A 288358-nucleotide genomic window follows, 5' to 3' on the forward strand; every position below is an offset into this window, starting at 1 on the left:
TTTTCTAATGTATTTATTTTTACAGTAGCACTGTAAAATGGACCACTCAGTGGATAAGGAATTGGCTGGATGGTTGCATTCAATGAGTCAGTGGCTCAATGGTGAAGTGGAGACCAGTGATGAGTGGTGTTCCTCAGGTTCCTCAGGTGCAACTGGTACTGTTCAACATCTTTGTTGGTGACATGGACAGTGGGGCTGAGTGCATCCTCAGCAAGCTTCCTGATGACACCAAGCTGTGTGGTGTGATCGGCACGCTGAAGGGAAGGGATGCTATCCAGAGGGACCTCAACAGGCTTGAGAGGTGGGCTACATGAACCTTGTGAAATTTAATAAGGCCAAGTGCATGGTCCTGGGTGTGGGTCAGGGCAATCCCAAGCACAAATACAGGCTGAGTGGTGAATGTATTGAGAGAGCCCTGAAGAGAAAGACTTAGGGGTGTTGGTTGACAAGAAGCTCAGCATGGCCTGACAGTGTACACTTGTAGCCCAGGAAGCCAATTGTATGCTGCATCAAAAGAGGTGTGACCACCAGGTCAAGAGGGGTTATTCTCTCCCTGTACTCTGCTCTTCTGAGATCCCGCTTGGAGTACTGCATTCAGCTTTGGGGCCCCCAGCATAAGAAGGGCATGCTCCCGTTGGAGCAAGTCCAGAGGGCCATGAAGATGATTAGAGGGCTGGAGCAGCTCTCCTATGGAGAAATCTGGGAGAGTTGGGGTTGTTCAGCCTGGAGAAGGCCCCAGGGAGACCTTATTGCAGCCTTCCAGCACCTCAAGAGGGCCTACAGGAAAGCTGGAGAGGGACTTTTGACAAGGGCATGTAGCGATAGGACAAGGGGTAATAGTTTTAAGCTGAAAGAGGGCAGATTTAGATTAGATATTAGAAAGAAATTCTTTACTGTGAGAGTGGTGGGACACTAGCACAGGTTTCCCAGAGCAGCTGTGGATGCCCCATCCCTGGCAGTGTTCAAGGCCAGGTTGGATGGGGCTTTGAGCAACCTGGTCTAATGGAAGGCATCCCTGCCTTTGGCAGAGGGGTTGGAACTAGATGATCTTTAAGGTCCCTTCCAACCCAAACCATTCTATGGTTCTATGAAAATAGAAGAGCATTATGTCCTTTTCAGAGATGCAGAACTACAGGACATACTTCTTAAATGTAGGCAGTTAGCAGAGATGTCTAAGTCAGGATTTCTAGATACGTCAGGACAGTTAGGAGCCCAGGCAGTTTCTAGAGTCAATGTATAACTTGCTCACATAAAATCTGAGTTAAATAAAATCTCTGATTATGTCTTTCTCTTGCATCTCAGGGCACTGAGTATTTCTGAAGAGAATATGAGCACATATGGAAAAAAAAACCAGTAAGAAATGGGTTGTTTATTTTTTTAAAGTGTTGATTAAATTATGTTTCTGTGTTGGGGTTTTCTTTTGTTGTTTTGGTTTGGTTTTTTCATGGTCTTCTGTGATACAGATGATCAAGGAAAAAACATTGACGTAAGATCAAAGTTATGCATCTGCTGCTGATGTTGCGAATGTTAAGCCTAGTAGGTGGATATGTGCAATGTAGCTATTAGCCTGAGCTGCACAGAGTTAAATAGTGGAGTCACTTATAGAAACTTGGAGGAATTCTATGAAAGAAAGGGGGTGGTCCCTGAGAGGGCTGTAGGAGGGGACTCTTTGACTATGACAAGGGTAGTCTATTGAAGGGACACTGGTTCCTTTAACAGGGAAGGTTGGTCATTTAGGGCCCACTTAGCCTGCAGTCAGGTGCACACTTCAATTACAAGACCTACTGGGAAAGAAACCGGTGATTATAAAAATCAGCAAGTGGCTCGGTTCTGACTGAGAGCTGTAGGATCCTGCAACAGGCCTGAAGCAGGGGGATTAAAAAGAAGACAGTGGGGAGTATATGTTTCTTCAATTTCCTTACCTGTGGTAGGCAGGGGAACAGTTTTGTTTTGATGTTTGCTCAAGTTTCATGCTGGAGAATAAATTGTATCCTGGAAAAGAACAGAGTCCCTCCTGCTCTGGGGAAGGCTAAGCAGGTCATCTTTAATGAAATCCTCCACTGACACTATGATTTAGCCGATAATATTATTTTAATGCCTCAAGTACTTCAAAGAATGATAAGATACTTTTTTTTTTTTTTTTTGGTGGCTGTTTTCCTCTTTTCTTTTTTTAACATACATTTGTTAAGTCCTTGTAATATCCTTCTGGGCTACATCCTGTCCTGAAAACTATCCTTTCATGCCACCTATAGCATAATGCACCTGTCAGAGGCTCCATATTACAAGTGCTGTGTGTTCTGGAGTATCATGAAGTTGCTTATCTGTACATTTATATCTCCATTGTCCCCCCAGGAGAGTGGTATTGCGACTTTCTCAGAGACAGCCCTGGGAAACTTGAGCATTTCTATGATATAAAAAGACGCTTACCTTTTTGCCCCTTCACCGCTCGATTTGAATTGTGCAAAAAGCATCTACTTCCTACAGGCTTTCAAATATATTGCTGCTCAATGATTTTAACATGCTTTTTCCAACAGGAAGAAACTATCAAGCGCATTTCCCAAACTATTTTATTTACAAGTTATTACTAATCTTTATTTTTTTAATAACTTTATAATTTAGTTTAATTCTAGAAAGCGTTAAAACCTGCTGCTCATGATGCAATTAGCACTTACTGGCATGCAGAACTGGGTAATATTTTGCTTAGTATACAGTGGTTTAGAATAAACAATAACAATGTGACTTTCAAATTCCTTAAGTATGTTGACAAAAACATATTTAGTCAGTGGGGCTGTCAGTGAACAGCACTTTTTGAAGAGCAGGCTATCCTGCTTATCACTGTTCATATTCAGAAACATGACAAATTAACAGACATTTTGATATACAGAACCAGATAGCAAATTAAAAAATATGCCCTAGGAGTTTCTGGCCCTAGTCTTCAGCTTTGGTCTTTAGAACACATCTTCTTCTCTAGGAGTCCACATCTTCTTCCTTCCAGAAAACTTAGTAAATGTAGAAGTCACTGCATGTAAACTAGGTGCATATGGTTTACCAAGTACTATCAGGGCATCAATCACTTTATGTATTAGTCACTACTAGGATAGTAGCTGAGGTACCACACTAATTTTGGATAGGCAGACACTTCTGTCATCTTAGTTAAGTCTTGAACAACTATATTTTCAGGTAAGTCAAAAAAAGTAAGGCACTAATTTCTGTATAGAGACAAACGATGGCAATGTACAGACGTACAAAACGATATTATGAAGACAGAAAGCTGTCAGTCTTGTTATTCAAAGGTTTTTTAAACATGAAAATTGTAACATCAAAACCTGCTGCTTAATCCTTTATTTTGTCAAAAGGAGGAATCACTATACCATCTTCTAGTGAAACCTTTATAAACTTGGGGTTCACACTTTCCTCATTCTGTCTAAATTTTCAGCTTGATTCCTACAAGCATCTATGCCTCTAAATACACTGTCCTTACTTTAAGAAGGACATGAGTAGACTGAAAGGCCTTGAGAGGCTAGGATGATCAAGATATTTAATCTCCTGTATAAGAATGGTCATGGAACTTCCCTAAATTAACTCCTGTCTGTATTTTCAGGAAAAAATAGTGCTTTATTTTAATATTGCAAATGATGGATGATCGTTGCTTTTGGGCCTATGGTTTGTTCTCTGTCATTTAGTGCAGAGTAACAATAATTAGCAATTATTGAGTAAATCTGGAGCTTCGAGGTAATTCCAAAAGCTGGCTCAATATCTGAAATATGACCTTTAGGGATTACTTATCAATCCTCATATTAAAACATAGAAAATAGTATGAAAGGAAAAGCTGGGATAAAACCTTTAAAAATAAAAATGGGAATTTTAATGCTTAAGAATATGCTTTAGTTTTGAATAGCAAAGTTCACTCTATGAAGTTTGCTGACTATTTATCAGTCAAATTTCCCCACTGTGAAGACGCACTGAGTTACATTTGGGAAACCTTTAGTCTGTTATCTGTGTAATGAAAAAGCAACATTGGTTTCACCTTCACACAACCTAAAAGTGAATGAACAGAATTTTCTCTACTTTTAAAAAATTCTCCTCCCTCTTAAATCAAGATCAGACCAAACAGGCAAAAATCCAAACCCACCAGTTTCTTATAAAAGACCTAATGAAATACTAACTACAGCAAAGGTGTGTTAAACAATTACTGTAATTATTTTCTGTGCATATGGGTACTTACCATTTGCCTTATCAGCTGAAATTTCCTTAGCCATCTGTCCACAGGAAAAGCATCTTAAAGGTTTTTCAAGGTCATGGGTAAGCATTAAATGCTGTTACAGTTTATATTTCATAGCTCTTTGTTTGTGACTACTGAACACATGATGCTGAAACCCAAGGTTTTTTATTTCTGCACAAATACTGATTTTGCTTCTATCTCCACTCTCAAATATATAAAGGCAGTGACAATCTCAAGTCAGTAGGCATCAGATTTAGCATCAAGCCACAGCCATATGAAAGCTAGCTAGCCCCATGCTGGGCCAAAACTAACCAACATGATATCTGGGATGGAAAAGTTGCAAGCAGGAGAGGTAAGCCCCATATTGCTGACAGAGTTGTCAGTAGAGTAAGGACATGGTCTACTGAGCCATGAAGAAAGAAGGCTTCTGGCAACTCTGTGTGTCAAAGTGCACTAAGGAGAACAGATGCACATATAGAGACCCGCCGGCAATACTGACACACAGCACCAGAGGCTTTCTCCCCTGTAAGAAGGAGCACAGAAAGAGGTCAAATAGTGTACTGTAACCGTAATAGCCTTGCAGTGGGTGGTTTGAATCTGCTCCATAAAATAATAAGAGGTTTTTGTGGAGCTGCAGTGCTTTTGAATGCAAAAGGCTAGGAGGAAACAATGGAACACTCTTCTCTGCATAACCCTGTGCAAAATCTCAACCTTAATTTGGAAGATCCTGAGCAACTTCAGTATCTGTAGTTTGCCCCAAGTAAATATTTCCAGTATGTTTGCAGTGTTGTAAAAATCCTGTTTGTTTAAAAATGTGAAACAGAAGATTTAGGAAGTGAAAATCAACAGGGAAATATAAGGAAGTGTTTTAGAAAATCTGAATAACTTTGAGTAATGCAGGTTTTAGTGCATTTTGTTCATTTAACTAAGAGTAACTCAATGTAATTGTAATTTTATAGCAAACAAGAAACGGGAAATTTAAAAATACTAAAGCTAAACACCTTAAGTTACATCAAACCAGTGAAAGATTAAACAACAAAACTAGAAAATCAAAATAATAATGTCTTGCAAGGCAGTTGGCTGCAACATTGCTAACTTATTATTCCAAGCGAACTATAGCTAATCATCATTTCATAATCCTAAACAAAAACTTGAAGGAAGTGGGTTTCAATGTAATTTCAAATTAAATACATATCTACATATTAGCAGTCTTCAGATTATATAAATTAATCCATTTTATCTTACATTTTCAATGGAGTAATTGCGTTCATTTACTGCATCTCAGCAGTACATCTGAGTAAAATGCTTGCAAAGGGTATTTCACTAAGTAATGGTACCTCAGTCATTTGCAGTCTTGTAAATATGCTCTTGGGCATCTCAGTAATAACTGGCTTTCATATGTTCTACAATGCTGACTATGCATTCATCTCAGAAATGAGTTTAAATAGAAATAGTTCCCTCCATAATACTTAAAGGAAAGAATGTAGCCTTCTTTAGTCACCATTGTGCTCAGATCCAGTTCACTATGAATGAAAACAGCATGAAATGGAGTGATGAGGATGAAGAATGGCTACTACAGTTTGTCATTTTGCACTAATGGATCTTTTGGGGTAAAATAAAAGAAGTTTATGGTTACACAGCATCTCCTCCTTTCCCTCAAGTGCGATCCAATCCTTAAAAGCCTTAAAAGCCAATTTTGTGATGACTTCTAGACCAAATAAAACCAGCTACTTCCCCTTCTAAGGGTTAATATTCTATTTTATTAACCTTTCTACAGATCTTTTGTGGTTTTAATATACAGGGAGAAAGAAATCAGAAAGATAAGGTACAGCAATGTATAAAAGATTATCAGTGGTCAGGAGAATGGATAGAAAGCAGAAGATACTCATATAGATGGGAGCTGTAGCCACTTAGCTGAAACTGATAGTGAAAGATTAATCCAGCTAAGGAAATTAGTTTTTGGTCAGTAAAAAGTAATTGAAATGCTATATATTAATGTCAGCAGTCTCAGTGGCAAAACTGAGGAATAAGAATTGTTAGGGCTGGACCTGAGAAATAATATTCTTCTTTCCAGCAGCCATGGCAGGAACACGGGTATGAAAAGATATGCATTGTTCAGGACAGACAGAAATAAAGACATAAGGTGATTGTATCTTAAGGATATGAAAAACTTCAGGAAATAAAAAGATATGAGATGCATAAAGTACAATCTTTTGGAGTCAAAAATCCTATGGGGAAGCATGATAAAAGATGAATTACAGGTAGGATACTGGGAGGTTTTGTGTCAGATATAGATAAGGATAGAGATCTCCATGGAGTTTCTAGAGGGAGAAATATTACCAAGAGTTACACATCTATGAGAACTTCAAAGCTACTGGAGGTAGACTGACAAATAAATGCAGCAAATATTCATAGGAACAGTTAATCCTGGAGATGGTAGTTGAGAGATTTTTTTATCAAGAACTTAGAATACAAAAGAGGAAATGCTATTTTAAGCTTAGGTTTGGTAAGTACTTAAGATACATCTGGTGTTAAGAACAACCAAAACCAGAAGATTAAATGGTAGATAAATAACTAAGGTACATAGTTTTGAAATGGCAGAAATAGAGGAAAAAAATGAAAAAAAAATTGGGCAAGATCAAGCAAACTGCTGAGGGACAGAAGTGTGACAGAAGCCATGAATTTATTTCAGTTGAAGGTACTATAAATACTCAGGATCCACATCTCAGAAAAAGACAGATAAATCCTTGGAGAAAAAAAGGCTACACTTACCAGCATGAACACCTTGAGATAGATATTCAAAATATATATAGCTACTGAAAGGAGTGGAAAAAAGGAGAGATGATCAGCAAAGAAAAGTATGTCAAACTAAAAGTCAAGAAATATAGGGAAGTATTAAAACAAAGAAAGTTTGCTCTTGGGGACAAAAGATGGAGGCGACTAAACAACGACAAAATGTGGGAAAAGAGTTAGCGCATGGTTCCCAATTTGAACTGATATTTAGCTTCAGTGTTCAAGTTACAAAGACACTATTGTTCATGAAAGCAAAACCAGAACAGGCATATGAATGAATATGGACATGGAGTTTACTCTTGCAAAGTATATGGTAGTTGAGAAGACTGGATAATCCTATCCCAGAAAAAATAGTACAAGGTACTGGGGGTGTCTTAGCAGATATATCCATATATATATCTGTGTGTGTGTGTGTGTGTGTGTGTGTGTGTGTGTGTGTGTAGATAGACAGATGGATATAGATATATAGATTTATAATTTTTTTACAGTTTATTGTCTGACTCATGACTAAACTACACTACTCATTTGAGGGTAGACATAGCCACAGAGAAGAAAAAATGTAGAGAAAATCCATATTAAGAAGGAGGGTAAAACATCCTTGGGATCTCCCATCGTGCATCCTTTCACAAGGATTATGCAAGGCTTTAAAAAAGGCTTGAAGAAGAATAAAATGAAACCTGGACACAAATGAAAAACTGAATAAAATGTAGCATACCTGTAAGAAATTAAGGTCATGCCCCACTAATTTAATAACTTCCTTTGATTTTTCTATAAGTAAATTCATTTGACTTATAGGAAATAATTGATGATGGTGAAAAGGGAACAGAGAAATTGGAAGATGGATGAAGAACTCACTATGCCTATCAAACACAACAAAGAGAGTTTATTTCCTGAAAGATTATTACTGGAGTTTCTATGAGATAAATTATAGACTCAATGTTTCTAAGTATTTTCATTGAGGATCTTAGCAGAGAAATGACAGAGTATGGATGAAGTCAGCTGATGTTTCAAAATCAGTAAATGTACTCAGCATTAAGAAGAAAAGATCTACTTCAAAAAAAGAAGTGCACCCTTGGTTAGAGTAAAGAAAATAAATAGGATATATTCACCTTTACAAAAGGCAAGTTCTGCACTTGGAGAAAAAACATACTTCATTTTACAGAGAAATTCACTTTCTGAAAGCAACTGAAGAGAAATATAAAGCCGTATTAATAGAGAGATGTCCATAGACTTAGACAAGAATTGCATAAGTATACAGATCTTGTAAAGGCTTAATGTCAAATATGCTCACTTCCAGTTGTTCAGTCTGTCAAAGATGCAACTAAGGGAGCAGAAAGCATACTAAAAAGAAGCCTAGAAAAGTTGGGGCTCAAGGCAAAAGTTGGAAGTAGACATAATTCTCTGTGAAATGCATAAAATTCATGAGCTGGTGAACACTTGTCTTACCAAGAATGCCAAAAATTCATAGAAGTTCTTGGGTTGTGTCTTGAGACTGAATCATAGTGCCTATCTCAATTCACGCAAGACACTTGAGTCCTTTCCATGTTATTAATGGCTACTATGCCAGCTTTTAGCTGACTTCATTGCAAACCAATTTCCTTCATGCTTAGTCTGAAGGAGATGGTCCAACTATGCATTTCGCATTGCAATCTGGAGATGAACAGCCCCTTCCATACCTTTGAGAAAATGGCTCTAGCTGTGTAGGTGAAGATTCATTCACAAGGTCTGTATTTGACCTTGTTGAAAACTGTTATTTTCTAAAAGCAGAACATTGCATTAAAACTTAGGCATAAACCATGTTTAAAATACAAAAAAATAATTTTTTTTCTTCTAAAGACAGTTAATCTCACTGATACACAGGAAATAAAGGAATGCATTCATTTTTGACGCTACGCATGTCAGTCCTCACATAACCCTGAGAAACCTTTTCTTCTGGGATCACAAAGTGTATGTGGCTGTTGCATTCTTGCTGCCAAAACCCCTGCTGCTTCCACTTAAGTAGAAAAGTTTTAGCAGTTGTCACTCTGTGCTATGAAATTTACATTGGTTTTGCCACATAACCTTTTTGTAGCTGGCAACTGTCTGATTGCTGCCTTTCAGGAGATAGTGGGTCAGTCTGACCTAATCAAATCATGTGCAGAACCAGAGTTCAAGATGGTTTGGGATTTATTCATCAGAAGAAAGCTTCAGCAATACTTAGTTCTGCTTCCATCAGTCAGATCTGCTTCTTTCACAAATAAAAATGAAGTTTCTGGAAGAGGCTTCAAATGTGGCAGGATGATGCTGTTAGAGAAGACACCCTTCATGGGAAGATTTCATTCATTAACTATAACAGCAAGGATTTTAATTGTTTAAATTTCCATCCAAAACATTTTATATTTGTCTTTGTGTTTTGTGTAAAAACAATAAATTAATCTGGAGATTTTTTTCTTCACTGAAATAGGTTAAAAGAATGGGGATAATTAGAAAAACACACATAAACTCTAAGTTGAGAAAGAAATTACTTTATTCCAAAGTAATCAAAAACTGCATAAGAAAGTGAGGTTGTAAAAGAGCCATTCTGGTTTTGCTCCCCGGTATCCTGAACTTGTGACTATAATTTTCATCAAATCAAAACAAAGTTTCCTCAACCTATCAAAAAACCATGGAATTAGACCTTCCTGCAAACCACCATGCCTTTTAATTCCCCTGAAACCCCAGACATTATTCCCAAAGGTCAGGCAGGTTAATGAAGTTGGAGTCCTCTAAAATGTGTTTGTGTATTGCTATCTAATTAAAAAATAATAGTAATAAGCAGAGGTGAACCAGGGATGTTGCATGTTCCCACTTGAGCCTGTCTCATGGGTTCACCCCAGCCAGCACTTAAGTACCACTCAGCCACTCTCTCACTCTCACTGCCCCGTGGGCTGAGACAAAAACAGTTTGATAATTGAAACAAAGTAATAATAATAATAATAACAACAACTACGATGACAATAATTCTAATGAAGAGGAGAGGAATAAAACGCAAGGAAAAAACCCCAAGTGATGCACAATACAATTACTCACCACCCACTGACCGATGCCCAGCCAGTCCCCCAGCAGCAATGCCAAGCCTCCTGCTACCTCCCCCCAGTTATACACTGATCACAATCTTCTGTGGCATGCAATATCCCTTTGGCCAGTTTGGGTCAGCTGTCCTGGCTGTGTCCCTCCCAACCTCTTGTGCCCCTCCAGCTTTCTCGCTGGCAGGGCACAAGAAGCTGAAAAGTCCTTGACTTAGTATAAACCCTAATTAGAAACAACCAAAAAAACATCAGTGTGTTACCAACATTATTTTCATCCTAAATCCAAAATACAGCACTCTACCAGCTGCTAGGAAGAAAATTAACTTAATTGCAGCTGAAACCAGGACAGCCTGTAAGATCCAATACAGTGATTCTCTATCCTGTTCTTTTACTTTCATTTCTAACCTGACCCCTACTTATGCCAGAGTTCAGAGAAAATATATTCATAGAAGAGTTAATAATGAGCATTTTGTTCTTCATCAACACCTTTCAATGGTAGTCTAAGAGCTGCAGAGAATGGATTTCAAAATAAATAAAAAATAAAATCCGAGACATTGTTCCCAAGTAGTTAAGCTGCTAGTGAAACAACTCTGTAGCTGAATACTCTCACTGTTTGAACGAGATAATTATAAAAAACAATTCAATCGTTTTAAATAGAGTAGTAAACAAAGCAAGCTGCAAAACCTGACTGTATCTTCCATTTCTCATTACATGTGATAGTCTAAAACTAATATTAATTACACCATTGTAATAATTATTTGACAGAAATTAAATAATTTCCTGTTTCTCCACATGTAGAGAGGTTAACATGAAAGCTGTCACAGAATGATTAGGCCAAGGTGGTAGTAGCCTGGGTTTCCACCTTATTACCCTGTCTGAAGGGCAGAAGTAGTTGAAATGAAGCCAGAAATTTTCTGGCTGTTTCAGGTAGCTTGTGTTTTTAATTTGAAATATTTTGTTTTATAAGTCAATCAAGGTCAGACAGCCCTGAGGACAGGGGCTGAAGCTCTGGCACTGGTCAGAGCATCATTCATCTTCCTCAGCTGGTTGTTCAGCCCACTGGCATACAATCTTACATGGAAAGCAATACCCATGCCTAACAGGAATGGACGGTAACTTATCTAAAGGATGTATCTATTGGGTCTGTATTATTATATTGCAGGTAAAGGGAGTTTCGCAATTGACAAAACAAAGTGAAGATTTGGTTCTATCTAAGTGAGATTACTTATGAGTGGGTTAAAGTAACTTCAGGTTTTAAAGCTACATCAGATATACTAAATACATCTTTTATTATTAGAGGTTGAAACTCATCCATGTATATCAAGCTAGCACAAAGTTTTTATACTACTGTCTATAGGTTACAGGTTCCACTGTGGGAAAATGTTACCTTATAATAATTTTAAAAGCTAGCTAGCTTGTTATAACCTTAATATCTTTGCTTCAAAGGAATAATCTCCCCTACTGAAAGAAGTCTTATTAACTCTAAAAAAAGAAGCTAGTGTAAAAAAAGAAGCTCTTGTACCTGTCAGAATGCGAAAGAAAATGTGATTTATTTTTCTGAACATGAACTCTTATACACACAACCGACATTCATGTATATCTAGTTCAGTCACTGTTCATTTAATTGTGTTCCTTTTCGTTACCCCTACTTAACCTATTGCATGTAGAAAGAAGGGTTAGGAAAGAGGAAAGACTTTCAGAAGCACAGACACTCCCACCAACATACACAGAAGGAACCCACCGGGTGCGGGTGACTCTTGCCCATGCTTCTGAAAATGCCCACCCTAGTTTTCAGGCTCTTTGGAATACAAACTTTTCTTTCCTAGTGTGTTCAGAAAACACTTGACATCATTATATATACCATTATGAAAACATCCATCATATACAGTTATTCCCTGAATGCTGCTTATTTTCTTCTGGCCAACCTGAAAAATACTTACAACTCCTTGCACTTGTACTTTGAGTATCCGTCACTTTAAATCTATTAATTTATATCTGACAAAGCTAAATGTGCTCTGCCTTTTTCATCTTTCCTTTAGCATATTCTTGTAGTCTTTCATGTTCCTCTCTGCGCTCTCTTAGATGTGTCAACGTTAGTGATCACAGAAAAAGGGAAGACTTCAAGATGATCTAATAGATAGCTCTTAAATCAGGAGCTGGTTTGACAAAGTAACACAAACTAACCTGCTCAGCCTGGTTCACTGTGCCCAGTAAGGCAAATGGTAGAAATCATCTAAAGAGACAGCTAGACATTTTTATGGTGAGAGAAAATTGAAGAAGACAGTGACATATCAGAGGGTAAGTGGAAAGATAAGCTTAAGAATCACAGACTCTTTGGGATAAGTTGGTTTTCCTTGTATAAACAATTCTTAAGCTTCTGTGACACCTCTTCAGCAGCTGATAATGCTCTATTTTACAGTCAGGTAAAAAGTTTACTAATAAAATAAAATTTGATTTTTTTAAAAAGCAGCACAGAATTGCTTCAGGAGTTCAGGGCAGGTTAAATGTGACACATCTGAGATTTAATATTTGAAAAACTAGCTTTTCTAGCCAGAGATATGGAAGATTTAATGTGTTTGATAAATCACTGTCATTGCTACAATGGGACTGACATAGCAGGTATAGTAATAGAAGCCCAAAGGAAACACAACATGTTGAAGATGAATGATATCAAACAATACCTTTAATGGAAAACAACTTGGACAGAAATGACGTGAGCTGCTATGGTTCTTTATCACAACATCTTTTAAAATGTTGCATTACTTCAACAGTAATTTTGAAATTGATGTGTTGGTGTATGAATATACTTCAAGAACTCAGAAATGTAAGTGGATCTGATATAACATATATGGCATACATTACTGACTATAACTTTATTTGCTCAAATCCATCCCAGAATAAAATATGTGAAAATAAAGTGGTGAAGGCTGGTTGAGTTCTAAACCCTGTACACACTGGGATATTTCTACTATATCCTTCAAGTTTTGAGCACAATACTGAAGAGTACAAACTAAAAACACTACAGACTATGAATGAATTTTTTGAAGCAGTTTCTCAGTTGAGCAATGTGACTGCATTTTACACAGACAAAGTTTAGCTACCAAAAAAAAAAACCCCAAACACCCCAAAACCAAAAAACAACCAGAATTTAGGGGAGGTATTTGCACCACTTTGAAAATTAGATTCTAAAAATGAAACCTTATAATCTTTGTCCAGACATTATCACTGATGTTTATGGTGTAATATGAGAAGTCACCCTGAATTTGGCAGTTATAAGTAGTAATTGTCTCTGTTCAGTTGGCATTGTGTAGCACCTTAGCATGGCATACACAGAAAAGCAATGACCTAGTCACTGATAAAAAGTATGCAACTGAAAGTTCATCTTGTGAAGTGTGATCTGCATTTCATTATCTTTTCTAATATACTCATTACATTTGTTTTGGAGAAAAAAAAATCACCACTTTATATTCAGCATGTTAGCCTCCGGGTGTAGCTGGACATGTTATATATGCATCACCATGATTATTTGGTTATCTTTAGGGGCTAGAAATGCTTTTAGGAGAGTGTCTTACTGCTGTTTCTGCTCCTGGGCTACATTGACATTCTGCCAAATATAAATATTAGTAATAATTGGATAGCAGTAGTGTACGATTCCAGTAGCATTCATCATATTGGACTACCTTTACTAAAATATTTTCAAGTTAAATACAGTGCAGCTTGGGGGGTTTGTGAAAAATAGGGCTTTTAGTGGGTGTGGTGGGTTGACTTGATCCAGCAGCTGAGCACCCACCCAACCACCCATTCACTTGCTGCTCAGCAGGATAGGGGAAAGAGCTGGAAGAGTAAAAGAGAGAAAAACTCATGAGTTGATATAGTTTAATACATGAAGAAAAGACACAAAAAAGTCCAGTGATACAAAGGCAACCACTCACTCGTCACAAGCAAAGCAGTGCCCTGCCACTCTCTGGACAATGGCCACCTTGAAAAGTCTGCCCCACAAGTTTTTATTAGGAGCATGAAGTTACATGACATAGCACATCCCTTTGGTCAATTCAGGTCAGCTGTCCTGGCTGTGCCTCCTCCCAACCTCTTGCTCACCCTCAGCCTACTTGCGGCAGGGGGAAGAGGGAAAAACAGAGAAAGCCTTGACTCTGTGAAAGTACTGTTCAGCAACAACTGAAACATCAGTGTGCTAAAACCACCATTTTAGTCACAAATCAGAAATACAGCACCATATGGGCTGCTGTAAAGAAAGTTAACTCCATCCCATCCACACCAAGCCCAGAGAGGAAAAGCATTATGGACTAAAAATTAATTTTAATCTTCATCGCTGCCTTCCAGGGAATTTTCTGTTATGGGGTATGATCCTGCTGTCATTTGAGTAAATGCAAGTAGACCTTAGACCAGAGTAAAAGTAGAGCTAGATATTCTTCTTTGTCCTGGAAGATTTAGCTACAATATTCAATTTGCACCTGATTAAATGTCTTTGAAGCCAAATAAAATATAAAAGTTAATTAAACTGGAAGGGTAGAATTTACAGAAAGCGTCTGGTGCAGTCTTCATACCTCTCTGAAATCCAAATTTAAGTCCAGGGATTTGGGACTTTTTGTCAGGACAATGTTTCGTTTTGACCATTCTATCCAAAGCTGGATATGATTTTTTTATCCTCCAGCACACCTAAACCTCTGCAATACAGATTCATATTGAAACAATATTATATGAGACTGGTATATAGCCATTCATTAGAATATTTCAATAAATGAGAATATAAATGATATATAAACCAAAACATCAGTGTTACCAACATTTTTCTCATCCTAAATCCAAAACACAGCACTGCACCAGCTATTAGGAAGAAAATTAACTCTGTCCCAGCTGAAACCAGGACAGTTAATAAAGTTAATGTATGTTCCATTCAAAATGTCAAACATCATAAACTCTGATGGCAGAAACAGTGTGTGTTTGGATCAAACAGTTAGTATTATGTAGCAGCTTAAAAAACTGATCGTATAATTATGGATTGCTAAGAAAAGGTTCTCTGAATATGTTAAATTTATGACTGCTGAAAAACATGAGCAATAAATCCCGCATCAGCTGCATAACTGCAGTAAGTAATGCCAAACTGGGAAACAACTTTACCTAATGGGAATGCAAACAAAAATTTCATTGGTCCAAGGGGATTCCTTATGTCATTAAATATGAAGTAGAGTTTGTATGCAACAAACTTCATCCCCAAACTGATAATAAGATTGGATCCACAGCAGAATTGCCTGCCCCAGCACTAGGTACATATGTAATCAATCTGTTTGTATTGTCACAAATGATGCATTAGATTACTCTCAATATTCATCACCAAAAATAAATCAGACAAACTCATGGTTGTATTAACGCTCATGTATTGACATAACTACGGTCTTTCAAAATTCACAAAGCTGATGTGTACAGGCAAATAGAAATAACTGTTTTTTGCACAGTCATCTATGATAAATTTCTATGATAAAAATTTATAACAGAATTTGAGCATCACGCTCTTTGCAAGCTGCTGTTATATTCCACTTATGTAGCTAGAATCATTGGCACTGTTAGTTGGCACTTGTTGGAAAGGCCACACTCTCAGTAACAGCATTCTTCTCTTTTGCAAAACTTTCTGATTGTTTTTTTCTTAGTTCAAGAGACATTTGTGTAATACAAGATTAAAAGGAGCATAAAGATCCTGAACCATCAGTATAGTATAGCTTATATAATTTGTTTTACTATCATGTTTTCCTGTTCTAGGATAACTGCCAATTAGCAGGAACAGTGATCCCTTGTGAAACTTACTGTCTCCATTACGTTCCTCTTCAAACAGGTAATGATCTTTTGTTAGGATTGGGACCTGTATTTACTCATACAGGCTGCAACTATAGGTAGATACTGCCACACAAGAGAAATGCCGGTGGCATTACTCATAGCGTGATAAGAAAGGAAGTCATAAATTAATTGAAATTCATCAAAGCATACTAGCTATTTTAGTTTCAACGGGAATTGCATATTGGTAGTCATTAGAAATACTTCTGTGACCTGGATAAACATAAAATGAATCATATCGTGCTACAAATGGCTGCATATTTGCTCCAGATTTTATCACAAAAAGTATTCTCACTAGTGCCTGTATGCTGTACTCAAGATCAAGATTAGTTCATCAAAAGAAAATGTAAATGAAGGCAGGATTAGAAATATGAGGCTTACTAGAAAATGAAGTGAGAAAGATTGGTGATACATAGCTTTATCAGAGCTGTTGCCAACATTTTTTACTAGACAGAACTTCAAACTGAAAAGCATTAAAAAATTTTAAATGGTTGGATTACAATTACTTTTAAATTCACAGTTTTTATTAAAGAAAAGCAATAAGCAAGCTGTGGTACTCTGCTTTCTTTAATGCCATCCTCTCTCATCACTACAAAGCACCTTATATTGGTGAGAAAAAAATATTTTTAAGTGACCCAAAGAAGTCATCCACCAGTAAGCATGAAAATATTAAATGCTGAATAATATTTCTTAAACCAACCCTTTTCTCTTTTATTGCATATACATTCTGTTTATATTCTTGTAATGATATGTAAGTATATATAAATGTATTTCTGAGAAAGTAAAAATATATATAAAAAAAATATTAACTCCTTCCCTTAATATATGAAAAGTGAACAGAATTTCAGCGTGTAAGAGAGAACAAAGATTGACAGTCCCCTGAAGGCATTTGATAAGATAAGAAATAACCTTAAGGCAATATTGTGACTTTTGCAACTACTGCTGCTTTGGAGATGTAGGGTAACGAAGTCCACTCCTTCAGTTTTTGCTGCCAGAGGCATTCTGCCCACAGAGGACAGAGCTTGTGTTTCACATTTCTTGCCTTTCATGGATAATGCTAGAACTAATACATATTTGCCATATTAAAGGAAATATCATATAAATCCCTGTAGCCTCACAATTATAAACTTTTTTAAATAGGAAAGAAATAATATCTTAATCACTTAAATGTTCAGACATAAGTCTGTCTCCAAAGTTTTTATAGGAAGGAGGATACCTTTGCCTGAAATTGCACTATACAGACTTGGGTAATCAGGTAAATGAGTTGTAAAACTGCCATTAAGAAAAGTAGAAAGTCTGACCAAGTAGATAATCTTTGAGAAAAATACAAAAAAAAATACTGTCTTACTAGAGAAATATTTCAAGGTTAGATCCCACAACACTTTCAAAGATAGCTCCTGCTGTAAGGCAGTTATGATCCTGGAACGTGACCAAATCTAACATTAAATACAATGAATATGGAAATTAAAATAGCTGAAATAAAATTTTGGGTTGTTCCTATTGCATTTGTCTCAAAGATGAGGAGTCAAATCATTTAAAATATAGAAGAAAATTGGGACTGAAATAAAAAAATCTGTAAGTTTGTAAAGTATAAAAGTTTGTTCTTATTCTGCTAGCAAAAGCATTCCAATACTTAGCATTTTCAGCTGAGCCCAAGATCATGGGGGAATTCACAGATAAGCATTATTCCCAGGGTTAAAAACATAGAATAACGCTGTGCCTGGAACACAGCATTAACCATTACAAGCTCCCTAGGCAAAATGCCCATGGATTTCTGAGACTATGACACGTGCTGCTGAAAGTGAGGAGACATTGCACTCTTTCTGTGCATCACTGTGAGCAAACTGCAGTGGGAAGCAGGCCCAGTGTTTTCAGAAAAAGTGTAATAAAAAAAGCATAACTCCATCTACAGTGCTTATTAGTCACTTGTCTCTGGTTTCCTGCTTGAAAATCACAACACTGTGTAGTTTAGGTGTAGTCTGCTAACTACATTTCTCTTTTAATCATTCTTCCAACACTTAAAATAATCCCAAATGAGATGAAGTGGGTCAATACATTCCCAAATATTCACTGAAGCAGGAAATGTAATCTCATGGAATACTGATTGTCTGCTCAAGAGACTCCTAAAAAAAGTGAATGTTGTGCATACTTGTTTAGGCTCAAAGACAATGAGACAAATTAAATTTGCTTTCATCTCACTCATCAGGATTTAATCTTTGGTTTTTATTGCTGGTGTGTACATGTGACAATAACAGGAATTATTTCTGCAGACACAGGTAAGCACTAGAACTAATATTCCAATAGTATTAGATTCATATAATATTACAGCCAAGGCATGAAGTTCTATTATTAGTTAGTTAAGTCACAGCCTAATGAATTTAACATACAGCAAACATCCTTTCAGGAAACCCAAGCAAATTTAAAGTTGTTAAAGTATACTGGTTACCTGGTTTGTCTAGATGAGAATACCAACTATGCAGCACTCTAAATTACTAGGAGTATTTGATTAGGCAATGATGATTTCAAATAATGAGTTTAAGTATTTGCCAGACAAGATCAGTAGTCCAAATTTGACTCAAACTGCTGGCTAAGTTGAACAGTAAAAAGCTGAGGAAACTTACTAAGCTTACTTTACACTGAAATAGAATTTCAGCCTAATGAGCAAGAAAGGATATTTTTCAGTTAGTGTCCAATTAGAAGCATAATCAAGAAATACAAGTTCTCTGTACTCTTTCCAAAGGCATCTACATTTACATCATAGTTGTGACCATATGTCTCTGTATCTATACATGACATGAGTGCTTGTGTGATGAGTTGTCAAACCAGAACAAATTGACTCATGTAATCCCAATACAGTTATTTCACAACCCAGGAACACCACTAGGGATTAAAGAAGAGAAGTCTGTTCATGTGAAACCCCTGAATACTTTCAGTGACAGTCTCTGTTCAGCTGGAGCAGCTTCTGTTTCTGCAAGGATTCTGTCGGTCTCCCTGTCTAATGGGTCCCCTGGATTTAAGCAGAGATTCCTGGTTGAGCATCCTTTAAACAAGTTACAAGAGCAAGCAAAACTGCTTCTGAATATATTCTGCTGTTGTTACTTCATCTATCTTCTACTTATGTGTTCCATCTGGACTCATATTTACAAGTATTTCAAGAATCACTTCCCCTTCCCTTTCCCTTCCTCCTTCCCCTTCCCTGCCTCCTCTCCCCTACCCTTCCCATTGGTTTTCTGAATTTTGCACAGCATTAAAAGGCATTTACATCTCCAAAGGACGCACACACACACACACACACACACACACACACACACACACACACAAGCTATGCATTTTGTTAAATCCAGGACACATCATAATCATGTCTTAGTTCCTGCAATCAAAAAGAAAATCAAACCCATAATTGGATAAAGATTCTGACAGTGTCAAATTTTTGACAGTTGGGACATTATTTTTCTCTGCTTCGTAATGTGAAGTGCTGCTTTCTCTGCACAGTGGTAAATTTAAAATTATCTCATTTGCTACAGTCTGTTTGAACTTTCATTTCTCACCTTTCCTGTCAATCAAAGAATGCAGAAAAGGAAATAACTTCTTGGTGATTGGACACATGGAGCTTTAATCACCTGTCAGCTGCTGTAAATCAGCAGAAAGAACAGCCAAAGACTTAGTTCAAAAACTATAACCAAAGTGTCTAAAACCAGTCAGGTTTCTCTGATTGCTGGATTGGAAAAAAAAAAAAAAAAAAAAAAAAAAGAAAAAAACCCAAGAAAAAAATATTGAAATTAAAGTACAGTGGGCATCCAAAGATGTTAAATACCTGAGGGAGAAGTTATAATGAACTGACAGTTAAAAGAATATGTATAACCTAATGGTTAATTAGACTTTGGAGAACATAAAGTGCTGAGGAATTTGGTTAAATGGAGAATATCATAAATTAACGTCTCTGCCCAGGGTTTTTGAACGTAGTAGATACAATCAGTCCCATAAGATGGATTCTCACACTGGATATCCTCTGAGGACACCCAAGGCTGGCCATCTCCTTCTTCCTACCACCAGAATTAAGAAAAACCCATTAACAGACACTGAACTAAAATAGGATTTGAGACAGGTGAGGCTTACTGTGTACTCATTGCTGTGAACTCTGTAAGTATCTTTCTCTTGAATTTAAAATGCTGTCAGAAGACTCGATGAAGGGGTGGTCACTGACTGTGTCTCACTGCTGATTTTCCTGGCTCTTTCTGGGTTTTGTCATCTTGGTCATTCCATCCTGGCTGCAATGTCATCCTGTGCTAACAAGAACAAGGTGAGTCAGGGAGCAGTTTTTTCTCTATGGCCAAGTGATGGACAGCAGTAGGTCATTTCATTTTGGCAGTTGCTTCCTCACTTCTCAGGGCCTTTCTTCTTCTCTCGCTTATCTAACATTTACTTTTCCTTCAGGTTCTATAAACGTTTGCTCAAACTATTGTTTACATCCATTTTTGTGCTAAGTGTTTACAAAGTCAGATTTGTTGCCTCTTTTCAGCTCGTAAAACATTGGTTTCATGGTTAAAGGAATTCAGATAGTTTTCCTAAAGGAGCTATAATTTTTTAAAGTTTTCCATTCACGACAGAAAATGAACTTCAAGTCAAAATGCAGTTTAATGAATACTGACAATGTGATTAAAACTTTTTCTATGATGGATAAATCCCAAGCAATTTGATGAGAAACCAACAAAGGTGGTTATGAATCCCAGCTCTTTTTTCTTTGCAGAATAAGAAGAATGCAAATTAATAGGCAGAGATAGTCATGAGCCAAACATCCCACTACATCGTCATCAGAGAAACTTATCTTCTTTCCTCAAGCATATTCGTATCTTTTTCCCCATTGCTTTACTGTTCCTCCATGGATCAGTGGAAATATTAGAACTGATTTCCCCTCCTAAGGCACTGAAAGAAGCAGTAATAAGAAGAAATTCCGATAATCTCAGTGATCAACAAACCTCCAAAAAATATGGGGGTATAGTTAAGATAAGGCTCAGCGCTCTCCTGTTTGGAAGATCCCAAGGCCCCTTACACATGATGCATGCGGGCGTTACTCTATCTGTCAAAGATGCGCAGAGACCTTCGGGATACAACAGTTGTTTAACAAGACAATACAGCAATGTTATGGGATGCAGACAAAGTAAGGCAGATGCAATGAGATCGGTGGGAATATTTACATGCTTAGAAAATAAACATCTCCAAAGTTGATGTTTAGTTTTAGAAGTTCAAAATGATTCATTGCATTACCCTTCTCCTTCTCAAAAAGTGATCTATGGTCTAGCCTATTTGTTGTTTTTAAATGCCTAGAAAATTGGGTGAGATGTGTGGCAGAACGTAGGAGAGGGTCATCGTATTTTTGCTATTTCAGAGCAATCAGGGTAGCAAATTCCAGGTCCCTGGAACTTTTTCTGCAAACATCTAGTCAGAAATACTTTCAAATATTTCAAAATGTGCTCACGCACCTCATGCACTGATTTCTGTGGTACCCTGAGGACAAGGGAGAAACATTACAGCTCTTTCCCCAGTAACTGCATGCACTTATACACTGCATGTCACCAATCCTGACTGGGTGAGACCACAATAGTAACAGGTAAAAATAAATGTGAAATAAAACACGAAGGACATTTTGTGGGGGGAAAAAACAATTCAGTAGTCAATGATGTTTCATTACGTTACTCGGGAAACGAGACTTACCAGGGCAAGGCAGAGAAGTTGTTGCTGTACAAACAGCAATCAGAGGGGGAAAAGATCAGAAAGCAAAGACTCCTGATAACAAATCTCTACCATATCAATCTCTACCGAACAATTATGCAGGTTATTGCTTTGGGAACATACTGATAAGATAATAAATGCAGACGCTATTCAAGATACTATCAACATAAACACAATTTTTTTAGAATCGGATTTTATGAATTTTTTAACTATTCAGGTTTTTCTATGAACTGATCAGCATTTTTGTTCAAAAGTAACATACAGAATGGAAGAAGGAAGATCATTCCCTACAGTAATATGGATTTTATAAATGTTTAGCTTAATTAACCAAAAAAGGTTATCAACAAGCATTTAAGGAAACATTTAAAAACACATAATCAAAATCCATTTACAATTTGCAGCTAATTTCCTTGAAATATTTACACAGTTTATAATCTGTTTTACTGTCAAATTTTGCAGCTATGAATTTTCTCCACAAAAGATTTATGTGTATTTGCAAATGGTGAAAAATTTTATCAATTGTACTACTCTTTTGCAGCTTATTAGACACAGCATCACTGAATTCAGTAGAAGATTTGGTACAATTCTAAAATATATTGATCAGACTCCCTGTTACTTATCTTTAATATGGAGGGGTTTCGGTTCCTTTGGTTTATTTTATTTCACTTAATTTCACTGTTCTTTTTTCTTTTCTTTCATTATATTATATTCTTTCTGTTTTATTTTATTGATTCAACTGATCAATAATTCCTGGTAGGCTCAGATTTTGGTATCTAAAAGCTTTCATTTTCCTTGATCGTATCACATCTTACCAATTAAATGGGCAAACCGCAATTGTGACTTGCATATTTCTCTAGAAGAGACAATGTGCCAATTTTCATTTGTTTTCTTAATGTACATAGAAAGAACTCAAATTTTTCTATTCCTTTAGACAACTTCAGGGCCTACTTTTCTCCAAACCTCTAGAATCAATGCTATTTGTAGGATGCCGTATGAGAAATGTGCCAAGTTTTCTAATGTTGTTTAATTAAAGTGAAATGCTTGGAGTTTAGTAAATAAGTACTCAAAGTAACGGCTCCATAGAGAATTTACTGTACTTTCTGATTCACAGGAGAGCAAGCTCCCCCGTTCTGGGTAGAGGCACTTGGGGCTGCCTCCAGAGGCAGGCAGTCCTGCAGGTAAGGAAGGGCTGAACTCGGGGAACACATGGTCACTCCTCCAGCAGCCCTCTAGCCAGAGGTGGTGTGGGCACTGTGTGCACAGCAGGTGTGCTCCATGAACCCCGAGTGGTCCTGTGCTCCCTCTTTCCCTTCACCCCTCTCTGTCTCAGCTGGGAAAGAGTGGTTGTTACTCTTTGATCACTGAGATGGGTCCAGATAATCACGTCTACAACTGGGGGAGGACAGAAAGCATGGGTGGGACAGGGGAGTGGGTACAAAATGGAGTGGAAACCCTGATTTGTGCTAGATCCCTGCAGGGACTCTGCAAAGGCTTTTGCAGGAGATAGGTCTCGTCTACCCGGGTGGCCCTGCAGAGAGCAACGTAACTGTAGGACATCACCTACTGGTTCAGCCCCCTTCAGCAATTGAACTCGCATTATTTTTATTTTATTTTTATTTTATTTTTATTTATTTATATTTTTATTCCCACAAAATTCCCAGTCCTTCTTTGCAACCAGAAAAAGGATGCAAGAGCTTAACATTCAAAGCTGTGAGGACAGTAGCATTCCTTAATGTTGTTAGTATTTTTTTCTTAATCCTTTCGTCTGTTACTGTAAAGGGAGAAGAAGGAAATGGATTCAGCCACAGTGATGTTCAATTGTGTAACTACATCTCTCACCCTGGCAGCTAGCACTAGTAGAACATACTTCATGAACAGTTACTTTGATGGACTGTACCCCTGTGACATTGGACAAGCGCAGTAATGGCACGCAGTAAGTCTATCAAATAGATTCACATTGAAAAAGCTGTGGACCTTGTCAGAGGGTGACCTATGTGTGATGGTATGACAATTAATTTTCTCTTCTGTGATTTTTTTTTTCCTTTTCATTAGCAAAGATTAGTCTTAATTAAACACAATTATTAGATCAAAGGGAATTAGATCAAAGAAGGAAAAAACCCAATACATTAATGATAAAGTATTTGGCATAATATTTTCCCAACAAGCCCATGAAAAGTGTTTTTAAACTGTACATTGGTAGCCAGAATCTGAAAAAAAAAGGAGCCTCCTGTTTATTTATAGCTAGAGTCCTGAAGACTACCTTTTTTTTTTGCCCCTGAGTGATATAAATGTTGCTTTTGGGACTGTCTCAGATAAAGGTTATTGACAATCTACCTGGATGTGGTGTCCAGCTTCAATAATAAATACAAAACAGTCTTGCCTTTGCTACAAATAAGCATCTCCAGTTTAGGAGGCAAGTGAATCTGAAGATGATTAAGTGGAAATCTGCTCAAAGTTTTAAGAAGGATTTGACAACAGAAGCAATTTTCCTTTGAGCTTGTATTCAGCTTTGAATCTCACTAGAACAGAGTTTTCATTTCACAGGCAGTCACTCACTGCACGCCCGAGCTTTAAAATTTAATGAATGCACCCTTTGCAGGAGACTCTGGCAATAGTTCAGATACATTAGTACATGCAGTGATTTCAATCAAAAAAAGAAAAAGGAAGTGCAAGTGACATTTTTCATTGTTATAATCATATGGATATTTTAAAAGCTTCTGTGTTTTGAATTCTAGAACTGTTCCCTCTTTGGAAAAAAACTGAACCACAAAAATAATAATATGAGCCAATAAGATATATCTATTCCTAATTATACTGATTATATTATATTAATTAATATGCATATTTTAGATTAACTATTTCCAGTTTAAAATAGCCAACGCCAAATTTCATTTAGCTACTCTAAAAGATAGCCACAACTCACATACATTAACAATTTCAGCTGGCGTTAGGATTTCAGTTAATATTTATACATTGCACCAACAGGATTTACAAATGTGCCATGGCAAGAGCAGGGTTAACCTCAGGAACAGAGCAGGGCTGAAGGAAACTAGCTCAGCTGCTGGGAATAAAGGAGCAGGAGGAGGCAGCTGAAGCTTTGTAGAGAGTGAGGAAGCCTCAGGGATGTGAAGGGTGTTGATTTCATAAGTACTAGTGGTGTGTGACTGGTGTTAGGAACCTGCCCTCTGTGTTAGAGGAGCTTTTTTGGAGGGCAGAGGCTCTTGCAGGTACAGCTGTGGGATTTCAGCCCAGGGCTGGGACTGTGCTGGTGTGTCACTTTGTGAAAATTACAGGTATATGAACATGCAGGTAAACTTCACCTGTAACTTCAACTTCCTTTATCAAAGCATTCATTGCATGTCCTGTGGACTTGAGGCTTTTTTGTGTTGTGCTAGGAACTGATAGGAAGAAATGCAAGTTTCCTTTATGAGAACTGTTGTGTGTGATGTGTGAAGCCATTTCAAGTGCTGTGTCTATCTAAGATTCCTGATTTTCTAGAGTTGATCAGAGATAGCTGAAATTGAGTTGTTTCCATCTTCTCTTTGAAGTTAGGATGCCAAAGGCCTTGCAGTTTTTAAAGACTGAGTTTTGTTAAGGTTATCTGAATAAGAATGCAGAGCTGCTATGTAAAATGGAACAAAATATGAGTTATTTAACCTGAGGTTATCTTGCCCACTGTATCCTTGTACAATGGGTGGGGTTTTGGGGGGGGGGGGGGGGGGGGGGAGTTGTTTGTTTGGGGTTTTTTTTTGCCTTAGGTCCTAGTAAACTACGTGTGCTTCTTGGACAGGATGGTTTCTATCATATTTGAGTTTTAGGTGTGGATCTCCTCTCCTCTACTTCTTAAGAGTGCCTTAAACCTCAGTCCATGCTGTAGATACTACACCTGCTTAGTCTATCCCCCGCCTGCTGTCCAGCCCTGTGCTCGAAGAAGCCTGTGCCAGCAAAGAGGTGCAGCACCCTCAGGGACTATGCCATGCCCTTTGCTCCTGGGGTTGTGTCTGACTGGGAGCAAAGCTGCCTTTGTATCTGTGCTCACCTTGAACAAAATCATAGGATTATTATTAAATTGAGCAAAAAACATGTACCTTCCATCACAATATCCACGACAGCTACATATAGATGGGGAGGGAAAACCAGTATATAGGCACACTGGTTATTTATTTATTTATTTATTTTGATAAACTGATTTTTATTTATCTGTTTTCTAGTTCCCTTTATCATTGTCTGGAGCTCACATCTGCTTGGAAATAATGGAAACTCATAACGTGCATCTATAACTGGAAATGTTTATGTTGTTCCATGTTGCCTGTTCTCTGTTGCTTTTATAGCCCTGGCTTACTGTGTTGAAAGTAATAACTGAAACAATAGTTACAGGAACCATAACTTGTAAACACAAAGTTGCTCTTTACTATGAGGTTTCCAAGCGTGATTTCTTTATCATAAATACTATGCAATCTTGTCCTTGCATGTCATTTTTGATTAGGACTTTGAAGATGATACTGATAATTAGCGTAAATATGTGCCCACTGGTAGCATAAGTGAAGAACTCAGCCCAGCAGTCTCCTAAACTGAAAAAAAAATGGTAACAAATCAATTATTCCTAAGTAGGAAGACAAATACTTTACATAAGAAAAGATTCATGTAAAAAGTGATTGTTGCTTTTATAAGCCAGGCTTTCATTATTATGTATCTCATAAAGCTGTAAACTTAATTACATAGAAGGCTACATGTCAGATCTGCAAGCCGAATTATCCCTGTATCCTACAGTAGTTTTGTGAAGCTCAGGTCACCTGCAGCATCCTCCCTGTACAGAGTATGGGCTGAATGAGCTCTTCCCAGCTGTTTCCTGTAATCGGTATTATGCAAACAAAATCTTTGTGTTCTGCCTTCTAAAAAATACTGCAGGTGGGTTCTTTGTGCAGGCTGTAACAGTAGGCACTGAATGTCAGCAGTTCCTTACAACAAACATGATTTTCTGCTTTTAGTTTTGTTATTTAGGAGTAGACTTTTCAGTTACCTGAATAACATATACTGCTGACTGCAACTAATACATAACTTTAAATTAAGGATTACTAGCATATAACATACCTGAATGCAAATAATGTTTATGGGGAGAATGAGGCCTGATTCTATTATTTCTTCACAATACAAATATTCATTTGGGAAGTATGGCAAGTGTGGACACCAGGAAAGTTTGCATTAATATATTTGTTGGTAAACTGCAGCTCGTATGTGATGTGTATCAAGAGTACATTTTGTAGCTGTAATTTATCTAGCAATCCACTGACATAATATTATAAATCTATATATTGAGCAGTACTCTTGCTTTTGGACTTCTGACACTCCTGGGAATACTGGTGCTTGCTTTACCCTATCTGCAAATCATGCTGAAAGCTAGTCAGTATCAAATTCATCTTCATTTATCTCTATTATCTTGCCCTTTTTTTGTCTTTATTAAGGCATGACACAACTAGAGCACCCTTTGATGCTGATTTATTAGTGTCACAAAAATTGTGACCTCCAAAAAGGAAATCCCCTCCCTCAAAAAGATGATAAATATCTACTTAAGCCTGTCATGACACTAGACGTTCATGTTTTCCTGAAAAGAATCAGGTAGAAGAGTTGTTTGAAGGAAGAGTAACCCAGAAAGCACAACCAATCGAAACCAAACCCTCTTAATGTACTTCTTTGGGTATCCCTCAGTGTGAATGGCACTTGAAACTACTAATCCACTTCAGAAAGAAAAGTGATGATACTTGTGTGATAATAACAATCGAGAGTCTCTTAAAGCAACAGTAAACTTGAAGGGTTTTTAAATATGCATAAGACTTGGCAAGAAAGGAAGCTGAAAAAAGACCATGAAATGTGGGTTTTAAGCAGAAGACATGTTTAATATGGGATACTGGACACCTTGACTTACTGTGCACTGGTTATGTGTTATGCCTTTCTTATACTATACACCATTGTTGAAGAGCTCTTAGTTATCAAAATATTTCTTCAGGTTTTATGCAACTTAATAATAAACAGAGACCCCAGAGGCACTAAAATGTGCCTGAATACACAGGGAAAGAGGTGCAGGTTATTTGGGGTTGCTTTGTGAAAGCAAATTCAGGTGAGTAAGTTTCTAGAAAAATAAATCTGAATCTTAATTAATACCTCAATAGTTCCTGGGTTGTATCAGCTGATTGGCCTGTTGATGATGATTAATATGTCCCTGAAGAGCATGAGTTGTAGCATCTGTAGTGTGGGGGGTTTGGTGGTTTTTTTGGTTTGGTGTTTTTTGGTTTTTTTTATTGTCTGGTTTGTTGGTTTTAGTGTGTGTTTGGTGTGGGTTTTTTTTAATGGATATGTACCTTTAGAATGTGAGTAACCATGACTTGTCTGTCAGAGGACACTGATGTCTTGAGCATCCCTGAGAAACCATGGAAATTGGAGATTTCAGATTTCTCCTAGCAGGGGTCTCTGTGGGGGCAGGTCTTGGGACCTTATGACCTTTGAAAAATTAAGTATGTAGCCACTTAAGACTAATTTCCTTGACCCCTTAAGAATTGCCTCCTCTGGTGACAGTTTAAAACGTGAAAAATCCTGTATCTAGAGCTGGCATGGCTAGATTTTTCAGTGTTGTCTGTCTCCCTTAATTATAAATGATAGTGACACCATTTGCTGTCACGATGCACTGGCATGAATGCTTTCACTGTTTTTATTCTGCGAACTAAAATGCAAGCTTAGGATTTGCTGTGATGTGTGTGCCTGTGGCTTAGACGCTTCTTTTTTTGTGGAACCTGTCTGGGGAGGGAGCTATATGCCCAGCAGGAAACCTTGTCTTCCTTTAAGGAAATTCCCCTGGGACAGCTCCTACCTGAGAACTGGCCACTGCTGAGCTAAGGCTTTTGATAGATGTGATTACCAAAAGGGGTGTAGGATGAAGTTGTACCATTACTGTCATCAATTTCTTAACTTGCACCATTTCAAATGCTCATTAAAATTCTCCGAACTTACCCTCATAGCTCACTTATTTAGGAATTTTTGTAAGTTTGACATCAGCCTACAATGGCTTCAGGATAGAGGCAGCATTATAAAGCCAATGAATGGTGACTGTATCCTGCTCTCACCGAACAAGGACTGCTGGAGAAATGCTTACTCTGCTCTTTATACATGTTCTCTGTATTCAAGTATTTGCAGCATGATATGTTAACTTAAGTCTTTAGGTGCCAGTTATTGCAGTGTTTGCAAACTGTTTATTCTTGCAAAGCTGTATCTGTTGTTCTGCTGTGCTTTCAGCCTGTCGTCCTGTGGGAATGCCTCTGCACCATACAGCAGAGGCTGATATTTAGCTTTGTTTCCTCTTATGGTTTTATAATATGCAAACTCTGAAAAAGAAAAGACCATTCTGCTTCAAAGGGCAGGTCCATGGGGCCAGCCAAGCCCTCCTCTGAGAGATGGTCACCTTAGGAGGAGAGCAGCAGGGAGGGTGGATAGGCTGTTTGGGTCAGGCAGCCCTGGGAAATGCAGTGTGTGAGGGCAGGGAGCTTTGGCCTGGGGCTGGACACCTCTGGCGTTAATGAAATTCTTTGAGAAAAGTCACAGCATAATCCAGTCCAGCTGTCTGGCTCTGGCTGAAAAGTGGTGAGTCAGAAATGCAAGAACAGAGCCTGGAGAAAACAGAGCATCTGAGCAGCAATTAGCTGATGAAGATTTTAATTGCCATGGTAGCAGGGCCATTAACCTGCCATGACCCTATCCATGAGGGAGGTGGGGCAAAGAATTGGTTAAAAATAGTTGAGAAGAGTGAATAATTATAGAAAAGGAAGGGCTAAAGGCTGTTCCACACCAGGTACAATTATTCCTAGCTCCAAATACATTGACTAGGGAGGGCTTTCTATTGACACAGATGGCCAGCCAAATCCAGCCTCAGTACTGAGGTGATTTATTACTTGCCATCAGTTGTGCTGGTGCTAGATAGCCCACTCGAGGGCAAAAACTGGCTAAAGCTTTCTCCAATACTATCAATAGCTTTCACTAGCTTTGACCAATGATAAGATTTTTTTCAGATGAGTAAGTGGTTCTGCTCACCTTCATTCTGCAAAATTATTCCATTGCTAGTGAAAATACATACTATTACAAAACAAACTAAAACTGAATAGGACTCTATCAGGTCTTTAAACACATTGTATGTAAAGCTTCCTGTTCTCTGTCCTTAAAGTCAGAGAAAGAAACTCCTACACCAAGTGCTACCGGAGGGGAAACAAACTGTGTGTGCTGCAGCCTAGAAAAACTATTTTCCACTGTTTTTGCCTGAAGTGCTCCTCAGTAATGACTTACCTTAAGGCTTCTTTTCTCTCTAGAGTAAGGCTCCTAAAGCAAAAATATAACCATTAGAAGATAAAACAAAGCTTTCCAACTTAGGAACTTTTGAGGTTTCTTCATTACTGTTTATACTTGGAAAGCATTTTTAAAATGCAAGGCAGAAAGGCTAAATACAAACTAGATAAATTTTCCCTATTTAATTGCAGTGGCTTTAGAGGGACCAACACACAGCCTGGTGTTAGGAAAATTACTAATCTCAAATAAAATCTACTGACCTGTGTTAATGCATGAGACAAACCTTCCTTGAAAATACGGAAAGATGCTTCTTGCAGTATCATACGCTTATTGTGATGCACAAAGAAATAAATTTGGGTTTGCTTATTCATTTTAATGATATCTGGCATAATAGTATAGCTAACTGGGGTGAATGGAGGACGTAGACTTTAAATTTCTAGCACTGGTAACATAAAAATAAAAAACATTCTGTAAAGGTTTGTTCCCCTGAAGATACTGTTTTTATATGACAGTGCCAGAGAAAGAAAAGAGTTGTGTTGTTTGACCTAACCTTTTTTTATGGATGGTGTTGTGTTCGGTTTGCCACATAGCAGGCAATGAACTCTGAACTTGTGTAGCTCTTCATGTACCATGCATCCATACCTCAGAGGAGAACATACAGTACTCCTGGTCATATATGAACTGTACATAGGTGGATGTCTGCTCTTGGATTCGAGGCATTCCAACAGGAAGTTGTCAGAGCTCCAAAAGTTTTTCATTAAGAACTCCTAATGAGGCACTCGTGTGTGTGTGTGTGTGTCTGGGATAGATAGATGTAGGAATGAAATTCCTATAGGACAGAAAATGTAGGGGAGGAAAAATACCCAAAGTCTCAACAAGTGTATAAAATCTTCAACTCCTATTAGAACATCCAAGAATATTATGTTTTTCTCACAGGCAAAAATGATAGGCTATTTTTCTCTTGAATACATTTATTCAGTGCTACCAAACATAAAGAACACAATCATACTCAGTTGTTCATGCATTACAAAGAATTGCAAGAATAACTGTTAAAGTTTCTAACTTGGTCTAAAGGAATCTTACACAAACTCATGATGCCATTCTTAAAAGGTTTATGACTCTGCCTGACCAGACACCTGCATCCATGTGGAGGTCTGTTCTAGATCCTTAACAGGATACTGAGCCTTGTTAATGTCACCTAAAACATTGTGAGGAGAGTTTTATTTAGGTGTTCTGAAGAGTGTCTGGAGCAGAGGTTGATTTGAAACAGAACGGTGATTTTTTTTTTTTTTTTTCTCTTTCTTTGCTCCTATAAATTTTTATGCTTTGATCCTCATGTATGGATTTCATATTTTACAAGTTTTTAGATGTCCACTGCTGCAAACATGAACTAGAGGGAAATGCCATCAAGGTTTTAGTACGACACTCCTGCTCCTTTAGAATCTGGGTACTTTAAAAGAGATATTGTTTGCTTCTCTCTACCTTATCTGCACTCTTCACAAATACCTTAAGGGCAGGTATCAAGAGGATGGGCCCAGGCTCTTCTCAGTAGTGCCCAGTGACAGGACAAGGGGCAACGGGCACAGAGTGAAACACAAGAAGTTACATCAGAATATGGGGAAGAACTTTACTTTGAGGGTGACAGAGAACTGGCACAGGCTGCCCAGAGAGGGTGTGGAGTCTCCTCTGGAGACATTCAAAACCCACCTGGACGTGACTCTGTGCAACCTGCTGTAGGTGAACCTGCATTAGCAGGGGGTTGGACTAGATGATCTCCGGAGGTCCCTGCCAAACCTGACCAGTCTGTGATTCAAATTTATAACTTATTTAATTTTCACCCAAATGGGCCCTTTAATGACAACACATGTTGTCCAATTACATCAGCATCTAGGTAAAGCAACTAACAGAGTACAACAAAACAAATGTAGGAGATTTTGTCAAGCACAGCTGGATCTGTGTAAAAGCCTTAAGGCCTGTGATACAGAAAAAGGACACAAGGAAGGAGCTGCTGGTACATGAGGATGGAAGCAAATGGAGGTAATGGTTTTGAAGATGCTTGCTAAAGCCTATAGAAAAATATCTAAAGCTGGGGGTGGGGAGGAAGCATATGTGCTAGGTAGCGTACAGCAGAGAAGTCGTAAGAAATGGAGGACTCCATATTGCCTGTTGCGTGCAGACTTGCAGTTCTCATCTGTGTTACAGCTGTGCTGTTTCTCCCTGCTTCAATTTGTTCTTTAAATTAAACTTCAATCTGTCCCTATACTACTGTGAATGCTATAGTTAAGGCAATAAATTTGTAGCACTGGAAGTGATCACCTATAAAATACGACAGGAACTGAGTTTTCAGCTCCTTACAAATGTAACAGGAAGGAAAGACATCTTAAAACAAATAGCAATGCCCTTAGCACTTCATAAAATGTGCATTAGCATCAAAAAAGGATCCCAAGGTTTCTGATGCATCACACGTGATGGAAATGTCTTTAAGTTGTTAATGACACATTTCTGTATATATTTTAAAATGTGGTTGTATGTGTTCTTATCGCACAGCATTTGAGACCTAAATACATCACTCTGTATTTGTGTTCTGCTAAATTTTGTACTTTTTTACATACAGGGTTTGCCTGACCACACATCTTGGGACTGGGGTCTTTTGAAATGCTTCTTATCCTCCTGACCTCTGCCAATACCTGTGTCTGCCCCTTCCTTGATTGCTGGTGCCTTCCAGGCCCGGTTTCTTGTGCTGTCAAGAGAACAAAAGTTGCAGTAGATCATACAGGTCATCTTAACATCACCTTCTTCCGTCTTCACAGCTCTTAATGAGCTTACAAAATGCCTTAGGAGGTCAGACCAAGTCTGTCTAGCTCGGTGTTCTGGCTGATTGGAGATACTAGAGAGAATGTGGTTCGTTTCCCTCATACTCTCTTCAGCATCCAGAATTACTGTATTAAGGATGGTAACCGGTGCATACTTGCTTCACTTTTAGACTTTTTTTGTGAAACTCTGGCCATGAATTTTCTGACTGTATTCTGAACCTGCTGATATTATCTAGCTCCACAACCTCCTGTGGCAGAGTTTGAAAAAGTAGTATGGATGTACTTCCTTTTAAATAAGCTGCATGTTGGTTCTAGTGTTGTAGAATTTGGTGAATGTTTTGTATTCGGCTTATCTAATACATTTATAAAATCATAAGCCACAATCATACTCCCTCTTCGGCTTTTTTTTTTTTTTTTTAAAGGTGAAGAGTTCCAGTCCTCTGTGTCCCTTCATAAGGAGCGATCAGGATCAGGGATCTCCCTGATCAATTCCCAGTGTCTTTTCCTTGAAATGCCCTGTGTCTTTGACATGTGTAGATCAGAACTACATGCAGCACTCACCCAGCAGAGTGCATAGAGATTTTTGTGTAGTTAGTGCTGTCCTCTGTCTTGCTATCCATAGCCCTACTGACACCAAACATCTCTTTGGCTGCCAGTGCACACTGACAATTCCATTAAAATGTGTTCAGTTATGACTCTCCGGTCTCTCTTTTGAGTTTTAGCTGAATAAGGCATGATTTATTTTTCTCTAGATGCACTGGTGCTCTCACCTGCCATCTTTTTACCCATTCATTGAGTTGTGTGAAGTTCTTGTGGACTTTTCTCCCCATGAGCACAGCACTATGAGCTTATCTATAGTGCAAGCTGCACTGCGTATGCCCTTCTATACAGGTCACTGATGATGTATTCAAGTGGTGCCAGCACCAGTCCTTGGGAAGGTCCCACTGCTGACTTTTCTGTCATGAGAAGTGACCACTAAGTCCTATCTTTTGCTTGATATCTTTTAATTGGTTTTCAAGTCATGAAAAGGACATCTCCCACAACTGCAGATTACATTCTTTAATAAAGCCTTGCCAAAGGATTTTTATCCGTATGCTTTTCTCACAGTATTTTAGCCCTTTACATGATTCATGAACTTAAATTCTCCTTTACGCAAGTTCTACACCTTTCTCAGCTGACTATATTTACCCTTGCTCTCAGTAAACTTACTCTTAATTGCAGACTCAACCATCCTATCAGGACTGGAAATTGTTCATTGGTCTGTATCTCAGCCTTCCCTCTAGACTCTCCTTTTTATAGGCGACAGCTGTGTTGGCAATCTGTCAGTCCTCTGACACAGAGGCAACCTGTAATGATAGGTGAAGGCACCTTGCTTAGCAGTGCTGCAACCTCGCATCTCCTTTCCTTCAGAGCTCTTCATAAATGCCATTTGGTCCTGAGATCTTACCAGTATCTAGCTTGTCTTTTTAAAGCAATTACACAGAAGATGCTAGACCACATTGATCTAGATCTGGCCTAGCTGCTACAGAGAATTTGGCTTCTTCTCAGTATTTATCAATGTGTGACCCTTCTTAAATCTTTGTCATCAGCTCGCAGTAATTCCCTGCCTGGTCTCCTGCTTTTGATGTATTTAAAGAATTCTGTGCTACCACTGTGAGCATCAGCTTCAGATTGCTTTTTCAGACCTGTTATGTTTACAGTTGACCTGTGAGGTGCTGTGAGTTTTCCTGTTTCCCTTGCCAGGGGGAACTCCCTCTGAGTAACTTTCTTATTGAGCCTTGTTGAGCCATGTAAGCATTTTTTAATTTCTTTTTGAGTTGTGGCACATATTTTACTTGGGCTTCTAATACAGTACTTAACAGCCTCCAGGTTGGTTGTAGGCATCTTGCTAGTTGGACTGTTCCTTTTTTTTTTTTTTTTTTTTTTTGTTTTGCCGTTATACCTCCACTGCTCCAACTTATTAGTTCAGATTTCAGTTTGACTGTCCTCTCTTGCAACAGTACTAACCCTACTGCACTGTGGTTGCTGTTGCAGAGTAGCTCTCACATGAATACCTCTTATTCTACTACCCACGCTACTCAAGGTGCTGCTTTTGATTTGGTTATTATTTGAGAACTACTAGTTGTTCCAGGAGGCAGTAATGTATCACCGGAATGCTTTATCTCATCACAAGTTGAAAAACTTATTAGAATGTGGCCTTGATCTCTTACTATTACTACCTGTCTGAAAGTTGCAGTTTCTCTAGTATTGCTTCCTGATCACTACTGTCATCTTGATCAGGGGTCAGGTCAGTAGCACAGTTTTAATTCTTTTTTTAGAATTAATTATTATTTTTTTATTAGATCAGTACAGACTTCCAACCACAGAGACCTACTGCTACATTTCTTTTTTTTTTCCTGTAAGATGTGCATGCTGTTGCACTCTATGTAATATTTTGCATATGGTGCCACTTTGTCACCTGCATATCCTGCTGTGCCATTCAAGTCAGGAGCCTGGAAACAGTGTCCTACTGAGGAGCTTTTTTTCCCCACCAGGGCTCTGAATGCCTGTTACACCAGGGCTGGTGTTCAATACCACACATTCTAATTCCTCCATCCATTGCTCGAGCTTCTAGCACTGACTTAAAGCTCTTGCAAATTTTGCTCTAGCTTTGCTATACTGGCATATATCAGTCAACTGGCTTTGTGGGCAGCCTGACTTGCCTTCTGTACAGATCTGCCTTCTGTGCTGCAACCCCCTTTACAGTCTGTATTGGTCTCTGAACCAGGTGTTTTGAGTTGATGTCAAGTTTTCTCCTAGCTTCTAGTCTAAATGCTGCTCCTACAGCCTTGCAGCACCTCCACACCAGCAGTCTTACTCTGTTTTTCTGTAAGGTATAACCTGTCCTTCCTGGGTTTTCTTGTCCTAAAACATTTCCCAATTCTTAATATACTGGTATTTTCTGGAGAAGGAACAGCTAGAACATTAGATGAAATTAATTTTGTAAAGCCTAGTCAAACTTATCCTCCTATTTAGAGGCATTTCTATATAATGAATGAAGAAATTCCAACTTTATTTCATTTCTGGAATGCTAGTGATGGTGAACCTGGTACTTGGAGAAGGACCAGTAGAGAGAAAAAGAAGCAGCAGGACTGAGGCAGGGTAGCATGTGACTCTTCTTGTATCCTGAGCCACAGAGAATATGCTATGTAGGCATACACAAAGGTTTATGAGCAAATTATATAATATGAGATGTGATCAGCTACAAAAATGGTATTTTTAAATTGTGTTACAAAATCCTACATAAGTTTTTCACAAAGCTGGGTGAACACAGAAAACTAGCAACTGCTAACTGTTCCAATAGACTCGTCTGTATTGCCTTATAAACATAGTTTAGGATAATAGTCCTTCTGCTGCTATTTTAGAGAAAAAAAAAGCATGTTGTGGATTACAAAATACTGTTGTCCCCCATCCTCCCATTTTGCCACCACGGAGTCAGCTTAAAAGGATCTGAGTTCTGACTGATCTAAGCCTTCTTGTCTCCAAGATTCCACAAACCGTTTTGAATTTCCTCCTTTGGCATGAGAGAGAGATGAACTGGCAGTGTATGTACTCTGAATACTGCTGAGCCAGGACAAGATGAAATCCAGGATGAAAATATATAGAATAAAATTTTATATTAATGGTTTAGCATGTCTGAGGTGATCAGCAACTATATATACGTATACTGTTTCGAGGCAAAGTGATGGCAAGGTGCATTAAATTACAGTTTCCACCCTGCAGATTTTCCTAAGAGTAGTTAAAGAACCAATGATACTTTGTTCAGTTCTAAAAGATATCTCAAAACCTTATAACAAGCTTTAGGTGAAAAATCTTAGCAATACCCTTTGGATTCATGTACAAAAGTTAACGAGGAAGCCTTAAACAGAAGCCCAAAAAGTTAATGAGGAAGCCTTAAACAGAAGCCCATTATAATGAAATTTATTTAAATTCTTGAGTACACTATATTCATAACTTTTTAGCGCTTCCCAACGAGATGCTTACTATATGTTTCTATAAATTACATATTCATTGCATAGAACTGCACTCATTTCTCTATCAGCATACTATATAAATTATCACAAAAACAGATGAACCAACAAAAGATTCTTGAATACATGTAACATTGGTGGGAAGATAGTATCAGTTATAGCTTATCTTCATGGTAAGCAGCTCTAAATGAATCCCTCTTGAATTCATTTAATTAAGAAGCTGAAAAGAAAAAAAAAAACATGATTAAATGCTGAAAAATGCATACAGAGTATAGCATCGCAATTATTTGAAAACAATAAACAAGGACTTCAAAACATTCATTTGAAAAGTCATTTGACATTTGTGTAATAATTTTTAAGTTTTTATATCCCATTTAGTAATTACTAAGCAAGCATGAAAGTTATCAAATAAAACCTGAGTGACTGAAACTTAAATTTGCCTATTTAAAAAATTAAAAAGCAAAATGCACTTCAATCATCTGTTCTCTTTAATCAAGTTCTGCATCTGCTCGTACTGCTTAAAGTGAGAACTATCTCTCTCAGGAGACATTTCAGATTTATTGAAAATGTATTTCTTTTACTGTTGAAGTGGTCCCAGAGGGGGGAGGGTAGAGGATGTGGCAAGGCTCTGTAGGGTTGCAGTCTTCCAAACTCTTAATATTTTAATAAATTAAGAAGTCTCAGTTGATACTGCTGTTCCTTTACCCCTGGAACGCAACGCTGTATTTTTTAAAAAGTAGATATATATTGTGTGCCACAGCTTTCTAAGTACCTTAACAAAGAAGTGTTATCTCATAAATCAGGAGATGGGAACACAGAGAGACTTATGCACAACTATAGACCAAGTTAACTGTCCAAATGCAAAAGCAACCAACTACTGAATGGAGGGGGGTTTTCTGCACTGCCTCTAGCTTCACATGGAAGGAAGAACTTTCATCTTCTTACAGGTATGCAGTGTACTCTAGCATGCACTTGTAGTAATTCCATCACTTTTCTATTAATGACATAATTAATTAATCATTACAAAATACAAGTACAAGTACCATAAGCTTAAAAGACTGTATCAGTATAAAGATGTTCCCTGCTGCAAAAAGCTGACAAGCTCATTAGGCAAGACATACAAACCATGGCAAAACAGATGGCAACTGGCTGGATGCTGGAGGGTGATTATTGAAAGGGAAAAGCTAGGATAGATGTATAACACCACGTATAGGGAAGGAACAGAGAGGAGAAGAGAGAGGAATACTGGTAGCAAAGTTTGGGGGAAGAGTGGTAATGGCTGGCGATTACAATAATCAGGCAGGTAGCATTGATAGGCTCAGGAGGGGTGAATGATTGAATGATAAAACTGTGAGGAAATACAAAGTGGGCAGTGTTATTTTGGATAAACATGCTACTACTGTAGCTATTGTTCCTCACTTTCTGCCTACAAGTGAACTGCATCTTTAGCAGCTGAGACATGATACAGAATATGGATAAGGTAAACACTGGAAGTTATAGACAAGTTATAAAACAAGCTTAAGAGGCTAGATAAACAAAGAAGAAAAAAGCCTCAAAAAGCCCAAACACCATAAAAATCATAAACTAGAGAGCAGCCAAAAAAGAAAGGGGGTGAGGAGCTGGGCAGCGGTTCTGAAAAATCTAGAATACCAAGTTGGACATCTGTTGGGGTAGGTTTGCAGAAATTAAAAAGAAACCATGTCACCTTATGCAAAGCAGGGGAAAGCAGAACAGGAAAGGATGGCCAAACTGACATTACCTAGCTGGAAATGGGTAGCATAGGTAGGAGTAAATGGTAAACTGTAAGCCTTACAAGAAAGCTATAAACATAAAAAGAGGCATTCTTAATGGCAGAAGTCACAGAATGAAGGTCCTACTCCTAGGAAAGCATGCAAACTGCCACAGGAAGACACGCACCCTTAAGAGATCTGTTATGGGGCCAGACACCTGAAATTCAGATCTCCCATTCTTTAGAGCACTAGAAACCAGCACAGAACAGGGACGCTTCACAAAGAGGAATGTAGAAGTCTGTGGATACCTATGAATTCAGTGTGCTGTTGGATGGCTCAGATGAACAGAGGAGACAGAGCTGTTTTGATTTCCATTTCAATGGGCAGCTTCTCTGCTGAAGAACACTGTCTCTAGTCGTGTTAAGAGATGTACTATAGAAAATGCTAAATGGAAGATGCTTTATTTTGAAAACTCTATATTATTGTTTTCCTGTCTTTTAAAATAATCCAGATTTCTGCTGTTTTAAAGAAAGTAGCCTGTTGAGCACTATAGACCTGAATGTGAATTTTATCAGAAGTAGATTTACCAGTTCATAAACTTAAGGTGAATCAATTTAATTATGCATGAATTCAACACAGAACATCTGAATAGTTGTTAGTAGTGCTCACATTTATCAATAAATTTGATTTTATATGTCTGCAAATACTATTTGTTCTACTTACCAATATTTTATATTTCCAATAAAGAACTATTTCATTTTATTTACTTGCATTTAAATCGCTCAATATTATATAGGATTTCTTTACTGAAACGAATTTAATTATAATGAGGGTAGATATTTCTTATATGGTGTATATAGTTAATGCCAGGAATTTTGAGGCTCTGGGGCATCTTGCAATTTGTCTGTTCTTCTTGCATTCATTGACAAAGTTTTTCTCTAATCAATGAATGAATACTTCATGTCTGACTTAACAGCTATGGGTTTTTTTCAAGAAAATAAGGCATCTTTTATTTATCATACTTTCTTGAAGATTAGTTCATTTTCCCTGCTAGTCAATACAGGATATGTATCTTCCATTCCACCAATGCATAGTTCAGAAGGCTGGTTATAACTACAGTATATAGTAGGTATAACTACAAACTCTTCACGTTACTTTTTTCCATAATACCTAAATGCAATAGCTATAAAGAAGAATCTGACAACAAAGCACTCAACTGCAGGTACCAAAAAAATCCTTTTAAAAGCTACTTAATGCAAGCTAGTTAATGAAAACTTATATAAAAACTTCGAATTTTTAGCTGCTCAAATAATTTAAATTCATATTAAAACAACTGCAAATGATAAAACATAGATTTGAAAGCACAATTGGATGTGTCAATGATAACAAAACTGTGCTAAAAGTTTTACCCAGAAAATAAAGCAGAAAAAACCAACAGAGATCAGTTAATGCTTCAGCCAAAGCTGCTAAAAAAAAATATATATATAGCTGAGAAACTTTTTTTAGTATCAGTAAACAGTGGGCAAGACTTTTCTCTGTCTGTCCTCTTGAAGAAACCAGTGTTACAAATATTTACATTCCTAACATTCCCAGTAATACAATGCTGTGCTAGTGTACTGATGTCTTCTGTTTTGTTCTTACCATCCTCCCTCATTCTTTTTAATAATCTGTGTACTTTTTGGACTGAAACTTTCTAAAGTGAGGTTTCCAGAGAGATCTCCAACCTCTTTCCTGAACAGCAAAGCTAACTTAAGAGTTCATGCTTTGGCTTATAGCTGAGAATAGTATCCATGTCATTCCCATCTGTATTAGTTGACAGAGTTCTGTGTTGATATAATGAAATTTTATTGCTCAATCACTTGAGTGCTACTTAACATATACCTTATTCAGTTTAAATATTGGGCTGAGGAAGCTTCCAAAAAAGATTTTCTTGGACATATCAACACTCTTGCCTTGTACAGAAAGCATAATGAAAGGCAAAATGTTTAATAGTGTGTGTGTATATATATATATAAAATTTATTGCATTATCTTTCAACAGTTAATGACAGCAATTAAAATGAAAGTTTTAGCAAAATGAAACAATTCATCTAGTTCCCTTAAAAAAAAGTGGATTAGTAGAGGCATGAAAATGCCCTGCCGTGGTAAAAATGTCTATAGCAGAGAGATTTGTTACATGCTAGCTCATCCATCATGACAGTGCTGCCTCAGTAGGTAACCTTTGTGATGACCTCCATTTTGCATCACCTTTCCCATTCCAACGCTTTATTGTATCTTACAATAAAATAAAAGGGTATTTTACCAGCTTATTAAACTTTTTTTTTTTCCCCTAACCCCAGACTTCAAGAAGAAAATTCTGTGGAAGAAGAATTAAAAACTTAATTGCAAAATGTCTGAAGTGGATGAAAAAACGTAAACAAAAGGTTAGTGTCCCTTCCTACATACATGCTCTCTAAAGAGCATACTTACAGACCTGTGCTCTTACCTAGCACTCCTCTGGAAACCCTTCTGTGTCACAGAAATTAACAATGACAATGGCAGGGTCAAAAAAATAACAGCATTCCCAGTACTTTTATCTATGCACATTAGAAAAGGAAATTACAGTCTTTCTCCAGTTTTTGACTCCTGCTTTATGTTTATTCACCTCTGTTTTGATTTATCTTTGCTACATAGAGGTCACTGGAGGGAAAGAGGGTGTATGGCAGGTTCTGTTACTGTTTCACTTATTAGGGATGCATGCTGCTACACAGAGGGCTTATTTGGTTGTTCAATGCCAGAGAACAGAAACAATTTAGTATATTTGACTTTTAAAAAAATAATTATGACAGTGAAATTGATGCTTGAGATTGTGCATATAGCATTAAAACAATTTCAGTTTTCTTTAATTGTTGCTTTAGGCACACCAACATAAACATTCTTTTTTTTTTTTTCTGACAGATCATTAGTATGGTTTTTTTTTTAGTATTGTTAAAGGCAAAGATTTACTAGCCTGAGGACAATTTATCACATAGACTTTGACTGGTTGTAGGCTTCACCTTGAAACTATCAGTCTATGACAGTTTCAAAGACAAAGATAGTACAAAAGACAGACTTATTTCATATCTTAAGCTATGAACGTGGAATTCCTTGGAGGATCCTAAGGAAATCAGATAAAAAGATTAATGTATATCAAAATATATGACTAAAATTAAAATTCAGGATATTAAATTAAAGGGGGAAAGAGAAAATTACAGAACTTACACACTTGGTTCTCCTTAGTGTTTTCCATGTTCACTTTGTTAAATTTTTTAAGAAATATGCACATAAACCAAAGAGGCTTCTCTTAAGAAACACTATAGCATTGTCATGAAGATGACACGGTTGAGATCACTGAAGTGTCAAAGAATCAATAGTATGTTTGTTTAAAAGAATGCAACAAAAAATGGGGTCAGAGCTACCCAGGAGACCAACAGAAACGTGAAAGTTTGAACACTGGAAAGGAACAGGAAAGTAAATTACACGTCTGGGAAACTAGGAAGTAAAATTTAATAATAGCAAAGCAAATGGAACAGTTCTGGTGGTGATTTCCTGTAATTCTACATTGAATGAGGATTGAATGATTAATTTATTCCCATGAAAACGTGAAGAATCTACAACAGTCCAAGTATACCTGCAAGATCTTGCTTATTTCTGCAGCAGCAGTAACATTATAAAAAAATCAAAGAAACCTATATAACACTTAGCCAGCTATTAAATGATTCTCATGTATTTCTGCATCCACAGGGTTCATTCTTTTATTAATTTACTTGATGAGTCTTACTGATTAGTAAGTTGTGATATTGAATCTACTTAGCTCCTTAAGACAGAATTTAGTTTATGTATCTAATAATTCCTTCATAGTATCAACATGATGCAGCACTATCTCATTTTAACAGGACTGTGAAGAATCATTCTTTTCAGCACTAACCTGGATTTCTTTTATTTCTTTCTTCACCAGCTTTAACATACTAATAGGTGCACTTCTTTTCCACATGCATTGCATATCAAACTAAATTTCTTGCAATTAAACTTCAATAGAATTCAGAAGTTCCTTTTCCCCCCTGCCCTAAATTCTTGGTCCTTTATTCTTAGCTTGGACACTGAGGACCACAAAATCTACAAATTTTGTATATAATAATAATCCAACTTCTGATAGACTCTCCAAAGAAAAAATATCTGATATATTACTAAATACAGGTTCAATTGTGTGTGTGGGAATAAAAAAAAATAATAAATCCATCCCACCTAGAATTTACAGCAAACAGGTTAGCAAGAAGAGAGGGAAACACCCTACATAAATTAAGATTCTTAAAGCTCATTATATATATATATCTATAATTCTATATAAATCATTAAAGTATGTGATACTACAATATAGGTAGTAGACCTGAGCAATTAGGTCTGCAGTAACATCAATGGTATTGTGTAACAGAGTAGGTATCACACAGCAGTCAAAAAACCTTAGTGCAAACATTCACAAAAGCCAGGCAAGATCTGGAAATTGGCAGTCATATAAGCCTGTTGTTAACAGGTGATGAGAACATTGCTAAGATGAAAGAACTGAAAACGGAAGCAGTACAACTGTCAGGCTTTCTTTAGTAGCTGTTAAATTGCATGGCATGGAACAACTACTTTTTCCTTTTGGAAAACTTGTTATGAGAAGATGCAAGTGAGCTCAGGCCATGCGTTGACATTCTTTGGCAGTGCTTCTCGAGTGAGCTTGCAATCTGCAGCTCAAGCTTGTAATTCCTTCTTCTGTTAAGTTTAACACTTAAGCACTTAATGGGAAGTAAGAATACTCACACTTAGGAAAACCAGATCCTGTCTTTCACCCTAAGTTACTTGAGCTAGAAGGTAGTCTCCAGAGAGGATGCTGAGAGGCCATACAGACAGGCCAGATGGCAAACTACTAACTCCATACTGATGAAATCTTGCAATATGATATTATTTGGCCCTTTGAAAACCTGTTTCCTTAGCAGAAATGAGTAAAAAGCAGCAGCACACCTACTGTGCATATTGCAAGGTGAAGAGTTTCCTTGTCTTGAGTATATTATTAAAGGCTAAATCTAACCTGAGCTGATCTAAACTAAATGTCAATTAATCAGCATAAAGAGACCAAGCTCAGTAAGCAAGAAAATAGTTCTAAAGTCTCACAGCAAAAAGTAATAGCAAAAAATGTATGTATTAACTCAAATGTTAGATCGAAGTTGGTGTTGCAAGGCTGAACCCTTACTAGTGGAACATAGCACAGAATATAAAGCTGTCTGCTGCACTATTCACAACACCTAGTCATGGAAAAGAACAGTAAGAAGGATCTGAGAAAAACTATACAAGAATTCCTCATATGATTCTTTAACAGTGGCTGTAAAAACAATAGAACTGTTAACATTAATAGATACAGTTCTTTTGTTCTCACTCCAAAATAGAGCTTTATGAATCTATTGTACTGATGTTTCCCTTACATATATATTAGTTGACATTTCATGGTGCCAGATACTGTATCTACCTTGCAACACAGGTGTCATTCACTTACACTTCACTATATGGTAATCGGAAGATAGACTAATATTCTGTGAAGGATTAGTCTACTGGTTTACAGAAACCAGCCTCACTGGAGATAAGGAAAATTTCACCTTTTCAAATGTACTGTGGCCAACCAGAGGGGAGAAAACAGCATTCATGCATATTATCTCTGTTGTAAAGGCTAGCATAGCCTGTTAAGACTATGTCAACTGTATACATGTATATACATATTTATATACCTGTATACATATACAGATCTCTACGGGAAAATAGTTAACAAGAAGCAAAGACTGAAGCAATGGGAAGAACAAGGGACAGGACAAGAGGAAACAGCCTTAAGTTACACCAGGGGAGGTTTAGATTGGATATTAGGGAAAAAAAAAATCATGGAAAGGGTGGTGAAGCATCAGAACAGGCTGCCCAGGGAGGTGATGGAATCACCATCCCTGTAGGTATTTTAAAAACGCATAGATGCAGTGCTCAGGGCACACTTTAGTGATGGACTTGGCAGTCCTGGGTTAACAGTTGGACTTGATGATCTCAAGGTCTTTTCCAGCTTAATGATTCTATGATTCAAATAGGATCAAAAGTCAATGGAACAAAATTGCTAATCCTGGAAAACAGAACAACAGAAAAAGTAGTCTTCCTCATTAAAAATATTTAGCCATTCTACAAACCAAAGCTTTGGGAGAGAAAAATCAACAGGTCTCTTTTTTGTTCCACAAACCTGACAACTGGGGAAATGTCACTGTATTCCTTTTACCTCAGTAGCCTTGTCCATCATCACTATAGCACTGAAGATTTGCTTAATTGCACCTTTTCTTTTCCTCTAGCTAGGCTTTTTCATGTACATCTAAAAATGGTACCAGGATCACAAGAAAATGCTATGGGCCATCTGTTCCTGACAGGCTACTAAAAAGTGTGTAACAGATCAGCAAGAAGATGTGAATCAGAAGGCTAGACTGCCCCTTGAAGGTGACCTCCCAGCTGAAAGCATCCACCTACAAAAGACAAGAACTGTATTTTTTTTACTATCTTTCTACTTTTTGCATTTGTCAGACAAATTATAACTGTTTAATTGACATCTGTACCTATAACTAAGAAAGACTATAACCCTTTCTTTTCTTTCTGGTATAGCTGACAAAAGAAGAGGTATATATACTTTTAGTGATAAATCACAGCTTACTGTACTGGTTTGTGGTTTTGTGCCTTTTCTTATGTACACCTTAGTTACAAAGACACACAAATCAATATCTGATAAAGGTTTATAAACTCAAGCACATGTTTTCTTTTGACTTTTTCATGAGGCACTTCATATGAAACATGTCAGCTGGTTTCAGCTAGGATAGAGTTAATTTTCTTCTTAGTAGCTGCTACAGTGCTGCGTTTTGGATTTAGTATGAGAATAACGTTGATAACACACTGATGGTTTAGTTGTTGCTGAGTAGAGCTTGCTCTAAATGAAGGACTTTTCAACTTTCACATCCTCTGCCAGCGAGGAGATGAATGAGAAGCTGGGCTGGAGCAGAGCCAGGACAGCTGACCTGAACTAGCCAGAGGGATATTCCATACTGTAGAACGCCACGCTCAGTATATAAACTGGGGGAGCTGGCTGGGGGCCACTGATCCACTGATCGCTGCTGGGGGACTGGCTGGGCATTGGTCAGTGGGTGGTGAGCAGTTGTGTTGTCCATCACTTGTTTGTTCTTTTTCCCTTGGGTTTTATTTCTCTGTCTCCCTCTCCTCTTCAGTAAAATTATTTTTGTTGTTATCATTTAAAAAAAAATCAATTATTAAACTGTTCTTATTTCAACCCATGGGTCATACCTTTTTTCTGATTCTCCTGCCCATCCCACCAGGGGATGGGGGGAGTGAGTGAGCAGCTGCATGGTACTTAGTTGCTGGCTGGGGTTAAACCATGACAATATGCTCAGACCCATTTAACTGTTCTGCATTAACAGCTAAGTTAACAACATTAGCTTTCCCGCCCTTTTTGGTTTGCTTAAATTAGTCACCTTTCTTCCTGCTTCTTCCATTTCCCATAGACTTCGTGATAAAAATTAAAGATTGTTTACCTGGAAGCTGTTCTTAAACTTATACAAATCTATTAAAATGTATAAGATGAAATTTTAATGAGAGATTACCTGTATGGGTAGCCATGGTATTTGGAGCGAAATATCGACAACAGGAAGCTGAAGAAGAAGACCACCAGCCCCAGGCCTACCAGACATATTACTGGAAAGAACATAACTTTACTAGCACACAAAAGACTTAAACCTGGAATCTCTACAAGGCATATTATTCATGTCAATCATTTCTGGAATATTTTGACACAGTTAAATACAAAAATGTTACTGTCTTGACTACTGATGCCCACTATCTTCTGACAAGATTTCAAACACATATGGAAATAATATTTATGGTTATTAAGAAAAAATAATTTGTCAGAGTGACAGATACATTTTCCAGAAAAAAAAAAAAAAAAGGTAGAAATTATCAAATTAAATGTATGTGGATGCAAACACCTTGCTGCTGATAATGGGTTTAATAACCCTGTAAATTATACATATCAAGCCATTTTATTTCAGGTATTTGGGTGTTCTTTTTGGAAAACAAATTACATTTAGAAAAATATCCCTTCACTAATGGAATCATGTTCTCTCTAGTCAACCATCTAAGGCTGAAGTGACAGCAAAGACAGTTAATAATTCATTTTTCCAGTTCTTACTGGTTAAAACATTTCACTGTTGTAATTTCCAAGGCTGGTAGTCAAATCCCTTTTTACTCTTAACTTGATAGCAATGTAAATCTTTAGGTTTTGAAGATAAATAACAATGATGAGACTTTTTGATATGATCTAGATGGAAGCACTTTGAGCCTTTTCAGACAGACAATGAATCAGCAAGTAAATGCTTAAATTAACAAATAAAATTGGGAACACCAGTTGTCTATGTGATAATAGCATAAAACCTTTTTGATCATGATAGCTTGCTCGATTGCATGTGGAAAAAAAAAGGCAACATGTTACAAGCTGATGTGTATAATTGAGATGCGGCTCATCCACATTAGATAACGTTTTGGTTCTAGTGAGCTACTGTGATTTTAAAAGCTTCTCTTATTATACTATTCCTACTTTAGCCAAACCTTTGTTATTTAATTGTATATTCATGCTTCAAAAGTGTACTGGCTTTGAGTGAAGTATGAGCAACCATGAAGCTGGGGAAATTGACAATGATGCATTTTTTCATTAAAACTGACCATGTGGAAATTGACATATGTCAATTGAAATAAAAAAAAATCTGCAGTCATTTTGAGAAAACTAGCCATGTACAAATCTTACAAAGACACATAATTATGAAGAAATCACCATTCACAAATATGATTTCAAATGGATGAATACATTGTGAAGTATGAACAGGGCAGGTCAGGTACGTGAAAAGCATTGACATAATGGCCACAAGCAGAAGAGAGTCTGACAGAGCAGCCCACTCTTATTTTGCTGTGTCCACATTCACAGATCCAGATCTCAATTGTGATCTATGATCAGATTCCAATTAAACTCACACCACTGTCTCTTTTGACATCAGTATTAAGGCTAGATACTGTAAAAGATATTCAGAATTAAATTATATGTCTACAGCTCATTGAAGATGATCCTCAAATCACTACAGATGAGAGATCTCTACTCAACATTCAACTAGTTATTACAAAGAATTCTAAAATGCTTTTATAGAAAATAGTTGGCCAGCCTTATCTGCAATACTGTGTGTTACATAGAATAAGCTAAAGAACTGATACAGAAAGAAAGGGGAAGCAGCATAGGAAGTCTGGTATCTTCGAACGCTTTTCAACACCTTATACCAGAAAAAGAATAAGTGGCAAGAGAAATGAAAAAAACATGAGTAGAAAGGCTGATGGGCATATTTGTTTCAACCTATACCACAGTCAGCAGAACTCTGATGTAACAGTTAAGAAGTTTAAATCTGGATAAAATACCTTCATGTTGTGTGTTTATGCAATTAATTGCCAAAATATCTTGCAAATATTTGAAATGACAACAACATTCAGAAAAAGATAAAACTGGCACTTCAGGCTAAAAATCTTTTAGACATTACAGATTAGGTTATGTTCTGTACTACATCTACTGTTGGGCTTTCACCTTCCCCTGAAGATGTGACACTAGTAAAAGTACCAAGTAAAAGAATTTTCATACTCTTTTGGATGTTGTCATCTTTAGCATCTTAAATGCCTAAATTAATTTGAAACTGGTTTTTATGTTGCTAATTTTCAGTATAATTCAAGAGCTCCGTAGCGACTACTTTATATACTACTCTACATAGTAGAGATAGTGTCAAGCTGTACCTTGACCACATATGCTTAAAACATTTTTTTTACTGTTACAACTTCATGTGAATGTAGATTTTTCAACTGAATTGTTATACTCTTCTCCACCCCACAAAAGGTAAACATTGGTTTAAGGTACAGACTGTCTGAAAACTTAATCAGATGTTAATTTTTAATTTCTCAATGTCTTCTAATTGTCTAAATATTGTCTTAGTTGTACTAAAGAACTTACTTCTTCTTTTTCCCACATCCCCTTTGGAGGTAGCAGCTTCATTTAGGAGTACCATTCCCATGGTGATAGCAGCATCTGTATCGCCATTGTCAAGGAAAACAGATGTGTGGATACCTCAGAAAGCCACAAAGGTACATCTACAAGTTAAAGCTTTCAGGTTCATCAAATGAAAGAAAGTATTTATATATAAAACTGCATATTGCAATCTGTACTGTACCAATATACTCACCTGTGGCAAAAAAATTATGCAGTGAGATTTCCCTTTGTGCAGTCTAGATAAAAAAGGAAAGAAGCTTTAAAGGACAAGTCATCAAGTAGGACAAACAGATTTTGACAGTTGTGAAACAGCTATTCCCCAGTATCTTGCAATTTTTTGTATATGGTAGTAAAGGACTTTTAAAAATGAAAATTGTAAGAACTAGAAATCATTCAGTGTTATTGCACACAATTCATTGGTTATTTGATGCAAACTGAAGCAGTTAAGACTGCTTTATCTTCCTCTGCTTCTGCATAAGACATTAGCTCCCTCTTTAGTGTCATATTGCTTAATAATTTAGCAGGGAAACATCTCAGAGGCAAAGTCCTCAGTCACTTTCAGTGCTTTACTGTCTCATTATAACTGTTACAAATGTGAGCAAGTGCAAATAGTAAAACAATTTAACTAATTTAGCAGGATCTTAAACCATTCACTTAATTGTTTATTATAAACTGTATAAACAGAAAGGAGTGGTTACTACTGTGCCTAACATCTGTTCTGAAGAGGCAGCATGCCTGAATGCCACACTGAAGGAGTGCATCATGGGAGCTATGTCACACAATTTCAGGGAATATGAACTTCACCAGAGTTAACTGATTCTTGAATAAGACTGGATTTTTAAGCATTACTTACCCCAGGGCTAGGTAGCAGGATGACTACCAACTTTAAGAACAATAAAAGGTTTCTATTTACGCACATATATAACTCGTGGGAGACACCTCAAACATGCTACTTCCATAAACAACATCTGCATCTCGTAGCATTATACTTCCACTAATCCTACAAATGTTTGTATTAACATTTTTCACGTAAGAAATGCTCAAAATCAAACCATGTTCAAAGACTTCTGAAATTTCAGTTATGCAATTTCAATTAAGCTGAGTCTGAGCAAAAGGATTTACGAGTGTCAATGATAACATCATCACACTTCATCACAGACTGGCAGCCTGATTCAGGTTCGAGACTTCCAAATTTCATATCTATGGAATGAGAAAAGTCAAATGAAGAATAACAGGATTAAAAATAGCAAACACCAACAGTGAAAGGATGTAGATGCCAATAGGCAACGTCAGGGAAATAGAAGTTTTGACACCACCTCTTCAGTAAAGACATCTACCTACAATCCTAAATTAGACACTAATTAGCAACACACTAGTAGCCCAAATTACTTTCTGAAATGCAAACAGTATAATGCATAGGGTAACTCTTACAAACAAGTGATTACGTTACTAGGCTAACTCTTATGAATAAATGGTTATATTCAAATTTTCCAGAAGCTTATTACTAGACATGACAAAATATTTAAAAAATAAAAAAAATGTTTGCATATTATTGTGAAAGAAAAAAACAGCCCTAGAATCCATGAGACTATGCAAATTGGAAGGGAAGGCAAAAATTACTTTCTAAAAATTTTGCCTGTTAAGATTCAGATCCATGAGCATAAGACTGGAAATCTGTGCTAATGTTTCCAGTAGGAAAAAGGAATTCAAAAGAATGTAATGAGAATCATTCAATTCTCTGCTTTCAAAAGTTACGAAAGCATAAAAATTAATTAATTGAGGAAGGTGCAACAAAAAGGGCTGAGAAAAAACAAAATCCACATGTATTTCTACCCTGTTAAGAAAGCCCCTAATGTAACATTATCTAATAACTTTACCAGTCCCTCACTTATAGTAGTGTTTTTGTTCTTGGTTCTACCGTGTCATGGAAAAAACCAGCCTCAAGATATGGGGGTAACTCACCAGATCCTCTCAGGGAAGTGCTACTTTCTGCAAAGGTTTTGGACTGCTTTGTAAATGGAATTGATTTGCTTGATTATCTCGTGCAGTATTGCACATAATGTGGTCGTTTGCTATCTCCCTTACCTAGTTGTTTCTCAGAAACCAACCAACCAACCAACCACACACTAAAAAGCTGTTTGGCAGACAACCATTCTGTTCCTCAGTTCCTATTTTCTTACCGGACCATGAGTTTAATTCACTTTTCTTCCCATCAAGAATAACAGTATCACAAAATTAACTATTTGCTCTGCAACTGAGAATTTCAGATCTGTAACCAGCTGAACTGTTCTGTTCTTTTTCCCCTCTCTTTTCCAGTCTCACATCATTACCCCTAAAGCTTCCCTCACATTGTCACTATTATTGCTTCAGTTGTTGCTTTCTAACTTTAGTCATCACTGTTGAGCTTTCACCCTTGCTAGGTGCCTTTTAGCTTCAACGATATCAGCTTCATAACTTCACACTCTAACACTCAGCGTGTCACTTGCCTCAGCTCTGTCTTGTTCAAGTAAAAAATCAGTCTTGCCGAGTTGTGATTTAAATGCAATAATTAGCTTTTTACCACAGAATACATAGCTTAATAAGCTGCTATTATTTGCTCCCGTTTCTAACATATGTTATGTTTTTACATTATTTTAATATTCTACAAAAAAAAGCAATGGTCTGAAAATAATCTTTTACAGTATCAGATTTCTCTAGCAGTGCAGAATGTAAAATTTTAGCAAGTGGTTACTTGGACAATTTTCCATCTGCCAAAAGTGTGGTGATATCAAATAATGTACTTATTTTCTAATTCCTCTTTTATCTCCCTCACTATGCATTACAAAACTATTCTGAAAAGATATGGGAGTGTGGCACTCAGATAAACCATGGCTAACAAATGTTTTAAATTTCAGATGGTCATGTTTTCTGATAAATGTATCCCTCTGTAGCATTATTTTTGTCTGTGCATATCCAGTTATAGTTATATGTCTGCTCAAATTTGGAATAATTTTACTTTTACATATTAAACTTCTGCTGCTCCTTTTCCCAGCTGGTACATGCTTTTCATAGAAATTGACAACATATATTATTCAGTTAGTGTTTTTGAAAAGGTTCTGAATGTTTTGATACAAGAACAACAACAGTTTTAAAGTAGGATGAAAGAGAGATTGATCATCAAAATTCATAAGATTATTCAGAAAATGATCAGCAGTTACAGAGCATAATATTTAGTCCTGCAAAAATCAAGATGTCTGATCGGAAGTATTAAAAAAACACAAGAAGAGACGCAAACCCAAAACAAAACAAAACAGATTGGGTCAATAAATTCCAGAATGACAGATACCCTACAAAATGAAAATTACTAGTAGGTTACTGTACTTTAATAGAAAATTTAATCATTGTTAATTCCAGCTAGAATGCCCCAAAGGAAGTAAACCTGATAGTTCATAAGTTTATTAATGTGATATATAATTAATATCTTAACTTCACAAATTTAATTCTAATTTTCTAATTTCTAAAAAAAAAATATAATTGGTAGTGGGTGGGGAATTAAAAAAGGAAAGAAAACAAGTTGAGTAACACTTGGTTACTTTTGTGAAAAAGGTTGGTGGTCTCATTCATATTCTGGTGGATTTCTTCCAAGAGTACAAAACCCAGCATTAGCATTATATCCATAAAGAAACAACTATCTTTCAGTTGCTGATCACAGCTTTTTAATAACACATGAACAAGAAAAACTAGAGAAGAAAATATGCATCCACTTGAGTCTGTGCTCAGTTTACTATTAACTAAAATGGGGACAGATTATCACACAAACTTTTAAAACTTCTTGTTCACTTTCCCATACATGGAACAAAGAAAAGCACATACCTTTTTTGTGAAGGAGTAATATGATCAACAGGAAAATCTATGGTGTTTTTCTTCTCTCCTTTTACTTGTTTTTATGCTTGGGGGAGGTGGGGGGGCTAGGGGGTGATGATTAGAACATGAGAAGTTCTTTGCTGGCCCCTTGGGGCATACTTTGCTAACTGAGAGAGACATTAATCTTAACTTTTTCCTACTAATTCTTAAACCTGTAAAATACCTGCTATAATTTCAGAAATGTTGACCACATTACAGGTTCTTTATCTGAACCATTTCATGAGGATTTAACTTTCAACTTAAATTAGAAAAAATCCAAGCATAACATGCATTCTAGTCATTCTATTTAGGAAATATTCTTCAACGACTTGAAGTTCATGAAAACAAGGTATTAACCACTTTTCCCAGCTCGAGAATCTAATTTTTTATCATAGGCTGAAAAAAACTAATGAAGACAAAAAGTATGGTTCTGCAATGAAACAGGTCTCATGGTTTCTTTCAAGACACTGTTGCTTTAGTTCAATGAGCAATGAGGTAACAATGAGCAATAATTTGAATATTCCACTTACACTATTCAATGTGTAATAACTCTCAATTAGACCATAACTATCCCAGTGGATTATTCAACAGGCCTTAAGGGCTGAGGAAGGAGGCACATTTAAGATACAAATCTCATGTCTCATCTCAGTGAAGAAGGATGACTCATAACTCAGAAGTTGAAAAACTGGAGGATAATCTGAAAATTATTTATTTGAATATAATTTTAATTCAATTATGATTGTACAAAATCAAGGTGTAGTTCAGTATTTTGTAATGGCCTGAAATCTAGTTGTACTGATAGTCACAATAATGCTGAAAATTGTTTCACCTTAAAACCTTCAGGCTTCAGGTACACCAAATGGCTTCTCAAGAATTTAGGAATTATTACACGAGTCTTGGCACTGGAGTTCCCCTCAACTCCCTGAAATATGCAATTCACAACAATAAAGTAGCTGCAAGTTTGCATTTCAACCTTTTAAATGTCAACCAAACTACACTTTGCTTTTTGATGCTTTTTCATCAATTTAACGGAGCGGATAATCAATTTGATACTAATATAGAATCTCCTATAGTGAAATATTTTATTATTAATTTGATTAGTTTCATCTCCAATTTAATGAGACTGTCTTTCTAATCCACAAATAATCTGATGGAACCATCCCTCTTGTGATGCTCTTAAGATACCTGAGAATGGAAAGGCCATATACTTCAGGAGAAGAGAAAGATTCTGGAATCCATTTTAATTCAACTGCAATGAAGTAGCATCCAGATACCTGACTACATTTGTGCTAAATCACTAATCAAACATTCAGGGGTTTCAGCCTGATTTACATCCTAATTGTTCACATGGGTATCATCTTTTAACGACTAACTCTGGGGAGATGACTCTATACATTTATTATTTATGACCTTTTTGGTTTTGTAAATGACATCTGATGGAGTTTCAGGGTTAGTCCTGTCCATCTCGCAAATTCTTACAGTGTGGTTTACCACTATACAAAATAAATAGTTTTTTCTAACCTTATTTACATTATTATTTGTCTCTACAAGTTTTATGGCCTAGAGACATATAAATCACAGAAGTATACACATCTCCATAATGGGTAGATGTGTAACAGTACTTTAGTTTCCTTAACGTTAAACGTATCAGATTAAAACAACTGAATGCATCTTTAATAGCTTCATTTCTTAACATTTAAACACAGATACATTGCCTAAAACAAGCTCTACTTGAGCTATTTATAAGTATTTATGACACTATATAATTTTCTCCCACTATTCTAATACTGTATTCCAAACATCTACCTTATTTTCAAGCACTTTATTTAAGATACTGGACTTCGTGTGTTGTCTCATCTGTTTCTTAGTACACACTTGATTGTTCACCATGTGTGTACAGCATCTCTCTTGCTTTCTCTAAGCACCCATACATTTTTTAAAGAATATCATGCATTCTTTTTCTATATCATAAATCATGATCAATATGACTCTAGGCTGGCATTACACTTTCTTTTATTTTAAAGAGCTGGGCAGTATCTTAATAGACAGTTTATTCTTAGCTGAATGTACTTGAGGACTGTTCAGTTTAGTAAAAGCTCTCTGTGGATCCAGAAAGTAAAACATTCAACTCTGGACTATGTTTCTGCATCTTTCAGCCACTCAAAAAATATATTTCTTAACAATTAAAAAAAACATTAAAATTATTAATTGATGCCTAAAGAAACCCTAAAAAAATGCTGTTGTCTTCAGCCTGTGGTCAGTGAATGCCTCTAGGTCTGGGGATTTGCAAAAATCAAATACAATGGGGCAGTTGCCAGAGCAGCTGACAGCTAAATTTGCTTTGTGGCAGTCTGTACTTCCATTGGAAAATTTGGGAGCCAGAAACTGAAAATGGTTGAAAATCACTTAACTACAGTGTTGGTGATTTCATACAGAAGACACACGCCATATCTGAAGCTAGTTCACCAAATCCAGTACCATGCAATTAGCTGATGAAAGAGGATTATGTTGTAGGCTACGTTGACAAATGCCCGGCTGTAAATTTAAGGTCTCTGCATATCTCTCTGACATCTAAGAAACTTTAGTATCTTTCTTAAAAGGTCATATTATGAATTATTTTAAGGTCAGGCAGTAGAAGAATGAGGTAATGGAAGTAAATTTCTTGAGATGTCTAGCTATCATTTCCTTATGCTTTCTTACACTTAGGAAAGTCAGGCAGCCACTAGAAGAGCCAGAAGAGCCTACAAGGTTAACAGACAGTAATAGCGGATAGTACAAGTAAAGAATAGAAACCATGCACTGTATTTTGCTGCTTTAGATGTTGATTTCATAGTTAATTAAGAAGCAGACTTAAATATGCTATAATTTTGTGCTTTTAGTTCTATCTTTTTCCACTGTGGTGTTCTTCCATTTTTTCTTATCCTTAAGATCAAGCATACTAAAACCTTATCTCACTGCTTTAGTCATCACCATCATTCACTTTTACATAAGCTTAGGGGAACACAATTTGATTCCATTATGCAGGACTGATAGAGTCTTAGTCCTGAGAACTAAGTGAGTATTGTTCTACTGACTTTGACTCAAAATTTCAGGTTCTTATGCTCAGTGATTTTGCACGAGCCCTACTGACACACAGAAAGACGTCTCTCATTTAAATTCATTCTGTGGTTAAATTTCCTTACACCAAAGAAGCACTTAATACACTCATTTAAATTCACTCTGTAGGACAGGAAATGTCTTTCATAATAGGTGTAATTTTAATGTTACAGAAAGGATTTGTCTTTTTCTTTGTAACCAATCAAATTTCTTTTTCCTTCTCAATCAACATCTCCTATCCACCTACACAGCTGTCACATTAAACTCCACCTTGGGAATTCAAATTAAAAAACTGAAAAGACATTTCTATTTTTACTTGGCTGCATGTGTTTTATCAGCACCAAAGTTAACTAAGTTTAATAGTAATAATGAAAAAAATTATCAGGTTAATAGTAACAGCTAATTCCTATAATAATGGTTTAGATTTACCTCCTGTATAACAAATAGTTTATTTAATAACTGAAACTCTTTTCATAGTGAAAATATTTACTGTAACTTTTAAGCTTACTTTGTATAATAAAGATTCACTGTTACTGCAAAAGAAAAAAAAAAAGACACATTACATTCAAATCAGTTTTGTTTCTCCAGGGAATGACATGAAAACTTGATGAAGATGGACATTCGTTAGAAGTAATGATGAGTGTTTACCAAAGGAAGAAATGAAATAATTGAAGAAATCTTTCAACTTCAGCACAGCCTATATAACCTTACTATCCTTTATCTTTCTCACTGTATTTTGAAACCCAGAGCCATATTTACAGCTGAACACCGCATGCCTCCAATGGCTGCTTGGTTTACAACAGTCAATGTAGTCTATCTGAATTCAGCTATAGTTAATTATAACACTAATACTCACAGGGCAGTTTACTTCACATTGTTCCTCTTAGAAAATGACAGCTCTTAATTTCACAGTTATCTCTCTTCTACCTCTATGTCTTCTTAATAACTCTATCCTCCCTAGCTCTAGCAGCAGTAGTACAATACCCTTGACTTTAGTTCCTGTTCCTTATTTCTCCAACAGTGTTGAACTACCCTACATTTTTTTCCTTCATTTCTTTTCTTTTTTTTTTTTTTAATACCTGATCATTTCTGCTGACTTCTATCATCTATGACCCCATTTCTGTCAGGAAAGGGTTGCACTAATAGACACCAGCAGCTTGGAACATCTTTTGCATGAGGAAAGGGTAGAATTTTTCGACTTGGAAAGAGAAATCTACATTGCAAAATCTACATAGCCCCAAATAGAAGGAAAAAGGGAAAGAAAAAAAAGAAACAAAAAAAAACCCCAAAACAAAACCAAAAGAAAGGATTATTTCCCTATTATGCTGTTTCCCATGACTTTATGTTTATGCAATAAATCACACAACAGTTATTGTGCAAATCATAGGTTAAAAAACATCCTAAAAGAGTCATTGCTGTATACTACATGAAGTTAACACTGAAAAGTCATTGTTAAAGAATGTTGTGCCATAATTAAAAAAGAAATAAGAATGTATTCATCAGTGGCTAGGAGCTATAATATTCTGTGTGTTAGATCTGGCTCAAAAATCCCCAAATCACTGATTAGGGTTGGATGTTTTGTTTTGCACAATCCTTCTCAATCTTCTTAACAGTCATTGCTGCATTTATACTTATGGAAGTAAACTGTGATGATAACTTGAGAAGATGCTAAAATTCATTGTTAAATCATAAGGTGTTTAGATACATGCTCTTCTTATGTGGAATTAGGTATCTAGCCAACAAATAGATTGTCTTATCAGGATTACTTATATGAACAAAGCTATTCATCTGTGTAAATTATGCAGTCCTAGGGTCCTCAGAGAAACCAAAACTCTTCAGAAGCAAAACCCCTGGCATTACAGGCTGCACAATGTCTAGCATATTGATAGCCCCACATAAGTTACTGTTTTCACATCCATTTAACAAAAAAAGATTTTTGTTCTGTTTAAATAAAATCTATGCCATGATCTTCTTTTAAATAATTTTTGTTTGTGCTGTCTGCCCTATTTATTCTACAGCAGTTACATGTCCATTTCCATAACAACCATTTCTACTTCACAGGAAAGTCTCAATATTGCTATAATTCTACCCAACCTTCCAAATTATGTGTGTAAATTACGCAGTTGCTTGAAGCAGTGATCACCAGGCTGATGTGAGGATAAATACCATTATATATTACATAAAAATTCCTTCTCAATTGCAAATGATAACAAGGTCCTGTTGCTCCTGGGAAGGAAATCAAAGTTGGTCAATTTCAAAGAAAACTGAAAGAAGATATTTAAAAGACCAGCATATTTTAATGGATGATTAAATGCAGCCTCAAATTAAATTTGTACTTAACTATTACTCAGTTTTACCTCTTCTCTGGAAATAAATATTAAATTATTCTCTCTGTGAAAAAAAAAAAAAAAAAAATTACCTGCCAATCTATGGCTAGAAATGAGTTGTAAAGTAGTATGAATAAAAGCAAACCTTGCTTTCTGTTTTCTTCCTAGGCAATAAAAAAGCAAAACATAACGGATCTCATTATTCTACCTCATAGAATGTTGTGTTCTTTTTTTGAATGAAAACATTACTGAAGACTCCGCTAATTCTACAAGGCTGGCAAAAAACCCAAAGGGAAGCCAAAACCTTGTGACAGACAAGACTGTTATACACAACAGCACAAGCCATGAATTGCAGCTTGGGAGCTTCAGACCAGATGTTTAGGAACAACTTCTGTAACTGCCCAGAGAGGTTATGCAATCCCAATCCTTGGAGCTTTTAAAAACACAGGCTAGACATGGAAGAACAGATGCAGTCTGATGATAATCCTGCTTTAAGAGGAAGATTAGAGTATGTGATCTTCAGAGGTTCTTTCAAGAAACATTGATATGGTTTCCATGATTACTTCTTGAAGTTAACTCTCCAAGACAAGAGAAAGGGGACCAAAATAGCAACAAAACTGAGTAACAGTCATGTTGTCAGCGTATCATAAACCCCTCAAAGTTTCAGAGTAGTAATAGCCTGAAAGTCACTAAAGTGTAGAATATAACAAGCACCATCATATCCCACAATGTTCTTTAACTGTTCTTTGCTACATGCACACCCACAAGGACTTTTACTAGTTCAGGCCCAGTTTTAGATGCCAGCTCCATGTATTTGCTCTGTATATGACATAACAGCCTGCTCCTGAGTGCCTTCTGAGTGACTGAGCTGGCATCGGGGTGTGTGCAGCAAAGTTTAGCAACTCTGGATCACCTTGAGCATGGGCAACTAGTACTTTGTACTGCATTCCTACTAATGGGAAAATTGCATTGGAATGCCAAGCCAACTCTGTGGATTTCGATATATTACAGCTTAAATAGATGAAATCTCTGCCTTGGCAGGATGGAGCTAAACTGTTCTGGACTAAAATGTTCCTGGAACAAGTATAAAGGCAGTGATGTCATGCTGTGCTGGGGTTTGACTGGCCTCGACTCTGCACTCGGCAAGCCCGGTGTCTCCATCCTCTGGACCACACAACCATTCCACCTCAAACAATGAAAGAAATCAAGAGGAAAGTTAAACCAGGGAAGAAGGGAGGGGTGGGGGGAAGGCGTTTTAAGATTTAGTTTTTATTTCTTATTATCCTACTCAGATTTTGATGGGTAATAAATTAAACTAATTTCCCCAAGTCGAATCTGGTTTGCCTGTGGTGGTAATTGGTGAATGATCTCTCCCTGACCTTATCTCAACCCACGAGCTTTTTGTTGTATTTTCTCTCCCCTGTCCTGCTGAGGAGGGGACTGATAGAGCAGCTTTGGTTGGCACCTTGCGTGCAGCCAAGGTCAACCCACCTGTTTTTAAAAGCCTACTCAAATTTTTATCACTATTCTGTAGCCTGGAAAGCAGCAAGATCTATGTTGAAATATGGTGATTTTTTTTTTTCCTTCAATTTCTTAAAGGAACCTTCACCTATGGTCTAAGATACTGTGGACATGGTAATATGGCCCCCATCTGTCACCTCTAAGGAGCCTCAGAATGAATCAGAACCTGCTTTGGGAATTTGGAAATGAAAGAATGCCTCCTTGTTCTGAGGAGCTTGCTTACTGTAAGGTTTTAATGTCTTTTAGAAACTGTTAAGTGTGACCCATTTCAGCTAGTCTGATTTGTTGTTAAATGCAGTATCAGTATTTCAGCTGTTAGAAAACATATCAGAAATAAAGTATAAAAATAACAATACTTTTTAAAGAATTGTTTTACTGATGTAACATTTTATGTGCTGTATTATTACAGTGATTTCCATAGTGTTACTACTAAGACATAGTAACCATCCGTTAGGACTAAAACTACTTGTTTAAAATATTATAAACTTTTTGGACATACACCTAGTATGTAATCAGGAACATCATATAGATTTTACTGAATTTAATTTTGCTTTATAATATAATGGAAACTGAATATCTGACACCTTCACAAGTCTTTACCCATGTCCTAATTATGTAGCTACAACTCTAGAAAAACATCAGATCTTTATATGGAAATCATCTAGCAGACTGGTTAGAAACACTATCTAAAAGGAAGCATAGAAATGCAATGGAAATTTATATTTTCTCATCACAAGTATTAAAAATTCACTTTCTAGAGAAACATAATATTGCATTTCAACATTTAGCAAGAAGTGACAAACTTGTCCTTACTACTACAAAATAAAAAGAAGCAACCAAATGAAGCATGTACATTCCCAGCATAGTAATGTCTTGGTTTAAAATTCAATGCAACTTTTAAACCTTAAAGGATAAATTGAATATACTACTGTTTAACTATCTGGCATGCTTTTTTCCTAATGCCCACATTTTCTATCAACGTTCCCTGAATAAACAAATGATGAAAAAACAACAAAGCAGCTGATAATTACTGCCAACACTGAAAGGATAAAGAAATATTAATTCTTTCATGCATAACTGTTAAAATCTGTCAAGATTTCATGTCACTTATGAAATTTGTGTGTAACCAAAAACTCAGCTCAGCAGTACTGAGCCATGAAATGAAACCTCAGAGAATTCTTTTTGCAAGTGGCAATGAGCAACCTCACTGAAAGGATTCTTTCAGCCAGCTGCTTTAATATAGTTAGCCAACTTCCCAGTTTAAAGACAGTCTCTGCCAATGAAAAGAAACCACTTTCATGCCTGAGTCAGACAACCAAAATATGTAATGAACAAAGGATTTATTTATTTTTAATCTTTTTTTGGGGGGTTACCTTTCCCATTCTTAAACAGCCCACAGGATTTGTTTGTTTTAGATAACAGATTTGTTTAAATTGTGGCAGTTCAGAAAAAAAGCAAAAAAATTGAAAAATAAATTGCAGCTATAGAAAAGAAAGCATAAAGATGATACTAATAAGATGCATACTATTATACAAGAAACTTTTAATCTGAAAGGTAATAGTTGTCTCTGTGTACTTTTATAAAAAAAACTAGCAAATAAATTAATAATCTCTGAGTTCTGACTTGGCAGTTTTCAGGTAAAGCTATTTATCATTAATTCTCTCCTCCCAAGAAAAGGAAATTTAGAAATAACAAAAAAAGAAAAATGCTTTCAAAACGTTAACACATACAATATGCTTTTGATACAACATTAATTAGGGTATAATATAAAATCTGGAGAATGGACAGAATCACAGAATGCTTGAGATTGGAAGGGACTTCTTGAGACCATGTAATCCAACCCTTTGATTGAGCAACCTGCTAGAACAGGTTGCCCAGAACCATATCCAGTTGGGTTTTGAATATCTCCACAGGTGGAGACTCTACAGCCATTCTGGGCAACCTGTTCCAGAGTTTGACCACCCTCACAATAAGAAGTGTCCTTTTGTCTTCAGATTGAATGTCCTGTTTTTCAATTTGGGCCCATTTATACTGTTAGAGAGCACTACTAAGAAAGTTTGTCTCCTGCTTCTTCATTTCCTCTCATCAGGTATCTATACACATTGATAAGGCCCCCCTGAAAGCTTCTCCAGGTTAAACAGCTCCAGCCCTCTCAGACTTTCCTCACAGGAGAGATGCTCCAGTCCCTCAGTCATCTATGTGGTCCTTTGCCGGACTTGCTCAAGTAAGTCTGCATCTCTCCTGTACTGGGAGATGCAGAACTGGACACAGTATTCCAGTTCAATTGTGAATATTGCATTTACTTTGCAAAATATGATCATAACTTTGAAATCAAATCAGTAATGCCTACTTGTGGAGCAAATAAGGTTTCGCAGGTAGCAATATTGATGCCAGGCAAATCAATGAAATGAAGCAAAAAGATTTAATGACCGTGTTCTCTTTGGACAGTAAATGCCAAAGATGCAGTTAGACAGGGAAGCCAGAAGGGCAGGATTTAAGCCAACATAATTTCAGGGGGAGAACAAAGAGCAGCTACGATCATCAAACTCTGAGATCTAGCAATTACTTCAAATTGGGAAATGTTATTTTCTTCCTCTCATTCTCCTTAGAAGAAGGTATTTATGATGGAATGACTGTATTTTAATAGAGGTTAATGGTGACTAGAGTTTTCACTCAATGAACAAAGTTGATGAGAAGCAGGGTTTAAAGAAACCAAGATAGCATATGAATTTTTTCTTACAAATTATTACGATAGATTTAAAAAATAATTGAACTCACTCTGACTCAGTAAGAATGAAAGAGTAAAAGTCAGTCCTATAGTCTTACTGTGAAGAGACAATGTCAGGACAAATGGGATTGAGTCATTTGTCCCAAGAAGTAGTAGTAAACTGTTTAGATTAGGTGGGAAAAATAAAACCAAACCAAAGACCACTGGAGGACAAATCATCTTCATGCATGATTAGGCAACAGCAATACGCTTTCCTTGTCAGTTAAAACAAATAAAATAATTTTTAACATTATTTTTTTAACTTCTATAACAAAGACTGAAAAGAGAAGCAAATTTGTTTCTGCGACTAAAAAGATAACACTGAAAGGAAAAAACATTAAGATTAGTAACCAGACATGAGTAACAAAGGAGATAAGGTACATATTAGTGAAAAGCAATACCAGCTTTACTTGGCAGTGAACAGCAAAAATATTTAATATTTATTTAAATATATGGTAAGTAAGCCAAAATACAATACCTGCTCAAAAGTTCAATTGTATTCACTGTCAGAGCAATTTTATTCAACAGCACACTGTGCCTCAGCTTGCTTTTTTTTCTGTACAACACCAGTTTGAAGGATACTCAGCAGAAGAATAATATGTGATTCTGCAACAAACTGAGCCTGACTGCTTCCATGTATGTAACTCTGTAAAACAAAAATGAAAACCAAACTCCTTTAAAACAAAGAAATCAATTGAAAATGGTACAATTGAATATGTAAAAATGAAAATAAACCCCGCTTTGCAGAAAAACAGACAGCAACAGCAACAAGTTAACAGCATAGTTTATGCATGTATGTTTAGTAAAAAGGAGTGCTAAAACTACCATATTTAGGCAAAGCACATACACACAATGAATGTAAAGTTTCATACATAAGTGCATTACGCTGGGCTCTTTTTCACACTGCTGCTAGCGTGGAATAAAGAACACACATCTATTTGCTGGAGAGATACAATTTTTGAGAAGGGAGGCGATGAAATCAAGGACATGCCTCAGCAAGATTTTTCACAAAAGTGAAAAACAAACCTTCCTTTTAAAAAATCATTTCACTTTAGTCTTACACAGATTGAGTGAAGTTTTTCATACAAAATAGATTCCATCTTTCTCCAAGAAGGTACAATTGTGTCCATAAAAAAATCCTAATTCATAACATTTCTTGTTCATATAGAATTGTAGTAAATTCAATAACAGATGTTATATACTAAACGCAAACCTAACAGTCTGCTCTGTTTTTCCCCAAAATAATTGTTAATGGGCTCATTCTGTACATTTACTATTAAGAACATATATTATTCAGAAGTTGTTAGTGTGTATTATTAAGTAGCTACAACAGCAAAAAAGGAGATAAATTTTGGACTGCAAACATACACAAAATAAGGGAGAGTATCTTCTACTACATCAATTACAAACATCAAGTATAGCTTGTCATACTATTCAATATGAAATTAAATATATCCATGTTCTCAAACTATTATTTGTATGTATTCTTCTTAGGAATAGACAATTTTTTTACCCCAATTAAATAGAAAGAAAAGTGCTCACTCCTATTAAGATAATGAAAAAGGAGACTTTTTGCCCTCCTTATGGATTCAGAGGATTGTTAGTTTGTTTTTTAAATCATATTATTTGCTTTAATTCACTTTACTCTGATTAATTCTGTCTGAATACCATCCTTGTAAAGATTCAGAACAATTCAGATTTTAAATATTCCAATGCTTCAGCATACAAAAGAATGCCTTCAACCACATTGGTTAAATTCTGGCTGATGCACTGTCAAAACATGCAGTTAATAAGACATCATAACATTTTTTACTCAGTAGATGGTTATCTATTGTTTTCAAAGTTCAGTTATATTATGTTCATTCAAATAACCAATTCAAAGCCAAGCCAGGCAAAAACTTCATGTATCCAGAGATTCTATTCCTCAAAGATGACATCTTTTTTTCTTTAACAAGATAAAAACCACTGATCTCATAAGACTATCTCATTGCAGTATGGTATGACAATAAGTCGATGTGTATTTTTTGAATTTTTGCAGGGCTTTTTATAAATCTCACTAAGGGTATATATATATATATATACACACACACAGAGAGAGACAATTATATATAAAACAAAGGAAATAGGAATATTTTACATTAACAAAAATTAATGACAAAGTTAAAATGCTTAATAGCTTGTGTACTCTGACTCAGTTGTGACCACAGTCCTGCAAATAGTGACCCTCTGTCATTATTTCTCAAGCAGCTGAAGATAAATACGCACAAACATATGTAGGCATACATACACTCTTGCAGGATCTGGATTCAAGTATGCCTAACAAATAATAAACAACTATTGCTTCTTACAATCATAGCACCAAGTTTATAGTCTAAAGCTTGAAATTATTTCAATATATACTGTATATATTAATACAATGTGAACTGAAATAAAAGCTGAGACTTTAAGCAGAAAAGTCTAACGCGATCTAGTAGAATGATTTAGTTATTAAATACCTATATGCATTTATACATAATCACTGCTACTCTTCCTCTACACAGATGCTAAATAGTATAAAAATGCACACTGGGTACTAAAGAAATACACTCCATGTTGAAAAGACAACATTACTATCACATTATTAATAAAACTGGTTGTCATATGATTCCTAAAACTATAAATGCCTTCTGTATTTGAAAAACATTTAGATGAGAGATATCATTTTTATTGATATGCTTTATATTTTGTTAAAGTAAATTATTTTTCTCTTTCTCTTTCTCTCTCTATTATACACTTTAATTCACTGTAACACCACTGAAGGAACAGAACCCAAGGTATGTACATAAACACATACACATGCAGAGACTATACAGATCAATCATTCCTTTCCTCAAATTAGTTTACTGACTTTAAATAGGCTATCTTTCATCCTAATAGGGAGGAACAGTCTCACCTTCAAAAAGAGTAACTTTTATGCTACTGCTTCTGATGACATAAATCTGTTCCACACTGGGGAAGGACCACATTTTAGGTACCAGTCTTCACCACCCAGCATAGCAACTTTATTTAAAAATACTACTTAAGTTTGTGTGTCTTCTGGTTTCACTTGTGAATGTCAAATAAATACAAAGAATCTTCTTAATGGAACAAGACAGTTTCATAACTATCTAGCTGTCAAGCCCATACATTAATGATGCTTTTAAAATGCCAGCAAATATGCTCTCAACAGCGAAAACTTCAAGCATGATATTTCATCAGTTATTCACACTTGAAAAACTGATTGAAAAATTTGCTTTCAATCTGAGGATCATCAAAGTTTGCAGCAGGTAAACCCAGTTTGCAATGTTGTACGTGTAGACTACTTACAATGCAAAGGTGAAACACCACAAAGACTAAAGGCTGTAAAGACTAATTAGATCATTAATTTTTTAAAAATCATATTTTGCTTAAAAAAGCTTAAGTCTCGTCAACCTGAGAAGGCACATTTTTATGTTACAGCAGTAATATGGTGATTTGATCTAAAGTAATAGCAGGGTTGGTATCACAATGATGTAACAAGGATACAGCCATTAGAAAGATTCTCAATCAGAAATCTTTGAATGCCTGTTCACTGAATTCCCAAAATCATTAGGTTTATTGCATGATGTAAAATATGCATGTTTGTCTCAGGATTTTTTCATTTGAGCCTTTTCCAGGAGCTGTTTGAGAAGCTTTCACAGTATGAAACGCACCACCAGACCAGTCTCTCAAAAGGTCAAGTCCTTATGAAAACAAAACCATGAAAACAGAGATATTCTAATTATCACTATTAACTAGTGGACAGATAAGGGTCCTAGATACCACCTGACACTCATTATAAAGAAAAAAACATGGACTAGATACAGTTCATTTGCAAACACTGAAACTTGAACAAACAAAAACCAAACTGAAACCTGAAACAAACAAAACCTGCCCAGAAGACCTGAATCAGAGAATGTAATTTGAAAACTAGTTGATGAATATGAATTACTGGCTAAACATCTCATAGGGATTAATGTTGTAACTATATTTCTTTAAACTTGAGTCGCTAAAGGCATAGCCTTGCTTGCAAGGAAGTGGATCTTCTTTCATTTAGCTCTGGAAACATTATGTGTGTATCAAGAAGCTAGTAAGAGACAAATGTTACCTGCTGCTCTGTCCCCAGAGAGGGAACAGGAATGGGTAAAAGTAAAGTGAGTAGCCACCTTAAACACAAAACTCAAGCTTCATCGTTATTTGAGAGGGCAAGAGATCTTGAGCTAACTTAGAGAGAGAATGTGCTAGTTGAAAGCCAGTTAGTTAAAATGTTAAATAAGGCAGAAGTTTACTGTCCAGTATTGACTAAAAAACAAAACAAAAACAAACAAAAAAACCCAAAAAAACCCGACCAACAGAAAAACCAACAACAAACAAAAACCCCAAGCGACTCAACTCATTTTAACTGTTAACTTTGTTCTATTATAAATGTCCTCTGTTAGATTATTCCCTAAAGTTACCCAGTGATAAAGCTAACTGCATGTGATCAACAGGTTCCTTAAATGGCTTCCCCAAGACACTGTTCTCCAAATGCTCAAAACAATGGTACATCTCCTCTACAGCTGTGGGTCAGTCAGAGTGATGGTACTTTAGAAGTAAAGACACTGAAAGACTGTTCCAGTGCCAAAGGATAACCAAAATAATTTGCATTTGACAATATAATGTGAATCACCTGTACTTATGACAGTAGCTCACCCCATTTCTAATGATGAATGCATCTTAACCACTTCACAAAGGAATTACAGGATGTGATTTTTCCACAATGAACTGTCAGACCTATGCTCTAAAAAACAGACAAAAATTAGAGTAGAAGTTTTCAGAAGACAGAAGACCAGTACTTAATGTAAAAATGATGGAAAATAGCTTTTCTTGAGGGGACAACGGTGAGAACTGTGTGGCATTTGTCCTTGTGTCTTTCCCTACAGGCACATGACAACAGTGTGAAGCCACTTGAAGCACAGATTATATTTGTATGGATACATATTTATGCAAATGTACCTACACACCCCAGTTCTGTACACTGCAATGGCCACTGATTCATTAAATTTTGAAATTCATGGCCATCTTTGACTCAGACTTACCTTAAATGGAATACATTTAAAGACAGGGGGGTTTAAAGTATTTAGACAAATTAGCTATTCAACAGTTTTCAACCAGTTTCCTCCACACATTTTTGTGGTTCCACAGCAATTTTTAATTGGATTAAGTTCTTGAAATTATATCCATATTACCAAAAGAATGGATCTGGTCACGTGAGGTTTCTCAATTTTCATACTTCTTTCCTTATATAAGAAGATTGCTGAACGACCTACATGCCAGGCACATATTCTCACAAAATTTTATTTGAAGTGACAAACTATTAAGACATGAGAAGTAAGATTTCTGGTTTTGCTATCTCTTCTGGTTTTTTTACACTGAATCTATTTAATATTTGGAAGCTCTGTGAAGTCTATCTGGCTGCAAGCGCTCTAGGCAAATACTTCAAATAAATTAATGAATAAACTCAGTATTTCTCTTTCATTTTACAGACATCAGGAGGGAGGACCATGTAAGATGCAAAGCTAAAGTCTGTCAGAAGCGATGCAGCCACAGTTTGAGCAGAACAGCTGTACAGCCACACAAATATCACAGCCACGTAACAGATGCAACAGCAAGTGCCACACTGGTAGGACTAATGGGGGAACCAAAGCGCGAGTGACTGACTTTGAACAGTGGGTTCTTTTCCAGCTTTTAACATTCTCCTATCTCAGGTCTGATTCCACAGAAGGAATTTGAATTGCTAACAGAAATAAACATTTCCCCAAATCAGGCCATTTTCTTTGGCAGTGACAAATGATTGTTCAATGCACGTACACTTCTACAAAGCTGTGTTAAATATTTATCTACTATTCCTAAACTCATTACATATGTACTGTTATTGAGCTGCAGATGGTACATATATATAATCCCTCACTAAGACAGTCAATGATAACAACAATGCAATATACTTTTAAATTTCCCTAAATACAGCATATGCTTGTGATTTCCCTTCAAGAGTGATAGTTGGAACATTTTGGTAAAATAATTGAGTGAAATCTGTGCTCGCTCCTTCCTTTCTGTTAATGCAATGTAAATAAACCAGAAACAAAGTAAGTGGGAATAAGGCCTCTGTGAGTTGTACGTTAATCCTGAAGGCAATGCAATTAACTTGTGGAGTACCTAACATCAAAACTGAAACATGGTTTCAGGTGCTCCAGTAATCTTTCCTAAAATAAACATAACATTTTTCTATGAGTATGTACATAAAAGATTCTAGAGTGGAGTGAACTGATCAAACTAATACCATAACATACAAAGCTACTTCATGAAGTACTATAATTTTGGGTATCTGAGAAAGTAACTTGCCCTGAGTTTACAAGACATGATGCACATCTAATACAAAAGTTTCTTGGAAACCAATCAAAACCAGACAATTTTGATAATAATTATCCTTCTTAATAATAAGTTGAATTTGGATTGCGTGTAGAAAATAACCTCTAGATGGAGACTGTCTCCTGGAGGAGACAACAGGCCAAATTAATGCTAATATATGTGGAAAGAGATGAAGCAACAAACCAGTTAGTGGTGTCCAAAGAGAGAGAGTTATGAGTTACAAATTCCACACCAACAGGACAGCTGCTATTAATTTGTTTTCCTTTCTACATTAACATTCAGGGTGAAATACATCAGAGAGAGGAACATTACAGAAGGCCATGGATTACTTAATTATGATTAAGCCTTCAACATGGCCTATTTCAATTAAAGTCCATCGATTTTGCCAAAAACATACATTAGCTATAAGAAGTTGTTCTTTTCTCATAATTTAGAGGGGGGAATAAAGAACCCCACAACATTCTTTATCTCATCAGAGGTTTATGTTTTCCAAGTCCAGGAGTAGCATGGCTTTCAGCAGTATTTAAATGATTGAAAGGCAAAAGTTCTAAAACATTCTCTCACAATTTATATACCTTAACATTATAAGTGGGAATGCAGAAATGTGTTAAATGTTATGGAAAACAAATCGTTCATTCAGCAAAGCAAGCACTTCGAGACCAAACATCAAGATACATTAAATTCATGTTTTATTGTGTGTTTTCATGATCATAACCAGATTTCTCCAGATAGGTGTTCTTCCACATTGACTATGTAACATTTCAAAAGTGGCACCCTGCCCAGCAAGATTAAGAATAAAATCTTACGCAGCTGAAAAACCCTAGCTTTCTGACTCTTTTACTGCAGCTACCCATTTAAATATTGTTTTCTAAAACTGGCAAAGTTTCACATAGCTTCACTTGAAGCATGCCGTCCGAATATGCTTGTTTTATTACTACATAGCAGTATCTGCTCAGTTCATATGGGCAGAACAGCATTTTAACTTGCTTAAGAACCCAATAGGGGATTTCATATGAAGTTATTAGCCTAGGCAGGTCTGTGAAAATCTGAAAATAGAAACATAATGTAATTCCCTGTTTTTTTCCATCACAGAAGACAGCACTATTTGCTGACACTAGTACATGAACATGACCTATTTCCTCTGTAGCAGCCAGCCCTCTGAAAGCCCTTATCACGACTACTGATGTAAAAAACCATGAGACGATGCTCTTTTGGGCCTAAGTTGTTCACTCACATGTGTGAGAATAGCTACCAACACAGAACATGTATTAGCGTTTGATCACCATTTGCCAAAATAATTTTCAGCCTTTTTTTTGGACAGAGGGATGTAATGTGGGTATGAGTTCATTTTAAGGAACATAACGCTGAAACGAAGTACATAAATATATGAAGTAATGTCTCAAAAACTAAAGAAATACAGAAAAGTCTTGCCTCCAGTTCATTTACTAAACAGCTCAGAAACCTCTGACTGTTCTAATCACATATTAATGTCCAAGAGTTCAGATAATATCCAAGTGTTTAATAGGGCAATCACTTTTATTGCAGATACCCAGTTATAAAATGGCATATCTGCAAATGATGCTTAACTGCTTCAAAGTATAATGTAGTATTAAACCAAAAATAAATCTAAACTCACTTACTTCTAACAGAAATCCTGAATTAATGAATTTGTTTCTAGCAAAACGAAGACCACATATGACTATAGCAGGAAATGCGCAGCCAGAATTTGAAGCAGTAGTTTTTTCATGGATTTTCATTTTTTTAAACAACGAAACAGGAACATTTTAGTTTAACACTAACCCACTTGAACCACTTTCTTTTAGAGAGTTAGTAGCTCTATGAGCATCTCCAACTCAAATATAAGCCAACAGAATGCCACTCTTGAAAATTTCATTTATTATATTCCTAGCTAATAGTCTGTCTAAGCAATGTCTCCACATGAAATTCAATCCAGCTCAGTTACAGGCCACAAGACAAGGACTAAGAAAACAGCCAAGCTGCACACACCAACACCACCAAATGGCGAGGAATAAACAGAATTACTAAAGGTGGTAACTACACACTTCTAGTGGTTTTGTTCAGCTTACACTCAAGTGCTTCACCTAAAAGTAGTAGGATAATCTAGAAAACCAACATGGGACCTCACAAATAAACCTCCATGTATTTATACCCGTTTCAGCATCCCTGGTATAGCAATGCAGGTGTTCAGACTTCCGCTTGATGACCATAAAACATATCAGCCACATTTGATGGGAGAGTTTAATAGCTACAGATAAATTTTTACCCTGTTAAATATATTTTTGATGTTTTATTTTAAAAAAAACCATATATAATACAGTTACACACAACGATTTCATACAGCCTCCTTAATTCACTCATATATTAATTCAATGAATATGAGTTACATTTTCCATGCCTGAGTTCATTGCTGTGTTCACCATTGCCCCAAACCAAAACAGATTCCAAAGACAGCAACGAGTTTTCACAGGACTGGCTGGTTGAAACAGGCTGTGCTGGCTGCCTTCCACAAAGTCCATCTGGCACCAAGCACAGAATATGATCTGGGTTCCCAGCCCTACAGCAAAGTGGAGAAACGCTGCCTACTTTTGCAGGCTAGCTGGCTGGAAAGGGTAGTTGGTATAATTTAAGATAGTATACAAATCCTAGTTTATGCTGCTGTTTGGGCTGTCTAGGCAGCTTTTATAGCTATGCTGCATTATTTAGGGTGTCTAGAAGTGCTATCAAAGGAATTAGTAGAAATGATCTTACAAATTCAGAAACTGTGAATGCTCTGCTCAGCTATATAGAGGCTTTGACACAACTCGCTGAACAAGAATTTATTCTGACGGACTTCTCCCCCATTTAGCAATTAATAAATAATAAGACAAAAGATACAGCAATCCTTTGATGAGTCATTTCTTTGTGAGTTTCAGAAAAAAACCCAGAACTTAACCTCTCATTAGGAATAAAACATTGCTACTCTTACAGCACTGAATTCCCAACTTACCTTAATAGATTGGCATGCAACAAATTACTTCCCTCTGAGTGGGCATTACAACACACAGTACCCACGTGAGAGACTTTAACAGAGATGATGGCAAGATTTCCAGGATCTCTGAAAGAGCATTCTGGTAGTTTTGGGAAGTTTACGTGACATAGCTTAGCTAGCTGCCTAAGGAAAGGAAATTTTTGCAACTGTGATGCTATGTTTTAACAATGTGATTACTTTTTCATCAGCTTAAGAAAGATGGCCAAAAAAAATCTCAAGAGATAACTGACATTCCTACACATTTCATTACAACTGGACAACTAAGCCAGTGATTCTAATGAAAGAAGAGCTGCAATTAAAGTTCAACTGTTAATAGTTGTTTTGGAGTACAGACTGCTTGCTTAAAACCTGGAAGCCAAACTATAATACTTCTTCTAATTAGGAAACAAAAGAGATTTTGAGATGTTTATCATGAACAGCATTCCCCTAAAATTACAAGCATGCTGTTAATAAGAACTATTCTCTGAACTCAAAAATATTCATGTAATTTTTGCCCTCATTCCCATGGGAAATATGGCACAGTATGCAATATATCTCCTTGGTCATTTAGCTTCTGCATTCTTTTTTTTCCTTAAAAAAAATAGTCAAAGGTAAAATATGCATCTAGATGTTACCATATACCTATAATTACTTTTGATATAGGGATTAGGTGGCACTGATGACACAATTCCAGACAATCATATAAGACTGGTAAGACCATGGTTAAATAACTACACTTTTCCCATTGGCAAGTTCTAGAGTGGGAACTCTTCTTCCCCACCCCACCTCCTGAACCCTTTTATCCAACACAGTGCAGAAGCATGATGATTTTCACACCGTTAGTGTGCTGAGAAAGATGGGTCATGGTGTACACAGGACAGCTAGTGTATAGTAGCCCATAAGTTTTCCTTATAAATTATAGAGGTGGAAGAGCTGAAATAGCCATTCAGCTGAGCTCATTTGGTTGCTGCTAGTTAAATTATGGTTTAGAATCTAAGACTAGTGAAGTTGCACATGATTCTAGTTATCCAGAAAATATCTATAGCTTTAAGTTTCTCTTTTCCTGGGTCTGTAGTAATATTGTCTTTGGACAAAGAAATTAAAGCCATTTTTTCCATATAGCTTTTACCTTTGGGTAATATTTATGAACTCAAAGATGCTTTTAATTTCTTAGCTATGACCTGTGATATTTTCTCTGTCAAAATTTCACAGTGTTCTTTGAATTGGCTTCCAAGTGAGGCAAAAAAAGGTAGTTTGACCTGAATGTTGAAGTGCTGGAAGCAGAAGTGAAGAAAGAGAGGCTTCACTATGAAACTGACTCCAAAATAAACTTTGCTGAATTCAAACAGCTGAAAAATGCCAGAAAAGTCTGCTTTATAGCAGAAGCAAGGGGAGGTGTAAATCCCAATTACCTCAAAGCCACAATCCAGTTAACAACAATAGAGGAATGCGAGAATAATCACATGATGTCTGATGTAGATACCTACCCCAAGCAAATTGGATACTGCCCTTAATTCTGCTACACAGAGTTCAGAGATATGTATTATTTGAGCTACAGGTTTCACAATGACCACAGACTGCAAGTTCCATAGTAAAGTCAAGTCGGTTTTTTGGATTTGCAGTAGCAGACAAACTGGTCAAGTATAGAGGAAATATTTGTGTATTTGGAATGCTGCTTTTAAAATGCTATTTAACTAGGAAGGTGAGATACTAGGCAGGCATGATCAGGCATGCAAAATTGAGTATGAAAAATTAGTCAATATGATATGCCAGAGAGGAAAACCATGCTAGTCTTTCTTGACAAAGTAATTTTTAGCACCATCTAAAGCATAGCATGTACATTATTTTATCAAGCTTAACACATATTTTTAAATAAAGGTATCTGAGTGAACACTGTATAAACCAACAGATTAATGAATTTAAAAGTTATTTTCTTGAGTACAGCTGTGGATCTCTGATGTCTTTACAAATTACAGCTTTTGTAAACTCTGGATTATTCTTGGAAAGTATATTGGCAGCTAATTGTCAAAACTGGACCACAAGAGAATGAAGCTAGAGCTACCATTAAGGGACAAGAGTCATTTGTAGTAACATATTTTATTTCAGCTATTTATATTTCAGGATATTTTTTATAAAAACTAAAAGAAAATTATACTTGTTTGAAATACATAACTGTTTCAACTCTTTCAAAAAAATCTTGTCAACAAAATTTTATAACCAATTTTTTTCCTACATAGCATATTGCACATACAGTCACATATACACATGTCCTGACATTTTATATCCTTTATATCCTTTGGGATTTTGTCACGATGTGACAGTGAGCCAGAATAACACCTTAAAAACTGAATAGTCTTTATTAAAAGCAGTATTATGTACCAAACTATGCAAGTATATAAAGTATATAAAGTATCAACCTCTCAGTCAGAGAGAAGTATATTTTCATTGCAGCAAGAGTTTTATTATTCTGTTCAGACTCAGGTGTAATGCCATCTGATGCTGTTCTAATAAGATATCATTTCAATGATCTAAAGCTTTAAATACTGATATTTTAAGTTCATTATTTACTATCATTCCACAGCAGTACATATTAACATTACTTTTGGGATAAAGAGAACATCTCATCAATTTTTTAGGAAAACAGAATTCAGGCTGGCACACATTACTTAAGGGAAACTTATGTACACTCCTACTTTAATTCTTCTTTTTCCAAAACCTTTTCTTTGTATTTAATATCTCTTCTCCTCATTCCTCTGCAAACTAATATAGTAACTTTCTTTATGAATGAAAAATCAAATCTACTCCAGAATTTTCTCAATGGAAAAGAGGTATATGCTTGTTATCTTCTTCCCAGTACAATCACTCTCATTTGGTCTTTGTTTCTGCTAATTAACAATTAAGATTACAAAGAAGCAATCTTTTGGAGAAAGGGACTAAGGAAAAGGACAGTCCTAACATGATTGAACAAAAAATTCAAAACAGAACTGAATGCATAGAAAAAAAGCATCAAAACTAAATTCTTAGTAAGTTTTCCTGTACTGTTTTTAATCTTCATATCAATATTCTAGAATAAGCCTATATGACACAGGAACTAAGCAAAATGAAGCCTTTAGCAGGACAAACTGAGAACAAAGGAATCATACCATGTTTAGAATATATAATTTGAAAGCAGGCACACTTGACAAATAGGAATTTATTTCACAATAAGAAATGCTTTGAATCCATGATTTATGAAGGCAGCTATGGGAGTCACTTATTTAAATTCATTGTTTAATGCACTGGCAGATGCTTCCTAATTATTAGAATATAAGAGTGAGAACACTTTTTCAAAGGATGTGCTATGCCATTAAACATCTTGTACTTCAGCAACTATCAAATTTGTGATGATGTATTTTCTAAAGTTCTGTTTAGGATGGCAGGCATTAACTTAATATACCATAAAAGACAGTGGCTAAAAATTTTATGTTATGACACAAAACCTCAGACCTATTTGCTGTGCTATCATTAGCAAGTGTTCCAACCTGCAGTGAATGCAGATCAAATGCTGCTGTTTGCAAGACCAGTTGCATTTCAAGTTCCTTCCGTCAGCTGCCTCCAAAAAACCCCACCCAAATAGCGAAGAAGCAAAAAGTTCCAGGATTGCAAGAAACAACACAAGTCTTATAAACATTCAGAATAATCATTATATTCAGGCTTATATAGAAATATTTAAAATGCTAGCTTTAATAAAGAAGTCATAAAAATAAATACCTAGAAGATAAAGCAATAGAACATAGGATGCCCATGTATTTGGGACAGGGAAACCTGGGCATTATCTGAGGCCAAATGAAAAATTCTCTTAAAATGTAGTAAATGCTTGTTCATGTGAGACTTTGACACTGTATGCAAGGAAGTTAAAAGGATATTACAAGTACAGAATTGTGAAACTGCAGTATGTTTTCAGGTCAGAAAGGAGTACATAAGCTTAGAAATATTCTATAAATACCAGAAGTTAAAGCTGTTCTAAGCCCAATTAATGTGCCCAAATTCATAAAATAACAAAGTTGTACTTCCAAGACACATTCAGTGTTTTGAAATACAAACAAACAATAAACAGGCCACTGTGTACAAATAAGCTTTTAGGTCAAAGGCAAAGGCCATATAATGAATTTCATTAACAAAGTGTACTGAAACACAATGTAGATATTTGAAAAAGCAGATAAAATACCTCATGATAAATTATTCTCCTTTCTCTGTGGTAAGTAACAGAGAAGAAAAAAACCTTTCATTTAGTAGGTCACAGCTTTGCAGAAATGAGGGCAGTTTGCAAATAAGTACTATTAAATTGGGCAAAGTTGTTGAAAGCAAAAACTGTAGATGGTTCACTTTTTAGAATAGTGTTTTATTTTAACTAGAAAAAGATACAATACTGATGTCAACAACAAATTTTATATAATAGTATTCATATGTTCCATGTGAGAGCACTATGATGCCTGAAAGAGGTAGATGAGAACATACTAAGAAGAAAATGGAAAGAGAAATGTCAACATCCCATCAAAGAAAGTCACTGCGAATAGGCAGAAAAGACAGGACAAGGCTGAACAAACACAAGAAAAATGCAGAAGTTAAATTGCTCATAAGAATTTCTGAAAAGCTGATATACCATGAAGAAGACAGCAACAAAGTAAGTAAATCAGTGAGATGTTTAAGATTTTGAGGGCTCTTACAGGTTAAACTGCAAATTACCACTTGCGAGGGGTGGAGCAGACACAGACAGACATGGGTTAGAATGGAAATCACACTGTAGGAAACCACTCAAAGAAGAATCACACACAGTATTGATTAAGCAGGTGAAAGACTACCATAGTGAAACAGAAACATAAATGAAATATAAATTAGAGCACATACAAAACTGTTCTCCCAATTAAAGGAAGAACAAAAAAGTTCCAGGTTCGAAAAAATATTTCTATGGATGTCCTCAGGCTGAATAGCCGTGAAAAGATACTTTCAGTTTGTGCAGCATAGATATCGAGAAAACTGACATGACTCCCAAGACCAGCAGGCAGTGAAATTAATTTACAAAGCATGGAATATTACTTTGGTGCTTTGCATTTAGTGCTTTATGTTGAACGTGGTTCTGAAAAAGAATTTATGAAACAATAAAACCAGAAATTTTAATTGAACAGTAAGACTAAGAAAATCGGAGGGGGCCAAAGATGTAGCAAGCCTCAGGGGCATAACAAAAACAACCCAAAAACATTGTACAAGAATCAAAAAACTCTTTGTGCTTCACTAAGGCCATTTAATTTAGTGAACACTTAGCAATGGTCAACAAGAGATTTCTACATTTCAATATATTATATTGAACCATGCCATAACATTAAATAGTCTGCTGCAAAGTTGCCAACAAAAGTTACAGATATAAAAACAGCTGACTGATCCACTGTCTAGGAAGGCGCAAAACAAAGTTAGTATCATTATCTTACCTGCAAAATGCTGTAACATAGGTGGAAAAGGAAAGCCTGGGAGGCTTTAAGAGACAACAATTTTATCAACAGTTGTAAGTATGCATAAAGTGTATGGGTTACTTCATCACATGAGGAACTGCAAGAATAGGTCAATAGCTTTTGTGCACAAGGAAGAAAAAAATTATATCTTCAGACAAAAATAACCACACACACACACAAAAAAAAAAAAAAAAAAAAAGGTAAGAATTGAAGATTCTAAATGAAGGAGAAAAACTGAACAAGTTAAGGACTGTATGTCACCTAGTAAATTAACATAAAACAATTTAATTAGATTAAAATTATTTTAAAAAATAAAATAAATTATTAAATTAAAATTAATGCACAAGAACAGCCTGACAAACTGATCAAAGATCTGGAAGCACTGTCAGACAGATCCGTGTTCAAGCAGATTTTTAAATATGTTCTAGTGCCATTGTGTCATTTTTTAGGTGGCTTAAATACTTCCAAGCTTAGCATTCAGATACCTAAATGCATCACAGTACCAGATAACTGAATGCTTTGAGAGCAAAAAATTGTTTGCTTACTCACTGAGTTCCTTAATTTTATTCCTACTATACATAAATTTGGACATTGCACGTAAATACATAGCATTTCAGAAATATTTTTCATTGATAGTTTTATCACAACAGAATTTTGAGACAGCATGCCAAATCTGATTAAGATTTAAGGTTTTGTAACACATAGTATTTTCATAATTCAGAGTACTTGCAGCCCACTGAAACCAAGCAAAAACTTCCAGTTTTGCCTTTTAGATGTGTGCTGGAGTGAAACTTATTCACTAGCTGAGGCTGAATCAGGGTCTGACAGGCAGAACACTGCCTTAACCTGCTGTATTTCTCTGAATTTAATTAATTCACTAATTTACTGCAGACTGAGACAAGCAAGTTCTACTATGGTCTTTCTTGTCTTCTTGAAATAAATTACAACACAACTCCAAACAGCAATTCCAAGAAACCTCAGCGTTTTTTTCAGTTTTCAGAACTCATCCATACAGGCAAGTTAATCTCTAACTTAAAAACATAAACATGCAATCTGAAGACTTGTTTGTCCACACATCCCACCACTTTAGTACAAAGCGTTGTTCCTAGTGTTGGAGGAGCAGCTGTCGGCTTCATAATGAACTTTGCCCCTTTTCACATCTCTGGAATGTCAAGATTCCCTTCAGTTCTTATAGACTAATTAGGCAATCATGTTAATACAACAGATGATTTCTCAAAGTATCTTTTCTTTTTAAAAAATAGAAAAAAGAAAATAGTTGTCACCACACACCTATTTGTCTAGTTTACACACAGTATGAAGCTCTAGTTAAAAAATCTCACAATGACTTTGACCTAAGCATACATCCAGTCCCACGGTATTCATAGAAGAGCACAGTGGTTTCTCCTCTGCACCTGAAATAATTTGGGTGAAATGCTGATTCAAAAGAAGTCAATAAAAATTTTGCTATTGATTTCAACAGAGCCAATATTTCATTCTTTTGGTTTTCTGGTGATAGTATTTCAGAACATCAATATTTATGAAGATATATAGTCTACAGCAAGAACATAATTGCTTAGAACAAACTATAAAGTAAAACCATTTACTCTATATCAAAGAATTTCAATCTAATGCATTTACTTCTACATAACATTTAGCTGCAAAAGAGTCAACTGGCTGCCATAAGAAAGAAAGCAAGCTTTCAATACAAAAGGAAGGCTTCTACAAATAACCTCAGGTATGAGATTCAGCAGGTAAACTGTCATGCATGTTTTTGGAGGTTAAAAATGCCTCTCCCCCAAGTTTCTTGTAAACTGACCTGGAGAGTGAATTATTTAGTGAACCAAAATACGGCTAACACTAAAGGCTTGAACAAGAAAAATCTAGGGAACATTTCATGACATCCTCAGAGCAATGCTCCATATTCAGACCAGTATCCCATATTTAGTATTTGAAGTTTCTCTGAGGTGAGCTCTTTTCTCTGCCACTTACCAGAAAGATTTTGTATTTTCTTTTTTCATCACAAGGCAACTACTCTTTGCTTACTCCAAATGGCAACTGTGGTCAAAATTTATTAAATTGATTACTGCTGATGAAAAAGTCTTTGTCTTTAATTAGGAATTGTTTAACTTGGACAGAGAGCTCAGGGAGCTCACAGACAACTTTAATGAGTAGGTGGTGTTGGTCCTGAGCCCCCTGAACAAGCAAGATATGAGCAGGAACATCCAGACAATAAATATGGTGTGCAGCTGTGTCATGACAGTAACTCTACCACGCTCAGGCGTCTTTCCAATGTCCCTGGCATGTGTGAACCTTACGAGTCATGAGATAGTGCATACCTGCACCTAGCCTGAACTTAAAAGTTTACATACGCTATGTAAACTACTTTTGTTTTTAGCCGAGTATAAAAGCAGGCAAGCTCTGGGACTGGGCCAAAAGCCTCACCTATGGGTGGATGCACCACACAGGAATTTTCCCAATTACAGAGAAACCCCTGGTGCTGTCTGCAATGGTGTTTTCCAGCCACAGTGTGGGTTTGGCTGATGTTAAGGTGGTAATTGGTGATGTATCTTTTTCTTAGCCTCTGCAACACTTTGTAGTAATGATCTGATGCTTTTCTATTGCTCTTTTATCATATTGCACATAACTGCTACTGCTTCCTTTTATCATATTGCATTCTATTTTCCTTTATTGTATTGTAATATAATAAACTGCATTTATTATTGTATTTGATTTGCAATTAATTTTTGCTTGGTATCCAGTCAATCAGCAAAACAACAACTAACAGATGAAGCACTGACTTTTACTGCACTCTATCTCAACAAGGAACTGTGATGGCTAGAAGCTACTGTATGTATTGTATGTATGTGCTCAATCTTCTCAAAGATTATGAAGTGGATTTGATCACATATCAAGACAAGAACAGACACAGTCCTTTAAGTACTACCTCTACTATCTCTCAACTTCTGTTACTAGGAGGTAAATTTCTCCAAATTCAATCTAAGCATCCTTAACATGTCCTAAAACTCCTTCAAGTAATAGGGAATGCAGCATCTGCCTTGAGAAAATAACTTACTCCAAAATTTAAGTTATTTTCAACACTAGGAAGCACATTTTTATCTCTGCCTAAGCAGTTTAAGAGCCCTCTAGTGAACATCTTTCCTTTTTTACAAGTATCTGTCTCCAGTGATCCATATTCCCTCAAAATCTAATCTGAACAGCTGGCATGCATTGCAACTGTGTGTGTTAGCAGGACTACGTACTGCTCCCTGCCAGTCCACATCTCATTTTCCCTTTCTTTTTAAATCTGCATAACTCCAAAGGATGTGAATTGGTATATACACCATGTGAATGATGAAGGTATTCCAGTGTGAGACAAAGGCAGCTCTAGTATGACCGCACAAAAGACTCTTCAATCTTACAATAAAACACTAAGAAACCACTAGTTATTTTTTAACAACCAACTACTGAAAATCTTCATTCTTGTGACAATACTTGTACCATTTTCACATCTCTTGAAGTACAAACACTTGAACCATTTGCTGTCAGATTTTATTCCATTATTTTATTAAATGCTGTAGACAAAGGAATAACTTGGCACTTAATAGTCTTCACATACTCCAAGATAGATACTGTTAATGACATTACAGTTTAGACTGAGGTTATGATCTAGAATGGTCCCTTTAAGTCTCTACCCTAGATACTGCCTCCCAAGAGATACTACCAGGTTTTAGGCAGACTACCTTGAAACTATCATCTTGAAGGGGTTTTAATAGCTACAAATTTGTACAGTAGCTTTTTGAAAGCTGTAAACTTTTAATACATGCAATAACCTGCAGCAAAGAGTTCCACACTGTCTAACATGTAGAAACATCTGAAAATGCCACCTTCAAATCTGAGTAAACTGAAAATTATTCCCTCCACACTTTACTCAATGTCAGTCATTATTTAATGCACCTCACTCAAATCAGCCTATCATCCCTTCTAAAGAGGCACTTCCATACATTAGCTCACCCTGTCTCATCACCAGAGCTTTTCCCAGACTGTATTTAAGCTGTGCATAAAACACAGAATGTACAGCATTGAAAGTGTTTTTCTCTTCTAATGAAAGAGCAAACTTTAGAATTGTCCACAGAGTATTTAGAAGTTGTTTTGATTATGCTACACCCTAACCAAAAGATCTTAGTCCCCAACAGAAATAGCCTGCTAAGAGCCAATCATTTTACAGACACTTTATAGGGAAAATGTATGATCTCCTTTTTCATTCACAAAACTTCACAGCTATTTTCAACAGAGCAATACAATGGCAGATAACACTCTTGCACAGTTCTTCTGCACAGAACTCCACCTATACTTCTTTGCAGCCGGCCCTTCTTTTTATTCTTCCAAATAACTTAAGGCCAACAGCAAACTTTCAAGCTCTTGGAAAGGGATGGACAGTAAATAGCAAAGGTTGTAACATAAATCCTTATGAGACAGCACTGATTGCCTTTCACCTTGAAAAGTACTAATTGACACCTATCAGTTCCTTATTCATTCATGAGAACTCAGACCTCATTCTGTAAGTTCTTCAAACCTATTTGATGACAAAACTTCCATCAGTTCAATTCAACTGTTAGCAGTAGCCCTCTCATTCCTGTTGATGCTTTCAAGGAACTTGAGTAGATACATGAGGCATGCTGCTCTCTCTAATGTGTCACAATTATTCATGTATCTATTCTGCTCAGTTCACACAGTTATATCCAGATCAGGGATTCCAGAAGCATGTTTTTGCCTGCTTATTACACACCTCCCACACTGTGCTCTCACTTTGTGTACATCTATGAAGCTCCCTACAACCCAGTAAATGCACACACAAGTAAAAACATCCCACACACCCATGTTTGAATCCCTACTTATTGCATATGCATTGCATATACTATTAGTCTACTAGCTAGACACGGGCTATGTCCAGTATCTGAGCAAGAGGCTGCTTTGTCAAGCCCAAGCAGTGTCATATTGCCACTTCAAGCAGTGGGAAAGCTAGTTGTTACTGCTGCTCTGTTCTCCCTCCAAGGTCCTTCCCCCATTGGTACAAATTCTCATTCTTTCTTCACACATATTTTCAAGGTGATTTTTTTTTTTAATTTCAAAAGTCTCTTTGTAATTCCCTAGTTACTGTTTAATCCATCTGATGGTTACTACCCTCTTTAACAAAGCATTAGGTTAAATACCTTCTCCCTTAGTTCTGGTATTCCATTCACACACACATATTCCTATCTTAACAGCTGTTATCTAGATTATCCTGTTTAGTGTGAGCCTTGCAAGCACCCCCACACCTTCTTTAAAAACTGACATCACATTAACCACATTCCCAGTCCTCCAGTACCAACACTACTTCTCATTGTATTTGAAATTCTTTAATGACACAGAACATTAATGTCTAGATTGCTAGGAAACTCTGGTCACCCAAAAGTCTTCCTTATTGATCTCTTCCTGTTAAAAACCTTTTAAGTAGTGAGCAAGTTTTTAATTCATTCAACGTGTGCCTTGTCCATTCCGTACAATGTAACTTCAAGAAGTATGATGCAATACTTAAACTCTTGCAACAAGCTTTAGGTTGACTCGCTATTCTCTTGGCAACATGCAGTTGTAGCACCTTAAATCCCTTGATCCTTTGTCTCCCCCTTTTAAAAGCTCCCACTGTTCGCTGCCTTTCAGCGTAAATTAAACAATATTCCACTCTTAGTCAATTCAATATAAATGAAGTACTCACTACATATCTCTGATGTATCGCTTATGTTCTTCAAACTGCTTCCAAAGACAACAGGGTATCTTTAAGAATTAAAGATTTTATTTATATTTTATTGAGTGTATCATAAGGAAACATATAACCTATGAAATGTAATTGCTAGCACAAAAGTTTTTAGGTAACACAGGACAGAGTCAAGAATGTTTTTCCCCTCTTACACAACTTCCCTTTAGCTTGTACCATTTTTCAAGAAGGCCCAGATCCATCAAAAAGAAGTGGTTGTATACAGCCCACATCCTAAGAAAACAAGCTGACTAGAATCTGGTTTTGTTGTAGATCTTTGTTAAAGAAAGATATGAAAGAGGCACATCATTGTTTTACTGAAGAGTAACTACATACTGTGCTAACTATAGCTACAAGAACATTCCTGGTGTTGTTTCCAAATAAACAAAAAACTCATTCCCACTAAAAAAATCCAGACCTGGAACTAAGCTGACAGAACCCTGAGCTTTCAAGACTCTTACCAGCTTTCCAGAACATGAGAAAAAAAAATGTAGTAAACAAAAAAGCTTTAGACCTCATAGCTCTCAGGTGTAATGTAATAATTCATTCCTTATTAAGAAAATATGTATTTCAGTATTTTTTTTTCAATTTTTTCAATAATATCTTCATATAACTGGTAAACAGTTGCATATATATGAACGTTGACTCTTTCTATATTTTCAAAATATGTAGCAGTAGTTCAGATACAGCCTTAAGCAATAAGTCATTGTAGTGTGTAAAGAGATGAAAAGAACCAAAGAAAAACTAATATACTGATACAAAGTTACTCTGGATAAGAATTATAGTAATGAAGAAGTAGTGTGTCAGCAGCAACACCATAAAGATTAATGATGAAAAGATTGAAATAAAGGCACTCTGCACTCCCCCCAAAATATCACAATTTAAGATGCAAAAGTAACGGATAGATGTTAGTGCCAATAATGGCCATTAAGCCAGAAGAATATTGTAAAACATATCCTTATATAAGGATACATAAATATAAATGCACACACACACCTTTGCACATACATGTGAAAGTTTTTATAGCTATTCTATTCTTCTTAGCTAATTCATTAACCACCTTAAGAAATGCTTCACTTTAGTCATCAGGTGGATTTTTTTCACCCTCATATCCACTCCTACCACCCAGTTATATATTTCTGGAACTAAAGATAAAGAATGAACAACCAAAATATGTATTACAAGCTAAAGAAAAGTATCTTTAAAATGACAAATTACTCTGGAAATTAAAAAAATATTAATATCTAGATAGTAGTCATAAGACAAATACTTTATAGCAAGTTTTCAAGTAAATTTAGGTTTAATTCTATTGTCATAGTCACAGATTAATGATCAAATATAAATTCTTATTCTTTTTGCCTGCTGTGTGACAGCTTCAAATAATCCTTGGATAGAGGTGACTAGTTTTGTGCAACATCACTGACTTAATATTGGTGTTTGACTTAATAACAGTATTGATACAAGCTTTTTATGTTAAATGTAAAAATGTCACACATTAGGAGAGCCAAAGCCATCGTATTTAACAAGACCATCTACAATCAAGAACCAAGAAGGCTATTCATTTCCCCATGTTGAATGACGTGACTTTTTTGCAATGTTTGCTATAATATACTTGCTAGTGCCATTCTTTAATCTACGGCATTGAACTCCATGTCCCACTTTCAGAAAAGTCTGACTAGAACCACTGAAAAATGATGCTATGCTTCTGGAGGGAGGTCATTCCAGATATTTCAGTATATTTCTGTCTCATCCTCATAGTAATTGAAGATTCACAAGACAGGTTCCTTGATTTTTATTTACAATGTCCTTCAAAACAGGTAAACTAAGCTAGTTAACAAAAAGTTAAGAACAACTTCAAATATGGATGTCAATTGTTTAGCTATCTTGAAGACACAGTGTTTTGATTTTAAAAAGTTAATCCATGATATCATAAGTAAAAATGTTACCAGTAAACCTTTGCTTTTCTTGGGGCGTTTTGAATAAAGTTCCTTTACTACCTTACATACCTGGAACTTTGAAGATCGTCTAGTATACATGTAGAAAAAAAAAATAATTACTTTGCACAGCAGAAAAGCTGAATGGAACCACTAATATCTGAATTACTCTCTGGTAGTCAACAGTCTTTGGACACTTTCTCAAAGAAGTTTGTATATGATCATGACACAGCTAGGAAGAAAAGCTGGATAATAAGTAGAATATTTTTCATTAGTCTTGCTTCTCTATTTTCATTTAATTGATTCTTAATTTCCTTTTTACATTCTGGATCCTTTCAGAACTACAAAAACTACTAGGATTCAACCTGCTAGGGTATGCACAGAAATGTGAAAGTATGTATTTGAAAACAATACTGGTTTAGGTATTGATTTTAACTTCTATTTTTAACTTTTTAGTTCAATGAGTAACCCCATCAGCAACAAGAAAATTGAGAAAGAACTCACTTAGCCACTGCCTCAACTACTTTTGCTTTCCTGAAAACATGTACATTTGGCAGAAGAGATAATGCAACTAAGAACAACAAAACAGAAACAAGACAAAATTTAGCCTTAATTTTGTAAGATGTATACTATAGCCTGACCTTTCATGCATTATAAAATATATATTATCAACTATTTAACTTCCTAAAATCACTAATACTCTTGACACAGAAGTTTTCCACTGACAGAGCTCTTCATACAACATCCAAAGTTTTGATCTAAAGGCCACCATATGAATTCATTTGGAGTCTTATTGTCAAATGAAATGTACTTGCTATCAGCCTCTTGAGTGATGCTAAGAGGGAAACACAGCTAACTTTATAAGGTATGATATTAACCAACAATTAGTTCCAACAATCAAAAAATATGGACTATTTTTTGTGATACTAAAAAAAAAGTCTAGCTTTCAGAAGAGCTACAATTCTGCCTACATAGTATTCTCCAGGCACTTAGCATATTTGATGACTTCTGGATTTTAATTGTCATGATGATGGTATTGGATACTAAGGGCTATTGTTCATATATTTGAAATATTTGAGATTGCTGATGAAACCCTATGCCCTGACACACTTTTCAATCTTTATTTGCTAATCTGTATATTATAAGAATAGGGATGAGAATTCCACTCAAGTAAAACATAAAAATTACTTCAGAATATCTAAATGCAGTCATGATTCATAAGACTATCTACACCTAGTCATGACGATAACAACATTCTTGCAGAAATTATCTTGAATAATTAATTGACACATTGCTAACAATGGCCTACAAGTCCATGGAAATGAAAAGCAATCCTTTATAGCTCTGTACAGTCCACTAGCAGCGGTTAAGCCATTGATTCATTTCAGTGTAAATACTAACAGATTTGAAGGGGGCCAGGCCATATGTAAAATTTTAGCTCAATAGCTTTATAATGCAAAATTTGCACAATACTTTTGAATGCTTTGAGATTTTGTGAATTAGCTAGCCCAATTACAAAATAAAAGAAATAAAAGTAACAAGCCCATGAACAGCAGTTCAAACCAATTCACAGACTAAGCAGTTGAAACACAGGGCGTCAATGCCTTATCAAAAAAAAGCATAAAAAATCATACTACAGTGATGACAAATAGCTTGTAATGGTATTTGTATATTAGACAGTGAGCTACCTTTTATTCTGTATGTTTGCATTCCAGTGCTAAACTTTAAAGTCCCAACTGGCTGACAATTCAACATACATCCCAGAAACACATATTTAATGTCAATTTCCTAAAAAGAAGGTTAGAAATGCATTTGAAAATTACTTTTTTTTTTTCCAGAAAATGATCATAAATCTCTGAAATAGACCAGAGCAGAATTCCATACTGCATCAGGACTGAGAGAAACACCCAGAATTTAGTTTAACAGTCTGACATATTTATCATTATACTAAAATCTAAACTGTATTAAAAACTGCATTTCAGTACATGCAATGAGAAATTGGCTACACTATAAAAACACTGATAATAGTGTTATCTCTTCTGTTCCAGCGAATATAACCTCAAAGAGGAAGCTTCCTCTATTGACAATTCAAAGCCTTCTTGACTATTCACATTATGACTCTGACACTTGCATGACTGATAAGAGACAAAGTCAGAAAAAGTTTGAAGGTTACTCTTTTGTCTCCCTTGAAACTGGTATTTTTAATACCATCTAGCAACCCTTTTCTGACAAACTTTCTGTTGAGAAATGGGTAGATATTAAAATGCAATGTCTGTATGGTTGAAAGTGTTCTCCTCCCTATTTTTAGCTTACCAAATTAAAATAAAATCATCAGGAATAATGGAACTGACCTTTAAAATGAAAAGAGGAAGTACTGCCATTAGGAAAAGTATCTATACACACCAAGGTATATGTTAGTTCTGTTAAAAGATTGAGCTTTTCTAATTGTTTATATCTAGAATCTAAATATCAACTTGAATATGTATTTTTACTAAAATTTAAATCAAGAGTTATAGAGAATTATAAAAATATTAAAGGACTGAATATTTTGTTTGAAAGCCATAAATATGGGGAAACAAAAATATTTCTCTAGTATGACCTGTTAAATGCAGGAAAATTATATTCATAGCATACTAAGAAAATTATCCTCATAGCATATGAAAAATAAATATATGACAGAAGGGCCAGAATTCACCCACTGTAATACTTCTTAAAAATATGATAGAAATTCCATATTGAAATGTACAAAGAACACTATGTTTTAAAATTCTTATTATCACACATTAATAGAATTTAGTTACTAAGTTACTTTCAAAATTTCTCAGTTGAGAAAATGTTGATTTGATAATTAACCAAAAATTGTATCAGCCTTATCTGCACAAGACCTAAGGTTAAGTAAAGATGTAAAATGGAAGAATTCATTATAATTTCTCTGAATTTGTTGGCTGTTACAGACCCACCCCCATGACACATTATTTAGAATCTCTTCTCAACACCAAAATTGTTTTAGACATTTGGAATGAAAAAAAACAAAACAAAACAAAACCCACAAACATTTTACCCTTTGGTAGTCATATTTTCTAAACATTCATTCAATAAGGCATTTCCAATGTCAGTAGAAAATTACAAGATTGAAGAGGAAAGATCTTCAACTTAAGTAGACTTTTCAGAATACATATTTTCTCATCTGACATACAGTCTACCAAAGCCTTAAAAGTATGAAAGGAAAGCAGGCAGCAAAGCTTTTAAGTCAAGATTCGGAAGAGCCTACTGAAGTTGAGTCTTTTCAGGAAACAGAGAAAAGACCAGTACAGAGCTACTAAGGTAGCAACAGACATGACCCAAAGCTCTTTCTGCACATTCATTTGATGATCCATTACCAGAATGCGTCTGGTAAAATGTAAGACACGCCTCCTAGGAACAGGGATATCAGATGCAAATCTGTGATTGAAACGTCTTCATGGAAGCAGAGCCTCCAGCTCAACATTATCCTTCGCATCAGAACAAATTTCAAAATGTGACTGGAAGAATACCACCATTACTGATGTAAAGATGCTTATGTTGAACTGCTGAGGGCTCAAATGCTATGTTTATATTAGCAAGTAGCGCCTATTAATTCTCCAAACTTTATATCCAGATTATATACTTCTCAAGTGGTTCTACTTCACACTAGTTCCTCTTTGATCCCATGGACTGAATGAACCAGTAGCAGGCTGGAAGTGTAGCGGCTGAACTGGAGTCCACCTTCTGACTTCACTTCATGCAAAAGGCTCATAGCCCATGTGCTTTGTGTAATGTGAACCAAAGTACAGAAGGTGGGAAATAAAGGTGGCACGGGCTTCAAATGAGCACCTCTTACCTGAACCAAGCACAGATGCAGGTGAATCCACAGAAAAATGGAAATGAATACAAACTGAGCTTCAGCAGAACTTTTCAGGCTTTGGAGGAAGAGAACAAAGTTAAGAGAAAACCTGGGCCCCACTAATGGAGAAGAATACTAAAGAGCTGAAGAACTGAAAAACATTCCAAAAAAGAACTCTTCATGGTATACTGGAGAGTAATTTTCTAGATAGAATTGAATCAGATACCACTAAAAGCAGACCTGAATGATTGGTATGTGACATCTGGAAGATTCTATCCTCAGTTGCCCACTGTTTCAACAAGAAGCAATAATGTTTTTAGGGCATTTTTTCATAGAAGAAAGGGCACTGTAAAGACACAGGAAGTATAAAATAATTTCAGATAATACGACCTGAGTTGCTTCAGTAAATTAAACTGAAAGATGAATGGTAACACATTTAAAACTTTCAATTTAAGATTTTTACATTTCAAAAGATTTCAACTGAAATGAAAATTAATGAGGGAAGCCATCTACACTAGAAAAATTCAGTGAATTGCATGTTTCAGAGACTAGCAGTTTAAATAATTTTGAATCTGTATCCCACACATGTTAAAAATAAATTGATGACCTTCCAGGGAAGGATTCCAGACCTAATTAATAATCACAAATGGAATACAATGAACACCCAGAACTTAGAAAGAATAGTAAGAGACTGACTAGCAAATACATTTCCCTTTTAAAAGATCAAGAAGCTTAGCAATAAAATGAAAGTTGTCAGGAGGTAATCTGAGGTGGCCTCATAAATGAAATGAAAACAGATAGCTCATATTTCAGCCATTAAAACAGAGAACAAGTGAATAAGTTAATATGCAGTAAAGGGTGATAATGACTCGATTTCTGAATTCTGTTTTCAGCAATGTTTATAATGAATAAAAGGAATACAAGGGTCCACAGCTGACAGAATGCATCTATACCACAAAAAGCTGAAGTAAAACTCAAAAAGCGGGATTCCAAAACTAGTACATAAATCTTAAAGCCTAGTAGCAATTTTATTTTTTTATGTCTATATTGTAGCCAAGTCTATCTGAGCATGTTAGAGTAAATCTATAGAACAACATTCATGGAAACTAAACACATTCTGGAATACAGGAAGTTAGATTTCAATAACATGAAATGCTTCTGAATAAATTTTGAAATAAAGAACAATTAAAACACATGAAGGACAATTAAACATATGAAAAATAAGATGAAATAAAGCACATTTATTACAAAGAGATAGATACCAGATTCATCAGGCACAATCTCTTTCTTAAGGTAATTAATCCTCTTGACAAAGAAAACATGCTACTGTTTCTCTGGACTTTGGCAATTCATTCTGTTACACGTAAAGCTGGAGAAAAATGACTCTGGAAAAACACTATAAGCAGGCTGAATAACTGGCTCAATGGGAGACAGAATAAGCTGTTTAAAAACACATAAAGAAACTCTAGATCTGGGGACTAATTTATTAAGTTTCAAGCTGATGACTAGGAGTGCAAAAATAGGTACTAATGAATTCAGCTGCTGCCAGAAGGGAACAGAGGAAAAAACTACCACTACATTACATGGGAAGAAATGAAGGTTATAAGCCTCAGAAGTCAGAAGGATTTCCACAAATAATGTTCTCATTATCTGAAAAGAACTCAGCTAGGAAAAAGCTATCCACTATATAAGTATGGGCTGAATATGATTAATTAATGTGATCTGCCTATTAAAAAATAAAGTCAAAATCAAGTTACAAAGTATTGCATCTGCAATCCACCCAACAATTAAGAGAAGTTTCATTTGAATACACAAGGTGGTACAACAGCACTGTAAAACAAATCAGGGAGCAAATCTCAATTAAAGTCAAAGATTTTTTATAAGATGCACTTGCCCATGACTGGGAAATGTACAAGGGCCCTCCCACTATGTCTTACTCACGCACTGTGAATTAAGCGTTAAAGTTATTTGCTGGATCAGAGCTATAGGAAATTGTGTAGATGGTCAAATGCAGAAAAAAAACCCAAAAACCCCAAAACTGGAAAAAAATAAGGGGGAAAGGAAAAAGAAAAAAATCTCAAATCAGTATTATGCATTTTGACAGGACTTGTTAACTTGGGAGTATATTTACGTTAATAACCCAAACTTACAGTGCTCTGACTCTCAAAGGGAGTAAGTTCCACCAAAAAGAGGCTCATTCTAAAGATATTAAATAGATCAGCAGATGTGTATTTGTCACTTATACCAGTAAAATCCAGGATTCTGCTGAAAGTTGTTTCTGGTTTGTTTGATTTTTTGTTTTGCTTTGGTTTTTTTTCCTGTTGCCCTCTTCCTTTTCAAATTGCTGTTGTGTGATTACTATTTCAGTTGTGCTGTCTATTTTCAGGATTCATTCTACCTTGTGCTATACCTGCTATCTTTTTTGGAAGGTATGTTCTTCAATTTATACAGAAAATAATCCTCTGAGTAACAGTGGTTTGAATGTCTCTCTAATCTTTTTCTTCCAGAATTTTTCCCTCAGCTTTTAAGAGGCTGGTTTGGAGGTGTTTCAATTGCTTGTTCTTCACTAAATGAAGCATTCCAATATTTTAGTAGAATTAGGGAAATAGAAGAAACAAGCCAGAAGAAATACAAATTAAAGTCTGTGTACTGTGTTTGTTTTTCCAGGTACTCAAGGTCTGCAAATCATTTGTACGCCTGAATTTAAGGGATGAGAGGGATATAGTGGAAAGATGACAGCAGCTAACACATTATGGCCCTTCTGTGAGCACTGTCTAAAGCGGCGTATACATTCACATCATGTCCTTGTGGTTCTGTATTTTCCAGAGATAAGTAATAATAATGCAAGTGATCAATTATTGGGATATTAAATGACTAACAGCATGAATTTAATTCAATTTGGTTCTTAAATAGATTCTTAAAATCCATTCTTAAACTGTGCAGCTGATCCAATACTTGCATTTCCACACTGTATCATGCTTCTCGTGAAATGCACATTCAGTATGTAAAGTAGCTAACACTGACAAAACTCTCTCTGATTCTTCAGTGCTACACAGAAAGGCTGCAAGTACTACTATGCCCAAATATTTCTACAGACTCCAGAGCTCAATTTTAAGGTTTTATTTTTACGCATAAAGAATTTTAGTGGCAGTACGCCTACTTGTATTCTAAAGACAATCTATGTCTTTTTTTCCCCCCATTTCCAGCATTAATGTCTTAAATGACAGCACTGGACAAGATCAGATGGCGTTTATTCACTCATTATACCAATAACTGAAGTGTTTCCTGTCTACAGACAAATAAAACAACAATTGAAAAAACAATTTTCAGTTTAGTTCTACAACTCTGGTATTTAGCCACAGAAAAGACTATGGAACGATTATCTGACAAGGATTACTCAGTCTGATTAATATGAACTACAGAATTATGAATGTTCAAAAGGCACATGAATATAATTTTTGCTTGGAAATATTTTTTTAAATATTGATTACATTTTAAAAATTCATAGACCAAATTCTTCTTTCATTCCATTGACCTATATCAGAAGTGTGAAAGGCTGGTAAATTCAGGCAACTTCCTTCTTAAATGATAACACTATTTTGTCTTCATGTGGAGCATTCTGCTATGTTAAGTGACCTGAGAACCTGTGAACATGAAGGTTATTTCCCTGTTTTGTTTATCGCTCAAAACCTAGATTTGCAAGAACTTCAGTAAAGAATTCTCTTTAATTTGCACTGTTCTTAAAGTGCTTCAGCCTCTAACAGCTTTCATATAAATATTATCAATAGACTTTTAAGGGGACCAGTGAGAAATGCCTCCTTTTTTCAGTACAAACATGTACACAAGAACTACCATCTATTTCTAATAAATGAGAAAGTTTAATTCTTTAAGTACTGAATACTAAGAAAATGTGAGGTACATTAAATCTGCTCCTCAACCCACTTCTTTGAATCACATTAGCTTGATGCAAGATGCCTTTAAAACATGTAAAGGTCAGATCAATCTCAATTGTGTTATGCAGAAGCAAACTCTCCTAAGAAGGGCTCTAGACCAACTTTTCTAACCAATACACATGGCAGTTCTGCAATGGCTTTTTAAGTGGCAGACAGGAGTGTGCTTGTCTAAAGGGTAGCGCAAAATGAAAATAATTCCTTTTTCTAAAGTTTGTGTGAAGTCTACTCCTGTTGTGAACTTGTTTCTCAACAATGTGGACATAGAGTTTGAATCCTGACCAGCAATCTGGATAGAAGTTAAATCCTCTGCTCCTCAAGCTCCAAGGAAGATGGAGCAGTTGGAAAATAGCAATTCACTTTCAAACATTTTTGGTGACTTTTTTCATACATATAGCTTACCACATACACAGCCACCACAAGGCAATTAACTTAGCAATGGCTGCTTTGACATATATGCATAGATAATGTAACAGCCATGTAAGCTATCCTTGTAAGCAAAATCTAATTGAACTAATATAAAAATAATTAAATAAATTGAACTTTTCACCAAGATCCTAAATTCTAAGACTAGAGTTTGCACAGTAGAGTATATTCTAGAAAATCCCAATAGTTTAGTTTGAGTTTGTCCTTTGGTAATAACAGAACAGCAGAAAGCTTTAACTTTACACACATGTTGTATAGCATTTGTGATGCCATAAGCATTACAGCTTCCGTAAGTGTAATCCTTGAAATAGCTTTTTTATTTTCAAGATACATTGCAATGAGTAGAACTAAGAAGATGAAAGTATATACATACATTCAAATTCTTTTATATTTACAACCATTGTAATAAACAGAAGTAAAATACCATCCATTGCAAATTACATAAATAAACTGTATAAATTAATCTCAGAGATGCAAAAATTCAGGAAACCAGATCCTTAATTTATTTGAAGATTTTAATTGTTTGTTCTAAAGCTAGACCAAATTTCATTTCTGCTACTGCAACATTAATGTACTAAAAGACAAATGAATATATACATGTTCCTGGGATATAATTTTCAAAGGTGCCTTCAATAGCTCTACTGTTATAAAAATCAGTAGTAATTTTACCACTGACTTGAACAAAACAAAAAACCCTGTAGAAACCCCCCTGCCCCCCACAAAACCAAACCTGTTTAACCCAATAGTCAACCCTTGCGTTTACCAGAGCATCTATTGTCACATCCTGCTCAAAGTACAATCTTCCCAACTACCACTGTATTCTATTTTCATTTTTGTATAGAAATAGGTTTTGCCTATCCGAGCACACTATCAGAAGCAAAACCTCTTTTTTTTGAGGTAAAAGTTCCTCTTTTACCTGAGTTCAGACAGGCAGTAGAGAAAAAAAGGCTCAAGAATAGGACGCTAAGTCTCAAAATGAATGGTATGAAGAACGATACTGGCATAATCATTAAACTTGTGAATGTCCATAATTCTTCAAAACAATTTCTAAAGAAAATAATTAAAACAGGTATGTGTGCTTGTCCTCACTATATTATCTACAAGATCTGGGTCTCAACATATGTTTTAAAAAAAATGTTATTAATGATTCAAAGAACAGAAAACCAAAATACAGATATCCTGCCATTTTTTGTCCAGGAGCAATGAGAAATATCTGATATTTAAAAGGTGGAATGTATAGGACTACTCTGCTGCTTTTTAGAGGCTTAGAAGAACAATCTGCATTTACAATAATACTTTTTAGTTTACCTTTTAATTTAGTCCTTAGGTCTTATTCTATTGCTTCTTCCTTCAGGAACAGTCAGTAAACAGGAAAGGTTAGCCAATGAAAGGGATTAGTGTTGGTAACAGAGCTAGATGAAAAAAAGTGTCAGAATAATTGTTGTTTCCATGAAAGCATGCAAAAATCATTTTATATTTATCAAAATTTCAACTAGCAAATTAACTGTTGCCTTGCAGATTTTTTTTTAAAAAAAAGTATTAAAAGTTCTTTATGTTCAATAAATAATAACCACCATAAAAAGAATAACTACCATAAAAAGAATCATCACCATAAAAAGGTATCTCTCTGAACCAGAGATTATGGGTGCATTAGTCCATGAAGGACTGTCTGAAGTGCGCTGCTTCATTTACATTAACACACTCAAATGCACGTTCCTTCTCTTGACATTGTTCACAGACATAAAAGAAATCTAATCTGTTACGTTGAAATGACAGCATTAGCACTTACTAGCAAAACTGTATGGTGAGGGTGAGGCAAGAGCTCTCCAATGGAAAAATGGACCAGGTCTCTAACTCTACATGGCTCTGCAGGATAAAAAATATTTTGATACTTGCTTAGTAATTCACAAGACAATTCCCAACTGCCGAAGTTTTACTTCAGCAAGAGGAACATCTGCACCCTTGTACTACAGATCATCTTTCTGCAGGGAACAGGAAGATTCACAAAATAATCCAGCTAAAGCAATGAAAGACTGTGTTGTGCAATAGGAAAAACATGGCAGAGTTTTTTCCTCTCTCCTTGCTTCTCCACCCTCTCAAAATTGTTGAAAATTTACAAGATTTTAGAAGAAAACAGCTGTTTAATACCTACAGGAAGAATGTCTGCACAGCTGTATTCAGAGAACAGAATCTATACAGCAAAAAATCTCTACGACTACTGCAGGCTTTCTTGTTTCCAGTGTGGATACTGTAGTGATAACATAATAGTACTAGTACCACTAGCAGAGGTATGCTGTCAGGATCTCTGGAGAGGTATACTGCTGGGCTAAGTCAGTGTTCGATTCTAGTTAAGAAGTTAGCTAAATCTGGTTTTACTGAAGAGAAGGATAAAATTTACCTTGACTGTTCCTGAGGAATTAAAAAAAAAGAAAAAAAAAAGAAAAGGTAAAATTAAAGGAATGATATGGATAGTCAAACACTGGAACAGGTTGGGAAATCTGTAATCATGGAGATATTAAAAACTTGCTTAGACAAAGTCCTGAGCAACCTGACCAGTTTTGAACAAGCAACTGGACTAGACAATGCTCAGAGGTACCTTGCAATCAAAATTATTGTATTAGAGAAGGCTCTTACTTTTGAACATCTACACAACAAGTAAAGTCCAGGAAGACAGAAAAACTAGATTCCTACTTGACACTCAAGCTGGGTTTAAGGAAATGTCTGTTTTTTTCTAGTAGTAACAGAACAACATGAACAGGTTTTTTCCCTTGTGTCATTCTGTTTTTCTGTCTTAAAAAAAAATAAAAAATCTGTATTTTATTATCATTCTATCTTCAAATACTTTATAACTTCACATATTTGAGTTCTTCCTGACTTCTGACATAAAAAGAGCTGTTCTTTACAAAACAATTATTTCAAATGAAACTAAATCGCTTCTAGGAGCCCATCTACACTTAGCAAAAGGTGGGTGGGGGGAGTGGAGGCGTGTTTGTTAGTTGGAAGTGGTATCAGTCAATTAAAACTGGATTTCTGTTGTTACAAGCAGCAATTAAAATTAACTTTTTTATTATTATTTTATTGGATTTTATCATGATAAACTAATTGCTGCCTGATTACTTGTCTAGAATCCAGTTTTACTTGATGGGAACATGCTCCATCTTTACTCACCCAAAACGGCAGTACTTGCAATACAATGGTACTATATGAATTTTTACACATGCTTCAAGAATTGACCATTTTAAGAGTTTAGAGATTCTAATGCCTTATTCTGAGCAACCCTTCTGTCACAATCATTTTCTGACCTCCTATTTTTTCCACTATAAAAAAGGGTACCAGATACTGTGTAAGGTTTCCCCCTTTTCTAATAGCAAGGTAGGAATGTGTTATACAGGAAGGCATTGAAATGCCAGCTACAATCATCCTTGCCAACTCAAAAATTAGGACAGTTGTCTTACAGTTTTCCAAAGACCAGTTTAGACATGATTTGCCCATTTGTTAATGTGCTGACCTGTTAACAGAATTAAGATTGTTTTATAGTAGCTCAACATCTTACGCTGCCAATTGTTGCTTTTAGACTAAATCAATACAGAAGCTTAAATTAAAGGCTTAAGAAACCCTTTACTAGGTTTAGCTTCTGAGTGGACTCACTGTTTTGATAACCACAGGAAAGCCATTTCATTAAATACACTCATAAATAACCTTAAATAACCTACTTCTCATTTCTATCAAGCATATTGACCCAAATAATTGGCTATTCCAATAAAACATTAAGCATTTTCAATAGCACTATGGTTGTGATTATTGTCAACTGATGCACCAAAATATTGCTGTGGTCTAAGTGACACCAATCTGGATATCATGTTAGATATTGACATAATAACCTATATGAACTTTTTTTTTATCCAAAACAAGACAAATATATCATAACATATGACACAGTAAAGTGACTTTTCTATATATTGAAACTGCTACCAAGCAATATGGCCCCTTTCAGAAAAGTCATGCATTATAAATACAATCTTGGTGACTGTACTTTAAAAACACGCTTCCAGAGAGATTGAAGGCAAAAGGACAATGTATTTACTGTCACCTAATGATCTTGAAAGGGAGAGTCATTCGTTAAAGCTGTTCCAGGAATCATTTCCATTTATTTTAATTAGACTTATATGAAAAAATCATGTCAGAAAACACAGAAGCATATCATTTAATAAATGACATTTTGCCCTGCTTAGCAGTAGAAGACAAATGTGAATTAAGAATCTCAATATTCTAAGCATAATTTTTTTACAGAGTACCTTAATGATATTAACAGTCAAATATATTTCTCATTTAGCTTCAGAAACATACAGATTAGTACGTACATATCAATAAGACCATTAAAAAAATTGTATTTTAGAGACTGCTCCTGAAAGATCAGTGGTTGTAAAACTGAAAGGTACGTAGAAAAAAGGAAAACTGAATAAACTCCACAACTGATCAAATATTTATATTTGATCTGATATTACAAGGTGTTCTATCTAAAAGATCTGCTAATCAGATATAAATTACTTCCTAAGGACATAATTTATGTTACCTTTAAGCAATTTTAACAATTTAAAATATAAGATGTAAAAAAAAAATCTGATTACTATAGTGGCAATTAATACCATTATCCACCTCACAAAGCATCTGCTTACCTACTACCTGACAATAAAAATATTGTATTTTCCTCTTCACACAAAAACTTTCCCAACTCCCAATAATTTCTTCTTGGAGAAGGAAAAAAAAATACAAGGTTTCAAAACCATCTTAATTAAATATTTTAGATCAAGCTTGTCCTTTGTCCTGTTCTCATTTACAGCAAACTTTCAACCATTTTAAAGATGCAATCTTGAGCATAATGCACAATAAAAATGTTAGAATTTGTACAAAAAAAAAAAAAAAAAAAAAGCTGCTAATCCCTGGATAGATAAATGCTTTCTTAGCCATTGCTGCTATTTGTTTAAAAGCTGATGAAAAGCTAATGAGAATTCTTTGCTATTAGGTCAATTATACAGCAAGAGAACTACCTCTGCAGAAGGCTCAAAAATACATAATTGCTTTCTCCAGGTCTCTATTTGTCTCACTACCAGCTCTATACAAATCAAGCTCTTAATAAAAACTAGAAGTCTCCCAAGAATGCTTATATAAAGACACCAATGGGATGTTTAATTTTCACTCGCAATCCTGGTAAAATAGGTACAGATTTTAGTGTCACGCAGCCAGTAAAGGCCTAAAATCATTAGGCAGAAGATGGACAACTTCAGAAATACAAAAGATAAACAATGTGTCAAGACAGAAGACTGGCACCAGCTTCATCAACCTAAACTGGAACTGAAATAAAGAACAGCAGTAATGTGTGACTCTGCTTCCTACATAAAAACTTGGTACTGCTTTCATGTGGACACAAAACCTGAAATTAGCTGATGGCAATGGGGAATAAAGGAAATAACTGCAACAACCTCGGTAGGAGAGCACATCAACTTCACAGAACAGACCCACCAGAACTACAAAGATATGGTTTAAAAGCTCCATTCAAAGAATACAATCATGGACTTGAAGCAGTTTACGTAATCAAGGAAATAATCATAAATGCAGTGCACTAGCCAAACATTTTAAGAACCAGTAATGTTATTTGCACAAGATAATGGCAACCAGTATATTGTGTTGTTTTAAGGGAAGCAAACAAGTGTCTTTTCATCTTGTGAAAAAAAATATAGGAATTTAAGGAAAAGAAATGAAGTGTCATCTAAAATTATGACAAGAACAGAGCAAATAATAGAAGATACCTGAGGCAAGGAACAGTTTATAAAGACAGAATGTTATCACTTTCAAAGTCTGGTGGCGTATCAGGCTCTATAGCTAGTAGAGAACTGAACCACTAATTCCTATGAAATAAGAAAAGCTAAGAATTAGTACATATGAATGTACTAATGTTACAACGTAACAATAAAACAATTAAGCTTTGTGAGCTATTTTATGCCTCCTCTTAAAAACAGAATTTTGCATGGCAAAACTAGTAACAAAGTTTCAGAGTATTACATGCAAGTAATCCTTGTACAAGATTGGCATGTAAATTCAGAATTGGTACTATATCTTAGACATTGGAAAGAAAGTGAGGAGTTAAATTTCATCCAGATGTAAAGACAGCAGTTGCTGACAATGCAAAATGGTGTTACAGTGAAATATCATGGTTGAATAACTCTCACAGAAGTGTTAGATAAGCACTTTTATGACTTCAAATTCAAGGGAACATAGATAAGTGATAGAAAAACACAACAGGGAAATGCTCAGTAGTGTTATTTGGAAAAAAACCCACAACCAAAGCCACAATGTAAAAAAGGTAAAGGTTTATAGAATACTTATTAAGCTTCTAGCACTGGTAAAAATCAGAGCTTTGAGTTACAGCTATACTGGTCAGTGATACCTTAAATAAATCAGGAACTTGGTGATCCTGCACCTATACTTTTTTTTAATTCTTAGAATCTGACTGGTTTTACTTACTGACATAGACATAGCTCCAAGGAGGTGAAAGTACTGATGCATATGAACAAGGAAGGAAAGTGGGTCAGAGGCACAAAATAACTTACCTGAAGTCATATAATGGAGCAAAACCAGAAAAGAACATATGTTGACTAATACAGTAGGTTAGTATCTAGAACTTAAAACCATCTTTATCATTATTTTCATTATTTAGTTGTGTATGATAACACTCCCAAACTAGTAGCTTTTCAGAGACTCAGATAGGATTCGAGTTCACACTCTGAAAACTGAGACAAGATGGCACAAATTCAGGAAGTATTAAAAGGATATTTTAAAATTATTTCATGTAGGGTATGCTTCAGAAACCAGTCTTTAAGAAGGGCAAGATATATAAAACAGGATATGGTAAAAACTAATATGTCACAAACTGTGATTTTCCTATGCAGTATTTCTCCTTTCTGTTGTTCCGTAGGAAAGCATCATAAATTTAATACTGCAAGGCAGCAATGAAAAACTCTAAATTTTTATAAACACAATGTTTTACGGAGATTATTTATTACACTATCAATTCTACTTCCACATAACAAAGTTGACAGATGGAATCATGTCATTTTATGACAGCAATATGCTGCAACATTCCTGATAAAAAGCAGATCAGTAATGAAATTCGAACCGTCATTTTTGGCTACTCCAATTAAGACACAACACAAAGGGAGCTCCAAATTATTTTTTGAAGACATACATCAGTCTCCTTTAACTAGTAACGGCCAAAGATGAATACCGCCTGACAGGCCACTAGTTACAAAAAAGCCCCCTGACCACTAAAGTTCACTGCAAGTTTCATAGATTCCATCCCAACAACTTGCTTAAAAAGTGGTAAATAACAAAGAGTGGTAGACACTAGCCAAGGTCCTCTTTACCTTGTGAATTCAGGGGAGACAGATAATGACAAAATAGCCAAGAGCTAATTTGAACAATGTGCCCTTCCAACTCAAGCCAAGTTTGAAAGAAACCAATTTCAGCAGTAAGTATGCAAATATGACTATGAGTCAATTTTCTTACTCCGCACATAGCAGACACCCAGGGCCTGTTGAGCAATCCTGCATGGCAGTGGGATGCAAGACAGGATGTCCCCTTGAGTAGGGACGCCTCTCGAGGTTACTCCTCAAGGCTGAGAGATTCCTTGCCACAAAAGATTCTCAATAAGTGATTAATTAGCATGCTAAACTGAAATCTTAGCTAAGTGGTATAAAGGACTGATTGTGCACATACAACCCTTAAGATATAAACTGTTGACCAAGCCTGAGACTAAGGCTGGATCTAGCGGCACCTAAACTCCCCTATGAGAAGGAGTTTAGAATGCAAGGACACCCTTCCTGAACCTCGTGACTCAATGGGAGGGTCTCCCTGGCAGTTTGGTCTTAACCCTGACCTCTGTGCAGTAAACAATTAAGTGTACCTTTCCATCGAATCTTGTTAAACCACTGTCACATTTACTATCAAACTCTGTTAAATCGCTGTTTTATACCAATAAACATATTGTTGCTTCCCTTTTATGAGTGAAGTGCACCACTCTATGTGCAACAGCTTCTCAGGACACAAAGAGAGTTTCTCCTTCTGAACTCTGATGAACATTTGCTAACTGGCGAGCAGGAAAGAACAAGTAAGAGAATTCCTTCAAAGTCAACAGTAGCAGGATGTAACAATAATTTTGGTTTTAGTCAACTAGTGGTAACTTCTTAGTAAAGCTGATAAAGAATTTAAATTGAAGTAAAGAGATATAGAAAAAAAAAGCATTCCATGAAGTTCTGTGGAAGAGTTACAGGCGTGACGAAAAATGGTACAAAGCACATCAAAATATTTGCCAACTCCTTTTCCAACTAAAATGCTCAAGAAAGAGGAAGATAAGAGGTTACAAATCTCAAAGGTTTGTGTAAATGGAGCTTGAAAAGAAGGAAAAATAAACATGCTTTTCACTTTGTAGAAACATGCTCCCTCACAAAAAGACACAATATCCATTTACCTTTGGGGAGTGGAAACTGTGTGGTGTGGAGCATTTTATAACACATTCACTACAGCCGGATAGAGAAAATGTTGAAAAACGGCCACCCATGTCATTGCTCAAATCAAAGATTATGGCACTTTCCTAACATTTGAAGTTCCAAAACAGATTCTGCTTGCAAAGGGAGATTTAAGATTCTGACAGACCGACACAATGCTATGGAACTTCAATTATTTTAAATTGTAGATTCACTGCAGGAAGTGACTAGCTAGATAATAATTCCCCTCCAAATAAAATTAAAAGCAGCAACTCACCACTTGTCCATTCTGAGGATTTTTATGTGCATATGGGGGTCCACGGATGTGATTCCACATCTGACCAGATGTCATAGCAAATACAACACACTAGAAAAAAACAGAAAAAAAATATACTCATTTATTTACCCAGACAAATTGAATAGAAAAGCATTCAGCTGGTGATGCTCATTTTAGATAAGCAGTTGTTTACCTAATCAAATAGAGTATCTACCTCTATTTGATTTTTAGGATAGGGTTTTCACATGTGTTGCTTTCAAAATTCTTAATGACTTCTGCTAGAAAATGAGTTAGCTCAAGACAGAGATTTTCAAAATTTCATTTGAAATAATCCTGTCTTTATGTGCATTTGGAATTGCCACATTTACACATCTATATAGCAAAAAGTGCTCACAGATGTAGGTGTTAACTGAAATGTTCTGCAAACTAGTGTTCAAGATTTATACAACCTTTCATGAAATGATTTCTGCCTCTATTCCAATACAAATGTTTAGCTTAACTGTTTGCTCTCAGGTGGATGAAATTATATATAAAAACATAAGAAAAAATTCAGTCATAAAAAAAGAGTCTGTTCCATTTAATGAAATTCTCATTGTATGTCCTGTATGACTGTGATTGATTCTAGCTATGACAAGTAACAATGGTTGAGTTGGGGAAAAGAGAAATTCCCTATGGAAAGAAGCGTGAAGTTAGGTTAGGGATGTATGACAACTGTAAAAATTGACATTAATTCTTGTAGAAAGTCATACTGTAGAATCTACATGACATCATAGTCCTAGCAAGAGTCATTATGACTACCTTAAAGAGGAAAATATAGTATCTTTTTATTACCAAATTAGAAAAGCCAAAATGGGAAACACTGATTATCTAAGTGTCTTCTGACTTATCAGTACAGATAATGCTTACAAAAGCTCCAAGATAATTTAATTATAGTTTTTACACGTATGCTGATTTTTACTTTACATCAATATTCCCACCAGCACAGTATAGCCATAGTGACTTAAGCAGATGGACCACAAATATAAAAAATCATACCATGATGGTTAACTAAACCAGGGTTTACTTAAAAACCTGTAGTTTTCTTTAAAGAATGCTTAGTAACATTCATGAAACAAATGTAAGCTAGTGTAGCTCTGTATTCCCCATAAACGCAGCATCGTCACCTCTAGCAATATGATTTGAACAAACTTTGCAAGGCCTTAGGATTGAGTCTTGTCAGGCTTTATCTACACCTGTCTTGGCTTTCCCAGATGTTTGTTGTTTTTTCTTAATTTGTTTAGCTGAAACAGCAGGTTTTTTTTCTAAAGACCAGGTCACTATGGCTAGTTTACATTACTTTTGCTTATTTTTGTATGGCATATTAGTATTTTTTTTCTATTCTACTAAGGATGAAACAATTATGACCAACATACTCATGTGGCGTAGGCATGGGATGACAGCAGAGACAATAAAAGTGGAAACACAGGATGCCGTGTACCAGTATGGAATGATAAGAAAGGGGGCACAGGATTACACTAGAGACCCCAAGCCTATAAATATTACTCCAATGCTGAATTAGGCAACAGATACAGGAACTGGTCAAAACCAGTTTTAGAGTAACAAAGAGAACAAAGGACAAGCATCCAATGTAAGACAATCCCCATTTTCCCAGTAAAATCTGATGTAAAATGTAGTTGCAGATCAGTGAAGGAAGCACAAAGTGTAAAAGTAGCTCCAAATGGACCATAGAGCAAGGAGGAAGAAAGCAGCAGCAGCATACTCCTCCCAGCAAAGAATCTGGAACAACTCACCATAGCATCCCCTCCCCACACCGAAGCCAACGAATAATAGCAAGATCCAGAGAGAAACAGTGGAAGAGTAACTGTGACATCAGAGAAAGGCAAAGGTACTAGAAAGTGTGTGCATAAGAATATTAATCATGGTGTTACTATTAAGACTTTTTGGCCTTATAATAGAAAGGAAAAGACAATTATGAAAAAAAATTACATTTTCCTATCGGGTTTAATAATAATTCTTCATTGCAGTGTTAAGATTTCATTACACGTACCTTTAAATATAAGATGTATTTCATTTTACCCTTAACAAGATTTGCAATGCAACAATAATGCAATTAATATGTCAGATGAAAGCATACTGGCAGTGATTACTAGGAAATGGATTATGTTTTAATTAATAATATGCAAAGAAATGAAGAGCGTATATGCTTACATTACTAGAAAAGGGTAACAGTTATTTCTACACCTTGCAGATTGTTTTAGCAGATAAATTTATACTGCAATTTTGGTGATGAATCACACAGGAGATCGCTTATGTGAAAGTAAAAAAGTGTAGAAACTGAAAACATGGGTAACAAAAGAGAGATGAAAGAGAATTCTGAAAGCCAAATGTTAGCTGAAAAGTAACACATTAAAAGAACAGATACATAGAGTACACAAACTGTGGCTCTCAAAGTGAGTTTTCCATGAGAGGTCATTTTACTCATTCTTAAATTACTGTATATAATTTACATTCTCTAGGGTCAAATTTGCATCCATACAGAAAGATGAAAAATCCTACCCCAGTTTATATACAGTCATATACTTTAAAACAGATAAATCTCTCAAATTACTTAAGATCTTTAATGCTTGCCAATACAAATACACTGTCTCACAACATAGTAGCGTCTAACAAAAAATATCTAGAAGACACAACAGTAGGGAGAAACAAAAATTCCAAGTATTAGTATTATTGAAAAGGAAAGACTTAACAATATGTTTGCTTATCCTGAAGTCATCTTTCATTTCATACTTTTTCAGTTCAGACTGTTAAGTGTCTGAGAAAACTAATATAATTCACCAAATCCTGGATCTGCCATGAATTCCTTTCACCATGCACCTCTTTACCGTGTATTTCAAAATGACCTTTTCAGGAGCCAAAAAACATTCTCCAGCTTCTCCCTTGTCCTCTTCCACTCTTCAACTACTTAAAGTATCCTAAGAAGAGAGCATTTCCTTCATATCCCTTAATGAAGCATTTGTTATGCTACAGATAGCACTTGACATTCAAGCTCATTTTGCTGTGTTCTGTTCTATTGCAATCATCTGGGTAAAAAAAGCATTGGAAACAACAGACTTCTACTGTTTGTAAAATACTCCTGAAATACACACCCTTATTTGTAGAACAGATGCATGTATCTATGAGACATGACACATCACACTGATACACAAGGGTTGCCATTCCAAACCCCATAGTTTCCATAGGATCCCACGCTTTGGGATCCAAAATTTCTGAAACACCTTGTTCACTCTGTTACTGTAAGCTGCTGTTTCCCAGGATAAAACTTCACCAAATTCATTCTTACAAATAAGCAACTTGTGACACGTGATTAATGACTTCATTTTTACCTTATGGGTTTATATTGCATTTATTTCAATGGAACAATTCATATGCAGAGAAAGGGCCCCATTCTGCAGGGGTTTTGGATCATCTCAAAGTACAAAGGGTGAAAACTGTAGAACAGGAAAAGATTCAAGCTGAGGTGTTTTTCTCTGAGCACTTAGAAAGACTTTGAACTCCACTTATCCAGAGTTGAGTCTGTACTTCAGTAGCTGTACAGAGAAGAGTACCACGGATACCCCTTTCATCCCCCTGCTCCTTGTCATGCTCCAAGAACAACGCTTTAGCTGCTGCATGCTACCTGAATTATCAGGGGAGTTCAGGGTTTAGCTATTTTAGGAGCTTCCAGATTTAGTTATCTTACTCTGCATCCAAATGATAAAAGTATACAAAGTAAACCTCCATTATTGGCTGGTGTAGTATGGAGAGGGAAGGAACAACGATTTGCTACAACATCTTACAGTTCCAGGACCAAATGTCCACAGGATGTCTGTAGTAGCAATGAAGTTAACCCCTACTACCAGTCTAGGTGAGTACACTGTATGCATAGACAGTACTACACAATGTCCTTGTTAACTAATTGCAAGTGGTACTTTCTTCATGGTTTCACAGTGCATGATTTCAGCTTTAGTTTCACCAAGAGGGAAACGGCTTTGAGCTCACCTGTGTGTACCACAAGGCTCCTAAGAACAGATGCAGGGTAAGTAAGTATCAAGAGTCCCACCAGAACACTGAATTGCTAGCAAGACACAACTTTACAGGTACATGGGCAGAATGTCTCAACTGTTCTTGGTTTTGCAAGCTTTGTCAAATGATTTGGATTTAATACATAACTTTCTCAAAATTATAAGTTTTGTTTAATACTATCTGCCAGTTTAATAAACAAAATTACTACAGGCTTAAAAAGCCATTTGATATGCATTTTTAAGTGAAGCTTCTTACTGGCAGATACTATACGAAGCAGATCATTAGACTTTTCTCTGCAAGTTTAGAACTCAGAACACAGCAAATACTTTGTAACAAGAAAAAAATTTAAATTCTACATTCATATATTCATATAAATTCAAGCATGGTTTCAAAAAAAGGAGAGAATCAGAGAGCCAGTTTTGTACTTAATTTCTATACTGTTTTGTAAATATGTTTCAGCCATTTCACAATTATTGTTTTAAAGAAATTTAATCCTATTTATCAAGTTTAACTTTGCTTTTGTACTCAATGAAGGCTACAGAGCTGCAAGATCTGTACTCAATTTCTGAATGACAGTCTGTCACTTACTGGAGTTCTAAGGGATATACAATTCAAGGACAGTATGACACAGAAGCAAAGAGAATGGGCTCCTGTATCTTTAAAAGGCACTATGCATCTCTAAAACCTCTAACTATGGAAAGAAAAGGAAATTAATAACCTGCATTTACTGCTGTTCTCTTGAGATGCCTATCTACTCACGTAGAGTCTGACATTTTCTAGGTGTATCGTTGAGTAAAACACATTACTTTTTATATCCTCATTCCCACCAGGGGTTAAAGAAGCCACTAGTAGCCATGATACCCTTCAAGCTCTTTTGGAGCAGTAACTGATGATGAATGTACTGTATAGCATAGGTACTGTGGAGTGTATCAGCACAGAACACATTTCTCATAACCATTAACTGTTATGACAACAGTAAACACATGCTTTATCTCCTCATTCAAGTGACTTGACATATTTTGCCCAATAGAGTCAACTCCTAGGCAGCAGCCTTCTAATCTGAGCAGACTTTGCCTCCCCAGATTGTGCAGTTATACAGGCAAATCTGAAATATACACATAAAATAAAACTGAAAATTACATGCAGAAACCCACAGTCGCAGCCTGGTAAAGAAAATGCTTTAAAAAGCCCCCTAGTAGTCCACACTCTAGCCAACCAACCAAACTCTCAGCAACACTACTCTTGTCTAAAACGTAGCAGTTCCTTATCTAAAATGTTAGAAATTTGCCCAGTTTATACCATCTGACCTTTTATTCTCCCTGCTTAAGAAATGAACAGTCTTGACAAGAATCTGAATTGCTTCACGTTATCAGTATAAAAGGACAGGACTCTGCAAATATCTAAGGACTGGAGTCCTTCCTCATCTTTGTGTCAGCATGTCAGAGGGAAAAATATCCAGATGAACAGTAGGATTTGAATTAAAGTCTAAAATAATCTAGGGGATAGATTTTGGATGTGATCTCAAAAGACATCTTTTGGGATATTATGTACCGTGACTCAGTTGTCCTAGTTTACCATTCTAAAACTCTTCTGGGTAATGCTGTAAGCAAAAATGCCTAAGGCATACAAGATACTACCAAAGTCTGCATGCAGTGCTTCAACAAGGGGATAAAACTAATAGCATTGCTGTTGAACAATTAACGTTGAGGACAAAACAAATTCAATAGTCTTGTGTGAAATGGCATTAGAATCAATGTGTGAGATGAAAGCTCTGGTGTTGCTACTGAAAGTCTATCCAAACCATTAGATGGATCACTAAAAATTGCATTCCTAAATATTCTCCTAAAACAGTGCTGGTAACATTATCTATGAGACACAGCTTTTTGGTATCAATATATATTTATATAATATATATTTTTATATATATTTTTTTTCAACATTTCTGGGATCCTCTGTTCTTCTGCTGCTAAAAACAGCAGAGGCACTTCATGCTGAAAATCTTTTTCTAATTTTTAGGAAGAGATCATTCAACCAGGCAGAGCGGCACTTTCCATTTTTCATTTAAATAAAAAGAATACAACATTTGGGAGCATAGAATCATAGAATCACTTAGGTTGGAAGAGATCTTTGAGATCATCGTAAAGGCTCTTCAAAGCAAACTAAGAAGCTCTAAAAAGCAAGGAAAACAAAATAAGAGATTTGTCTTTGTAATGAAACAGTTTTCAGTTACTGAATTCCAGGATATCTATGAAAGAATTTCAGTTGAAATTAAAAATTCTATTTTTCATATGGTTAATAAATGCTGGCTTTCTAGCAGTACATCTCCTCAAAAAGCACTAAAACCTAAAGCTACAGCTTTTAGAACAAAGCTCCTGTGCTTTCTCAGTTCTGCAACATCTATAAAAAGAACTGCCAATAAGGAACAAAATAATTGCAATACCCCTGTCAAAAACATGGGCTTCCTGTAGTTTTTATGCATCTTGCCAGGCTCTCCCTGTTTAATTTTTTTTCTAAAGTTCAAAAAGAAAAAAATATTCATGAAGAATATAATCCTTTAAAATTAAGTATTTATTAGTTATTTATATCCTTCATAAAAGCATTTTGTTAGGCATGACTCTCTCCCCTTAACCAGACACCATCTTCTCCATTTTTGCTTCTAATGAGCTTTTATGAAAAGTGTAGCTTTAAGTTTCACTGGTAGAAAAAAGCACCATGTAAGAGAATCATAACTACACAACACCTTAGAATGAATATATGAACAACTGTCCATTTTCTTCTATGGATCCTGACACATTCTAGTCATGTTTCAGAACCGAGGTGATCTGTACAAAAGTCTGCAATCTGGAGTCCCTGCTGATTTCACCAAAAAGAACTTACATTAACTTGTATGTCTGTGTGGGTCGGAATAAAACCAAAAGGACTTCTAGTAACTGCATGAGCTCTGCTAAAACATCATTTTGCAGTATGGGGCTTTGACAACATTGTGAAGGCAAAAGAACAGTAATGACTAAAAAAGGGAAGCCTTGGGTCAACGGCATGATTAATTGCTATATACTTTCAGACATAAGACCTTTCACAAAAACATCCTCTAAATGCTATTCAAGTTTAAACTAAACAGAATTTTACAGGAAATAGTATTAGCTACAACAATAAATGGCATTAATGCCATTTTAATTTCTTTCAACTGTTATTGCTTGTCAATAAAATCAGCAGGGTGACAACTACTGAATGGTATTAATACGATCTCTTTAAATATTTGATCACATTTGGACTTTGACCCTGTCCACAGGGGTTCAGTTGAATGTGATTACAAGTTTTCTACTTTCAATTTACAGTTACGTTCAGATGTAAAATATTCAGCTGCTGCTAAGGAGAACAGCAAGTATTTTAAGAAAGAATTGATGTGCTAATTTTCTTAATTAAATTAGGAAGTTAATTACATGTCTTTCAACTATTTACTGAATGAAGATTGTAATAGAATGATTCTTGATTTGAAGAACTGATTTTTAACCTCTGCAAGACAAACAACACAATTCCCCAAAACATTCAAACATTAAACTTTTGATAAGAAACCCTGAGGTATGAAATTGGAATAAAATTGCTGTCTCCAGAGAAACAGTGCATGGTTAAGCAATGGAAGTACCACTGATTACATATCTTTATTTGATTTTTGACACAAACATCTATTTTGGTGTGCTAACTATTGTTTTACTCAGATGATCTCTGAAGATTAGGTGTCCAAAAAAAAAAGTTAGACTGATACATACTAAATTTGAGCTTTCTGGTGGTAGTATATCTTTGAAAAGTATTATCATTGGGAAATACTGGTAATCTAGAAAAATATATGGATCTAAATATGACAGACTTACTTTGGAAGAGAACTGTCAAAACTGTGCTAGAGCTCAGGATATTCCAAATGACATACTACAACAAAGAAGGCATTCTGTCCTGACTCTCTAGATCAAAAGGAAACATCATTCTACTCAAAATCTAGTCCACTTCATTCCTTCTTCAATATATGGGATAGATTAACAAACTGCTTAAACAAAGAATGTATGCCATGTTACACTAGCAGGAAATGCTGTGATGGCATATGAGAGAAAACAGCACTATCAGTAGCCATTATTCCAAGATTAATGCCAAATATTAAAGACATCTGAACAAAGAGCTTGCTTTAAGATCTTGTTAATCGTTTAGATATAAATATTAATTGAAACCAAACAGGTACTAGGTAACTCCATCTTTGAATTGATGTAATGAAGACTGCCAATGGGCCCATCAGCTGAGAGTATCACAAAAGAAGGTATCTTCTCATATTGTTGAATCGGAGCAGAACAGCAAACCATCAATATGACATAGCTTTGAAAATGCAAAAACAGTTATAGGATATACCCGTAACCTACTTTTAACAGAGCTAAAATACACAGACTCATAGAATAGCCCAGGTTGGAAGGGACCTCAAAAGACCGTCTGGTCCAAGCTTTCATGGGAAAGGGAGTCTAGATCAGAAATAATATATGAATGCTGCTGCACAAGTAAACTCATATTCCTTCTACAATCCTAGCCATGTGCTTTCAAGAAAGGTTAATTCACACTGAGGCAAGTTGAGAACAAATTTTTAAAATGATGAAGTGAATAAATAACCATTTACATGGAAAAAAAGAAAAGCTTGGCTTATGTTGTACAAAATACATGAACAAATTTTTTAAAAGTACTGTACTCAATATATTGCTAATATAGAAGGAATGAGCTCCATTAAGCTGTAAAATGCTGGATTGAACCTGATAATCCTAGACACTATTCTAGTGTTGATAACCATGTTCCTGGCTTCGGGTCCCTGAAAATTAAGCCTTAGATGCTGCTCTGCAGATTTTTCCTCTTCTGTCAGTCACAATGAAGGCAGAGTAATGAGTACTTATTGATACACCTTAACTGTCATCTACCATCCTTGCATGCTACTTCCAATCTAAAACAGGCAGCTGACTATGCTGCACAGTCCACCTTTTTCATCAGTCTGCTCACAGTTATTTGAAAACTATGTTACAAATAAACACACTGCAATACACTATTAAGCATGTTAAACCTTAAATTGCTATTTATGGCCTTGAGGGTTTAGTTGACTAATATTTCAAACAGACTGTTGGCTAGTTCTAGCTTTTCCTCAGTTAACGCTATAAGATTGTCCTATTCTCATTTAGGTTAACAGTGGCATGTTAAGGTCAGTACTACTGAAACCAGTTTTGGAAAGAATTCCACCTTTTTCTTTTTTTCTTAGTTCTTTTATTGTTTTCTTACAAACATATAAAAGCCTTTGTTACTTTTCTTAAACTTTCATTACTCTAAAGTGATACAGTCTTGCTATTAATATCCACACTAAACCAACCATAACATTACTGTTTTACAAAAAAAAAGAGCAAGTTGGATGATAGCAGTGCAGCTGTCACAGAATTTGCTGATTTTCAGTAAATCACTCATAGTAACTGATATTCACTGTCTATAAGAATTAGCCCCAAAATCTAGATTACAAATCTTTGTCTGATAGTACCATTCTGAACAACGTATTAATGCAATGGCTTTAAATTTACTGTGCAAGTAATGAAGACACACATGCTATGATAAGAAACTAATAAAATGCATTAGTAATGGAAATCTGCATACCAGAGCTGCCATGGCCCAGCCAGTTTTGTTGTAGATGAATTCTAAGTTATTTCTCCGCAGGTATAACAAGCCACCAACAAGAGATACCAGCAGAGCCAATGCAATTGTACCAGAATAGTTAGGAGGCCTGAACACTCTAATCTGGAAAAGATAAATACAAATACAGATCACAATAAATGCATACATACAGATCATATTCCAAACAAACAAACAGAGAGCATCTGAAATCTGGTTTCAGGGTCAGAAAAACTAATCCCTAAAGGGATACTTAAACAAGAAAAAAAATTACTTGTTTTAATAATCACATAATACGAAAAAAGTTTTAGGCATTGTTTTGAACTGTTCAACATTATTTCTTCAACAGATTTGCTGTTTGTGTCTGAATTACTTATTAATAACTAATCATCACAATGTCACTGCTTGCTTTCATCCAGAGTAAGACTATACAGAATTTAACAAAGTAAGAATGGAATATATTCTGCACACTGCAGAAGTTACCACAAGTACCATGGCTGTATTTTTTTTTCCTCGCATTCTAGAACCTGCACTTGAGGAAAACTGGTATTGAAGACTGAATCTGTCATCAACCTGTCTCAGACTACAAAGATACATTTGGCTTCAATTTTAAAACTGTCGAAAGACTTACATGAACATCTGTTCTGTCAGCTATCCATTTAGCTAGCTGCTCAGCTGCAAATCCGATTCTCTGCAGGTCAAATGTGTCAGCTCTCTTGGGTTTACCTTTTGGAGGAAAATGCATGAAAGTCGGAGCAGAGTTCATATTCAGCTACAAAACGAGGAAAAATAGCAGAAAAAAAAATTAGTAACTCTATCCTCAAAAATGTTTCCCTTTAATGTATAAGACAACACAAGTCTAATTAGCGTGAAAAATATAATTTGTCTCCATACATTATTCTCATATGCATCCTTCATGCATAGTTCTACAAAAAGAGTGTTCAGAATACTCCCTCCAGTAGATTCCTTGGGATATTTAATTATTCAGAGTATTGCACCCATAAGCTTCTCTGAGTAAGAGCATCTTATGCTTTAAAGTTCTCACACAATATAAGAACTTTCCTGTAATTAGTGAAACAGACTCCCCACCCATCCAATCTCTTGAAGCATATTAGGTTCTAATTCTAGGGTAGGAAAATAGCTTGACATTATTTCTTTAGCCTAGCTCTCACCAATCCAAAGTTAACTAAACTATTCATCTAGTCTTTTACTGCCTTCAAAACAGACTACCCACTAGTGACTAGCCTTTTCTGAATCCAGAAAGGCTGAGATAACTTGCCCTAGAAATTATATGACTGTAAATCCATGTGTTGATGTCACTGAAACTATTCACTATATATAAAAAAAACTCAAAAGGTGAAAAGCAAATAGATTTACATTTACCACTTTAAAATATATTTGCATTTCAACTTTGCAAGGCGGTATCTAACCTATGAAACATAATTTTTCTATATAAAATTCTTCCATATTCAGTCCATCTCAGAAACAGTGCAATAAAACACTTGAAAAAATGAAAATTAACATAAAAAAAATCGGGGAAATATTTAAAGATGGTGCCATGTGGAGATCTTCAAATAACAAAGGCAGAGTAAACTTGTCTGTTTCATTCTTGCAAAAGGGGTTTTCATCACATTACCAAAACATAATATATAATCAAGTACAGAACTGAATTTATCAATTGAAATTACCAGCTATCGTAGTATTTTCCATCTAAGCCAAAAATAGCCCTCTTCTTTAATTAATTGAATTGGAAATAAGAAATATTCTGAGACAGGCTATATTCACAACAAATGTTTTGAAATAGTTTAATGAAACATTTCACAAGGTAGAGAAACATTCTGAGACAGAGAAACATTCTGACATTGTATACAGTTTGGGGGCAGTTGGTCTACAACTGCTTTATTATTTGTCTATAAACAGAGTAAAAACTGAAAAATTGAAATCACATTACTTATGGGAGGTTTTTTTGCTATGACATCAGTTACTACATGATTTGTTCACACACATAAACATCAGGTAAGAGCTGCATTTCCCCCAAATGCATCTTAAAATAGTCATTAGTGTCACGTAGTCTTAACACTGTATTTCTCAAAGACAGCCAAAACCTTACATATTTTATCTAATTTGGTCTAAACTTTACAAGACTTAAATGCACGCCACCTGAAGTAAACTCCATTTGTGCCCTTTTACACCAGGAATAATATGTATTGGTTGGCTTAAGTCAAGATCTAACAACATATTTTGTATTATTGTAACCATGTAGGGTAACATAATATGATTTTGAAGTTTATTTGAACTAAAATTTTTAGAGCAAAGTCTTAAGACGTTAATAACTATTCTTTACAATGTATTCTTAATAATAGATTTTAAGATGTCAATTGGAAGCAAAAATATTTACTAAACAGAACAATTGAACTTTTAAAATTAAGTATTTAAAAAGAAATATTAGGACTATAATTAAATTATTAATATTAATTAATTTCAAATATTAAAAAAATTAACCTTTTCCCCTCAGAAATTCAAATCACACCAAAGGTGGTTAAAAATACAGAGAACTTCAAAACTTGTCACTCCACTTAATCTACATTTTCACATTCAATCAACAGATACATAACAGAGAAAGGTATGTCAGTATTTAGTATCACTTTTCAAGGGACTTGTCTTGCCTTGACTACAACTTGACTGCAATTTAACAGGGGGCCTTAGATTGTTCTCCAGCCGTTGGTATTTTTACTCTTCATAGCCAATATATAAAATCTAAATCAATCTCTTCTCTCTTCCCTGAAGAACTTCCAGACTAATACAAATATTACTGGATTTGAAGAATATTGTATTACATAAAAGCAACTAAAAGCCTCTTCTAGTTAAGAGCTTTTTTCCCCTAAAGGTAAAATAAAGGAAATCTGTAAAGCCAAATGTTAGTTGCATTGCACTTAATTCTAAAAAATCACATTAACAATGGGTTGAAAAAATCTTGCATACATATAATGTAATCTATAAACAAATATTATAATTTACACTTGGAAAATACCAGAAGTGGCTACTGGTATGATCTGTCTTCTCTAATGCCATAGAAAGTGTTTTTAACCACAAAGAATCTGTAAAGAAAACAAAGTAGTACACACCTACACACAGAATATAATTTGTCTTGTATCAAATGGCAAATCAACATGTAGTTCTAAAAAATAAGAATGTTTAGGGTATCCAGCATTTACCTGTTGAAAAACATCTGCCCCTTCATCATAATCCACTATTGTGAAAAACAGTTTGTTTGAAAAAGCAGATGAATAGCGCCATGAATTAGCCAGTACTTGATATTCTTCATTAGCTTGCCTGTAAAAGAAAGAAACAAACATACATCCATGTGGCATTTGCTGGCAAAAAAAGATTCTATAACCAGCTGCAAGGGTTATATGAATTACATTTGCAGTTATCATTCTCAATACCTATACTATCAATTAAAAAAAGAGTTTCAGCTAGTTATGCAACTCTTTGCTTTAAACTTGCCTTCTCCAGAATTAGAAATTCATTAAGTCAAAATATACATCCCAAGATGATGATAACAAAAAGCATTGTTTTAAAAGTCTCAGAAAACAGAAATACCCTGAGTGGCAAGCATCATGCAAACCTGCTAACATATCCTTGCAAGGAGATGCTTACGTGACCAATGAGTTTGATATTAGGATTTATTTGTTGGAAACAGCTGCACATAAGGAATTCTGAAACTAGTGGACAAATAACTCAGAAACATGGAAGTAGTAATCTTCATAAAATAGGAAAGCCATAGAAACTGCTAAACACTGGGGAAATGATAGTGCCTAAATGAACAGAACAGTTCTAAGTAGCATAATACAGTCAAGATTATTTCTTATTTTAAAAATAATTTGTTTTAAAAGTGATAAAGGATAATTCTGCACAACATATAAGGTTAAATAATCTTTTCTATCATCACTAGAAAATCATATTGCTACTATTCAAATTTGTCAGAAAGTTTCCTCTCATGGCTGTATATTCAGGTGAGGGGTTTTTGGTTGGGTGGGTTTTGTTTGTTCATCCATTCATTTTAAAAGAAAAAAAGAAAACAACAACAAAAAATACAACAAACTAAAAATCTTTGCCCTGTTTGCACTCAGAGGAAAGGAAAAGAAGTAATTACAGCAGAATTCTGGGACCCTTACAGGCAGAGACAGTCTCTAAACACAGTCACAGAACCACAAAACCACAGGTTCTTCCACAGGACAAATATATATGTCAATGAATAAATCAGGGGGGAACAAACAACAACAAAACCCCAAAGCAAACCAAAAAGAAAAACAACAAACCAAATCTGAAAGGATCCTTGCAGTACTTTCGGCTTTACACAGGCTGCTTTGCTCATTATTTCCATATTACTAATTAATCACATCTGCTGTAGAGTCCAAACCAAGGTTCTACCACCTGGCAACTTATCTTTGCATGTGGTAAGATGCAGAAGTAGCATAAATAAATGTATTCTGCAGGTTTTCTTAAAACAGTGTTTCTGTGAAACCAGGTCCATGTGTTTGATGGTGCAGAATGTTGTTTATTTAAAGGCTGTAGATGCAAAAATCTGTTTGTTGCAAGAGAAACTCTGCACTAACCACATATAATACATAATGTATTTTGAGAAAGCAGAGGGGGAAGACGATGATAGGACCGCAAACGTCATAAGACCTCCATTTCCTCATAACTGCGATCAGCCTTAGGCACGAAATATATTACCTACAACCCCAGAGTTGTATTGTATCAAGGAACATACTGTACGTGAAAAAAAATCAGTACAAAAAAAGGTTAAAATTAAATTTTACTATTTTACCCCCCCAAAGAATAAACATTATGAAGCACAACAAAACTCAGCTTTCACCCTTATTATCTGAACTAGTCAAATTTGCTACTTAAGACATAAAGGGCAAAGCTTGCAATTAAGAAAAAAGTTATTTAGGCATTAGTTTGGTTATTTCTAGAAACGGATACCATCAAGCAGACTAACATATTCACTGTCATCCTGAAGAGGGCAGTCAGACAACATCAAAGGCATTCTAAAATTTTAAGTAATATCTGTAGGGCACTGTTCTGTTAAACCTGCTATATTAAAGCTGAACCATTTTTATTATAAGAACAAGATAAAAATCACTTCATCTTGATGCAATCATTCTTCTTAGCCTACCTTTCATTTGTGATGAAACACTATTTCTGGGAAATTTAGATACTCCAGTTATGCCCCCACTATTTGAGGGAAGACTCTTGCTCCCATTGATCTCCATGTATTTTGCATCCTCGAACTATTTTGAGTGAATATAATAGTAGAAAATATAGTTCAGAAAGTATCATTTTGCAAAAAATTTTCTCAGATTTTCTATAACAGATTCAAAGCATAATCTCATCCTCACACTGAAGATATCAAAGCACTGTGTAAGATACCCTCATAGCAGCTCTTGAGGGGTGTTGAGACACAAGAGTGAATCAAGGAGGGGCAGGAATACAAAGTTACAGGATTACCACATACAGCACTGAAGAACATCCTACAGTCCACTATGGAATTTCCAACGGATACAACCCTAATACAATCACGTAACTTTTTGTAGCTCTAGTTACTTCTTTTCAGGTACAATAATAGTAAAAAGCATAAGCACCCGGTTGAAGAAATTTCAGCCTCCAATTAACATCAGGCAATAGAAACTCTGACACTTCTTACCTACCTATCATTAGTTAATATCGATTCTATCAGTTTGTTTCTATGAAGTAATGATAATTATATGAAATCATTGTAATAATTATATGAAGCACTATAAAGGCATATGGCAGAACTACACTTGGTATGAAAACCAGAATAACAATGTTAGCACTGCTTCTGTTAGTTTGAAAGGATTTTTTGATAAATGGAGAAGATTTAAATGTTGTTTAAATCTTAAATGACTGCTGCTACAGTCACCTCTTAAGAATTTCATCATAACAGCAACACAGGAACTAGTAACAAGAGTAATATTAACCAACTACTAGAAAATAGTGGTCAGATCAGAAGGCAATGCTACTTACCTAGAAAATTCAACATGCTGAAAAGTAAACTGCTAAGAAAGTGTTCTACAAAAACGTCTTCCATTACACAAGATGTGCTCATGAATATTAAAGGTTTTATTTAAAAAGATTAATTATGTGGGTGTCTATGGCAGATAATCAGATTTGTATAGCTTGAGCTATATTAAATTAGATTAATTTTATTCTACTAGTCCAATTATAGTAAGGAAAACACAAATAGAGTATTAGGAAAAGAATAAAAGAGACTGTGGAATTATTTGCCAAAAAAAGCTGTAAAGCATTATTTTCTGGCACGTTATGGACTGCACAAAACACTTACAATTGTACAATTGGCAAAGAATTCACTACCAGGTCACCTACCCATTCTTATCCATCTGTTTAAAGTAAACCGTGATCATTGCTGCAGTTTACTTCCAAAACAACTATTTGGAACAGTTTTCCCAAAATGAAGAGAAGAAAGGGCTAAGTGCATATTTTGATTTCTCAGTATTGAGAAGCTACTAAATTCGGAATACTTGTTTGCTTTTATTTTTGTTTAGCATGACTTAATGTCATGATGAAAAGAATCTAGAAATGTGTCCAGAAAATTCACCACACATGACAAAATGAAGACAGTACGGACACTAGTTGAAAACTACACTGTTTATGCAATCTAGATATCTACAATAGGAGAAAGCAATTATGCAATCTAGATAACTACAATAGGAGAAAGCAATCTAAAATCCATGCTATTCTATTTACAGCATCCCAGGAAACTTCCAATATTTTGCAGATGAAAAGAAGCTACGAGATCATATTTTGTAGAAGTTGCAAAGTAAAAAATAAAAAAAAAAATATTGGGACCACAGGGTTTGGTTTAACCTCAGCCAGTAACTAAATACCACACAGCCGCTCACTCACTCCTCCATCACCCAGAATCAGAAAAGAATGTAAAACTCAAAGGTTGAGATAAGAACAATTCAATAATTTAATCGAAATAAAATAAAATAAAAACAATAATAATAACAACACACTTATCATGAAAATGAGGGAGAAGGAAAGAGGAATGAGATCCAAAGAGAAAGGAGAAAAGAAAACCAGTGATGCACAACACAGCTGCGCTCACCACCCGTGGACTGATGCCCAGCCAGTCCCGGAGCAGCAACCCTTGGCCTTGGCCAACCCCCCATTTTATATACAGAGTATGACATCCCATGGTATGGAATACCTCTTTGGCTAGCTCAGGTCAGCTGTCCTGGCTGTGTCCCTTCCCAATTTCTTGTGCCCCTCCAGCCTCCTCACAAGGCTGAGAAACTGAAAAGTCCTTGACTTAGTACATCACCTAGCACACTGATGGTTTTAGTTGCTGCTATCAGCATTGTTCTCACACGAAATCCAAAGCACAGCATCCACCAGCTACTAAGAAGAAAATTAAGTCTAGCCCAGCCAAAACCAGGAGAGGAGTCTCTTATGATCCAAGTGTAAAATTACTGCCTTGTAAAACAGACCTCATCAATACCTCTATCAAGATCCTGAAGTGCACTGAAAAAGCAATTGCAGAACTTTCAACAGTTCTTTCCACATTTCCTCATTTCCTGTTCCTTCTTTGAACAAAAGTTCAAAAGATAATTCCCTCTCAGTACAGTTAAGAGACCCGTCAATGATTTTCTCACTACCTGCTCTTGATCAATCAGCAAAAAGCCGAAAGGCAGAGGATCCTGTTTCTTCCTTCTGATGACACCTCCTTGACTGTCAGAATTCTTTTTGCTGTTGACCTACTCTTTGATCAGCTGCTTGAAAAGAGTTTTCTCAGATATTTTGTTGAACAAGGAAAATGACAGAATTCCTCTCTCGATTAAAAAATCCTCCTCTTGGAGGTCTCATTGATAGGGTAGATGTTAATAAAATTATGTGGAATCTCTTCTCTCATATATTTTGTCATTTCCTTCCACACATTGTGAGTCAACAGCAGAAGGCAGCTACACTCATAGCCCTTTATGAAATACATACTACATTAAGCTCAAAAATACACAAATTATATGTTGAATTATTACTTACCTTTTATATAATCCTGTAAAGAAATATAGGAGGGACAGCTTAAGCAGTTGACTTTGAGCTCATTCTGCAGCAGGCTTTCTGCAGTAACTACAAGCTTGTTCCATTAAAACCATTAACTTCTGACAGAATTCATCCTTGTCACTCAAAGAAACAAAAGTCTTTAGAAAACATGTGCCACACATGCAAAAATGACCTCTCTCCCTCACGTCCTACATATATATTTTATGTATATACTTTATATGTATATTAACACACACATATGTATTTACAGACAGACACACAACTTCAGCTAATGTGAGTAATCAGTGCTACTTTCAATATAATGAAACTTCTGACACTTTTAAAAATGCAATAGTCTGGTCCAACATGAGGGTGAAGAAAATTACAGGCTATACAAACTCCTCTGCATTACCAGCCATCTCTAACTTCTTCTTCATAAATACTGTCTTTGCAAAACTGTGTTTTCCAAGAATCTGGAAGCAGGTTTGTTACTTCCACAATAAAGTACTATTAAAAATCATTCAGGACTGAAACAACATAGTTTTCAGTTTGTGCAGTTTACAAGTTTGTCTCCACAAATGGTCACCTGCCATTTCCATAGTCGACCTGATCATTTATGATGCTAATTCTAGGTTTTAATCTTGATTTGCAATGATTCAAACAGGCTCAGCTACATCTTTAAAAGAAACATTTGGGAATTCAGAGGTATAAACAAGCATATTAGAAACTATGCAAAACAAAATCCATTTGTTTCTGGTAGCTTGAAGTTCAGAGAGATGTACTTGTCTAATTTACATGTTTTTATCATTATCTCATAAGAAACTAGTGGCACAGGTCAAAATAAACCCTATTCACTGAAACTCAGTATCTAGCCTCTGACACTGCTTTGGTCTTTTCAAGGAACACTAAGGAAAAAAACAATCAAACAAAATATACATTTTTTTGTTGACAGGCTTCAACTCTAGGGGGAAAAAAAGAGACTCAAGTGACCAGTTTAATTTCTCTGACCCAGATATCCCTTCCTAAATGAAAACACCCCAGCAATGAATTTGAAAAATGAACCAGACAATAATGTGAACTGTTTGACAATAAAGAAGATATTTCTGATAAGCATCTGTATGCAAAGCAGAAATGGTTGCTTCCACCAGTGAGAAGAGAGAGAAGCAGTGCTTAGAAAGTAAAATAACAGATCTCATATAATTTGCTTACACACTGATTAGATGGTACAGCAACAAACAAAAAAAAATGAGTTAATGATAACAAAGAAGGATGCGGAGAACAGTCAGTACGGTGAAGGTTTCAGCAGGCTAGAGCTAAAGCCCATGTGCAGCTGAAAATCAAAGCACTAATACTCAATCAAGTAGAATGGGGAGGGTCGTTGAAGTCTGGTTGGTAAAATGGTGCCGATGCCTTTGGGAAAAATGTAGTGATAATAAAATGGGAGAACAGACTGCCAGAGGTAAGAAGATGAGAAGCAGAGAAGTTGGAAGAGAATTTCACCCAAAAATGGATTCAAGTCAGGCTAGTAGTTAATGTTTTCCTACATGCAATAGAATGTACCGGCTGAGAAACAGCCTCTTCATCTGTGTGAAGATGCTGTTGTCAGTGACTGTTTTTTTGTTCTCCTTCTTACATACAGAAATAATTTTTTCCAATAGTGTGACTGATGTGGATAACAGAGAGAAACTATCTAGTTGAGTGAATACCTAAGCACAAAGGGAAAAGGGAAGCTGGTCTTATTCTGAGGAGCCACTGTTTAGAGTTAGATTATTTCTCACTGTTCATCTACCCCCCTAAAAATCCAAACTGATTCATCATCTCAGTGCATCAAAGGCCCCTTCGGTATCCGTTTCCAGTGTGCTGTTGCAGAGTGTATACATGTTAGCACTATTCTTGGTCTAAAGCCAATCAAGGCTAACTATGTCTCCAAATGCACGTGGAAAAAACCCCACAACTTCAACTGTTAGAAACACATTCCACCTCACCAATGACTTCACATTCAAGAGCACGTAAGATATCTGATCTGTTATGGTTAATTCACCTCCCAATACCAATTATGTCTATTTAACCTAAACAAGTGTCAACAGGAAAACTGACATTTATGCTACCACTTACACAGCTATTAAGACATCATATGGCTTCCAATAGCTTTTTGGACCAGAAAAGTGAAACTTCCTTGTCCAGAAAGCTAGACGGAAATGTTGTATTCCAAATTCTGCTTTAGGATAAAGACAGAATTTCTTTGAAAAAACTCTAGAGGCATGACTAGAGGCACGACTAGAGGCACTACTAACATGTAACAGAAGCCTTCATGTGTTAGGACTGGATTGATTCAGATAGCCTACAGATGTATTTTCCAGTCTACAGTTTGTGAAAAAATTTCATTAAGATGAATATAGAAACAATCTCTGTCTCAAAGATAACAAACTGGTAGTTGTCTTTTAGAAACACTTACTTATAAATCAACCTAATTGGTTTTGGGCATAGAATAAATTCCAGTCAGTAATGTAGACATAAGATTCTAACTTTTAAAAGTATATATTAAAAAGGGACGTCAAAAATTAGAAGCAAATCAAGCAAAATTAAGTAAAGGGAAAGCATTAAATACAACAATATGATGTATAACAGGAACAAACAAGCCTAGCACTGGATGAACACGGAAGTTTCAAAATATTGGCAAACAAAGCATTCAAAAAGTTTTTCTAATTTATGTTTCTCAAGATGATAGGTAAGATCATGTATCCACCTCCTGCAATGACAAAGAAACTCTTCTCATTCCACTGGAAAAAAGATCGTATGTTGAATAACTTTTGCTAGAAGTACCTATAAAAACACACAATATGCTTTGGTTTTACTGAAAAAAGATCAGCTCCTTTGGATGAAAAGATATATTTTACATACAAAAGTTTCATATGGAGTCCCAGGGACTTCTTTGTATGTAGCACTTTAAGAATAAGTTGGTATTATTTCCATATACTTTCACAAATCATAGCTGTTAAGTGATTTATGTGATTGATGTTACAATATCCTCCTTGGTGTGCATAGAAAAGCCTTGGATTCTCTGAGACAGATTTGGTCAGCTTTCCACACGTATGTCCTTGCTATATGGATAGGAAAGACTTTTAAGACTTGGCTAAGATAACCTCAGCCAAGTTTCATCCAAAATTTGGAACTTCTCCAGCATTAAAAGGACGGGGGTGGGGGCAAAATATCTTTCATTCATACCTTCTAAAAAATACCCAAACTACAGCACTTTTGAGCCATGGACAGGCACAATAGTCCTTAATCTGGTAGAGAATTTGGATCTCTAGACTCTGCATTCACTTTCAAGAGTGCTAAAAGTGACATTAACTTTCTGAATGTAAGAAGCTACCTCTCTTCGTTGGTACAATCATTCAAAACACTGCCAGAAAAGTCATACTGATTTTATTATAAGCAGGGGCTCATTTTTACAATAAACATTCTAAATATAATGAAATCCAAAATCAGATACAAAATTAATGTAATTTATTTTAACAAGAGAGGGCACACATGATCTGTTCTGGCCTCAGATGTGTAAATCTGCAATGGCCTGCTCTAATGACAATCAGCTTTCACTGCTCTTCTCCAGAAGTGGACCACTTTTCCAACCATTGTTCCTCATCCTGTTATTTATCTTCTTTTGTATAATGATGTGTTTTTCATGCTTAGTATTTGATGTAGCTCTATGCAACAGCAGCACACAAACTTATTTTGTTTTCCCTTTTGAAAATACTGCATCCTGTTCTTTATAAACTGGACATTTAGAAGAGATAAGATACTGAAATGTCAAATCTAGTCAACAAAGGGAAAAGACAACACCATTTTTTTTAGATAATCCTGTGGTGTATAAACTAAGCAGGCTCAGTTTTTAGGGGAAAAAATAAGTAGTGATTTTTGTGACAGTTATTCAAAGTCAAAGATTTCAGTCTAAGTGCTTTTTGCTATTTGAAATACGATTTTTTTTTCCATGCAATTTTCTGAAAATATTTTGATGAGTAACAGTTTTCTTAAATCTTGGACAAAAGCATCCTCAGAGAACATTACAGATTAAGTTAAAAATCCACTTTTCCTTTAGGCAAATTGGCTAGTGAAAAGCTAACTATAAAGTAATGCATGCATTTCAGTTCTGTATATCCTTTCAGTGCTCCTGTCCATTAATTGGCCATTGATTTGAAAATGTCGATTTTCCTGATAATGGTTTTATGGGCAATATGATCAACATCATTAAACTCATTTTGTTTCACATGAAATAATGGATCACAACTTCACATTTATTTAAACAAACCCAACTGATAGTAGTATGTTGATTTTTTCCCTTCATTTTATGCTTAAAGATTTTGAGTTGTTTCTGTACATGAATGGCTAGCCTGGCATATTACAGGACAAAGACTATAAGCTGTTTTTCAATACAGGAAACAATAAATAGTTGTAAGCAAAATTAACTTCCTTAAAAAATATACATTTGTACGAAAATATTAACTCCCTTAATAATGGCAATATATATGTTGTTTTCAGATGTTCCACAAAAGAGCTGTATATAACACAGGCAAAGAATTTGTGATGGCCATTATAACAATGAATACACTGGCCCTTATATAGCTGAACTTAGTGCATCTGCTGTACTTTTATCTACTGGGTAGGAAAATAAGGAATGATTCAAAACAATATGGTAAACTTTCAACTCCTATTTCATCTCCAAAAGTTAACCTCTAGCAACACAAAGAAGAAATAACAGCAACAAAGTGCTGCAAGTTTTAAAGAAAAAAATCCTTTGACTTAAGGATGTTTGAAACTATCTGTACCTAGTCTTTCACAGTTCAGATGTAGAGGGGTGAACTCTTGGGAATGCAATTTATATACTTGCTTTCAAAACTGACCAGCTGACTTCAATGACTTAAAATTAATCTACTTAAAAAATGTAATAAAGCCTGTATATGAATACAGGTACACAAGTTAGTTTCTATTGTAAATGTCACATTCCAACACCTAAGAAATGTAACAAGCCGCTATATATCCCAACTTCAAAGTGCACCTATTTTAAACCAGGAAATGACATTTCTTCATATAAAGCTTATGTATTACATAGCTCTATGAAGTGTTTTGCTGCCTATTTAAATACTGTTTAGAACTCCCTGCAGAATAATCAAATCTATTACTAAACACAATTTCTAATGCAAATGCATATTTTGACTGAAGAAGGTTTTATTAATGCACTTTCTGATTTACTAAGGTAATTCAGTTCATGACTACCTTTCAGTCCCTTGGCCCAATTTCCATGTCTATAACAGTCAATTTTGGATTAACTTATTGAGCTAGGAACTTACAGAGAAAGACCTTGAACTTAGAATACCAGAGCCACTTTAATACATATTCTAAAAGGAGCCACCAAAACATAACAAAGTGCAGTGCCAGACAGTATTCCACAATAAGCATGTCCTCACAGAAAAAATATGCTTGCATGTAGGAACTATCTAAAGCTGTGAAATTACAGGGTAATTCACTTCTTTATCAGAACCTTGGACATCTCTTAAATGAAGAAATCAGTGAAATGTCATATTATTAAATGGTAACGAATCACTTCTGACACAAAACGTCTTTGGAAAGATCAGGGTCAACTGATAACAAAATACAGCAGATTTCTTAAAGAGAAAGTCTACCTCAGTTGTGTATATTTTATTCAACTGTAATTTAATAAAAACCCAAACTAGGAAGACTAAAATTTGACATATAGATTAAAAGGCAGTTGAAGAGACACTGTGACCAAACACATGAGCCTGTTAAATAGTAAGCATCTATCCCACGCAAAGACCAATCCTACTCAGTGTACTGCACATTGATTAAAATGTACACTTGAAAACTGTGGTGAGGAAGGTGAAAAAGATCACTAAGGTATAGATTACCTGCAGACAGAGCACTGCCGCTGCGGCTGGAGAGCAGTGAACATCACTATCACAGAATAGTTACGAGGTGGAGCCTTCACAAATCTTCGGAATTTGTCTCCATTCATGCGGATGACCGAGCGCCTTGAGCTCCACTCCATCAGCTGTTCCACCTTCTCAGCCAAAAGATTCTGTAATTGAGGACAAGGATGAACACTGTTTAAGCTTAAACTTCAAGGACTTCGTACACATATTCTGCCTTTGCATGCACACAGCACCTATGGACTTAAGCAGATTGGGGGCACCTCCATATAGCTTATAGCACAATTTAGTCTTCTATGTAGACAAGTAGATTTTAAGTACTTAAAAAAAAAAAATAACCCAAAGCGGTCTTAGAAAGGATACATATAATGAAATAAACAGGTTGCTACCAAAGGCAAATGAGTGGGGTAAGGCTGATTATCTAAATACAAGATAAAAGTACAGCAATCATTTAACTTTCAGTAAAATTTGAAAATTTTAGAAAATGCAGCGTTATATTTATTCTGTTAGTAAAAATCATAGCAGTATACTAACAGTCACTCAGATATTAAGACCAAAGAAAAACATAGCTACAAAGAAAAATAGTTATTACCTTCACAATTTCCTTACAAATATGTATCATATTGAATTTAAATTAATGTAAGTTTTGTATTTTGCTACAGACCAGAGTGCACTGTCTTATGAACCCATCTAGGCACTTTCCATTATGAGATCAACACTTTTAGTTGCTTTCAAGGTTGAGATGCCCAAAATATTTTGACTGAAGTATATAAGAAAGACCAAAAATTCCTTGTGTGTGGCTTTTCTTTTGCATGAAAGCATTCCAACATATGAAGCATTTAGAATCAGGCTATGAGACATATTAGCAGATGGCCCTCAAGTTAAATACATTAACTAACATTCCTATGAAAATCTATTTAGTTTGGGTTGTTTGTTTTTTTTTTATCAAGTAAGCCTGACGTCACACATGCTCAGCAGAGACTTTTTAGTCTCCTGAGTTATGTAGGTTCAGTGAAGTTGCTGAGTGCTGAGAGAAGGTGGGAAGGACAGAAAGGGGGACAGACAGAAACGGAGACAGAAAGTGAAGAGGAAGCACCAAACAAAAGAGAAACTAAGTTCAGAAAACAGGAAGGTGTGAGAACTCTTACAAAATACACGAGTTAGTGAAAGGGTATACAAACTGATGAGGGTCTGCTGTGGAAGAGAAGAATAAACCATCTTAACAAAATATAATGAAATGGGAAAGCTCTGAGAAAAAGGGATCAAGACACATAAGGTGAGGATAAAATTCAGATACTGTGCAGGAACCACTGAGCAAGGAGACAAGGTAGCTTTTCTAGGAGTTTGGGTTTTTTAAAGAAAAAAAAATGTAACATTTTGACAAATCAGTAAGGCTATAAATAAGAGTAAAGATAGGTATGTGAAGGGAAAGGAGGAATGAAATAGAAGGATAAAGGAAAATTCCATTTTGCCTGTCAGATCTTCCATCTTAAAAATTAGCAGATGACGTCCCTTGGATCTCCTAATAAGGCACAGCTCATCGTCATAAGTTCTGAGTCAAGAAGAAGCTTTGATCAGTGTAAATCATGAACAGTTCTGAAACAGCCACATTTCACATCTATTTGACCGTATAAAGCCTTTAAATAATAACAAAAAAACCCTTTTAGGTTTTCATTACTATTCTAAGAATTTAGCTGAGATTTGCAATCACGAAAGTAAAGAAGAGACTACAATTCTGTCTGTCAAGAGAATACCAATGAATCAATCAATACAGCTTTTCTTCTGCAAAAAGCCCTATTTTTTGGTAGTTTTACTTTAAAAAAGATATTTTGTAAGTTCTGTTCTTTAAAACAAACCATAAAGCAGATCACATAAAAATGAAACCTATGCATTTGTAAAATTTCCTTGGATTAGCAGTACCTGGATTAAATCTTTCTGTTCATTTCAAAAGATTCACTAGTTTTGCAAGAGGCACTCCACCTGGTAATGCATAATAAAACATAAGGGGCCAAAAAGTGATGCGTATTCATATTTCCAAAAGCTTTAATAGCTGAAGCAAAAAGATAAAACAAAGAAAACTGATAAAGATACATTAATTTTAAATTAGCACAGGAAGGATGCACAACATCCTACTTGGTACAAAAGACCAAAGACTTTTCAGAATAGGTCTTATGCAGAGAAAAGAAACAGAAACCTATGAAGTATTGTTAAGGGTGCTAAAGCAAAAGCATGATCCTGACAGAAAAAAAAACGGGGGGGGGGGGGGGGGGGGGGAACCCAGCTCTATTACTGCTATATAATTTGTTTCTACAAAATCATCAGTGATACCAGAAGAGTCTTACTCAGAGAAGTCCTACACAAAGTTTTACTTGGAAGATGTGGCCAATAAATAATTGTCTTGATTCCTTCAGATTCAACCATGTATAACATCACCTTCACATAGCTCTTGTGCAATATGGTGAGATTCACCATAATGTTCTCAACCACTTGTATGTTTTGTTTTGCTTTTTCTAAATGCACTAGGTAACAAGCAAGTAACTAACCTAACATGTTTACTAAGGTAACTAAGTAACATGTTTACTTAGGTAACTAAGTAGTACTTCAGGAGTATAAAGTCACTAGGTACAATTTTATTACCTGCTTTGCTGGATTCTTAAGAATGTACTTTTTTCAAATAGAAAGTTATCATTGAGTAGCTTGATGAATGAAACATTCTGCTATAGGCCAGATTTCTCTTCGGTAACTGGCTGCACTTAGATATCCTACTACTTTTTAGTCCACTTTATTCCAGAAAGTCTCCTTTTGCAAAGTAATTGATAGAAGAGATCTTGGGACTGACAGCTCTAGAATTTGCAATGAAGTCTGTGGAACAGCCTATATTTTATGGCTTTCTGATTCATAACACTTTACAGATAGATGAAGATCTGATATTGTTTTGTTGTAAACATTCATACAATGTATGCTGCCGAGTAATTTATCAACCTTTTCCTCATCTCACTTAATAATGAAGTTCAAGAAATAAATCTAATGTTAAATGACTTTCCATTTTAGATATGCATTTTGCTTTAAAGCTGAATATCTATGTTCAGGAAATATGGAAAATTTCAACATTCCAACTGCCTACTTCAGCTTTGGGTCAAAAAGGCAATCATTTTTCATACAAAAAAGAAAAACAGATTGCTGAATACAAGGTGTGACTATGAGCTCTACCTCCAGTCAAAAACTTTCTCCCACGTAAAAGAACAGTGTTGAAAAGTGAAAAAAACAAATTGACAGAAAACATTTAGAAACAAAAGGCAGAATTTTCCCTATTATCCTGATGGAATAATAATGAAAATAATAATCTATTAACACCTAGGAAAAGACAATGATATATCCCAAATTATTCTTGCCGTGAAGGTACTGAAACTGAATGTGTCCTCCAGTACTTTTCTTTTACCATTTACCATCAAACTGTATAAATCATACATAAAACTGCCAAAGTGAATCTCCATTAGGATTCTAGACATTTACAAAATTTTATTAACTGGCCTCTTTCCACCCCCTGGGGAAACTTCTGCCAGAGAAAAGCTGGAAATAGGAGAGGATGACTAAATCAGACCCACTGGACAAAACACATCTTGTGATGACTGAGACACATGAACAACTGGTACTCACATCCAGAAAATGAGAAACTATCTCATTTTTGCCCTACACTGCTAAACTTCTGCTCCTTTCCACAGTCTAAACAGTTTAAAGACCCTACATTTATTTAAACTCATTTATTTACAGAACTCCTCTGAACATTCACTAGCTTTATGCTGGTAACTCAATGGGACTGTTTTAATTTAAACAGTGAAAAAAACTCAAACCCACAAGCATAAATCTGAGAAGGGAAATTCTACCTTTCAGAGTAAAGTTCAAGTTTTCTTGGTGCAAATAACTATAAAAGGGTCAACAGACAACAGTCTACTGATAAAAGCATAAGGAACATTTAAATCAATGGGTGAAGAGGCAGCCATGTGCCATTTATTTATTCCCATTTCCTGATGCTTACAAGCAAGATAAAAGAACATTTATGATATACATGTGGAAACAACACGAAAGCTAATTTCTGTAAACCAATCAGAACTACATTAGTACTTGCTGTTCCTGCATTATTTTGTTACAAGTGAAAATACATGGCGCGAGCATTTTTTCAAAAATAAATAACGCCTAAAAATGTAACTGAGAAAATCCAGAATGCAGAAATTTTCTGATGCAACAAGGAAAACAGTTATTTAGGACAGGGATTTCTCCATAAAGAGATCACCTATGAAAATTATTTTTGTTACTGGAGTAGGGGCAGAATCCTTGGCATTTTGACCTCAATCCCGCTAAGCCCCACTGAAATAAGCTGCTTGGGACAGCAATTCTAAATAATCTTGCTTTTTTTCATATGGCTAGCAAAAGATTTTTCCATTTGCAGTCGTCCATATCATGAAACGAGAACAAAGCTAAAGAATACAGTTAAAAGCCTATCTATTACACATCTCAGTTTCTAGTGATGTGTTAAAACAACTGTGCCACCTGTCAAAAATGCAGACAAATTGTGACAAGTTATGAAACAGAAGATGCTGGCAGGCCCACCTTCTGGCATCTCTACCTGAAGCAATTCCCTATCAGGGATTGCTTCCCAGTGATCCCCCATATCTCCTCTCTGCTGCTTAACCCAATAGAGCTTGGCATCTACAAGCGTTCCCTTTCATGCTCTGTGACTAGCAGATTAGCTACTCAAAGCACAGCTTTATTTATTCAGCCTCCCAAGACACTGTGCCTACAAGACAAAGCATAAACAACAATAACAACCACCCTGTATACACACGTTTTGCCTCACTTGACTTAATTTTCCTTGGCCAGATTTTCAAAATTTCTTTTGACCCAAATAAAACCATATCTCTCTGGAGAAAAGAAAATCAAAACCCAAGAACCAGAACACCACCCAGATTTTCCTAAATGGTCCTTGCTCTGCTATTCAACGGATGACACTGAAAATTTCAAGAAAATCTCTTATTTTTAAAACAAACAAAAAAACCCTAAGATTGAAATACTTGTTGATTCACATTTGTTGATCTGAAAAATATACATAACAGCAAAATAGCTGGAGTATGGCAAAGGGAAGTTTCTCCTTGATTCTCACAGAAGTTTTATCAGTTGTCTTTATCATATATACATATTTCTGATGGGTTTACATTATTGAAAATTTAGTTTGAATTAAGTTTCTTTAGACCTCCTTTCATTTACTTTACCTTCAGTCAGAAAAACATCACACGGGTAACTTAAGCCCTAGGTTTCAGAAGAAGTTTCAGCTCTTTCTGATGTAAGATGGTACCTCCTGAATGCTGCTAGACGTGAACATGGAAGATCTCAGCTCTAGAAGGTAGAGTCAAGATCCATAAGAAGAGATACCAGTACTAGGAAACGTCCTCAAAAAAATTAGGCAGGGACTCAATCTACTGGTGACTCCTAGTAAGGCTGAGGCATTGGTTGTTACCAAGCCATTCCCCTTTCCTGATGAAAAATTCAAATTCAGTCCAGTAGTTCAAGTTTCTCAGTTTCTGTAGTAAAGAAATAAAGCAAGGAAATAAATTTCTAATTAATGACTTGATCCTACATTTGCTACTGGAGATAAATTAACTACAGATTTTGTTGAATATTTCTTAAATTATGATGTTGCAAAGGAAAAAAAATGAGGCGGCCTGACTTCCATGTTTGCTGTATGTGTATCTTACCAAAACCATCTAATGTAGACTGAATGATCACTCTTGAGATAAAGACTCTGCTTTGTTCACTTAGGTGCATCAAGTCCTCAAGAAATGTTAGCTTTGTAGGTAATTATTTCAGGACAAAACTCAATGTAAAAAAATCCACAAGGTTGCACCGATAAGGCATGTAAAGTATCTCATAAATATCTCAATCTGATGTATGTAGCTTAAATTCCAATTGAACAGTCACTTTTTTAGTCTTTAAACTAATAATACTAGTAAAGAGAAACTACTTTTCAGCAGTATGCTGTAGAAATAGTAGTTACCTCCTCTAAAAATATGTTTGATGAGCATTCACTGTAATTATTAACTCAATTACATTAATGGCAGAAAGACAGTGGAATTAACATTCAAAGTGTTGTTACAGCCTATTTAAATTTAGTCATTCATTCCTCTGTTGTCCCTTGTTCATCTGATGCCTGCATATAAATGTAATTCACACTATCAATATATCAGTATTCTTGAACATATCCAAAAATAGTTTTATCATTCATAAATCTTGACAAACAATACTTGCATGTACTCAGGTACGTTTACATAATATCCCTACACACTAAAAAGGGAGAAGATAGATGACTACTTTTCTGCACAAGCCTTCTACACAAGACCTCACATGGTTCATGGACTTGAAGGTGCTAAAGAAGAGTAATTTCTTTGATCTGCCTAGATCTTCACTCTTCCCTCCAACACCTCCTAGGTTATTGTGGAACCTGGCAAAAAATTAAAACATATTTTACTTAGAAGAGGAGTACACTTTATATAAAAGACATGCAGCGTCAGTAGCTTTATCCAAAATATTTATTCCCTATTTTGAACTTCTCTATAAATCAAGAACAAAAACCATGGGTCATGTCAAACTAATGAACTTTGTTAAATGTCATTTCTTGATTCACAAGAAACTCTATGTCTAATGGAGAACTGCAGGATTAAGTATCTGGATATTCCAGTCAGAAACATACTTTTCTACAGCAGAAATTAATATTTACATCAGATTCCGTAGGCATCAGAAGTACAATACAATCTGTTCTGTAAAGTCGTAAGGCCACAAACTAATTCTACGGAGAACAGCTGCATCAGTACTGCAAAAGTTTCCTTTCCTGTCCTCATCTCCTCTTCAACTTTCCATAATCTTTCAAAGGCTGTTTTTTAATAAAATTAAAAAAAGAAAACAAAACCAAAACCCACAAAAAATCCCTAGCGTAAGTTAACGTAAATATCACTAACCACTTATATATATATATATGTGTGTGTATATATATATATGTGTGTGTATAGATATATATGTGTGTGTGTGTGTATATATATATATTTATATAAATCTCTTAGGATACTTTATTCCCTTTCAGATTATTTACATATTTACAGGAATTGAGAAGTTACATAATCGAGGAGCCATGTAAGCTGGCACACTGTGACTGACTTGATATTACGCTCCATTGACTTGAGGTTACTTAGCTGTGACTGAGGATTTGCTTCTTGGAATCAGACACTGATTTTCATCTTTATGCAAAATAGCCTACATTTTTTGGTATTAAGCCTAAAAATGTCCTTTTAAGGCCGAGTAAACAAATGAACAGAGAACTAAAAGTAATGAGGTGTTTTGTATTTTTTTTTTTATTTTATCCCATAAGTGGCTCTATTAGCAATTTAAGAAAAATCTGGGTGATTTCCTATTATACCGAGCTGTCATTTTGTGATCACACAAGAAAGTTATAACAGTAATATTTTTGTCACTGTAGAAAACATAAGATAGAAAGTAACCCTCATAATGGTTTACATGGATGTATTTTGTCCTCAATTTCAATGGAGTACAATCCAAAATCGGCAATTTCTTTCAAAATATAAAAAAATCATCTTTTTTGTAATTAATACTTTTCAAAATTTTCAAAGTTTGTCACAGATTTTATTTTTTAATGAAGGTACATATCCATAAAGTTCACCTAATTTAAATAAAATCTGTCAAGTCAACAATATGAATTACAGAGTAGCATTCTAGTATTGTGAACAAGCACACAGTTCACTTCAGGAAAGAGAATCCCTACTGTACTGCATCAAATAAATGCAAGTTAAACTACCTGAGTTTATATAAATAAGCCTAGGTAAGACACCTTATACAGCTATAGGCTTTTCCTATACTGTCGGTTTTGGGGGATTTTTTAATGTATGTAAGTATGGAAGTAATTAAAAACATAATGAGAAATATCAAAAGGATGAATTATGAAGTAGAGGAAATATGCTACAACAAAAGCATCAGCTAAACCTCAAAGTACATTTTGCTTAGGTCACCTTTACACTGAAAGGATATTGGTCTCAGGAGAGCATAATATAGGACAACCAGGATGATTCCAAGAGTACTTGTCATACAGCAAGGCTTAAAAAGTTCCATTTATCCTCAGTGGAAAACATTTCAGGGTTGTGATAAGGGTGACCTAGCAAAAATATTGCAGAAGTTCTTGATTAAAAGATGGGGGGAAAATCCTTAGCAATATATTAAAATGATCCCCCAAAAAGTTAAAAAGCATACATAATTCTGCACAGGTATTTAAATTCAATAAAATTATCAACCTTCCAATTTTTAATGTCTGTCTATTTTTTTCCAGGATTCAGAACCTTCATGTTCCTGGGAACTGGATATGACCATACCTTTTAGAGTGCTAAGTTTATGATTTTTAAACAGATACTTCAAGTTAATTCTACGCACAATTAGTATTGCACAAATAAAAACTCTATAAATCCAGGAACACATCTCACAGCTACAGATTATCAAGGCATGTGTGTCATTAATATACTAATTCAGCATGCCATTTTCAAATATTTCTGAGTTTTAGATAAGACTAAACTTAGCTTAGCCTTTTAAACTAATTGCTATTATATTGCCATTCTAAATTTCAGGAATTCTTCCACACATTCCCCAAGATTTTTTTATTAGCTTGCTGCAATACTCATCTCACAGCATTCAGCAGCCTGTCTGAATTTACAGTGGAGAATTAACTACTGAAAGCCATTCAAGAACTATTATACACTTCGTGTACCCTTCCCTTGTTACAAAGAATATTGACTTCTTGGACACTTTATTAACATTATGCTTATTTTTAAAAATAAAGTAACTTTTGATCCTATTCTTTTCACTTAACCTCTTTAGTGTTTGCTGAAATCAGCAGGCAGCCTTATTTAAACTACCTAGATCCTTTGAAGAAATGACATTTCTCTACTAAAAAGCAAAGGCTCAATAGTACAAAAAGACACAAGCCATTTCTCTTTTTCCATGCCAAATGTCATTTTTCTGTTACTTCCTAAGGCTAGAGTCCAAAGTGTCTTTGAAAACATAAAAGCGAGGTCTCTCTTTCTTGAGTTATATTCTTATTTGACTACTCTCAAGCACTATTTGTGAAGATAAGTTGAACATTTCTCCAAACAGTGATGTATAACCAACTGTTCCCTGTCAATTTTATTGCAAATTATTTTGTTTAGATAAGTCTCTTTAAAATAAAGAGATCTATTTAAAAAAAATAGTTCTACAGGGCAAGCTATAAGAACCCAGTAATCCAGGATCAGGCTGCTTAAATTGTTTTGTACATATCATAGTATGTAGCTCAAGTATTTTATATAGAACGAGATGCTGCCCAGGGACAAATGCAAATAACTTACATAATATGATCCTTTAAAAAAACACAAACAAACAAACAAACAAAACCCTTCTTCAGAAGACTTTGTCCTGTAATAATTTCTGTATCCATAAGAGAAAGACTGGAAGAAAATAAAACAAAGTCAACATTAACTTGAATTTGTTGTTTCTTTATGATACAATACAGGCAAACAGAATACTAACGTCAAGTCTGAACATGAAGAAAAGAGTCTGCCTTTCTTATCTAGTATGGTTGTAGGTTCCATTTACAACTCTAGAGAAATTTCAGAGATTCACAGAATGGCTAAGGTTGAAAGGGAGCTCTGGAAGTCAACTAGTCCAAGCTCCCTGCTCAAGCTGGACCACCTAGAGCTGGTAGTCCAGGACAGTTTTTTAGAACTTCCAAGGAGAGAGACTCCACAACCTGTCCGGGCAAGCCTTGACAGTGCTCAGCCATCTTCATAGTGAAAAAGTGTTTCCTGACATTCAGATGAAACCTCCTGTGTTTCAGTTTGTGCCCACTGACTCTGGTCCTGTCAGTGTGCACCAATGAAAAGAGTCTGGCTCTGTCTTTACACTTTACCCATCAGGTATTTATATAAATTACTAAGATCCCTCCTGACCCTTCTCTAGGTCAAACAGTCCCTGCTCCCTCAGCCTTTCCTGAGAACATTTCCAATTTCAGAGCATTAGATGAAATGCATGATATTTAAAGGATGTGCAGGACAAGACATCACTTTACTGAACAGTTGTTCACCCTGTTTTTTGTTCTTCATTGAGTACAAAGCAAGTTCTACTCTATAGAGCAAGTAGAATCTATAGGAAAGGTGACTCAAATAAGCATAGACACCAACAAAATTGCCTTTTTGTTGAAAGTGTATTTGCTCCCTATTTCATGATAAAATAATTCAGAAATCTACATTACTGGAAAGCCCCTTCCTTTCTTACACAGTGCTTTTAAATTAGCATACTGCCACTCCTCTTTCCTCTCCCACCCCTTGCTTACACATTCCTCTGCATGTTTATGAAACAAGATTTTGTGTTCAAAGTTGATATAGCAACGATGATGGTAACACCACACAGAGGTAAATCACTTTGGAAATTAATTTTAAAGAATAAAAAAATTAGAAATTTTAGGGGGAAAAAAAAGGTTCCTTTGCCTTTGTTGGAATGCTGGAAGCAAATCACAGTTTTAAACAGGGCAAAAAGGCAAAGGAGCAACAACAGTTCAGGGTATTACCAGATTTTCTCTCAAAAAATTTGAAAAACTTAAATGGCATCCAGATTTCACTCTCTGCAAACAGGGATCCTAGAGAGACATTCTACAAAGCCATTGATAGCTGAGCTCTCTTCACTGTGAAATCACCACACAGACACTAATCTGTCAAAGCCCTGAAGTACTGTGCTACCACTGAAGAATTACCCAGCGATCAAGCCAGACAACGAAACCATGGGTAATGTTAAAAAATAACTTTCTTTCTCTTCAGTTTTCAAAGTTATTTCAAACACCAGGTTAAAATGCAGATGCTGTATTTATCAGTCACTGAAAGTACGGAAGGATGACTAAACTGCTACAAAGAAAACAAGTTTTATTTTAAAAAGAAGCTTATGAACTGCTAGCTATGGAAAAAGTATCAAGAGTTAACAGTGAATTAGATTATAAAGGAAGACTGGGAAGGGGCAGGAGCATGTCCTGTTAGAAGAAAAAGTACTAAGAACAAATTAATTCAATAAACATTTAAAATTTAATATAAATAGTAAATACAATACAAATCAGAGATGCTTTGGATATCTAAATGAGTGAAAACATGCCAGTATGAAAAGGAATAAAAGGGCAGAAATGGCATTGTTAAAAGGGCATGTAAACACTGTTTGGTCATCAGAAATACAACTGCTTGAACAGGAAAACAATGAGACCTCAGTCAAATATACTGAAATAATTTTGACAGATCCCCCTAAGAATATGAAATGAAAAAAATATTTTTTTAAATTGTTCCATCAAGAAATATAACAGTACTTTACCTTACTTTGCTACTATATAACAGACAGTTAAAATGAGGGTATATAACATAAAATAATTTTAGAGGAATCAAAGTGACTTTTACCTAAATCAACAAATCAGCAGAGTTCTTATTCATGCAGTGCTCCAGACAAGCACAGAATGACCAGTTAGTTTTATCTAGAGGCCACATAAAGCATCTAGTTGAAAAACATTCTGGGTATGGGTATGACTACTCTGGCTACCTCATCTCCCAAAATTCAGAACAACAACAACAAAAAAACTCACATAGGCAGATGTAATAGGTTTGCCTCTTTGGTAATACCAAGAGGATTCTCAAGTACCTATTCCATACCGGCACCTTTACGATTAATAAGAAAGGTTACCTTGTTGATCAGTGCACTGAGAAACTAAAAAACAGAATTAAATTTCTCATCTGCTTCTTCACAGCAACTGAATAATAAACAAATTCAAAGACTAATGTCAGAGGAAAGATGTGGTGGTGATAAGCAATAAACAATTTCTACCCTGTGACAAGCCAATCAGGTACTTTCTGACATAAGAAATGCACCAACTAGTCTACGTTCAAATCAAGAATTTCAAAGATTACAGTTGAAAAGCTGCAGGCAAAACAGTTATCAATCTTTAGAGTGGAAAAACTTACTATTATTACCAAAGACAGTGAAACATCTTCTAACTACCTACCACAGATACAAGTTGTATTTCTTCCTTAAAATTCCAGGTGTTCATGTTTTACCCATAAACCCAAGCACCCATAGGATTAAACCTCCAATGTACAAACATGGTAGAAAAGAAATAAATATTATGTAAAATAGCATTACTATTCTCACTACATAAAAATGATAGCTCTTATATCTGCTAAGTCTGGAGTTATCAGGGTTAAAAATAACTGCAGATTTTCCAGAAAAAAATACTAGATTATTCTTCCACTAAAGAGGTAAATGCCAATTTCAAGAGTTAAACAAGTCAAGATTAAATTCTGTAACAGATCCTTTACAGACCACTGATTATTCTGCCTCTAAAGTTACGGAAAACAGAAAGAACACTCGTACTTTTGAAGCATAGGGAGTTTAGAGAGAATAAAGGGAGAGAAAAAAAATTACTTGGCAGTTTGTTTTTTTCTGGTTGACTTTAAGGAGTTTGTTGATGTAGAATAATGAAAAATATAAAAGGAGAAAGAAAGCATGACTATAAAATTTGACATTCCACAGATCTATCCTAGAGATTTGCTTTGAAAGTAATTAGAAGGATAATTCTGCAAAGCACTTTCCCTAATTGTTTTTGTGGGGTTTTTTTCAGCTGAAGAGACATCACTGTTCCTGATTACCTAAATGCACTCAGATATATTCTGAAGTCCTCTGTAGATCCCAAGTCCATCGTTGTAAGGACATAACAGAAACTGCACCAGCTCAGGCCAAAACTCAGCCTAGTCCACATCCAACCTGCGACTCCTACAAAACACTGCAGGAACTGAGTGAACACATTATATATCCTAGTGTATAGTCTCCAAGCCCTCACCATTTGCATCTCAGGGACACTTTGAGGTAGAAAAGACTATCTTTGTATTTAAAAGAACTCCAAAAAGGATAAACACTGAAAAATTATTTAAGTCAAAGGCTGCACTATCTTTAAAGAACACATCCATTCATAGGTGAATAAAATTTATGCAGCTTCTTGTCCTGTCTTGGTTCGCAGCTAGCTGAAAAGATATACTATAGCTAATTTAACCTATTATCTCACACTTAAATATTCCAGCTTTGAAATCTGCATTCTTAAAGGTCAAGATTAGCACACTAGTTAACCATGCCACCTTCCAGCACTGCACTTTGAATTCCTATTCAACCTAGTCTTTAAAAATCAGCACGTGGGGGGTGGGGAATGCACCTTAGAAACCTTATTTTATAGCCTGTGGAATCTGCAGAAAGAGTTTCCCTACAAAAAGTTTGCCTTTATGAGTGAGAAGGCCTTCAGTACTGCACTTTCTCCCATGTGACCCTAAGCCATTTCCCTAGTTCCCTATAAATGCTACAACATTTACTCTAATAATGAGCTAGCAAAGTTAGCTAGCCAATACATCCAGACAGAAAATGAAAACAAATGATTTTACTTAAAAGATAGGATACTTTGCCATTATTAATTTTTACACTATCATTTTTTGGACAATGGTCTAAGCTAGAACAGTCATACTTTCCTATTGGAAGGGAAACCCATGAAAACTGAAGCAGTAACTGACCAAAAAGCACAGAACAGTTCTGATTTATTCATTTGTCAATTTAAATTTACAAACTCATATACAAATATGACCTAAGAGGTGAGTTAACTAACCAGTCAAAACTTTGATAAGGTTATGCTACTTTAGGGAGCAGGAGGGAAGTAAGAGGGTGATACTTTTGGTAGATTACCAAGAAGTGTTCTTGAGAGGAAGATATTAGAGAGGCCTAAAAAAAAATAAATATAAAAAAATAAAGGATCTGATATATAAATGCAAAGCTCGTCAATGTGTTTAGCAAGCCAATTGGTGAATATTCATTGAACATGCAAGAACAAACAATAAATCACTTTATTACTTGGGAATATGCCAACCAGGAACATGCACATTGGTCACATCACTTTAAATATAGGAGATATGCATCACTGAAACTTCTTACATTCTTAAAAAGATGTCCGAGAAAAAGTAGATACCATTTATCAGCTCACTCCAACTTTAGTCTGCCACAATTTGCACTCCATGTTGTTCAAAGGAGTCAGGGTTTCATATTTCATGAACTGGACACTAAAAAACTTTACATTTCCTACAGAATCACTCTATTCATTGTGCCAGAATTTCCTTCCCCTTTTGGAAGGGTGGGGGGGGGAGGTAGGAGCGGGTGGGGAGAAAGATCAATATTAGCACTATGTATGTGCATATGCCTAAATAAATTTCTTGACTTACATTTACACAATTTTTTCCCGATCTATATTTAGAAGAAAACAATTATGGAAAAAACCCTCTCATTCTGACAAGCCTAGAGATGAAATGTAAAGTAACAGGAATTACATTCAGATTTAAGAAATCCATTGCAGACTCTTCAACTCCTCCCCACACATTTTCAGCAAAATAATACATCAGTGACCACAGGGAGGGGAAAGCATCACCAGAAATTAGATGCAATTACTGTCCTAATCCCTACAGACACAAAGACGGAGAATACACTTTATCTCCATTTGACAGAAACCTATCCTTTTACAAGAACACCACATGATTTGCTATAAGCTTTTAGGTCTGAATCACATTTAAAAATAAGTACATGAGGCATTACTGTCCAATTTACTTTCCCAGTACATAAGTACTTATCTCCTTCTCCAAGAATGTAGTTCAACTCAATTGAATTTACTTTGCCAAACAATACAATTATAATAATGAATGCATTTATAAAATGTATAAAATTATGAAATTAATATAGGACACAAAAAATATTAAAAAATTAACATAATGTACTTAAATATTCTGGCACTATATATACACATGGATTTACATATGCAGGATTGAAACTGCATGTATATTAATCAACCATACAAATAGGTTGCTTTATACACATAATCCAAATAGAATTCTGACTTGACTGAAATAATCTGATTGCCTGGTATATTGTTAGTTTGGCTCATAGGGTTTGGCCAAATATCCATTAATTTAATGTTTTGTGGTAAAAGGTGAGAAAAGACACTTACTATTTTGCTGAAAAAATATAGCTTTTCCAAAAACTATGCAAACATATGGCTCAAAAGATAAATAAGAGCACAGAAATACGAGTATTTAAAGATCTCATAATATAGAACAGACAGGGCTTGTGGGCCAGATGGCTTTTTACCAGCATTTTGTAAAAGGGGGTGGGTAGTATGACTAAGTCATTTTGCATATACACAGTTCTGTCTCCAGGATAAGTTACCAGAAACTGTAACACTAAAATAAAACTTCCTATTTATACAAAAACAAAAACCCTGTTTGAGGCACATAACAGTTTCAACTTGAAAAAATACAGTTAACACAAGAGGAAAATTTACTCTGCTGCTATTTCTAAATGGCATTTAAACAGACTGGCAGGGAGAAGTAACAAATGCAAATAAACCAGCGTTCAGACAATTAAAATGCAAAACTCAGTGAAGGCAAGAAATATCAGGAAAGGGTATATTTTAAAAAGATTAACACCAGGACCTATGTACTAGAGGCATGGCAATGCCTTCACAGAGGCTGCGGGTTTTGAAGGAGAGCTGTGTTGCAGAGAATTCAGCTCCTGAATCAACTGTAGAAACCACTTAGAGCAAGCTTCATTAACTGTTGATCTTTCCTCATAGTCCATACTACCTTCAGCAGCTCCTTTTTTCTCTTTTCCCCTTTACCATCAATCATTGACCTGAGAGTACCCAGTTTTCCCATGGAAACGAATGAGAAGAGAGGAAAGGGCTACCAACTTACTATCAGCAGATCAGGCCACTGGAATTTTAAGTGGAGCACAGAGATGAAAAAGAAAGATCTGAAAGCCATGGAATTTCTTCTTCTAAGAAGAGGAGATCCAGAAGATATTTGAAAAGTAACACACAATCAACAACAATAGAGGGAGGAAAGCAGACCCGGAAAATGGTTGAGAGAGTATAAGCATAAAGGATGCAAGCTTCTGCCATACCCACAGCATAGGGTTGTATAGTAAATTTTAATATGTGATATAAAGCTTAAAGAAGCAAGAAGTTATGTTCAAGGCCTTAAATAAAAGCCTGTAAAAGAATCTGCGGCAGCTGTGTTGAACTCACAATTGAACACACCTTTTAAGCTGTAGAACAATATATTTCTTCTCCAATATTACCTTGATAAAAAATTTATAGACCAAATAATATCGTTCAGGGTACAAGTATAATATTGTTTGTTTCATTTATGCTCTTAATTAATTTTGTGCTTGGAATTATTATTTCAGTATTGCTCTTATTTATATAACCAGACCACTGAGAAATCCTAGTCAAGGAGCAGAATTTAATTGTGTGAGGTACTGGAGAAGCACACAACAAAGGACAGTTCTTGCCCCCAGGAGTTTGGAAGCTACTCAAGGAAGATAAAACAGATCTCATTTGCTCATTTATGTATGTCTGCACAGAGAATACAAGAGAGCAAGATCATGGGTTAACATGGTCCACAGTTCCTTTTCCTCATTTCTTGTCTACCCAATGTCAAGGTTTTAGAACCTTGAAGCAAAACAGACTTCAAGAGGTATTTAAATGAACAGGACTTTTTGCAGTGCTTTGTGAGGTGCTTGTTCAATAGAAAACATTAGCAAATTTCATTCAGATATACTTGTTTTTAAGATATAAATGAATGGACAACAAAGACAGACACTGCACAATAATGAAGAGTAGGAAGCTGGCAAAAAAGAGTTGTTAACACACAAAAAAGAAAGTAAAATATCTTCTGTAACCTTTGCTTAGTATCCATAGTTGCATAAGTAAATGGTATGCCATTTATCACAAATATTGAAGGACCAGGGCTAGAATACAAACAGGAGACAGATGTGGTAAGTAAAATGCTGTCATTTTTGTAAGTTTTCAAAGCAGCCATTGCTTTAATATTCATTAATTGTAGAGACCCTTTCTTTTATCCCTAAAGCCCTAATTATTGTGAACCCATACTGTCATCTATGTTTTTTTGCAAGACTGCATCCTCTCTGTTTTTAGAAAACTTAATTAAATCTTTAATAAGCCAGTATAAATGTAAAGGATGTGGAACACAAAATATCACCTTATGCATATTTATTAAATTTCTGCAAACCCTAAAGCATTTCTCCCCAAATTAATGGTATGGAAAAAATTTATTTCAGTTTACCTGGCAATTTCTTTTCTTGTAATAATTCCATCTGTTTGTTCTCATGACAGGAACCTTACTACTAAATACGATTAGGATATAGTCTCCAGAACTTGGTATTATCCCTACAACCTAAACCACATCTGATCACTTCCTCGGGTAATTGATTAAAATAGTACTGTTCTAATCATTGTATGAAATTAAGTGTGAAACCTAACCACCCTCAAACACTAGCATATAAAGTAGCCTAAGACCATTGACAAAGTTAGCAATGACATTCAAGTGGTGTTACTACCACAGAAATACGAGATCTTGGGTTAAAACATGATAAAGTGCAATTTCTACGACTACTTAATCCAATACATTTACTTCAGGTAATTCATTAGACCTCTTTTAACAAGAAAAGATCTTAAGATAGATATGATAGATCACTGAACTGAACACTGATGGTTCCATATATACAAGTAAACTTGTCCTAACAACAAATTTTATTTTCATATAATACTAACAAATCCAAGTCATCCAGGGGTCAGAGGATGAGGGAGGAGCAGAGAGGACAAACCAATGCTGAAATGTTCTAAAGAAGTGAAAAACTGCACTGGTTTTGTAGAAATTACATTAACTGGGGGAAAAAAAAAAAGAAATCTTAATTGCAACTCTGAGGCTTGTGATGAAAACCCTATAAATGAGTAAGTAGACATCAGGACACTGTTTATTTCCTCAGGTTGTGGAAAATTCAACAGCTATGAAGCCACGACTTGCATTAGTCATCTGATATAACTTTGAGATCTACAAATGCCATTTGGAATGTCAGCACTTAATTTCAGTGGCAAGTACTCTGATAAATACATTCAGCTAGTATTCTAACAAACTGTATCCAACCAACTTTCAAATACCCAAACCCCAATGATTAACAAGATAGCAGTATATCTTGTTTGTCACTCTGCAATGCAGTTATGCTTTGTTGATACAAGTATATGGCATACAGAATGAGAACACAACATACAAAATGAACTGCAACACAAAAATCATTTACAGAAACTGGGTTGATTATAGGCAGTTTTCATAGCTTAAAGCCAAAAAGCAGCATTACAATCGCTAAATCTAAATGACAAAAAATACCAAATAAATTAAAACCCCAAGAAAATTAACCAGAAATTAATGAAGTATCTTACAACAAAATTGCACCTAATCTCTTACCTCACTTTGCCTAAGCTTTAGCTTTCAGCTGTCAAACAAAACATATAATTTTCTGATAGATGAGAGATGGCTTTCTTAACAAACTTTCTTCATATAAATAGTTTTAGATTGTGGTCAAGGCCATCCTTAATGTTTAGTTTTAGCCAACAACTGAATTCAAGTCTTCCCCTTCCAGGCAGATTACAAATAGTTTTTGTAATTTCCCTAAATGTTTCATTATTTGTCAAACATTTTCTTCAGCACTGCTATCAGAACTGGCTATAATACTCTATCAACGGTCTAATCCATGGCAGTACTATGTGCACATGCAATAATGTAATCAGCTAATTATTTCCTCAATTGTTTATTCAGAGATCACACTCACCTTCTGCACAACAGCTTAAAATCAGTATTCTCTTTCAAATGGCTGCCATTATTACCGCCCCCCCCCCCCCCTTCAGTCACCACAGTATTCCAGGACCGTCTTGTAAAAGTGACCTTCACACTTGTCCCCAGACACACAGACCAATCAGGCAGGTGAATTCAACATACAGAACTACTGCCCCATTAGGTTTTAATCACATGAAATAACCCATGTCATATATAAACCTACTTGTCGCTCTCCAAATGACTGATGGAAGACGACCAATATATCAGACTGAAAAAAAGACATCTAAAATCACCTCATTCGAAACAGTCATGTGAAATTAGCATTTCTTTGACTCAGTGAGCCTACCACTTACCACAGTACCATCCTAACAAGATGTAATGTAGATTCAATTACAATTCTTTTAAAAACTCCTAAGTTCTTGATACTTATTGCTTACACAACTTTAACCATGACTGCCATGAACTTTGAGGTGGACCTTCTTGTTTGTACTGTTCTTGGTGTTTCTTTCGATCTGTTGTCATGGTAGCAATTTTATACATGGAATGATAGTTTCTGTTATAGGCCTCAGTCAGCATCTTTCTTTTGGAGGTGTAAGACCTGTTCCATATGTTTTTTTTCTATTCCAAGCTTTCATCTTAAATAAAAACACAATAGAGGGCTATTTCTTCAAAATAATTCAAAAAAAGTTCATTTTTGTTACTAAGTCAAATTGTTACATTATGACTTGGGAACCAAGACAAGGTTCTCCCATTCAAAACATAAAACCATATTTTGTGTAGTTGTTAATGCAAACTGCTGTTATGTGATGATAGATTTAGTTCAATTTTTCGAGAAAAATTGTTGATATACTTCAAAAGCAGTCAAAAAAAAAAAAGGTTTTATACCAGGTTGCCCTCCACCACAAGTTCATTCCACATTCAAACGGACTATCATTGAAAGTAACTACCTTGTGCCCTCACACAGGCCATACTAAACACTAAAGTGAACTGTCACTAGTTCTTTAAAACCCAAAAAATTTGGTATGCAATAAATACAGGCAAAAAAAAGATCATCTTGCTGCTTGATCAAGAAAATGTCTTCATTGTTTTTGTGTTTTGATTTGTTTTGTTTATAAAGCTTCAGAACAGATGGCAGGTGATTACCTTGTGACAACTGTCATCTCTTTACCAATTAACCATATTAAGCTTAAATTTCCCTCCTGCATATATTTAAATCTCTCTTATTATGCACTTTCTGTTACAGTTCATTCATGCTTACCTATTAAATTATGCAGTTGTGCACTTAACAGCTTTTGGGGAGAAGAAAAAATAAGGTCGTATTTCTCAAAAAAAGATGTTCTTTTCCTGGAAATTTGGTCCAGGTAGATGGAGGAATTTTCACATTTGTTTACATTTTTGACCTTTCAGAACTACTACAGACAACCAGGAATCCCAGGTACATTCACTGAGCATACACAGATCCAATGTAATGTTCATATATCCATCGATTATATGTTCAGTACAGAATTTCTAATGAGTAACTAACTGCACTATGATACTGCATCTAGAAAGTGCATTTTTATACAATTACAAAAATGTCAAATGAAGACTGTCTCTTCTCAGTTTACAAGTAAATGAAAAGTCCATGCAAAATTAAGAAGTGTATTGCAGATAATTTGTTCAGGGAATGCAGTGATCAGGATTTTCATCATTAGAGCACATCTGCTAATTAGTTTTAAATCAGCTGTTGGAGTACTAATGTTTTGATGGATACAAACTGAAGTGCTCTACACAGAGATACACTTCACAGGACTACATATTATCAAGTATTATATATCCTGTCTCCTTACATTCTTATCTAATTATTTTTACCCCATGGCCACATCAATCCAGGACTCCAGGACCATCTTATAAAAGTCTTCAAAAAGATGCCCAAGAGCCATGTAAGCAGAAATGGTCAACTGCAGAAACAGGAAAAATAAGCATAAGTTTACTGTTATGGTCTTTGGTCTTTGTAGTGTTGTGTTTCATACAAAGTCCAAGAATCTGTGTTATCCAACTAGTCAAAAATATATTTTTTTTGGATCTCATACTTGCTACAGAAAATCTTGAACCTAGAGAACTAAAACCACAGATGATACAAACTTAAAGGAGTAGTTTATACACCAGATGATTGTGCTGCCCCCTGGAAGAACTTGAAGAGGCTGGAAAAATGGGCTGACAGAAATCTCATGTTCAGCAAAGGGAAATGCACACTTCTAAATCTGGGAGGAAAAGCCCCATGCACTAGCACACCCTAGGGGACCACCGGTTGGAAAGAAAAGGATCCGGGGGGTCCTGGTGGACAACAAATTGAACTGAGCCAGCAATGAATCCTTGCAGCAAAGCAGCACCCTGTGCTGCGCTGCAGTAGGGACAGTATCATGAGCAGGCTGATGGAGGGCTTTACTCCTTAGGAAAAAAAAAAAAAAAAAGTCAATATATCAGAATATATCATGCTTTTCAAATGCATAACGTTTTTATTCAGTTATTCTCATCAAACTTTTTGTGGTAATGACTTTTATCATTTTTTACTTTTTATCATTAATGACAATTTTTTTATCATTAATATGATAAAATTACTTTTATCATTATTTATTTTAATCACAATAAAGTTGTGAGGATTAATTTTAGTCCTATAGTTGCAATGATGAAAAATAAGACCCATGCTATCTGTAATACTTCTAAGCCAAAATCTTCCTCTTTGCACAAAGTACCCATTATTGAAAATAAGTATAAGTAGCTCAGTCTTTCCTTAAGAATCAAGACTATACTATTTATTATATTATCATGGTAAGAAATGTGGTAGGAAGGGATCTCCAGAGATCATCCTGTTTAACCTCCTCCTTAAATAATGGGTAACTTCAGGAGTTACAATGGGTTGGCTGAGGGGCCTTGTCCATTAGCATTTTGGAAGTCTTCAGGAATGGAGATTCTGCAACCTCTCTGGGCATCCTTTTCCTTTTTTTTTTTTTTTTTTTTTTTGCCTTCTATGTCCAGTGAAAATTTCCTTCTTGTGGCCCTCTTTTCACTATGCAAACTACTAGATTACAGGTATGTCCATACCTCATGTTTCTTGGGAATATGTTAAGAAAAAAAAAAACAACAAAACAAAACCAAAAAAAAGAACAGCTCTGATCTTTCACCAATTGAGAAACTGCATGACTTGCAAGACAGTTATCCATAGGAGGGAAGGATCCTTGCTCAGAGCATGTACAGTATAAAACTGGCAGTCTAACATGCCATATCAGCTCTATGTCAGTCTATTGCATAGAAAAGAACCAAACATACCTTTATCACAACAGTAAAATGCAATACAGTTTTGCAATTTTCAATCTCGTTCAAGACAAAAGGGTAGTGCCAAATTCAAAGACCACAAATTTACACTCAGCTCAATCTTACTTATTTACTCCCAGTCCCAGAAAGCTGAAAGACTTTGCTCACAGTCTAAGAACATCATCAATAAAAGGTCCAAATATCAACCCAATTATCCTGAAAGAAATATACCCTTCAGCAAGAGAATGGGCTCTTTTGCATCTTAAGTAGAGAGGACAGTATTTTGGTAGAGTGTTGGTGCACTGTAGAGTGGAAAAAGGAGAACGTCACTCTTAAGAATGCTGACCCTCTGTGAAGCATATATTTTCTGTGAAGAATATATTTCCATACAACACTGATCAAGACATGAAAGCAAGTATTCTAAAGAATTGAACAAACCCCCTTGACAGAAGTGGTAAAGTAATTGTTGTAATCAAACTGGTGCATGGTAAAACACAAGTCTGAGTCCACACTGGTATGGCAGTTTCATTTCATTCAGTACACAGGGTTAAGCAAGGGGGGCGGGGGGGGGGGGGGGGGGGGGCGCCGCGGAGAGGAATGGAAAAAAAAAAAATCTATTTCAGGCCAGAACAGGTTCTTGCAAAAGAACAACTCGGCTATGGAGCAAGGTAGCTATAAGGTATTGAAGGTATTTTGAACACTACTAACTCTATTCAGTAAATTCTGAGGGATGTTTACTGGACAATCCTACCCTAGATGGTAGGAGAAAAGAAAAACACTGACTTTCTTGTCAAAGACAAAGAGTAGCAAAATGGCGTGAACCATAAGACTTGCCTGAGCTCCTCAGCCAAGTTTGTAAGATTTGAAATTCAGTTTCTTCATCTTAGCATCTGAGGAGATGCTGAATGAACATGAAAACTAAACAAACAATTTCATGCATGGTTTCACCAATCTCTGGATTAAGAAGAATACATTCTTGCAACAGAAGGCATACAACAGCAGAATTTATATCTGATAAGACACTTTCAGTTTGGGGCCAAGTCTATTGTCTCCAGATACAGTTGTAACTACAGAACCAGATTCCTTAACAGCCTCATTCTGTAAATCATAGAAAGAGAGGTGCAAGATCTAGGATTGCTGAATTAATTTATCATGATCGAGCACTCCTCATAGAGATCCATTAGTGGGAAAACATGAGACTCAAGAGAACCAGAGCTGAAAACAGCTAAAGGGTGGAAGATTATGGGTTAGTGAGGGGGTAATGCTTCCCCTCCCTAGGCATCCACTTGCAGATGCTGTTTGAGTAAAACATATTGGGAATAGGTGAACTCAGCCTGAAGAAGTTAAGACTTCTTACCCATCTTTTACTGGATCTTAGCTGATTTAATGTTATAAAACATTCAAAGCACAAGGTAGTTTTTCACCACTGCTCAGGAAGGAAGGAAAAGAAAAAAAATTCTTCTGATTATTATAATATGGTGCACCATTTGCTGTTCTGGAAAGAGATATCACCTGAACCATTTTTACTTAACAGAAAAGCAACAGGACAAAAATCACTTCCATGAGGGCTCCCATCAATAGATGGATAACGCAAGAGGTAACGATTAGAGCTTAATGAATGAGAATCATCCCTTTTACAGATTAGTGCAGAGTGTCATCGTGATGAGATCAGAATCCATTACTAGCCTTGTGTGTATCAGGGAATTGCAGTAAGGACTGGAGAGGGGAAAATAAAAGCATCTAACAGAACACATTCATTTTGATAGTATTTCACACCATGTCATCCCAGTTATTTTTCTTCTCAAAACGTAGCAAAGAAAAAAATTTTACAGACCTAATTCATGCAGCCTATTTTGAATTCTCAGGGAAGAAATACAAACCCAAGACCTATGAGTCACAATGAAGACCTTCAAGCCAAAACCAGGGAACCTAATAAATCTCAAAGGCAAAAGGAGGTCACAGAGAAACAGGATTGTGTTGAATCTCTGAGAACTTCTTCACTTTATGTCATGATTAGAAAAGCCAGGTCCAACAGAACTAATAAAACATTTTATCTTTCAGATTAACATTGCATTGTGTATCTGTAAAACTAAAACCCATTAGCATCTTACAGTTAGAAATAGCAAGTGGTACTTGAAGGGTTTATTCTTGTTCTTACTTTTCAGTGTTTAGAAACACTAGGTGAGCACATCACACTAAGTATATGCTAGAAGTCAGATTAGTATTACCAGCAATTTTCACAGAGATAACCTGAATCACACCAGATAATAACTGGAAAGCAGATTTAGGTATTTCTTTCTGCAGTGTAAACTACAAGCTAGCTTTCTAAGACAGTAATTTGATCAACCTAGAAGCAAATGGATGTTTTCATTTTAGGGAAGGTTGACTCCTTAAAAGCCAATAAATAAATAAATAAATGATCATTACATTTCTGCTTTACATGCAAAGGGTATGGACTTAGAAGGAAAGTTGATGTGAGGCAGAAACAAATAACTGAATTAAGAACCAACACAACATTCAATGTCAGCTCAGCAATGGGGAGGAACTCAAATAGTGGCAGACATCTGCTGATGGAAACCAGGAGGAAGAATGACAATACTATGAGCTAGTCTCTCTTAAACGCTGTAAAGTGAGCCCATTTGGGTCCTGACTCACAGGATATATTTGCATACACACCTGCACTAATATGCACATGGTCTCTGATTTTAGAATAGATCATACAAATCATAGGGTGGGAGAAAAGATGAGTACTGAATAATGAAATCAAACCCTTGATTCCTTTCCACATTTGTCTCCAGATACCATAATGATTACAACGTGCCCTCCTTCCCCACCCCAAACAAATCCAGAGGGATGATACTGGGATTTTGGTCTAAAGAAAAAAAGAAAAAAAAAATTCAAATAGAGATCTCCTCAGATAGGATGAGTCAAATTTTTATGTTATTTCATTCAGTTCTCTCCTTAAAGGAGAACAAAATGTGACAGTCTATCTAAGAACGGATATAAAACAGATTGTGGGAATGACTTTTAAAATCCATCTGTACATACCAAGAAAAGCAATGTATCAAAAAGAAGGAAAAAAGAAAACAAGACCAAAATTTTTGAGAAAATGTTGAAAATACTCCAGAAAAACACAGAAAAGATGAAACTAAAGGCTATAAGAAAAAACATCTAGATAATCATAAAAATGTGACACTAAGCAAGAAGTACTATGATGAAAAACAATATGAAGGAAAAACATAACATGAAGAAAAAAGTAGAATTGTTGGGAGTCACAACATGAAGAAACAGAATGGAAGAAAAATAATGAACTCTAACACTAAAGGGAATAGAAATACAACATAACACAGGAATTGAATGGAAGCAGTCTGAAATTTGACTTTGAACAGACCTAGAGAAAAATTTTTGGCAGAAAACACACGAGTAACTTTCCCCAGGGCAGCCACAAATATTCCAGGATGGAGTTTGCTCCCTGAGTTGAGCAGACATCAAGGGTCCATGAAAATATTCCATTTCTAGAGTAAACAAAAAAGCTAAGATAGTCACAAAAACTGAGAAGAACTAAATGGCAAGAAGCAATCCAGACAAAAAAACAACCACCAGCTGGGATACAGGAAGGAAATAAGCAGACTTTTTGGCTAAGTAGAATATGAATGTAGTCACAGGAAGACAAAAGTAACTCTTTCTGTGATGACTTGAGACTGCAGATGGTGACTCCGCATTTTATAAAAACTCAGAAGGTTTGGAAAACAAGTTATACTTTGAAAAAAGAAAACCAGAGAAAAAAGACAATGGAAAATTGTACTAGAAGAGCTGAAAGTTATTTCTAGAAATGTCAAAAATCTGCAAAACCACTATCAGATGAAAAAATAAGGTTGTAAGAAACTGACCTGCTGTTACGCTTTTCCTTTATTTACAGGTTTTATATACAAATATCGAAGGACAACATGGATATTAAACTTCTCCCCAAGGGAATTACACAGAAAGGGATAACAAGAATAAAAGGAAGATAGCCAACAAAAACCGTCCAAACAATGAAAAGATAAAATACTTTTCTGATCTGAAGTAATTTAAAGCCAACGCAACAAGCTACAGCTATTACAGAATAACTGCATTCCCTACCATAAATTTAGGAAAGAATTCATTCTGAGTACATAGGGGAATCTCAAGAAGTCATAGGTCAGAATGACTACTATATATATATGAAGAAGAGTATCTGCTGAGATGGCAAATTTATTTAAAAGATCTAAATATTACCCAGAGGATGAACTAACCTGAACTTGGAAATGCCATTCTGTATCATAGAAACATATCTAAGATGCACTCATTACATACCTCCAGTTCCACTTAAGTTACTTTAGTTACCACAGGAGTAACCTACTGATCAGACTGTTCCTCAGTTTGTTTATTAAGAATGTGCATGCAATAATTGAGACAATGCAAGGATGTGTAGCGGGTAAGAGAAAATCAGAGCAAAAATACTCCAACACACACACTCATTTTATCCAGGCCTCCTTGGGAACCCTCACTAAAAAACGTTGCTTTTCACTGTGTGTCTGTATCATACCACTGCAAATAAGGCACACCTCTCCCTATCAAACACCAGTGTTATGTGGGTAACCACTAGGCCATTTCTCTCTGGATGACACAGACATACTACTGAGCGCTGTTCTCCGTGGTCTGAATTTCCCCTTTCTACATAGTAACTAAAAAATATACAAGAACTCTTTTTCAAAAATTAAACCAAGAGAAAAGGGTTAAGAAACTAAAACATTCACACATTTTTAACAGGAGAAAAGGATGACTAGAGAGACTAAAGCAAGGAAAAGACAAGGATATACCTGGAGTGCAAAAGAAGCCAACCTGAAATATGAGGGAGGTGGTAAATGATTAATTTCCATTTCATATATACCTTGTAAAAGACTTATTTTGTGGAAAATACTAAGTATAATTTAGCTGACTGAGCCAAATATGGCGGACACTCTAGGAGACACCAAGCTGGGGAGGCCATAAAGAATTTTTCTTTTAATTTAGATAGTTGTTCTCAGAAGTCTAAAACTGAAGCACAGGATTAATTTTCCTTGAAAACAGGATTATTTACATAAACCAGTAAGAGCATACTAGTTTTTTCAGCTGTTATTGAAAGAACATTATACTAGATTGTTCCAGGTAGGTATATGTCTACTGCACATAACTAAGATATATACTATTGTCATACACCCAAAAAATAATACCACTTTGTGCTACAGCATTTGGTAAGTTTAGGCTAAATTGTTTCAAGTATTTTTAACGTGGTACAGCATACCTTTCATGTGACAACACATGCATTCCAGCAGTACAAAAACATCTTGACCACAGTCACAGGAACTGCAGAAAGGCTAACAGAGATAGCTCCAGTGGAACCATATGGATTATTTCTAACAGGTCAGATTCAGCCTGCAAAACAGTATGTTTAACTCTGTCCATACCATCAAAAGACCATTTCAGCAGCTAGTAACCTTAATGTAAAAGTGATGCTGCTTTTCCCTGAGAAAATGCTAAGAATAAAAGGTAGCCTGCATAGCTGTATGATGCTTTAGGTCTGTTCGCACAGCACAATTTTTGACAACTTTAATGGTTTCTACTTATTTACTGTCACCAAATTGAACAGAGTATTAGAGATGATGATCTGGACCAACCCATTTATTTTTTGATGCATGAATTTAGAGAATTAATAAGTAGCTCTTTGGAAAACATAATACATAGCGTCCTGTTAATAACAAACAGCTAAAGCTATATGTATTGTCATTAGTTTTACAATACACAATTTCCAGTAGAAATTGCTTATAACTTCATGAAAAATTTGACTTCAAAAGTTTCCTACAAGAGGTCAGAAGTGATCTGCTAATGCAATTTGTGGCTCCACAATTTTTAAAGAATTAGAAGCCTTTACCTAAATTATCAAATTGTATAATTTTTACAAATTGTTGATTTTAAGTTTTGCATTGTAATTTTATAGTCCTTATACTGCTGCAGCAAAAATTTACACATCTTCCCATCAGTCTGTAAGCATGCAAGACTGAACACTTTAAATACATTTTTCAGGGTTAAATATACATAGCCCATGCACCCAAACAGCTGAACCTGAAAGAATTAACTCTCTAACCTTGGTGCACACGCTACATGTAAAGGGTCTTTTAAAACAATGGTCATATTTTTATGGAGAAAGAAATTCAGAGGAGGAATTATTTCCACTGTAGTTGGGTGTAATCTGGCTACCTGCCCCTCAGCAAGGGCACCTCCAAGACACAGACACAGTTGCTCAGCATGTGGAGTTTTACCAGGGAAAGAGGCAAACCCACAACCAGGACTGCACAGTAGTAAGTTAAATAATATGCATCTGGCATGTATCAAAAACTCCAAATGGAAACGCAGAGGAAAAAGAAGCAACAGCAGCCCTTGACCTGAGAAATAAACACTGAGATATTTGGAAAATTTTTCCACCTTATTTTGGAATCAGTTTGCTGAAATTCTCAGCCAACTCAATAGAGCTATGAATACTAAAACATTTACAAAAGGAAATTTGAAACAGTCTAGCATATAACTTCTAATAACATAAACTCAAAGGTGCACTTTTGTTTAAGAGGGTATACATTGAGCATACATCTGAGAATCTTTTTGTGCAATATTAACTCATAGCTATCCACCCTCCAACAGTAGTTTTTGAGACAGAACTGTAATAGATGCATTCCCAAAAATATGCATCTGTGAAGCACAGAAACCTTCTCTGTCTGTGACACAGATTACAGGTCAGAATGACTTTTTGCTATTGCTTATGACTGTTTATGTGACTACCTTATAACTTCTGGAGGCATGCTATATACAGCAGTTATTTTTACTGACACAAGACTTGACATCTATCCCAAACTTGAAAATAATGGAAAGAAAGAAAAATATAGGCAATATGGACTGGAAGAGAGCCCACATATCTTTCTGTTCATCTGATTTATGCTCATAAGGATCTGTGCAAATGTAACATCCTCTTGTGAACATAAAGACACAAAAACCCACTGCTATTCATTTAAATAAAAATTCAGTACTGGCATGTAGCAGTATTTCTAACTGATGAAGAATTTCATAAAAATCTACACCTGCAGGCGAGTTAGATAAAAGTTATTCCTGGCATTACATCAAACTTTTCAAACATGCTGAGACACACTAATTATAATATTTGTATTTTATACCATGAATTATAGTAACAGTAGTATTAACCTTTACTTGAGAAATTAATTACTTTACAGGAAAATAAACTCATGTAATTAGAAAATATGATGCCACTGACCAAGTGGAAGTAAGTTTGGCTGTTACTATATCTTCACTTTCTAAAACCTCTAGAAATGAGGTACACCCTGCAGCAACAGCTGATATAAATGCCTGCCTTATACAAGGGCAAACATGGTATACTTTCCATCAATACTGCTATGTAACAAAGGGGAAAATGTACCTTATGTTGACAATGGACATTTATGCATATGGGACAGCTGCCACTTTGGATATCACTCAAATCCACAATTAAAAGCTCAACCCTTACCACTTTTTGATAATCAGATGGTTCTAATCTTGAAATCTGATCTATCTACATCTATAAATTGTGTTAAAAGCATCAACCAATGAACTGTTCCCAAAATCATGTGACAAAAATAAAAAAATCATGCTCTTTTATCTTGCAGTGATTGAATACTACAACATCAAATCATAGTTCTAACTCCATAACCGAGAAATCTTGAATGTCTTGTCAGTATGGATACCCTGGATCAAAAAACCTCCTGTGTTAGAGGCTACTGAGCAACACAAGTTGTAACTAGCCACTTCTACATAGCCCAGTCTCCAGAGGAAGTTAAACATTTCTATGAAGTTACATTTTCCCCTTTATTTTTATCTTTGCTATCAACAAGAGAATATTGATATTCAGGAAGCCTAGATTCTATTCCTAGCTCTGAGGAATAATAATGTTTAGAAAGGAGGTAGTAAATTAGTTTGGTCACTTTGAAAGGCAGAATGAGATAATGGGCAAGATTTGGACAGCCAATCAGTTTTCAGTCCCACAACAGCATTTATTCATTTTTTTAATGCAGAAAATATAGTGCTTCCTACTTTTCAAGCATCATTTTAATTTTCTTGTTCACATCTCTGGCAGTGGCCCTCTAGACAAGACAGATAGTTGGTAGAAATAGAATTATTTTCCTCCTTTTTCATCCATACACTTATAAGGAAGATAACCATATTTGACCCATGGCAGATGTGTAGTCAAAATCCAACAGGCTTATCTTGGTACATGAACTCTCCATTATGGCAAAAAAAAACCCTGTAGTCTACTTCACATAATTGAACTGGCTAATCAAAGATGATATACTATGTAGCTGTCCTGGTTTTGGCTGTGAAACGAGTTCATCTTCTCAGTAGCTAGTTCAGTACTGTTTTTTGGATTTGGTGTGAGAACAATGTTGGTAACTGATAACATCAGTTGCTAGATATATCTAGTTGTTGCTAGATAACGCTTATTAAAAGACAAGGACTTTTCAATTTCTCACACCCTGCCAGCAAGAAGGCTGGAGGGGCATGAGAAATTGGGACACAGCCAGGGCAGCTGACCTGACCTAGCCGAAGGGATATTCCATACTAAAGAACATCAGAACTGGGGGAGTTGGCTGGAGTCTGCCAATTGCTGCTGGGGGACTGGCTCAGCCTTGGTCAGCAGGTGGTGAGCAACTGTATTGTGAATCTCTTGGGGGTTTTGCCTCCTTCCCTCTGGATGTTATTCCTCTCCCCTTCTCCCTCCTTTTCATTACAATTTTTATTGCCATTATCATTAGTTTTATTTTACTTTATTTCAATTATTAAATTGTTCTTATATCAATGCTCAAGTTTCACCTTTCTCCCAGTTCTGCTCCACGCCCTTCGAGGCTGGGGGGAGTGAGTGAGTGGCTGTGTGGTACTTCATTGGTGGCTGGGGTTAAACCACGACGGTAGTCCAGATTCCAGTATGCTACATGTAAACTATGTTATAAAAGACAATGAGCACTATGGCTAGAGTTGGGTAGAAACAGCAAATAAGCATCCTTACATCAATCTTCTCAAGACTGTATGAAAGATTCTGATACTGTTAAAGTTTACATTCAACACATTATTTTTTCCACTTCAAACAGATGAGCAGGAAAAAAAAAAACAACACCCCAAACACGTGTCAAAACTGAACTCCAACAAAGTCATAAATGATATGCAAGCAAGATCTGACTCAAAAATTTTGTTTAATCATCCTGTACCTTCAGTTTTAAATGCATTAAATTTACATTAAATCCATACAAAAGATGATCTTAAAAGGCACGTGGGAGAAAGTGTGTAATTATAACGTGTTGTTGGCTTGCTGAACATGCACAGTGAAGAGTTTGAAGTGGGGTGCTGGAAAAAAGCTCAGGACCAGATGGTCTCCTCTAGTATTTGTTCACAGTGATTCCATATCCATCCAAGAGCAGCAAGGGTAAATGAGAGAAATTCACTTTAATAGAACTGTTGCCAAAAAGAGGCCTTTCCAAAAAGGGCTGCAACTCTTTTACTGAGCTCTTATTTTCTCTTACCTTTTTTCATGAAGGTTATCTACATCAATTGAACCCAGGTCTTTGTTTTAGTAATGTGAAGACTACAATTTTCATTAAAAAGGAAAGAAAGAGGACATAATACTTCTCATTCATCCTCCTCTATTAAAAGAGCTGCAGAATATTACTAAAGGAATCTACACTACCAGCAGGTCCTTGCCGTCCTGGAAACTGGTTTTAAAGTTCTTATCTTCCTTCAATTTATTAGTTCACTTTTCTTCACAACCCAAGTGGTATACAGAAGTGATGAAAGAAATCACTTATTCTTTGGACTGCTGTTTTAAGTATTTTGAAGCAACTGTTATTACATTATGTATGTAATATTACACATTCATTCATAAACCAGCCCTCCGTCTGGATGGATTCTTGTTCCTACATTTCCTTAAAAGGTAATTTTTAACACTGCACAACAAAAGTCATTGATAAAAGTGCCAGAAATTATAAGGAGAAAAAAAAACCAAAATAAACTAGACCTTCAGGCTTTTCTTTTTAAATATGTTACTATTAAAAAAAAAAAAAAAAAAAATATCACAGATAGTGCTTCAAAAGACCTAAGGGGAATTTGGTTTTGTTTGACCATGTGCACCCCAGTATATTTAGTGGATTATTATTGTACATTCAATGTCCATTGCTTTCATGAAATTTCATAACATACATAAAATGTCATATTACAGATTGACAAAACCTGTCATGCACACTTCCAGCACTTTTTTTTTTTCAAAATTAACTAAATTTGACACTTATTGCATGACACTAAGAAAGGCATTAAAATATCAAAATCATTCACATTAGACAGCTGACATGGCCAAAAGGTGGGCTTTTCAAGTAGATTTTTTTTTCTTTTCTAAACTGATGGCTTCTAAAGCTTCTGAGCTTACAGAAGAATTACATAGCCACAGAGCAAATATTAAAAAACTGTTACTTTTTCCAAAAAGAATTTGTGCTGAAAACAAAAAAACATCAGTTTATCTGTTTAACACATCCTTTTTTTGACTATTAAAAGGAAAAAGCAGGAACAAAGGGAAGTACCAAACTTTCAATTTTATAAAACGGACAAGTAACAAAAGAAGTCTGGGCAGAGTTATGGAGAAAGCCAATTACAACATCTAACAACTGAATTCAAATAACTCTCCAGATGATGCTTTAACATTAGGGGCAGTCTTAACAATGACTCTTGAGTAGAGAAGGTAAGATACCAAATTTCCTTCTTTTACAAGGGTATTAGAAAGTAGTACCTTGTTTCATTACTTCACTTGAAATTAGCAAAAGCTCACTCTGGTTTCAAGGTCAAACTGTTCCCACAATGAAGAAATTAATTGTGAACCTTCATTTTTTCCCTCCAAATATCTGTCAACCTGCCTTTTGAACAGATTTGCATTTTAAGGGCATTAACATTATCTATCAAAAATAGTCACAAATATCTACAGCACTTTACATGAGTAACAATAGCAACATGATCTAGTCAACTTAATGGACAGCCTACTATAAAACAAGAAAAAAAGGTTCCAGAGCAGAGGATTTCTCTGCATGACTTGCCACCAAAAAAAAACCAAAAACAAAAAAACACTCTTTTCTTCTGTTATAAATGAGAAATTGTAATACAGAAGGATTCAGATAACACAACTACCTAGTCATAAAAGATTGGATGCAAGTTCAGACAGTTGATTATGCCTCCTTTTATCATATGTAAAGCAATCCTCTTTCTTATTTTTTCTTTTGGTAAAACATTTCACTAAAAAGATTCCACAAGCAAATAAAACAAAGTTAGAAATACTAAGCAATAAAGAAAGTTTTGAAAGCATCAAAATTAATTAAGCTTAAACTCCACATTTAAAAATTAGGCAATTTGTATATTGTACCCACTATCCCTGTATTAATGTATGTTTCGGAGTAGTATGCCTCCTAATATTTTTTTTAACTTCTTTTGATCATGACTCATTCATCGTAAGAAATATCATCTATACTCACATTATTTCACTGTCATTTTATTACTAATAGTTACTCATACATTCTTCACCATCTCTGACATTTTATCTCCATTGTTTTATTGTATTATTCCACACTTTTATTGGTCACTTTATGGTCAGAGTTTCCTAGAAATTTCTGTTTCTTGGGAGGAAAAAGCCAGACAAAATTACAACAGAACCAGTAAATTTAGCATTCTTCTTCTCTGCAACTAGTACTTCAACGTTTTCAAAAAGTTAAACCTTTTACAAATCTTTCCTTTTTCCTCTGTCAGCCACCCAGATTAAGTTGTTGCATACTTGGAATTATCCCTACTTTAAGGGACAGAATTATTACACAGTTCTTTGAACAGGAGATTCTCTCATTGGAATACTACCTCCCCTGGTAAGTATGAGACAAAGGACAAGCATGGTGCTAAATTCATGAATGGATTCTGTGGTTCAATGGGAGGTAGACAATCTCTAGTGACAGATGAAGCCCTTAATCCTTTTAACATAAAATAATTACTTTGTAGTTTCAGATCTACTTCTGAGTACTTTAAGGAAAGACTGTTCATAGATACCAGCATATAATTTTGATCTAAGTAGAAAAAAAAAGTGCAATTAATATGATTAAAGCAGAAGTTCATTGTTGAATGTTAAATCAACACCGTACCGAGTGGTCAGGAAGCTTTAATGCAAAACCTAAGGGTTTAAATGTGGTAAGAAACTGCTGCTTAAACACCCATACTCAGCATTAATTACTGTGATGAATATTAAAAATTCAAGTCCCTTATAGTGGATAACTCAATAACTCACACTGAGGAAACTGGAAGTGGAATTAATGTCTACATTAGAAAAATAAACTTTTGTTGTGATTACCAAAATAACATTGCATTCTTTTAAAAACATGGACATATCATGAAGTCTTATTTTTACCTTCTGAAATTAACTTCCATTTGATAAATCTGAAATCAAATTTCTAACATTTTATGCATCTTTTATTCTTAGAAAAAGTGACTGTAGATCTAATAACAAAAAACAGCTGAAAGCTGGAAGTATCTCTTAGCTAATTTTTAAAGCACACTCCCTTAACTCTTTGTAGACTCAACATTCACTGTAAAGGCCTGAGTGAAAACCTGTTTGTTTCCTGCAGAACATTTTTACCATCAAAACAGTTCATTAAATTCAGGAAAAGTTCCATCTTCACTTCTTAGGAGGAGTACAGGCTTCAAATTATTTCAGAAGACAAAGCTGCTGCATCAGCTAATGAACCTGTAATTTTCTCCCTCACAGCCAAGCAAGCACGAGTTCTGCATGACAGCACAATGCATTCATTGCTCGAAAAACTGATGTTGCTATAACTGACCAGCTTCACCTAGATTTTTGAATCACTTAAGATACATGCCAATAGACTAATACACTAACACAGCTGTAATTTTACCTCTTGAACGCAGTGGGACAAGAAAAAAAATAAGTTCTACTTTCTATGAAACTACATGTTATCTGAATATGCAATATATACTTGGACTTAGGATCTCTCCAACATAGCTCACTTGAGGGTCTTGTAAAATGAGCATGCATAAGGCATGAGCATATTTATCCTCAATTTATGAAGAGGCTGAGGATGGAAATATCATTCAGTTCTCACACAGATGGAACCATTTCCATTAGTATCACTACTGATGGCACTATAAGGTTGCTGAACCACTAATAACTATCTCAACTAAAAGTCTAGAGCGGAATGATTTCAGATCTCATTGTTTCCTGGTGTAGCCCACTTACTAATATATTTTGTTAAGTATAAACCAGTTTGCACTAAAAGAAACTTATCAGCTTTAGTGCCTTTCCCCCATCTAGCACTCCATTAAACCCAAATCAAATATGGGGACATATGACCACCTATAAACTAAATCAAACACCACTACAACCTTGCGCTATGCTCTTTTTCGCCTGTTATCTGTAGATGTCACATGGTACTTAGCTTAACTAAGCCACACAGAAGCAGTTAAATAAGGAATTTGGATCTAGAGCAAACAGGAACTGAGACTACAGTCAGCAATTCCAGATTTGCTTCTTAATTCCAGAACAAGCTTCTTCCACCTGCCACCAGCTACTTACAACCCAGATTTTGTGTAATCTCCCCCTCCTCCACATTTTTGTAACATACAAACAGCCTAGAACAGCAAAAGCAAAATGTCGACTTGAGTACATTTATGTTCCCAGCAGTCTCCATTACTTTTAAATATTCAAGGGCTGGCACTTCAGAGCACTGGGCATAATGCACTCTACGCTTACTTCCTTCAGCCACTTGCACTGACAAAGGCAGTTACAAATGAGAAGGTGATAGCAGCTTAAATGGAGAAAAGCGAGTGTAGAGAGGTTATCCTGAAAACCCATCTCTACTTAAAAGTAACCTTGATTTCTTTCATTGCCCTCTGTGTGTTCCCCAACTTAGAGGTTTGGCAGGCTGCACTCAGTCCAGATGGCAGACAAGTAAACCTACTTGAACAGATTGTATTACAATATTTTACACTAAACAGTTATTGGATTAAACATATAAATAGCTGTGGGAACCCAGGACTTCCCTCTTTAAAATGATCATTCAGCTAGAAAATTATCTTCCCTCGCCTCTTGTCGCTCCTCTGTGGCCCAGTGAATCCCCCAACCTTCTCTGAAGCTCTGTGCCTGTGCAAGAGGACAGCTTGGCTAGGTCGATACCAGCGAGCAGTGCAATACAAACAAATGGGCCTGCCGAACAAAACAGCTACTGCTGAAACCTTGATACCCACGACCTACAGGACTTTGCTTCAAACTAATTCTAAACTAGTTCCAAGGACTTAATGTAGATTAGCAATTGGAGTGCATTACCTGCATTTCTGGAGTGCATGCTTCAGTTTAATTTCAGTAATAGAATCCAGCTCACACAAGAGACCATTTCAGAGGGCGAGCAAAGCATTGCAGGGGGAAAACAACCAATACACTTCAGAGCAGGAGCTCGCTTTTTGAATTAAAGTAATAATGCAGACCACCTTAACAGGATCCAAGCACCCAGAGGAGCAGACAGACACGTGCCTAGGGTACTTTAAGTGAAACAGGATATCATTTCCCATAAATCATGTGAATATCAACTGCTCCCACTATGTCAGTTTTCCAGACATGCTCTAATCACAACGCTACTGTATAAAAGGTTGAGACGTCAAATTTCATTGACAAATTAAATCCTATTGTGAATGTCACAAGTTCACAGCACACAATGGCTTAAGAATGCCTAGTTTCATTCACAGGATGAGCTAGAACACAAGATGCTAAATTAGATGAGGATTATCCTTCCATATGTACAAAAGCAGAACTTCAAGTGCCTATTACTTTTAAAGAAACTGAATAAAAGTTAGCAGCCTCCAGAACCAATACGCAATTACATGAGACCGTTTCAGATGAAAACTGCTCTGAAAGCTACATTCTCCATGAGGTCTAGTTAGAGCACTTTGATCTTTTACAGAACCTAGGTTTAGAGTTACAGGAAGAGAAAAACTCGCACCTGTCAACGCAAAGGTAAATGTTATTTCATATAGACCAAGGTAAACCTGTGTGTGTCTGTACGCCTGTGTGTGCACGTGTGCTATTTCATATAGACCAGGGCAAACCTCTGTGTGTGTGTGTGTAAAACTATCTGTACTGACTGATTTATCCAGCTTAGAGGAAACAAATAGAAAAATGAGAAAGCCTGTCATGCATTTTAAGTGGAAAATTATTAGCAATGCCCCAAAACATAAAGCATAAGAGAACTGGAAAATAATTACAATATCTGGAGCCTGTCCAGCGGATATTAATAATGCTTCATCTTAGTTTCTAAACAAACAGCCCACTGAAGAAGGTAGTGCAGTGCTATCAATAAACAGAGATTTGAAGAAAAGTTATAAAGATAGTCAAGAGCTTCTATCCACACCTAGCTCAGAAGAGAAAGTGTCTCACAACAGAAGGAAAATATTTACATAGTAACTTCAATATTAATGCACCATTCCTGTTAATTTCTGCCTTACCCACTCAAAGCACTGTCACATTGTCAATAACTGAATCCATCTATTGTGGACAAGAAAAAGTCATAACAGTCTTACATCTTGAATTTGGATTAAGCTTCCTAAGACTGATGTCGTCCTTGAAATTCCAATGAAATTCCGGCCATTCACTTTCTACTTCAGTTAGAAGCTTGGTAGAAATCAGGCATAGAATTGGATGATGAAAAAGCTTCCAGTTAAATGCACTGAAGCTGAGCAATCATATGGTTACCAAGAGTACAAACCACAACCTAAATATTTCTAACTGTGATGCAAAAATAATATATAATTCAGACAACTTAGCACTACCAGTTTCTATCCTCTAACAGATTTCTAAAGATTTAAGGACTCTTACTTTGAACAGATTTGCTCATTGAACTTGGCTTCTCTTAAATCTTAATAGCTAAACCTCATAAACTTTTTTACTGTTTTTTAAAGCAAGGTCATTTCACATTTCCTTACAGAAAGAATACTGTTAGAATGATTTCCTGAATGAAATAAACAAATATTGCCATCTGCATGTGATAACAATTACTGTTGAACTATAATAAAAGGACTTATCTAAATAGCATGACCAAATATTCCTGCTGGACCAAAACAATATTTGTTTGGATGATCAAAAGTTGTCTTTTTAGAAACATGTGTATCTTATTGTGTGCTTTTAATATCTTTACATGCAATTTGTGTGGCATCATATTTCACAGGCATTTTGCTTCAAATTCAAATCAACTGCTTATAGAAAAAAATAAGTTGATCAGATTCAACACTCCTACCTGATCAGCCACCCATTGAGTAAGTCACATTTCAGCATGAGATAAATTAGAAGAATTTAGGACTTGCTGAGAGAACATACAGGAGAAGTCTGGCTACTAATGAAATTATATGTGTCATTAACAGCAATTCCATTTAAGGCATATGGCTGGTAGATGATAAGAAGAAATCTTATCAGCTTCATTCATCTCCTACTAAAGACTTATCCACTTCAAACTGATTTTTGCAATACTCAACTGCCAGATTCATAGATAGGCTGCAAGCCTTCTTACAGTATAATGGCAACATAAATGGTTTGATGAAAATCCATTTTTTGGAAATGAGGTCAGAAAGGTACAAGCATAAGAGCAAATAAACAGTTTCACTTCTTCATACTTCTACAGTAAAGCACTGCATTTAGTGTCATATCAACCTATTTATATATCCCATTAATTGTTATTGTAGTATAAAAAAATCTTCTAGGACTATCTCAAAAATGTAAGGCAAGGTAGCATCTCAAAAAGACTATGTAGAAAAAGCTAGAATAAACAAAAAAAAAAATGGCAATTCATACCCCTCCTCTTATTTTCAAGACAGCTTTTAATAGTTGTTTTCCCTTACATACTTTTTCTCTCATCCAGCCCAAGAATAATAATTAAAAAAAATCCAGCAGCAAGTTGCATTTGTTTGCCAAAACACACTGGTCAGGGAAACACCTGACGGGATTTCCATTTAAGTCACCAGGATGTGTAACATTACACTGGACATGAGGTTTGCATGTTTAACTAACTTGTTTTTCGCTGGCTAGATCCATAGATGGAAGGCAATCAAGTTAATTAACCACAGGCATCTGCAACATGTATAATTCTACTTCATATCCAACTACCAAGTTGCATAGCCCACACGTATAAAAAATACTCACACAGCAGCAAAGGAGGAAGAAGAATTCTCAGTGTTGTCTAGGCCTCTGAACATGCCCTACACTTATACACACCAGACTTTGCAGTGAGATCAAGTTATGGTCCCACTAAAGAGATTGATAAAGTAGGTAGCAAGTGTATTAATCCCGCTGGGCATCTGATTTTAAGCACAATCTGAAAATACCTAATTCATACCCAAAACCATCTCAGTAAAAGGCATCACAGAGGATTTACTTTAAAAGCATGCTTGAAAACAAAACCCACTTATGTCTGTGTAAATTTGTGCACTGTTCTAAATTTTAGTGTTTGACCAAGTAAGGAGAAGTGGATTCAATATGATCTTCACCAACATGGAAGTATTTAAGTCCTACATCTCAGGAGAAACCCCTGAAATCATATCCTGTAAACCACAATCAATAGGCATGCTTGCACCATCTTACATGATCTGAACAGAAACCAGAGTACATACCACCTTCACTATAAATACATCACCATGTGGACAGAAAAAAAAAAAAAAAGAAAGCAATACTCTGAGTGATCACATTCTTATTTTGCTTTTTTGTTTTATTATTTTTAAGGACCACATACATAATCCTTGTTGAAGAATTAGTATGCAGTCATCACCAGCATCCCCTGCTCCTGTAGCTGAAGTCTGCACAATACTTTACCAGGACATCATCTATGTTAGCAAATCATACCAAATCCTGGACAGCGGACTTACAGATCTGACTTCAGCACCCAAACTCTAGGGAAGGGCAAGCTTTCAGAAACATTCTTTTGTATTTCTTATTCCCTAGTTCAAGATCACTGACTGTGCAGAGCACTGGTACTGCCACTTATGATGAGGTGCCCTCAGGCTTCTATAGTAAGTTGCTCTACGATTGCATCACCTACTTGTAAGTTGAATTCCTGCCTTTGGACAAACACCTAAACATATGCTGGTACAGCTAATCTATTCCTTCACTGTAGCCCCAGCCCTGCAACTTCCAGGGTATCTAGAAAAGTATTACCTCTATCAATCAAAACAAATTTATACTTGTACTCAAATACCTTCTTTATACTGTTAGATAACCTTAAAATACAAGAGTAGAGAAAGGAGCTGTATTTCAAAGCATCCTGTCTGCTCAGTTTTACCATCCCCCACATTAATCTCCCTTGAAGAATCTGAGTCTCTAGTTAAGTCTTTTATAGAAAGATGCAGATTCACATTAAAATACTTTAATAGGATTTTTTAAAAAGTATTGTTTCATATTTTTCGTATATCAGTACCCCAGTAAATTTAGTAATTATGGATTAAATGCAATTTAGATATTCTAGTTTACGATCAAAAGTAGAGGAGGGTCATAAGGAGTTGATGATAACTAAGAGAAAGAAAAGAACATGTTTTAAGTAGTAATTTGAACAACTGAAGTGAAAGCAGCTACAACTACTAAGAAAAGTTTAAGCAGCACCAACCAAAAATTTACCTCTCATACTTTATTGCGAAAAACCCCGTATTGTTCAGCATAGTGCAGAAAAAACACTGCAATATAAATATAACAATTTTTCTAAACAATCACACTCTTGGAGGACAGTGCAGTTTTGAGGTAAAGGCTTAACTTTAGATTTAGAATGCACCTCTGCCACTGACAAGGTCTAAGAAACAAAATACATGAAAAAGTTTGAACGTGTAACCAGCAGGACCTGATAACATGCAGTATCAAGGGAATTAGGTAACTAAGTAGCTGAACAACTGTTAATTATTTTCACGAGTCATGAAAAACAGGCTAAGTATCAATGGATCATAAAATAATAAAGTTTACAAAAACATTTAGTAGAAGTTGTAAAATAAAAACCTTACATATTAGCATTTTTTTTACTATGTTACCTACACTTCTGCTCCACAAAAATCTCTATTGAAAAGACATTTACATGGCTCAGACAAACATACGTACCAAAATCTAGAGAATTTAAACAGAAATGTAAAATCACAGGATTCGGAACTAGATCCTGTCAATAGTTGGCCTGTGTAAGGCAAGTAGATAAGGAAAATAATTGAACACGTTAATTTTGTAGAAGTATAGCAGACAGCAATAGTAATATGAGATTATTTACAAACCAGACTAAAAGCAGAGCAGAAAATAGTTCTTATCTTTCAAGCAGCAGATGCTATAGCCTATAACCTTGAGCAACTCTGAGTTCAAAATGCCATTCCACAAAGGGACTGCACAACTGTAATCACCACTTATGTTATGAACTTGATACACAAATGTTTCATGAAAAACAGCCCAACTCTGCTAAACTTAACAAACAGTATGTCTGAAATGCAAAAATAAGTGCTTTAGGTTCTGAAGAAAAGAACAAGAAAAAGTAATGGAATGGCATAATTAGGCTAAGGACTGCAATGGCTTAAGAAGATGAAGAACTTGGGGTATTCCAAAATGGTATTATCAGATACAATCATCAGAAGAAAATAAAATCCTACCATCAAATCCCATTAAGTGGGAGAAAAAGCACCCCAAAGAAACAACAGAAGTCCTGCCACGACATTAGCAATCATGAAGAAGAATGATGTCATGAATAAGCCTGCACTGGCAAGGGTGCCAATATTTTCTACCTCCAGTTTGGGGATTATTTTCTGTCATTAAAATATTGCCAGTTTATTTTAATTGTCATAAACTAAGTACTCCATTCAATGCCAGTATCAACTTGCTTATCTATCTTAGAATGTGAAGGACTTGTGATAATAGCATATAAAACCATGAGGGTTTTTTATATGAAATGCAACTTTAAGGATCACTGTAACATATCTTTCATTTTTTTTCCATGGCAATCCCTCATTATTGAAAGTTCTAATAAAAGAATCATTACTACATTTGATATATGCTCAAAAGATTAAAGAAGATACTCTTTTTATATATATTATAGTATCTCATAGCACTAGATGAAAAGCAACTATACTTTTCAGTATAACAATACTTTCAGATTTATTAGAGCAAGAGGAAGAGGCCTAAAACAAATTCCAGGTGAAGTTCCTTTTCCAGTTCTGATCACTACCTTAGCCAATACAATGTGAGACCTTCAAAACAAAAATGGAGAGAATAAATCTGAAGATCCAGAACAACGAAAACCTTCAATGCTTTCCCACTTTGTGCTGACTAATTTTTCCAGAGCACTTAGAACTCAAGCAGATACAATCTGCATTTTCCATGCGGTTGCACAGGATGTGCTGTATAAACAGTTATAGAACAGAACTGGAGAAAAGATCAATTACGCCACTGATCTCTCTTATGACAGCAAGGATGCCAAATGGAGACACCTGGGACAGAAAAGTTTAAGTAATCCAATTACAAAAGCTGCTGTAAGTACCCTTTATTTCACTTACTGTACGCAATCACTGAAGACATCAAGGTTTTCTATACAGATTTTTTTAAAATAAGAATTGCTAGTTAATCTTGTCAAGTTTCTCCAAAACTTTAGTTTATTAGGAATAAAAAAGGAAGGGATGTAGAGGTTTCTGCTGCTTGTAAAAATCGGCAGAACATAAAGAATTCTTCAACTGCTTTTTTCCCATTCTTTTTAGGACAGAGTAGAGAAAAACATTTAGAAATGCATTTAAAGAATTTCACATTTTCAGGCATGACTTATCACTGTTATTTCACTTCAAACCCAGGACAGCTATTTAAAAGCTTTGAGCATTGATTGAAAAAAGTTCTCGCTCTACTGCAACAGTAGATAAAATGGCAAATTACACAAATGGATATAAACCCTGCACTTACAAAATATCTTTAAAATTACTTGAAGCCAAGTCTATACTCAGGACTGAGTTTCCCTTCACATATTCAACCTCTGACAAATCTCAATTTTTAATAAATTTTTTGAAGAGAAGTTTATACTTGGTATAACGGCCATTTTCCTGCATGCTGTTTCAAAAGCAAAAACACGCAGCGCTCCACAGTCTGGAGACCAAACCCAAAATTCTAATGATCACAATATCAAAAAGGCTTTATATTCAAGTTTAACATTAAAGAGAATTTCAACAGATGAAGAAAAGAAACTTAAGTTTTGATTATCACTTTTGTTGAAATAGTATCAGTGAACTGAGAGATCAAGAATCTCTCTTATACTACATTTGCCATTGAATCTACGCTGAACAGTCTTTATTCATCATACATCTTGTTTCTTCTTTGCTTTTTCTCCACTTGCTCTACCATGTTTCTCATCATTTCTTTCTTTCATTTAAATATGCAGGCAGAACATTCATCAGAAGGAAAGAATACTATAGATCATCGAAAACAGCATCAGAAGACAGAAGAAGAAACTAAGTAATGCCTTCTCCATTTTTAATGCCTTTTCCATTTTGGAGCAAGAGACACCAAGGGCAGCAGGCTTTGCTGCACATTTTGTGGACCCTAGCTCCGAAAGGGTAAGAATTGTTACATTTCTGGTGAAACACTACCATGGATTAGACTAGGAAAGGAATTCTAAAGCAAAAGGTACCATTCTGGATGCAAGGGAAGGAAAACATAATAATCATCAGTAACCTTAAAAAAACAAGATGGGCTTAATATGTAAATGCAAAGGGAAACAAGAACACATGGTGCAGAAACATGAAGATACTGCCAATCTATCCCAGTTAATTTCACATAACACTGAAGAAAACATGTTCAGGACTGAAGATTCTCAGGAAAATTACCACATTTAATACTCAAAGCCTTAGAGAAATACAGAGTCACTTCTATTTATAAGAAAAAAATTAACCCTGGAAAAACTCAAATGCTACACCTTAATGGAGAAGACCATGCATCAAAGAATCATCTGTTCTTTACAGTCATGATGAGGACAAGAAATAATAGGCTCAAAAATGTGGGGACTGAACACACAGAAATTTACGTTAGATATTTGGGAAAAAAATCTTTTTAACAATAAAACACAATAATAGGTTACCTAAGGAAGTTGTAAAGTCACCACCACTGAAGGCTTCTAAGGTCACATCAAACAGACATTTGTCAGGAACAATAAAAGCATGGCTGAGCTTTGGGATAAAGGATCAATTAGACCATCCTTTCAACTACCTTCTACTATTTCTCATGGCTGCAGTAATTTCTACAGCCGGTTTGCGAAAGGGTGAGACACACAGGGAGGAACAGTAAAAGAGATACAAGCCTTGAAACACTTCAAAAATACTCAGGGCAAACTATGACACTACAGAAGAGTAAGATAACTAAAACATTGTTATGTGTCATCAGCATCTTTTTGAGTAAATTTAAGCTCAACAAAATACTTCCGCTTGAATGAAGCTGGTATGTTCCTCTACATGGATAGCTTCCCTGTGTCAGATTTAGCAGTAATGGCAAGTCTACAGAAAAATAGCTACAGTTGCATATCAGTGGTTTAAACTAAGCTTCTGAATCATCACTTGAAAGCTCAAAAATAAATTCTACCCTCTATGAGAAATGCTTTTCATATTGCAAAACCAATATTCTCCTTCTAAATGTTTCAGTCAAAAAAAAATTATCTTATTTATCTATATAAATATAAATTGCCCATGTGAAGCAATTTATAATAAAAAGCTGTTGGCATATTTCAAAGTGTAATATTCTCATTCTGATTCCTTTCAATTTTTAATAGTTTTACTTACTTAGAATTTGTATAAGGTACATAAAAAACATCAAAAGGATTGGGAACATGCCTTACAAAAAAAATTCATGTATGTTAATACAACTATATTCTCTCAGACACTGTGGAAACAGTCTATTATTTTCTCCCATCATGAATATAGTTTCCAAGAGAAGAGTCCTGCTTCAGTCACTTGCTGCTATTTCTATAACCAAGAACTATTTTTTTCCCCAGCTTCAATTTATAGAAAGGTACTGCTCAGCAGCAGAATTAAAATCATAAAAACAGTCTTTCCCAGTCTACTTAGCCCTTAAGTCTGAGCCATGGGAGAAAGTTGACATTACTTTTCATCTAATTTCCAAATTGTTACATTTTATCTGTGGTCATTTTAAGACAGTCCAATGTTTTCTATTTATCTCCTCAGCGTGAAGGCTGTCATGAGTGTTCACAGTACAGAAAAGTGAAGAGCAGGACTAAAGAGAAGCAATAGGAATGTTTGCATGTTTATATATTTATGTGGCCATTCTAGAAATAGTTTCCATGACACCAGATGACTAATTATCAACTAATGCAAATCCATTCCAAATAAATATTTATTTTATTTTTTATAAATCTAATCAAATTTAAGATGGGCCTCAGCAATTTTCAGTAATATGCCAGAGGGGAAAGTTTATTTAGTTATCATTAAGAATATTTCACTGTATAGGACAACGTATTTTAGAAATTTAAGAACATACATACCTTCCACTCTAAATACAGTTCTAACATAGTATTGCATAATCAACACAGAAAGTTCACCAAATGTTCTCTAGTTTCCCCATCCATCTTCCTCCCCTAACAGTAAGTCCTTCAAAAATATCTAATACATTTCTATCTTCCAGGCTCATACAACTGATCCAGACAGCTCTAATCACTCAGACTTTACGCATACTTTTCTGTATAGTCAATGCTTTGAAAGAAAAAAAAAAAAAATTGTCTTCAACAAGGATACTTTCCTTGCTTAAGCTCCAATTCCAATACCTCAAGTTCCTCTTATTTTCAACTACTTTTCAAGCACTTAAGTTTTTTCCAAAAAAGCTGATTGGGAAAAAAGTTTACTTTCTCTAATTCTTTACCTCTCTTTCCAGACAATCACCCCAACAAAGGCAAACACAAAGCAAGCAGGAAAGAGGAAACTGAGATGTGACTTCTTTTTATGTCACGAGATATATCTTAATCCTACTACATTAACTTCCCTCCTGCAGCACTCACTTTGAAACAATTCATTGTATGTTCACTTTACACATTTATCTTCCATCATTTTTGCCTTTTACCACTGTACTTCTGGACAGTATTGTGAACAGGAACCTCCCATAGCACAAGATCCTGCGCTCTTTCAATTCATATAATTTTCCTCAGAACAGTTTTAAAATGTTATTTTCAAACTGTTTAGTGTAAGAAAGTTCAAGTTTTGTATTTCGTATACGGATGTCTTTATCCCATATTCATTGGGCAAACTACCACAGCTTTCAACATGAGGTTAGTAGGACAAGAAAAGGAGCCAGATTTACCTGTAACATATATAACATATTCAGAGCAAAACATGTACAAAGTACAAAACCCTGAAAACCACTAAGTTACACTTCCTTTATACTCCATTTCAAGTGAAGCAAGCACTTACAATGTTGCACTAGTTTGTGTAAACATTCAGTTATAGATACAAAGTATTTATATAAAGCCAGGGTATTGCCTGTAGGAGCAGTATTTAGTCCATGGCATTAACAGAGAAAGACTAAACAGGAAAGAAAAATGGCAGTAAAAAGATGCAGAAGACTGAGAACTGTTAGTTAATTTAATCAGTTAATAACTTAAAGGGGGGGGAACCCAACCTGAAAAACAAGTTTACAGAGGAGAAATAGTGGCTTGAACTGGCTGGTATTTGAATATCAAATAACTGGGCAAAAATACTCATTTCAATCCTGTTGTGTACCACCTCTGCTGTAGGATTGGGAAACTTTATAGAAATTAATTGTAGAGTTGCATTTTAATTTGCCATTATTTACATGTTAGGAAAGGACTCCATCTAAAAAGAGATTATTTCAGCTATCTTGGTGGCACAGCTGGGCACTCCACATGAAAGTGTCAAAAGAAGTCACAATGCCAGCACACATCACAACAAGTCAGTCAAGACTGTCAAACATTAGTAAGTTAAAGATTTGAAAACAAGTCAATAATAGCAGCAGAAGAGCAACACATTACCACCTACTTTTTCCAGAAAGAGGGAAAAAGACAATGCCTAGAGTGAAGGTGTTTGGTTTTTACGTTGATGCCCAAGGGATTTATCTCAACAATCAGCTTATTACTTAACTTGTTAAGACCACAAAGTCAGACCACTATTTAGATAATTAAAGATTTTACATACTAACATTGGTCTTTTGGAATCACAGAATATCCCGAGCTGGAAGTAATTCATGAGGATCATCAAGTCCAACTCCTGAGCCCACACAGGGCAACCTAAAAGTGAAACCATATACCCGGGAGTTGTCCAACATTTCTTTGAACACCGACAGGTTTGGGGCTGTGACCACTTCCCTGAGGAGCTTGTTGCAGTGCTTGGCGCCCTCTCTGCGAAGAACCTTTTCCCGATACCCAATCCCGACTTCCCTGAGACAGCTTTAAGCCAAATATTCCCTTGCGTCCTTCCACGGGACACCAAAGGAAAGACATCGGGACCTCCCTCTCTGTACCCCCTTTACTTCTTTGGCCTATAAGCCTTCGTAACCTACATAGTTCTTTAAAGAAAAACACATTTTTCAACCATCCTTCTCTTTGAGCAGATAGTTCAAGGAGAGGATCTGTTGGCAAAATTGCTCTTTCCCTCTCCTCCACCAGCACAAAGCACAAGTCCTCTAGCAAGGTTAACTCTAGATACATGTAAAAATATAAGGAAAAAGAAATTACAGTTTGGTCAAAAGTTATCCCCTTCCCTAAACGAAGTTACAGAGGAACCGTACGAAGGCTGTGCTGGCAGGTATGGGGCCTGCCCTGGAACCGAGGGCGAGCAGAGGGGGCCGGCCCAGTAAGCTCCAGTAGCACAGGAAGGTGAAATAGACGAATATTTACATTGCACATTTCCCTGTTTAAGCAAAACAGTCAATGAAGACGGGAGCGTTGCTACGACACCTGAATGAAACCTGCTCCTTCCCCCACGCCTCCCTTAGGCAGGGGCCCCACCTGCCGCCACCGCCTCGGCGCCGTGCGGTAACTGGGCGGGTTCAGCGGCGCTCTCCCGCTGGCCGGCCGCAGGTCAGCGCCCCTCGCCCGCGGCCGGCTGCCGAGGCGCCCGCGGCCCAGCGCCTTCACTCGCTCACCGCCAGGGAGCTGACGGTCCACGGAGCGGCGGGCGCCCATCGCGCCGGGGACCGCGAACACGGCGCTACCGCCGAGGGCGGCGCTGGGTCCCGGCTGCCCCGCAGCCCCCGCCGGCAGCCGGCCATCTTCCGCGGGGCAGGGTGCGCGGCTGCCCGGCGCCCTGCGGGCGCCCCCCTGAGGGCTGGGGAGGTAGAGGAGCCGGCGGGGCAGGAGGCGGGCGGCCGCGGCCGGGGCAGTGCGGGGAGGCGGGGCGGAGGGCGGCGGGTGCAGCGCGGCGGGGCAGCCCCAGCCGCTCGGCCGGGCGCGACGGCGAAAGAAGAGAACATCTCTACCTCCTTCTTTTTTTGTCCTCCCCCGAGCTGGCCGCAGAGGAGGAGCAGCAGCAGCAGGAGGAGGAGGAAGCCGCTCCCGGCCGGCAGATGCATCATCATCAGCCGCCGCCGCGCCCCGGTGCCCAGCGCCATGTTCCCCCCGCCGCCCGGCCGCTCGCCTCCGCCGGCGGGCACCTGCGGCACCGCTGCCCACCTCCTCCCCGCTGATTGGGCGGTGGCGCCGGCCAATGGCAGCGCCCCGGGGCGCGGTGGCTCCTGGGAAATGCAGTTCTCCCGCTCGCCTCGCCGCGTGCCCGCGGGGACGGCTCGACGCCATTGCGACGGCGGCCGCGGGCCTCGCCCGGGGGTGGTGGGTGAGGCAGGCCTCGGTGCTGGGTACCTGGCAGGCGATCAGCCCCTCAGCCCTACGTGCAGGTGATGTGAGATGGAGGCTTGCGGTCGGCTTTGTCAGGGGCAGTGCGTTGTACCAAGGTTGTGGCCCCAGAGGTGGTGGGGGTCCCCAAGAGGTGGTGCCCACCTGGGGTTACAGTGAGCAGCTCTACCTGGTGCTCCACATTCCCCACCACAGCTACCTGAAGAACAATGTGCAATTGTAAATCAAGACTGTAAAAAGAAATGAAAATTAACGACCCTTTTTTTCTACACGTTCGCATGCATACGCTTGTCAGATTTCACTATACACACAGAAAGCCTCTGCAGAAAATAATGCTAAATGTAATCACTAATACTATTCATTTGTGAATTTAATTCCCAGAGCATTAACCACGCAGCTTTAATTTGGTACTATCATTCATGATACAGTCTTCAGTGATTGCGTATTTATTCCACGAAAGTACACATTGCGGTGCACAGGCTAGGTAATGTTAAATTAATGAGCGTATACTTAATTTTTTCTTCTTTTTTTCCCCTAGAATTCCAAATACCTTATGCTACATTAGTTATTTACTCACATCTGGGCTGCAGACTCAGAAGTTAGAACTATTCATTTCTTCAGAGATTTTGCTGTATCACTCGGAAAAGTTATGACAAATTCTAGACTCAAAGCATCAGAATAAAATAGAAAGCTGAGGCACTGAGAGGGTGTTCAAAATCACCTGTTGTATTTTGGGCACAGAATTTTTAGATAGCATTTTTATGATAATATCAGTACTAATTTGATATTGCTGCTGACATCTTACCACTAAGCATTTAAAAAACGTGAAACAGGCCATTATGTTCCCTTAAGTTACACTTGCAATGTGCCTTTCAGAAGTTACTTCTATCCATAGGAATTGTAGATCATGTTCATATAATCTACCAGATACTTAAGACTGATCCAAGTGTCTTAAGTGCAAGAGAGTTCAGACCCTCTGTTATACATACCCATCAAATTCTGACTGTCAATGGACAATAATAATCATGAAATAGAAAGACAGAAAGCAGAAGGAAGTGGAAAAGAGGACAGGACACAGGAAGAGGGTCATATGGAGAAGTGAAGTGAATGCAGGAGGTTTAGATGTTGAGAAGCTTTGTTTTTTCCTTATCTGTTCCATGGTCTTGGAGTTCCAGTGTCTTCTGGAGCATGTAGACCTATCCACCCCAACATGAGCTAGGTAAGAAAGGGAGGAAATCATCTTTTCTGTCTTCTTTTGTAAACTAAGGAGGGAGACATCCTATTTCAGCTATGGAAACCCTTGTGCTGCCATTAATCTCTGAGTTTCCATTAACGTCAGATAGGCGGAGTGTTTTTTCAGATAAGAATAGGGCTTTTAATTGAACTTGCCTTTTTATCACCTAGAAAACACCCTATCTGTTCTAAAACATCCACTTACAAATATTCTAATACACACTTCTAGAATGTGGCTAAAAAGGAACAGCAGGAACAACTTACCAGGAAGCAAGACAAAGCCATTTACTTGAGAAGCATACAGTTCCAAGATAGCCTTTCTCTTATTTTATTTGTATTAGTACAGATGCTTCAACGTGACTGTGACAAAAAGTGGCTCAGTATTCCCACTATCAGTACGCCTATACTATGCTAGCCACTACTAAGTAATTTCTGTCATTAACTATATAATAAGCTAAGTGACCTAGTGAACATAGCGTGAACATAGTATTGCAGGCCACCCATGGTATCTGCCTCCCTGCTCCTCTCCAAAAATGAGGACAATGATAGTAAGTGGTTAGAAAAAGAATAAAATAAAAAGAGCTGTCATTATTGTGGATTGCAGAGTTTTCTAACACAGATCTTTGCTCTGTAGAGACGGGATATACCTATGAATCAGAGTGGTGTGCTTTAAAAAAGACCTTTTTCCCTCCTCTTCATTTAGGAGCTAAGAATTTAATAGAAACTTTCCACTGGAACAAGAGAGGCATATCTTAATTAATGTGCAAAAGAAATAACATTTAATTAAAAAATCTCAGGCCACTCTTGCTGAATCCAAGGTGATTTCATTGGAACCTTGTTTGTAAAACTGTTGGTCCCTTGAGCCTACAAAACCATGGACCTTTCATGTTTTCACTGCATGAAAAGAGCATTAAAAATACTGAGAATGTGGAAACCACTGAATTCTTCTTTCCCTGAAAAGACTAAGAAATTTCTTTGGCACAGTGCAGCTCTGTCAAAATCCTTACATTTATTTTGAATCAAAAGTCTCCATTTTTGGGCACCTGAAGCCCTGACCCCAAGCAGGAAACAGCAACATGGACAGCTTTACTTCTTTTCTGATCAGATTTCTAACCAGTTTCATAGAAATCAAAACTTTCATAGCCCATTTTTTATTATTATTATTATTTTTTCCCTAGCTCACTGGATAAAGACTTCACACAGCTGATGCAATAACTGGGATGTATTATACAACAAGTGACCCAGTGAAACTGCAATGGTAAAGTATTTTCCTATGTATTTTGTACTCTGAGGCTATCTGAAGTCTGTGCTGATAGAACTAGCCTCATAGGTACTATATACAGGCATAGATAGCTTAATCATGACGTATATGAATATGAACCTGATAAGGAATGCCTGAAGTGAAAGGAAAACATCCCTTCCTTCTTTCCTCAAGGAATGACAGAGGAAGGAGTTTAAGCCTGGAAAAGAAGTGCAGTGCTGGAGAAGGAGAGATTAATGGGAAGGTTTATATGAAATCTGATTGTTTGACATTTGTTGTGTTACTGTTATCAAGAGTTATCTCTGTTGAGTTAGTTCTGTCATAAAATTATGAAGAGAGTTTGTATTTGTAATAGTGTGCATATATCTGGCCCAAATACCTATGTAAATGTGCCAGACTTTAGAAAAATAGAACATTTTTTGGTACTAGGATCCAAATGCAGTTCCCTAGAAGAAAAAACAAAAAAAATGAACTGTTTAAAAGCATTTTAGTAACACTCTAAGAATTATTCTTATCTTGCATACATACCTGCTTACCTTTTTTTTTCTTGTAATGAGGTTATTCTTTGTATGTTATTTAATTTGTATTCATGAGTGAGAAAAACCATCTCTCATAGAACCAAAAGGTTTAATATAATTATCCAAAGGTTTATAGGTGGAACTTTTTAAGTAATCCCCTTAAATTTAAACCTGATCTTTGTTATAGACAGTCAAATCCTGACAGAAGAATTATATGAGTTAGACAGCCATATCCAGCCATATGAAGGAAAAAAAAAAAAAAAGTTACTGCTCTGGTTGTAAGTTATCATCTGCTACTTTGAATTGCCATTAGTTTTCTTTAGGATATTTTTCTTTGACTTTTTTTTCTATTGGAAAAAAATTCCACAACCCCCCAATATTTTCTGCAGGAGTAGAGCGTTACATCCTTTAAAACTGCACATCCATTCAGCAGTGTGGTTTTGGTTTTTATCAAGGCCATAACTGGAATGTTTAATTATGATAGCAGCCTATGAGAGAAAGGTCAATGAGGCTTGTATGCTACAGCTTCTTCGAAAAAGGAATTGCATTTGTTAAGTACAATTCAATATTGAACTGACCTGAAATGAAGAAATTTGGTCATTTTATTAAGCTATGATGAAACATCTTACCTCGGGGAATGCTAATGTGTTTCCTTTAAATAATGGTGCTAAAATATTTTGATGTTTCTTCATTAAAATTTCAAGGATGTGAAAATAGGAGAATTTCACTGCGATTTGGGATCAAAATAAATAATGCGTTAGAACTTTCTGCAAGAAATTCAGACTTCTGTTCTAATTCCTGCATCTGAAATTTTTAGAGGTAATTGGCTTGGAAAGCAATCCATATTAGTATAATCCTGTTCTTGACATGAGTATGATGTGTAGGTTGTGATAAAAAGTGTCAAAGGCAGTAGCAAGGGTTACTTTCAAGAGAAAAGATTACAAACCTGGGGACAAACATAGTTTCTTAAGGACAATCTTTTACTACTTTTATATTGGATATTTAACAGTCACAGGTCAGAATTTACAAACTTTAATGTTGAAAGATGAATTTACTCCTACAATCAAATGGAAAGATATCTTCTTTTCTGGCTTTCAGCCATCAGCCTTCAGGGAGCTCTTTTTCATTCATGCCCCATTGATCTCTCTGCAACCAATGAGCCACATCACGTTCAAGTGAGATCTGAAGGGTGGTGTACTGAGTTATATTTTTTCTTTCTCTCGTTAAAGATGAAGCATACAAAACAAAACTTAAGGGTTGCTGGGAGATGCTGCCTTCCATAGATAGAAGTTGCCATTAATCAATTTGTTGGTAATAGGACAGTTACCTCTTACAGATGTGATTTTCAAGATACTGAGCCTCTTGGGGTCTGTCATCGCACATTTGTCTGCCATTCAAAAAAGATCTGCTCATGGTGTATAGCTGGCAGTAGTATAACAGTTGCTGATTCCTGTTCTGGACCTTGTTTACTCTCAGTAAAGAAGATAAAACTACCTAGCTACCTGTCAGCCATCCAAGCTTACCAGTTTACAGAATTAACATTACATTCTCTTTTTTTGTTGTCATTTTTGGGTTTTTTTGGTTAGGTTTGGTTTGGTTTGGTTTGGTTGTTGGTGGGGTTTGGTTGTTGGTGTTGGTGGGGTTTTTTTTTCGTAAACAGAAGAAAGACAATAGTGGGCCAGGCTGGTGACACAGAAAAAATGCCTTCTTAAATTGAAACCACACTAACATTTTTTTTCATAATCTTTCCTTCCTGAACAAGGCACCGATCCTGTCCTTGGGAATACAGCTATATACTTGCAATAAAGCATGCTGTGTTTGCTGTTGTGCATAAATTTTATTAGCATGCTTTATACCCCTGATATAAAAGATAAGTGCTATGAAAACAGATTGATTAAAAACCTCATACCATCTTCACTTTGGTATTTTTCATTACATTTAATTTTAGTAAATTTCTTATTTATGTATACGATTCAAGTGATGTAATTTTTTCTGTTGTCCTATTTCACTGACTACAATTAAAATTTCAAGAAATATTCTACAAAAAATTACTAGATGGAATTGAACTACAGAAAAAAAAATGTCCATGTACATTAACACAATGTTTAAAATTCTTTTGGTTTGCAAACTTTCCTTTTCATTTGTTCATAAATTAATTTCATATTATTATGATGAATGCATTGCATGTTATCTTAGATACACAGACTCACAGGGTAGAATAATCCATACATTCAGGAAAACTAAAATAGCAATCTAAGCATAACCAAGAATTTTTTTAGTACCTATTGTATTTAAAGATATGTGTATACGTAGATTATATATATGTCTATATCAGCAACAGGTGTTCTTTATATTTGAGAGCAGGACCAAAGCTCAGATTGCACTGTGGATTTGTCTAATTTTGCACCCATATTGATAAAACACAATCAGATATGGTTAGGGATCCTGACCCTTGTTAACAACTCCCAGGCTGTTGCAGTACAGCTGTAGCATAGGGAGATGGGTGTATAAGCAACGAGGAGAGGACATTTAGACTTCCTGGGACTGTTCAAACTGTCAGACACTAAGAAACACTGTGCAAGTATCTCTTGGGACTCCAAACGAAACGTTTCATAAAGAAATGGAGGAGGCTGGAAAAAATGTGACAGGCAGGTAAATAACACGTAGTGCTGATAAGTTAGTACATGCAATAAAAATTTGTAGGCAAACAGCTTTTATCTATTGAGACAGCTTCAGTGCAGTGTGCTTATCTTTTTTCTGGGCATATATGTACTTAAAGACTAAATTAGGAAAACAATTTTTTATTATGGATAAATGTATAATTGGGTCTTTGCCTTCATAGTTGTATTTTGACTGGATTTGGATTTAGTTTTCTTAGCTTTGTTAAAAACCTTCTTTTGCTTTGGTTGTTTAACATGTTTTTGGCTAATCCTATTCTAAAAGTTACTTTATCTGTAAGTACTGGTGCATCATCTATAACAAAGAAATATTTTCAACCTTGAAAAAAAGTTGCAGACATACATCAACAATATCCAATTGTGACAATCTTGGGTTGGGAATGTGAAAACCAAAACATTTAGAAAAAATGTTTCAGTTCCACAATGAAAAGCAAAATTATATGCTATGCAAATAACTAATATGGTTTTTAGCTACTCTGTAACAACTTCAAATTCATATAAATTTTAAATTAATTGAAAATTTACATTTTATTTTGTCTTTGAGGAGTTTGCATATTCAGTAGCTTAAATAGGTTGGAAGGATGGTGAAAGCTATATACTTAACCTTTGGATTAACTGTCGTTCTTGCTCATGAACATCTGGGCTGAAAAGCTTCTTAAAATTTTCCATTGTTGGCAAATAAAACTTAAAAACTATTCCAATGGACACCTGTAATTTTTAAAAGTGTCACCATAACCCATTTGCCTCTCAACAGCTATGTTACTTTGTATGAAAACACCATTTTTGGCATTTGATTATAAAAAAGGATGTGAAATTGCTCATACATTTTAATACTTACTCTAAAATCAAGACCAAAGTCAATGTTTTACATGAATCATAGAACATCTTGAGTTGGAAGGGACCCATGAAGCTCTTCAATTCCAACTCCTGACTCAACAGGGGGCCCTAAATGTTAAATCATGTATCTAAGAGCATTGTCCAAATGCTTCTTGAACACCAACAGGCATGACATGAATGTCAAGGTGATCCCTGCCAGGGATGTAGGGTGGATTCATGTCACCTAACTCTGTATAAGTTAAATTTTTCTAAACTAATCAAAGATACCAACTATTGTAGATAACATTTTGAGGGGGGTCAGATGAATCACTCTTTGAGAGTGCTTATTTTCATTGACACTATATGCAGCGTAATTAAGAGTAGACTTAAAACTGTTGGTTGGTAGAAGTTGGGACAAATGAGCGTCATTCATGGAAACATAATAGATAAATGTAACACTTTGGGTGAATTAATGGGAAGTGGTCTGCATTTTGAAGTACAGTCACTGCAATTACTTCCGTGACAACCCTGAACCTTGCATTTCCCAATGGTTCCCTAGAATAGGAGCTTTTTCTTGCCATAGTAAATCTGTAGTTGGTATAGGACCTATGAGGAACACAGGAATATATTGAGGGACAGAGTGTTCAAAAATTCTAAAAAATTATTGTATTGAAAAAAACATTTCAATTACTATCTTTATAACTGTCATGCTGGAAGATAATTTAGGGATGTGCCACAGCACACCAAACTCACAGCTCCTTTTTTACTATATCTTGAGGACCATCAAAATTAAGGACATGTGAAATACTTACTAGTCTTAGGTATGAATATTTCATTAGCAAATGAAAAGAGAGGAGTATGAAAAAATCCCAAGTCAAGCAGCACAGGTGGTTCTTTCAGTAACAGTATCTTTTACATGTCTCCCTATGGAAAGGTTCAAATAAAAATGACACTTCTGAGAATGCTAGTTATTTCTTCTCTAGGAAAGTTAAGAGAAACATACATTATTTCTGCATCAATAATGAGTCTTTTTATTGCACAGACTAAGGTTTGATTTGTTCCAATAATAATTCATTTAAGAGAGTATTGAAATGCTGTTTTACTTGAAGATATTAAATATTTCTGTTAAAAACTATCTCAGAGTGTGTACTTTTCATAGAAGACCGAATTAATGTTTGATTAGTCAAAAGAATATAATTCAAGGAGTGCTGCATATTGCTTAATTTATTGTTGATAGTCAAAACAATTTTTAATCTATAAAGGTGATAAGATCAGATGAAACTAAAAATAAGTGTTTAGTCTCTTTAAATAAACCATTACAGAGTTTGCTTCAATAGCAACATTTCAGTCATAAATAATCTCTTAAAGAATGATATTAACATGGAATTAATGTTCATTCACCTAAGCATACTCTTATTCTTAGGTGAATGATGATAGCACAAAATTTTAATTGCCCCTTTTTAGTACTCATCACTTTCAGGCTTTTTTGTGTGAGTATAAAAGATCAAATTTTCTCTAGAGAGTATGTGGTGGATGAAAATATGATAAAGGGCCCTAGACTCAGTTTGTGAGAGATAGCTAGACCATGGATGGATAGGCAATGTATGAACCTCTTTTAAGATCCTAGAAAAAACCCCAGAGTTCTTCAAAGAGCAAGCTGTCTTCTGCTCTATAAGAAACTCCTCTGTGCTGTTTATTGTTCTAACCAAAACAATAAGTTTAGTTAAAACAATAAGTTCCAGCTTTCAATAGCTCTCCCTGTGGTCTAGAAAATTCAAATGGTTCTAGCAAGACAAAATCAAAATATGGTAAATTAGGGTAATGTGTATCTCTTCAGCATAACAAAAATAGGCATGTCTATTGAAGCTTTTTGCATATGACATATTCAGAGGAAAAGGATTTTGTAAGTTTAACTATCTTAAATATTTTACTTAATAAAGTAAGCAACAACATAAATATGTAAATTATGGTATTCATCAAGCATATGAGGATAATTTTAAACATCTGATAAGTGAAGGTAATGGAAACATTTTAACGACCTAAAATAATCACAGTAAAATATTATCATTTTCTTAATGACTTCTTTTGCATCCCTATGGATATTTATTCCTCACAGAAAGCAATTCTAACTTACTGTGGGTAGAAAATGACACTGAATTTCCTAGGCTTCTAGCTATTATTACTTTAAATACTAATGTTCCTGAAATATCATGCATTTTAAACTATTGATATGTCTCCTACTTTGTATTTAATATGGAAGAGATTTTTGCTGACACCTATTTATTTCATTAAAACTCATCAATTTTGCTGGAGACAGGCCTTAGTGACCCTCTTGAAATTTTGCCTTCAGGAGAGGTTCTCCAAATGGGATGACTAGTAGATGATACTATTGGGATGGCAGCTTAGTTTACAGGCTATGAATATCTCCCAGCAGCACTTCATTTTTATCATTCTGAAATCGTTTCAGTGTTAATTGGATGTTGCAAGCTATTTAATGCTCATACTAAGAAAAAGAGGTTATCTCCACTGAACAAGTTTTTCAAGCTATCACAAGGCAGTCTTCTCTCCTACCTATAGATAAAATTTTAACATTTAATTTACATGTATTTTAAAGCTTACCTATATTGCTGTATTAGAGGGAATAGAGGGAATACGGTATCAGAAGCCTAGTGGGCAGTGAGAAGAATCTGCCTTCACTCTAATTCCCCTTCTAGTCTGTGAAGTCATGGGACTGATAGACAACTTTTTCACTACATCCTTCTGTTTCCCTAATATGGTTTCAGATGATGTCTTAAAGAAAAAAGAAATTATAGTACCTGTAAGAACTGTCAATCTGCATCTTGTGAACTTCATAAACTTAATTACTACTGCCCCCCTGTCACAAATGAGTGGTTTTGGTTAAATTGCTTAAAGAATAACTATCAAATGTATGAGCAAAATGGTTTTAACATGAGTTTATGGGAGTGAGACTTCACAAAGTTCAATGGCAAGGTTCACTCATTAATTATTACATGGTTAGAACACACAAAGAAAAACCAAAACCAAAATAATTTATACAGGGATCAAAGTTGTAAAGGAGACACTAGCACTGAGTCATGAGGAGTGAACAGCCTTGCTTTCTAAAACTCTGGCAGAGTTTAGGTGCAGCTAAATTCAGTTTTAGGCTCAGAGTGGTCAACAGTTTATGTCTAATGCAAAAGATATAAAGAGTAGGACAAAAGGAGACTCTCCCATTGAGTCACCAGGTTCAGAATGGATGCCCTTGCTTTCTAAACTCTAGAGTTTAGGGGCAGCTAGATCCAATTCTAGTCTCAGACTTCAACAACAGATTATATCTAGGGGATTATTCACAGTTTAAGGTTGATCACAAAATTTTAGCAGCATCTAATCATCAATTAAATTAACATTTACAAAGTGATTCAATAGGATTTAGTTCAATTATAACAATGATTTCACTACGGGTCTGAAATGATAACACATACTGTATTAGAGATGTTGAGGTATCTAAATCAATTCATACACACGCATGCACACAAACACAAAGTAATAGATGTATAAGAGATACCTGTACAAATGTACAGCCTACTAAAAGTTCTCCTTGAGTTCAGTGAAATAGTCACATCGAATACCTTTACATTTCTCCATGAGTGAAGGGTTGAGTCTTGAGAAGCAGAGGTATGAGCCCAGGCTCTGTCATCAGCTGTTGGCAGCAGTTCCCCTAGTATCACAAACTTGAGAGTTGTGAGCCCTGAGCAGTATCCCACTCAGGGAGGTGGTGGTTGCAGCCTGCTGCATTCTAGGAGAGCTCAAAGGGTCTCACTTAGGACCACCGTTTATAGGGTAAGAGATGATTGGCTTTAGTCATTCATCAAATTCCATCCTAGCCCTTCTCCAGGTCGGTGTTTTTTGGTTACAATGGTACTGTTCCGCTTGGGCTATGGTTTGGATCAGGAGTGTCCCAAGAGGATGCCTGATTATCTTTTTCATTTCCACCTTTGCCAGGCAACAGGGGTTCCTGGTATGGGCAGTACCACTCCCCACCTTAGTCATGCAAAAGTTGTTGGACTTGTTTTGTTTCACTCATATTGTAGTCATAATTTCTTAAAATTTGCCTCAGTTTACAAATCTTTTTAGATATGTTTGTTCACTACATATTGCTTACAAGTTTCTTGCCAAGCAGTTGAAGTTTATATGTACTGTTGTATAGATGGAATCCAGAGGACAGAATCTGTGATACAACAAATTTTATCCAGATGCTCTAAAGCAAACAGAACTACAGGAAGGAACAACTACTGTTCCTTCCTTTTCCAAAACTCAGTCAATCAAAGAATAATAGAATCATTTAGGTTAGAAAAGACTCTTAAGATCATCGAGTCCAACCATAAACCTAACAATGCCAAGTCCATCACTAAACCATGTCCATAAGCACCACATCTACACATCTTTTAAATACCTCCAGGGATGGTGGCTCAGCCACATCCCTGGGCAGCTTGTTCCAGTGCTTGACAACCCTTTTGGTGAAGAAATTTTTCCAAATATCCAATTCAAACCTCCCCAGGTGCAACTTAAGGCCATTTCCTCTTGTCCTATTGCTTGTTATCTGCGAGAAGAGACTGATACCCCCCTTGCTGCAACCTGCTGTTAGGTAGATGTAGAGAGTGATAAAATAGAAAGACCTGCCATGATTTGGGTATGATCACCAGTCCTACAGAATCAATATGCTTAAGTTCTTGAGATCTTTGTTCATGATAAAAATTAGCACACACAAGAGTAATATGTTTCATATCTACCATTTACACTGTGATGATTTTTTAATTGATATCAATAGGTAAAATTACTTGAATGAAACAATTATTCCCAAGAACATATGCCTGGTACCAAAATAACTATATTCTTTATTTCTGCTTATATATAACTTAGTATATGATTTTCATAGGTACTTAACATCTAAAAAGAGTATAAGAAGAATATGCTAACTGTGCAGAAAAGGTGTGTTGGGATTAAAACCCAAAAAAGGCATTATACTTTAAATGGTCATAGGCTTCAAATCAGCTTTTATATCTGAAGTTTTAAAGGTGGACTGAAAGTAATAAAATATAATCAGTATTCTCACAATCAAGTATCCTTCATCATTCTTTAACAATTTAATTAAAAGATGGACTATGAATCTTATGTCAGCAAATGAATGTATCACCATACACTGTGAAGCAAATTAATCAGCAAAAATACAGCACTACAGAATAGTGTTGCAATAACCTTTTGCTGTATAAACAAGGACTCTGACTTAATTTTTAAGCAAACAACTCACTTCATTTCTTGACTGGTCTTAGAGGTAACTGTCATGTCATGCTTGTGTTATCATGGCAAATGAAAAAGAATTACATTCTTTAATAAAGTCTTTAATGGGAATCGTAGATTGAATCATCTTTCCCAATTAGGGGGTATTCAAAAAAATATGAAATGCGAGTGCTCTTCAGCTTTGTATTAGTATGCTGGTGTAGTCACAATTTAGGGTTATATAAGCATGAAAAGGATAGAACCTCTTGAAAAATTAATCCCAGCAGTCTAATTAATACAATGATAAAAAATTATCTTTTCCCTCAATAATATATTTCCTAGTACACATCAAAATATAAGAAGTGTAACTTCTAAATAGTCCAATAAACTAATCTGCTGTCTGTGTTACTACCTCCAGTGTCATGAGGTATATTCATATTTTTTGACCTTTTTGGTCATTTTTCTTTGAAAAAACACCTGTAAGAGCCAAGTCAGCATTGTGTTGAAAGAACGTATCTGCACTGCAAGTGTAAAACATCTGAACGCTTGTGGTGGATTCACCCTGGCTGGACAGCAGGTGCCCACCAAAGCTGCTTTATCACTACCCTCCTCAACTGAACAGGGGAGAGAAAATATAATGAAGGGCTCGTGGGTCAAAATACGGACAGGGAAAGATCATTCACCAATTACCATCATGGGCAAAACAGACTCAACTTGAGGAAATTAATTTAGCTTACTACTAATCAAATCACAATAGGATATTGAGAAATTAAACCAAATCTTAACACATCTTCCCCACAACCCTTCTTCCCGGGCTTAACTACTCCAGTTTCTCTGCCTCCTCCCCAACAGCAGCACAGGGACACGAGGAATGGGGCTGCGATCAGTCCATCACATGCTGTCTCTGCTGCTCCTTCCCTTTCAGGGGAGGGTCCTCATGCCCTGCCCCTGCTCCATCGTGGGGTCCCTCCCAAGGGAGACAGTCCTCCATTAACTTCTCCAGCGTGATTCTTTCCCATGGGCTGCAGTTATTCACAAACTGCTCCAGCGTGGGTCCCCCATGGGGTCATAAGTCCTGCCAGCAAATATGCTCCAGCCCACACTAGAGTTCCTCTCTCCATGGGTCCACAGGGTCTGACAGGAGCCTGATCCAGTGCCAGCTTCCCATGGGGTCACAGCCTCCTTCAGGCATCCACCTGCTCTACTGAGGTGTCCTCCATGGGCTGCAGGTGGATATCTGCTCCACCATTAACCTCCATGGGCTGCAGGGGCACAGCCTGCCTTGCTGTGGTCCTCGCCACGGGCTGCAGGGGAATCTGCTGTAGCACCCAGAGCACCTCCTGCCCCTCCTTCTGCACTGACCTGGGTGTCTGCAGAGTGGCTGCTCTCACGTTTTCTCACTCCTCTCCTCTGACTGCAGTTACAAAGGCTTTTTTCCCCCTTCTGAAACATGTCACCACAGCAGTACTACCACCATCACTGATGGCTTGGCCTTGGTCAGTGGCAGGTCCATCTTTGAGCCGGCTGGCATCTGCTCTATTACACACAGGGGAAGCTTCTAGCAGCTTCTCACAGAAGCCACCCCTGTAGTCCCCCCACTACTAAAACCTTGCCATGCAAACTCAGTAAAGTGCTGCTTTTCTGTGCATTGGATCTAAGCACAGTGGCGCAAGTGGTGTGAGAACACATGAGCTAATTTGGCTTTACAGCTATTAGCTGTGGGTGCTATAGGGTCTCAGTGCCGTGCTGGCCTGGAGGAGCTTCCACACGTCAGAGGATTTTGAAAGAAAATATTTGGATATATGTCTGCTCTGCAGTCAGTGCAATGAAGTAAGAAAACTGCATAACAGGAGCATACTAAATTGATACATTCAGGACTTGTGATAGTGACAGCAAAAGTGAATGGTTGTATGTCTTTGTTGTAGTTGCATGGAAGGAGGCATTTTTTCCCTCTAGATAAATTTAATGGAAGAAAAGTTTGTTCAGACTGTTACATTCCTTAGAAAACGACAGTGTTTCTGCTAGTACCACTTACAGTTTAATTTATGAAGAGTTACAATTCAGGAGTGTTATAAGGTACGACCTCTGCCTCCACCATTGTTACTGCTGTAGCATAACTAATTGCAGCTACCAGTTTATATCTGACAGGCCAGCACATACGGCTGTGGATGCAGCCACAGATAAAAATGAACATTCAGAAATCATGAATGACCCGAAAATTATGTATTAATGAGATAAATAACTAGACAAACTGAAGTAACTTGGGGGAAGGAAGAAAACATAAAAAGACCTCATGGCAATGTTACAACAGTACCCATTCTGTTATCATTTCATTATGTAATGGGCATCAAAGGCAATGCTGGCCAGCTTGTCTATGTCGTAGTCCACCTAGCACTTGAACATAATAAACTTCATGTTAGGTCATGACCTAAGTTGTTATTTTCTTCAAGCAGTCTGCCAAATGTTCCACCAACAGCCTCACTGTTCTACTGCAGTGCAGTGAGACTTTAGCTAATAGTTTATCTTGAAAGGTACTTCTCCCTAAATAGCTGTCTGTGATATCAATGTCCAGTTGGCCTTTGGAGCCTTGAGAAGCCAGTAGAGAATTCTGACCTTGTGCTGGGCTCATGAGAATAGATCAGTCTCATCATTTAGACCTGACACTTCCTAAGAGTGAAATTCCTGTGACTTGGCAAGTCCCCTGAAATCACTGACAATATCTGGAATGCTCAGATGTAGAAGCTAAGTAAGTTTATTATAGTCAAAAACCAAGCTTGTGAAATCAAATATTATGTTTGGAAAGAGATGCAGTAAAGTAAAACAGGAAATAAATGATTGGTTTGATTTCTGGTTTCCTCTCTTCTGTTACCAGACTCTGATGCCATGCTAACTCCCAAGACAATTCCTCCAGCCTGTCAGAGCTGGGTTACAATCCCATAGGTCATGCATCCAAGTTTGCCTTCACAAAGGTATTGATGATTGGGTTGTTATTGTTCTTAGTATGATTTCTGTTGCACATAAAGTCATTTAAAGGCTTATGATAACTTCTAGTCCTAATGACCAATCCAGCCTCTTCAGCCTTGTGTCCTGTGCTGTGGTGTTCTGCCTGACATGGACTCATATCCCATGAGATACCTTTGAATGTAAGTTCCAGCTAAGTGGAGTTCACTTAGTCTTAATACATTTGTTTGCAGTCAGGTGTGTCAAACAAATGTAAATATGCCCTTTTTTTGGCAGCCAATTAGAAAAAGTAATATCTTCTCTGGCTGCATTTATTTAAATGGGGGGGGGGGGGGATATTTTAATATGTAGCTTAGAATCATTCATTACATAAATTCACAAATGAGAATAATGACTGTTTAATAGTTTTTGTTAGAAATTCAATGTGACTAAGCAATAATGCTCTGTTAAAAATTGGTAAATCCACAATATAGGTAAAACAGAACTATGGAATAAGGGAGATTTCTCATATTTGGTTATAAAAGTTTTATAAAAGTTTGGGGTTTTGACCGTTTTGGAGAGTATTCTAAACTAGAAATAGAAAGTACAGTACTGAAGAGGTGCTCAAAAAGGACAGAATGGAGCTTAAAGAGTTTCAACAGAACAGGAACCAGGATGATCAACTACATGAAACAACTTCAGTACAGGGAGCTGAGCTTCTTCACCTGCAGGAGAATCATGGAAAAAGCAAGTTGGCAGTGACCGTCTCTCCTTATAAACTGAATTTTGACTGTGGCAATCTCAGGGAAAGCAGAAATACCATTTGTTGTCCACTTTTATACTTTTCCCTGATCATTTACTGCTGCTCACTGTTCTAGATCAGGTATCAGGCTACATGCTCCGAGTACAGCCTTTCTCATGTTCTATGGCCCCATGCTAAATATATCATGATAAAAATGTGCATAATTTATGTTACGGAGTAGGTGACTGGGAGTTATGTTGCCGGAATTCTCAGAAACAAAATAGACATTTGAGAAAAATGGATTTTATCTGGCTTTAAGATTTATATAGTCTTTGTGGTGTTCCTAATAAAACAGAGGTCTTATTGTCACAGTCACTGGGGAGGTAAGGATAGGAGACAGAAATCCTGGATATCTTTGAGCACTCCTGGTTTAGCTATGCAACGTAGAGCTGCTTTAGTTTGTAAATGTTGGATTGCAAACCAAATAATCTGAGTGCGTGGCTGAAGTGGTCACATCTCTTTTTCTGGATGCACAAATGGCTATAGTACAATGAGGGTGGCAGATCTGTGCCTCCCAAAGACCCCAGGGAAAGGAAGATTCTCAAGCCCAGCCCTACTTACCTTACAGTACTATGTCTAGAATTGCAAAAGTCAGATGAAGGAATGCCTGTAATTTTGCTGCAATCCTTTCACAAGCACTAAAGCAAGCTTCTCAAAAATCTTACGCTAGAATTAGAGCTGAGAGTTAATTTTAAAAATCATAAACATATGGTTTGTCTGTTCCCAGATGAAAAGATAAATCAGAAAAAAAAAACTTAGTTGGCTTGCAAGCCATTTAAACATCACTTTATATAAAATATCTTCAATCTATTTTAAGTTCTATGGGGAGGATCCTTCAGCTAATTATTTTAAAAATACATATACACACAAACTTAAGTACTAAGAGCAAAGAGATTCAGCTCTGGATTAGGGAATGCAAATCAGCTCTCAGAATACAAGCAGCAAAGCTAACAAGAGATTAGCATAGAAGATGCAAAGCTAACAGGGGATTAGCTTTCAGAAGAGCTTACCAGTTTATCATTATGAACAGAAAATATAATATAAAAAAGGAAAGAAGAACAAAAATAACCATGAGGGAAAATATACTAAAACTACTGAACTGTAGCTGCAGTGAGTATATTGCACTGTATTTCTAAGCACAGGGCTGAACATGGACTTCATACCAAACCTGCCTTACACTGAAGTGAGTGCAAGCCGAAGGTAAAGCAAGGTGTTTTAAATTAATTTCAAAGCCTCACTCACATTATTCAGTAGTTGAGCTTCAAACATGCTTCCATCCAGAGTTAGATGGAGTCCCACAGTAAATAGGTAAAATGGGTTTGCCTTAGAAATCGTAACAGTTGGGCACAGATCCTGGCCACTTGGCTGATACTACTTAGGTTCCCAAATCCCCCCAACATACATATATATATATATGACGAGCACAAACCTAAATGACCCATCAGTCAAAAGAAAGGTGTAATCTTTTTACCATACAGTTGAGAGGTACTAAGGACAAGAAGTTAGAAGGTTTGTAATATAAATAAAATGTTAAAACATTGATTCCTAGGGAACATTAGAAGTTAAACAAGTGCAAGAACTTGTTCTGAAATGTGGAAACTAGCACACAAAGTTTATTTGGTCTGCAGACAGTAGAATTGCATTGGTTGTTATTTCACATATACCTTTTAAGTTTTTTTTTAATCTATTCATAGTATAATTATATCTCACTTTTAAAAAACCCAAGGTCAGTGTTCTAAACTGTACCATGTATCTGCATGGGAAATTTGAAAAGACTGAGAAAGCTGAATTCAGTTCAGAGGTGTCCTCACCCTAAATCGTTAAGAAGGTTTTTTTGTAACTTGAATGCTCCAGCTCCAAGTTCTGCTTCACTGGGAAGGAGCATTTCCTTTTCTTTACCTCTGCTCTGTAGAGTCAGTAGCAGATACCTTTGTGTTAAGAAGCTTGGAACAGATTGTTCTTGTGATTATCCAACATACCCGACCTAACCTCATACTGTCACCTGCACTGGTTTTATTTCAAAATATTGGTTTGACCTGCATTTTAAAGTTTTAGCTGTCAGTAATTACATACTAGTTTCCATTCCAGAAGTAATAGGAAAGTTACAACACATAAGGGATCCAAAAGATAATTGCAGTGAACTTCAGGTCCTTTCCCAACAAGCAACAAAACTGCAGTCCCTTAGAAAGTTAAACATTAGAAGAAATAAGCTCCATATACTGGCAAATGCATCAGGAAACCTTCCATTGATAAACCTGGGAGTACAGATAAAGCATAATAAAAGTATTATGAAAGTCACACTTCGTTACAACCTGCCACTACCATAGTTATACATCATATGTATTAATTTCTGTCCATCTAAAACAATTATTTTGTCCTTAACTGTATAAAGAGTTAACACACTTACTTGATGTTCTTGTTGCCCTAGTGAAAGGCACTTAAATTTTTAACCATTTTAATTTTTTTAAATTTCAAGGTCTTTATCCCAGTCGCCTTTAGATTGTGGACAATGCAAATTGAGTACCGTGCTGTATGACACTTTACTAAACTTCAGGTACACATTTCTGATGATCTGGACTAAACTTATTGAGAAACATTTGCTCTTCACAAATATTTCAATGAATCATACCTGTCACAGATTAATTAGTAGCATCCCAAAAGAATACTGAAGTAAATCTGTGCACCTAATTCTCCACCGACAGCACCTTGCAAAGACTTTTAAACCAATGCGAAGAGCAAATACTTTACTGTCCCTGTTTAGCAGGCTGTTACATTGCCTTTGGACAGGTGTAACTTAAAATTATCCACACACATTTATCTGGGATGCTAGATTAATTACATTTTCCAATTTAATTATGCTGACATAATATCTGTGACAGACATATTGCACATTATTCCACTTTTGAGTCAGTCAGTCTCAAACGATTCATTCTTGAAGCCCCATCATTATTATGCCTGCATTAAACTGAAGAGTGCATTTCTGATGGTGTCACACCTGAATGGTGCAGGTTAAGGAGGACGTGGTACTGTTTGCCAATCTATCTTCCCTCCATTGCTGTAGATAACTAATCTTCAAGACAAGTGTGCCTGCATATTTTACTCTGATTTCTGTGCTGATTACTACTGAAACACAGAATAATACCTGCTACTTTTGAACTGCAGCACTACCTTTAAAACTTAAAAATCTAATCTTTAAATCAAAAGAAATTACGTTAATTTTCCTACGGAACCCGTAGAAGTAGGTGTCCTGTCCTTATGGCAGTTCCGTGGGATGTAAGCATGTTAATCTTGTAGGCTTTACTGACAGTCTTTTAAGAGTCTGGCAAAACAATTTCATGCTGACAGCAGTTAAGCCTCCCATACAGAGATCACCTGTTTCTATTTAACTGCAATGTCACTGCTACAGTTATAACCCTCTACCACAACAGCCACGGAATATGGTAGTAGGCAATAACAGAAAAGAGCAGAATTGCTGAAGAGAAATCTGAAGACTTGGCTTTTTAATTCCCTTAACATATGATAAGTGAAGAATTCAGAGTCTGTTTTCAGAGTTTGAAGTCTATATGCTGCTGGATAGTTTTGGCTTAAATAAAGCTGTGGCTACGTTGTATGCTAAGCTCTGTTGAGCATTCAAATTTGTTTTCCTCCCGCATCTTTTCTTTCCCTGTGCCCACCTCTCCTGAAAGGGAAAGTCAATAATGTTACCCACTGTATGTTCTGGAAAATCCTTCCACCTACAATATTGGTAATGTACTCAATTCTTTTATTGTTAAAAAGGCAAGAAGCTCTTGCCTGTTGTGGGTTGCCCCGAAAAAAACTCTATATATAGTTTCTGCTTGAACCTTGGGGTTCAGCTGGTTACTTGAGACTCATTCTCAGGCAAGAAGAAGGGCACCTAAGAATTTTACTACTTTTGATAAGTTACTTTGAAATTGTCCTGGTTTCAGCTGGAGTAGAATTTTCTTCTTAGTAGCTGGCACAGTGCTACATTTTGGATTTAGTATGAGAATAACGTTGATAACACACTGATGGTTTAGTTGTTGCTGAGTAGAGCTTGCTCTAAATGAAGGACTTTTCAACTTTCACATCCTCTGCCAGCGAGGAGATGAGTGAGAAGCTGGGCTGGAGCAGAGCCAGGACAGCTGACCTGAACTAGCCAGAGGGATATTCCATACTGTAGAACGCCATGTTCAGTATATAAACTGGGGGAGCTGGCTGGGGGCCACTGATCGCTGCTGGGGGACTGGCTGGGCATTGGTCAGTGGGTGGTGAGCAGTTGTGTTGTCCATCACTTGTTTGTTCTTTTTCCCTTGGGTTTTATTTCTCTCTCTCCCTCTCCTCTTCATTGCAATTGTTAATTTTATTTTTTTTTTTACTTAATTTCAATTACTATATTGTCTTATCTCAAACCAAGGGGTTTACCTTTTTTCTGATCCTCCTCCCCATCCCACCAGGGGGGTGGGAGGGGTGGGGGGTGGGGAGCGGCATGGGGGGCAGTGAGCAAGGTGCTGCATGGTACTTAGTTGCTGGCTGGTGTTAAACCATGACAGATACATCACTTTACCAAGTTTTAGTGACTTCCTGCAATACATACAGCTGGGTAGCCAGATTTAGAAACAGCCTTTAAGAGTGTTGCTCTTAAACGCTAGTTTGTGGAGCTAGGCAAAATACTGACCTTAAAGCCTTTATCAGATTTGCATGCTGTAATTTTTTTTCTTTACACAGGGAGTAATATTCTTCTAGTCTTAAATTATTTTCGAGTTAGTTTGAAGTAAAAATTCTGACCATTAACAAGTCAAATTTATATGTAAGAACAGAAGAGTACATCTCTGTTTTCCTCTGTAGCAGCAACTCAGACAATACATGTATCTGCACAAAGTCAACATTTTTAGATGTTCAAAATGCTGGGTACAGAAAACCCCTACATGATCTCAGTTGACTAGCTACACATAGCGCATTTAGGAATTACTTTTACTATGCTCTAATTTATTCTTACAGGTGATTAAAGTTGAGCAATTATACATTGTGGGTTTTCCCATAAATTACAACTTATTTTAAGTGTTAGATTGTCATCTGTATATGATACTGGCTAAATTACTTGCAACAAATCTAGCACAAGTTCTTAACCTGTAGACCTCTGAGATCAGGCTTACAGTTACTCAAAAGTTTTGCTCTGGAAGATTTTTTCCTCACCTACTTTTGTTTAGCTTTCAGCTCCTGATTGATATGTCTAGATTTTCTCTCTGGTTGTTGATTTCTTGTTTTCAGAAACCAAAGTTCACTTAGCTGGCTTAGGATATTGTATGGGATCAAGTAAATAGCAAATTTTTATGGCCTCTGTAAATTTGTTCCTGAACTTTTATTTAGGTTACTAATAATGGGTAATATGGTGGCCAGAACTGCTTGAACAGACTTTTTCATTCCAGTGGAATGATGATCATCCATTTTGATTTTTGCCAGTTACTTTGGGGTTTTTTTTCTGTGATAGGTGTTGTATATCAGCTGATTACTACTGTCACTCTCCAGTAAGGTCAGCTGCTTTGCCCTCTCCTTTCTTAAAGGAGGTTGCTTGGTAAAACTTACAGTGAGGAATAATTGCTGTTCTGGCTTTCTGTGACATTTTGAAGTGCAAATAGTGACACATTATGCCACCTAGTGTAACTTTACTATTAACAACTGCACAACACTCAGGTTAACGCTATGTCTATGACCAACATGCATAGCAGTAGTTGACACAGTTTGAGTCAACGTGTACAGGAGTGTGCATTCTGGTGTTATACCTTGGGTTCTGGTGCTGCTCCTTGGTAACGTTAGGCAAGGACCATTTCCACTGATTTATCTCCACCACCCTACTATGTCAGTCACTCAGATGCTATGCAGAACTAGTTTCTTTTGTCAAATCAAGGTCTCTGGCAGATCCTCCTTGAACATTTCATCCACTCCAACCTGTAGGACTCATGGTAGAAGTATCTCAATCTATTTCATGTTAGCACTACTTTCAAGAGAAGTAACACATCATTACAAGATCAGCTATTTATCAGTTCTTTGCTGGCCATCTTATTTGGCCAGGTAATTCTGCAGGATTTCCCATACTATGGGAGAAACAATGCCTCCCGCTGATTTTTCATGTGATGCACATACTTCCAGGATTGTTCACCAGCAGTGGCACAGCCTGAGCTCACTGGAGCAAGTACGTGACACTGTTGCAGGTACATGAGGCAGTGCAGGCACTTCAGCTCACTGGTGCCACTGACAGCTTTTCACAAGACCACTATCACCTTCACTTCTTTTGGGACATTATGAGGTATCTCGTTACTCAAAAATACCACATTGGCAAGGCAACATATTTGAGCTGTGTACTTATTACCATCCACATGAACATATATCTTAATTTACCCTTGCATCATACAGTGCGGTTTTGCTGTTTCATTCCTTATGTGACACTTGAACAGAATTTGGGACAAACTGAGATACCAATGGTGCAAGATGCCTTTTCTACAGACTTTCTATGTAGTTTCTTGCTATGCAATCTAAATGTGGCAGACTTCTGGAAACAATAGTATGCATGAGGTTTTTCTTTTAGTATTTCCCTACTTGTACGCTTGTTTCTATTTGCAAACCCAGTGTTATTTTGGTATATTTTTATTTGAATATTCAACATTAAAAATGAAAAAAATAGGGAAGTACAGCGAGCTACTTTCAAAATCTGTCTGGCTACCTCTTGAATGGATGTTTGTGGTGATACAGATGCACACATGCTATGCTTGCACATTGGTTTTGTTTGTATTTTCCCTGTTATTTTCTTCTGACTGAAATTCTCTGTTAAATATTACAATATATAGCATAATACAAGAGAAACAAAGCATCGTTAAGTGTTTTTTACTATGCTCAGGAAATGTAGATGAGAGTGTAAAAAAGAAAAAATAGGCAATTTTCATCCCAAAGCTCCACATTAAAAAATTGGGATGACAACCATAAAATCATAAATGTCCTAGTGAAATTGAGGCAGGTGGCAATGACAGCTGTTTCAAAATTCATCAAAATCTTCAGGGTTTTTGAATTATATGAGATATAATATACTCACATGGATAATATTCAGCTTTTGATGAGAGTACTGTTTTGGTGAATAAAGGTAACTGGAAATTTAATGAACTTGATCTTTTGACACGTTTTTTCATACAACAACAGGTTTTTTAATAAGTTAACATTAAGTAGCTTCAATAAAGTAGATCTAGAACAGCTACTTGTCATATATCAGAATATCTTTTTACATAGAATCATCAAATCAGGATGCTTCTAACAGGGCTCTGCAAAGAGCAGCTGAATGCTGCTATTAAACATTTCTATTGCTGTTCTAGATAAAGTCCTTAGACACACTGCTGCCAACCTGGAGACTGGTGATAATAACAAAACAGTCTTGTTGGATCACACAGCAGGCTGAAGATATTCAAGAAACAATGCTTTATACATCTATAAAGATGAATTGCAGTCCTTGGTCATGGACAGGGGAATCCTGAAAGGGATGTGTAAGAGAAAACCAGTTTACTGTAACCTCAGTGTAATCTGATCCTTGACTGTAAACAAAGAAGTGGGGACTTAATCTGTCAGGGTGATGTTGCTGACTGCAGTGTTGGAATACTACATATTCTACTGCTGTTCACATTTAACAAATCGAGCAGGCAGAGAAAAGAACGAAAAACCACTGAGTGCAGAGAAAATGCCTTAGAGGAAGAGACTTAAAAACTTAATCTGTTTAGCATGTCAAAAAGAAGATTGAAAGGTGACTTAACACAATGCATAAGTATTTCCTTGAGAAGCGACTACCTGGTGTTAAAGGTCTTTTTACCTCAGCAAAGAAAAGATTTAATAAACCATAATAACTAGAAGCCAGACACAGTCAAGCAGAAAAGGGACGCACATTTTTAAAAAGGTTGGTTGTGCACCGATTCAAATGGACAGAAAGAGACAGTCTGCTGTTGATCTTTCTGTCTCTCTAAAATAAGTTGGCATCAACTGGCTGAAATTCAATGGCAGATATCATACATAAGGTCAGAGTAGATGATCTAATGCTCACTTCTGGCCTTAAATGCAAGTGAAAAATACCTTCCCCCCAAACCCCTATGAATATTAAGCATCAGAACTACAAAACTAAATGGAATCTGTGTTCACTAGTGTGTTTCAGGGTGGATGCTAATAATTAGTTTCATTAGTAGATGCTAATAATATGCATTTATTCGTTGAGTGGTGAACCCTACAATCAGGAGTCTGAGTAGAATATTACGGCAAAGCTACTTAATTCATGTAATATAATCAACTCAAACAATCATATATAAATTAAGTTAGACTCTTGATGTGGTGAGGACAGAATCTGAGGTGCAATAGCCCAGTGCAGTAAAATGTACTTCTGCTTCTGTATCATCAAGATCAAGTCACTTGTATCCTTCATTAAATTAGCAAGCAGATAACCAGTAGATGAGTTTTCACCACACATTGTGTTGTCTAGTAATACAATTGCTCCTACTTTTTGTGCAGATCCCACTGGCTAGAGCACAAATTTAAACTTTCTTCAGCAGAAGAATCCAATTTGTATAAAGGGTGAAGTACTTTCAAAGGGAACTCCATGAAGCTACTTGAAAGCCCAGGAATACTTAACAAATCTTGAGTGACTACGCTGCAATACACATACCTGCATCAGGAGTCTGGTGTTCAGCAATGCCTGGCTCCCACCTAACCCACCATATTATGTACTCTCCCACCATATAACAGCATGGCAAACTTATCAATGGTAATTGATCAAAACTGTCCAAAACTTTGGATCAAAAGCTATAAATTACTTTCATTTCTTATTCCTTTAGGAAAGTAACTCGGTGCTGTTCGTTTGCCTCTAATTTTCATTTGTATATTAAAACACAAGAATTAATACAATTACTTGGGTGATTTAGCCATATAAAACAGAAGAAAATCAATGTTCTTAACAAAACTATTTTTTTTAGTAGACAGTAAAACCTTAACTGGGTATTTTACCTTATAATACCCTATAATAATAGTACAGGTAGTACTAGAAAAGAATACCTGGAAATGTTTGCCAATCATAAGGAAGTTGAGAGGAATTTAATTTTAATTTTGATTCATGCAAAATTATCTTCACCTCATTTACATATAATTCTTAAAGATTGAAAGTTAATTCTATGAACAGACAAATGCATTATATTTTGCAGATAAAAGAATGAAGGCAACAAATCAGCAAAAGTCAAAATTCATATAGTAATATTTTTCTCTGTAGCCAAATCTAAAAACATAGGTAGTAATAAGTCCCAATATCTAGGAAAGGCTGTTTCATTTATAGATTTGTTGAAGCTTCCAGACACATAATAATAGCTTGCTAGTGGTTATAATAGAAATTAAACCTTGTGAAATCAACAGAATTTTTTTTTTTGGCAGTTATTTATTGCTACATCAGAGTAATCCTGAATGAATAATAGAACTGGTAACAGCCTAGTTAAGAACAAGTCCTGTACTGAAAAATGAAATTCAAAAATTTGCAACATTAATATCTCCAAAACAAAACATGAATGTAGGACCTTAGTATTCCTCATTAGGGTTGTATTTTACATAATGTCTGGAAAGGAATTAAGTTTCTTTTAATAACTTATGAACATATCATTGAAATATTTGTTGTGTCTGAATTAAAAGTACAAATGGACAGTTTTTAGATAAACTAATTAAAAGTACACACAATAAAAGATTATTCCTATATCTGTATAGTGAGGTACAGAAATCTCAATTTCAGAAGCAAGGGCTAGACTTCATAGGTAGATTTTGATAAGCAGCTCTATAATGAGAATTAAAGGGTTCATAATCAATATCTAAATTGGATGTTAATGACTAAGCTTAAAGACTTCACAGTTCAGAAACTGATGCAGGGAATTTGCCCTTGGGAATAAGTTGAGACATTGTTTAGTTTGTTTCTAGAGGTAATTACTATTAACTTAGGGTTTTTCTCAGTAATGCCTCAAGGGCAAATGAGTAAATCAAGTGTGTTTTGATAATTTGCATATAAGGTACCTTCTTAATTATATTTAGCCATAAAGCCAAGACACTTGAATGCTGCTTGGGTAATTGATCTCCAAAGTGCATCACCTGTGTTCTCTTCTCTACATATTTCAAGTTGACGGAGATGGCTTAGGAGAAGTATTCTTCCTCTTCCACTACCCTTTTGGGTAGTCTTACACTCATAGAAATGTAGCAAAGGAGAAATGCCTGTGTTCCACCAAGTCCAAAGGCTGCAATTATGCAATGTCCTTGTGTAAGCCTCACAGGCTCTGGATGAAGACAGTAAGTTGATTGCCCTCTCTCTTTGCATAAATGTACATCATTTCTGGCCACAGTATAGCCCCTTGTGAGGTAATATAGATCTGTTTTGCAAGAAAACTATCCTTCCTGGCTTAGCAGCATCTTTGAAGGTACTTGCCGGTGGCAAAAGAAGTTGTAGCTATTAAAGAATGATCACAATGATCACTTCAGTTACCATGAGCGTGTTGGGACCCTAGCAAGCTTGATCTGATCTTTTTTCTGAATTGTGAAGCCTTCAATGTAAAGTCATATAACCTCTATTTCTCCATTAACTAAGATACTGCTGACTCAAGACTGTACAGCATCTCTGCCTGTGAAACAAAGCATGCAGGCTGTCATGGTTCAATCATTGGCCTGTTATAAGAGTCAAAATGGGAATCACTTGGGCCTTATTTCCTCCAGTAAAACCAACGGACTGACCTCTTGAATGCACTTTCCAAAAGGCACATGTGAAATGCAGCTGAATCAAGAAAAATCTTCACTTCTATGAACTATCGCCAAAGACATCTAAAAGATGCAGCTTTTGTTTTAGAGTAGTTGAATGCTGTCCTCTTACTGCCCAACCTTTAATACTACATTGAATTTTCCCTTTATGGAGATATAATAGAAATAATAGTTTACATTTTGAGGTAACTCTAGCCTAATAAAAATTTAGTAGTCTGTATGTAATTAAGTCAGTCTTTGTGTAGCTCCTTTCTTTTATGGTTACTATGGAAGATACTGTAATTGGCTCATAAGAAAAAGAAAAGTTCTTACACAGATCAGTGATAGAAAAAGTAGTGTTTTCAGTGGTTTACTGTTGTTCACACAACTACTTTACTAATTTTCTAAAATACCTGCTACTAAAGAAAAAATATTTTTTTAGCTTACATCAGAAAAGATGACAGTCGCAACCCTTTTATATGAAGTTATATTCAACTAGTTTAGGTTGTGAGTTTATATGTTCTCTAGCCTGTATACTGAAGGCAGACACATGCCATAACATCAACTAAAGAACTTGTTAAGCAATGGACACCTAGAGTACTAAGGCCACAGTGTAATAGCTCATGTTGTAGATGAAGTGTAGTTTAGTAATCTGTAGCATAAAAAAAAAAAAAAAAAAAAAAAAAGAGGGGGGTGGGAGGAACCCTCCAAAAATCAACGAAAACAAACCTGATCATTGCATCCAGAGATGGGCCTTTCAACTCGAGTGTCTCTATTCCCTTGCACTTCTGTTTCAGAGATAGTGTAGGCAGAGATGTCTGTCTTCATCTGCTGGCTCATACACCCAGGGTAGGGAAACTTCAAAAGCTAGGCAAGCTTGTGAGCAACTAATGCTCATTATGAGTGCCAACATGTGGAAATAGTATCAAGTGCTTTAAATCACAGCCTTGAATGCTGTGTACTAATACTTTGCTTGCTTGTTGATAAGATTCCATAAATCTTTTAATTTAACTGCTAGGGTGAAAATGTATTGAACTTCCATGTTCTTTAAACTATCTTCCCACAAGACTTTGCACAGACTATAGGTATTAATGGCAAGACACAAAAGTACACAAATGTCTCCACATTTGAGGTCAGGACATAAATGCCCACTGAGTAACATTTTTGATAACTCAAAGGAAGCCCTGAGCGTGGGTGGGTGGAAAGCTCTTTCTTTACAAGCGTACGGGATAGGTTGCCAGTCTGCTGTGCACTGTCTTCTGTTACATACTGTTGCCCAAGAAACACTTTATATTCTTGAAATAATATAAGAGCTTTCCTGTAGATGATAAAGCCTCAGTCCCAAACAGGTATTTACCTGCTTCACCTAACTTTTATAGCAAGTTTCAACTCTTTTCCAGTGACAAGTAATTCCTTGTAGAATTGACCCTGTCTCTAGTTTTTACATTTCTAGATAAACATTAATTCAAGCAAAGGTTTCTCTGCGCTCAGTCCTATGATACAGTGGTGCTACCAAGAAAAGGTTTCTGTATATGGAATCTTGCTTCTGTTATACACAGAAATACAAACTGTGACCGTTTCATGTCAACAACCCTAGTAACATTTTTCCCCAGGTATCTAATAATACAAAATACATAATTTAAAACTGGAAGTATAATACAACTTATTTTCTACTTTAAATAGATGATTATATTATTAAAAATTAAATACTTTCTTTTTTAAAGCCATCCACAGTGCTGTTCCTATTCAATGCTGCTGTTGTCATGGTTTCACTAACTGTACTGTTATGGTTAACAGTGGTAGGCAGCTCAGCACCACAGAGCTGTTTTCTTAACTGGCCGTGTATTCTATAAAGGAGTAATTAATTAAATAATGACTGATTTCTTCTTTTATATAATAAATTTATTTTTATATATAAATGAGTATATTTATATATATTATCTGTGTAATAACTATATCTTCTGAACAAGAGGACTCATAGTGCCAAACTTTAATCCCAAAAACGTGTCTTAAATATGCTTCACTTTTGTTAATACATTGCATTTCTTTTATTCTTTATTTCCCCCCACAAAAATACTTGCCAGAATAATATTCATTTTTTTGGTACAGTTAACCCTAGCATTATAATTTACAGGGGGAAATAACACTATTTTAAAATTGGGTTTATTGTCCACATAATCTTTTTTTTGGAATATATACCAGCTAATTTTCAAGGAAAGACTGCTTTATTTCTTGCTGGGGCTCTTCTGAGCAGGGGTATATACACAGGTGCTATTTAGCATGCATGCAGTGAGCCTTATACCTTCTGGAAGAGTCAGACCGGCTAGGCATGAACTGCAAATGTATGGAGAATATATATATACACCATGCACCCTGAGGAAGTTAAATCATTTGTGTAACACATGTACAGCTGGCCATGTCACAACATTGGCCCTACTGTAGATGCACTGTATGGTTGAACTGGTTATACTCCACGGACATGACCACGGGTCTGCAAATCTCAGTGAGACAAGGATGTAGTGGAAAAAAACATGTGTCAGTGCTTCATGTTCCCTCCTTGACTCAAACTGAAATTGAAAGTTCGGGTGCCAAGTCTGAATGATAAAATCCAAAGAAATCTCATTTCCAGATTTAATTCATTTCTGTAATGACTGAGTCTCACCTCTAGTAATGCAGCTTCCACCTAAAAAAGACATAAAGCAAAATCAGATTGCTAGGAAAATGTCATGTCCTTAGCACAAAAAGGATCACTGTTAATGTCACCTATATTGTCTGGCCAGGGCTGCTATAAACTTGAACATCTTTAGAGCCACACAGCTTTACAAGGTACTCTTTCTCTGTGCAGTTATAAACCCAAGACTGCTTCTAAGTATGATCTTCAGCTTCTGTAGATTACATTTACATGCTTCCAACTTTCAGGAAAAAAAGAATTCAGCAACAGATCAGGATAAGCAGCACTGGAACTGAGGGAGAAATAGCATCTCCTGGATGTAAATGATGAGCTGAAAACTGCCTGAGTTCTCAGCAAAAATGTGAACAAGGTGGAGATCTAGAGGAACTAAGCTGCTAGTAAAATAATTTTATTTGTCCTCCTTAGAAAGAACGGTCACAGAAAGCTTTGATGTTGTTCAGCCTTCATGAGCTGGAAAGCTTTCCTAGGTAACAGGTCTTTGATGCTTCATCTGCAAAGCCTTAAGCAACAGCTGTAAGAATGTGGAGTAAAATACAAAGGTTATGGACTTTTGAGCAGATCAATATATGCAAATTAGACCTTGTTATCAGACAAATATCTACTGTGTCACTTAGTACAATGTGTATTCTTGGCTGGCCTATATAAAACTCGGAAATGACTACACACAACCTCCACCTGACTAATTTTAAATGAAAATTCCACACTATATTTGAAAGTCTGTAAGAGAAATAAGAGTTTGATCTGCACTTTATGTGAACTGGAAAGCAGTGGATTTATATGAAGGAAAGCTATCAGTTTAAATCTGCTCAAGGTAAAGCAACATTTACAGCTAACTAAAGTGCAACCTGCAAGAACTGCACCTGTATCAGCAGAAGTTTAGAAATAACAGTTGCTAAGGCTTTCTCTGAATGAGGGTTAATGCAGACACATTGCCATACCTGTCAGATCATTACATATAAGCAATGAAACTTTCTTCCTGACTCTCTGGAAAAATCCAGTCCTGTAAATAGCTTCTCTAACAGACAGAAACCTCAATTTGAAGATGCAGGGTTTGTGGAAACAATATGGCTTAAGGAGTTCCTGCCTTGGCAAGTCGTGACAGTTCACTGTCCCCTTTGTTCATCTGTGTGCTGGATTCCCCCGTGGACTGATGGCAGTTTGAAACAAACATAAGCATACATAGAGAATAAGGGAGGGATGAAGAGAGACCAGTATTTAAAGAGTATTTTGGTCCAGATTGGACATGGCTATGCAATCATTTGGTTTGACACAGCTGACAACCCGGCAAGTTGCAGGAGCAATAACAAGAGCAGGTATGGTGAGGGAGTGGAGGCTGACAGGAGCTCCTGAAGTCAACATTGCCACCAAAGCCCTTCACCAAAAATGAAAGCATTACTTTCATATCACAAGGCATAAATGACAAAATGAAAATCAAGTTTTATGGCTCAACAGAAATCTTCCTAGCACCTAAAGATAAGAGAATAAGGATAGAAGGAAGGATAAATAAAACTGCATTAACAGTACTTAATTTTAAAGTTAACTAAAATAAAAATAACTTCATCTTGTCATTCAAAATCAGCCATGCTCCAATTACAAGACAATGAAAAGTTAATAAAGGAAATGCTTTATTTACCAGAATGTGTAATTAATCCACTGTAGAATCTACATATCTTTTTGTAAATGTATGGATTCTATAGGCAAGTTCAGAATTCACCATAAAATCTTCCACAGTTACATTAGGGAAAAATAAACTAATCTGTTGACATTTTCATGCTTCAGGACATGTATGTCTACTAACTGGGGGGAATTGAAAAGAAACTTCTAAAAGTAGGTTACCACATTGTTCTTGCATTTTCCTCTGCCTTACACTGCTCATTGTCAGGCAGAATATATTGGATTAGCATTCTATGTTCTCATCTACAGCATATCTGTGATTTCTACTGAATGGAAACAGACTGGCCTGATTTTGTATTATGGGTACAACATTGATAATAACTAATGGTGATTCTCCTAGTCTATGTGATAAAAGACCAAACATTATAGCAGTAGGCACAGAAAAATATCTCCAGTGTCACACAACACTTCACATGCTGTGGTATTCAGTTTAAGAATGTTTTGGTTGTCTTCAGGGGCTGAAGTTGCGGCTGAGTTCAGCTCCAGCTGAAGATGCTGTGAGTTTTTTCAATTAATTAAGCATGAGCTTAACCTGCTCTAAACCAACTCATATTTCATACAATGATTTTGTATACAGCTTCCTGTATGCCTTATTTTGGTTGTAGCACATATGGATCTACTTACCTCTAAAGTACATTGAAAAAGACTATTTAAAAGTGCATGAAAATTTGTGCAAGTCAGACTGTTGCCCATTTAGGATTGTAATTAAGTAGAGGTAAACATTGTTGCAGCAAAAGTCTCTATAATGGCATTTTCCTATAGGTTTTCCTAAGAACACTGCTATGATTTCTACCACCAGTGTTGTAGGCTACTTGTCTTGAAGAAAACCTAGCAACCCTGAGTTACTACTTTACAGAAGTGTGTTTAAAACCTGATATAAACAAACAAAAAAAAAAGCCAGGCAATAAAGAGCCATCATTGGAAAGGAGTAAGTTTCTTGTAAAGTACTAAAACTAAATTAGGGACATAAACCAAGTGTGTGAACAAAAAATCAGAATTTGGAGGAAAATATGCTGAACAATAAAGGGGATGTACAAACTAAAACATTCTAAACAATCAACAAGAAATGAAGTCTTTATTTCAGTACAAGATATATTGAATGTACTGTCAGACAATATCACTTGGTCATAGACTCAGGCAAATTGTGTCTAATGAATTGCCTTGTAGGCACTGAAGTCACCTGCCAGGTGAAGGGCCTCACGCAACTCAAATCTTACTGGTTTAGGGACTGTCTAACAAATGTTTCAGCTGGTACTTTGCAGAGATGTGGTTACATGCCAGCATATGGACATAAAAACTCATGGGTGTACATAGATATGCAGGTATGTTATGTCAGTAAATTAATTGTTTTTTTTCTTCTCTGCTACTGAAATTCCCTACAATTCCAAGAGACAGCTAAAAAAAGAAAAACAAAAAAACCCACCAACATTTTCTATGCAGACAGTTTACAGGCAGAAAAGCTTTACTTTTTATGGTATCTGCGATGTGAAAATTAAATAACTAAAATACTTTGAGAAGATTTTATCGGATTTCATGAAGTCTGTCATCCCACCCCCACCCCCCACCCGCACCCTGTGATGTGCATTGAACTTCTTTCAGGAATTTCAGGACTGCTGAGTGATGTCATTTTCCTTAGTAAAATTAGCTGGAGGGGCTTTGAAATTGTATGGCTTTTACTTCTGCAGCATAAGAAATCAAAACCATGCAGTATTCCCGGTCTTTGGCAGGAATTCCCAGAAGAAGGAATTAGTTTTTGCTGAACCACAAAAGTGCTTAGGGTTGTGGGGAGAAAGACACAGGGAGCATCAAACCAAGGTTTGTTTCTGAAAACACTAAGACATATTTGATGTTTCATACTTTGAAAAGAAGCTTAGCTTTGCTGAAGACTGAAGCTGCAATGAAGGGTGACAACTTGTTCAGAGGTGCGTTGAACAGAGCTTTAGCACTAATTACAGCAAAGGCCAGACAAAGACCCAGGCACTAACATTTCTGCTAAAGAGGCACAGCAGGAACTAAAGATGAGCTAGTTTTGAAATAAAATTGATTACTAGAGCAAAGAATTTAGTCTTCTTGTTATGTAGTTTCTGTTGTTCTTTTTGTTAGGGTTTTGGCTTTTTTTTTTTTTTTTTTTTTAGCTGTACTGATGGCTTGAATGCCTTTCAGTATTTCTGTGGTAATTTCGAGTAATATATCCAGTAAATTATTGGAAAGGACAATGAACAAAGTCTGTAAATTGAGTTGCAATACATATAAGCTATTCATTCAATTAAGATTATTTTTTTCCTTTTCCAACTTCTGTTGATTTTTGCTTTGAGTGTTAGAATAGTTAGTATAATTTTGTAAGAAAAATTATGCCAAAGATATAAGAATGAAGTCTTTCAAAATGAAGGTAACAAATGAGAACTTCCTTGAATAATTGATTTGGACATATAAAACTTGACAAGTCACAGAGGAGAGAATTGCATAGGAAAAAAATATTTGGAAATATTAGAATTAGTTACTTCAGTAACTAGGAATTAGAAGGGGCCTTCGTGATCTAGTCCTGAAATACAACAGCTCAGTATAGCATGGAGTTCTTTCCTTAGACCGACTGCACTACCTGTAACAGAATCTTTCTTGACTCCTTATCCTGCAGTTGGTAGCCTCAATCGTTCAGACCATCACTCCTGCCGTACTTAAACCTTCTAATTTCTAGATGAATTTTGTTGTGACCTGTTTAAACTCCATTCTCCGCTAGCACTGTCATTTAGTTCAAACAGTTTTCTCTCCCAGTTGTGTATCCTGCCCCTGATTTATTTATGGAGAGAAATCTTATCCCCTCAGATGTTGTTTCATTGAACTGAGTAGACGCCTAGTTCTCCCCTCCATTGCTACTGGAAATGCCCATTCCAATGTATCAGGTAGCCACATCTTCCTCTCGCCCTCCCTCTTTCAACATGGCCATATGCCAGCAGCAACATGTGCCTCCTGTGCCTGTCTAATACATCAGACTCGCTGAACCACCGCTCAACCATTTCTACACCACAGTTATTTCTCTTTAACAAGATAGAGATTAAAGCAGGAGTTATTAATGTGTGAGAGCTACCTTGTGTGTTGCAACACTGACTTCTATCAATCTTTGAGCGCATTCAGTAAGGTATCTTCTCTCTTTTCTGCACTGACACAGATACAAGGATGGGCAGCATCCAGCCCCCCTTGCATTCTAACCTCCCCAGGTGTGGCTGGCTAAGTTGTGCAATATAATAAAACTCAGTAACAGCAGACTGTTAGTAAGTAAGGTATTCTTTATTGCAACACTGGGGTAGCACTGGGGATAACTGCACCATAAGTGCTCAAACAATCTGGCAAACTTTTAGAGACTATATACCATAATCACAAGATTTCCGAGAACTCATTTACATATACATGAGATTTCCTGGAACTCATTAATATATGCAAACGTCTGGTACACATGCGCAGTGGTCTTCCCTGGTGGTTTTTGTGTGGTCGTCAGGGTCTTCAGCTGAAGGCTTGTAGTCTTTTTCACTATGCCCATTGATTGACCTTTTACTTCTGAGCAAACTCAGTTCTGGGATCAGTAGACTATATCCTTTGAGGCTGTTGTTGCCATGCTCCAGTAACTTTCTTATATCTGTGGCTTTCTGTATCCCTTCTCTAGACTGAGTTGTCTACCAGATTATTCCTCCCCCCTTATTTTACACCCATCCCTTATTTTACAACCATCTGGATCCTCTTTTGTTGACCTAAGTATCTAAGGTACTCACCACACCTTCCTTGGTTTCAGGGCCTTAATCCTTTCAACACCATTTCCCTTCTTAGTGATACCTGCAAATTTCAGGAATCTTCCAACTTTCTTGTGAGGATTGTTTAAAAAAAAGCCAAACCGTTCATTCAGATCTTTGTTTTAGCTATGGATGTAGTCACGTGGTAAACACTGACCTACTAGAAATTCTTGCTACAAAATCAGATACTTCAGTTGTTCATTACTGTGGTGTGTTTTTTTCACTGATTTTCCTAGTAAGAATTTATTGGTTCCTCAAAATATCAGTGTATTAAACTCTTACAGAATGATTTTTATTTGAACTGGCAATGGAAATGTCTCTACCCTCATTTCTAATAGTCTGGTTTTCCAATTTATTCACTGTTTTCCCCTCTTAGGAAAAGCAGAGGTTAAGGTTTCATTTTGTCTTTTGGACTGTATCAGTATCATCTGAACTGCTAATCATCACTCTTTCCTTACTCTGTTTTTATTTGTGTAGTTTGTTTTTTGTATGTAGAGTGTTTAATGTTTACTATTGGTTTTAATATTGTACGATCAAACTTGGTGCCCCTTTAGACTATATTTATTTTACTCCTGCAGTTCTTGATCTCTAACATCCAGCTTTTTCAAAATCAAGGCTTTTGTCTCACTTTTTCTAAATTCATCCTTTAATCCTAATATGCCTTGTAAAGGAATTTTTAATCTATTTAAATTTCTGATAAAATTTTTACCTTGCTTAGAAATCAAATTTCTTTGATTTTGAGAAATTCTGAGCCTCTTCTAAATTCAAGGCCTTAAGCTCTTACTTCAGCTAATTTTACTAACAGTTTCTCTTCACTGATCAAAATTGAGCTTCTGAAATTCACAAATTTACCACAGAACCTTATCAATTTTCTATTTAACAGAAATAAAGTTATGATTGTTGATAACACTTTTCCCAACCCCCCTCTCACTCCCATGGCCACCATTTTGATCACATTTTAATGTCTTACTGAAATAACTTCTGGCATCACTTTTTGTTAGTGATTAGCTGTTGAAAAACTTTGTCAGCTATGAGATTCCACAATATACAGACCTTTAACTACATTGTTAGGTCTATCATTAGCAAATTAAGGTATTTAATAATGACAAGATCTTATATACTGATTCTCGTGCTTTATTTCTGCATCATTTTTTCCTACCCAAATCTGATCCAGGGAATCTATTACAGTACTATCCCAATACAATCTAGTTTATTAACCTTCCTCAAAATGAATTTTGTCTTGCAGCAGATTTTAGTCTATTCCTGGCTATTTCTCCTTGTTTCTTAGCATCTGATATAGCACCACATATAGCGGTATTCATCATATTTACTTTTACATCTGTCTTTCCTGAAGGATTTGTGCCTGTCAGTAGCTGTACTCTGCCATGATTGCCATGTTAATAACTGCTTTCAGGTTCTACTCTAGTAATTCTGGTAGCACCATTTGATGTCTGGGGTCCTGAACTGAGCACAGGCCTTTCAGCTACTGGTTGCTTGTTTTTTGTCCCATCCAAGCTTTTCACTATTTACATTACTTTCCTGCAAATCTCACCTGTAACTATATAACTTTCTGATATCTGATACTGTTATACTCACTGCCATACCCTCATTTATCAGTGTTTCTCTGTATGATTTACAGTCATGTGTAAAGCTACATACATATCTCTCAAAAATGTTCATTTTTTAAAAAGTTTTTCTTGCCAGTTCAGACTAACCTCAGTCCAAACAATGTTATTTCCCTAGGCTGTGAGATAACTAATACTTTCTCTATCCACGCTTCCAAGTGCTCAAACTTTCTTCAGCCTCCCTTGAAGATTTATTAGTGTTTGAGCAGTTTGTTCATCTTCCTTGTTGTGTTTCTCTTTCCTCCCACAGGTCAAAAAAATTTTCACTGAAAATAAAAAAGTTTCGATTGCTTTAACTCTCTCCCCTGCCAGCCCCAATGGACTTTTTCAATCTGTTCAGGGAAGTCCTAAATAGCATTATTTTCTGAAATTTGCCGGATGATCTTTGGCATATTGAAATGCATCCTTTTTAGCCTCAGGTACATATCTTGTAACAAAAATTCTGGTGCTATATTTTGTGTCTGTTCGTGGCATTCAAGCTGGTGATAAACAGACCTATCTTTCGGCAGGAGTCTAGAAATCTCTCTCCCTTTCTCTGTTGTGATCAAAGAGAGGGAGTTTCTCTCCAGCTCTGAGCTGATGCCTTACAATGCAAAGCCTTCCACTGGCAGAAAGACAGCCAAACTAACCCCTGGTGGAACGAGGTGTACTCTTCTCTCACTAGGCACAAGTCCCTTTCATATTCCCTCTTTGAGCTTCCAAATTCATCTCACAAGAGACCAAAGCTCATTAAAGCAGATGAGAAACTTTGTAATATTTTAAATAAGGGATCAAGTCTACAACATCTGTAGTGCTTCTAATTTAGTGTTTTCATGTAAATGTACATAGCTTTACAGTGTATTCTCTTCCAATTCCTTTTAATGTTCTTTCATTGTGAGAGAAGGTCTGACTATATAATTTATGTCTCCATTTTCTTCCTTATTCAGTATACTTCTTACATGCCCTTTTATTCATCTCTTGTCTAAAGTAACTTATCCTATGAAATAAATTTTAAAACAAAATACAAAAGCCCATACATTTCTTTTCAGCTATCATGTTAGTCACAGGATGAAAGTAAAGCTGATGAAAGCATCTAACAGACATTTCTAACAGCTGTTATGACTGGCAGAGACATACGAATTGTTCACTGCATCCCTAATCTTTCTTTTTTTCCTCCAGATTTATCTAGCTTGATTACTAATTTTCAGTTACTAATGTCATCCTAGAATAATCAGTTCCTGAACGATCAAATACTTCAATCATACACAGGAACGACACAGATTTCTCATCTGGCCATTACAAGTTTATAGACTGCAACTACCGGATTTTCTCTTTTGGCTTGCTGCTACAAAAACAACAACAAAAAATTTTCACACTCTAAGACTTGCAAGGTATCCAGAAATTTTATATACATACATATATATATATATATATATATATAAACCACAGAGACCAATGGTTAAGCAGTAACTAATCAACACACAGTATATCAAGCAAAGAGCCTCAGACTTCACATTAAGTTAGAAGTTTCAGAGGGAGCTCTGTAACTGGAGTCAACCTAGGATAAAAAGCTCAGTAGCATTCAACAGACATAAATTTCTCTCCTGACTCTTTCCCAAATTGAGTTATCTTAAAGGGATTATAATGAGGAACTATCCTAGCACCAAAGATGCAAACAAAATGTTCTTTCTAAGAAGTCACAGAGCCGTTACTGAAGATGGTGCCAGATGCAATCTTTGATGGGGTATAAAATTCTTGTTAGTGAAACTACCCAGATACATATAATCTAAGAATTTATCCCTGAAAACACAAACTTATCCCACCTAAACTCTGCTCTCATTCTGATCACTGCCCTTTGCATCCTGCCTGTTGACCTCAGGTATTTTTTGTCTAAAGGAACAGAATCAGCATATTTTCTTGCCATCCTTGCCATACTCCAAATTGGAAGGTATAGAATATAGAAACTTGATTTAAGCCAAAATGTTCAGCTGTTCACATCGCTAAGTAACTGACATATCACTTCATCAATTAAAGCAAAGCTAAAGGCAGATTTATTTATTAAAAAAACCCAAAAAACCAAACACACACACACAGAAAAAAACCCAACCACAAACTACTTCAGCCAATGTTTCTGAATTTTAGCAGGGGACCAAGATTTTAAAGATTCTTGAAAAAATTAAGGGTGTTTTCTCAAAGAAACAGTTGCAAATGATGCCTGTTAAGCCCAGCAGCTGTGTTAGGGAGCTTACACTTCGACACAGCGCCTGAGGCAAGTCAGTGTCCTGAGATGGGATATAGCTACCCAGCAAGCTGAGCAGGAAGCCACTGAGTTAATAGGAAATACTGAGTACATGAACTGTTGTTCAAATTCCCTCAGGCATCTAATTTCAGAGCACTAAGGCAACCCTCTATCCATCACCCAAAATAATCCCCTAAAAAAGATGTCCTTACCCTTCCTCCCCCTGTCCACCACAGACTTGACCAGGGTGTTGTTTTTCCTTTTCACCTCCATTTCCCCAATGCCTGTGTCTGGAGAAGCTTCTGCTTCCCCTTCTAACAGCCTTTGGGAATCTTTCAGGGTGCAGAGAGAAAAAAAAAAAAAAACCAACGTGCTGGCTTTCAAGTCCTCACCACCTTTTCTTAGTTCTTTTCCAACAGGGGGCAATGTGCTGTTTTTTTTCAGCCGTTAGGAGCTGTCAGTGGCTGTGATCTTTTGTCTCCAGCCTCAAGTCAGTAAATCACTAGGCATCTCTGCTGATGGTATGCTGATGAGCTTGATGCTCCTACTTAGTGGCTTCTGTCTCCTTATCTCAGTGTCTAATGGCTCCAACTTGTTCTTCATTTTCTTGCCATTATCTCTTACTGGCTTCAACCTTTTGCTTGGTTCAATCTGTCCCTCACTTTCTTCTGGGTGTCTCCTTTGCTGTTTGTTTTAAACTATCTTGTTTTTCTGGTCTAGATGTATTGGAAGCTGAATGTAGATGTATGGTAATATTTCGGACCTTCTGACAAAGATGCTATTAACCCATGACAATTTTATTTTTCTACCCTTCCCTCACTGCTTCCACACCCAGACCCTCCCGTTCAGATCTCAGCCTTTTGAACTTTCTCTGTCTTTTTTTCTTGTGTGGAGGGAACAGGCATTTGAGAATTTTTATTACACTATTCAAAACGTTAATTATTTAAAAGCAGCACAACTTGGTTAAATTAAAAAGTTTTAGCTTATTTAATAAAATTTTCGAATGTACTGACACATCAAATGTTTACACTAAACTTTTAGTTTAGAAAACTTGATACTCAGCATATTACTGTGAATAGAACTCCTTTTCATCCCCCAAGGGATGAAGGATCGATCTGATATCCTTCGGGCTTTTAATGAAACTCAGATATTATTTTGGGGTTTTGCTGGCTTTCTTTCTGTGTCTGTTGATTCAGCAGAGTCCAGTTTACAGTGTGGAACTTCAACAAGATCAGCTGTAAGTATGAAACACAGAACTAATAGTAGATGGTTTGGGCAAAATTTCTTCTGCTTATTCTTTCTGTGTGTATCCTTCACCTTTTTCCTGCCTCATGCTTTTATGCTCAAAAGCTATACTAAATTCCCCATAACTCCTGACTTACATTATCACAGCATTACTCATTTAGAAATAAGAGCAAGGCTGCAAGACTGCAAAACTCATTGCAGAAGGAGCACCAGACAGGATACATTTTTTCTGTGTCTCTGAACTTAGCCCAGATCTAATCAGTACTACCAACTACTATCACAAAAGAACAGCAGCAATAGCAACATACAAGGGAATAAGACAGAGAGATATTTTTACACATACTTTTGGGTTTTGTTCTTAATGTTAAGAAGATCAAGCTGCTTTACCAAATTCTACTCTTTGAATAGATAGGTTCCTGTGTTAACTATATATTGCATTTTTACCAAATAGACTTTAAAGATTAGTGTTTTGTGCATACTGATAGTTTCCTTTGCATATGCTATATAAATATCAAAAGTTATTATAACATGCACATCTATAAGACTAATGCAACTCTGCAGAAATAATATAAACTGGAGGCATGCTTATCACTAAGCAAGGTTTAAAAGTGATCTTAGGTGGTTTAAGATTTGAGTCACTGGCTCTCAAATGTCCCAAATACCATTGTCTTTGCCCACATAGCCTTCCATGATAAGTGGTTTATCTAACAATTTTTATTTTGAACCTCACCTTTTCTAAAGCAGAGGAATTTCAGTTCTCTTAAAAGCTTTGATTCCATGTCCAGCCATTCAGTTCACCTGTTTACAAATGAGCCTATCGTGTTAAGACTGCATTTACAGACAACTTGGCAAACACTGTCCACTAGTACTGTAATTCAGCTTTAGATGTGTATTTTCCTTCCTTAAGGAAATGTTTAAAGAAAGTGGTTTGCTACATTTCTTAAACAAGAGTAACTTTCAGTGCAACACCAAGAATTGTTGTTATGGACCTGATCCTAAAAACACTCATACAAATACTGATTTACGTGTCTGACTAAGGTGAGTCTTCTCTCTTAAAAGCTCATGGGGTGGGTTCCTATGGTAATTCTCAGGGAAAGGCATGACTACATCTCAACACTTGCAGGATGCTAGGTATCTTCAGCACACACTGTTCTTGGAAGAACCAGTCATTTACTCAAATTCAACATGAGATGCTAAGTAAACAAAGAAAACATTTTTGGATTGGTGTCTCTACCAGAATTTTTCCAAATTACTCTGGGCAGACATTTGAAATAAATGGGTAAACTGTTATATTTCGTTTCAGTAAGTAAATGCTTCCAGGAAGCATTGGGCATATTGAGATTGCCTTGCACAGATGGTCTGTTCATGCACAGTAATTGGAAACTTTTGGGATATGTCAGATTTATTGTGCATACAATCATAAGAAAATAAACCTAGAAGGAACCTGGGGACATTATCTAGCCTAGTGTCCTCTCTAAACCAGGATCTCTCTCCTGACATGTGCTTGTTTAAACTTGTCATTAAGTATTTCTAGTGGTGAAGACTCCAATCTCCCTAAGCCATCCATTTCAGTGCTTGCAGTTCTTACATATATGAAAGCATAGCCATATCTGACTGGAAACCTTCTGCTGGCATTTAAGGCAAAATTCCTTTTCATACTGTGTACCACAGACATGGAGAACAGTTCATTCTCTCCCTCTCTGGTAGCCTTTAAATGCTGGAAAATGTTTTAATCCCTTCTCAGTTTGTAGGTGCCTATCATATCACCACAGCTTATTCTTAACGCAGTCAGCTGCAGGGTTCAGACTGCCTGTCTCACTGCACATGTGCGGTGCATCAGTGTTTCATTCCACCCTTCTGAACACTGCGGATCTGCTATAACCAGACCCAGCTACTCTCCTGCAGTGCCACAGTCAGTGTGAGAGCTCTCAAAAGCATCCCTCTGTATGGTATATGTGCCCTTGGACTGAACCACACGTGCAGGATTTCCTGGGTGCATAGAAGTTACCTGAGGACACTGAGCTGAAATACATCTGGAAATCCCAAACAAATTCTTCAAGGTCATCCAAAGCATCCTGCATGGGAAAAACTGCTTGGGAGAGCCCAGATGTGTGGCAGTTCAGTGGGGTAGCAGGCTAACACTGGCTTTTTAAAGTTCTAGTTGTTTAAGCATGCAGACGTAAATCTACAAAACACAACAGTAAACTTTCTGGTGGTAATCAGCTGCCTCATTTGCAGTGCTCCACTATCAGAACCAAGCCAAAGTTAGCAAAAGAAAATGTCTCTGTGTAGATTATACTGTAGAGAAATGATAGCTTGAAAATATAGTCTTAGGAATACGTTTGCAGCCTTGCCAGTAACAGTTAATTAATGCACTCACTAAGGATCTATATTCAACCTCTGGAAATTCTAGGATTAGCATCTATATGGGTTTTATCTCTTTTATCTCAAGAGTGAAACTCCTCCTTTCCCATGTGCTTCTTGCCCAGTAAGGGGAGATTTAAATGAAACTTCTTTGCAGTAGTAAGATAGAAGAATGAAACTCATTAAATTATGTTCATGTGCTAACAAACACTGTGGTAGTTATCAGTAACATGGATTCTTGCAACCCACTGCCATTTCCCAGTATTTCAAGGGGAAAGAGAGTAAGCAGGAGTTTTAACTTTGAGAAACAGGCATAGGCAATTAACTGATGCCACATCAGTTCAGGATCAATGCATTACGGAGGGCATTGACAACTAAATGGAGGACAGTGGTTTAAAATAATTTTTTAAAAAAAGGAGGAAGTTTCTTTTCAATTAGGATATAATTTTTTTTCAGAATAGTTATGTTTACATGGGAAACTTTTGAGAGGAAATGATATTCCATTTCAGCAGAGAAAAGTATATTTGGAATTACTAGAATCTGGAGCATATGGAAATGAAGCTTCCCAAGCAGACAGCTGAAAATGGCACATTCAGAGAGCAGCAGAGATCTATACGGGATGGATAGCTGCCAGGCTCTTGGGAATGTTTCAAGGCTATCACTGTAGCCCCAAAAAAAGCCTGTCAAAATTTGCTGAAACTATGGGATATGAAAGAAACAAAATATTATGAAATAGCATACTAAACAACTTGTTTCATTAAAGTAAAATTTCTCCAAGATTCACTGTTTTCCTATATTAAGGTTATTCTTTCTTAAAAGTTCTAGTTTTATGAGACAGAAATAAATAGTAGAAATGTGATGTGTTCTTGGCAATCAATGAGCTGTATCATCACTAAACATGTGTCTAGCACTAAAATTACGCAATGAGATATAAAAGAGTTACCTAAGGTCCCTGGCTAAGTACCACAAAAATCAGTGAAGGAAGATCTATATATAGATATCCATTTGACACCTAGTAAAAGTATGCTAGCAGAAAAAAATCACTTTGAAATGGCAAGTGAGGCATTGGAGTTTCTTGGCTAATGCGTGTCCTCTTCCTTATTTACCCACTCCCTTACTGTTCTCCAAACTCTCTCTCCTCCAGTCCTTCCATATACCACTTTTAATGCCTTCAGTGTTGCAAGGTTGTTAACAGCCATTTTATACAAATCTCCATCTTGGGACTCGTTTTAGCATAACATTTAGTGTTTACTTAATTCTTTCTCAGGCCACCCACGTTAAAATCAATAAAACATCAAATATAACTCATCTAATATTCAGTGCAATATGATACGAAAAAACTGTCTTCATCTGTATTCGGGAGGTTTCAGGTCAGACTTTGTTCCTCACTGAACAGTTTTAATTTATTTCTATCTATCCAGTATAAATAAAGATAGTGTCATCTCCAGGTTTTATTTGGTACTAGTTGGGTACACCAGAGTATTTGATAAAATTGGAGGATATGGTTGTCAATAGTTGGTTTGTGTCACAGCTTGGCCAAGTTCTGTGACCGGCGGGTGTTTGACGGGCAGGAGAGCCCTGCAGCTGTGAGTGCAGCAGCAGCATAGTGCAGACTGCCCCACGTTTTGCAAGGGACGCCACCATCACTTTCTCACACACAATGACAACAGTGTCTTCTAATTCATTGGGAGGTCCTAGCCATATAGGTCCACTTGGAATGTCTGAAAGAAGTGATATCATGGCACAGCTCTTTCTCAATAAAAAGCAGAAATATACTGAAAATAGAAGGGCGAAGCCAAAGGCTGGGATATGCCATTTCACATCACTTTCAGCATCAACTGTGGTATTGGAGTCCTTCAGAGTGGTGGCGGGCTTTAGTTCCATTTATTATCTGCCATTTCCCAAAACAGATGGCAACAATAGCTCTTTCAGTCTATTGAGTGACTCCAGCTGAGAGAGGGAAGAGGGAAAAGGGAGACAGATTCTGGGAACAGCGAGGAACTGAATCTCTGCAAAGGAGTCTGGTGAGGGAAATGGTGCTTGGCAGTGGAAGACAGTCCAATCATTGTTCCTGCACAGCAAAGAGACTTTCAGGAAGGGAACTGATGTTCACAGATTTCATAGCACAATAGTATTATGTGGTTGTTCCTACAGAGAGATGGAAGTCCCTGAAGGAAATGTAGAACAATTTTTTCTCTCCTCTGCTGACTTACATCAAAAAAAGGAAAAGCCCTCAGCATTTTAACTCCTTGTCACTATCTTAACACTACTGACTCTCAACCAGTTCTTAGCACAGCACAAGTAATATATTTCTATATAACTGTCTGTGCCCCCACACCCACCCAGCCTTGGTATTCAGGAAGAGCAAGAATGCAGATTTTCCCTTCAAGGACTGTGTTCTTAAACATGAACACATTTTTTAAATCCAAAGCTAACTGTTTCTAGTGAGAACAGAGTTATGAATATAGACCCAAATCCTATCCTTTGTAAAGTCATTCACATCATTGGGATTTTATACATGTTGCAAAAGATAATTATGTCCACAGTTTGCTTATGTCTGTCCAGCATATCTATGTCATTGCCCTGCGATAAAGACTAGTAGGATAAAGTGGAGATCAAATACTAAACTTTCAGAACACTTCCTGGAAAGCTGGATATTCAAATAATGTTCTTGAGAAAGTCTTTCGGCATATAATTTATCTGCATCTTTGGAATTATTGTTCTTAATTATATTTTTTAAGCATAGCTGTGGACTGAGTATTGCCACCAGGGCTATTAAGACAGAATTCTGTACAACACCAAAATGTCTGTTCTTTAGACCCATACACAAATTCTTTTGTGGTCTCCATCAGTAATACTTGATCTTATTTAATTGCTGCTGGTGAGTGTTAGAAGTCCTAAATACCTATAAGAAAGAAACTGTAGTAAGTTACTTAAAAACACAGATGAACCAAACTGGCCAAAGGGATATTCCATACCACAGAACATGAAGCTAAGTATATGAACTGTGGGGAGTTCACTGCGGGTGTGGGATCACTGCTTGGGGATTGGCTGGATATCCATCAGTGGGTCATAAGCAATTATATTGTGCATCACTTGGTTTTTTTCTTGAGTTTTATTTCTCCTTTTATCTCCCCTTTCATTCCAATTATTGTTAGCGGTATTATATTGTACTTTCTTTCAATTATTAAAGTGTTCTTATTTTAGCCCATAGGCTTTACATTTTTTCTGATTCTCCTCCCCATCCCACCAGGGGAGGTGGGGAGTGAGTGACTGACAGCATGGTACTTAGTTGCTTGCTGAGGTTAAACTATTATAGTGCATTTTGGTACCCTACATGGGGCATGAAGGGCTGAAATAATGACAGACCAGAGTGTATTAAAACAAAATTGTTGTAAGAATTTATTGTAGTGGTTTAATAGTCACTGGTCACAATGTTGATTTGTTTGCTCTGAGTTGTTGTGCTTCTCTTCGGGGTTGCATTATGTAGCACATTACTTGCAGTACGTGTTCATTCTTTTGGTATTTATCACCCTTGGGGCCTGGGCGGAGGTTCTTATTTTGTTGTACTTTGTAACATTGGCTTCTGATATTATAGAATTACTGGTTGTGAAATTAATCTGGTATGTGTACACAGCATGGCCATCACCTCTGTATTTTGGGGGTCATCTAATGGGAACTATTAATAATTACACCTTTTGCCTTTTCTCCTTGGAGACCCAACCTATGATGGAGAGACCCTCCCACATCTTCCCTTTCCCCAGCAGTTTAATTACAGTGGTGTTTGAGAACTTTGAAAATTTTGAGTATCCCTGGGATGTGGAAACCAGCATGATCCTATTGCTAGGAATGCTGAATGTGTTCCAGGTCTTGATTAAGGTTAAACAGCTAAGAATACCACCCAGAGATCTGCCCAAAGTTGGACAGTTATGAGTGGCAGGGTTTATGGGATATTATGGGCAAGTACCTAGGACACTGGGTACATGAACTGTTTCGAAACTTCACCTCTGAATAAGTGCAGAATCCGGAAAAAATAATACTTTATTTGGAAAAAGTACACTGTCACCCTGGCAGTTCCAGAGAGGCACAAATCACTGCAACATGCTGGGGCCTGGCCCATGCCTACTGAGCCCTGTTCAACACTAATAAGTATCCTCCAGTGGAAAAGAAGCTCTCTGGATCTGACGGCAAAGTGACAGGCACTGTGGCTACTCCAGCCCCCATGACAGACACTGCAGGTGAAGCAGAGAACCAACCCCTGCCAGTATCAGTCATGCCTATACACGAGAAGGAATGGACGTGAAAGTCATGTCATTACTAAAGGAGGACAAAGCAGGGCCATGGCAGGAACAGGAGGAAGAGGCAGAACAAGAAGTAACCACTCAATCCTTATACGTGAGTGAGCTGTGGGATATGCAAAACTATTGTCACCATCGTCCAGGTCTGCACATTATCACCTGGCTGCTCTGGTACTGGGATAGCAGAGCCAATAGTTTGGACGTAGAGAGTAGGGAAGCCAAGCAGCTGGGAGCACTTTCTAGGGAGGGGGGTATTGACAGGGCAGTTGGAAAAGGGACAGAAGTCCTCAGCCTTTGGAGGCGACTCCTGTCAAGCGTGACTCTGTCAAGGTGTCCCTTCAAGAAGGATAATACATGTTGCCCAGGGAAGTAGAATGCAGTAGAGGGAAGTATCCAGTACCTGAGAGAATTAGCTGTGCTAGAGATGATTTATTGTGAACCAAACAATGCACAGTTACTTACAGATCCAGACAAAGTCCAGTGCACATGACCCATGTGATGAGAATGTGAACAGAGAGCACCAGCGTCACATGCCAACTCAGTTGGTGGTAATGAGCTGGAGAGATGAAGCAGCACTGCCCGTGGATGAAGTGGTTCACCAGCTCTGGGAATATGAAGACAATCTCTCTTCCTGTCTCATCTCAGCTGTGGAGAAACTGGCCCATCCAAAGAGGATAGATCCCACTCCGCACCTGTACAGACCCGCATCTCAGCTACTACCAGCATCCTTTTGCTCAAGAGAGAGGACATAAGAGGTACACACTATGGGATACCCTGTGGTTTTACCCACAGGACCATGGAGAGGACATGAGGAAGTGGGATGGAAAACTTATCTTGACCCTAGAGATATGGGCATATGAATTGCAAGGAAAAACAATCACAAATGGGGGTTCTTCCAGGAAAACTGCTGCTCCAGCGGGCAGTTTCGACAGAGTCAAAGGGCTGATCTTAGACTCCTGATCCTATGGAAAGCAGTTGTAATCCATTTTTACAAGTAGTAAGTGGAGAATCCTATGATCGGGACTAGAGGGGTCCTGCCTCCAGCCTGGTGTAGGAGAAGGACAACTGGGTTTACTGGACTGTGTGGATCAGATGGCCGGGCACGCCAGACCCACAGGAGTATAAGGCTCTGGTAGACACCGGTGCACAGTGTCACCTAATGCCATCAAGCTATACGGGGCAGAACCCATCCGTATATCGGGAGCAGCAGACAGATCCCAACAGGCTGAAATAAGCCTGAAGGGGAAGTGACCGGCCCAGAGGCTCCATGCGCCCTTGGCATAGACTAGCTCAGGAGAGGGTACTTCAGGGACCCAGAAGGGTACTGGTGGGTTTTTGGTATAGCTGCCTTGGAGATGGAGGAAATTAAGCAGTTTTCTACCTTGCCCAGTCTCTAGGAGGACCCTTCTGTTCCGAGGTTGCTGAAGGTTGAAGAACAGGTGCCAATCAGCAGCACAGCGGTGGCAACACCGCACCAACTGAGGCTCTTAGATTCCCATGCGTAAGCTGCTTCATCGACTGGAGAGCCAAGAAGTGATCAGCAAGACCCCCTCACCCTTTAATAGCTATATATGGTAAATCTGAATGTCTAATGGAGAGACCAACTCTTTTTATTGCCTCCCTTTTCATTAAAATTATTAGTATTATATTTTACTTTATTTCAATTATTAAACTGTTCTTATCTCAACCCACAAATTTTACCTTTTTTTGATTCTTCTCCCCATTCCATCAGGGCAGAGGGAATGATCAAATGGCTGTGTGGTACTTTGTTGCTGGCTGGGGTTAAACAAAGACACAGTGAATAATCAAAGAAAATTGATTCAATAAGGTAAGACCTTCAATAACAGATATTTGAGTTCAAGTCTTCCTGCTGAAAGCTATTCCCTCTTCAACATTTTGCTTAAATACATTTGACATGAAAATAATCTTTGATCCTTTCAGAGTCAAGATAGAAAGCTTGTATTTATAGAAGTTATCTATACTTCATTTTACCAGCCAAAACAGATCAAGCGTATTGTCACTGATCATATCGATCAGCTCAATGAGTTATTTCTTTAGAGTATCACCAAACAGCAGGATTCTTCAAAATCAGAATAAGATCATGCCTTTGTTTCAGGTTTCCCCTTGTGTCTGTCACTCATCAGGTTGCAGCACCTTTAGCTATAGATGTATCTCAGCAGTTCCTTAAACCCAATTTAAAGTCTGGAAGGACTGCAGGCTCACAGAGCCAGGTGTAAACAAGCCTTTCATCCTAGAGTTTTCTGAAAGTCTCTAGTCTTCTGAAGACTGGGCTTCTTTCATCCTTCCTTCATCTGCTCTTGGGCTCTACTTTCTCATTTTGCTCTTGAAGTATTAGGGAATACCCCAAAAGTCCTGTTAGTTTTTCCATTTCCAAAATCCCCAATCCTATAATTTTATTCCTGAACCTAAACTCTTCTGTTTCTTTATTTTGTGTGTCCATCTCCCCCTAGTTCTAAGGATTTTCCTACCCAACTTTAGCCTTATAAGATTATTATTTTCCTTTCCAAGCCTCAGTTTCTAACAAAACCTTCACCTATTACTCTTCCACTTTTGTGTAGAGGAATGAAGCTGGGTTAATTAATATTGATAACATACAGCTGTGGGCTGTCTTCAGGGGCGGTGGGTTGGCTGATGTAGAAAAGGTGCAGCTGTGGCTGGTTCTGTTAAGAGGTTGGGCAGCCAAGGAAGAGAGGTGAGTAAGAGGCAGAGAGAATGCAAGCCCTGGATGAGGAGAGACTAGGAGAAGGCAGCAGAGGGACTAGTATAAAGAATATCTTGGTATGAGATGATAAAAGACCTTGTTGCAGCTTGATAGTTTTGAGAGTGCTGTGACACTTTTGCACTTTTCTTTTGGGATGTCTATTATTTCTCAAGGTTATTTCCTAGAGTTACCAGTAAACCTTTCTGCCTTGAACAGTAAGTGAAAAATCAACAGAAGAACATGGAGTCAAGTTCTTACGGTGCCACTCTACAATAAGATAGCAAAAAATTGCCTGTTTGAGGGATTAGAAAGTCTCAGTAAAGGGAGGAAAAAAGTGAAAGTTCTGGAGAAAATAGAAAGCTCCAAGAGTGTTAGGACGTGAGTATCGGTATGATGCAAAAGAATAATTTTTAAGCATGAACTTTTGGTGATTTAGTTAGTATCTTCCTCTTGATGCACAGAAATTATTAATTCTTGTGTCTAAGTAATATTAGAAGGTTAGATTACCTATTAATTAGGCAATTAGAATTCAAAGCATAGATAAATATTCAGTGATTTTTGAAAATGAAAGGAAGAACATTAGTTATTACTAGTTCCACCTGTCAAATCTTATTCACTTTGATATTAGGAGGAGGGAGTTTGCTAGAATAATAGAAAACATCCTGTAAGTTTTATGAAGCATCCCACAGAAATAATTAATGAATTTCTTTCCTGCTGTATGCTTGTTGAGCTATATAGAATGGGTCAAACTGAATATTGTCTGTCCCATTCAATAATTATTTTTCACCACATTCCCATTATTCTGATAATCTGAATCTTTCTGATAAACAAACAACACTTAACCAGCACCAGTACTACTTAATAAAACCGACAGGTGGTGAACTTGTCATTTTAGCCAATATGCATGTGTTAAAATGAGAAACACCTATCAAAGAAGAGATGAGGTTATAGACATCATTAATCCAAGCTTTATACTGTTGAAAGGCATGCATCTAGAAAGCCTTAGGGCTTTTTTATTTAAAGGAAAATTTAGAGAAATAGAGCATGATAGTACATAATCTTCAATGTGCATATACAGCAATATGCAAGCAAACAGTGGGTGGCCTACTGAAGAGTAAGAGAGGCACAGATGAATGAAAAAAACCATCAGCAGCTGTAGCAATGTGGTTTCAGCTGAGTGAGTATAGGCTAATACTGCAACGGCTTGCTCAGCTTGCTTTCTGCAGTTTTAATGATGACTGATCCCTACAGTTTCTTATACCAGAAGCAAAATTCAGCTGAAGCATAACACAAGGATGTTTGCACAGACTATACATAGCTTGTTCAGATTTCTGCTTCCCTTTGATTTTTCATGCCTGTTTACTGGTGGTATAAGTAGCTGATTATATGATCTTACTTAGACTTTAATAAACTTATTGTTAGATGACAACTCTAACAGACAGAAGGTGCTTCCTGGATCTGAGCATCTTTTCCACTTAAAAGAAGATGACTTGGAAGAATAGAAACATTTAAGTTGATAAGTAGCTAAACAATTTCCACCCAGCATAACAAGGAAGGAAAGAGCTTCTAAACTTTACTGAATACTTATTACTGCAGTCATTATTATAAACCACAAATCAGATGTTACAATTAAAAGCCTATCAATGGTTAATCTTCTAATACTGACAGAAAGCTCGTTTCCTTTGGGATATGTGTTATAGCACTAATATCAGTGTTTAAAGGTTTCATAGACAAGTTTGTTTCTATTCAGGTATTACCATTGCATCGACAAAAGGCATATTCTGAAGTGCCTTTAAGCATTTAGGTATGTAATTATGACAAAGGCTAACGGATAAATCCTTTATCTCTTATGTCTATATATAGCCCTTAGAGGCCTATGTAGTTATGTAGACCCATATATATGCCTATAAAATTTAAATGTTGTGCATTGACCTTCATGGTATCTCCTTTGACTAATTATAGTAAGAATATTGCTCCATGCTATTGTGTTGTATAATGATTAAATAAAGACAACAAAGAGGTTACTGAAATCCCACTTCTTAGAGGCTAGTGTTCATAATTCTCCATCTCACAGCATACCTTACGTACACTAAATACTTTATTTGTTGACATGTTACTTACATCCTGGCACTCAAAAGAGCTTCTGCATTAAGTTGTACAACAGAACTAAAGCTTTAGTGCTTTCGTAGTCATTTTGCATCTTAGTAGTCTCACAAATGATTCATTAGGCGCTGTAATGACTACTTTTTATACACATCTGAAACACACACTTATGGGGAAACTGGTAGGGAACATCCAAAGTTGAGTTGCTCCTCAACAGAGGACAAGCCAGGAGCTGAGGATGATGGCCAGGTAGGCTCACTACAAGCAACCCAGTCTTTAAGCACTTAAGAAAAGCAGAGGAAGTCCTACAGCAGTCATTGAAGTTAACCACAGCTCAGGGACTGCTGGAAAAGCCTGCAGCAACAAGGCAGGTCTGAGGTCAAGCCAGGAAGTCAGATCAGCAAGCCAAGGTGATGTAAAGCAGGGATTAGCAATGTGGAAGGCTAGGCACATATGTACTGAGAAGGCGACAAATAAGAAAGAAAAGCCATGGTAGGACTTTGCACGTAACTCCCAAGCCAATGAGAAGAGGCTGTGTGAATGCAGGCTCCCACAACTCTTCTGCATGCCATGCCATGCCATAGCTGTTGCCACAGGTGCCTGGTGCAGGGCGGTAGGGCTGCGGCGTGCCAGAGAGGACCTTCAGGAAAGACGCCTCAGTTCCCTGTGGGGAGAGCAGAGGTGGCAGCATCCGTCAGTGCACTCAGAAGGCTTCTCAGGGAGAGCTGCAAGCTGAATACACTTCTTTTTCCATACACTTCTTTTTCCACACACTTCTCCTCTGGTTGCGGTGAGTGTGATTGGCTCTATAGGACCATTCGTTTGTGAATACTTGTCTGAGTATATTTCTAAGTTACTTCTATGCAGTGTCTTTGAGCTTGCAGTTCAACTGCCAGTTCTCAATATTATAATTCTTTTTTTATGTTCAGCAAGTTTGCCTTCTCTTCTTTGATTCTGTTATTGTCTGTAATTCGCTGTTTCTGCATGGCATTTGTATCAATAAGTACAAATGTTTCTGTAAAATAAAATTGATTTCCAGGAAATGGAAGAGTTCTGTTTATTCAACACTCCCAAACTTACACCTTCAAAAATTATGTTCTCCTAAAAATAATAACATATGGAAACCCTTTTTTATTTCATTTTAAACACTTGGGGTTTAGATTTACAAGGTCTCTGCAGTGTGATCTTTGCAGCCATCAATAGAAGCTGATAGAATGCATTTTCTGGTTGGTTGTTTTTTTTTTAAGTGCATGCTAAAAGTGTTAGAACATCATTGAAATCCACAGTGCAGGTCTCTACGAAAAGATACAGCAACTGCATCAAAACTTCCCTGCGGTGCTGTCATGGGAGTTTTGTACAAAAAATGTTAATAACTTCACAAATATTTTCTCTAGGTAACTTTGAAGTGAAATATTCCAGCAATGTGTGATAGCAAAGCATTAGCCATATACTGCAGGAGCCATTTTTCCTTTTTAGGCCTGATTCAGCAGATAAGTGTCCCTTCATTTCCAGTCTTCCAGCATCTTTGAGAAAGCTCACCTTGATAATGAAAAAAAGTATCTTAGATTTACAGCATAGTTTCTTATTTAATGACAGTACAGCAGTCTTTTCATTCTTTTCTATGTGAGTTTCTGAAATACTCTTCAGACATATTTCAGAGGGGCTAGAAAATACAATCAGGCTATTATTCACCATTTCTTAGAAACAGCAAGTTTTATTCCACTATTCCATCTAGCCAGCCAATTTTGAAGCGATGATGTAATAGTTTGGGAGGTGTGGATTTTGAGATGTGAGCTGGGTTCATGCTACATACATTATTTAACTTAAGCTGGAACACAATGAGCATGAGACAATAGAGCTGTCCTTATTTCCTGAGTTGTAGAACAGTCCTGACTTCTGTCAGTGTAACAGCAGCATGATAGGAGTTTTTTTTTATGATCAGTGACTCTGTATCATATTTGCTTAGGTTCTAGGAAAAAATGAAAATACTCCCAGCTGCAGCCCTGCATGCTCAGCCCAAGATTTCAGAAATGATATATCCTTTCAGGCTGTCATATATTTACTGACATAAAGAGAATCTACAAGGCCAAAGTCTCTCTTTGCATGTGCTGTTCTATCCATTAGGCTTCAGAAGTGTAATTGAAGGTAGAATCTGACATGATTAATGGAATTTAGTTAACACTTCTGGTGAAAGGACCAAAACACCATTTGGGATTACTCAGCTCTTAAGCAGCATGGAGAAGTTAGATAGCTAATTAAAAGCTTTTCAATGATTACTTCTATAGCAGAAACACCTGAACCTGGAGGAGTTTTACAAATGACTCAGATCATGAACAGTTATGGAATATAGTAAAAGGCAAATTATGGGAGATGCCACAGTTAGTCATTACAGCCTTATACAGAGAATGCTGCAGCCTAATTACATTAGTTCCGGAACCTTACCAGCATATCTGATTTCTGTATTGATTTCAAGAAGCTAAATGTAATATCTGGTTCAGATGTACATCCAATACCTCAGATTAATGAAATGCTACAGAGCTTGGGTGATGGCCAATATGTAACTTGACTTACCAAGTGATATTTGCAAATGCTTTTGGCTTCCCAGATTCCAGGAGCCAACTGTCTTTTTCTATATTCTGTGAGGCATGCTAGTTTTAGCAGCCCATTTAATTTATATTAAGCTCCAGCAGTGTTTCCAAGACTAATGGAGAAAATAATTTATCTTAACAAGAGATGCACACCTTGATGCAGTGATTTATATCACTCGCTTATCTTGATATAGGTGGAACACCTACAGAAGGTGAAGGTGGCCCTGGAACCTTTTAGGATGCTCGTGTTTGTCTGATAGCCTGGCTAAATGAAAAAATGGGTGCTGTCTTGGTTTCAGCTGGGACAGAATTAATTTTCTTCTTAGTAGCTGGCACAGTGCTACATTTTGGATTTAGTATGAGAATAACGTTGATAACACACTGATGGTTTAGTTGTTGCTGAGTAGGGCTTGCTCTAAATGAAGGACTTTTCAACTTTCACATCCTCTGCCAGCGAGGAGATGAATGAGAAGCTGGGCTGGAGCAGAGCCAGGACAGCTGACCCGAACTAGCCAGAGGGATATTCCATACTGTAGAACGCCATGTTCAGTATATAAACTGGGGGAGCTGGCTGGGGGCCACTGATCGCTGCTGGGGGACTGGCTGGGCATTGGTCAGTGGGTGGTGAGCAGTTGTTGTCCATCACTTGTTTGTTCTTTTTCCCTTGGGTTTTATTGCTCTCTATCTCTTCATTATGATTGTTATTATTGCTACTACTATTATTATATTTTACTTCATTTCAATCATTAAATTGTTCTTATCTCAGCCCTTGAGTTTTACCTTTTTCTGATTCTCCTCCCCATCCTAAGGGTCAAGTCGGGGAGCAAGCGAGTGGCTGCATGGTACTTTGCTGCCAGCTGGGGTTAAACCATGACAGGTGAGCTGAGATTAAATACCAGGATTAATTTTAAAGGGAAAGAATAAGGCTCTGTACTGCGTTTAGCTGGGAAGGAATAAGTTTTCCTTATAGCTGCCCCTATGGTGCTGTGTTTTGGATTTGTGGCTAAACCAGTGTTGATAACACACCAGTGTTTGGGCTGTTGCTAAACAATGTTTGGACAGCTTCACAGCTTCCTTTGTTTCACACTCTGCTCCCCCCCACCCACCCCCAACCCACCGCCCCCCAGTAGTGAGCAGGCTGAGGGCTGAGCAAGGAGTTTGAAAGGGACACAACTGGGACACACCCAGGTTGGCCAAAGAAATATGTAACATCATGTTCGATGATAAAATCTGGGGGGAGGGTATGTGGGGGGAGGTAGCTGTTGCTTGGAGGCTGGCTGGGAAACAGTCTGCTTGTGGGAGATGGTGAGTGAATGCCTTTCTATCACTTGTTTTGTGTATTTTTTTCTTTCTCTTTCCTTCACTTATTAAACTGTCTTTACCTTGACCATGAATTTTTCTCATTTTTGCTCTGGCTGTTCTCTCCCCTGCCCTGTCGTAGGGGGGAGAATGAGAGCAGCTGTGTGGTGCACAGTCACTAGCCAGGGTCAGCCCATCAGGCTGCTGAAGAAAGGGCTGCTGTGAAATGTCCTATTATTAACAGTAAGCAAAAGATAATTCTTCTTTTGGCTTTATCTGAATATTGATAAGTTAACAGATGGCTTTTTACCTTAGTAGGTTTGTTATAGAACAATGCATTCTGTAAGGCACAGTCATAGGCAACTTGTGTGAGTGCCATAAATGAGACAACATGCATCTTTTGCAATCCCTGGTTTTGTATGTGAAGACTTTCACTGGAGACTCAGTTAAGGGCTCCAGTGATCCAAAGATTCATTCCTTGATCTTATTTCTCTCTCTTCCATGGAAGAACAGTTAGATAGTGATATAAAGTGACTGTTTACCCAAAGGACAATTAAGATCTTAAATACCACCTGCTTGCAGTCTGTTCTTTAAGTGACTGATGCTTACCTATTAAAATAGTTGCTGTTTATAAATGAGAGAAATGCCATATTGACTGTGTCATACCTACAGGTAAGAGCCTAGCACAGAGACATTGAAACACAGAGACATTGTCACATTATGACATTAATTGGGACCACATACATAATTTAGACTTTTTCTTAATGTACAATATACAGTAAAAGAACCTATGCAGGACATCCTGGTTTACAGGTTGTACAAGGGAGAAGAAATGCAGCCTTTCCTTCTGCCTTGTGGTCCTCAATCATCCTGTCATGTCTTCTGGAGTCCTAAGCCCATGTCTGCTCCAGCCTGTGACTGTCTGCTTGAGTATTTTTAAGATGAAGCTTTTGGAATAACTGAATGTTTCAGTCAAGAAAAAACAAACAAACAAAACCACCCAAAACATCCTGTGGCTGCAGATGAGTTCCTAGATGTGACTATTACTTCTATACAGTAGTCATGTCAGAGGAGGTAGAAACAATCCAATGCAAATCAGAGCCAGTAACGATATGTGACATAGCAAAGCAGCATGTGGATTTTACCAGGTCAGGACCAGACATAGTTTAGATGCATAAGTCCACAGTAACATGGAAGATCATTTCATGCATTCTTTTAAACAAAACACCAGTTGTTTAATTGCATTAGTGCAGGGTCAAGTCACAGCTACCATTGCTTTCATAAGCCCAAAATGAGGTTGCATTAGATTCTAGTGTCTCTGAGGTCACATGGATTCTAGCATGTAACTCTGCCAGACTTTGCAATGGATGTTGAGTCTCCCTCAGACTTTTGAACACAGCCAATTTGTTCAGGGTTGACTCAGCTCTACACTGCACTTAAGAAATCCCTTTCTTTTTCTATCTGCAGTTTCATTAGCAGTGACTGCCGCTGTTTTCACATGCATAAATGCATAGATATTTTTTTTTTTTTTTTTAGGATAGCTCAGAACTAAACAGGCAACAAAAATATGCATATTGAGTTCTTCTGTGGGCAATCTCTTGGGACCACACATAAATTGCACTGAGTTGGAGCATGCAAAGGAAAGAAGCTGTACACAGCAGACTAGGAAATAGGATGGAGGGAGGCAGTTTTTAAAGTTGGCATCAGCTCCCTCATTAAATTCTCTGCTTTCACTGAAATCAGTTCTATTTGAGGTAGTTTAGCAACATACATAAGTAGTGACCACAGAATAGGCACTCTGCTTGAAATCCACTTCCTTGTGTCCTCTGCAGGAAATCATTATAGGAGTACAGCCCCACATATGTATATATATATGTATATATGACCTAAAAATACCTTTTAATCTTGATTTATGTGTATAAACTATGGGGCAGATCATGTTCCCTATCACTGCTTTTGCTATGGGACCAATGTTTAGACATTAATGTCTAAGTTGGTGTTACACATAACCGTGAGAGGTCAAATGAGCTCCAAGCAGTCTGATGCCATTTAGTTCCTGAATGTGAAAGGGCGGAGAACAGAGTGAATGTAGCTCTCCCTACTGGAGAGACAACAGAGAGGCAATGATTGACCCAACTGAGTCTGCCTCCAGCTTTTAGAAAGAAAACAATAATTTACTGCAACAACTCTATCCACAAGTTACTTAGAGAAATAATTCCTACCTCCTTGAACTGCAACTTTGGAATTGACTCTAGCATGAACCAGACAAAGCCATTATTGCAATATGACCATTAAAGTTTCATAGGATTTTTCTGTAAGGATAAATAATATTATTTTGATTTGGGAATTCCAATGAGATACCCCCTTTGTTTGCCCTGCCCCAACTTTTTCCACTCCTCCTCCTTTTGCATTAATTCTTTTCACTCCACAATGATTATGAAATACCGCACTTGGTCATGATCTATTTGTCCTTGAACACACTATCTTAGTCCTTTTTTTGGTAAAAAATACACATTTGCTTTAAGTCCAAAGATAATAGTAATGAAGGTGTTTTGAAAGATCTTTGGTCAGATGCTCAACAGTTTCACATATGGTAGGCATAATACATTACATTCAATGTGACTGTGAGAAGTAAATAAACTAAGCAATTTCACATAATTTCATTCCTGAAAGAAACTTTGACCTTGATATTCCTTGTTATGTATATAAATAAAAATAAATGAAGATGCTTTGTGCTGAGCTGACTAGAAGGTTCTAGAATAGCAATGAAGCTGTACATTGAATCAAGGTGTCCCATAAACTTTTAATTTCCTTGAAAAAACAGTAATTTATTTCACGGTAATCTCCTTTTTGCTGAACAAGTGGTTGCATATTCTCAGTTGCAAAGTAAACCAGCTGGAGATTTAATGTAAAGAGTAACTCAGCACTGCAAAATACTGTGTATGCAAAGAGATTTGCAGTTTTAATTCAGAGGTCAAAAGGCATGTTGCTTCTAAATGATACTGGAGAAATAGCTTGGAATGATGCCCCTTCCTTAATTCTGAGCAGTAAAGAACAGACAAATTAAAATGTCGCTATACTGATGTGAAAACTTTTCTATGATAAGACACTTGAGCCAACAATCAACTTATCAAATACCACACGTGACAGTTGATTTACAGTTCTTGATGGGAAGACTAGTGCTAATTTTCAGCACTCAACATTATCAGTGAGGCAGTGCTGGAATTCAGTGCTCACTTTTATATCACACTGGCATTTAAAAACTAAAAAATCCTGAACTGGGGTAGATATGGCACCCTAGTTTAGACAGCAAAAGCTATTTTTGTTGGAAGAAATTGGGTTTACTCATTACAGGCACTGATATTTGTAGTTTTACTTAGCAAAATGCTGTGAATAACTTTATATCAGAATATTTCTCTGTCAGTTGTTTAAGCTATTTGAGACTGAAGGAAATAGATAACTATGAATTAAAAAAAGAACAGCTTTCTCCACAGCACAAGATGATGATGAAACAAATAATGGTATTTCACTAATCCTCCTGCAAGCCTATAAATTCTGGAGATATGTATGCTGAGCAGATTCCTTTGTTTAGCTATGAGTTTAATAAGCTCTTTACTTAATAACAGTTGATTTGGAATGCAAGTATATTTGGAGTATAAAATCCAAGAGTGATGTCTTAGTCAATATTTTCATTGGCTAAAATATTACCAGCTGATTCATAGCTTTATCTTCTACTTCTCAGGATAAACTTGTTCTCAGAAGACAGCCTGAATATTCAGACAGCAGGATAAAAATACTGTTGTCAGATGATGAATTTCTGTATTGCTAAGCTTTCTTAAGTGCTATATTGTACTAAAAAGCAGTTGAAGCTCCCACACACTTTCACCACTACAAACACTCATCTTGAGACTGGCTTTATCAATTGAAATCCAAATAATGAAAGCTAAAATTTGGTGCATTTTTTCCTCTGCAAATATGGGTGTTCCTTCAGGACATTGTCTCATTTCTCTCAGCAGCTTATAGGCATCTAAAAGCTCTTTCAAATTTGCTTTAAAAATGTCTGTTCCTACTGATATCTATCTTCAAACTCTATTTACTTTAAAGAGCTAAGGATTTTCTCTCACACTGAATTTATTTGAACTCATAGACTTCAGCATTAATACTTCAGTACTTCTGCACAAGGACACCACACTTTGAAGCCCAGTTTTTAGGAATTCACGTTTCAGCACATTTCTTTCCTATATTTTAAAATATTTTCCCTATATAATCTAGTGTTTTAAAGCAAAAAGTCTCAATTTCAGTCTCACAGCTTGCAATACCAATGAATGTACATGCAACCACATCAGTACACAGAAGTAATCTGATGCACTTTTCTGTGTCTGGATTCAGAAGGCAAGTATGTGGATGGCATGAGAGAAATGGGAAAAAATTTACTCTCTGATGTCCCAATAATAGCCTGTCAATGCACCTTTTCTTAGGATATTGTCAGCTTGCTAATAGATAGATTCACTGTCCTCTTAGCAAAGCACTATTCATTACCTTTCAGTATCCAAATTGTCTTGAATTGTCTAGGAAAAAAATGTGTCTGTAAGTACATGCATCATGTGCTTACACTATTTAGGATTAGCTAAAATCAGGAGGAATGTCTGGCATTTATTTAACGAAAACAACCTCTTCTGCAACGTGGGATTCTTGTAGGAATATTCTAATCTCTGAATCTCCATGTGTCACTTTTATTTTTTCTCTTATTCTTGCAGATAGGATTAGAGGTGTTTTTCCACTGGATTGAATTGCAAATCAGAGTCCTAAATATATTTATAGAGGTGTGCTAGTTACAAATTCAAATTTATCTTTTCCGAGACAGAGGGATACTTGGGTCTGGAGAACTTGGGAGATGATGTGGTTGTTTGCTGCCTGGCTGTTTATATTACAGGTAGATATATCAAGAATCAACTTAAAGTTATACAGATCAAGACTAGTAACAACACACAGGAACAGTATAATTAATTTCTGAAATATTTTACCTATAGTGGATATGTATTCTCAACTCCATGAAGAATTTAAGTCAAGACAATTGCCTGTTTTTCTAAACTGTATTAGCTCATCCAGATGAAGTTTTTGAGAAAACAAATGACTCCCTGAAATTCTACAGTCTTCGCCAACTGAGAATGTTCTTACTGACCTCCACTAGCTATAAAATCTATGGGTGAATTTAGAAAATTACCTTTCTCTAGAAATGACATTGTTTTCTTCTATTTGATGTGGAGCTGATCTTCATAAAAGCAATAATGGTCCTCACCTGAGACTTTTAGTTCAGTATTTTTAATGTGCTTTGGAGGACTATGACCAAGAAGATAGAAATAGCTGGAGGGCCACCTATCTTCTGTTGTGACTGTGTCCTTGCAGGCTTTTTGCTCTCACATGACACCAGCTGACAGGCAGCTCCTATTCTGTCTTTCCTCCCACATATGAGTATTTCTGTTGGCAGATTAGCCAATTTGCTGGCAGAGTAAAAGAGAATAGCATGCATATAAGACTGGTAAAGTGAACATAAATAATTTCTGCTGAAGACAATATTTGAATTGATTCTACCACAATTTGGAATTAACAAAATTCCTTAGATACTACTCTCTGGAAACTGCTGGCAATTGCTGACTTTAACAGCAATCCAAGCACCTGCAATTAGGTCAGCTATTTGCAGATTGCCCCCAGGGAACTGTGGCCAGCCAGGTGTTCCACTGCTAACCACTCCGAAAAAAGTGTATCTGTGCTATATGTTGCTGTATCATTTTTCCTCTACTTTTGTCATCCAGTCTACGTTTTATCAGGATAGTTTTCTGCCTAGCTAGATGCTAATGTAGACTTTGGTTCAATCCCTCAGCTGATCTATATCTGTGGGAAAGACAGAAACAACTATGCTGTCAAAGGCAGAAAGTATCTTAACTGTGCTCATACACAGTAACCAGCAGACACGCTCCAGTGTTAGGGGTATAAATGTCACCCTACATCTGCAGACTACCCATTAGATTTCTTCAGTATATAGGTTAATGTAGAATACATTTCTAAAATTATGGTGGTGGTGTGAGGAAATACCATTGCTGGTAAACGCAATTACTAAAGTGTATTTTCCGTTAATTAATGTTCTCTTTCATTGAGGTCTATTGTCTACTTAAATACACTTTAATGTAGTTTTTTCTTAGGGACAATGTTGGCTTAACTTAGCAGGTGACTACCATTCTCTGACATTTAAATAAAGTGACACAGTCTTCTAGGACTCTGTTTCAAATCTATGCTTAGCAAAACATTGTTTGAGGACCTTCTTATTCTCCATTTTCAAAGACTTTTTTGATCTTTCTCAAACTCTAAAGCCCTTATGAACCCATTAGATGCATGCTTTAGTTTCTAAATGTGTGTAGCTAGATTATTTTCTTAGTAAAAAATATAAAACTTTGAAATGAAAAAATAATTTCTCCAGTACTAATCACTTTGTCTTGCTTCATAATATTTGATATGCAAATATTTTTACTTATTTTTCCACATTTTGTTCTTTCTTTTTCAGTCTGTAATTTAAAATGGTCTATCAGTTTGGTTTATTCAGATTATTTTTTATATGATGAATTATACATTTTCCAACAATGTCCTGATGGAATACAGATGAAAAGTTAGGAGTCAGAGGTTAATGCTATACAAATCAGGAATCTTCAAAGCTGGGTTTTTAGTTCATCTCTTCCTCTATTTTGATCAGAACATTTTACTTATTTATTTATTTATTATATATATATATATATTTTTTTTTTTTTTTAAGATGGCCTAATTGGGACATTCCTAAAAAGCAAGAAGAGTATTAGTTGGGCTCCCATTATGAGAATATAGTAATTTGACAGAAGAACATTGAAAGGAGCAAGTGCAAATAATCAAACAAGGAATCTACAATGAACTTTTGGAGCTTCAAAAAAATCCATTCACATTCTCTTTTATTTTCTCATGTTGTATCTTCTTTCAGGGAAAGCAGCTTGGAAATATTCAGGCAGGAGCATTAGCAAGGAAATGAAATTGTGGATGGGCAACAATAAAGCTAGTTACCTCCTCTGCTCATCACCTTCTAACTACAATAAGAACTGCTTTAGGCAAGAGAGATGCACCATTAAGCAAGATAAAACACGTGAAAAAAATATCTATTAGATTTCTAAGTATATTTTCTACTGACTGGGACTGAAGGCCATTTTACTTGCTCATGGACTAACATGCAATCAATATTAATTATCACAGAATGAGTGAATAACATTCTTGTAATAAGATCTGCATAGGATAATGAACTGAAGGAACATAAAAGCATTCTTTCAATATAGTGAACTCATATGTGACATCAGAATTAAAATAAAAATGATAGTTACCAGAAAGCTAGAGACTTTTGACTAGACTTTACTTTCATCTTTTTTTCTGTCTGCAAAGTTAGGTACAACATGCTACCTAGTTATCTCAGAGAATAATAATGAGACTCTGAAGTTTTTCAGTAAGACTGTATTCAGATAGAAGAAGTCCAGCTCACTTTTTAGTGCTAATTCCTTATACAGAACCAAGAACCTCAGTGTTTTACAATGTGGCATTATCAGCTGTTTAATCAATATGCTCTGCCAGAGTATGCTGTCATAAAAGGCATTCTAAAATAAAATGAAATGTCCTTCACTATGCATTGTTAATCTCTATAGTCTGATCGTTTTCATCAGTTGTTATGCACTGCCTAGCTATAATGATAATCCATTTTACTAGGTAACAAAATAGATTTGGTGGGAGGTGGAAAAAAGGAAATGGAAGAACTTAAACACTCAAATTATTTTCCTTCATTTAAAATTAAACAAGCGCTGATTAAACAATTAACAAACGTGAGACAATTGAAAATTCATCACTTTTGAGCTTAATCCTTTCTGTTGATAGGACTCTCCTTTTTGCAGGACAGTAAACTTCAGGAGACAATGTTTCTGTCACACAGAAGGGATGAGAATGTGATGGAGATAAAACTGTTTATATTGGTCCAGACTACAAAATTGTGGAATGAATTGTGTTACCTTTGTGCACAGAATATCCCTGCTCAGCACAAATATGGTCTGGCTGGGCAGTGTGCAGTAGTGAGTCAAGAGGTCTAGACTGTTCACACATCCTACAAAAAGTACCTAATGCAGCAGCCAGAAATATCTTCCTAAGCTTAGAATACTTTATCTCAGACTCTAAATTGTTCAGAAGATTCAGCTACACCACTCTAAATCAGATTTTTATATCGGTACTTTTATAGATTAATTCCATATTGCACTTGCAGCAAAATTGACACAGTGCCACAATTCTGAAACATTTAGGTGGGACGAATGTGCATTACTGAATATGAATGCTAATAACTGGTTCATAATCTGGCCAAATAATGGAATAAGATTCTGCTAAATCACAGTGTAATGGCCCAAATCCTGCTTTTACGGAAGCCACTATTTTAAAAGCCAGCATGTGCCATACGATGTTAGAGATGATATCACAGTTATCTGCTCCTCCAGAAAACAACTATCTGCTCAATTTATAGAATGTCTTGAAGTCATCAGATGAATCAAAGGAAAGAATTATGAAGTATTTTCAAGCAATGCACCATCTCCTCACCACTAGTGATTTTTATTCATTTTCCTTTTTAAAGTATTGTTCCAATTTCATTTTTCAGATGCTTATAACTGGATTTTACATTTCTCTTTATTTAATGAAAAGAAGAAAAAGATGTACCTAATATTTCTTTGTAGAAAATATTCTGAATGCAATTTTCATCTCTCTTCCAGGGTAGCTCTTTTATTCCTGAATAGCTTTTAAGGGAAGCTTCCAGTCAGGCTATATTTTTAGTTCTAGTTTGTATCTTGCACTGTCTGTCTTGACTGGTAAAATTGTGGATTCTTTTACCTATCTAGTTTATCAGACTAAGGGATGTTGACCCCTCAAGCCATAAATGTAATAGTGTGGGTCTGACTGTTCTTCTGGATCATGGATTCATAGGACAGTACCTAGCTTGTATTTTTACTTTGACAGAGCCTCTTCTCTCATTTCTGTCAGTCTTCAGAGACTTATTCAGCACCGGAATTTTATTCTGTAGATACTACAGAGAGATATATAGTTCCTTTAGGATCAAACCCTGCAAGGTATTCCACTCATATTAAAATCTTTGGAGACCAATGCTACTTAGTATGCAGAAAGACCAGACCATTCAGCTTCCCAAGTAAGTATTTATAATAGAGTTGGTCAGAAATTGGAATACTTCCATGGAAACATGGTCTTGGCAAAACTACAACTTTTGACAGCAGACTGGTCAATATCTTTCTCTAGCTCTAATGTGTAGCTTCCATCAAAAAACAGAATCATTATTTGTCTCAGGAAGAATGTACATTTGACAGGGACATCAGTTAAAGGTTGAGTATTCCTTGTTCAAAAAAATATTCTCGTTGTTATGCTTGCAATTACTCTTACCTATTCATTGTTGTGATGTTGTTAATATTAAAAGAATAACATTAATGTTGTTAACATTAAAATAATATTTAGACTCACTCTTTCCACAAATTTTGCCTCATGACAACGTGTTGTCAGTAGAGGGAAAAAAAAGAAAAGGTCTGTTTTCTATTTTATATAGTCCTTTAATACTCTGTTTCTAGACAAATTTATCCTAACAGGACTTCTGTCACTATTGCAAGCTTTTTGTCCAAAAAGACATTGGAAAACAAAGACTACTAATGTAGTCTAGGTATTCTAAGGTATGGTGCCTACTGCAGTTCTTCACTGAATGAGCTGGAAATTATGCAACTTCAGATTTTATCTTAGTCTAGTAAAAATAAAAATTACTCTGTATATTAATATTGACCTCAAAAGGGAAAATTTGGAGAAATTAAAGGAATTAGGAATGACATTATTTGGGCTGTAGAGCTTAGAGACCTCAGCATGAAAGCTTTAAAGGCACAGAGATTTTCTGGAAACTGTGTTTCAAATAAAGGAGAAGAAACACTTATTAAAAAAGACTCCAGACCTAATTTATTGAAAGGTTTATTAGGAATTGCAGTGATGATACAAAATAAAAAAGGTGGGTTGTCAAAGATAGGAAATGCAGAGCTTAAAAAGAAACTCCAAAAAGCAATTTGATCTTAAAAATAATAAACAAACCAATAATAAAAAATGCAACTGTTTAAGCAAAAATAAGACTAAGAAAAGAAGAAATATCTTCACTATGAACTTAGGAAAATTAAATTTTACAGGCAAATGAAGTTTTTCTGAAAAGATAAATATTTTATCTCAGCTTTTGGTAAGGAATATGCTATTATGAAAAACAGAGAAAGCCTGATGGCTAGAAGTAACTAAAAGTTACAGTCAAGTGGAAGGAAACCTCAGTATTTAGTGCAGTCTGTGCTGAGTGTGAGAGGGCGAAAAAAATGTCCATCTTCAAATTCTGTCAGCATTAATGAAGACTGTCATAATTTAAAGGTATATAAGCTAATGGAAAAAGTAATAAAATGCAACGTGTTTACCAGCAGTGAATAATGATGGACAAGTGTGTTGTCTTTTTGAAGAAATAACTGATTGTATATTTAATATGTGTGAAGAAGGCATACATATTTGCATGGGAAATTACTGGCTGACTTCAGAAGTGCAGACTATAAACTGCAGCTCTGGACAGGATACAGAATGAGGACTTTAGACATGAATATGGGATGTATGAAAAGGGGAAACATCAGGCTACAGGGAACTGTGTTGTGTAGTTATACAAGGACTGGTTCTGGAACAGATCTTAATAACACTGTTAGTTGCTTTTTTCAGAAATTTGCTGGTGACTAAGTTGACAGACATCATCAATACGCTGGAGAATTGGAGTGTTCTGAAGGAAAAACTAGAACTTAGCTATAGTCAAAGTTATTGTGACTTGGCAGATAACAGTTTTGCTATTGGCTGCTAATAGTGAGTGCCCATCACCTGGAAACAACAGGGCAGGAGAAAAAAACCATGCTTCTGGCAGCATGAAACCAGTTTTATAGGTCTTGTTTACAGGATGACTAGTCTGTATCAAAGTAACACATCATGAAGAGGGTGTAGAGACTATAAAGAGTAATATAATTCTCTTAGATATTACAAAACTTTACTGTTATTGTACAAGGAAACTGCTGAAACTCCATCTGGAATATCATATATAAATCTGGTCACCTTTATTCAAGAAAGACAAATTTGTACTGGAACAGCTGCTGAGAAGGACTATTGAAATGCTGAAGGGAGAACTAAGCTTGTTTAGCCTAGCAAAATATAGAGGTTATAAGGGCATTGCATTGTTCTTAGTAAATCTATAGGAAATAGAAATACTTGGCCAGAAAAGTAATATATAAAATCCTAAAACATTTTTTGAAAGGACAGATCTATTTTGACGAATGAAGAGTTACTTTGAAAAAGACTTTTGACCATGAGATTGTCAAAATCCCAGAAGCAGCTATGCAGGAGGCCACTCCCTATTCATAAGCAAATTCAGAACCATAATAGCTGCCATTCAGGCATGCTATCCAGACTGTTGCACAGCTTTCAGTTTTACTTCACAAAAAGAACACCTCCTAAATGTGGGTACTGTAAAATATTATATAAAAATCCTGTACTTCAGATGCAACACCTTTTGTTTTCCCATGTGTGTCAGAAGTGGAACCATTAAGCAGAACAAGGATACCATTAAAGTTTCTTCATGAGGATGTGGCTAATTGTTTTTAGTTCGGGGAGTTAGGAACATTTATCTGCTTGATATTTTGGAACTTCCTCACCAACATAAATCCCCTTACAGTATCTTCTATCACATGTCCAACATAAAAAGTCAGTTTACTGTTTCTCTCTTCCTGGGACTCATGGCGGCGAGGATGTGGAAGGGACTGGAACTAGGACTGAGCACCCAGTCCCTAGAGCAATGTATGCCATTTTGTAAAAGCTACTTCTGTCCCTGGGCGCTGCAGTTTGGACCACAGCAGAGAGCAAAAGTGCCATGACAGAGACTCTGATAGCTGCATTCATCAGCTATGCCCAGTGTATTCTGCTGAGGAGAAATAAGTATTGTGCCTTACTTACTGAAGTCAATATATTTGACTAAGTCCTGAGTCAAAACTGAGACATATTTCAGTAGTTCACTCTTTCCTGAAGTAGGAAAGCTGTAATAATTATGAATATCGTTGCTGGAAAATTTTATTCACTCACCCTTAAGCTGCACAGTTCATACAGCATTCATTCCAATAATCTTGTAATTCTGCCCTTATAAATAGTATTCATTACATCTCCCTGGGTTTCATACAAGGAGTGTCTGAAAAACACATGAAGAATATAATTTAATTACAGAAACATAAAAGATGTTAAGGGTGATAAATGTATTTTATGACCTTTAAAATGAAGCAAGACAATACTAATATCATTTCTGCTTTGGCAAGCCTTGGTGAATGTCTTGAGTTTCAGAAAAAGTACCCTATTTTAATAGAAACTGATTCTTATTCCACATTCATAGGAAATGGCTTTGCTGGTGCTGTGAATGATATATCAGTTTCACAGTCACCACTGTGAAAGGTGCTCAGGTAAACTTTCTCCAGGTCCTGTCATACAAAATTGTATTAGGGTAGACAGAAATTACTCATTTAATGACAGACTAAAACTCAATCACGTAATTCCAGAATGTATTGTAAGTACTAGGGGTGTTTGAAACCAAAAGGAATTTCAAATAAAATGTGCTAGCAGTAGGTAATACTGCTAATAACTATGCACGATATTTTATATGTTAATATTGAATTGGACACATTCTTTCTTACATACAGTTATTTAAAATTTGACCATCAGTATGAGTTATTACAAAAATAATCTCTGTCAATGGCAAAGATCATCAGGCTGGATGACTGAGAATGTAAACCAAAGGACATATTGATATTTCCTTACATTCCAGGAGATTATATATTTATTTTACTTCCTTATTTTTTTTATTTCCAGAATACACTGCATTAATTTATTAACAGAAAATGGAACCCCAGTACAAAGACCTAAATAGTGTGTGGATTTACATTGTTTGAACATAAATCTTGAACTGGCTCTATGGTAACTGGCTTAGAATTACTCTGGATTTATATCAGAAAAGAAAATCTGGTGCAGAAATTTTTCCATTTTTAGATGGTAGTTCTAATGTTAGTATACCAATGCTTAAGTAATGTATAAGCATTATTTCTCATATATTTTTGACTGCTTACTCTGTTTTGACTTGTGTTATTTCCACTTCGGAAATATCAATGGCTAGAGTTTTAAAAAACATTTCAACAGTTGTTTTTATTTTCCACAGTGAGGCCATTTTTTTTAATTGATCTGATTGCTTTAGTTCAGACATCATATGTCACATCCAGGGAAGTAAAAATCCCTTGTGATATTCTATACTGGCTTAATTTAGCACTTGAAAAGTTTTAAGTTTCCCATCTGTTGAGCTTTAGAAAATATATCTTTGTAACAATATATTTCTGCAGATGTTAAAATTGTAACTGTGATAATTTTTAGCTGGGAATGTCAGAATACAGATATCCGGTATGTTCCACAAGTAACAAACAATACCAATTTGTCTTTTTTCACCCCCCAATTCCTTTTTCAGGCCCAAGGCAAAGGATGCTGTCCACTACTGAAAGGAGATTAAATACTGATAGAACTATTGCTTAGCTGTTATTGCCTAGTTGGATGACAAAGACCGGAAGAGAAAGATCATGGTGGGGGTTCCTAGTGTGGCCAGGGATCGTATAATCTGTAATTAATTTCTTTTTCCTGTCTTTACTGGAAGCCACATCAAGGCCATCAGCCATCAAATGAATGTAACAATTTATACTGCTTAGAAAAGGAAATACCCAAACGCCTTACATAACACACTGAAGAACTGCTGCCATCCAACTTCATTTTGACCACTGCATGTATGGAATTTTGGTTGTCGTGGCAGTTATTTTATTTTCTAAATAAAAGTTGATCTCCTCTTTTGCATATATTATGCCTGAGACAATCCAAATTGGCTTTGCCATGCAAGTCTGTGTTTACATCCTTCTTTCTGCAGACAGAAAACCATGTGTTGATCACTTTTATTATCTCTTTTTTGGTATGGCACAAGTGTATTTTCGCTCTGTGTCTAAGCACTTCACTCATGAGCTTTCTGAAGCTGTGCTACAGCGCTTAATTCTGCTCATAACCTACTTCCAGGCTTTAAGATATACTGGTAAATTGATTTTCACGCTGTCAGCTGAAGATCTTTCCCTGATATCTCCTTCTATGTCATGGCAACAATACTTCTGTCTCATACTAGCTACTGTTCTTGGCAATACTTACCATCCCCATAGGAAGTAAAATTTCATTTACCTTATCCATGGGATCTGGATGTATGTCAGTCATACTTGGGTTTTAACTATAAAGAGCAAGGCATTTTACCATCTCTGCAAAATGAAGAGATATTCAGCTTGAATAAATATCAAAATATCCTAAGGTCTGGAATATCGCTTCACACAAATAAACATTTGAATGTTTGATTACATACTAAATACAGTAATCACTGAGGACAGTGTGAAAAATATGATTTTTACTCTATAACCAATCCTGTGTAACTGTACACTCTAATGGAACTAATTACCAATAGAAAAAATATTTCTGAGAGAGTTACAGAGAAGGGTATGTTTTATCTATATACAATCTAACTTTACAATACCCAATATATGCTGTACCTACCCTAACACTATACATGTAGTATTAGAGAGAGGGGATTTCTACATTATCTCTGTCTAAATAAGCTTTGATTCATTCAGATCCACTGAGGCTTACTTATTCACACTTTCAAGCAAGATTAAAGTTTCCTCTCCAGTGCCAGGACTAGGCTGTTGGGTATCTCTTCCTCACCTCTACCCTGGAACTTGGTTCTCTTTCCTTTTGCTGTATAACAAGTTGAAATGATAAACAATTTCACCTATGCAAAAGGCATTCTTGAGCATCTGCATCTTCCTTTCACACTACACAGCCTTCTCCCCTGACGTCTGTGCAAATGATTTCCTGTCAAAGGGTAGGAGGGACTCTTTATTGGCTGTTAGCGCTGTACTGTGACTTCAGCTGTGAATGTGTCTGCAGAAAGATTTGGTCAAACGCTGCTCTTGCTTACACTGCAAATACTCTGGAGTCACAGCACTGGAAAAAAAAAAAAAAAGCCTAATTACATTGCTCTATCCTTTTCTACTGCATTCAGGGTGATGGTGAAGTTGACCCCCTTCCTAGATTCTCCGCAAACTCTTGAAAGCCTGTTCACGTTCAGCTTGAACAAATATTTCTTGGAGCTTAATAACAGAGTTAATACTTTTTGGAAGAAATATGACCAAAATAGCCAAGTATCTATCTGAGGGTAGTGAATAGGAAGAAGAGGAATACCACTCTGGGTCAAAGCTAAAAAGCTTTAGGGAAATCTTTATAACCAAAGTTTAAAAAAAATACCTTTCTTTATAACCAAAGTTTAAAAAAAATACCTTTTGATCCCAAATGGGGCAGAATAGTAGAGAAAGTCACAAGGAAATGTAAGAAATAAATTCATGCAGAACAGCAGCAGCTCAAAATGGAAGATAACAAGGTAATAGACTATCTTTCCAACTCGCAGGATATTAAGACTGAAATAAGCACAAAACATGAAACAATAGATTTGGACACCTACTTAGATGTGTAGTAGTAGTAGTAGTCTCCCCATTTTCCGTGTTTTGAAGATGTCAGGGCTACTTCCGCTCTAGACGAGTTAGAATACTGTGAATTAGCAGGTGTTTGTTGGGTTATGTTTTTCCCCTGCCATTTGCTGTCCTTGAGTTTCACACGTATCTTTGTTGTTGGTACATCATTTTCTTCTCATCTTCTCAACATCTTGCTGTTGATCGAAAAATGTACATGCTTTGAATGTGTATGAATGTGTGATAGCTAACACTATGGCCATCTAACTGAGACACTTGGGTACTAGTAGTATAACAATAGGGAAGGAAATAAAGTGATCTGCATACAAATTATTTCCTGAACTATAGGTACATTAAACTGCAAAATTTTAACTGCAAGGCCTCTCTTAGCTATGAGTGAAATATTAGCTTTCAAAATGGAGAATTCATTTATAGGCAGGATTTTTACTTTTATGAACTTTTTAAAGTATGGAACTAAACACAGGGCTCAGGTTCAGATGAGAATTTTTCCTGGGGTACAGTAGCTATATGCAGATAGACATATATCAAAAAATACCTGGTTTAGTCTGGATTTACTGGATTTACTTACTGCAGTTATTCCAAAGTGTATAACAAACCCTACTCTTATTTTTAATAACTAGTTTTGGTCAGTCCCTAATGTTGTTAGTACAGCTCATTAATATCAGCTCTCCTGCACCCTCTTCTGCTTTCAGAATTAATTAAGCTAGTGACACATTAACTGGAAAGAAGAGGCCATAGCTTTATTTATGCAGAAAACAATAAAACCATAAATCAAGAGGACTAATCCTAATGTTTTAGGATTGACCTTAGGAAGGGATACTTTTCCAAATGACAACAGCATCTGTTCAAATGGAAAAAAAAAAAACATATCAAGTCAAAGGAACATATCCACTCCTCCCTAAAATACCATGGAAATATTACTAATTTCTTACTGCACCCTGCCCTCATCAAGAACCCCCTTTGGCACCCATCATCCAATCCATTGTACCATTAGCAGTACATTTTCTTTTTACTGTGTATTTTTTCATCCACCAAAAATCTTAGAATCATAATTTGAACATAAATATATGTAATATAATATTTCTGGCTACTCAGCCCCCTGAGCTGGAAGACAGGGATGATGAGCAGCATGAAGTCCCCACAGTCCAGGAGGAAAGAGTCAGTGACCTGCTGCTCCACTTGGACATGCACAGGTGTATAGGGCCAGATGAGATCCACTCAAGGGTACTAAGGGAGCTGGCCGAACAGCTCACCAAACCACTCTCCATCATTTATCAGCAGTCCTGGCTAACTGGGGAGGTCCCAGAGGACTGGAGTTTAGCCAATGTGATGCCCATCTACAAGAAGGGCAGGAAGGAGGATCAGGAAACTACAGGCCTGTCAGCCTGACCTTGGTGCAGGGAAGGTTACGGAGCAGATCATCCTGAGCATCATCACATGGCTCGTGCAGAACAACCAGGGGATCAGGCCCAGCCAGCATGGGTTTTTGAAAGGCAGGTCCTGCATGACTAACCTGATGACCCACCTAGTGAATGAAGGAAAGGCTGTGGATGTTGTTACCTGGACCTTAGTAAAGCTTTTGATACCACCTCCAACAGCTTTCTCCTGGCTGATCATGGCTTGGACAGGTATACTTTAAACTGGGTAAAAAGCTGGCTGGACGTCTGAGCCCAAAGCATGGTAGTAAATGGTGTTACCTTCAGCTGGTGGCTGGTCAGACATGGTGTTCCCCAGGGCTCAATATTGGGGCCAGTTGTGTTTAATATCTTTATTGATGATCTGGATGAGGGGATTGAGTGCACCCTCAGTCAGTCTGCAGGTGACACCAAGATGTGGGGGGAGTGTTGATTTGCTTACAGGCAGGAGGGCTCTGCAGAGGGATCTGGACAGGCTGGACGGATGGGCTGAGGCCAGCTGTATGAAATTCAACAACCTGGGTCACAACAATCCCAAGTAAACACTACAGGCTTGGAGTAGAGCGGCTGGAAAGCTGTCTGAAGGAAAAGGAACCTGGGGAGTGCTGGTTAACGGCTGGCTGAACATGAGCCCAGGTGGTCAAGAAGGCCAACAGCACCCTGGCTTGTATCTGAAACAGTGTGGCCAGCAGGACAAGGGAAGTAATTGTCCCTCTGTACTTGACACTGGTGAGGCCGCACCTCGAATACTGTGTTTGGTTTTGGGCCCCTCAGTTCAAGAGGGATGTTAAGGAGCTGGAGCGTGTCCAGAGACGGGCAACAAAGCTGGGGAAGGGTCTGGAGCAGAAGTCTTATAAGGAGCAGCTGAGGGAACTGGGGGTGTTTAGTCTGGAGAGGAGGAGACTCCGAGGCATGTTATTGCTCTCTACCACCCCTGAAAGGAGGTTGTAGGCAGGTGGGGGTAGGTCTCTTCTCCCAGATAACTGGCAACAGAACAAGGGGAAACTGCCTGAAATTATGACAGGGAAGGTTTAGATTGTATATTAGGAAAAACTTTTTCACTGAAAGGTTGGTCAAGCATTGCAGCAGGCTTCCCAGGGAGGTGGTGGAACTACCAGCCCTGGAGAATTTAAAGAACAAGTAGATGCAGTGTTTGAAGTCATGGTTTAGTGATGGACTTGGCAGTCTGGGGTTAATGGTGGGACTCAATGATCTCAAAGGTCTTTTCCAACCTAAATGATGCTATGATTCTATGATAACCCTTAGTTTCATGATTTCCTATTACATAACTCTGATTTTACAGAGGGGAAATACATTTTTGAGTTGAAATTATATTTAATGTAAAGAAAAGTGTAGAAACATTCATGGGCTGGTTCTATTTGAAAGTATGAGTAAAGGTAATTTTATTTAATATGTATGCAGCTCCACCATTAACACAATGTCATTACTAACAAGAGCTGGAAGTAGCAGTCATATCTGCACAGATTTTTGGTTTTGTTTGTAGCTTTTTATTTAATAAAATATCAGGAGACAGCTTTGTGGGATCAGTGTTTATCATTTTGGTGTACTCTACATGAAGTGGGAACTGCAAGTACTTGACAAATGGATTGATAAATTACCTACAAACCTCAGGCTAACTCTGTAATCTTTCCTAAATGGTAAATTATAGCTCTTCCCACTTCTAGTCCTCCCAACATGTATCTCCCAAAGTAAAAACCAAATTAAAGTAAGTAAATAAAATAACGAGCCTCAATACATCATACTGGATCAACTATTTGTGTTTGATTTCTCTTCACATATGTTCCAGTAGTTCTGTAACAATGCATACTTCTACTGCCGTAAAAACTGACTGATTTTCCTTTCCTATTTGTACCTGTAAAGCACAACTGCATGTGGAACATCATTGTATCTTTCTTCAGGACCTTTTGTAATCTAGGAACACCTAGCTCTTTCAGCTCTGTATGCAACATAATATTTTCTAAAACTCTTAGCTTTCTGGTCTGTTCTGTTGTGGATCCTTTCCGTTTTGTTTTGTTTTGTTTTGTTTTGTTTGTCTGTTTGCTTGTTTCCTAGTATCTTCCAAACAAAACTGGATACATTAGTCCAAGCCAAAGTCTCACCAGTGCCAAGTACAAAGCACCTTTTAGGCAGGGACATACAGTAGTCAATAATGTAGGGAGTAGGGAAGATGGCATAAAACCCCAAATTGCTTAGAAAAGGAGTTTTAAAGAAACAGTTCTGATTCAATAGACTTGGACTGTGTTTCCAGGAATAAAGAATTTTGTCAACCTTTTTCTTTTTCTTTCTTTTTTTTTTTAATAAAGGAAATATTAACTCTTTGAAATGCAGACTTTTATATTGTTGGAAATGCTAGCACTGCGTTTTACAACAGCTAGGGTAGAAATTTAAAATTTCATTTAGAGAATCTGTTTCAGAACCCTCATATTATATCTAGGAGAAGATGGACTTTATTTCCCTGTCTAATATTAGAAGTAGTGGGAAAAACTTTCAAGAAAAAAACCACAAAAAGCTGAAGTCAGCATCCCCCCAAATTCCTAGTCAAACAGGGAGCTAAACAACAAAATGTTTCTTCAGAATGTGAAACCTGCATATAATAGTAAAAAAGAAAAATCACAGATCAATATAAAAAGCTAGTTGACAGTATGCAAGCAGAATATTTGTGTAGATGAAGCCTTCATTTGGATAGACTCAGATCTTCCTCAGTGCATCAAAGAAAGGTGGAAAAGATAAGCAATTATTCCATGCACCTGGACCACTTTTGGTATCTCTAGGAGCAGCTATAATATTAATACACTTAATCTGCTGATGAACAGAAAGGGAGGGCTGGTTTCAGTGCCACAGTGCTCCCTCAGCCCCCTAAACACTGGCCACTGCTTCCTCAGGAAGGGAATGCCACATTGTGCATAGGTCAGCATGCACACATTTTGGGAAGGAAACAAAGAAAGGAAAGAAAAAGCAGAGGCAACAAAAAATGGGTATGACAATAGAAATGCATGGATTTTTTTTTATAGCATATTGTGAAAACATCATCTAAGTTCTGAGAAGCTCCAAACCTGCAACTGGCTCAGGCAAGCAAAAAGGCAATGGCTTATAAAGGAAATATCCTGACAAATTATTTTTCTTGAAGTACAGCATAATTAAGTGGAAGTGGTAGCTGTCCCGTCATTTAAGATATTTTGAACAAGACAATAAAATTTTAGACTGATCTACAAAATAAACCTTGACTACATATCATGGACTAAAATATACAGATCATGATCTGAAATACTTAACAACTTTTTTCTTACATCTAGGCTCCAAGATTTAATGCTGCTGGTACAGTTTTAAAGGCCACATGCATTAATTTTTTGTGGCACATGCAGGGAAAGTTTTTGTATTCAGGTAAGTTTATTTCTTCACATACAAACCCCATTAATACTTATTCAACTCATTTTATTGCAGATTCCACAGATTTTGTATTGAAATCAAATGGATCAGACATGATTTCAAAGGCCTTTTCCAACCTATATAATTCTATGATTCTATAATTCTATAATTATGATAACTGATGTGGTATTTCCCTGGTAATATCTTTAAAGTTTAGCCTTCTGAATTATATACTCATATAAATAATTATATATTTATACATGAACACTACCACGGAATTAACTTAAAACAGCTACAGGAGGTAGATACACTAGATATTTGCAGATAGGCATGGAAAAAGACAGTTTTTTTCTGCAGCTGTTAAAACAGGTAGCAGCATGTATCAGGGAGAAATGTTTGTGAGGACTGACATTTTATTGGATTTTAATTCAATTATCAGTGATAAAAAAGGGAGGGACACCTTCCCCAGCCACTACCACATGCCCAGCTGCAGGCTGGGAGCAGGAAACACCTGTGTGACGCCTGGACACTATGCTGAGGATGCGTCCATTAGCACACGACTGGAGGTGGCTTTCCATTGCATGTCATGCGGTGCTGCATGGCTCCAGTTCATCCTGTGCAGCTGCAGGGTTCTGAGCCTCAGCCCTGCTGAGACATCATCTCCTGGGAGGGAAGGCGGGGGAGTGTCAGAGGATCCCTGTGGTCTAAGCACAGCATGAAGAGGGTTGGGAGGTCCCTGAGCTTTTGCCAGCCTTTCCTCCCTGAGGCCAAGGACCAGGATGCAATTATCCCTTTCCTAGGGTCACTTGACTTTTCAGACTTATTTCCACATGCAACCCACATCTACTGTCCTCCATTATCCCTCAGGAGGAACAAGCTTTCTGGTTTGTAATTAAAACACTTCAGATGCTGTGTTAGACCGATGCTAACCAACCCTTGGAACTGACTTTGCTCATAGGCTCTGAATACACCGCTGATTGCTATTTAAAGTAATAATTCAAGAGATCCTTCTTCCCACAAGCTCGCATGTCTTTGTAGATCTGTGAGATCTGATTACGTTCAGTGTGGCTGCTTGTGATCTGTCTTTTGTGATTTTGTTTTGGTGAGGAGTTAGACTACCCCTCACCTCTTTCCCACTACACAGCCCTCTCCTCTCCCCCTCGACCCCACATCACCTGCCCAGTGTACAAGCACCTGGATTTCTAATCAGGACTGGGCTCCTCCTCAGTTTCTCAGTTTCTGAAAGTAACGGTAATATCCACAGAATACACTGGGAAAAAAATACCAAGCAGATGTGACATTTTGGACTCTTCATTAGCAGAAAGTATTTGGGAAAGCTACTGTCATGGTTACCAAGCTAAGAGACATCTTTCAGGACCACTTCTTTGCAGGGTCTCACTGAGGGCACCCACTCAGGTGTGTGACTTTCAGCAGAGTATGTCGCAGTAATATCATTCAGACCAAGGCCCGAGTTACCTTTGGGTACAAATTTGAATTAATACGGGAGGGTTAAGGTTTCCCTCAAGGACTTCCTTTTGGCAGCCTGTGGCAAAAGTTGATTGAAGCAACTAATAGAGCTTTTTCCAAATACATCATGTTCTGCTCATTCCTCAAAGGTATGAAACATTTAGGATAAAGAGGGCTGATTGCTGATGCACCAGTATTATTTAGACATATTTATGCTGCTGCCAGCCTAGCCAGCTCCCACTTTGACAGACCCATCCTAAAGTGTTTATAGATTTCACCCCTCTTGGAGCTTTTCACCATCTTCTTCCTCTTTAGTAAAAGTAAAAGGGTTTAGATTGTGCCTGCTTCCTTGTGTGTCCTTTAATATAGCCTTGAGACTAATAAAATGGAGATGCAACAAATAATAAGTACTTTCTTGTCTCGCCTTTATGATGACACATTAACTTGCTGCTGCTTTGACTGGATCTACTTAGGCAGCGTGCCACCTCCAAAAAGCTACTAGGATTTTAAAGCTCAGAATCCTGGCTTTACTTCAGAAAAAACTGAAATGTGTTAAAAAAATCCTTTAAATCCGAAAATTGTGTAATCAGTTACATGAGACAGAATGAAAGGCATCAAAAACACACTCCCTGAAGGACAGCCCCTTTCTTCCAGGCTTTCCCTCACCCTGGCAGCCCTTCAGGGATGTCCGATGCTGTGGGCATCCAGTCTGCATGTGTCTCCATACCATGTTGTCTGCTTCCTGGAATATCATTTTATTTCCCCCCTGTCATATCCTGGAGTTGCCTTTGTGTCACTCTTTACACCTCTTATGGCTTTCCCAGTATTTGCAGTGCCCACACTCCCCTGTGAGATCCATCTTGCCCTGGGGAAGCTTCCCCTCCTGGCACACTCACCTAGCACCCGCAGCGTGCCAGGGCAGGGGATGGGACAAGTGAATTACAACATGCAAATTCCATTTGATTTCAGAGACTTACACCTAATCCAAGCATTCCTTACTTAAAGGAATCTGGCACAGCAAAATGCAGCAAACGGGAAAAGCAAATGCCATCTATCATGGTCCTAAAAAAGAGAAAAAATACATTTGAGTTTATACATATAGATGTTTATGTACATATATATGCATCTGTACATATATCTTGGACACACACAAAACTAGATATATTTATATATGTAGAAATTCAGAAGTGAGAAGAAAAGATAATAACTGTAGATGGGATGAAATATTATTGTGACATGGAGCGCAATAATTTTATTTCTATTTTGAAAATAATAAATTATAAAAGAGCCTGTCTAAACACCATTCACAGAACTGAAGGATATACATGGTGAAGTTGATGGCAACTCTTCTCTTGCATACTCCAATACCTGTGATTTGTACACCCTCCCCCCTCCCCCCCGCCCATACCTACCCCCCGTGGTGCCTGACCCAAATTCAGAGTTGTCCTCTGACTTGGCAGTTTCCGTCTACCTCCAGAGTGTGCTAAGTGCCATACAATAAAATATTCTGAGTAAGCTAGTTTCAGTTTCGCCTGGTGATGCTTTTCTACTTAAATATTCAGTGGCTGGGAAAGACCACTGCACAACATGTTTATTTTGGGGCATATTTAATTGAAATTCTTGTTCTAAGTATAATTTTTCATGTCTCAGATAAGATCACCAGGCTGGAAGGTATTCAAAAGGCAGCATTTGCTCAGTATCTGCGGTTAATGCAGGCCACTGGGCTCAGAAGGCAAAGTCTGTCAGACCTGGGGGAATGACTGAAACACCCTTAAAGCCGTCAGCTTCTAGAGCCAGTTTTCTTGATATATATCCAATACTTAAAGGGTCACAGTCAAGGGGAGATACTGAGTGTAACCCACCCCGAAATACATCACAGTATTGTGGGAAAGAGTCCTTGCTACAATACGGAATTAATCCCTTTCAAGCAGGGGAGAAAATTGATTTTGTGCCTCCATCAACCGAGATGAATGCCCTAACCACTAGGTGGGAAGAGAAAGAAAGAGAATCTGTATCACTTTCTTCCAAGTTTTATTAATATATTCTTTCCTACATTTTTTTACAGAAGAAACTTTTGAGTAGTTTTAGGGCAAATGGACTATTTTTAAAGAATTATTTTATCAAGAAGGAAAACATTTCCTGTATTACTCCAAGGTTCCTACACTGAATATAAGCAGTTATCAGATTTCATCCTGACAAGGATTTCCATCCATTCTTAAATTGTACAAAAACAGAGCACCCGAGGCTGACTTTTTTGTCAGATGCTTACTCTGTCTTTCAGTTTTGTTAACACAGTCTTTTAACTATTCAGGCAGCCTACAGCAATATGCAGTTGGAATATGGTAAATAATATAAGATTCACAAAGTAAGTTAACACAGTAATTTCAGGTAATTTCAGCTGTAACAAATAATGCTACTTTATTAAGTAGTAATCCATAAACCTACAGTTATGTATTAATACACTAAACGGTTTTGTATAGAATTTATATTACAACGAAACCTTTGAGTTTCTTGCTGTCTAATATCAAGTAATAATAGAATGAGAGCAAACCACATTTTTAAAACTTAATTTGAAGTTATGCTTTAACGGTAATTAGAGTTCTAGAAAACTTCTCAGAAGTTTAATATTCTACATGCCTCAAGTTTCCAAGTAACTTCTGGCACTCACAATTACACATACACCCTCCCACTCACCACTTCAGATCAGCTCATTATGAATGATAACTCCTCATTGAGACATACTGGGTAGGAGACAGACAGTGGAGGACTAATATTTATGAACAGGCAAAGCTTCATTTAAATGAATGAAACTACAATATTTACAGCAGCTAACCATCTGGCCTTCATGTTTCAACTTCTTCAAGTTATGTGTTCTAACAAAAATGAGCTTTTTAAAATGCGTCCTCTTTGTTAAATATATTTGCTGGTTTGTTTGAGTACAGATTCTTGTAAAGCAAGTTTTGCTAACTAAAAAAAAGCTGAACAAATTTCAGTCAATCAGCCAACCAAAATTTTTCAGCTTAATCTAAGCATAAGATGTTTGAGCCCAAAAGGAGAAGACTGGAGCATTATAATAGTGGGCAGGGAGCTGTAAGGCTGCAACTTAGTTGTCACTAACAATAGCTTTTACTTGTGGACAAAACAGCAATAATAGTAAATTTAATTTCTAAAGTGCCCTTTCCAGAGTCCCAGGGAATTTTGCATCCCAAGCAAGTAAAAGCAACACAGAAAATAGATCTTTCAAATTCTGCTTTAAAAAACTAAATCCACAACCAGTTTTCCAAATATAAATAGGAATTTCATTACACTGTGAAAACACACACTAAATGCTCAGACACCCACAGTCTTTAAACTATATTTAGGACAAAACTATGAATCAGAATATTCTGACCTAAAAATTATACCAATAGGAAAAGGAAGAAAGGAAAAATTGAAGAACTAGGACTCAATATTGCCAGAGGCCTTATAAATTAGGAAAAATACTTTTAAGCCATTAATATATTCAAAAGAATAAGGAAACCATTAATGAATTTTTATGTTTTCATGCATTTTTCTTATATCTATAATTCTGAAGAAAAACAGTTAACTCAATAAAACAATATACTGGAATATTTATATTTATATTCATTTATATTTAGCATCGAGATAGTTAATATCCCACAGGACAACAAAACAGAAAAAAAAAAAGTTTTACTTGTGGTTCTAAAGGTCACAGAGGTATATTCTTTTCTATAATGAGAAAAGACCATGGACTTCTTGTGCTGCATCTGCATGCAGATTTCCATACTGAAAGGATTAAATTTGTTCCTTGCTCTGTGGAAGAAACAAGATTGGTATGCTGTAAAGAAGGACGTAAGAATGTTACTCCAGCACTCCATAAGAAAGCTATCACCAAAAAAACTATTTTGGCTGGATGATAACACTTTCGACCATGCTTTGTTATTATTAGCATTTCACAAATCCACATTAGCCCAACATGATGTATGTGTTGCTACAATTTTTGCATGGGATGTGTTTGTCTTTGGATGCATCAGAAAGAGTAGACAAAGGCCCTTTCCCAAAAATAGGTATTGAAATTAGGTAACAATATTTATTGATTTGTTTTTTTATTCTTTTTCTTTAAGATGATCTATATTACATGGGTAAGGAAGGCAGTAGAGAATGTATCATTCCACCAAAGAGAAGATATATCAGTGGAAGAGCCTATTACTTGCTATGAAACTTTAGATTAATTGTATGCGTTCATAAAGATAAATCGTTAAACTGGAATGATCTTAAGATTGAATTGGAAATTGACATTTTCAAATGTGATGATCTTAAGTAGATTGTCTGTTATGTTAATGAGGCACACACACACACATATATATATATATGTATATATATATATATATATATGTATGTTATAATTACATTAATCAAACAGGCAAAATACAAAGCCTCCAGCCCAGCTCAGTGTCCAAGAAAAAAGAAAGTATTCTCCTTCTGGGTGTGCAGTCAATTACCAATGATAATTACAAAGGGAGAGATGCTTCATCATTAATGAAACAAGGGAATGAAATAAAACGCTAAAGCCAAATGCCAAGGGTAAGGTCAACATCAATTCACAGTAGTGCATTACCACATTAAACTATGTCATGTCTGTACTGCTTTAGAGCAGACTACAGCAGTTTTTCTATAATAAACAAGGCAAAGTTTCAGCCACGTTTTAATCCAGGCTCCTGAACCTTCAGTGTAATGCCACATTCACTTACCACTTTAACCTGCTACAGTAATTTCTTTACATCTCCCCATTTCTTTATTGTTGAGAAATATATCCAATGTTCAACTGTCATTGCGTGAAAAACTGTATATACATCTTTCCTTTTGTTTCATTTAAAGCTTCTGCGGACACTCCCAGCATTTTTTGTTAATGAGCTAACTGAATATTTTTCTGCAGTTGTCCTCAACTTCTAGATCACAGAATGGTTTGGAAGGGACCTCAAAGATCATCTAGTCCCAACCCCCCTGCCATGGGCAAGGACACCTTCCACTAGACCAGGTTGCTCAAAGCCCCATCCAGCCTGGCCTGGAACACTGCCAGGGATGGGGCATCCACATCTTCTCTGGGCAACCTGTTCCAGTGCCTCACCACCCTCACAATAAGGAATTTCTTCCTAATATATAATCTAAATCTACCCTCTTCCAGTTTAGTTATTACCCCTCATCCTATCACTACCTGCCCTTGTAAAAAGTCCCTCTCCAGCAGTCTTGTAGGCCCCCTTGAGGTACTGGAAATCTGCAATAAGGTCTCCCTGGAGCCTTCTCTTCTGCAGGCTGAACAACCCAAACTATCCCTGTGTTTCTTCATAGGAGAGCTGCTCCAGCCCTCTGACCATCTTCGTGGCCCTCCTCTGGACTCAGTCTAACAGGTCTATGTCCTTCTTGTGTTGTGGGCCTCACAGCTGGACACAGTACTCCAGTTGGAGTCTCACGGGAGTGAAGCAGAGGGGCAGAATCACCTCCTTCGACCTGCTGGTCATGGTTCTTTTGATACACTTGAGGATATGGTTGGCTTTCTAGACTTCAAGCACATGCTGCTGGGCTATGTTGAGCTTTTCATCCACCAACACTCTCCAGTCTTTCTCCTCAGGGCTGCTCCAAATCCCTTCTCTGCCCAGCCTGTATTGATAGTGGGGTTTGCCCCAACCCATATGCAGGACCTTGCATTTGTGCTTGTTGAACTTCATGAAGTTTTCAAGGGCCCACCTTCACAGCCTGTCATAATGTCCCTCTGGATGGCATCCCTTTCCTGCAATGTGTTGACCATACCACACAGCTTGGTGTCATCAGCAAACTTGTTGAGGGTGCACTCAATCCCTGACAAAGATGTTAAACAGCACTGGTCCCAGTACCAACCCATGAGGAACACCACTCGTCTGGTCTCCACTTGGACATTGAGCCATTGACCACAACTCTTCGAGTGTGACCATCCAGCCAATTCCTTATCCATCAAGTGGTCAATCCGTTAAACCCAATGTCCACTGCAGACCACACTTGAAACCAGCTGTCTAACTCCTTCTCAGCCTCCCTGCTGTTATGCAGCACTTTCACTGCCTCCTGCAGCTCAGCCATCTGCTGCAAGAGCCCCTCCACCTGGGAACACCTTTTGCAGGCAGGTCTGCTGCCTGTCCCTGCCCCAGGAGAAAGGTCTAGGCACTTCCTGTAGTCAAATTTACCAAGAGCTATCTACAACTCTTTTAGTGTGACCATCCAGCCAATTCCTTATCCATTGAGTGGTCTGTCTGTCAAATCCATGTTTCTCCAGATGAGAAACAGTTTTACTTGCTCATGACATTTGAAATGTAAGGTTTGAAGTGCTCTTATAGCTGCTCAGGCAGAAAACTTAGGGTGTGGGTGGTTAACAGAAAAGCTGCAAAGTGGTACCAACTGGGTTAATGAATATAAAAGTAATTGTTGCCCTTTGAGTCTGCATTTCAGTAAGGCACAGTGAGAAAAGGTCTATCAATTTTCTTTGACTAAGAACCTGCCTGACAGATAGAAAGCCACGTGCTCTAAGGAGTTGAGCCTTACCGGGTGTTGCCACATAGTCTCCATGACAAAGCACAAGGGATACATCCTGATGTTACAGCCCCTCACTTGGAACTCTTTGTCTGGGCATCTTTAGGCAGGTGCAAAGAGGCTCTGCAAGTGGGGTATACACAACTTTAAAACATAAAGGAGTTTTAGGGAGCTGTTTGGCCAAGCACTGTCATGTCCACCTCCCCTGATACAGCATACCAAGACCATACAGCACAGCACAAAAATGCCAGAAAGGGGATCTCCAGAGGAGAAGTTAGCTTCTGTAGCTATGTGGGACTGATCCTGGATGTTGCTGAGCTGTTGTCTCCCATCAACTGACAGTACTGACAACTTGACCTAATGACCTCCAGCAGAACTAACTAGCCTCCCTGTTTTCCGTTTGGGCTTTATACCATTCCTTGCTGATGTTTTTCCTCCTGATTTATTAATGATCCTGTTTCAGCAGTCCTACTTCTGTAACTTTTACCTTTTTCTGTCTCCACAGGCTGTCTCATGGCTCTTTCTCTGCAGTGTGAGTCAAGGTAACACAGCTAAGCCACATCAGGGCTGGACCTGGGTCCTTCACATCCACACAACTAAACCCCTGGGAGTGGGGGAGCTCATGGCTGGTATTTCAAGGAGAGGGTTTCATCAGAGATCCTTGAGAATATCTGCAGGCATAGACCTGGCATGGAAGCTGCAGGTTTGTAAACCTCAGCAACAGTGACCTGTATTCTTTACTGCTATATACTTGTACTTTGATCTAGTACCTACTTGTTTATGTATATACAGGCATTTTTTTTATTAATTAGCCCCATAATAACTCTGTTTCTCACACATATATACAAAAGGACCAGTTGCAGCAACTGAGGTCATGAATGCAGCTAGAACAGATTGCACAGCATCTGCACGCTTTATCCCTAAAGTTATTTCTTGTTGTTAAATAATTGTTATCCTAAAACCTGCTAGTCTTCTATGAAAAATAACAAAACTGTTGACTTTCATGACTCAAAACCATTTTTCTTAGTGTTCCAGAAGAAAAGCATTGTAAGCTGAAAATTGAACTGATTATCCAATTAATAATGAAAAAGCAATCATTAATTTCGAAACCTTGCTTATGAGAATAAATTAAAAAATAAATAGCGTATATATTTTTAAAAATTTGACTAGAACCTTCTTTTTTATGAAAGTCAACTCAGTTGCTTTTCAAAGCAACCTGTTTCACAAATCATGCCTAAATACAGTAAGAAATACTTGTCTCCAAAGATAAAGTCAGAAATGGCAGAAGTAGCAAAACCTCCACTGTATTGTACTGTGTTAATGGTGATTTTCATTTTCCAAAGCAACACAGAAATTTGTTTCTACATCTACATCTTCACCTTAACAATGGGCAATATGTCCACTGACCTTTTTTTGTAGTTCTCTGCCTGCAGTCGTGGAGCAGAGATCGCATTGTATGGCATTGTGTTTCACAGGGTGGTTAAGGTTGGCTGCCAAAAAAAAAAAAAATTCTAAACCATATTACAATCATTTATTTTAAGACATGAGAAATACCAGTTTATATAAGATTAAGCTTTCTGAAACAGTACAACAAAGCTCATGAGGTGAATAACGGGTAGTTTTATGTCAGTAATGGCACTACTCCATGAAATGCTGAACTCATGTACAAAATGTTCTCCACATGCCTCATTGATATAGACCGTTTGATTGTAAATGTGCTCTCTGGTATTAATCAGGAGGTTGTTGATATTACCGTGTGTTGTCACTAGGCATTTCCAGTAGGTAAGCAATATAATAGGGAAATTTTTTACATAGATATGCCAATAAATGTGCATTAGTCATATCCACATGCAGTGAAAGACTGCAATAAATACAGCACGGCAAAATTCATCTGGCAACATCACAGAAATCATAGTGGTTTCATATATAGCCTCCAATGGTTTGCTACATAGTCTTAAGATAAAATTTGCACTAGACCTCTTGCTTTCTGTTATCCTCAGGTGTTATGGTAGAGTACAGAAGTGTGTGTTAGTAGCTCCAGGTTTCCCATATAGTCATACATCCTAAACTGAAGATTTCCTAGAGCTTGCTCCATTTTTCTTGGCTGACTGTTTTCTTTTACCAGTGACTTCATTTAATGGGGGATTTTGATTTGTGCCAGCTAGAAAGAGACAACAGGTATGTCACAGAAATGAAGCACAAGAGCTAGGATTTGGTTTATATTTTAAACAAAAGGTAAATGTTTTGGCATTGCATGAATAATGTGAATTATTTGCTTGCAAAGTATAAGGTTATAAGAAAAAGAATATAAAAAGATCCTCCACAGAAACACAGAGCACAGCAGTAAAAGGAACTTTCTGTTTTATCTTGCTATTACTATAACACAATCTTATTCCTGTGTTTATTATGGTCTACCTCAAAGCTTGTTAAGTGGCTGTCTCCACTCCACTCTTACTTAAACCTGTTTTGGAACATCACTGCACTGAAAAGAGGTAACTTTTTTCCCCCTTAATTTAAATAAACCAAAGTTATTTTTTGCCACACCTTTATCTACCTTTTCTTGTTTTGAATTTGCTCCTTTGAATTTTAAATAGTCTTCCCCGCAACTGGTGTGTAGTCCTTGGGACATTCAGTTTTCACCTTCAATTTTTCATTTTGCTAGATTAAATAAACCAGCTTCTCTGTTTACTCTCACAGAAGTCCACCAGTTCTCTAGTTCTCCTATTGCTCCATCTCTGTACCAAAATGCGCTGGAATTCCCTCTTGCACATTATCTTGGAACTGTGTAAAGAAGTTTAGATGAAAATGTTATTAAACACTTATCATAATACTCCCCCATCACTAGTAAAAACAGATATTTTTGCTGTTGGCTTCTCTCAGAATCTGTCTTCCACTGGCCACTGGCCATTTTGGCTCCCTGGCTGTTACTGGCACTGCAGAGACTCCTTCTTCAGTGAACACAATTGACTGCTTAGAAGCTATTTCTAACATCAGTCCAGAGATGACACTCATTTAACCTTGTCCAGCCACAAAGCCTGGTCAAATACCAAAGCTGTCACTCAGTGTTTTTTATCCCACAGTCTGGCAAATAACGAGCATAACACAGTGTAGCAGTGATTAAACAGCACGCAGGAGGTTTCAGCAGCTGGAAACCAGTGACTGCAAGTGATGACTGTCCTTTATATCTATATGTTTTTCTATTTGATACTGTCTTCTGACATGCATCTATCATGCATTTTAATATGTATTTAGATTAGCCAAACACTAAGCATGTTTTCAAGGTCAGATGCCAAATATTTAACTCTTTGCATGCTATATTGGGCCATTTCCTGATCTGCTCATCCTCCCTGCATGATATTACCTCTGTCTTACATAGATCCTCATTAGTCATTCAATGGTCACAGACATCCCTCTCTTTAGCATATAGATATTTGCACATCTGCAACTGTTTTTAATGGTTTTTTAGGCCTTTCACAGCTGCATAAAAATGGTAATTTATGTGTCATGTATACATATATAATACACACATATATACACTGAAATGAAAAATACGCTATGAACTCTCCAAATGATGAACTGAAGCTTACAGAGTAAATTCAGAGTAGTTCCTGTGCGTTTAGCTGGTTAAAACTTTGTCTGATTTATATTTTGCTCTCAGGATCATCTGTTATTTTCTGTCCCACGTCTTGGAATTCATCTACACAATAGCCATGTGGCTTCATGTAATCAACAGATTTACCCTCAGTCTTTCTTTCTGTGCCAAGATTCTCAGTGCAAGATAGACCTTTGTAGCCCAATAATTGTCTTTTCAATATAGTCCATTATCTCACCTTTACTTACTTGCTTTTCTCCCCTAAGTTACCACATTAATCCTAATCGAACTAGTAGTCTTCTGTGTGGTACCATATCAAAACCTTTACTCAGTGGTTATTGAAAGACAGAAAAGTCTCTCATTATCTTGAAACATTAATCGTTCTCTCAAAGCCAAAGATTACTGTCTCTGACATGAACTATCTTTGATAAACCTACATTACAGGTTTTTTTACTTCCATGTTGAAATCTTGTTCAGTAGCACTGCATGCAGGATCTGACTGTTATCTTCTTTCCCATATCCTTCACCATATGTAAGGACCACATTTACTACTTTGCAGTCAGGCAGTCTCAAGAACAATTAAAATATTGCCTTTCAAACTTTCCTTTTTAATGTTAAACACTTCAGTTGCCTGTAATAAGTAGTCTATTCTTGTTAGTTTGAGTGATAAAGCTGTGAGGACTTTTGTCCAAACTCAACACTGTTTCCTTCCATTTATATTGACAATTCCCATCAGTGGCTATTGGATAAAGAAACTTTCATCTACGTATAAACACAATGGTCACTAAACCTCCTGCAGTTCCTACTAATATCACTGTAGAACCTTTCATTATTCATCTCCAAAGTGACTTTAGCCCAAACAGATCTTAAACTGTCTGTGTTAAGAGAAGGCTCAGGAGGACCTCATCACAGTATGCCAGTACATCAGTGACAGCTACAAAGAGGCCAGAGTCTCTCTTTTCATAAGGAGCCACGTGGAAAGGACAAGGGGCAACAGGTACAAGTTGCACTAGGAGAGGTTTCATCTTAAGATTTGTTTCATAAGAAAGATTTGTTTTTTATAGTGAGAACAATTAATCACTGAAACGACTTCCCCAAGGATGTGGTGGAGTTCCTGTCACAGGAGGTTTTCAAAGTGTGATCGGGCAGGGTGCTAGATCACCTAATTTAGCCTTTCTTTCCCATGAAAGGTTGCATGGGAGACCTCTTTTGAAGTTTCTTCCAACCTGAGCTGTTCTATGATTCTATGATTCTGTTACACTTCTAGAATCTTTTATATTGTTACCATGCAATAGGACACTACCAATTTTACCTTTTTATAAATAAATATATGTATCTATGTATATTCCCTATTTTTTAAAATTTTATTTGCAATATCCTTTCATCATGTCTTTGGTGTCCACATCACTATAACAGGTCTTGCATATCACTTCCATTTTCTTTCTTGGAATTCCTCAGTGTACCCTAATTTTCTTTCTTTTCCTTATCTTGGTCATTACAGCCAAAGACCATTACAGCCAAAGACCATTACAGCCAAAGACCATTACAACCAAAAATATATCTCATCTCATTCTCTGTATTTTTTAGTAAATATTGTTCTTTCATGCCAGATTCAGTCATGAATGACTAATACGTCAGGTAGAATCAATCCATCAAAAAAGCTTCCTTTGTTGCATCAGTGGTCCCAGTAGTCGTACATTCCTTACAATACTAATACTTGAACTTGCCACTCTCCAATCGATTTGGAAAGGACTTGGAAAAATGTTACTGCATATCACCTAAGTTGTCTCTTTTTTACTATCTGCAGACACTGGGTGTATGCATTTTTTTCCTGAAATTTAATTTACCCCAGCATAAAGAGTGATCAGTGATTTCTCCCATGCTCCAGTCAAGGTCCCTTCTCAGCTTCTGTGCTACACCTAAATAGTTACTCCTGCATCCTTCTGCCCTTTGTATCCTCTTTAGATTGTCTGTTGTTATTAATAAAGGATCTTGCAATATGTGGCACTGGCTATGTTTAGTAGATGCCTACAGATCTTGTAATCTAGAATCTGAATTGCATCCCTTCCTTCCTCTTCTCCTTTGTCATGTCTGAAACTTACTAGTGTCTCTAGTTGAATCTCTAGTCATTGGATCCTCTCTTCCATAAGACTGATCATGTTATATTTTCTATATAATTGGCTTTCACTCCTTTTTATCAGATAACCATTTTACTTTCTTTCTATCTCTTCTTAATTTACTTGGGGTTTTTTTTCAGCCTTTCTGTTGCACTCTTTTCACATGATCTTCTACTTCTCTAGTCTTTCTTGTTTGTCTTTTTCAGAAAATGCTGATTTTGTGGCTACTGAGTTCAAGAATACATCCAGTCTCTACTCTGTGTCCCTTCCCCATCTTATCCTATTAAAAGCAAGTGAAGCTTTCAGTCAACATCTCAAAGACCAGCAGATGAAAGCCAGACCACCATGAAGACTGCTGTGGGACATCCAATGTCCCTCACTATACCACTCATTTCTGGTCAACTGAGATGTCTCTTCCATCTCAGCAATGCAAATATAGTAGTGAAGCTTGCAATACATCAAACTGACACTTTTGCATTCATCTTTAAACAGGAAGCAACTCCTGACATTATTATAATTTTGAATGCAGTTATATACATAATGCCCCAACCAATCTCTGTCCTGAATGCTTCTATTTATTTCAAAAAGTACTTATTTCAAAAAGAACATTTTTAATCTCAGTCATGTAAAAATATTAAGCCAAGTTCTGAAAATGAATAATTTGAATAGTAGATTTGTGAGAAAGACTAATTTTTTTTCTTTTTTAGAGCAAATAGGATCACATCTTTTATTTCACCTCTTTATTCACCTTAGAAACTTGTTATATAATGCAAACTTCTAATTTAATTTTATATGATCCCAGAAGCTAAATATCTCAGAGAAGGTTTAAGGTGGTTGGAATGTGTGATACTAAGGTATTGGTATCAGCTACCCCTTAGCTCTTTTTTTTTTGCTGGAAGAGTGAAGCATCACACAATAATCTACTAGGTCTCCTTACAAGACTAACCTCTAGGAAGGAAATAAAAGAAAAAAAAAAAAAAAGAAAAAAATCCAAGAGCTAATAAAGGTTTGGTTAATTCAGTTTTCATTTCTGTGAAGTCTCTGTGACTTCATAGGACTAAAGAGAGTGGAAATAACATTTTGAATGCAAAAACATAAATAGGGGCTTCATAGCTCTTAAATGTCATCCCTGAAGGATAAGGCTATTAGAGGGAGAGCAGAAAAATCTTGTTAATTTTATGGAAAGGTAATGATTTGCTTTCAATCTCTGCTTTCAACTTAGGCTAGTCTGCATTTCCAAATTTATATTTTGCATGGGAAAGAACTGCAAGCTGACACTTTAAAATGTGAACAGTAAATTATCAGGTTGAAACGGATCAACCTCTTAATTCTGTGAGCATTTCTTTGTGTAGACCAGTGAGAACTTGAAAAACTACTATGTATTACTTCACAAACCATCCTTTAAAAGGCATTTTTGTTTGAACTGTTAACATTATTTCTACTAAGCAAAAAGGTAGAACAATAATTTTTATTCTGCTTTGCAAGCAAAGATGTTTTTCAGGCTTCCTGAAAATATGTTTACCAGATTCATGTTGTTAAATATCAAAGGTCAAAAGTTTTCATTTAATGTTGTTGTAATGGATGTTCTTATTTGAATTCTAATTACACTATAAAAGTCTTGAACAATATAGCTGATGCTGTGTTTACTTTTTGTAACACATGTGCTCATCCATTTTCATTATCTTCTAGTCAAGGTCTCTGTTCCCCTTTAGCAGACATCAACAACATTTAAAAAAACCCTGATTTTGAGTCAACTATTTCACTTTGTCGTAACTGATTCTCTGTAGTATAAAAATGGAACAGAAACTACCTTGTACTCTATATCACCTGGATGAGTTGTCATATTTGCCTGTGCTGTTTAAAATTTTCCGTTTCCACTACTGAAGAATCAATGTATTAAGTACAGTGATGTACCATACACTAGACGGGTATATAAAGTCAAAACAGTGTGTGCACCTTCAAAATTCTATTGTTATAACTGAATATAATTTTAATATTTGTCCTAAAAAATTCTCAATTCCTTTACACATACTCTAAGTTCTGCAGTAAATTTATTAACAGTATTTAAAATAATCTGTACTTTCAAGGACTTTGATATACTCTTCTTTTAAAAAAAGATGAAAGTCAATTTATTATATATCAGAAGAGAAAAATCTCCTGGCTGTAGCCAGAGCTCAGGGGAAGCATGCTCTATGCAAAATTTTCCCATAAACAGACTTGTGGAAAAGTTTTGTTCCTGAGACATTTAGAATTTGATTCTTATTAAATTTTAATAGAGCCATGCTTAATATCAAAAGTGATCTCCAGGCAAGTAGTCTAATAATATAACAACCATGAGTATCTAGAAATGCTATATATAATAAAACAAGTGCATGACATAGGTATCTGTTGTGGTTTGAGCCCAGCCAGCAGCTAAGTACCATGCACCTGCTTGCTCACTGCCTACACCCTGATGGGATTGGGAGGAGAATCGGCAAAAAGAGAAACCCCATGAGTTGAGATAAGAAAAGTTTAATAATTGAAATAAAATAAAATATACTACTACTACTACTACTTAAAAGGGAGATAACAAAAAAAGAGAGAAATAAAACTCAAGAAAACCAAGTGATACACAATATAATTGCTCACCGATGCATCCAGGCCCCCAGCAGTGACTGGCCCCTCCTGGCCAAGTCTCCCCACTTTATATACCAAGCATGGCGTTCTATGGTATCTTTGGGTATTTTGCGTCGGCTGTCCTGGTTCTGCTCCTTCCCAACATCTTGTGCACCTTGTCACTGGCAGAGCATCGGAAACTGAGAAGTCCTTGTCTTTGTCTAAGAACTGTTTAGCAACAACTGAAATATCAGTGTGTTACCAACATTATTCTCATCCTAAACCCAAAACACAGCACTGTCCCAACTACTAGAAAGAAAATTAACTCTATCCGAGCCAAACCCAGGAGAGTATCAAGACTAAGGGAATGAAAGTAATACATGTAATTATTTTAAATTGATTATTTTAAACAGACAGTAATTAAAGAAAGAACCAAAATGCACTTATGTACAGTTTAGCCAAACAGTAATTTATTCCCTGTAGACCAAATCTGTTATAAATATTAATTTTTTTCTGTTCTTGTAAAGAAAATACAAACAAATTTTCATATTTGTCACTACGAAGTTAAAAGATATGGCAATAGCACATTCCATAGAGTGATATCATGGTAAAAAAACTGAAGAGGGATCTTGCTTAAGATTGTATTTCTTTACATGAAATTATTGTCAGAAGACCCAGGGGAGGGCTCAGTTGCAGTTGTTTTCTTTGAAGCCCTGGTGAGGGGTGAGGCAATGCTCAGGCCAGCAGGGAGTAAGAAGACTTTTTTTTTTTTTTTTTGGCGCAATCCTTCTTAAGAATTTCAGCCTGACATCCAGCAATGTTTTACAAGTCCTGTCTCAGCACATTTTGCATCTTACCAAAACTCCTGCCTTTAGTATAGGTTTGTCTGTTCTGTTATGCATAAACAAAACAGTGAGGTAGGTAGACTTCAGTGGCTACCTAATCTGTTAGCTTTGCTAAAAAAAAAGCAGAGGAAAATGCAGACATAATCAGGTGATTTTCCTTTGCAGGGTTCTTTTGCAAAACTTATTTTCAAAAGGGGAAAATTTACCACATTTTAATCAGATAGATCTTCTTTAGATTTAAGCAGCCAAAAATAGCAAATGCCATAGGTTAACCTTATACTTTATATTCCAGCTCTGGTGTAGTTCATTAACAAATCTGCTGGAGGGAACGATATGCATCTACTAGGAAGCTTCTTTTCTAAGGTGATTTTCCCGGCTTTCTCCCAGCACTGTTAATAGGAGTTACCATCTAACTTACCTTACCATTTAAGTTATTGACCTGCTGTTATTCTCTGCCAGAGCTTCTTAATAATTTCTGTTCAAATGGAAAATGAAAAGCAAGAGGAAATGAAATACTGATATACAGCTTTTTTTCTTATAATGAAAAATGAGATCATAAACTCAAGATGATATAATATATGCAGTACCTAAATCATTATCTAAATAAAAATACCAAAGCTTGACAGTCTGTTAAAAATGCCAGAGTAACCCAAATCAGCTAGAACTTGACTACTAGGAACGAATCATGGGGGTGCATATTTTCTAAGGAACTAGAAATTACTCATTTTGCATATAGATTGACTCCTGAAATCCAAGCATACAGAGATGGATTTTGTTATTGGCCTAATCTTACTGGCGAAACAGGTAAAGGTATTTATTATGATGTGTCAGCTGAAGAAACAAAAACCCAGCATCAGTATGTGGCATGCATATTTGTAACTAAATGGAAGATGTCAGAACACCTGAGTTTAATGATAAAGAAATTGACACCTGTATTTGTGGTATGTATAAAATTAATTGAGCTAGGATAATATTTGAATTTCCAAAGTCAAAGAATTATTGCTGCATTTTATTTACTGGGAGTAGTGAATATTTCTAACAAAGTTGAAACAGTCTGCAAGTTCTGTTTATAATTAAATAGGAACAAAAATTACATACACAGTTTTAAGTAGCTTTTGGTCTACCACAAAAGCAACAACATAAACCAACAGCCAGTTTGAATGTCTGAAAAGGAACGGAAAAGGAAGTAGTATTTTGAAAGTGTGGGAAAATGGGTAAAGTAGGTGAACACTCACCAAATTTTTAAAAAGTCAAAATATTTTAAAGGAGGTACAAAACCCAGAAAAAATTACCTAGTCTCAATGACAACCTTCAATAAAGAACATGTTTATTTGGAAGCAAACACCAATGCTAGCTCAGCAGCAAAAACAGTTCTAGCTACAACAGCTCAGCCAGGTACAGACAAAATGTTTATAGACATTACAAGAGGGAAAAATATCAGTGGGCTAAGTTTAAACTAGAGACTGATATATATAAATCAGTGTAATATCCGTAAGGGCACACGAACAATTACTGCTCTGAAAACTCTTCACATTTGCCCCAAGAAGACTGCTTGGTCACAGAGCAGGGAGGCTACGCTGAGGGCAAAAGGTAGGAATAATGATCACAGATCACACAGAAGGTCTATTTCACACTGCAAACTCAGAAATACCCCAGGGCTTCATCCAAAAATGTGCTTGGCTCTTTCATTAATTAAATTAATAGCAACATAGTAAGCATTCCAAGTCTACCAATACACAGCAGGTGATATACTCAAGGGCAATGCAGATGTACCTTATGGTAAGGGCACTGTTCTGCTGAATATAAATCTCAGACGTGTACAACTATAAATCTTTCAGTAAGTAATCCCCCTCTCCTCCCTCATGCATTGTTTTTACATGGGTATTTCATAGAGGAAAAAAAAATAGGAAAAGCTGTGAAACAAATGATAGAAAAGCAAAACCTCCTACAGGAAAGCTGATGCTGCATGAAATCAGCAGTGTCAATGAGTGTACAATGAAACCAGACCATTAGCAGAGGATGTAATGAATTAAACCAAATGACATTTAATTTTTCAGTGTATAGACCCTAGAATATAAACTTGACACCAACTATGAAAATCAGAGATTCACTGTAAAGAACTGTCAGTATACATATAGAAAGAATTGGGGGATATTGATCTTCAGTACTGTAGATACAGATTTCTGCATCAATGTGAAAGAATATGATATTCTGGACCATAGCATGTTGTAAATCTAATGGGACAGAGAAGATGCATTAAATCCAGCCAGATACAGCATCACAGCTACAGAGATTCAATATCCTATTGTCCTGGTTTCAGATGGGATGGAGCTAATTATCTTCTTAGGAGCTAGTGCGGTGCTGTGTTTTGGCTTTGATGTGAGACTTTTCAGTTCCTCAGGCCTTGCTAGCTAAAAGGCTGGAGAGGCACAAGTAATTGGGAGGGAACACATCCAGGGAAGCTGATCTGAACTTGCCAAAGAGGTATTCCATACCATGGGATGTCATGTCTGGTATATATACCTGGGGGGTTGGCGGGGATGGGCAGATCGTTGCTCTGGGACTGGCTGGGCATCAGTCACGGGTGGTGAGCAGTTGTGTTATGCACCGCGTGTTCCTTTCTTCCTTTCCCTCTGGAATTTATTCTTTCCCTTCCCCTTTTCATTATAACTGTTATTGTCATTATTGTTATTACTGTTCTTTCATTTTTATTCCGGTTCAACTATTAAATTGTCCTTATCTCAACCCCCAAGTTTTACACTCTTTTCCAGCTCTCCTCCCCATCCCTCGGGGTGATGGGGGAGCAAGTGAACGGCAGCGTGGTACTTCATTACCAGCTGGGGTTAAACCACGACACCTCTTTATGTTGCTTCATTAGAAAATATCAAACTACTTTTGTAGCGATAGGTAAGGGGTAATCAGGAATGAGGTTCTATTACCTCAGGTACAGGACCTGAGGTCCTATATGCATGTACCCAGAAACAGTGTGTTTGTGTTGTTTCATTCTATAATTGTACTTGCATGTATGAAGTCTTATATCTGAAGGAGAGATCCATCTGTTTGGGTTTCTGAAATGATTAAATTATGTCTCCTGTATTACCTTTTTAGCATCTCTGTAGCATAAACTCTTAGCATCATTGTTGCTACCATTATGAGCTGTTTGGATGTCATGCAAATATTCTCTTTCTAGTTATACAGGGTGTACACTTTTAAAAAAATCTCATTTGATTAATTTTGTCATAACCAACCTTTGACAAGGGCAGGCAAAGAATTGCTGGAACCTCTGTGAACTAATTTTCTCTCAGTAGTTTGTTACCTTCCAATCTTCTCACTCCATGTGCTATAACCTGTGCATACATATAGTTGTTTTCATAAAGAAAATATTTTTTCTTTGTATTCAAGACCTGTTGCATAGTAATATTCATTTAAAGCCAGAATTTTTTCATGTCCTTGGTTCTAATCCAACAGACAGTGGAGAATGATTGTGTGAACATTTCTTGCTGAAAACTCTTGAAACATACTCAGGAAAAAAAAAATCCTTCATTTACAAACTTACATTCAGAACAATGCTTCAATTGCCTCAGTTCCAAATGCAGGTTCATACTTTCACGAATGATTTATCCTGGTTTTCACTAAGCTATATGATGAACAGTATCAGGGGAAAATAATTTCATAACAAACAATCATAAATTCTATTTTTCATACTGTTTGATCAACTTGGTCTCTTCTCCAATAAAGTTACATTTCAATCTTAAATTACATTTGTTGCAGAGAGAAGATAGGTGGCGATTAGCTATATAATTCCCATTCTGATATTAACTAAAAAAGCACATACAGATATAAACTTTTCCTCTGCTTTTCAGTATCTTTATATGTGAACATACACCACCAAACTAAAAATCCCTTCCAATTCCCTCCACAAAAAACATAAGCTATGTTTTATGAAAAAGGATGTACACTGATTACTTTCATATAGAATTCTGCTTTAGAAATGATGGAAGCCTTGTACAAATTCAAAAAAGTAATGTTAGCGTAAATCCTCACTACATAGCAAAGAACCCCAAAACACCCACAAGCAAACCTTAAAATATATATATACTGAGCATATTGACAATATTCACCAGAATAAAACCTATGTACATATGTATATATATTATTCATTCTGCTAGTTGTTCTGCTCAGGAACTTCTGAAAATGCTTTCTGTGAGGGCATGATGCCAATTCAATAGTGCCATTCCCAAATGGGTGAAATATTAATTGTTGCAATTTCCAGAGAGGGAACCTGAACTCTTTTTTTTTTTTTTTTTTAAGGATCACTTCTAGGCATACTTTAGGTGCCTTATTGTCTGAATCTGTTGCAACAGTAAGGTAGAAAGTTGGAGGGATAAGATCAGCACATGCTTCTTCCCCTTGGCTTACAAACATTGTGCCATTTGGTTTCTGACTTCTTAAATGAAAGGTGGAAACTGTCCCATAAAATCCTAGGGATTCGATTTCTCAGACAGGTTCCTTTCTTAAGGAGGAGATAGAAGGGTAACTATTATAGCATAGCTAAAATTCTTGAAAGGGCCTGAAGAGAAAATCTACCACACTGTAGTATTAAAATATGAAAAATAGTATATTAGAAGCTGCATACACTTTGACATCTTTGACTTATGTTATTGATGGATCTTATTGTTGTGGTGAGAGAACTTCTTTTCATTGTGATCGTAATATGTGAGCTACATACACTGCTGTGTATGCAGTGCTGCAGTTTCTTTGCTGACAGCATTGGTCTATGACCTGGCTGGCCCATAAAACCACTTTTTAAAATTCAGATGGTTCAGAGCCACTGTCCACAGTCAGATACAGACAGTCTGAGGAGGAATGAAGAAGTGTGACAGCCAGGACTAGTGAGAAGTGTGACAGCCAGGACTAGTGAGACACATGCACCATCTCCACGGCTGGGGAGTGGGCTAGATTATACTAACATGTGCATGAGGCAAGAACATTACATGGTGGCACTATGCCGACTCCTTTGAGGTGCTTGCAGTTGAGAATAAATTAGAGTAACTCTGAGCTGTTGAAGCCATTTTTATGACTTAAATTGTCTGTAGCAAACTCTGGAATAGTATGACTATAAATGGGCTACCATCTTCCACACTGCAGCAGAATGGACATTTCACTCAGGTGAAGGGCTGGCTTCTGTTTTAAATGAAATCTGTGATGCATATTGGTCACAATTTCTATCTGCTCTGCTTGTTTACTTCCGTATATTTTACCTCAACACAGTTAAAAAAATTACTGAATCATATTCTACCCATCATGATACCTATCTCCTCTCACAGCATTTTTCACAGAAATTATTCCCTGCATTGTACAGGACGAGATGCACTTCATTCTCTGAGAAGCTGGTCTTGAAATCACTAAAGGGAACAGTTTCACAAGCTTTACCATGTTCTTCACAGCTGTCAGTAATTTCAGAACGCCTCCAGCTCTTTAACTGTTTCATTTATAACTACAGCAAATGTCAATAAAATTAATATGAATGGCAGAACATTTTTTTTAAAAAAAAACATTTAAAATTTTAGCAAAGAGCAGTGTTCACAGAAGTGCCTCACTGGGATTTTTATTCACATAAAATTACGTTGTGGTTTTTGTGTTATACAAGGCCACTGTATTGCCTGAAATTAGGTCCCACCTGCATGGCTGATTCATCCAAGAAGTCAGCCAGGCCCTTGCACACACTTTTTAAAACATTGTCTTCGCTTTTCAGTGCCAAGCTTGAGAGATGCACTGAGCTAATCAAGAAAGGAACAAGATCACCAAGTAAATTAGTCTTTGGGAATTAATAATCTCTCACATAATGACTTTTTATAGGGTATGTAGTACATCCCACTTATCTATGTGCCGTTCCATAAGGACCTTAATGGATCATCAGGTTAAAGCTGTTTCCCTTAAAATAGGATTTAAAATTTTTAAGACCTTGAGGCTATGTTTGCTTGCTTTGTTTATCCTGTTATGTAACTGTCAGGGCTGGAAACTTTTTGTAGGAAAAAAGAAGTTCCAATAACGGTCCAACATGATGGAACCTATCGACAGTGCCAAATGGAACACAGACAGCAGCAATGGCTTAGGGTCGTTGTTTCCATTCCAAATGCAGTTTCATCTACTGAAGGTGGTATTTCATATGAGATTTTTTTTTTAGGAATTCCATAAAAAGGAGTACCATGCTAGAACAGGCAAGCACCAGCTAATACAAGACTGATGCTCATGGTCCCATCAACAATTTATTGAACAGTGATGTAAATTTGAGTCATTTAATCAGGCTACTTAGGGCTAAAGATGCAATGTCATCCTTCACACAAAGATAAGACATAGAACAAAATGAAATTCTAACGCCTTATAAGAAATTGGTTTTGATTTTCTGAGTGTATTCCAGTGAGAAGGGCACAGGCAAGTTTTATATCTTTCCTGAAGGTATTCAGGGAACAACATGTATTCTAAACATAACCAACCCAACAACCCAAACTGTAATTGCTCTTTGCTATGTGGTGACTTCTACTCTCTGTCTCAGGCATCCATTGCTTTCAAAAGAATATTTATATCTTTATCAGTGAAGCCTATGAGAGTTATGGTCTAGATGCCAGATTTCAAAATACAGCTCTTGCCATCTAATAGGAAAGGTAATGCTTTTTCTCACTTACTTTGCAATGCAAGCCAAATTGTTTTAAAGTGAGCTCTAAAACTAAGCACATAAAAGCAGCCCTTGCAGACAATAAAGCCTACATGATGAACGTTTATTCCCAGTGCTACTAATGATGAAGTTTCTTGGCTTGAATGATAAGTGGGTTTGGTATCTATCACCAAAATGTCAGCAGCTTAGAGGGCAGACTTTTTTGCTGTAAGGACAGGAGTTTCTGAAGACCTTCACTCATTACTTACTGCTTGTGTGAAAGGTTAAATACTGTTATGGACAGTTGTTCTTTGTTCTGAGTTAATCAAAGTAATGGTTGACATCAATGCACACTTGAAGTAAAGCTTACATGAACTGTGGCAAGCAGTTAACAGAATGAAGAGGGTATAATGGGCTGATGGTGTTGGAACAATCACTATGGGGACGTGAAGCTCATATTAAGAGTAGTTGACTCTTCAGAAATAATACGTTTTTTGCAACGGTTTTAGTTTTTCTGTGTAATACACAGGACACTAAATTTAGAGGAATCTAAGAATATCTGAGTATTTTAAGAAAGCTTATCTGATTGAGATTTTATAGCTGATTCCAGAAACGGTGTAAATCTGTACTGCTGTTATTGCTCCTTTAAGATAGGAAGTATTTCCAGCATCCAAGAGTTTGGTTCACCAGATCTGAGGTATTAGTAAACAGAAGGACACAATAGAAGTTAAGGAAATATAGCTAGAGGAGAAAAGCGTATTGTATAATCTGACCATACTGCACTACAAATGAAGGCACTGACTCATCATTTTGTTAATTACTGCTGTAACATCATGCTAAATGAATCGGGTTTGGGATCACTTGTGGAAAAAACAAATGGGAATTTACAGCAACTTAAAAAAGTAATGGTGAGAGGTTTTGTATAAAAACATATATATACTCAGCAGGAAAGATCTACTATTGGGACTTCCTTTTTCATAGGAAAATGGCAGAGCATATAAACATCATATTTCTTTACATTTAGGCATTTAGTTTTAATGAAATTTAGCAATATTATATAAAGGTCTATTTTGAATAGCACTGGAGACACCACAATCTATCAACTTTTCAGCTGATACAAATCGGTATAACACTAAACTTTAGTAGAGTGACATGGCTTCTTACTGGCGATGTGTCTTTCCAGCATGTAAATATCTATGGATAAAGGCAAGAATGTGATTCCAGTCAAAAAGATGGAGATATTCCAGACTTTCATTACTTCCATAGAGTAATGGGCCTCACTGTGATTTCTGTAAATAGTTTCAGGTTATAGTTTTTCATGGATAGCAATAATACTTGAATTCTGATTTTCTTACATTTTGACACTACAGAACTACTGTCTTTGTTGGTTCATATAAATGGTAAGAATGAAATTAACTTCACTTCTTTTCCATGGCAGGAAGGAGACCAAAGAATCTTGTACATTGCTTTGACATATGTAGAGACCATTTACAAGACGGCTTTTACACCTTCTTTGTGGTGTAGCCTCTACCAAAGTAAAATCTGCAGTTTCCTTGGAAACAAAATTTCATGCCATTCAAGACTTTGAAGTTAAAAAGGATTCTTATTCTTTTCTTAGTCATGCTGCATTTTGGTTCTGAAGTCAAACATGACTCTTTGATATGACATGAAAAGTCCAAATAGAACAGAAAGCTCGATAATGAAAATGATAGCTGATGTCTGTGAGGAATCTGAATTAAAAGAAGCTTCATGAAATTGCAATTATTTTTTTACGTTGTATGCTTCATTTTCTGTACCTTGAATTCTATAATTGATGGACAAATGATATGGACTAGAGCACAGAAGCACATGCTTCATATTCTGTCCCTACCAGATATTTCACATGTGACTTGAGTAAATCACCTTTTTTCTCACCAGAACTTTTGAATTATTTTAACCAAAATCTGCTATTTGGAGGAGGCTGCATGCTTTAAAATTTTCAGAAACATCAAAATAGCTTATGCTCACAATTCTGAAACCTTTTTGATGACAATAAGAGAAAGTAAAGTCTACTGTCCCTAATCCATTAAAATGTAAATTCCATTTATATAACACATAATTTCCTGGAAATTATTGGAACCTCTTTCTTTGAGCACTTTTTTAATCCTATAAGGCATTGTATAGCATCTTGGTGTAGATTGCTTTCAACTGCTTTCCACCAATGCCATTCCATCTTACATGGAATAGTTATATATGCATTGAAAAAGAGAGATGATAACTCTAGTAATGACTAGAAACAGCAGAGTTCTATATTTTAGATATTTATATAAAGTAGAACTGAAGTCAACAGAAAAAATGAAAATTATCTCATTTCATTCTTTCTCAATGTACATAAGAATACTGTGATTAGGAATTTGACTGGTCAGATGGAGCTAAGATAAAGAAAGTTAATTCTAAGAGAGCTCTATAACTAAGATGAAGGGTAGAATGGAGGATGACATTTTCCTTAGAAATGGAAAGATGTCCTGTAAATGTAGGGCTTTCTTTCCATAGAAATGGAATGATGTCCTGTAAATGTAGGGCTTTCTTTCCATGGTTTCCATGGTTTTCCTCAAAAAAAAAAAAAGATTATTTTTTTATGTTGAATGAAATATAAATCTCAATATAAAAGGAATACTTTGAATTTTTTGACCAAAAAAAAGTTTGTTTTCAGTCAGTGCAAATGTGGGTTTTTTTCCCTTCAGTCCTCCCCCAGAAAATATAATTCACATATCTCCTGAGTCTGTCCCTCAACTTCTCATCTTTAATATGTAGTTAATAATGCTTCCTTTCTTCTGCTGTTTGCCTATCTATTCTATTTCCAAGAGCGGAAGCTATTTCTCATTTAATTAGAGGAATTTATAGCACTCTAGTCTCAGAGAGGGCAACTAGACACTATTGTAACATAAATAATGAAAGTATATCTATGAATAGTGGATTCACACAGAAATTTCACTGGGACAGTTGGTAACACACAGCAACACATTTAAAAGCACCGAAAGCATTGAAATGGTGAGACTGTTGGTATGCAGTGTGATTCATGTATGGTTATGTCTGGTTTTAGTTGCTCTTCCAAGTTATTAAAACTTTGCGGGGGGGGGGGGGGGGGGGGGGGGGGGGCGGGGGAGGGTAGGTGTTGGAAGATAATGCCTTAGAAACTACTGCAGAGCATTGTCTTGGTGGGGGAGTGTTACAGCCAGGACAATAGTTCGTGATTATGAATAATAAGGCAAGAATCTAAACTTGATTTTTTACTAATGACCTGTTTTCCTTTATAATTAGTTCACAAGAATGCTCAGTCATAGGGATTTCTTTTTTTCATAATTTTCTGTATTACTGTTGGCTGTTGTGTCTGTTAATCATTTAACTGTTACCTTTAATAAAGATTTACTCCATCAGCACCATCATTAATCATGGTGTATTCCAGGAGAGACATAATCAGCAAAACCTTAAAATACAGCTCATCTCACACCTGTCAGGACGTGCATAGGGACAGCAATTACTTCAGTTTTTTGAGTTTATTTGGAAGTTGTTCTATACCCATTTTCCAGCAATTTCTGAGACTTCATAGGCCTCTTGAAAATAAGCATATATTCAGAGGCATTAATGAAATGTATGTAAATTTTTTGGTTGGAATTCAGTGCATTAAGTACATCAGAGAGGAAATGGAAACGCAACAATTCATATTTTACCTATGCTAAATTGAACTTAGAACATGAATCCTTGACTCAACTTTATGAATTATGTTGTAGTACTAAACCTGAATACACAGTATTATTTTTTAACAACTCAGCACATCAGGTTCTGAAGTTTAAGTTCCTGTGGCATTAGTGGATACAAGGCAATAACCATGTGCATGCACTCACACAGGCGCACAAGTCCAGACTTGTTCTCTGCAGATACATACCGCCAAACTGCAGACCTCTATTCTTAAATACACATGTGAAGCAGCTGGCTCTGTTAATGCCATAAATGAGCAAGGAAAGATCTTCTAGCAGAACTCAGGAAGTAAATGCAAAACTTAATGGATTACATTAACAATGATAAAACATTAACATTAACAAGATAAAGTTGTGAATATGTTTCTTAAAGGCTAAGCAGAAATAGATAGCCATAACAGAATAATTACAGTGTGGGTTGATAACTGCCTTGATTTAATATCCAGCATTTAACATTAAAAAGATGGAACTATTCAAGAATTATACAGAATTATACAAAGGAATTTAAATGAACATTCAAAATAAGAAACTGCAATTTCTGCTATGGTCTGCGCATGAATTTACTGACCAAACACCTAGTACATATCTTGAAAGACTCTAAACATTCAGATTGCATTCAAGTCTTCAGTCATTCACTATCTTTATAAAAATCTTCAACCTCAGAAGCTGAAAGTTATAAGACTTTCCTGAAAGTCTGAAAGTTATCAGACTTTCCTGGTGGATGGGTAAAATACTCTGTTTCATTGCAGCTACAGCCTTTTATAACAGCGTCACAAATCATGTAGTTTTTATCTAACAAAGATTCCTAAATAAGGGGTCTGGGTTTGTATCTCATCAGAAAGCTTTCCTGGTAGCCACTAGCAGGTACCTCTTCTTGTTTTCTTTTCAGTACTAAACACCAAAGCAGCTTGTCTATCTTTTATGGAAGTTATTGCTTTGTAATATGCACATAAAGAAAAACGGGCGCTTTCCCCCCTGATATATTAAGATTTCCCAGTGTTGTAAAGTTGAGTTTATTACTTTCCTACAGAAGCATGTTGGGTTTCACAACCATTCACTTCTATGTGTTCTCATCAAGGGCTACAAGAAAAGCCTCTATAGATGCATCAGTGATAAAAGGACGACTAGGGAAAACATGGGCCCTCTGGAAGGAAATGGGAGACCTGGTTACCCAGGACATGGAGAAGGCTGAGGTACTCAGTTGTCACTGGCAAGTGCTCAGCCATACAGCCTGAGTTGCAGAAGGCAAAAACAGGGACTGGGAGAATGCACAACCGTATGGTGTAGGAGAAGATCAGGCTGGAGACCATCTATGGAACCTGAATATGCACAAGTCTGTGGGACCCGATGACATGAATCCACAGGTCCTGAGGGAACTGGCAGATTAAGTGGCTAAGCCACTATCCATCATATTTGATGTGGCAATCTGGTGAAGTTCCTACTGTCTGGAAAAGGGAAAACATAACCCTCACTTTTAAAAAGGGAAATAAACAAAAACTGGGGAATTACAGGCAGGTCAGTGTCACCTCAGTGCCTGGCAAGATCATGGAGCAGATCCTCCTGGAAACTATGCTAAGGCACATGGAAAATAAGGAGGTGATTGGTGACAGTCAACATGGCTTCACTACGGGAAAGCCATGGCTGACAAGTTTGGTGGCCTTCTGTGACAGCGTTACAGCATTGGTGGATGAGGGAGCAGCAACAGATATCTACTTGGACTAGTGCAAAACATTTGATGCTGTCTTATGCAACCTATGGAGGACAGGGAAAAGTACAATATACTACTAATTCAGCTGTTCAAGACCACTTGCAAAGACCTGACAGTGGTCCACGGCCCTGTTACATTTACAAGGGCAAATTTAGTTTCAAGGTTAACTCTAGCAGTGTTCTAAGGTGCAATAAACTGGGAAACAGCAATGTGGAAGTACAACCCTAAAAAAATAGAAACCAAATCCCCAGTTAAAGAACAGCAAAAAACCCCCCAAACTCAAACCAAATATGTAGAATGGGAACAAGAAATTGTTAATGAATATACAAGCAAGTAAAAATCAACAGATATTAAAAATGGGACACGGCTAAAACTCTAAATAGTCTGTATTTACATTACTTTATCTGTCCTTTACATTAAAAAAGATCAATTAGTAAGTATTTGTTCTAAATGCTAATGACAATGAAGTAAAAGATATTAGCTTAATATTTGGAACTATTTTATTGGAACATTACCAGATGTTTCTTCTTCTGCAGGTACAGGAAGAATACATTCTTCTGTTCAGTTTCCAACTAATTCAGTTCAATAATAACTTCATTCAAAACTGGAAAATCAAATAACAGCAGAAAAAGGAAGAAAAGCTTTTTTTCTCTGTTTCAGTCTGAGAATATAATAAGGTATGTGGTAGTGAGATCCCAGAGACTTCTGAAACCTTGAAGAAACTGGCAGTGACATTTGCTTTAAATTGTTTGAATCAATTCTCTGTGTCTATGTCTGTGGTCAAAATATAATTTGACATGGTGTTGGGAATGTATTCCTACCAGATGTCAGCTTCCTTGTGATTTTTCACTGGATGACTCGATGGCAGTTTGGGGTGCTTCAGGGTCTCTTGAGTCCATGCTTACCCTGTGACTGAGTTTTGAGACCCTGGGTCTGATTTTACACTTGAATGGCAAATCTTTGCCTGTATATCTGGTGAAAAAACATATAGGAAGCAGCAACAGCAGGGATTTCCTGGACAAGAAGGGCTGCCAGATTATGTTTCTTGGCCTCCAACCAGCACTGGCAGGCTGTTGAACACTATTTTATCAGGTAACAATTATTCACTGATATCAAGCCCATGATGGCTTTTTCCATCTCATCTCTTTTACAGGATGGAAAAGCAGAGATAAGAACAGTAGTTGCCTCAGGTTTAGAAAATAAATCTGTCCACACCACCACAGCAGCTTCTGAGAGCTCTTTGTTCATCTGAGACACTAAAGCATCAGGAGGCTGGGTAGTACTGTTTTTGAAGTACTTAACAGTAGGAAAAAAAAGAAGGAAATGAAAGGAATCCCATCCTTCCTGAGGTCTTTCTGAGTCTTTCCAATCTTCCTGAGTCAGAAAGATTACCAGGAAGTTTTGCAGCTGGATTCCTGGTAGCCAAAGGAAAGGAAGCATCAGGAGTGATTTCACTTGTGGCAGTCCATTTCTTTGATGACAAATTATAAATACTGTTTGCCACTTTGCATGGAAAAGCTCATGACAATAGTGATGATATAGGAATGAGAGCTTCTCCATGTAGTGCAACACCATCTACTACTCTTCTGGAGCTATGACAGCACTGTGTATACATAAGTGTGCATTCTCAAGCTGCACTCAGCTTTCTCTGTACTGGAATGAGTGACACTGTGTTACTCATGTGAGCAGGGTGTGGCAAAAGACTTCTCCTAGACCAGTCATGGCACAGGTGAGAAAATGAGACTGTGTCTTATCCTCGCTGACCAGTTTCATAATTGTTCTGTAGGAAGATCAGATTGTCCATATACCTTCTTAATATCTGCTCAGCCTATTACCTATGTGTGCCTGTGTGAACTTACTGATGTAGAATGCCTGTTATCACTGTTTGTACAGAAAAGGCATCACATAAAAAATGGAATTATGCCTGATCACTATTTCCTACTTCATTTAATTGTGAGGCTGTTTATCCTGCAGGTTTGCAGTGCATGGGAGTAGGAATGACCAGCCCTTTGTCAGCACTTCTTGTATCTCTGCAGCACGACTCCTCCTGATGAATATGTCTTTTTTATAGAATTATTTGAGAGCAATTTCTAATACCTTTAATAGTGATAAGGTGCCTAGATACAAGTTGTCTAAAAATACCTATGATGGTCTGATAAAGTGATAAGGCACAAAGAGTGAAGTCATGAAGAAAGAACTGAAACACAAAGTAAAAAATTTGGAAAGTGCTAAAGCAAATCAAGTATTTCAGAACTGCAGCATGATATAAGAAGCTTGAGGAAAAATCCAGAAAATACATGGAAAAATGAAGAAAACTTATTGAAAGAACAACATTTTGTTAAATAGTTAAGAGCTTGGAATATAAATAGAGAGATGTGGGAAAGTGGTAAAAAATTAAATAGCTGGATGTACACTTTAAATGCAGTACGGAGAGGCTAAAACCACAACTATCATTTTGTAGCTCTGTTGTCTTCAGCAATGTTTAACTCTTCACTGAAATATAGGCCAGAACTGGTTGTTTTCTGGAACTTTTGCATTCCTGCATTTGACATGCTGATGGTTATGGTTGTTATATTCTTCAAAGACTGAATATCATGTATTCTTTTTGCTCAATAAAGAAGTAATACCAAGAAGCAGCAAAAAATTGTGTATCACTTAGATTATTTTAATCTTCTTTAAAAGAGGAGCCATTAGTAGATCAACTGGCATTTTCCATAAAATTTATGGTACCTTGTTGCACTTTATATTAAATATAAGTTTCTATCAGAAGATAAATTATACAGTTTACATAGATAAAGTCTTCTGATCTGTAGTCAACACCGATTTGCTAGTCTTCATATTGAGAGCACAACATATGCTGTATGTTATTCACACTCTTCAGAGCTTAAAATGAATGGTTTTATCACAATAATTTTTAGAATGCTCAGGAGCTTGCCAGTAAATAGCCTGTCTGTGATCTCTACAGCTGGTGGAACATCCCTTTGGTTAACAGCTGACTGCTTCTTATTTGCTTGTGGTATGGGTTGGCAGACCCATCTCTATTAGCAGGCAAATCGCTTAAATGTTGCTTTGCTCACTTATTAGTTCTACATAGTGGTCTTTAAGACCACATTTATAACCTTCCTTCTTAACTCTGTATATGACTGAATGTCTGTTTTCATTGCACTGCAAACTCCAGAAAAATCCCTGTCCCCTTCCACTCTTTCCTTTTCCTTCGGGTTGTAAAAAGTCAAAAACTACCATGTAAAGGGCATGAGCTGCGGTTTGTCAGTTTAGCTGAGGGAAAAGACAATGAGGAAGATAAATATACCATTTTGTCTTCTACTTAGGGTTGTTCAAGGATAACAAGAAAAGAAAACAAACAGTTCCTCAATGGAAGAAAGTGTGCATAATCGCTGAAAATCCAGGTCATCTGCTGATGATAAGAAGCCTTCAGACAACTTGGCAGCATTTAACTAGAATTCCAACTTTACAGCATTTAACCAGAAATATTTTCCTTTCTTAAAATCATTGCAGATAAGTAAGGACAAGGAGCCTTCAGAATGTAATAAAATACGGAAAATATGCTTTTAGAAGATAAATAGAATAGGTAAGTGTAATTACATCTATTTATATTAAGAAGCTTACAGGATTACTTCAAATCCCTGTATATAATGAACTTACTAGGGGTCTTGGAAGTTTCTAAAGCATTTATGGACAGATTATAAGGAAGCATTTCTTTAAATTGGGATGCATTTGTAAGCTAACGTGGGAAGCCCACTCTGCTGGCAGATGTTTAGGGTGAGACTCTGTTCACTGTACAGTTAGCCACCTTTTGAGAGTGAAAACCTGCACCTGTGATTTACCTTCTACAAGCTGGTGCATGTTTCAGGATCCTCCACAGAAACTGAAGTTGGTAATGAGCTGTAAAGGTTTCTCCTAGTGGGACACTGATAGCCAATGAACTTTAATGATTGCTTGTGTGTTAAAACTAGAGGGGTATACGAACTCACAGAAAAAACTGAAATTACTTATCAAGACTTTTGTAGCTAAAAGACCTCCTACTCATGGGTGATAGACCTGATTATGCCTTGTTTCATAGCTTTAAATTTTTCTGTCTTTAATGATGAGCTGATTATCATTCCACTGACTCTGACAAAGCCACCATTTTTCAAAGTAAAATTCCATGCTAGATGTGGAGGAAAAAAGCAAACATTTAGAGAAGACTGTTAACAAAATGAATTTGCACACGAATTTTGAGAACATGATTCTTACTTTGAGTTCTAGTTTAATTTAGCATCACTACACTTCAACAGAAGTTTAAGCACATCTTAATCAGACCTGAGAAATGCACAATTATTTTTTAAATACTATGTACAGGATATTATGCCTGGTAGACTGATGGAAAACCTATGATGTGTGTAAGTATAAATAAATATATGTATATACACATCTACACAGAAATATGTGCATGCCTGGAGGTATTTCAAAGATGTGCAGATGTGCCACTTAGGGACATGGTTTAGTGTTGGACTTGGTGCTGTTAGGTTTACAATTGGACTCGATGCTCTTAAAGATCTTTTCCTACCTAAATGATTCTATGATTCAAAGATATTCAGATGACACCACTGAGGGGATACCCACTGATGCACTTGTGTGCAGGACTGCCATCCAGATGGACCCAGACAGGCTGGAGGAGTGGGCCAGCAGGACCCTTACAAAATTCAGCCAGGGCAAAGGCCAAATCCTGCACCTGTAAAGAAACAACCCCCTGCAACGATACAGCCTGGGGACTGCTGCGTGGAGCAGCTCCGTGGAAGAGGACGTGGGGGTGCTGGTGGGCAGCACCTGGGCAGCTGAGAGGGCCACCAGCCTCCTGGGCTGCATTAGCAGAGGTACAGCCAGTCAGTGAAGGAAAGGAATTATCCCCCTCTATGCAGCACTAAGATCACATCCAGAACATTGCCCCCAGCTTTAAGCTTTAGCCCCCGCCCCCCCCCCCCCCCCCCCCCCCCCCCGCGTACAACAAAGATGCAAGTCTAGGGGAGAGTGACCAAGCTGACAGGGACTGGATCGCTCATCCTCTGAGCAGAGGCTGCATGACTAGGGCTTGTTCAGCATGGAGAAGTTTTTACTGTGTGGGACCTAACCACAGCCCCCCAGAAACTTCGGGAAGGTCATTGAGAAGATGCAGCCAGGGTCTTCATGGTGGTGCATGGATGAAAGACAATCGGTATAAACTGAGAGGTTCAAACTGGCTGTAAAGAGGAATGTTTTCCCCAGGAGGAAAGTCTGTCAGGTCACTTAGAGAGGTTGGGCAGGCTCTGTTCTTGGACACCTTCAAGACCAGACTGGGTAAAGCCCTGAGCCACCTGGACTGATGGCACAGCTAGCCCTGCTTCCTTAGCAGGAGGTTGGACTAAAGGCTTTCACAAGGCTCTACCCACCTGAGTTATGCTATGGTACTATAATATACTATATATTTAAGCTATATATCTATATGTATATTGATTCCAGATATGGTAGAGAAACTAGTAGACTAGACCTAGACTAGACGGGAGGTAGTAGAATATAATAAATTCTGTATAGAATTTAATTGCAGGGACAATGTAGGAAATGTTCTTAGGCTGTGCTGCTTTCCCTAGATCAGAGTTTCTACAGGTACCTGAGCTTGAGAGTAATTTTATATACTCAAATCATTTACTGAAATCAATAGGACTTCTTCTCAAAAAATGAAACTAGGCCCCTGAGGGCATACAGCTAGGCTGAGATCCTTTTGTGTGCTTCATTACACAGAAACTATTTCTGAGAATAAGAACAGCAGGATGGAGTTCAATGTTTGCATGCTGAAGAACTGAGAAAAAATACTAATAAGCACAATGAAGAGTGATTGCTTCATCAAATGGAAAGATTTTAAGTGTATTCAGAATACACTTAAATACAGAATTTTTGTACTCTGACTGGAATGTTTATCAAGATGCACAGGACAAAAGGGTTTTGTGGGTCACTGAATGTTCTGGGGTGGATAGCTGTCTTACCATTCTTTTTCACAAGCTGATAAAAAAAAACATCTTCAGAGTGTTGTATTTGGAATTTTACATATGGAATTTAAAAATATCTGTGATAGAAAATCAAAATTTATTTGCTGCATAAGCAAAAGATAATTTTCATTTTCTTCCAAGAACAACATCAATAAATAGGCAACCAAGCAATACTTAGTAGGAAATGGCATAATTTTTAAATATCCACCCAGATATAAATAGGATAAATTAAGCATTCTCAGTTCTCATATTTCAGCAGTTCACTTAAACATCATTAACAGGTCCAATCGTTTAAAAATTTACTTAAATAGGAAAAGAAACCCTCCAGCTAATTTTCTGAGGCAAAATGCTGTTCTCTTCACCTCTGCATTTTACTTTTAATTGCTTTTCTATGATCTAGTTTATACTCATTACTTTTTGTGTCCAATGGCTGAAATACTGGAGCTAGCCAGAAGGTGGCTGCAAGAAGTATTTAAATATAGCTATGTGTGTAAAATCAATTTATTGATGGAAGGTATTTTAAAACAAGAAGAAGTAGAGTTTATATTATAATCAGATTTAGGGGGAAAAAAACTCCCTCTTGTCAAATGTATTTATATAACTACAGATTCAGTCTTATGACAACAGGACAAAGCCTTACTAATGGGACTAGTGCTGCAGTATTTAACTGGGATTACTGAGAACTGACACGAGCAAGAACCTGATGGATTATGCCTTTGCTTTGTGAAAATAAAAAGGTTTCTTATACATCATAGATTTTTGTAATGAAAATACAGAAAATATTTATTCAGAAATGAAGTTATCACAATCTAGCTTGTACCCATCTTATTGATTTAAAAATAATCTAATATATACATTGTTAAAGGCAAACAAAACTTCCTAGAAGGAACAGTCTATATTAGATGGTGCCTCATAAAGGCAGTGCCTTCTTCATTACATCTAAAATGACATTAAAGTAAATACTAACACCATATTTGGTCAGAAATTGATCTTAGAAGTCTGGTCCTGCTCTGTGGTCTCTGTGGTTCAAAGAACATATTTAACCTTGGAAATATGAGCATATGTATCATTTTCAGAAATTTTCATATTTTTTTAAAGACTTCTTCCATTAAAGGTAGTTTTGGAATGTAACCTAGACTTTTTTGTGTTATTCCTATTAGATTGTGTTAAACAGCATAAACTTTAAGGATTCTTTTGCTCTGATTTATTTTTTTTTCATGTGGCTTGTTCCCTGTTATATTATACTTGGGCTCTGTTCCACAAACACACTCATAGTTTGTTCATTTAACTGATCTTGAACTGAAGAGTAGACCCAGCGTAGATAGTGTTTCTTCCACTCCACAAAACTTTGAAAAATTGGAAATTTAAAAAAATATTAATCTCATTGCTCTGTTTTTTTCAAGCAAACAAGAGGTCTATCAGAGACCACATATAAAAGCAGAAAAGGAAAAGGGTGAGGCAGAAAGGCAGGATCCTGCAAAGCCAGTAATTTCATGCTTGAAGAAGACACCAAGAACAGGAAGAATCAACCGTCTTTACTATTATGGCAAGCATGGATTGTCTGTCTTGGTATAGTCGGAGCTTGTTTTCCCACAAGAAGGGTGAAACCTGCACTGCAAGGTTACCAAGCAGGAAGCACTTCCCCTGCACTTTGGGTGAGGCACGTGGCAGAGGAGCAGAGCAGCTCCAGCTGAGCCAGCATTTAACGCATAACACCAAGAACTTCAGTTCTATACCAAGAATCTGTCAAAGCTGACACAAACGGGCACGCTGAACAAATATTTTCTGATAGTTTTGTATAAACGCGTGCTTTCTGCTGGTCAGTGGTAAAGGTTTATATCTGCACCATTACAGCACTGATCATGCTGCTGCTAAAACAAATGTCCACGAGGCATATTCACAAGAGTAAGACTGTCCTTTGGAACTTCATCACATGTATGGGGTTTTTGTCTGACAACCTTTACTCTGATGTGCTTATTTTATCTGTCTATAGATCATGTCAGAGAAAAAGCAAGTTAGCAGTGACCACTGGCTATGATGTAGCTACAATACACGAATATAGCCAAATGTAATGATATATAAGCATCATGCCATACCAGTACTGATTCTCAACAATGGTAGCCTTAATCTACTAATAGTCTCAGCACATCCACTGAGCCACTGTGTACAATATATCTTTTCAGTCAGAAGCAATGTTCCATGGATGTTTTCTGTTCCTCTATTGAGAAGGAAGATGCAATGTCAGTGTTTTAGGAGTTTCCCATGGATAATTTCTGTCTCAGGTTCCGCTGATGTAGAGAACCCATCCACTTCCACATCATTCTTCCTATAAAGTATTTCTTAGGTTGCCTACCTTTGAGGTTTTACTGGACACACATGATGACTTTTCTGCCAGTGAAACCTAGCTACAAGTGGAATTTTAATGTGGGTGTAAAATAATGGATGCTGGCACCTCCAAAATTCAGGTTTATTTGAAATAATATTCCTTTCCCCAGAGTCGCTTAAGAATACCACCAAATGCTTGAAAAATACAAGGTAATAATAAGTCACTTATCTGACATGCTGTAGTACACAGCATAAGGCAAAAGACCACTCTCCCTTGACAGGTGTAAAATAGCTGCCTGTAGCCCAATTGGTTAGCTAATGCTTAAGATATGTTTCAAATCAGAGGATAAACTGATTTATACAGTCAGGAACATATTTTGGGTGACTACATAACTTTTTCCTTTCTATTTTTTTTTTTTTAATATTTCCTATGTCCCTGGACT

The 288358-nt window shown here is 36.5% G+C and overlaps 1 protein-coding gene across 2 annotated transcripts; it reads right to left on the reverse strand.

The window, feature by feature from the left end:
- Positions 1-36721: 36721 nt before the first annotated feature.
- TUSC3 (tumor suppressor candidate 3) lies at positions 36722-174655 on the reverse strand. Of its 2 annotated transcripts, none has more exons than XM_037382404.1 (10): positions 174468-174655; positions 125748-125917; positions 114951-115068; positions 112367-112507; positions 111721-111861; positions 102001-102090; positions 62845-62908; positions 48634-48708; positions 46202-46292; positions 36722-37007 (listed from the first exon to the last, which is right to left on the reverse strand). In XM_037382404.1, exons 1-10 carry the CDS (start codon positions 174597-174599, stop codon positions 36992-36994), a joined length of 1038 nt encoding a protein of 345 aa, XP_037238301.1. In that variant the 5' UTR covers positions 174600-174655; the 3' UTR covers positions 36722-36991. The 2 variants fall into 2 exon arrangements, with proteins under 2 accessions (XP_037238301.1, XP_037238302.1); XM_037382405.1 differs by lacking the exon at positions 174468-174655 and adding an exon at positions 174135-174275.
- Positions 174656-288358: the final 113703 nt, after the last annotated feature.

Source organism: Falco rusticolus, chromosome 1 (genome assembly GCF_015220075.1).
Source record: "Falco rusticolus isolate bFalRus1 chromosome 1, bFalRus1.pri, whole genome shotgun sequence".
NCBI classification, from domain to species: domain Eukaryota; kingdom Metazoa; phylum Chordata; class Aves; order Falconiformes; family Falconidae; genus Falco; species Falco rusticolus.

Coding starts and splice junctions, on each gene's coding strand:
- TUSC3 (XM_037382404.1), bottom strand. CDS start 174,599: ATGGCGCTGGGCACCGGGGCGCGGCGGCGGCTGATGATGATGCATCTG. Junction 111,862..112,366: donor CTGACAGAACAGATGTTCAT/GTAAGTCTTTCG, acceptor TATCTTTTCCAG/ATTAGAGTGTTCAGGCCTCC. Junction 48,709..62,844: donor ACATATTATTCTTCTGCTGA/GTATCCTTCAAA, acceptor ATGGCGATACAG/ATGCTGCTATCACCATGGGA.